Consider the following 262,068-nt stretch of genomic DNA (forward strand, 5'->3'; position numbering starts at 1 on the left):
TCTTCCCGGACCAAGGCTTAAACCCATGTCCTATTCATTGGCAGGCGGATTCTTAACCACTGCGCCACCAGGTAAGTCCCGCCATTAATTTTCTTCATGATAAAAAGTGTATAACATATTGTTAAAAAGGTGATAAAATTGTTCATACAATATACCAATTATATAGAAAAGAGAAGTATAGAAAATAGACTATGAAGAAAGATATCAGAAAATTAATTGTTTTAATTTCACATGTTGTATTTTTCAGTATTTTCCCAATTTTCTTTAGTGAGCTATTCATTATAGAGTATAACTATCATAAAAGAGAAAAACCAAACTGAAAAAGCTTAGTATTACTGAAACCAAATGAACCCGAGGCCCTGTCATGTTCTGACCATCTTGTCTAAGACTGAAACACCAGTGCAGTAGCTTGGCCCGGGCTCCTCATTCCAGTCCTCTTGTACCCTGGCTGTCTGCTCCAGCTGAGTATCTAGCTCCACCAAGGTCTGCAACTGCGTCTGTTCCCATCTCTATGCTGATCCAGCAGCCATATCTGCTTCTTCCTTGAAATCTTTTGGTCTAACCAATCTCACAGACGAACCAGAGTATTAACTTTTCTTTTTCTTTTTTTTTTTTTTGCAGTACGCGGGCCTCTCACTGTTGTGGCCTCTCCGTTGCGGAGCACAGGCTCCGGACGCGCAGGCTCAGAAGCCATGACTCACTGGCCCAGCCGCTCTGCGGCATGTGGGATCTTCCCGGACCGGGGCATGAACCCGTGTCCCCTGCATCGGCAGGCAGACTCTCAACCACTGCACCACCAGGGAAGCCCCAGAGTATTAACTCTTAATTGTGGAAAAGTATGTAATATGGTTAAAAAAAATGTAACTGTAGAAATTTGTCTACTAAATAATTAGCTTTGGTTTAAGGAATAAACGGCCAGTCAGCAATGCCTAGCTAGGAACCAACCCTCATTTGAGTTATTTAGTACAGGGCCGCTCAAGCCACAGTCCACAGACTGCGACCAGTTGGCAATGGCAAAAACCTTGGCCCTTCACCACAGTTTGACACACTAACTAGAATATTTCACCTCACCCATCTTACCCTAAGTAAACCAAATTATAGAACATCAAAGAAAAAAATGTTGGGAATTCCCTAGATGTCCAGTAGTTAGGACTCCTGCATTCTCACTGCCTGCTGAGGGCCCGGGTTCGATCTCTTGTTGGGGAACTAAGATCCCACAAGCAGCGGGTGCAGCCAAAAAAAAAAAAAAGAAAAATAGAAAAAAAATGTTTACAGTACTTTCTACATTTGTCTGACTTCGGGGATACTGGTCTTAACACTAAAATGTTAACTAAGCAGTTTATTTTTGTACTTCTCTTTAAGATCACAACCTCATAATTAATAGTTTTATGAACTGACCCATTGGATTTACTGATTTCCACACGTGCTCTTGGACCTAGGCCATCCCACGTCTGCTGGCATCTGCTCCAGCCTTCTCCAAGGCCTTCACGCTCACCCTTCTCCCCTGGCTCCTCAACCTGTAAACATCCTGAAGTTATTCTCATATATTCTCATATATATTTCCCCAAGTTCTATCACCTGTCCCTTCCTCTCCACCCCTTCATTGTCCTAGTTTATGGCCACCACCTTGACTCTAGTGTGGGCTCTCTACTGACCTCCTTGCCACCCAACAGTTGGCAGAATGATCTTCCTGAAACACCATCTGACCAGGTTGCTCCTCTAATTAAAGCTACTGGACAACCCTCCATCACCTACAGGGTGTCAAAGCTCCTTAACAGGACAACCAAGTTCTTCCGTGACCCAACCCCTCCTATCTTCCTGACACCACAGCCCACATCGCACCCATTCAACTATCCCCACACTTTGCCTCTTAAAGTCCAATAGTATCGAACATGGTACCATTAACTCAAGCTCTCCTTTTTGCTCTCTTGTATCTGGAATAACTTCTTTCTGCCTGGCTAACTTATTTATCCTCACCCTTCCAGACTCAGGATATCTTCCTTTTTTGTTTTTGTTTTTGTTTTGGCGGCATTGGGTCCTTGTCGCTGCGCGTGGGCTTTCTCTGGCTGTGGCGAGCGGGGGCTACTCATTGCAGTGCACGGGCTACACATGGCAGTGGCTTCTCTTGCTGTGGAGCACGGGCTCCAGGCGCACGGGCTTCAGTAGTTGTGGAATGCAGGCTCAGTAGCTGTGGCTCACAGGCTCTAGAATGCAAGCTCAGTAGCTCTGGCGCACGGGCTTTGTTGCTCTAAGGCATGTGGGATCTTCCCAGACCAGGGATCAAACCCATGTCCTCTGCATTGGCAGGCAGATTCTTAGCCACTACGCCACCAGGGAAGTCCAGGATATCTTCCTTTAGGAAGCTCTTCCTGACCATATCACCTCAGTGCCCATCAATATTTTGCTGAGGTAGGTGTCCCTCCTCTGTGCTCCCAATATGCCCTGTAAATAACAATATCAGAGAACTTACCATTTTGCACTGACATTATGTTTTCATGTTTGTCATTCAATCCTCAAGTGCAGGAACCTGTACCTAGTACAAAGTGAGTGCTCAAATGTTTGTTGTTATAAAGTCTAGATTCCAGGTGGAACCAAATTAGACCAAAGTCTCAAATTCAAACTTTAGGCCTTGGTTTTTAAAAAACATGAACTGGAACTTATAGTACTCATATTGTTACTTCGCTTTTATAAAGTTTTCTGAGGACTAATGGTGTGAAATGGGGAAAATGACCTTACCTTATTTTAATGATCAAAAATAAAATCCCAAATTGGAGGTAAACAATATACTTGGATAGAAGCTTTTATCATCTATCCCTGACAGGACCCTGACAGACCAAAAAACAAAAGGCCTAGAGGACTGATGACTGTCCTTTTACTACTTATTGCTGATAATTTTATACTGAGATATAAGGTAGCAGGTCTGTAACATTTAACTGACTCTGCTTTCTCATAAACTGACTCGATTTTGTCATGCTTGTGTAACTTATCACCCACTAGACCTAATGCCATGTGTTTTGGAACCTTTGATTTCCTGGTCACACACTTTATTCACTTTAAGGAGCTCTGTACCTTGTTGAGAGAGTATCACGATCCCTAGTTCCCCTTTTCCTTCAGAGAGTAACTCACTGTTCAGGATACAGCTTCTCCTTCAGGTCAGCTCCAGATTCACGGTTTCCACACACCAGTTAATTTTATATAGACACTATCAAGAATCACCTTAGCTCTTCCTTTGTGATAACTGGTCTTGAAAAAAATAGCCTTCCCAAGAGATATGGGAACATATGTATATGTATAACTGATTCAGTTTGTTGTAAAGGAAAAACTAACACACTATTGTAAAACAATTATACTCCAATAAAGATGTTAAAAAAAAAAAAAAAAAAGCCTTCCCTTTCCCGTGAGTAGCTCTTGAAAGTGTCCAATTCTTTGTAGAAATAGCATTTCACACCATGGCAAACTGTTTTAGAAACAAGACATACCAATACACCTAAGTCTTTATTTATTTGGCTCTAGGAAGAATTTGCATGAAAATGAGCCTATATGGCAAGTACAGAATGTACTGTAACAGCACCAGAGAGGTACATCCTCTCTGCTCTACAGAGCCTCAATGTTTAACACATACATGTGACGTTAGTAATAAAACCAGATAGTCCAGGAAGAAAGGAGCCCTTTAGGAAAAACTCAGTTTAGAGTGACTTTTCAAATTGACCATTCCTCTTCATATACTTAAATTCAAATAACAGATACATTCACAGGCCCAAATATTGGCATAGAATAAAATCATGTTCATTTATTTTTCTGCATCTTAGAATTTTAGAAAGCATAAAATTAAATACGTTGAATGTAATAAATTTATCCATACAAGTGCAAGTCTCCAGCTATAATGCATTTTATGGCAGATTTATCATTTAAAAAATGTACCAGTAAATCAAAAAAGAGGGCGTATGTCCATTTAACTTTTATTGAAGTGTATGTAGGAGGTCTTCAGAAATCAAATATGAGCATGAAGATATGGCCAAACATAAAATCTATCAAATTCAGTGAAAAGTTGCTGACTTTAAATAGTAGTTGTAAGAATGACCAATATATATTCTTTGTTAACAACCCTTCACTCTACAGTAAAAAAAAAAAAAAAAAAAAAAAATTCAGTAAACATTCTTTCCTAAGGTAGTTTCCCTTATATAATCAGTGATTTATCCATTTCTTTGTATACACAAATTTGTTGAACATACCAATCAGTGGTTCTCACAATTGAAAAATAAAAGCACAAAAAAGTTTACACTCTTGTACAGGTAAATAAAAGATCACCTTGAATTAAACTGGATCTCCTTAAGGGTGTAGTATAGTTTCAGTTTCATTACCTATTACATAATTAGTTTCTTACATACAAATATTGACATATTTGGCTTGTGCTTCAAAGCCTCTGCGCATCTATGAAGTCCATATCAATGCAGCTCACAATTTGAAGTCACTGGGGAGTTCTTTACTGCTGCTGGGTTTGACCTGATCATGCATTAGAGTCTCCTCAGCACCCGCTGTGGCACTGCACATCTCCGAGGCATCATCGGCGTCAGGGTCCAAGTCTTCAGGACAGGGAAGTTTCAGCAGCTCTTCTCGGAGCTGAGCAGTGTGACGCTACGCAGGGGAAAATGAGTGATGTTAGAACTGTAAACCCTGGGATACTAGCACAACATCATTGGAGGGAACAACTGAGTTCAAAACAAAACCCAAAGCATTAGGTCTACAAATATTTATTAAGACCTTCCTTAAGCTAGCTGCTCTAACAGGCAGTGAACAAAGTTGGCACAAATCTCTAACCTCAAAGTAACTGATGCTGCTGAGTCCTGAGTACTGAGTAGCACACTCATAGACCCTACCAATGCCCCAACGTCTGTAACAAAAACAGCATTACTAATGACTTAGAGGTCACCAGTCATTTGCTATATATAGTTTTGAATTAAAGAGAATAACATCTTGACTTGTAATACATGCTGCCTCTAACTAAAATTTTTGAGAGACAGTCCATAAATTAAAATAAAACCACTGCTATTTTAGTGAATAAAAACTAGGCCCTATGTAAAACGTTTGAAATGTTTCATACTCATTGCCTCAAGTAATGCTTGGCTTACACCTTATAAATAATTTAATCATAAGAATTTTTAAAAATGTAAGCAAATGAAAAAAAAGATCTAGAGAGAGAACATAACTTTGTATTACTCCATACTGCCATTTAGGGAAGGATATAGAGATGTTAACAGAGAGTGGTTGGTTGTTTACAAACATTAAGTTTTAGTTTATAAATTTCTAGTGGGAGAGAAATGACCTCAAATCTCATACCAAGGGCTTTGAAAATCAGTTGTGTCAATAGCTGACTTTGAAAATTAACCAACATTTATGGAACAAGGCACTGTGCTCAACAGTAACAATGTAAAAGCAATGTGTAAAATAAGGAGGACACAGCTGGATAAAAAGAGCTGACTGTACTAGGCCATTTTATCTAAGGGACTTGAGCATCTGTGGATTTTGGTATTTGCAGGGGATCCTGGAACCAATCCCCTGTGGATGTGGAGGACCAACTATATGATTTCTGATTTTACAGAGCCTAAACTTTGGTTGTTAGAAGTAGAAGACATATAAGCAAGATAAGACAACTACACACTTGCAGCCATTTTTAAGGTTTCAAAGTATATTTACATACTGGCAACTCGAAATTTTTCTAGCCCCAATTTTCCTTCCACCACGGACAACACTAACTAGGGAAGAAGAAAAAAAAAAAAGGGCAATTATGAAGGCCCAGTTGAGGTGGGAATACTATGCCTTTATTGTGAAATTAAACTGAACAGCTGCATATTTTTCTCAAGTAGCACTCAGCAGCAAAAGTATCCCTGAGATGATATAAATTTGGACTGATTCAGGATAGAGATTTCCAAATCAGGGTGTTACAGAAACAACAAAGAATAAGAATTTGAGATAAAAACAAGACACTGACTGAAATAACAAAGCAAAAGAAGCTGGACTTTAGCCACTGAGGTTTTGTGTAAGGGAAAGATATATCTAAACACACACTTGGGGAGGATCAATCTGGTTATGCACCACATTAAGAACTGGAAGGGGGAGAACAAGAGGCGAGGAAGACTGATTGAGCTATGGGAACTGAGGAGAATAATGGGGAGGAGAATCCCCGTATGAAGGCAGCACTGATAGGACCTAGCACTGACCAGGCAGGTATACTAGATGAAGCGGGAGTTAAATAAAATGTGAAGATTTTAAGACAGAGAAAAGTTGTTTAAAATTAAGAAAATACAGAAAGTTATAAAATTTGATTGAAGGAAAGATAAGTTCTCCTTTTAAGATCTTCAATGAAGAGTGACGACAGGGCATCCAAGTAAAAATGCCAGTAATATGACTTTGAGAAAGCTAAGAGCAGACAACAGTTTGCAAAGTCACTTTTAAAGAGAAAATGGACAATGTCAGGGGTATAGATACAATGATAGAGAAAGAGAATAAAATAGTCCTAAGGGGGGCTTCCCTGGTGGCGCAGTGGTTGAGAATCCGCCTGCTAAAGCAAGGGACACGGGTTCGTGCCCCGGTCCGGGAAGATCCCACATGTCGCGGAGCGGCTGGGCCCATGGGCCATGGCCGCTGAGCCTGCGCATCCGGAGCCTGTGCTCCGTGACAGGAGAGGCCACAGCAGTGAGAGGCCCACGTACCACAAAAAAAAAAAAAAAAAAAAAAAAAAAATAGTCCTAAGGGCCAAATAGTAAGGCTTCAGGTACACAATCATTCAGGAGAAGGGGAAAGAAAAAACAAGCTGAAAGAATTAAGAGTGTGAGAAGAGGAGCCAAGATAGCCCACAGATTAAAAGTACAGAGAAAAAAGAACATTAGACCAGTGTTAGGACTGTTTTTATTAAGTAGGCAACAGTGTTACAAGAGATTATAGTGAAATCATCTAATTTAAAAGTCAAGGCAAGTTCCCATGAAGTGAAATTTAAGCTGAAAACTGAATGGAAGTGAGCCAATAGAGCAGGCAAAAGTAAGCATCTGTAAAGGCCTGGAGGGGAGAGAGGTGTGTAGAGAGCAGAGCCAGGGTCACTGGCTTTGAGAACTGGATAGTGGGTAACTTTTGTAGAATGGAAATTCAACTGCAAAATGTTGATTGGTGAGAGGGTTATTTAAAAATGGAGGCAAAAGTGTTAACAGCTCAAGTTTTTGTAGTAAAAGGAGAGAAACATTTTTATAATAACAGGGGCAAAATAAAACTAGCTTAAGGGGATGCAAATGTTAAGGAGAAAAAAATTTTCTTTTTAAAGGTTTTTATAATGGAAAATCTCAAACATATAAAGAAGTAAGCAGAATATAAAATAAACTCCCATGAATCTATCACCGAGCTTCAACATTTATCAACTCAGAGCTAGTCTTCTTTCATCTATATCCCCACCACTTTTCTCATTTTATTCTGAAGCAAACCCCAGATATTGTATGGTTTTACATTCATAAATATTTCTGTATGTAACCTGAAAAATAGGGACATTAAAAAATTCACCAATAAAAAAACCTAATAAATCCTTATCATTATCATCTAATCATTTTAAATGAAGATACTTTTAAATATAGAAGGAAAGGAGCCGGTAGAGATGACCATAATCAGTGGAGGATAAAAGGAACAGAGGTGAGTAAAGACATATCTCCCAAGGCAGGGAAAAAAGGGTGGCCTTTGAAGGTATGATTCCCACATAAAAAAAAAAAAAAAAATCTCCCAAACCATCATGTACTACATTTCCATTCTGTGAATGCCCAAGTTGAAAACAACAGCTCACCTCCCCCAAAACAGGATTGTATCACAGATGCTTCCACACCAATCAGCTGTTGGAGGCTCTGCAGCTACCATCTCCCTCATTACTCCAAGTAATAAAATTCTGGAAGGTAAGAGGCTCAAGGAAAAGCTAATGCAAACTGTCACAGAGCACGTTTTGCTGCCATCATTGTCAAACAACTCTATGAAACTCTGTTGGCTCAGTCCTTATACTCATTTTTAATTTTAGGAACTGTCACTTCATTGTCAAAAGGAATGTATCTTTTCTATAGACTCTTGGGTAACCTCTGAACTTAATAAATAAATTTAATGTTTCTTTCTAGTGGTCATCACGGTTCTGTCAGTGAACATACAACTCTTCTTTGAAAGCCACCAACAAGGCTCCGGTTAGGGAGGGTTACTCACCTTGAGAGCCGCTGCATGGTGAGACATGGTCCTGCCTACCCGCTTATCACTGCTGTGCTGCTGGATGTCTGCAATCCACTCCTCACACTGGGCCATGATCTCAGCTCTTTTCAAGTAAAAATGTTTATGTATAACCTTAAGAATAAACCAAGCAAGAGAACAAAATGTGATCGGGTCAGAATTTAAAAGACGAAGTATGTGGCATTACAAAAACATGAAATTTAAAAGACATGGCATTTTTTTCCTCTCCACAAAACTCAATGTGGTGAACACTCTACATTATTAACAGGGAAGAATCAGGATTATGACATCAGATAACTTGTGTTGAAATACCCAGTTCTATAAGCAGAAAATAATGCCCAATCCCACTCAGACATTTCAGTAGTGAATCCTATCCAGAGAACATAAGACATCTATAAATCAGTAGAGTCAGAAGGCAAATGTAAATAAATGAATAACCAGGAGAAAAAGTACTGACAACAGAAAAACTGTCAACTTCTATCTTTCAAAGTGAACTCAAAGAATATTTATATGAGTAAAGAGATTCTCAATCACAGGCATTAGCAAAGAAATCAGAACATAGCCCAAAATAGGCAATATTATTACTCTCTTAATTTTGTCTTCTATTTAACTTATGAAAAAGATTTTATTTTATGACGTTTAACTCCTTGTGATAAATGTGCTTTACATTTCAGATTTTTAAAATTCTTTCTTTGAAAAACTGAGTAAAATTTCTGTGTATGTAGTAAAAGTCTATTTTTGACAAATTTAAGCTAGAAAATAGATCATTTCGAATTATTATTCTGTACTCTGGGTGAGCTACTTACTACATTGCCCAATGAGCTTGTCTCCTCTAAAGAAAAGGCAATAATACCTACAAGGGAAAAATCATTAGGAAAAACTGGGAATGGACGTAAAACAACAATAAGTTATTGAGTTTGATGCATATACAGGGATACAAAAATGAGTACGAAACCACCTGACACGAAGAGCCATGATAACCACAGAATAAGATGCGAGATGAGCACACAAGAAAAAGATATGTTTTGAAAAATACAAAACAACAACAATAAAAAACAAAAACAAATCCCATGAAATTAAAAAAGTAGCAGGCCACAACTGACTGGGAAAATAAGAAAAGCATTCATGGACAAGGGGTACCCCTTTAATGTGAGCTAGGTTCTAAAAGATGAGAAATAATTATTGTTTCAATTTATACTTATTTCCTTTTTGTAAAAGTCATGTCCCCACTCTGAGTCCCCTGTGTTAGCAGTTTATTCTTCCAGAAAACAAAACAAAACTTTAATCATGAACCAACAAATTACACTGACTGTGTATACTTACAAATTTCTTTCAGTACATTTAAAAACTGACGTTTAACATATATAGAAAAGTGCCCAAATCATGTGTATAACTGAATGCATTTTCCCATAGTGAACACAAGAAAACAACCTCTACTTAGATAAGAAACAGAACATTACCAAGCACGCCGGAAGACCCCCTTGTGCTACTTCTTACCATTAACCCTCATCCAAAAGTATACACTATAATAACTTCTTTAAGTATGAGTTTAACTCAGTTTTAAACTTTTTATAAATAAATCATATAGAAAGTACTCTTGTGCCTGGCTTCTTATGATCTTTATTGTGTTTACGATATTTGTCCATCTTAATGTGTGAAGGAGTTCACTCATTTACACTGCTGTAATTCCACTTTATGAAAATTCCATAATTTCTCCATTTATTCTGCTGATCAGACTGTTTCCAATTTTTGGCAATGTTATGAACATTCTCTATACCCAATACGTACACAACCGCTATTGAGCATATACTAAGGAATGGAATTGCTAGTCATAAAGCATATATTAAGCTTATTACCTGAAAGTACTGATATGTTAGAAAGTATTGATATATCAGAGCTCCAGTTGTTCCACAACCTAACATTTGGTATGAAAAGCCTTTGAACTCCTAGAGATGCTGAAGGATAGGTAGACAGGAGCCAGATAATGTAGAGTTTTGAAGGCTACGGTAAGGACTCTGGGTTTTCATCTTCATTTAATGGAAAGTCAATGGAGTGAGATGATCTGATTATGCGTGGAGAACCACTGTAGAAGGACAAAGTGGAAGCAGCGAAATCAGAAAACTACTTCAACAATTCAAGCAATAGGTAATGGTAGCTTGATTTTTTGCTTGGTTTTTAAAACATATTTATTCGTTTGGTTGCGCCAGGTCTTTTTTTTTTAAATTAATTAATTTATTTATTTATTTTTGGCTGTGTTGGGTCTTCATTGCTGCATGCAGGCTTTCTCTAGTTGTGGGGAGCAGGGGCTACTCTTTGTTGCAGTGCACGGGCTTCTCATTGTGGTTGCTTCTTTCTTTTTTTTTTTTTTTTTTTTTTTTTTTTTGCGGTATGTGGGCCTCTCACTGTTGTGGCCTCTCCCGTTACGGAGCACAGCCTCCGGACGCGCAGGCTCAGCGACCATGGCTCACGCGGCCCAGCCACTCCACAGCATGTGGGATCTTCCTGGACTGGGGCACGAATGCATGTCCCCTGAATCAGCAGGCGGACTCTCAACCACTGTGCCACCAGGGAAGCCCTATGGTGGCTTCTCTTGTTGTGGAGCATGGGCTCTAGATGTGTGGGCTTCAGTAGTCGTGGCATGCGGGCTCAGTAGTCATGGCTCGTGGGCTCTAGAGTGCAGGCTCAGTAGTTGTGGTGCAGGGGCTTAGTTGCTCCATGGTATGTGGGATCTTCCTGGACCAGGGATTGAACCCGTGCCCCCTGAGTTGGCAGGCAGATTCTTAACCCATGTGCCACCAGGGAAGTCCCTGTGCCGGGTCTTAGTTGTGGCAGGCGGGTTCCTTAGTTGTGGCATGCATGTGGGATCTAGTTCTGTGACCAGGGATCAAACCTGGGCCACCCACATTGGCAGTGCAGAGTCTTAATCACTGTGCCACCAGGGAAGTCCCAGTAATGGGAGCTTGAAATAGGCTGGCCATGGCGAAGATTTAATTAATTAATTAATTAACTGAAGTATAGTTGATTTACAATGTTGTGTCCGTTTCTGAATACAGCAAAGTAATTCAGTTATACATATACATACATATTCTTTTCCATTATGATTTATTACAGAACATTGAATATAGTTCCCTGTACTATACGGTAGAACCTTGTTGTTTATCTACTTTATATACAGTAGTTTGTATTTGCCTTTTTTTTTTTTTTTTTTGTGGTACGCGGGCCTCTCAGTGTTGTGGACTCTCTCGTTGTGGAGCACAGGCTCTGGACGCACAGGCTCAGCGGCCTAGCTGCTCCGCAGCATGTGAGATCTTCCCAGACTGGGGCACGAACCCGAGTCCCCTGCATTGGCAGGAGGATTCTCAACCACTGCGCCACTAGGGAAGCCCAGTGGTTTGTATTTGCTAATTCCAAACTCCTACTTTATCCCTCCCCAACCCCTTTCCCCTTTGGTAATCATGCTTGTTTTCTGTGTCTGTGAGTCTGTTTCTGTTTTGTAAGTTCATTTTAGATGTAAGTTCAATTAGATTCCACATATAAGTGATATCACATGGTATTTGTCTTTCTCTGACTTACTTCACTTAGTATGATAATCTCTAGGTCCATCCTTGTTGCTGCAAATGGAATTATATCTTTTTTTTATGGATGAGTAGTATTCCATTGTATATATACCACACCTTTATCCATTCATCTATCAATGGACATTTAGGTTGCTTCCATGTCTTGGCTATTGTAAATAGTGTGGCTGTGAACACTGGGGTGCATGTATCTTTCCTTTTTAAAAAAAATTAATTTATTTATTTTTGGCTGCATTGGGTCTTCGTTGCTGTGCGCAGGGCTTTCTCTAGTTGTGGAGAGCGGGCGCTACTCTTCGTTGCGGTGCACGGGCTTCTCACTGCGGTGGCTTTTCTTGTTGCGGAGCATGGGCTCTAGGCTTGCAGGCTCTAGAGCGCAGGCTCAGTAGTTGTGGCGCATGGGCTTAGTTGCTCCATGGCATGTGGGAACTTCCCGGACCAGGGCTTGAACCCGTGTCCCCTGCATTGGCAGGCAGATTCTTAACCACTGTACCACCAGGGAAGCCCTGCATGTATCTTTTGAATTAAGAGTCTTCTCTGGATATATGCCCAGGAGTGGGATTCCTGGATCATATGGCAACTCTATTTTTAGTTTTTTAAGGAACCTCCACACTGTTTTCCATAGTGGGTGCATGAATTTACATTCCTACCAACAGTGTAGGAGGGTTCCCTTTTCTCCACATGCTCTCCAGCATTTGTTATTTGTAGATTTTTCAAAAATTTATTTTATTTATTTATTTTTGGCTATGTTGGGTCTTTGCTGCTACGCACAGGCTTTCTCTAGTCGCGGCAAGCGCGGGCTACTCTTCTTTGAGGTGCGTGGACTTCTCACTGCACTGGCTGCTCTCATTGTGGAGCACAGGTTCTAGGCGCGCAGGCTTCAGTAGTTGTGGCTCACGGGCTCTAGAGCACAGGCTCAGTAGTTGTAGCACACGAGCATAGTTGCTCCGTGGCATGTGGGATCTTCCCAGAACAGGGATCGAACCCGTGTCCCATGCATTGGCAGGCGGATTCTCAACCACTGCACTACCGGGGAAGCCCTGTAGATTTTTTGATGATGGCCACTCTGACCAGTGTGAGGTGGTACCTCACTGTAGTTTTTTTTTTTTTTTTTAATTTATTTATTTATTTATTTATTTTTGGCTGCATTGGGTCTTCACTGCTATGTGCGGGCTTTCTCTAGTTTTGGCGAGCAGGGGCTACTCTTCGTTGTGGTGCACAGGCTTCTCATTGCAGTGGCTTCTCTTGTGGTAGAGCACAGGCTCTATGCGCGTGGTCTTCAGTAGTGGTGGCACGTGGGCTCAGTAGTTGCGGCACACGGACTCTAGAGCGCAGGCTTGGTAGTTGTGGTCCAGAGGCTTAACTGCTCCGCGGCATGTGGGATCTTCCGGGACCAGGGCTTGAACCGGTGTCCCCTGCACTGGCAGGCGGATTCTTAACCACTGCTCCACCAAGGAAGCCCCCCTCTCACTGTAGTTGTGATTTGCAATTCTCTAATAATTAGCAATGCTAAGCATCTTTTCATATGCTTATTGGCCATCTCTATGTCTTCTTTGGAGAAATGTCTCTTTAGGTCTTTTGTCCATTTTTTGGACTGGGTTGTTCTTTCGTTATTCAGCTGTATGAGCTGTTTGTATATTTTGGAAATTAAGCCCTTGTTGGTCACAGCGAAAATATATTTTATCATCAAATTTTGATTATGCTTTGAATGGTGGAGCGAAAGTTGTCAACAGATTGAATGTGGTATGTGAGTAAAAGAAGGAAGTTGCTTTGCCTCCGGCTGCGCGAGGAGAGGGGTTTAAGCGCGCCGCTTAAAGGAGCTCCAGAAACGGGTGCGGAGCTGCCGAAGAGACAAGAGACTTTTTCTTGCCTCCCCGCTTCCTGGGGCGCGAGGAAAGGGGATTAAGGGCACCGCATAAAGGAGCTCCAGAAACGGGCGCGAGCTGCGGCTGTCGGCACGGACAACAGAGACAGGTGTGGGACGCTACGGTTGCTACTGCCGCCACCAAGAGGCCTGCGTGGGAGCACAGGTCACTCTCCACACGGCCCCTTCCGGGAGCCTGTGCAGCCCGCCACCGCCAGGGTCCCGGAATCCAGGGGCTGCTTCCCCGGGAGAACGTGCGGCGCGCCTCGGGCCAGTGCAGCATCACGCAGGCCTCTGCCGCCGCAGGCTCGCCTCGCATCCGTGCCCGCCCCCCCGCGCCTGAGTGAGCCAGAGCCCCTGAATCAGCTGCTCCTTTAACCCTGCCCTGGTCTGATGCCCTCGGACGACCTACGCGCAGAGGTGGGGCCAAGTCCAAAGCTGAACCCCAGGAGCTGTGCGAACAAAGAGAGGGGGAGGTCTCTCCCAGAAGCCTCAGAAGCGGCGGGTTAAAGATCCACAGTCAACTTGAAGTGCCCTGCAACTGTGGAAAACCTGAATAGACAGCGAAATATCCCAAGTTGAGGAGGTGGACTTTGGGAGCAAGATATACTATTATTTTCCCCTTTTTTCTTTTTGTGAGTGTGTATGTGAGTGCTGCTGTGTGAGATTTTGTCTGTATAGCTTTATTTTCACCATTTGTCCTAGGGTTAGACGGACCCGTTTTTTTTTTGTTTTGTTTTTCCTTTAATAGAAATTTTTCTTCTTAATAATTATTTTTTTATTTTAATAACTGTATTTTACCCTACTTTGTCTTCTCCCCTTTCTTTCTTCCCTCCTTTCTTTCCTATTTCCCTCCCTCCTTCCTTCCTCCCTTCCTTCCTTTATTCCCTCCTTCCTTCCTCCCTTCCTTTCTTCCTCCCTCCTTCCTTTCTTTATTCCCTCCTTCCTTCCTCCCTTCCTTTCTTCCTCCCTCCCTTCCTTTCTTCCTTCCTTCCTTTCTTGCCTTTCTATTTTTTTCTCCCTTTTATTTTGAGCCATGTGGATTAAAGGCTCTTGGCACTCCAGCCAGGTGTCAAGGCTGTGTCTCTGAGGTGGGAGAACCAACCTCAGGACACTGGTCCACAAGAGACCTCTCAGCTCCACGTAATATCAAACGGCGAAAATCTCCCAGAGATCTCCATCTCAACACCAAGACCCAGCTTCACTCAACGACCAGCAACGAACAGTGCTGGACACCCTATACCAACAAAGAGCAAGACAGGTCTACAGCCCCATCCATTAGCAGAGAGGCTGCCTAAAATCATAATAAGGCTACCAACATCCCCATACACACCACCAGACGTGGACCTGCCCACCAGAAAGACAAGATCCAGCCTCATCCACCAGAACAGAGGCACTAGTCCCCCCAACCAGGAAACCTGCTCAACCCACTGAACCAACCTCAGCCACTGGGGACAGCCACCAAAAACAGATAGAACTACGAGCCTGCAGCCTGAAAAAAGGAGACCCCAAACACAGTAAGACAAGCAAAATGAGAAGACAGAAAAACACACAGCAGATGAAGGAGCAAGATAAAAACACACCAGACCTAACAAATGAAGAGGTAATAGCCAGTCTACCTGAAAGAGAATTCAGAATAATGATAGTAAAGATGATTCAAAATCTTGGAAATAGAATAGACAAATTTCAAGAAACAGTTAACAAGGACCTAGAAGAAATAAAGAGGAAGCAAGTAACGATGAGCAACACAATAAATGAAATGAAAAATACTCTAGATGGGATCAATAGTAGAATAACTGAGGCAGAAGGACGGATAAGTGACCTGGAAGATAAAATAGTGGAAATAACTACTGCAGAGCAGAAGAAAGAAAAAAGAATGAAAAGAACTGAGGACAGTCTCAGAGATCTCTGGGACAACATTAAACGTACCAACATTCGAATCATAGGGGTCCCAGAAGAAGAAGAGAAAACGAAAGGGATTGAGAAAATATTTGAAGAGATTATAGTTGAAAACTTCCCTAATATAGGAAAGGAAATAGTCAATCAAGTCCAGGAAGCACAGAGAGTCCCATACAGGATAAACCCAAGGATAAACACGCCGAGACACATAATAATCAAACTGTCAAAAATTAAATACAAAGAAAACATATTAAAAGCAGCAAGGGAAAAACAACAAATAACACACAAGGGAATCCCCATAAGGCTAACATCTGATCTTTCAGCAGAAACTCTACAAGCCAGAAGGGAGTGGCAGGACATATTTAAAGTGATGAAGGAAAAAAAACCTACAACCAAGATTACTCTACCCAGCAAGGATCTCATTCAGATTTGATGGAGAAATTAAAACCTTTACAGACAAGCAAAAGCTGAGAGAGTTCAGCACCACCAAACCAGCTTTACAACAAATGCTAAAGGAACTTCTCTAAGCAAGAAAACATAAGAGAGGGAAAAGACCTACAAGAACAACCTGAAACAATTAAGTAAATGGTAATAGGAACACACATATCAATAATTACCTTAAATGTAAATGGATTAAATGCTCCCACCAAAAGACACAGACTGGCTGAATGGATACAAAAACAGGACCCATATATATGCTGTCTACAAGAGACCCACTTCAGACCTAGGGACACTTACAGGCTGTAAGTGAGGGGATGGAAAAAGATATTCCATGCAAATGGAAATCAGAAGAAAGCTGGAGTAGCAATTCTCATATCAGACAAAATAGACTTTAAAACAAAAACTATTACAAGAGACAAAGAAGGACACTACATAATGATCAAGGGATCGATCCATGAAGAAGATATAACAATTGTAAATATTTATGCACCCAACATAGGAGCACCTCAATACATAAGGCAAATATTAACAGCCATAAAAGGGGAAATCGACAGTAACACAATCATAGTAGGGGACTTTAACACCCCACTGTCACCAATGGACAGATCATCCAAAATGAAAATAAATAAGGAAACACAAGCTTTAAATGATACATTATACAAGATGGATTTACTTGATATTTATAGGACATTCCATCCAAAAACAACAGAATACACATTTTTCTCAAGTGCCCATGGAACATTCTCCAGGATAGATCATATCTTGGGTCACAAATCTAGCCTTGGCAAATTTAAGAAAACTGAAATCATATCAAGTATCTTTTCTGACCACAACGCTATGAGAATAGATATCAATTACAGGAAAAGATCTGTAAAAAATACAAACACATGGAGGCTAAACAATACACTACTTAATAACGAAGTGATTACTGAAGAAATCAAAGAGGAAATCAAAAAGTACTTAGAAACAAATGACAATGGAGACACGACGACCCAAAACCTATGGGATACAGCAAAAGCAGTTCTAAGAGGGAAGTTTATAGCAATACAATCATACCTTAAGAAACAGGAAGCATCTCGAATAAACAACCTAACTTTGCACCTAAAGCAATTAGAGAAGGAAGAACAAAAAAACCCCAAATTTAGCAGAAGGAAAGAAATCATAAAGATCAGATCAGAAATAAATGAAAAAGAAATGAAGGAAACAATAGCAAAGATCAATAAAAGTAAAAGCTGGTTCTTTGAGAAGATAAATAAAATTGATAAACCATTAGCCAGACTCATCAAGAAAAAAAGGGAGAAGACTCAAATCAATAGAATTAGAATGAAAAAGGAGAGGCAACAAAGGACACTGTAGAAATACAAAAGATCATGAGAGATTACTACAAGCAACTCTACGCCAATAAAATGGACAACCTGGAAGAAATGGACAAATTCTTAGAAATGCACAACCTGCCAAGACTGAACCAGGAAGAAATAGAAAATATGAACAGACCAATCACAAGCACTGAAATTGAAACTGTGATTCAAAATCTTCCAACAAACAAAAGCCCAGGACCAGATGGCTTCACAGGTGAATTCTATCAAACATTTAGAGAAGAGCTAACACCTATCCTTCTCAAACTCTTCCAAAAGATAGCAGAGGGAGGAACACTCCCAAACTCATTCTATGAGGCCACCATCACCCTGATACCAAAACCAGACAAAGACGTCACAAAGAAAGAAAACTACAGGCCAATATCACGGATGAATATAGATGCAAAAATCCTCAACAAAATACTAGCAAACAGAATCCAACAACACATTAAAAGGATCATACACCATGATCAAGTGGGGTTGATTCCAGGAATGCAAGGATTCTTCAATATACGCAAATCAATCAACGTGATACACCATATCAACAAACTGAAGGAGAAAAACCATAGGATCATCTCAATAGATGGAGAAAAAGCTTTTGACAAAATTCAACACCCATTTATGATAAAAACCCTGCAGAAAGTAGGCATAGAGGGAACCTTCCTCAACATAATAAAGGCCATATATGACAAACCCACAGCCAGCATTGTTCTCAATGGTGAAAAACTGAAACCATTTCCACTAAGATCAGGAACAAGACAAGGTTGCCCACTCTCACCACTCTTATTCAACCTAGTTTTGGAAGTTCTAGCCACAGCAATCACAGAAAATAAAGAAATAAAAGGAATCCAAATAGGAAAAGAAGAAGTAAAGCTGTCACTGTTTGCAGATGACATGATACTATACATAGAGAATACTAAGGATGCTACCAGAAAACTACTAGAACTAATCAATGAATTTGGTAAAGTAGCAGGGTACAAAATTAATGCACAGAAATCTCTGGCATTCTTATACACTAATGATGAAAAATCTGAGAGGGAAATTAAGAAAACACTCCCATTTATCATCGCAACAAAAAGAATAAAATATCTAGGAATAAACCTACCTAAGGAGACAAAAGACTTGTATGCAGAAAACTATAAGACATGGATGAAAGAAATTAAAGATGATACAAATAGGTGGAGAAATATACCATGTTCTTGGATTGGAAGAATCAACATTGTGAAAATGACTCTATTACCCAAAGCAATCTACAGATTCAATGCAATCCCTATCAAATTACCACTGGCATTTTTTACAGAACTAGAACAAAGAATTTCACAATTTGTATGGAAACACAAAAGACCCCGAATAGCCAAAGCAATCTTGAGAACAAAAAATGGAGCTGGAGGAATCAGGCTCCCTGACTTCAGACTATACTACAAGGCCACAGTAATCAAGACAGTATGGTACTGGCACAAAAACAGAAATATAGATCAATGGAACAGGATAGAAAGCCCAGAGATAAACCCACACACATGGTCACCTTATCTTTGATAAAGGAGGGAAGGAAACACAGTGGAGAAAAGACAGCCTCTTCAATAAGTGGTGCTGGGAAAACTGGACAGCTACCTGTAGAAGTATGAAATTAGAACACTCCCTAACACCATACACAAAAATAAACTCAAAATGGGTTAAAGACCTAAATGTAAGGTCAGACACTATCACACTCTTAGAGGAAAACATAGGCAGAACACTCTACGACATAAATCACAGCAAGATCCTTTTTGACCCATCTCCTAGAGAAATGGAAATAAAAACAAAAATAAACAAATGGGATCTAATGAAACTTAAAAGCTTTTGCACAGCAAAGGATACCATAAACAAGACCAAAAGACAACCCTCAGAATGGGAGAAAATATTTGCAAATGAAGCATCTGACAAAGGATTAATATCCAAAATTTATAAGCAACTCATGCAGCTCAATAACAAAAAAACAAACAACCCAATCCAAAAATGGGCAGAAGAACTAAACAGACATTTCTCCAAAGAAGATATACAGATTGCCAACAAACACATGAAAGAATGCTCAACATCATTAATCATTAGAGAAATGCAAATCAAAACTACAATGAGATATCATCTCACACCGGTCAGATTGGTCATCATCAAAAACTCTAGAAACAATAAATGCTGGAGAGGGTGTGGAGAAAAGGGAACACTCTTGCACTGCTGGTGGGAATGTAAACTGATACAGCCACTATGGAGAACAGTATGGAGGTTCCTTAAAAAACTACAAATACAACTACCATATGACCCAGCAATCCCACTACTGGGCATATACCCTGACAAAACCATAATTCAAAAAGTCATGTACCAAAATGTTTATTGCAGCTCTATTTACAATAGCCAGGACATGGAAGCAACCTAAGTGTCCATCGACAGATGAATGGATAAAGAAGATGTGGCACATATATACAATGGAATATTACTCAGCCATAAAAAGAAATGAAACTGAGTTATTTGTAATGAAGTGGATAGACCTGGAGTCTGTCATACAGAGTGAAGTAAGTCAGAAGGAGAAAAACAAATACCGTATGCTAACACATATATATGGAAACTAAAAAAAAAAAAAAAAAAATGTCATGAAGAGATTAGTGGTAGGACGGGAATAAAGACACAGACCTACTAGAGAATGGACTTGAGGATATGGGAAGGGGGAAGGGTAAGCTGTGACGATGTGAGAGAGTGGCAGGGACATATACACACTACCAAATGTAAATTAGATAGCTAGTGGGAAGCTGCCGCATAGCACAGGGAGATCACCTCTGTGCTTTGTGACCACCTAGAGGGGTGGGATAGGGAGGGTGAGAGGGAGGGTGACGCAAGAGGGAAGAGATATGGGAACATATGTATATGTATAACTGATTCACTTTGTTGTAAAGGAAAAACTAACACACTATTGTAAAACAGTTATACTCAAATAAAAATGTTTAAAAAAAAAGAATGAAGTCCCACGTGGTTAGGGTTTTGGGTTTAGACCATGGTGCTTTTACTGAGAGAAGAAAGGAAGGAAGAATCAAGAGTGCAGTTTTGCAGTGTTAAGTTTGAGGCGGTTTTTATACATTCTAGTAGACTTGTCACGTAGTTTACATATCTGGATACATTATTTCAGTCTTAAGGGCACTAAGAAATTAATTTATGATACAAATAGGAGGAGTATAAGTTTATCAAGGGCAGGAACTGACTTTCATTTTTCCTTGAGTTCAGAGTACCTTAGTGCAGTGCCTAGTAACAGCTGATATTCCACACGGGTGCCAAACGAATTACTTAATGTACGTAACCCAAACTTGAAAAGGAACAGAAAATTATGCTTAAGAGTACAAAAAAATGCATGTTTGTATTTCCTGTAATATTAGGAAATTACCCACAGCCTTGAATACAAGCCTTTGCAAAAGTAAAATACCCAACTATGTCATTCAAAGTGCAAATTCATTTAGTAATAACAAAAGGAAGAAACGTTTTTACATTCCTTCAGAGTATATTCATCGATACTACTTAATGAGGAGAGTTTCGCGTATGATGCTACATAGAGTTCACACATAATATTTGCTTAACTGTATTAAAGATCAATTTTCTATCAGGTAAATATGCCAATTCTTCCTCTAAAGTGTTGTGTTTCTAGCACAACCTAAGAAACTGATGATCAAGGGAAACAATTTAGGAAAGAAAAATGTTTCATGACAGAGTTAAAGGAAGATGTGATGAAGTAATCTTATGTGACAAGTGAAAAATAAAATCATATTTTAGGCAGACTAAGGAGAGATAACTAAGTACAGGAAAAGAGCCACACTTCAGGATGTGGTAAAATGAAAGCACGTTGACAGTATCAAGACTGCTTTAAGAAACTAAGTTCAACTTTTCCTAAAGAAAAGAAAATGTCTTTTTCTTCAATTTCACACACAGATATTAGTATAAGGGCAAAGTTTCTATTTGCAAGACAATCAGAAAGTATCTTAATCTCTAATAAAAAGAATATTTTTATGAAGAATATTTTAGTAACATATTCTAGCATATACTAACATAATAACTAGCACAGTATGCTAGTAGAACGGTAGCCATGAAAAATAAAGAATTAATAAAACTGTCCAAAAATATAGTCAGATGCCTTTTAGGAAGTAAATGGTTTAAAAAATTCATCTGTACTATATTATTACTGATTTTTCATAACTAAAAACAAGAGTAAACTTTAGTATACCACAGATATAAAGGGAAGTATAATACCTAAACTATATTCTATTATGTCTTTAATAAAGTATTTCATTAATTTTATTAAACATACCTCTTTAAAACATGGTGAAGGGTTTCTGATTTGTTCTAGCATTGCCCACTTAACTGTTGCTTGTCGAATGTTTCCATCATATTCTCGAGAACTCTGTGTGCCACTGGGAGTGCCTCTAGACCGTTCATATCCTGGTTCATTAAAATAAGGCTCAGCTACTAATATAAGGGACTGAACAGACACCAACACCTGAGGACCAAAGAAATAAAGAATAGTTATGATAGGACATTTTTACTACCAGTAAACTAATACCTTGCTTTATCAACTAGGAGTGCCTTTAATATGTGCTTCCACATAATTTTATCACCATAAAATTGATGTCAATAATTGACACTGAAATACTTATTAGAGCAAAATTAAAATAGGTACAGTAGAATCTTATATAATATATATATATGTGTTTTATATTCTTGAATCCTCGAAAAAGAAAAATAGGTATGCAGATCCTATTTCCTGAAACTACTAAAAAAAACACTTGCTTATAAACATCCCATACCAATTTAGACATCATTTTGCTCGAACTGTCCTTACTCTTAAAGGGCATAAAGCTAACAATACTCACTTGTAAGGAAAACTACACATGACACAGTCTTTACTTTCATTCCAAGGAAAATTTACTTTCATGGTATCACAAAAATATTACCAGAAGCTTTCAATGGCAAGATGACACGGCTCTAAGACCACCTCTGACGCCCTACATACATACCAGAAGGTTTGTTTCTCTAGATATAACCAATATTGAGAGTTCACTCTTAGTTAATATAGTACTGCTTGCTAATATACTTATATAACTGGCTAATATGACATCTTTGGAGGCAGGAAAATATTAGCTATCATCTGCTCACTTCATAAATGAAAAACAATTAGCAGCAGTTGTGTTTTCATTAGGAAAGATGATTAAACAACATCAAGGATATGCACCTTAGAAGTCAAGGGATATATTTTCTTAAAAAATTTAAAAAATGGAAAACTTGAACCTGAAATATATGACCTATGAATACACAAAGTTAAATATGACCTGAAGAAATAACCATGTTACTGAGGCCAAGGTCAACTACAGAAAAAAACATTAACCTGTATAATTCTGAGGCAAAGATCTCATAAATTTTAAACATACTGAAACTAAATATATCACTAAATGAAAGTGATTTCCCTTGGCTATATGCTTTCCTCCAATTCAAATCTGACACTTCTGAAATAATCTTCCAGGGCATATTTATTAGTTTCTTTCCTTTTCCCTTTTAAATAATCTTCCTCTATATGAGTAGGGTATATTCCCATTATCTACAAAGGCAGAGAAAGAAATTTTGTAACATAGGATTCAGTTACTTACTTAACCTCAACTCCTTTGAGACAAAATATAGTTTTATAAATCTCAAGCAGCTGGAGATTTAATTTACAAACTACTTCAGATTCATAACACATCTGGTTTTTAAAAAGAGCTAAACTATATACAGGAAATGAAAAATAGATGCTTTGTTTATAGAACAAAGAAAACTACATTTGAGAAATAAATTCGAGTTTAATATTGTTTGCTAAAAAAATTGAACTATAACATCTGCATTTGATAACAAATAAATTAGCAGAGATCGATATTTCTTGGAATTAAATTCAAAGAATAATTTATAACACGTGCTCTTTTCTCACCGGGTGACATTATTATTTACTTTTTATGGGCATCTTCTATTTACTTTTTAAACAATTACCTTTTAGGAAATATATAAATGCCACTTTATTTTTCTTTGGTGAACTCAGCTATTTAGGAGTCAAAATATTCATTTTATGGAATTTCTGGAGCCTTGAATTATCTGACCTACTTACTCATTTTATTTCACATCACACTTTATTGTGGCCCATAAAACACTCCCATGAAAAACCAGTAAGTAAATCCTTGGGAAGAGAATTTCTTTTTTAAAAGGATTTGATTTTCAATATTCTAAATTAATAGGATTTATCTAACTCTAAGAAACACTATATTTTGAAGTCAGAGAGACCAAGGTAGGCAGAATAACTTTATCCCCTCAGAATCTATTTTTTGGTCTTCTGTAAATAGAAATAATACCTACTTACATTCTAGGATGACTGTGAGAATTAAATAAGGGGTTGAGGGGTATAAACAGTAGGGTTCATATGTGTAATTAATACACAATAGCTATTCTTTCGTGGAGTGAAAATGACAGCATACATCCAGAACATAGCAAAATGCAAAACAAAATCACTTGTACTCTAAAAACAATATATTTTAACTTATGTAATAGGGATATGCAAAAAAACAGTCAGCATGAGTTCCATTTTGATCAACAAAACTTAATTAAAAGAGCTCCCTGGATCAAACCAAAAAACAAACAAACCAAAAAAACCCAATATTCATCATAGCCACATCTGGCTAAAGTGTTTTCCTAGAATGAGTTGAAAATGAGTTGGTAATTAACAGAAAAATATCTATTATGTACCATAATATACTATATATATAAGTTATACTTAGTAATAAACAGAATATATTTTCATTCCATAGTGTAAGTTCACCGATTCTTAGTCAGTTCTTTGACATTTTCATAAAGTCAAGAGTCAAAAAAGCTTTTATTCATAGGCTGAATTTACAGTCCCTCTCCTCTTTAGCTTTATGTTAGCATCCACAAAACGGCAAGTTGTTCTCATTATAATTTATTCAGAGGCTGACTAAATCAAGAACAATATAACAGCTTCCTTTCACTGTCTGTGTCAAACAAAAATTTTAAGCCTACCAGGCCATAAGCAGTCAGCAATCTTGCCTCCTATGAATGCCTTTATTTTCAATTTATAACTTATCAGAAGATTTAATTCTTTGACCTGGTCTGGTATATGTTAAAAATTTTTATTATAGATATTTCAAACACAGGAAAGTACAGAATATACAATCCAAAATATTAATTTGCAATAAGAAACTATGTTATACAAACTAATAACTTGTTTAGGGTAATGGAAAGAAACAGTCTTAGTTAAAAATGCTTTTAGCCTTTCAAAACAGTAAGTATCCTCCTCTATGGAAAATTATGCTGCTATTGAGTAGAACTATAAGCAGTGGCTGATTTCCAGAACTTTCCATTTTAAGAAAAATGATAGTATTTATATATTATTATATTATAAATATATTTATAAATGGCCGATTATATGACATTAAATATGTTTAACTCCTCTTGCATATGACATCTTTATTAACATCCAACTGGAACAAACTATTCATAAGGCATTAATATGTATTTTAGGTAGATTATAGTAACATTAAAAACCAGCCACATATGGGAATTCCCTGGTGGCAGAGTGATTAAGAATCCGTCTGCCAATGCAGGGGACACGGGTGAGCACCCTGGTCCAGGAAGTTCCCACATGCCGCGGAGCAACTAAGCCCGTGCACCACAACTACTGAGCCTGCACTCTAGAGCTCACGAGCCACAACTACTGAGCCTGTGTGCCACGACTACTGAAGCCCGCGTGCCTAGAGCCTGTGTTCCGCAACAAGAGAAGCCACCGCAGTGAGAAGCCTGTGCACCGCAACGAAGAGTACCTCCCGCTCGCCACAACTAGTGAAAGCCCGTGCGCAGCAAAAAAGATCCCACGCAGCCGAGAATAAATAAATTTTAAAAGTAAAGAAATTAAGTAATTTTTCCTAAGGCTCTGTAGTCTGCCTCTGAAGAAAGAATCTAACAGACAGCAAAGGGCAATGTGTTCCTGCCTAGATGCATTTGTTACTAGTATGATGTTTATAAAGCAGTGTAACACACACAAAAATACAGGCCAATATTTCTTAGAAATATGGATACCAAAACCCTTAAGAAAAATACTAGCAAACTGGGACTTCCCTGGCGGTCCAGTGGTTAGGACTCGGCACTTTCACTGCCTGGGCCAGGGTTCAATCCCTGGTTGGGGAACTAAGATCCTGAAAGCTGCTCAGCATGGTATATATATATATATATATATATATATATATATATATATATATATATACACACACACACACACACACACACACACACACACACGCACACACACAAGCAAACAATCCAGTTACATACAAAAAGAATTATACACCATGACCAACTGAGCTTTATCCCAGGAAAGCAAAGTTGGTTTATATCAAAAAATTAATACATCATATTAATAGAATAAAAAATAAGAATAATACAATCATTTCAACAGATGCAGAAAAAGCATTTGACAAAATCCAACATCTGTTCATGTTGAAAATACTCAAGAAACTAGTAGAGGGGAATGTCCTCAACATGATGAAGGGAATTTATGAAAAATCCACAGCTATTATCACACTCAATGGGGAAAGACTGAAAGTTTCCCCCTAAGATCTGGAGAAAACAAGGCGGTGATTCACTCTTGCCACAGAAAAGATATAGCCTCTCTTGTTCTTGCTCAAGTCAATTTTGTCACAGATTTGGAAATCTATATTCAGTAAATGATCTAAAATGTAGAGAAAGTCATATAATAATGGTATTATTTGTAAAACTAAAATAATAAAAGTAAAATATTTAGTCAACAGTGGTGAAATAGTTCAATTATACTATATGAACTCAAAAGATTATTACATAGCATTTGCAAATTATAAAACTGTAAACTGGGAAGATGGATATGCTCTAATGTTAGGTGAACAAAGCAATATACAAATAATTATCTACTATGTTAATTATGACTATGTAAACTATGTATATGAAAAAAAACCCTCAAGGGAAAATACAGAAAAGATCATACTTATGTGTAGTAAGTTTTCAAAGTTGTAAAATTTAAACACTTCAGAATAAGTTTCTTTATTTCACAGGATTTTTGGTATATATTAGACATACAGATAATATAAAAGTTAAAAGCAAATCCAATTTTAAACTAAAAAACGTTGAAAACTGTAAATTTATTTTTAAAACTACATAAATCCAACAAACATTTCAAAAATTGATTCAACTTCGCAGTAAGTCTAATTTACTTCATGAAAAACCAGATATCTCTGAGTTTCCTTTCAGAGTAAAACTCATCATAAAAATAGTTTCTGTTGGGCTTCCCTGGTGGCGCAGTGGTTGAGAGTCCGCCTGCCGATGCAGGGGACACGGGTTCGTGCCCTGGTCTGGGAAGATCCCACATGCCGCGGAGCGGCTGGGCCCGTGAGCCATGGCCGCTGAGCCTGCGCATCCGGAGCCTGTGCTCCACAAAGGGAGAGGCCACAAAAGTGAGAGGCCAGCATACCGCAAAAAAAAAAAAAAAGTTTCTGTTGACAAGAGTAACGTACATGTAGAAAAATATTTTAAGGTTTTTGAACTAGAATTGACAATCATTTCTAGTTTTTTTAATTGAAGTATAGTTGATTTACAATGTTGTGTTAGTTTCTGGTGTACAGCAAAGTAAATACATATATTCTTTTCATACTCTTTTCCATTATAGGTTATTTCAAGATATTGAATATAGATCCCTGTGCTATACAGTAGGACCTTCTTGTTTATTTTATATATAGTAGCCTATAGCTGCTAATCCCAAACTCCTAATTTATCCCTCCCGCTACATAATCATTTCTGAAATGAAGAAGTATTATAGTTACTTGGAGGAACATTCTAGTAACTTCCTTAGTTACTCTGCATGAATCATATAACCTCTGTTTTTCTTGAGTCTCCATATTAGCACAAAGGAAAAACTTATATTACAGTACTATTTAATTCATGGGGCTGCTTCAAGGTCTTTTCAGAGAACCTAAAAAAGTCACATCCTAAAGAACGATTTTTCATATCTCTTTTACCTCATTCAAATGTAGGAAAAGAATCCTTTCAAGGTAGGTCAACTTTAACAGGCTTACCTGGGGATAATTTATGGTGGTCTTTCTTAAACACTAAACTGCAAATGTGAGTTTAAAGTATTATGCAGGAACAGTGATTTATTTCTGTTTCCCCAATGATCAAGCAACAAAGTTAATTCCTATTATTAATATGTCTGTCTCTTTGCTGGAATTCTGAACTATTAAGATAAAGCATCAGCAAAAAAAATTTGATGGGATACTATATGACATTTTATTTTATGTACTCAAATAGCTTGTGAAAATTAACTTAAAAAATTCAAGACTATGAAACATGTGTGTTAAGTGCTCTGCAAAATAAGAATGGCAAATCTCAAGCTTTATGAATTCCAGGACAGTACTTCTAAACCTCAGATGAGAACCATTATTTTTTTTATTTTTAAATTTATTTATTTATTTTATTTTTGGCTGTGTTGGGTCTTCATTGTTGCATGCGGGCTTTCTCTAGTTGCAGCAAGCGGGGGCTATTCTTCATTGCGGTGGGAGGGCTTCTGATTGTGATGGCTTCTCTTGTTGCAGAGCATGGGCTCTAGGAGCGCGCGCTCAGCAGTTGTGGCCCACAGGCTCTAGAGCACAGGCTCAGTAGTTGTGGCGTACAGGCTTAGTTGCTCCACAGCACGTGGGATTTTCCTGGACCAGGGGTCGAACCCGTGTCATCTGCACTGGCAGGTGGATTCTTAACCACTGTGCCACCAGGGAAGCACCGAGTCCCATTATTAACTAGATTACAGAAGAACCATATCATGTGTGGAGAGATATGTAACACTAGTAGTTATTAAATTCTATTCACCTGAGTTTGAGCCTTATAGTGACTGGGAGATGGAAGAGGCTAATCTGTCTGGCCTGATCTTGTTGCACCAGAGTGTACTTTAAGGCAAGTTAGGGATTTTTTAAAAGGGAATTTTGACAAAATGAAAATTCTAATGTCCTAACTTAAGATTCTAAACTCAAAATGAGCTATAACTCCAGTGTACTAACTGCTCACCTATAAGCTATTTAATATGTACTTCCTATCAATCTAGCTTTTTATTTTTTATGGTTTACTATGTTTATTCTTGGTCGCTAAAAAAAATTTTCTTAAACCAAGATGGTTCCTTATTTTCTAAGTGAAACTGTAAGAGAAATTTGTTTACTTGCAAAAAGCTTGAGGTCTGAGGATTCCACTTCTCTTCTGGTCTTCCATGCCATGTATTTAAGATGCTTAAACAAACCTGAGGAAGAAGGGGGAAAAGTATAAACAGAATTGAAAGGAGTGCTTTTTAAAAGTAACCTGCCAGAACTAGAAATAAAATTGAAATGTTATTATGTCAAAGTATCTCAGTTTTATGTCCCCCCAGAAAACCCTAAGGGTTGGTCTGTTAAAACAAATTGGTATCTTCAAATGTGATCCAAATCTGTGCGGCATTACAATTTCTTCATAATGAAAAATGAGTTAGCAGCTATTACACATTAATATAGTTAACATATTTTTTAATGAAAAATAACTATTTTCCAAACAACAACAAAAATTTTTGGTGAGGAAAAGTGGTATTGTTTTACATGTAAGAAAATCTTTCAAAATTCCGTAAATTTTGAAAATGGGTTATAGCTTAATAGAAGAGATCTTGATTTCATACCTGCCTCTACATTCAATATGTTGTTATATATTGCTTTGGTTGAAATGTATGAATAAAATCTGGCCTCACGCAAACATGAAGTGGGAAAGGGGAGGACCCTGCAGATTCCCTGAAGGGTCTTGAGGATCCCGAGAGTTCCTCGGAACAAATTTGAAGACACATTAGTTATTTGTTCACTCAAAGAGCAAGAATGAACTCAAAGCATCTGCCAAACACAGGTCAACAGTCACTCTGGGAAAAAGAGAACCAGGGACATGTTATCTGTACTTGTAAACTAATAATTTCATGTAATGGGCAACAGATTTGGAAAATAAGTGGTCCTTAAAAAAGCAGAGAAGTCCATCTCCTTGCTATTCTTTTAATGCTCTATGAAAACAATAATGCAAAATACATCAATTTGTTTAGTAAATAAATTCATTAATAATTTTAAAAGACTTGTATCTGAACAGTTTTGTGAATTATCGTTTGAAGCACTATCAGACATACCATCCCACCTGGTTTTTAGAGCATCCCTGTGACTACCAATGGCAGGGATCTCCTCCCTAACTACAGATCTAGATCCCAAGGTTAAATGTTAGTCCCAATGTATAACAGAACAGACTATACAATTCAGGGTACTGGAATCTCAAACCCTAAACCTCTTCCTTATACCAGTAAGTCTTCAGGAAGTAATTTCTAGTTTTTAAAAAATTTATTTATTTATTTATTTTTGGCTGCATTGGGTCTTCGTTGTTGCACGTGGGCTTTCTCTAGTTGTGGCGAGTGGGGGAGGGGCTACTCTTTGTTGTGCACAGGCTTCTTACTGAGGTGGCTTCTCTTGTTGCAGAGCACGGACTCCAGGTGCATGGGTTTCAGCAGTTGTGGCATGTGGGCTCAGTAGTTGTGGCTTGTGGGATCTAGAGCGCAGGCTCAGTAGTTGTGGTGCACAGGCTTAGTTGTTCCGCGGCATGTGGGATCTTTCCAGACCAGGGCTTGAACCCAGGTCCACTGAACTGGCAGGAGGATTCTTAACCACTGTGCCACCAGGGAAGTCCAAGGAAGTAATTTCTTAAATAATTCTTAACATCTACACTTAAACTCTATTCAAGTTCCAGACTCTCTCTTGAATAAAGTCAACATTGCTACTTTGTCTACTTTGCTCAGTTATAAAAGACCAGTTCTTTGATTTCCCTAACAAAGTAAGGTTTGTTTTTTTTTAATTACTTAATTTATTTTTGGCCACACTGAGTATTTGCTGCTGCACGTGGGCTTTCTCTAGTTGCGGCAAGCGGGGGCCACTCTTTGTTGTGGTGCGCGGGCTTCTCATTGCGGTGCCCTCTCTTGTTGCGGAGCACGGGCTCTAGGCGTGCAGGCTTCAGTAGTTGTGGCGCACAGGCTTAGTTGCTGTGTGGCATGTGGGATCTTCCCAGACCAGGGATTGAACCTCTGTCCCCTGCACTGGCGGGCAGATTCTTATCCACTGCGCCAACAGGGAAGCCCCAAAGTAAGGTTTACCTCTGGTTAAGTATCCTACAATAAACCCAGAAAATGAATTCCAATTTTGTGATTTGAGCTTATGGTGAAGACAAAATGATAACTTGTAAGCACAGATCAGAGGCAGGCTGCACCTTTTAAAAATAGGAAGACGGGGCTTCCCTGGTGGCGCAGTGGTTGAGAATCTGCCTGCCAATGCAGGGGACACAGGTTCAAGCCCTGGTCTGGGAGGATCCCACATGCCGCAGAGCAGCTAGGCCCGTGAGCCACAACTACTGAGCCTGCACGTCTGGATCTTGTGCTCCGCAACAAGAGAGGCCATGACAGTGAGAGGCCCACACACAGCGATGAAGAGTGGCCCCCGCTTGCCGCAACTAGAGAAAGCCCTTGCACGAAAACGAAGACCCAACACAGCCAAAAATAAATTAATTAATTAATTAAAAAATAAAATAAAAAATAAAAATAGGAAGACAAAACCAAGGGGAAACTTGGGCCATCTTTAATAAACTAGTCAACTTCAAGCGTCTATTATTCTCACATCATCAAAGTGTCTGCTTATGAAATCGAGAAATTTCTTCCGACCTTCTAGTAATTTTTAAACATTGAATACTCTCAGCATGGAATTTACTATTGAAATTTCATCAAACTGTCCAAAATTACTTTGAAAGGTGATGATTTTTCTTTTAAATCTAATTTTTAAAGGTTTATTACCATATGAAATGATTTTTATTATACCTCTTCATCAACTTTTTTGTGGAGACAGGAACGCATCTTCCTACTTACAAGAAAATATAAAACATTTTAACACAAATTAAACTTTAAAAATAATTTCACAATGGTACCTATCATACAAAACACGGATAGTATCTTCAGGCACTTGTGAAAAGATAACTGGAATTGAAGATACAGAAAGTAAAGAAAGGTGAATGGCAAAGACAGGCACCTGGCTCTTATCTTCTGAGTGGAGATAGCTCTCAATTGGCCAAGGAATGTGTTGAATAAGTTAGTCCCTCACAATAACCCCTTAAGACTATAAGTGCTTTGTAATACTGTTGTGTTTCTGCCATTTTTGGTTCCTTCTCTCTCATTCCTCAGGCTAATCTTTGCATACAGGGAAAAGAAACACAAAGAAACTCGTGTACTTTTGAAAAGAAGATAACTAAAACAAAATTTCTGTTCAAATTACAAAGAACCTTTGGGTTACAATACTTTGGCATTAGAAACAAAAGACTGCAATTACATTACCTTGCCATCATTATAAAGGTTTGGATTGAATCGCACACTATGACCACCAGTCGTCTCTAGATTCACAAGAGGAGGTGAACTGGGATAATCTTGAGGAAAATAGACATCAAACTCAAAGCAGCCATTTGCATAAGGAGTGTCTGCTGGACCAGTTATCAGAACCTAGTATGCGCATACAAACACAAAAGCCTATGTTACTATTCCTAAATGCTCCTATTTAGAAAAACAATTCAACATGAAATAAGAACAAACTTCTTACATCCTATATACATGTCTACCAAAATGTGTTAAAAATGGAGTTAAAAGTTAAAAACATACACAGGACTAGGAAACGGTTTTAAATTACAATTAAAGTGATTTGGTTTTGGTGAAAATGGGCTTTTAAAAGAGAGATGCCCATTGGCAGCAGGAAAGCTTACCTTAACAGCAAATACCTTTTAAAATATTAAGTTACTTTTTTTCTAAGAGCTTTCCTTCATGATCTCTACATTACTGTCAACAATTTGAGATTCTAGGTATATTCATTATCATATCTCAAAGGTATGAGAGTAACTTTCTGCTTCAAATCTTCAAGTTAATGTTTTAATAGCTTACTTTAAAAAAAAATAAATTAACATTTAAAAAATAAATTTATTTATTTTATTTATTTATTTATTTTTGGCTGCACTGGGTCTTCATTGCTGCGCACGGACGTTCTCCAGTTGAGGCGAGCAGGGGCTACTCTTCATTGCGGTGGCTTCTCTTGATGCAGAGCATGGGCTCTAGGCACGTGGGCTTTAGTAGTTGTGGCACATAGGCCCAGTAGTTGGGCTCGCAGGCTCTAGAGCATAGGCCCAGTAGTTGTGGAGCACAGGCTTATCTGCTCCACGGCATGTGGGATCTTCCCGGACCAGAGCTCGAACCTGTGTCCCCTGCATTGGCAGGTAGATTCTCAGCCACTGCGCCACCAAGGAAATCCAAGAAATAGCTTACTTTTAAATATTTTCTTCTGGGATAATGAGACAAGTAGATAACAGGAATAAATGTTTTCATGTAACAACTTATGATAAAAGGGTTCTGAGAGAACAGTAGGTGTGATGTTTCCCTTAGGGTTACTGGTAGTCCAAAAAATAGCAGAGAACCCAACAGTGAGTGTCAGAATTATTTAATGAATTATGTTTGAGTCAATCAACAGATATTTAGTGTACAAGACATGAGCAGCAAAGCCTCGGGTCCTGAACAGCTGCGCGTGGAGGCAAGTGGTACTAGAGTCCCATTCTGTGACAACTCTGATTTACATTTTGGGGCTGCAACTTGGGATCCTTTATGTGAGGTACAGCCTAATGCTTAACAGTCACAAGTTTGAACCTGTGTGGTCCATTTAGCAATAAAATACTTCCCTAGGCAATCATACAATAATCAGCTCTACTGTTTGTAACAAGGAAAAGTGTGGTCAATAGGCAAGGTCTATGAGATTTCTACTGAAAAATTATCCAAAAGAGCAAAACAAAAAAGCAAACAAGCAAAAAACCTTATTCAAATCAAAGGGTCAATAGTTTTAGCTGTGTATCTAAGTAAGACACAATATTTAATCCATGAACTAAAGTAAGTAAAGAAATGTTCCTCCCACCCCAGGTATCAAATTTTTAAAAATTACTAGCTGCAGCGTCTCTTGGAATTTAAGGCCAGATCACCACAGTGTTAAAACATAAAGCTGCTGGCTTTATTTATTATTGTACTACCATTACTTAAATCATATGAGTCTGTAAATACATAAATTTCCTAGAAAAGAAAAAAAGAGAAAATATTTTGAAGACTGATAGTATAAAACATGAAAGAAGTATTCTGGATTACAAGGAAGAAGTCCTGTAACTTTTTTTCAACTGACCAGCATTAAATCCTTTGATAGTACGTTCTAAAACTATGACAGATTGCACACAGCCTTTGTTCAGGGAAGGTATCTTGGTATTTTCTTCTAAATCTTTATGTTGAATAGTACTCTCATCCACATACTCTGAACTAACATTAGAAGAGGACTCCCTTCACTGATGTCCAAAATGGTCAACAGAATTTTTATTAAATTTATTTAAATTCATGTGACTTCTAGTACTTTATACGATATTTGATTAACTGGATTAGCCAGGGAAATAGGAAAAAAAGTTGTTTTTTCTACCTTCATGATGTCAAGCCGCTCCTCATCACAGCGCACAAAAACACTAGAGGACGATGAAAGAGGCAGTGAGGTTGACAGTGTCACAGCTTCCTGTGCAAGGCGGCGGGCTCTGGCAGCACTGTTAGCATCGTTTGCATTTTTCACCTGAGACATGTAGTGGTAGTTTACTTTAAAACCCAATTTCCCATCTTCATCTTCAGAAACCATCTCAAACGTATCTAAAAGAAAAGAAAAAAAAAAAACACTGAAAAAAAAAAAAAAGAACCAGAATGGAGGATAGCTGTCATAATAACAAAAAATTACAAACAAACAAATCACTAACTCTTCTTCCCCCCCAAAATGGAGAGGACAGCAATGCGGAAGAAAAGCAAACTATAAATGTTTATGTAATACCTACATATGTGTGTTAACGCTGCTAGAGCAATGGAATGTGTCATGGAAGCAAAAGAAGAAATCAATTTTAATTTACAATTTGGACATGCAGGCAGATTATATAATATCAAGCACTTAAATCACAATGCAAAGTAGTAAATAATTTATTCTTAAAATGAATGGTTTATAATGTTTTTTGCCAAAATAATTCAGAACATGAAATGCCAAAAAGTATTTCATTATATTTCATTTTTAAAAAGAGAATAAGTCTTTATATATTTGCACTGATTTGGAATCAGAAAACAGAAACGACAGGCTGAAGTTTATTTCTGTATTACTTTTGAAATTTAAGTTAATAGGATAAAAGAGGATTATTAGGGAAATCTTCGAAGTACTTTGACAGAATATAAGTAATGGGTTAATTCTTAACCGTTTATTCAGGCAGATTTGGAAGGACTTAAAGTTATGCTTTACTTATAAGCTATATGTCCATACAAAATAGAAAGAAAAAAGTGGATTTGAACTATATCTCTAATTCAGATTAACCCCACCCCACCAACGGATGAAAACAAAGATATTTAAATATCTTACAAAACTAAATTAAAGCCACCTACTGATACAAGGGCAAATACAAAGAAACAATGGTAACTTTTGATCTTGTGTTCATATAATTCTAAATATACACAAACACATTAAAACTACATTATAATTATCATTAATGCAGTAAATTTTACCAAGAACTTACTAAGTGCAAGGTCCTAGGCTAGGCTCTTTGGGTTAAATAATAAACAGGAAAATATATCTGCCTTCAAGAAGTTTATAATCTAGAAAAAAGGGGAAGACCTATAAACGGTGTCATGGGTCTGTGCACTACAAATACACTATGTCTCAGCAAGACTACTGAGTAGTTTCTATCAGGAAACTTGTAAACCAGAGTTATTTCATCTGCTCAACTCTGCTGCCTTTCACATAATACAAGGATAAATTTCCTTTGAGTTTTATAAACAGCAATCCACCAGATACAAACATGAGCCTATCCCCATGCCTGGAGGAAATTTTTATATCATGTATCTATAAGAAAACAGGGTCTTCTAATACCAAAATTTTATTAAAATATACAATTGAAGATAATGGCTAGTTGCTAAAAACCTACATACTGTTTGACTCAGCAATTCCTCTTCTATTAATTTGTCCTAAGGAAATAATCTTGGATGTGTACAAATATTTACATGCAATAATGCCCACTGAGATGTTGCAGACGTTACTAAAAAACTGGAAACAACCTAAAGGTCTAGTTATTGGTTAAACAAATGACAGTACTTTATATGAGAATATTAGGCAGTCAAGGACTTCCCTGGTGGTGCAGTGGTTAAAAATCCACCTGCCAACGCAGGGGACACGGGTTCAATACCTGGTCTGGGAAGATCCCACATGCCGAGGGGCAACTAAGCCCGTGCACCACAACTACTGAGCCCACATTCTAGCCCCTGTTCACCACAACTAGAGATAGCCCGCACGGAGCAACAAAGACCCAGCGCAGCCAAAAATATTTTTTTTAAATATATAAAGTACTTTAAAAAAATAATTAGGCTTATAAAAAATATTAGGCAGTCAATAAATATCAAGCTGTACAAGAATCGTGATATGAGAAAATATTTATACAAAGTTAGAACACACAGTTTACTAAAAAACAACACAACAGAAAACCCATTATTTTTTCTAAATTATTCTAAAAGTCAATGGATAGCAAAGCTCAATTACATTTAAAGTCACATCCAATTGGTAGAGTTTATGATTTTATGTGGTATGAGAGAAGCCTCCTGGCTGACTTACATTAATCAAAGGCTCTGACCTATGACTCTGACAGTTATGACATAAATATACATTTTTTTTGGACTCCTATTTTGGTGTTCTTTTTAATAAAGTCAATGTCCTTTAGGCTGGTTCTCAAGAATGAAAAAGAGGGACATACAATAATAGTTAATAATGGTCCTCAAAATTTGGAATTCTAGTGTTTATTCATAAACCAGCACCTTATGAAGGGTGCTGATATTATCTTTTCATCAGTCCTTACTTGTCAAGAGTTTTGGAATGGGAAAGGCTACATTTTCCAAAGGTATATCCCTTAGAATTCTAAAATGGTAAGAGTAACAGACTTGGTTCAAAGTCCCAGGTCTTGGCTTCCTTCAGGCAAGGATATACAGACATGGAGAAATAAAGAAAGAAAACCATTTTCTGCCTGTTTGTTAGACATTTGGCTTTGCTTTTTTCCTGGTTTCTACTGAATCATGATTTCCAAACGTAACTATAAACAAAGGTATAAATTCAGAGATAGAAAGATGATAAAAATTTTTGCATGTGTGTATATATAAACATACATATACACATACATAGAGTATATGAATAATTCATGGTAAAAGCAAGTTTGAAATGCTTTAATTTTACTAGAATACATTTCAATAGCACCATTAAAAAATGTAAAATGAGAGCTGAAGAAATAAAAAGTACAATTTCAACTTACCAAACTGTAATTTCTTCATGACAGCCACATATTTTTCTTCAAGTGATTTCAATACTGATAAAGGTTTGGGTTTCATAGCCACCTTCTTTGAATATTCACCTAGTTTTTTTTCTGTTATTTAATATTTCAAGATAAATAACATAAGTATACATTTTCAAAGAGTAAAACAAAAAAACTATTAACTTCTAGAGTTCAGATTTAGAATTCCAAAAAATTACCAAACTTTGTAATTATTTTCCTATTGTACCATTTAAAATTAAAAGATTTCTTTCTATTTCATAAAAATAACGAATAGGGCTAAAAGTCTTATCAACTTTAAAGCTAAAATTCTTAAAATGCTAATTAGATTTCATCCATTCAGGCAAAAACAGCAGAAATGAAGCAACAGATGATGAAGAATCATTTATTTCTTCCATTGCTAATACGTGAAAATGCCAATTTTAACTGAATTCTTACACACTATTAATGTACTGTTTTCTATCTAATACAATTGCATTTTTCAATTTCATAACTTACAGTGGGTAGAAAAGAGAAATTTATAATGCATGCTGTCAGCCTACTAACAGTCTTAGAAATCATACACAGTAGAGATAAATATTTTAAAATTAGAGACTATACATAATTAGCTTGAAAACCTGACACAGAGCAGAATCTTTAAGTAAATAACTTGCTGGAAAACCATTAACATAGAGGGAAGAGAAGGCGGTTTTCAGTAGGTAAATGAAACATCTTTGTATCAAAAGAAAAGGAGCATAAAGAGAATAGTGCTGTACCTTGATTTGCTTGCCGCAAACTGGTAGTGGCTGCATAAACAATCTCAGCAGTCCTCTGAATGTCTGGCACCAAAAGAGTAAGTCCTTCTGGCTCTTGATCAGATGCATCTGGTTTTACTCCTGTTTTAACATTTTCCCTTTTAGATCTGAAAAGGTTTTTTTAATATGGAAAGAAATGCAAGGAAAATTAAGATTTTTAGTTTTGAAAAATAAATACTTCCATAAATCAGTAACAGTGGTTAAAATCAACATGATAGTCTGCATTTCATTTGACATACACATGATATATACCAGGAGTAGTTTAAATTAGATTCATTTTGAAGCCATAGGATAATGCCTAGCATAATAACCAAAGTTTCGGGTAGGTTGTCTCTTCATATACAAAAACAGACAAGTGTTAAACACTGTAGAAATGTCATACTGTAAAAAGACCCCAATACCTGGTATGTCCTTTGATCCACACCTTTAAAAACATACTTACAGTAATTATGTATCTAGAAGTAGAGAAATCACTTCTATATCTAAAAGTAAAAGATCCTCTGCCTTCTAAGACCTGGGAATCAAAGATCCATAGGTGGATTTTCAGTTTAATACTATTTGTATTTCACTTAGAGTATATTAATTTCCAAGGGGGGGGAAAAGGAAAAATTCCAGAATAAAGTGCAGGTTCACTACTAGGTAACTTAATATAATGTGCTTCTATACACTGAATCTTTATTTAAACACTAAGTTTTAGGGTATAATCATTTTAAAGATATTCTTCTGTATTCCCTATTCAGGGTCTAATATAGACTCAAATTAAATTTTCTAGGTGAATGCAGTAGCAAGGTTCACTAAAAACAGCAACTAAATATCAATTTCCTTTTTTCTATTTCAACTCTCAGCATGTTTTATTCAGATCATCATTAAACTACTGCTTAGATATTAAAAATCTACATCTTTGTTAATTCATTAAATAGATAATTTAAAACAAACTGAAATCACATATAAATAAAAGTGTTTAAAATGTTTATGCGAAGGTATGATCTAAACTACGCATCCTTCATTTTTCTAGTTTGTACAGCTACTAACAAAAGGACATGGCTATCATATTAAAACAACATTTCACCAAGTGGGCATGGAGCCTTAGAGAACTATAAAGAGACTAACAGAAGATAGAAGAGTCCTTAACAACATAATATCATGCAATCTATGTCCAAATAAACTGTTCTTTATCGCAAAGACAAAAATCTGCTCAGAAGCAATTCAGTGCTTAACTTTAGGTAGATAATAAGAGGTAAATTAAGAAGAGCCACTCAGATGGATAACAAGGGTAAACGGATTTAGTGTTATGCGTGAGTCTTGAATTGGCTCCCGCACTGTGTTAAAATCTAGCAGCCACAGATATTTTTATACCACCTCATACACCACCTCACCTGGCAAGAGGAGTTAACTTAAGAACCATAATGTGTCACTGGGTTACTGCTTTTTCTCCTACCCTCTCTTATCTTCCCTGATGTATATGTAGGAGTCACAGAGAACACACGGCCAACTCTCATTTGCTACTAAGGAACCACCTGGTAGATGTTATGCTGTGCATCGTATCAGTCATCAACCTCTGTGTGTGAACATGTACACGAACATATATGTTTGCATATGTAAGTAAGGAGAATATAGTGAATGAATGTTTTAAGACTGAAAGAGACATTTTACTGCTAGAATCAAATAACATACTGCATCTTTTACAGCTATGAAGTTAAGTTGAGACTAGAGTTTAATAGTGAGTCTGACAATTTTTTAAATAAAGATATGATTCTGGTAGACAAGCTCAAACAGGTTCTCAAATTCTGCATTTTCCAATGGCTGTTCACAAACTTTGTGAAACACTGAGAGTCAAGAAAAAACACTTAAGTTGATTGACAGTACCCCCTCTGAATTTATAAAGACTCTCTCTCTCCCCAATTGTAAATGATTCTCTTCCTGGGGCTTAAAAAAATTCTTAATTAGAAGGGCCACTGAACAATAGGAAAACAACAGTAAGTAGTTTGAGAAAACAGAAGAGTTATGGTTACAACCATGATAAAATAAAGATGGTTTCCTAAATCTATCATTAGTCAGTTGATCCATTATATTCTCAATAAAGATGTCACTTAAAGAAACATATCTTGCCAAGCAGAGAAGGAAGATTACAGGAGTGAAGCTCATTTTCCCGGAATTAGGATATTTTCTCCTTGAAGAAACAAGAACCTCTGGCATGGAGAGTAAACTGCCTCGTGCAATTTAGAGCAAGTTACCCTCAGAAAACTACTGATTCTAAATTTCAAGCCCTATTCATGAATACCAATTTCCTAACTCCAGTTTTTAAAAGATGATTAGTAGGAGAAATCTCTATTATTAAAATATTGCAAATAGTTAGGATAAAAATTTTTGTTATTTTTACCACAAAGTTTTAGAAATGTTTAAGAATAGTGCAAAAAAATCAGAAAATTTAAAAACAGCATTTTTTACACCAAATGCGTATAAGAAATAATCATATACATCTTGAAGATAATGGCTGAATCATAAAGCAGACATAATTAGACCTTGACAGCAGGTTCTAACGAGGATTTTTTATGTGGATAGTCTTTTTGAAAAAACATACAGCAGAAAAAGGAATAATCTTCAAAAGGTAAAAGTACTTCAAATATATGGAGAACACACACTACCTGCCTAATGATGACTACAACTAGTCATTGTCTGACATTCAACTCCAGACAGCAGTCTCTTCTCTATAAAAGCTGCAGGTTACTGTCAACCCATATGTAGGCCCAGCTCATGAAAAAAGGCCATACCTTAGCTCACATCCTGAAGTCTGTGTGAAAAGCTATTTGAGTTCAAGGCACCTAGCTGGAAGTAGGTCTTTGAGACTGACAATGGATCCAACATGGTAAAAGCAATCAGCGACGGCCGCTACCATGGTATCCGCTGCTTTGTGCATACGTTGAATCTGGTTGTGATCACTGCCCTGAAGAAATACGAGGAATCAACTGAAGTTTCTACTATTGCACAGAATTATCTGCAAACATTTTCCACTATGCTGTGAATTCCAACTACACAGCTAATAAATTAAGCAAATTTTGGCTCTGTGACATATAATCTAAACTAGGATGTGAGCAGAATGGGCAAATCTTTCTTGTGAAAAACAAAAAGAAAAAAGAAACCCATTAACTCAACATTCAGTTATATTGAACTGCTTCTTCTAATTCTACCACCCACATTAAGCTGGATATTTGTATGACTACAAGATATCAGAATTATGTTCTCTTATAATCTATAAACTAAAAACAGCTTAATACAACTATTGTCTTGGTCGGACATTAGGAAAGGCCACTTCAATCCCCTGCACTCCCAATTCGAAAGTCAAAACTATCAAACTGTTGAAATAAACATTTCAAAAGCAGAGCCACATTGAAGAAGTAATCAGGACACCATGTGCTGAAATGTCCAGATTCAGAAGTATTAAGAATTAGAGTCTTAGAGGAAGATTCTAAAACTACAAGAGAATGAAACTTCTATATTTACCTATAAAACAATGCACCATATCATACTCCACAGTTCTAAAGCTCTTTGCCAGGAATTATAGTTAAAAAAAAAATTTAAAGTAAAAGTAAGCAGAAAGATTTTTTAAAATATTACTGTGGAGAATTATTTGCTTCTAATGTCTATAGAAAACATGAAAATAATTTTTGAAATGCACCACTAAATGGGATAAGGCCTTTGTAAGATGAACATTTGCCGTGTTTATTTTAAAGCTTAGTTTTAAACTCTAGATTCCCTTTTGTTTTCACTTAAATTCTTTCCAAATGGAAGTACTGGTTTTAGTTTTCAATATGATGTAAATGAAAGTAGAAAATAAAATCTTCTTTGTCTTAAATGAAGCATAAATGAGCAATAGGAGAGAAGGGAATATTCAAAACAGAGGTATGAGAAGCCTTTGAAAATAAAACCTTGATTTTTAGATTAGATAAAAATATAATAGTTTTCCAGTCAGATTAAACATCACAGGACAAATACGGTACTGTGTGCTGCTGTGGAATGGAGTTGCCACAAGTAATATGCTTCACCAGGGGACAATCCGACTGAGGCTAAGAAGAGATATTAAAATAAATGTTGGCACTGCTGTCTCCACCACCAAGTAAAAAAGGTTGACGAACCACTGAACTTGTTCAAGGTCATCACAAAAAGAAACTTAAAAAAAAAAAAAAAAAAAAATATATATATATATATATATATATATATATATATATGTTGCAACAAGTGCTTCTTGTCTACGAAATCAGGCCTTTTTCACTTTGTAGGTTTGAGAGACAGAGGAAAAAGAAAAGATAGGAAATGTTTTTCCAATGAAAACAAATGTAGGAGGACTGGAACTGAAATTCTTTCTCAACTGAAGCCCTAAAGGAACTAACTTAAAGGAGTTAAAACAAGAGAGTTTGATAGAAAATATGCCATTTAAGAAGTAAATCAACTAATCTTATTGCTTAGTTGGATAAAAAGGAATTGGGTATTTCTACAAGATAATTCAGTTATTTTAAAAACTGATGAACTTTGCACTGGAAGACACTTTGGGATAGCTAAGGGAAAGGGCAATCAAGGATGCTTACTTTAATAATGCTATTAAAGAGAAGTTCAATGTTGAGAACACCTTACACTCAACAGAGTCATTTGTGTCACGTCCTTATTAGCAATTAAGATTGATTGGTGGCAAGTGCCTTTTTCAAATTTTTGGTGAAGCTATCAAATACTAAATATACAAAATATGATTATTTGTCTACTGGAGTCAAGATCAAGGACAAACTATTTGCCTTTGCTCCAACTCCAAGGAGGCTACGAAGTGCCACACTTACTCAAAAGTGAAACCAAACTACTATGGCTGTACTTTGACTTCATTTTGAGATAACACAGGTTGAAATGGCCAGGAGAAGAAGAATTTCACCAAGAATGGTACTTAAAATCTGAAGGGCTCACATTTTCACACTGTGATTATTTTGTGGGCAACAAAACGAATTTTCACACTAGATAATTATATTTCAAGTGGAAACAATACATATATAAAGGTTTAAAGTATTACGTTACCAATGACACAAATCACTTTATTAATGGAGGTGACAGAGTTGCTTTCAAGTTCTTTCTTTTTTAAGAATCTAAAATAAAATGCTGATCAACAACTGGTCATAAATAGGCAAGAGTTGTTTTTGCTATTTGTTATTTAAATATCGAGTTTTGCTAATAAACTCTTTCATTTCTTCTTGACAAGGGAGTTAAAGATATTACAAATACAGGACATACTAAGATAGTAACAAAATTCAGGAGATGGAAAACAATAGGGTGTTTGGGGGGGTGGGAAGAGGCTTCTCCAGCAACATAGAGAAAATAATTGTATCTCCAACACACCACCCTAGTCTATGCAAGTAGATACCAAATCAGCTTGAAAAGACAGTAAAGGAAAAATACATACAATCAATAACTACGAAATTTTCAGAGGAAATGTTTTTATTAATTCTTTTGAGCAAAAAAAAAAATCAAATGGGTAAAGCTGACTTAATCTTCATTTAAGTGATAATTACATGAAGTTGCTACCAGCTCATGTTCTACAGACCATAAAACACAGTTTACCTTACTTAGTGTACCTTAGTGATCTAGTAATTATTACCTAGGCACAACTCAAATGGCTATGCATATCTAATGAAATATGCTGCCTTTTAACATCTTATCATAGTGTTAACAAAAATTCTTCAGGGGAATGAAAAAAGATAAGCGAAAGAAAAATCAGAAAAATTCTGTAGAATCTGCATTCTTATATATACTTCTTTAATTATCAAAAGCAAAATTTTCAATTAAAAAATTTTACTTCATTGTCAACATTAAAATTTTTTTTAATGTATCCTAAATTTCCAAAGCCAAATCAGAAATAAGTTCACACTTCAATTTCCAATTATTCACTGATGCATAAATCCAATTGTTCTTTGGAAGTTAAGTTCAATTTAGTAAATAAATATACTTGATTGGGACATTAGGAAATTTGAGGTCTTATCATAGCTCTCTGCCACTAAGCATCAGAGACCTTGGAACAAATCACAGTATTTATGGTCTTGTTTTCCTATCTGAACTCTTAAGAGCAGCCCTTATAGTTCTAAAAAACTGTAGATATTATGGGACAGGTTACTTATCATGACATGCCCAGAAAGATTTACAAACTAAATCTTACTTAGCAAGAGACTTCAAATTCAGCAATTAAGATTGTTTGAGATTTTGTCAGAAGTAAGACAGTGGAAACCATCTTGAAACATAAAGCTCATCTAATGCAATCTGACAAGGAATAAATAATCATTTTATATGTTATGCTACTGAAGTAGAAGTATTAAGTCAATTTATAATTTTAATGAGTTTATGTTTGTTACTCACTTAAATAATAGAATAAGCTGTACTTTGGTACTTGATCTAAGTGTTTTTCAGGAATCAGCTAAAGCGGAAGTCTAGTCATTACACAAGCATGACAATTTAGTGATCAATGAACAATTTTGGTAAAAGGTAGCAATGGGGTATAACAATAGAAGTATCTGGACTACAGGTCAATCAACTTGTCTTTTTTTTTTTTTTTAATTATTTATTTGGCTGTGCTGGGTCTTAGTTGCAGCATGAGGGATCTTTGTTGCGGCATGCAGGATCTTTAGTAGCTGCATGTGTGATTTAGCTCCCTGTCCAGGGATTGAGCCCAGGCTCCCGGCCTTGGGAGCATGGAGTCCTACCCACTGGACCACCAGGGAAGTCCCTCTTTCTTCATAAATGTTGTTTTTGATAATGAACACTACAGGCATCAGGAAAGTGGGGAGCGAAATCCCAGATTTATTACCTATTAGTAAGTTTTTAAATGTTAAACTCTAAGTAATAGTTTCACTCTTTGTTGAACAAGAATATTTTCTTGTCTACCACACAGAGCAGAAAAAACTAGTAATACACATCTAAGAACTTCTGAAACTCTATATCCTACACAAAAGTTAGGTTATAATATTATTCCTTGTATTCTTTACACAGCTATATGCTACTATATATTTATTATAACTTTAACACAATTTAAAGCAGTTTGGCTTATTCTTCAGAAACAAGAAGGGAAATCAATAAAAACATAGAGGCTGGAACATAAATATTATACTAATCAAAATTATTTCAAAATGACAGAACAAAAGGAATTCAGGAAATACTTTTGTCTTTTATCTGCCTAAGTCATGACAATTAGGAAAATTCATTTTTACCAGATTTTGATCTCTCATAACTGGCATAAAATTAAGTGGCAGTGAGCTTGGACTTATGTGCAGTAAACATCTAATCACAGGCTGTCTTTGGCATGTGTCTAACAAACACTGCTTACACCTTTATACATCCTTTACCTCCTACTTTTGTATCATGCTGTCATTCTCACATGCGCTCCCCCTCGCCCCCCGCCCCAGGCCACTCTTTTGGCCCCTAGGGAACTATTTCTTCCATTGCTTGTAGATATAAAAATTAAAAGTATTAAACACAAAAATCATCCAATTATAAAACTAAAGAAAAAAACAGAAATTAAGGCTTTTTGGATAAAATAAAAGAAAAACTGGTTTTTTTCTGCATTAGGCAAGAAAGAGGAGTGTCAATATTGCTATATTGAGGGCACCTGAAAAATGGAACATTTATGGTAATAAAGTTTTCAAAAACTATGCAAGGGAGTGAATTCTACTTATCCTTTATAGACAAATGTTAAACTTTTTGTTCTTCGTGTCTATTACAGCAATAGACAGGCAAAAGAATTTTACTGTTTTGGAAGTCCTTTGATCTTTTTATTGCAGTGATTATTAAGGTGGCTTCTGAATAATTTCTCTGAAATAAAGTAAATAAGCTACTTAATATTAATGAGGCATACGAAGTTAAATAGAACCAATATTTAAATCAACCATTTCCTATTTTTGTTCAAATTATTATAAAAAATTTCAACTGAACAAGAAAAAAGTACAAAATTTCCATATGATAGCATCATGAAATGTTCCAATTTTGTTTAAATTTTAAGTGACAGATGATGTTAGAAAATGGCCTAAGTATAGGTACATTCAAGGTATGTTTTCAAAATGGTATAAAACCAGTGTACGAAACATGTTATTATATACTTAGAAAAAAATTAATTTCTGAAAAAGTCCTCATAATTAATTATCTAAATGTCTGTTTGAGACAAAAGTTGGAAAGTGCTGAACGTAAAAATTCTATTTTTTTTTTTTTTTTTTTTTTGTGGAACGCGGGCCTCTCACTATTGTGGCCTCTCCCGTTGCGGAGCACAGGCTCCGGACGCACAGGCTCAGTGGCCATGGCTCATGGGCTCATGTGGGATCCTCCCGGACCGGGGCATGAACCCGAGTCACCTGCATCGGCAGGCGGACTCTGAACCACTGCGCCACCAGGGAAGCCCTAAAAATTCTCTATTTTGAAGCAATACACTTTTGCCTAGTCTTCAGTTAGGAATGTTATCCTTGATTTATCTTAATATAAATGTTTACTAATAATCAGCCAACAGCAATATTAATCAGTTTATTTATGTTAACCATTAGATTCAAATTAACTCTAAGCAGTTATTGCAAATTGTGAATCTTGAGAGGACTTATTAGGAGAGGTGGTAGACAGTAAAATATAGAATCATGAGAAAAAGAATATTAAAGTATCATCATCTATAGGAAGTTCTTAATGCAATTTGTACAGTAAATATTTAACAACTTTTTAAAGACAGACTAAATCACAATAACTCACTCCTAGGTGCCACCTTGCCATGTCAACAGGTTAATCTTGCCAGGAAAGATGAACATAATAAATTAGAAGTATATACATTTATTCCTTGAATAGTGCTCTGGTTTACACTAATACCAACCCCATCAGAATACTGTAATTATCTGTCACCAAACTAATCCTCATCCATAGGAGAGTGAGGATGAGAATCAAAATACCACTCTAAATTGTAGCCACATTAAAACAAAAGCAAGGCTAGTTTGGCTTCTGCTAACTTTCGTTTCTCCCAATTAAGCACAGATAAAAGGGGGAAGGAGAGTAAGACAGTCAATGGACATACATCATCCCATTTCTTCTCCTTTTTAATTTTGTTAGTTTATATTTGCAAAATGCCATTACTTTTAGAGGACTTGAAGATGTATCCTACTAATAAACTTTCTCAAAGCGTGAGAAAACATTAAGTGATAATTAGACATGGTATTAGTTAACTGAATCGAAGAGTGAGAAAACTAGTCTCTTTCCAAAGAAAAGAAAGGTCTCAGTAAGCCTTTGGGTAATTTCTTAGCATTGTTACATCTTCCTTCTTAAAACACAAAACGGGTCTGGAGTCAGACACTAACATTTTTTTTTTTTTTTTTAGATTTATTTATTTATTTTATTTATTTTTTGGTTGCATCAGGTCTCAATTGCAGCACATGAGATGTTTGTTGAGGCACACAGGATCTTTCATGGCGGCACTTGGGTTCTTCGCTGTGGTGCATGGGCTTCTCTCTAGTTGTGGCGTGTGGGTTTTCTCTTCTCTAGGTGTGGCGCACAGGCTCCAGGACGCATGGGCTCTGTAGTTGTGGCGCATGGGTTCCAGAGTGTTTGGGCTCCGTAGTTTGCAGCACGTGGGCTCTCTAGTTGAGGTGCATGAGCTCAGTAGTTGTGGCACACAGGCCCAGTTGCCCTGCAGCATGTGGGATGTTAGTTCTCTGACCAGGGATCAAACCCGCGTCCCCTGCCTTGTAAGGTGGATTCTTTTTTTTTTTTTTTTTTGCGGTACGCGGGCCTCTCACTGTTGTGGCCTCTCCCGTTGTGAAGCACAGCCTCCGGACGCGCAGGCTCAGCGGTCACGGCTCACGGGCCTAGCCGCTCCGCAGCAAGTGGGATCTTCCCGGACCGGGCACGAACCCGTGTCCCCTGCATCAGCAGGCGGACTCTCAACCACTGCACTACCAGGGAAGCCCGTAAGGTGGATTCTTTACCACTGGATCACCAGGGAAGTCCCAGACACTAATTTTTAAAGTTTAGTTTATTCACTTTTAGACTTATCTTCTATTTATGGCAAATGATACTGGTCCTTCTGATATGTTAGTAATGTGAAGTTTCCTCTTTAAATAAAATGTTTGGTTAAAAAAAAACTGATCTAAAGAAAGATTCTAGCAAAAGCATGGGTGGTATAAGGTTTGAAAGTTCCTCCTCATAAATGTTGAGGCTCTTCACTCTGACAAAGAATTTCTACCAAGAAAAATTTCCTTCAGTTTTCAACCATGAAAATGGTTTGGTTTATTTTGATCCGATTAATAAAAATCCCATTAATACATGATACTCTTTTAAGATGAATTCTAAAATAATATAGACAAAAGGCTCCAGAAAAATTAAATCTAAAGCCTACTTACTGTCATATAAGTTTTCCACATATACAACTTTAGCTGGATGACAGCTTTAAGGAAACAGAAAAACTGTATGAACATGAACGTAGTCTCACCCTGTCATTCCTGAACCTTAATATAAAAGATTTTAGATTTTCTGCTAATGATTCTGAGCCTCTGTCAAGCCAACAGATGATTGTTTTCTGTCTTCAGTAAAATAACCTAGTAGGATTAGTACTGGAGAACTTCTGCGTAGGATTATAGACTTCAGATTCTGGTATGTTAACAAAGGAAACCATGCTCCGAAAACCATTTATTCAATAGCACTTACACTTTATTGAAGGAGATCCCCGGGGATAAATCTGCAGTCACTGATACTAACACATAGGCAGAATAATGTAGTTAATAAGTAATTTAAAGCCTGAGTTATATTATTTCTTTTTAAAAGTCAAACACCTGAAACATAGACAGGATTTCTACCTAGGGACTAACTTTCTTTTAAGTCCATAATTTTAGAGCAAGAATGCTAATAGACTCAAATTCTCAGTCCCCAGAATGGCAGGATGGGAGAGGACACAAACAGCTCAACTGTCAAGACAGAAAGGATGAAATCTCTTCCATGGCAATTTAGTCTTGTTCTAACTCCCACCCTAACCATTCAGCTATACTGCAAGACAATCTTTTTTATAACGCAGATCTGATTAGATCTCTGCTGAAATCCCTTCAATGGCTCATCACATTTAAGAGTAGGTAACTATGAAGTTCTTCAAGCCCCTGCTGTCCTCTCTAGCCTCATTTCCCACCCCTATCTCCCACCCGAAGGACACCCAGGCACACCAAACTTCTTTATTCTCTACATTTCCCTGAATACATGATGCTTTCTTTCACTCCTAACATTCTTCACACAGCCTGGTATACCAGGCCCCTGCTCCTCTTTATTTAGCCAATTCTTATGTATTCTTTGGGCTTCCAAAATCTGGGTTGATCCTCCAGTAATGTTTTAAACTTCCAATATGCCATGTACTGTGTTATTAAACCTGCCTAGTTATTGTTTCCCCCATTATCTGTCAGTCCCTTAGAAAAAGACCTAATTTTCTTGTTATGCTCTCATGAACATTCAATAAACAGCTGTTAAATGAATAAATCAGTAATGCTCTTGTGACCAGGCCAGATCTCACCTATCTGAATATAAGCGCAAGTTTCTAAAACACAAATTAGATAAAAGCAAAGTAAATCATCTGCCTTTTCAGCTTCTTAATGATATTTTCCTATTTCCTCTTATAGAAGGTTTCAGGCTTGGAGGGGAGAGTCAGCTAACCTATATAATCTCTATCATTCTTTGAGAGATCAAAATTAGTTGGGTTTAATTAAGCATTGTCCTCAAGATAGGATACTCTTAATTAGTTTATTCCAACCAGTAAAAGTAAACTTCCTCTTTAGATTTGGGCAAAACGTTTTAATTTCTTTCATCCCCAAAAGACAAAACCGGAAGTATAACATATACAGAAGAAATACTATCAATGTAAATCATTATATGTAACCACAATTATCATCCAGAGACCTGCAAATTACATAGAGAATTTATCTTTTTTTCTTTATCTAAGATGACCAAATTGTGCTATGTTAAATTTTCATTTGGAGGGAAAAAACTGCATGCCTTTCATGTATGCTTTTAGAAAGAAAGAAAAAAAAAAGAGTAACAAATGAGAAATAACGAGAAGAAAACAAGGCAATACAATAATATACATAAACATAATTAGTAAACTAGTACTTGCTTTCTTGCGTTTAAAAAAAAGGAAAAACCTATACTAAATAGATGTACTCTATCTACCCTTACCTTTTTTTTCCCCTGAGCCCCCAGGTGCAGATCTGGCCAGGACTTCCCAGGGAATCACCCACAGGCAACACATCCCCCCCACCCGCCTTATTTCTTACTGAGAGAAGAGACAAAAATAATGCAAAAATGTTCTGAGCTGGGGTACACCTACACATTATTTTTAAAGTCATAACCCCAAACTCTGATGAAGCACTAAAACACATCTTAAAAGTGATATGTAAACAGAACGTAATTTGCCTTGACCATCGTCTTCTCAGAGTATCCTGGGTTTTGTTTTTGTTTTTATATACAGTGGGGATCAGGTAGGCAGGTAGAGGGGAGGGGGGAGGGAGAAGCTTTGCATCTTGAAACAGTGTTAAAAATAAATTTAGACCAACTTCTGTGGGTATAAACCTTATAGGAAATTGGACTATACTGTTCTCTTTATTAGAGTTCTATTCTGATGAAAATATGAAAAGAAATACATTTAAGTTTTGACAGACTGGAAAAGAGTAGATTTTCCCCTCTTTCTGTGAAGTGGAAAGTGAATTCTCAAGGTGCCAAACCTTGATAGGAAAGTAGGGACGTTATAACATGTACGTCTTTGCTGGCTTCTTTTTGTAACAGAGGCTGTATTCTACACATATATAAAAAAATAACAGATATCATGAGGAATCTTGACGAAGAGGCACATTCAAACCCTAATACAAAACTCTAGTGTTTCTTTATCAGTAAAATAGCTTTAAAAAATAGTTAACTGCACAGGGTCACTGTAAAGATAAAATAAAAAATGAGATGATCTCTGTGAACAGTCATTATAATCTTTATGTGCATTTTTTTTCAATTTTTAAAAAATTAACTAATTTATTTATTTTTGGCTGCTCTGGGTCTTCGTTGCTGCGCGCGGGCTTTCTCTAGTTATGGTGAGCGGGGGCTACTCTTCGTTGCAGTGTGCGGGCTTCTCATTGTGGTGGCTTCTCTTGTTGCGGAGCACAGGCTCTAGGTGTGTGGGCTTCAGCAGTTGTGGCTCACGGGCTCTAGAGCGCAGGCTAAGTAGTTGTGGCGCACAGGCTTAGCTGCTTCGCAGCATGTGGGATCTTCCCGGACCAGGGCACGAACCTGTGTCCCCTGCATTAGCAGGTGGACTCTCAACCACTACGCCACCAGGGAAGCCCCCTACATGCATGTTTTGCTGGTACAGAATTTAAAAGTTTGAAGTGTCATTTTTTTCTTGGTGAAAGATTTTAAAGAATATTTTTTTTCCAGGTAATCAAGTAGAAAAATAAAGAGCTCCTGTTAACTGAAACTCAGTTATCCTCTATCTGCAATTAAATTTTTGTAGTGAATCATTAATACATTTCATGCAGAAGTTTAATTTTTAAGAAATTATACTGCATGTTATGTGAACAGGATATACATTAAGAAAAGCAGCAAAAAAGGCACTCTGGGTGTACAAATTCCATTCACTTAGCTCAGTTAGAAAATCAGACCTTTAGTCTGATAATACCACACTATTTTTGTATAATTATGTTAGCTGCCTAGGTTACCAGTTAGAAAGATTTTTGCCATAATGAAGGATGGGACCAAAGATAATATTATTTTCTTCTCTACAACATAAAAAAGTCTCACACTATCAAAGAAAATATACCTTTACATTTTCCCTCCCTGGTAAAAGAGTATGAACCTACAGCTTTTTATATCGCTACCAACTGGCTCTTCTTTAATCTCTTCTCTAATTCATGATTCTTACTGCCTGGCAGTGAGCCACTAGTTTTTAAAGTGAAAATGACAGTACAATAAAGCTAAAAGAGTCAGAATAATCTGAGAAGTTGATTTCTTCTGAAAAATGAAAGCTGACAAAAACTATTCCTCCAATGACCAATTCTTTGCCATCATTTGATGTATACTGAGTTTCTCAAATTTTAGGCTACTAAAAAAATAAGTGAGAACAGGTAGGACAAATATATTGCAAAGATGGTAAAGAAGATTAATTGATTCAAAAGACGACTAACAAAGAAATAAGCTTCCTCTAGCCTAATTGTGAATGTTTATGCAAACATCAGAATTTATGCCATCTTAAGTAAAACTGACAACCATTAAACAGATTCTGCTAAGAGAATGAAAAAGGTTACCAGGAAAAGGTTTTTTAAAAAGTTTTTGATAAGAGGACTCATCATCTGATTTCTAGCAAGGTATAAACTTAACCAAAGATTCATTTAAAAATTCAATTTTCCACGAAGATAAAATACTAACTTTACTATAACTTCAACAAATAAATACCGAATCCTCTACCTTCTAAAAAACATTATAGCATGAATTATAACATATGTATCAAAAATGAAACTAGTAGTTCATAAAGCCAACAGTTCTAATTCTATGAATCTACTCTGCAGAGATTTCTGCAAGTCCCAAAAGATGTATGTCAGAGGTTATTAAAAATTAGAAATAACCCAAATGTCCACTAATAGATGGTTAAGTAAAATACAGCATCTATATACAATGCATAATCAGAAATATTAAGAACAGCATCAGCAATATGTATTTACTGAGAGTGAAGGTGTCTTTCACCTCAATATTGAGTAAAACTAGCATCTATCTGTATAATAGGTACAATGTGACAGCATTTAAGAAAAACTCTATGTATAGCTATAAGATCGCATAGGGCGATGTCTGATGAGCCACTGTTAATGAACGTTTCTGAGTGCAGGATTTGGTGGATACTTTTTCTTTGTAGTTTTATTGACTGCTTGTGCATATGTGTGTTTAATTAGCATATATCATTTTTAAAATACCAACAAAGCTATTTTAAAAAAGATTGTAAAAGCCAAGGTCAAAAGAAATGAACAAAGTATAGTACCTTAAACGGTTGGTGTAGGTGTCAACACAGGTCTTCATTTTGGCTAATAATGTACCAACAGAAGTTTGACACTCTGACTGTTCTTCTTCCTCTTCACCATTCTCTGCAGAAAGAGGCAACAACAGGGGCACCATGCACGTACAAGAAGCAATGGCCCGGAGTAATTCTAGCAGAGCTCGATAGAGTGGCACATGTCTTGCCATGTCAAGAACTGTAAGAAGAGGGGGAAAGCATAAAATGAGCACATGTGCAATATAAAAGTAAGTCCACTGCAATGTAGCTTCTACTTGGATCTTAAGATTAATTGCTTGGTTGGTAAGTGGACTAAAGCAGATGTTCATGAAGCACCAATGTGCAAAGTATTAAGAGGCACTTTTAGGTAACAAAAAAAAATGAAAATGGCACAGAGCTGGGGAGACAGAAAGAAATGTAATTAAGTAATTATTTAGTTATATCACACATAAACATGATTAAATAGTCCAGATAACACATTATGGCAGCAAATACATTTACTTATTTACGTTTTAAAAATATTTATTTATTTATCATTTATTTTTGGCTGCATTGGGTCTTTGTGGCTGCATGCGGCTTTCTCTAGTTGCGGCGAGCGGGGGCTACTCTTCGTTGCGGTGCGCGGGCTTCTCATTGTGGTGGCTTCTCTTGTTGCGGAGCACAGGCTCTAGGTGCGTGGGCTTCAGCAGTTGTGGCTCACGGGCTCTAGAGCACAGGCTAAGTAGTTGTGGCGCACGGGCTTAGCTGACCCGCCGCATGTGGGATCTTCCCGGACCAGGACTCGAACCCGTGTGTCCTGCATTTGGTAGGTGGATTCTTAACCACTGCGCCACCAAGGAAGCCCAATGCATTTATTAATATAACGTGGAAATAATATATTTTTTAAAAAATTGAAAGGAAGCCACTGTATCTTAGGTAAAATAGAATGATACGACCAGCTTATCAAAAGTATAATTCAACAAATCAACTTGTTAGGAAAGAAAAAAAGTTGAAAATGCCAGCTTTTAGTTATTAGCTATAAATCAAATGAATTCTTTTCTTAAAACTACATGCATCTAACAGTGGATTCCATACTCTAAGAACATGTATTGCTTCTATAGCTTTTATAAGTTGTTTTGTTAGGTTTTGTGGCTTTCTCCCAAGTGTAATTTACTTTTGTGAATCATGTGAGATAAGGACCTAACAACTTTTTTTCCGATACCAGTTACTGAATAAAGTTATTCCATAAATGTTTATTATTTATTATGTTAGTTATTCCCAATTATTTACTGAAAACCCACAGGTGGACAGGCTGGGAATACAGCAGTGAAGAAGACAACCAAAAATTCTTGCCTTCAGGTAGCTTACCCTGAAGGTAGAGAACAAATGAGTAAAAATTTTTTCAGACACTACTAAGTACCCTGAACACTAAACAGAAGATTGAAATGGGAGAATTGGGGAGTACCCGCCGGAGGAAGAAACTGTCTCACTGCCCACAGAGCTATACTGGGATTGGAGTATGGGGGTGGGTGTTGAGGTATCACCTAGGAATTCTGGACTTTGTTTGGCAAGTGATTTAAAGGGATAAAGGCCTTAATAAAATTAGTTCTGATAACGTAAAGACAAAGAGTGAGCCTGTTCAGAGTTATGGATGAGTAGGCCCTTGTTTCACACCTTCCAATAATGATATAGAGGACAGGGGTAAAGAAGTATGACTGCCCATTCTTTCCTCGCTTATTTGAAATTTTACTCTCCATCTTTATCATATATAAAATTTGTATACATACTTGGTTATGTTTAAAGCTTCTTTTCCAACTTATTATCTAATGTTACTACTTTTATACTATAACATAGTACACTATAGTTTCAGGAAATCCAGGTTAAAATCCAAAGTTACTAATCAATAGGCATAAAACACAACATTAATATTTGTGAGGATATGGAAAAGATAGAATTACATAAAGAGGTGGACATGCAAAATGATAACCAATTTGGCTTTTTTTTTTTTTTTTTGCAGTACGCGGGCCTCTCACTGTTGTGGCCTCTCCCGTCGCGGAGCAAAGGCTCCGGACGCACAGGCTCAGCGGCCATGGCTCACGGGCCCAGCCGCTCCGCGACATGCGGGATCTTCCCAGACCGGGGCACGAACCCGCGTCCCCTGCATTGGCAGGAGGACTCTCAACCACTGCACCACCAGGGAAGCCCAATTTGGCATTATTTTACATGCCCATATTCTACGACTTAGCAATATCACTTCTTACTATAAACCTATAAACAAGGATGATCAATATAATACTGTTTTTAATACTGAGAGTTGGAAGCACCAACGGGCAATGAAAGGATAAATATACAATAGCATGTCCAAATTATTCTGTTCTATGTAGCATTTAAAAAGAATAACAGTAGATCTATCTCCTATATCTATATTTGAGTGAACGTGAAGATGACATTTATGGAAACACAGACTCAAATATGTTTTTCATGGCTGAGCAACCATGTAGGAATACTCGAGAAAAAAATGAATTTCTAAATATTAATTTTATACACATAAGTAACATCTCAAACCAATTACTCTGACAAATAGTAAAACATTCTTGATAAGGTTATAGTCTCTTTTGACCATTTCTCTCCTTCTCCACATGTATCACTTTGGAATATATACTTCTAATCTTCTTTCTATATAATGACAGTTCTGTACATGTATTATTCTTTGGAGAAAGCATTGTGTGTATGAGAAACTAAGGTTTAGTAAGTTGCAAGAGCAGCTAAATAGGAGGCAGCAAGACCAACATTGACACCTAGGTATATCTAACCCTAGAGCTTCATTATACCATGATGCTTCCGGAGTTGTCCAATATGGTAGCTACTGGTCACATATGACTATTTAAATTTAATTAAAATGTAAAAAAATTAAAAGTTCTGTTCATTTGTACTAGCCACATTGCAAGTGATCAATAGCTGCACAAGTCCATACTGGACAGCAGAGACATAGGACATTTCCATCATAGCAAAAAGTCTCTTGTATAGTGTCATCATCAAGAGCTAAATTCCTTATATTCTGTTTATACCACAAACCACAAGAACTATGAAGGTATGGGCTCTATCCAAAGAGATGGGTCTTTTTCTAGGGGTTATAGGTGTCACAGAGCCACCACAACTATGCTTAAAGGAAACAATCTCTAGACTATATGCAAAATAGCATGAATATGTTGTCTCAGGTTTATTTCAAAACGAGGGATACATAGATGTACTGGACATACTTGCACAGATATAGAATACTGAGAATAGTAACCATAAACTAGTAATGGTAGTTTCATGTAGAAAAGGACTAGGCTTTGGTGGGACAATGTTAGGGTAAATTACTTTTCATTATATACCTTTTTGAACTGTTTTGCAATGGTTTACCAGAGTATATGGCATGCAGTAAATATTTTATTGACAATATAGTTTAGTAATTACTAGATCACAGTAACTTGATAACACATAGATGATTTAAAGAACTTAAGATACAAGCACATGCACAAAGGGAATTAAGCTATGATCTTTTTTTAAAATAAATGTATTTTAGTTATTTTATTTTGGGCTGCGTTGGGCCTTCGTTGCTGCGCGCAGGCTTTCTCTAGTTGCAGCGAGCGGGGGCCACTCTTCTTTGTGGTGTGCGGGACTCGTACTGCGGTGGCTTCTCTTGCTGTGGAGCACGGGCTCTAGGCCCGCCAGCTTAAGTAGCTGTGGCTCGTGGGCTCTAGAGCGCAGGCTCAGTAGTTGTGGCGCACGGGTTCAGTTGCTCTGCGGCATGTGGGATATTCCCAGACCAGGGCTTGAACCCGTGTCCCCTGCATTGGCAGGCAGATTCTTAACCACAGCCCCACCAGGGAAGCCCTAAGCTATGATCTTATCCCAGTTAGAAAAAGCAACAAACAATATTAATTAATCCTAAAAATTAATCTGACCTCTATAAAAAAGAAAAATACTTAGTATTTTGATAGTGTGCTCATTAAGAGGCAGAAGATTATTTCCCAATGTTATTAAATAATATATAGTTATAATCCTTTCCTCAGAATTTGCTGTTGCTCCTTACATTCTTTTGAATGGAGTTCTATGAATGTAATTTATGCTCCATATTACAATATTACCTCCAAATAATCCACACTTCACTGTTCTGCAACATTCTATTGCCAGAAAAATAAAGCCAACTATAAGAAAGCATGGTTTTTTATAATATAGTAAATAACATATATTCTTACATTAGAAAAGCAGTAATATAAATTACCTGCTAAATCACATCATGTTAAGTAATTCTAAACATTAAAGTGACAGAGGGTTATTATGTATACACTAAAACTGTATTAGGGGTTTAATAACAAACACTTTGCCGGGATAACAATCAATGCGATTGAAATTGAGGCAATATTGTGTTCTTATTATAAGACAATAACCTTGGAGAATTAAATCTAAAATGTTCTGAGATATAAATGAACTATCTGATCCAAAGAATATAAGAAATAATTTGACATAGGAAAGAACTTGCATGAAGAACCTGCTCAAGACTACATAATCAGTGAAGTGGAGCGAGCAGGATGCACACACAGGTCATCCAGTTCTGAAGTCCAGACACTTAACTACTAAAATATAACGGCACTCAATAGTCACAATTTCAGAAAAAAACACTAACATGATTTACCAACAGAGAGGGAAAGTAAGTGTTTTAGGCATGGGAAAAAATTTAATATGGCCTGAAATTCCTCCTAACAGGTTCCTTAAAGCACACTAAAAAGTGCTAGTTGCCTTGAAGCTTTAATCTATATAATTCATAATCTTAAAATAAATATTTTCAACATACCTTACAACATAGTCTCAAATTTAGCTTTCTACTACAATATTCAAATGGTAAAATTAAAAATTTACCTCTTAATATAATTTAATTCTCTAGAATCTTTAAGTGGCACTTGTTATTAAAAAAAAAATCAAAACTCTAAGTGATCCAAGCAAAATCACAAAATCATTTCCAGATGAATTATTTATAACTTTCAAAATCAATTTATTGAGGCATAACTTAACAATCAATAAAATGCACTGACTTTAAGTACATATTCAGTGATATCTGACAGAATACACTCCTGTGTAATTACTGCCAAAAATGAAGATACAGAATATTTTTATTATCCCAAACACCTCTTATGCCCCTTTGTAGTTAGTTAATCATCCTCCTCTGTCCAGCTTCAGGCAACCACTCCTATGCTGTCACGGTAGAAAGCAGATAAGCAACAGAGAAAACCAACAATGCCAAATCAGATCTTTTTTTTTTCTTTTTAAACATTAAAAAAAAAAAAAAAACCACTTACTTATTGACTGATTGATTGATTGCCATACAGTGCGAATTGTGGGATTTTAGTTTCCTGACCAGGGACTGAACCCAAGCTCTCGGCAGTTAAAGCTCAGAGTCCTAACCACTGAACCGCCAGGGAATTCCCCCAAATTGGTTCTTTAAAAATAAATAGCAGGGCTTCCCTGGTGGCGCAGTGGTTGGGAGTCCGCCTGCCGATGCGGGGGGTGCGGGTTCGTGCCCCGGTCCGGGAGGATCCCACGTGCCGCGGCGCGGCTGGGCCCGTGAGCCGTGGCCGCTGGGCCTGCGCGTCCGGAGCCTGTGCTCCGCAACGGGAGAGGCCACAGTAGTGAGAGGCCCGCATACCACACACACACACACACAAAAGCAAATCTCAATAGCCCCCTGTCAGTTAAAAAAAATTGAATTCTTACTTAAAATCCTTTTTATTAAAAAGCTCCATATGGCTTCACAGGTAAATTTTATCAAACACTTAAAAAACACATTGCTCCATGACCAGGGATTGACAACCCCCTCAATCCCCACCCCCGGCTGTGAAAGCGCCTAGTCCTAACTACTGGACCGCCAGGTAATTCCCTAAAAAACACATACTGTTAATTGTATGTGATCTACTTCAGAAAACAGAGGAAGTGGTAGCAACTCATTTTATGAGGACAAAATTACCCAGATACCAAAATGAGACAAAGACATTACCATTAAAAAAAAAAAGAAAGAAAAAAAAGAAACTACAGATAAGTATCCCTCATGAACACAGAAACAAAAAAGTATAATAAATCACAACCAAGTGGCTTTTATTCCAGGAATGCAAAGTTGACTTTACATTTGAAAAATCAATGTAATTCACCAAATTAACAGACAAAATAAGAAAAACCATATGATCATCTTACCAGATCTAAACAAAGCATTTAACGAAATTCAAAAGTCATTGACCGGGGCTTCCCTGGTGGCGCAGTGGTTGAGAATCCGCCTGCCGATGCAGGGGACACGGGTTCGTGCCCTGGTCCGGGAAGATCCCACATGCCGCGGAGCAACTAAGCCCGTGAGCCATGGCCGCTGGGCCTGCGCGTCCGGAGCCTGTGCTCCGCAACGGGAGAGGCCACAGCAGTGAGAGGCCCGCATACCGCAAAAAAAAAAAAAAAAAAAAAAAAAAAAAAGTCATTGACCGATAAAACTCTAACCAAACCAGAAATAGAAGAAAAACTGCCTCAAGCTGATAAAGGGAATCTAAAAAAACCCCTACATCAACCACCATATTTAATGGTGAAAAGACTGAACACCTTTACCCCAAACTGACAACTTCTGCAAGATCTAGACAAGTACAATAAGAAAAAAAAAAAAAAAAGTTTTGAAGAAACAAACAAAACTCATATAAATTGGAAAGAAGAAATAAAATTGTCTTTAATGTTCATGGCATGATTATCTCTCTATACAGAAATCCTAAGGAATGTAGCTCAACTACTGAGTTTCACAAGGTAGTAGGATATCAGGTGAATAAATAAAAATCAACTGTATTCTTATAAGCTAGTAAGAAGAAAATAAAATTTTAAAAAACAGTATAATTTACAATAGCATAAAAAATGAAATTGGGATAAATTTGACAATTTCAAAAGTATAAAAACACTGCTGAGGCTCATTAAAGGAAATTTAAACAACTAGATATACAATGCTCATAGAAGACCCAATATTAATAAGTTAATTCTCTCCAAATTCATGTACAGATTGAATGCAATTCCAATCAAATTTCCAATGGGCTTTTAGTTGGGGAGTAGAAACTGACAAGATGACTCATATATATGGAAATGCAATGGACCTAGAGAGTCAAAATAATTACAGCTGAATTTTATTTGCCATAAGATTACAAATTCTGCAATTAATGCATCTCAAGAGTTAAGTAAACTTTATAAGTATTAACTGGTCAAATGCTTGATTTTTTTGAAACTATCTAGTAGGACAAAGGAACAAGGAACAAACAAATTTACAATGACACTTTGACTAATAAAATCTCTGAGAGTAGAAATCCTCTAGGTAAAAACAAAACAAAAATACCTCGCAAATCATGCAAAGCCTAGTTGTTTAGCTGAATACCTATGACTGACAAAAATACTTCCATGTAGAATTTCTATACATTCTAGCCCACGTAAAAGTTACAAGGGTTTGGGTATATATAATCGCTGATGTCCCAACACCAGCCTTTCACTCTTCTCTCCATTTCTGGTAGAAATAGCTAATCTGTGTAAGTTCCAAATATTTTCATACTCTCATCTTCTATTACCAATCTGTTCATACTTCTAGCTATACATGCTAGATATAATGTTACTGATTACTATTTCTGGATGGTGGTCCATGAGGTAATTTGACATTTATTTTTACTTTCTCCTTTGTGCTTTTAGGCATTGCTTAATACTTATGGCCTGCATAAAACAATGTCTTAAATTTGCTTTAAAATAACCTATTATGTGTATATATGTATGTGTTTGGAAAAAAATGGGTTAGTGAGCATGTAAATGAAAAGCATGACCATATGTTTATCTGATGAAGCTGGTGACGGAACTCAAAGGGGTTCATTATGCTACATTCACTAGTTTTATATATTTTGAACTTTTACATAATAAAAAATGGTATTAAATTGTCATGGTCATTAAAGACAAAGTTGGAGGAATGTTACAAATTGAAGAAGGTGGAAAAGGTTACTAAATGATCCTAGATTAAATTCTGGACAAAAAGCAGTTTTTTTCTTTGCTATAGAGGACATAATTGGGACAACAGATGAAATATGAATGGTATCTGTGGGTTGGATGATTAGATAGGTGTATTCTATCAATGCTTTTTTTCTGATTTTGGTAACTGTAATGTGGTTATGTAGTAGACTGCCTTTGTGTTTTAGGAAATAAACAGTGAAATACTTAGGGGTAATAGAGCTATCATATCTGCAACATATGTCTCACAATTGGTGCAGAAAAAATAATGTGTGTAGGTATAAAATTTATATATGCTTACATGTATAGACAGACAAACAAAGGAAGGAAGTTGGTATCAAACTCCTAGAAAGGCATGGGGTGCGGGGGGGACTTCCCTGTTAAGACTCTGTGCTCCCGATGCAAGGAGCCCGGGTTCGATCCCTGGTTAGGGAACTAGATCCCGCATGCATGTTGCAACAAAGAGCCCTCATGCTGCAATTAAAGATCCCGCATGCCAAAATGAAGACCCCTGTGCCACAACTAAGACCTGGTACAGCCAAAATAAATAAATTATATATATATTATACTATATATAATTATATATATATATATATATATATATATATATATATATATATATATATATATAGTGTGTGTGTGTGTGTGTGTGTGTGGACTCTCAACCACTGCACCACCAGGGAAGCCCTACTTGTTTTTTATATATATATATATATATACACATACACACAGGATCTCTATTAAAAAATATAAGAAATTAGTACTATTGATTATCTCTAGGGAGTTAAATTGGTCAGCTAGAGGACAGGTGCAGGAAGACAACTATTTATTAGATACCATCTTAAAGCTTTTGAATTTTAAAACAAGTGAAGAATATAATATTTGGATAAAGAAAAATGTGTAATTTAATATTTAATAAAGCTGATTAATGTTACAAGTAAAAGGCACATGATATAGTACCTTTAGGTATGTGTTGAATTTTTACTTTCAAGGAATTAATGGATGCAAAATATCCCACTATAAGGATATAGAACAATTAATGAGAGGTTAAAAATTTTACTAGGCTTTTGAAACCTAATTTTTTTTTCTCACCAGCATGACAGCATGAAGAGTTCAGTGAACGTGCTCCGCCAAGAAACAGATACAAATTAAAAAAAAAAACATCACCACTCAAGGCCCTAGAAATAGTCCAAAGAGCACACAACAAACTGAGAAAACATTCATTTAAGAAAATCTACTAAAACTCAGTAAGAAAAACAAGAACCTAAAGTATTTGAACCAAGATCCTACTCTCTTCCTGCTCTCAGCTCAGCAACAAAAAGGAAATTCACTACAGACTGGTAGAACCTGAGCTCCCTGTTCGCCTGGCTTGAGTTGGAAGATTACCTCCCCAGGAGGGGAAGATCTCAGCATTTCTCATCCTACCACCAGCTACTTGCTGCTGTGGCTAAGTTTCAGATAAGCAGAGCTAAGAGGCAGATGCTTCCTTTTGCCCAGACCTCACTTATGAGACAGGGGATCTGAATAGATAATTCTCCAAAAAAGATACACAAATGACCAGCAAACACATCATCACTAGTGATCAGGGAAATGCAAATCAAAACCACAATGAGATACCTACCATCTCACATGTACTAAGATGTCTGTAATTTTAAAGTCAAGGAATAACTTATTACCATGTGAACCAGCACTTCCACTCTTAGGTATACACCACCCAAAGGAATTGAAAGGAGGAATGAAAACATATTTGTACACTCATGTTCACTGTTATGCACAATAGGCACAAGGTATAAACAACTCAAATGTCTATCAAATGATGAATAAGCAAAATGCAGTAGATATCCATACAGTGAAATATTATCCAGTCATAAAAAGGAAATCAAGTACTGATACATGAAACATCAGTGGACGCTGACAACACTGTACTGAGATTAAAAATTTAAACAAAAAACTATATATTACATGATCTGATTTATATGAAATGTTCGCAGTGGGCAACTCTCTATACATAGAGAGACAGTAGATTAGTGTTTGCTTAAGGCTGGAGGGGTGGTAAGGAGAAAGAGGGATGATAGCTAAGGTGTATATGGTGGTTTTTTTTTTTTAATTAATTAATTTAATTTATTTATTTTGGCTGTGCCGGGTCTTCGTTACTGTGCACGGGCTTTCTCTAGTTGTGGTGAGCAGGGGCTACTCTTCTTTGAGGTGTGCAGGCTTCTCACTGCAGTGGCTTCTCTTGTTGTGGAGCACGGGCTCTAGTCGCATGGGCTTCAGTAGTTGTGGTGCACGGGCTTAGTTGCTCCGCGGCACATGGGATCTTCCCAGACCAGGGCTCGAACCCACGTTCCCTGCATTAGCAGTAACCACTGTGCCACCAGGGAGGCCCTGGTTTCATTTCGTTTCTTTTCTTCTTTTCTTTTTTTTTCTTTTCTTTCCTTTCTTCCTCCCTCCCTCCCTCTCTTCCTTCCTCTCTCTATCTCTCTTTATGGCTGCATTGGGTCTTCGCTGCTGTGCACGGGCTTTCTCTAGTTACGGTGAGTGGGGGCTACTCTTCATTGCAATGTGTGGGCTTCTTACTGTGGTGGTTTCTCTTGTTGCAGAGCACGGGCTCTAGGTGCGCGGGCTTCAGTAGTTGTGGCACACAGGCTCAGTAGTTGAGGCTCGTGGGCCCTAGAGCACAGGCTCAGTAGTTGTGGCGCACGGGCTTAGCTGCTCCCCGGCATGTGGGATCTTCCTGGACCAGGGCTCAAAGCCATGTCCCCTGCATTAACCAGTGTGCCATCAGGGAAGGCACCTCTGGTTTCTTTTTAAATTGACAAAAATGTTCTAAATTTGACTGTGGTAACAGTTGCACATAACTGTGAACATGCCAAAAATCACTGAATGTGCCCTTTAAGTGGACAAATTGTATGGTAAGTGAATTATCTTTCAATAAAGCTGTTATTACTTTTTTAAAAGTACTTATTCACATACCATTTGCTCCTTTTTCTTCTGGGATGTTTATTTTCTTCAACTGCTTAATAATATTACTTTGTATATGAGACAAAGACCACAATAAGCTTTCCAAACATTTCCCCCTAATATGATGCTTTGATTTTCAAATATATGCAAACATAGATGTAAATGCATACTCATATAGCCTCTTCCAACTTGGGACCAGCAAAAGAATGAAGTCTTGGAAAAACTTTCTGTCTTTCACTCAAGTTTTGAATGGCTTCCATTTCTCTATTTAAGTACTTGAAACATTAGAATTTCTATTACTATAAATGTAGCCAGTTATCCAAAGATTTCCATTTGTACTGCTTTATAAATTTATTTAACAAAGTATTGCACACAGTGTTTTATTTTTCCTAATTCCCTTCCATGTGGCATACAATGAAAAAAAGAACAGAGTACAAAAATCATCCCAATAAAAGCCCTAGCAAATTATTTTGTGGATATTGACCAAATGATTCTAAAATTTATATGGAAAGGCAGAATACCCAGAAGAGCCAACACAATAATGACGAAGAACAAAGTCAGAGGACTGATATGTCCAGACTTCAAAGCTTACTATAAAGCTACAATAATCAAGATAATGTAGCACTGGCGAAAGAACAAATAGATTAGTGGAACAAAAACAGTAACAATAATCTGTACATGAAGGTTTATAGCAGCTTTATTCATAACTGCCCAAAACTGGAAGCAATCAAGATGTTCTTCAAAAGGTGACTGGATAAACTGTTGTATATCCATACAGTGGAATATTATTCTTCAATAAAAGGAAATGAGCTACCAAACCAAGAAAAGACACAGAGGAAACTTAAATGTATATTGCTTAGTAAAAGAAGCCAATCTGAAAAGGTTATACACTGTTATGATTCCAACTATATGACATTCTGGAAAGGGAAAAACTATGGAGCCAGGAAAAATAACAGTGGTCACCAGAGGTTTCACTGTGGGGAGAGAGAGTGTGGGATGAATAGAGCACAGGAATTTCTCGGGGCAGTGAGACTGTTCTGTACAATACTGTAATGGTGAAATGCACACCAGGCATTTGTCAAAACCCAAAGAATGGGATAACACAAAGAGTGAACCCTAATGTAAATTACTGACTTTAGTTAAAAATAGTATGTCATGGGCTTCCCTGGTGGCGCAGTGGTTGAGAGTCCGCCTGCCGATGCAGGGGACGCGGGTTCGTGCCCTGGTCCCAGAAGATCCCACATGCCGCGGAGCGGCTGGGCCCGTGAGCCATGGCCGCTGAGCCTGCACGTCTGGAGCCTGTGCTCCGCAGCGGGAGAGTCCACAACAGTGAGAGGCCCGCGTACCGCAAAAAAAAAAAAAAAAAAAAAAAAAAAAAAAGTTATGTCACTATTTGTTTATCAATTGTACCATGTACCACACTAATACAAGATGTAATAGGACACTATGAGTGGAAGGGGGTGGTAATATGTACTATCTGCTCAATTTTCTGTAAACCCAAAACTGCTTTTAAACTAGTAGTCTATTGATTAATTTTTTAAAATATTAGTCTATTAATTAAAAAAATTAACTACCTAAAATTATAGTGCTTTACATAAAATTACATAAGAATACAGGTAATCCAAGACAGGTTGATTTTTTAAAAGCAATTAAATGGTTATGAAGTTATCAAGAACAAAAAGAAAAACCACAAAATGAGACGCTACCTCTCCTTATACAAATAAAGCCGAGGATAGCTTACCATGCTGATACTCAATACTGAAGAGAGGGGGAAAAGAATCTGACAAACACAAAGCGTTGATAATTTTTAAAACACTTTAAAATCTGGAAATAAATGGCGTAGAGAAAATAAGACAGCTCTTCTAAAATAAATGAAACATGATACTTCTTTTTATGCTATTGTTGTTTATCTTATCCAATTAAGTTAGCGGTGAGAGGATGCCAACTGGGAATCTTAAATTATGGAAAGAGAAGATACTCTCTTCATATCAAGGAGGGATGCAAGCAAAAGCTGTGGAGGCAAGGTAATAGGCAGTGGACAATGAGACTGAAAATAGTAAAAACAGGGCAAGACAAAATTATGGGTCTGATTTACAAAGAACTTTAAATAAATTTCAGTACTATGTCATTTCTTATGATACATATTTTAAACTTAAAACGAAATTTTTGTGTATTTGCATTTTTCTTGACAACAGTCAGTTACATAAACAAGTGTGCTCATTTTAATGTCAAATTCCACCCGGATATTAATGCATCCGGCAATCTATGCTTATGCCAGGAAACTGATTATTCATATCTGATTTTACATTACTCGTGTTTTTCTTTTAAAGACTTACATCTGAATATCCCTGGAGAAGGGAATCTGGAAAACTAAGGGAGAGCTAATTTTTGCTCTCTTTTTTAAGATATGCACTTTTAAACTAACGTGTATGGGTGGTCAGTGAACAAAAGGAGTCAGTAAATGTAACAAACTCTTAATGAAATACCAACGAGTACAAAACACAAGTGTTTCAATCCTGAATTCCTTAATCCTATGTTTGGCCATGCAGAGATTCATCAGAAAACCCTAGGTGTTTCTTCACACAGCACACTTCATCATTAATACAGGATTAAATGTGACCAGCCTGACAGAGAAGAGCAGGGGCATAACACTGTTATGCAACTCCATGTCTGCAAGGGTGGCTTGCAGCAACTTCTTCACTCAGCAAGTGCCAAGTGCATGTTCAATGTTACTGCTTACCACCAACCAAGTAAAGACACTAGCCTTCAGATCCTCAGATGAACCTGTTTGCTGAATTATGCAATGCTTGAAAAATACCTTGGAAGTATCATCATCAACTACAGATACAGGTGTGTGACACTACTATATAATTATTTCAGTAAGAGAAATTTTCTAAGTTGAAAGTAGTTACTAGTACTAGGTAAAAGAATAAAATTCTCATCTTCTGTATTTGAAACATTTCAATGGGGAAAACGATATTCAAGTGGCTGAAAAGAAACAGAATAGTTTAAAGGTTGATAAGAAATTTATAAGAAATAATCAAAAAGATTAGTCATTTTTTCCATGGAACACATGATCCAGCATGTATAAAAGCTAAAAATAATTCTAAGAAAAAAAATGTAAAACATTTACTGCTTGGCTTACTACTGGCAGAAGCTCATCAATTCTTATCAAACAGTTACAGTGAAATTTACCACAGATTACTAACGGAAAAGACCCACCCCTTCTGGAGAAGTGAAAACATTTGCCATGTTCAATAAAGAAGTTTGTCCAGGTTTTTTGTTCACTTCTTCTTCTCTGAGTGTAAACAGAAGTTCTCCACAAAGAGAAAAGGTCCATTCATCACTATTGTGGACTAAAGCAGGATAACTGGGAATACTCTATTCCTGATGCAATGTAGGGTAAGGAACACTTCTCTTTTAATTATTTTAAAACTTGGACATTTATAGAAAATATTTTATAATAACTATAAATGGAGTATAAGCTTTAAAAATTGTGAATCACTATTTTGTACACCTTTAATTTATATAATATAATACATCAACTACACTTCAAAAAAATAAACTCAGACATTTAGTAACTTCATTATTTTAGGCTAAAATATGTGGTGATTATACATATTAGGTATAAACTGTAATTCACATTAAATACATCAGCTTAGTTAAATATACATAAAAGACTTAAAAATGTATTTATAGCTACTAAATATACACCCAGAATATATAAATGGCAGAATCTGTGTGCCTTTTCATTATATTTTCTATTATTCTATCCAACTGTTAAAATAATAGATTATTTGAAGTTCTACTAAAATGCCTCTATTTTCTATCATGTTCTACCACCTTCAACAGAGTAAAACAGAACTGCAGGCTGAAAAATTATGCAACAAAAGCAAGTACAATAAATTTATTTCCTATTTCTCTGTATAGTTCAAAGATACCTTTCCTAACGATTTGTTTCACAGTCAACTTTCTTCTTCTCTAGACCAAGAGACTTTTTTGGAAAATGGTACTCCTGTCATCCCTACAACAGAAGATGTAAAGAAGCAAGAGAGAAAGAAGAAAATGAAGAATCTGTCTTGACCATGTTAGGCATTACTGGGATAGTACTTAACCTCTTGGCAGTGGTTGTGTATATCTATATCACCAGCTGATAGTCTCTTTCATGGGGTTGCATTCAGGACAAAAACCAGCTCTAACAAAAATGATTTCTAAGAACAACCTTTAAAAGAATATTTCCAGAAGATTTTGACAAACATTCCAGGGCCAGTGCCTGGCTCTAAGGGCAGTAACCAGGGTAAGTGCCTTACTCTAGGCACTGCAGTCAATATACGGATAATAAAGATTTATTTCTGTATGCCAGAAAACACACAAGATGCAGTAACACAAATAAGACACAAAGGCAACAATGCATGCAATAGATTTTTTTTCTAAAAGTACATATTGAATATATATCATTTTCATTCCACTTGCTTTTAAATTTATGTTTACTTTAAGCCTCTAATAATCTACCTAATATAGGAAAGGAAAATTTTTTCAGCACGGGAAAGAAAACTAACAAAATCTACAGAAAAATAAAGTTTTATTCAGTATCAATAAATGCTGAATATTCTCAAAAGCATTGTCTTCCTTTGGATTTATACTTAATATCGCAAAAGAAATGCATGCTTTATAATAATTTTTTGGTAGTTAAGCATTTGTAACTATAAGATTGCATAGAAAATTAATACTACATAGAAAAAGCATCTTGTTTTTTTTCTGATGTTCTTCAGCATGTGTTGACTTTATTTCTCTGATCAATTTCAGTAATAAAAAACGAGAGGCCCACCTAAAGTATAAAAACCTCAACTCAATCTAATAAAGTAATACTTGTTTATGGAATGTTCATTTGAGTGGACTCAAAAACTAACGTGAAGGGCTTCCCTGGTGGCACAGTGGTTAAGAATCCGCCTGCCAATGCAGGGGACATGGGTTCGAGCCCTGGTCCGGGAAGATCCCACATGCCACGGAGCAACTAAGCCCGTGAGCCACAACTACTGAGCCTGTGCTCTAGAGCCCTCACACCACAGCTACTGAAGCCCACACACCTAGAGCACGTGCTCTGCAACAAGAGAAGCCACTGCAACAAGGAGCCCACACGCCACATGTAAGAGTAGCCCCGGCTCACCGCAACTAGAGAGAAAGCCTGCACACAGCAACGAAGACCCAATGCAGCTAAAAATAAATAAATAAAAAATTTTAAAAAAACTAATATGAAAATTTAAAAATAAATTGCTCAAATATTTATTTTCAATTAAAGAATTTATTCATCCTACTTTGCCTAACTTGAAATATAAAGTTATCCTACATTTCACAGAAATACCACATGGAAATGAAGCAATCAGAGATCCTTAAATTCTTTCTCTGTAAATTAAAAATCCTTTCAAGTAGGGCTTCCCTGGTGGCGCAGTGGTTGAGAATCCGCCTGCCGATGCAGAGACACGGTTTGTGCCCTGGTCCAGGAGGATCCCACATGCCGCGGAGCAACTGAGCCCGTGAGCCATGGCCGCTGGGCCTGTGCGTCCGGAGCCTGTGCTCCGCAACGGGAGAGGCCACAACAGTGAGAGGCCCGCATACCGAAAAAAAAAAAAAAAAAAAAAAAAAAAATCCTTTCAAGTAACTGAACACTAAAATTTAATCCATAACTATATGCAACCAATATCCCTACAAGTAGCATGGCTAGTGTGCATATCTTAAAAGATAATCATGTAACAAATATATTCTGACTGGTAAACTACCTTATTCAAAAGATAGCTCCATTTTTCAAAGTACCAATCCAATAATTTGACTTTTATACTTATAATCCTTCCTAACGCTAAACTATTTTCTTCCCTAGCAGATCAACAGTTGTAGAAATTATACTTGAACAACATACAGTTTTTTTTAAAAGGCTGAAAAAACACTCGGTACAGTAAAGTAAGAGAGAATTTTTTCATGTAGGATCTTAAATTCTCACTAAAATGTAACTCAACGAATAAACCAAAAACTCTTCCTTGATACTATACATTTAAAAACAAAACATGGCTCTGCAATAAAGATCTTTGCAAATGAGATTATTGAAAGGATATCTTAAGTGAGCATATATCATCAAGAATATTTGTACATTAATAAAATGTTAGTTGGAAGTTGTTTTACTGCAGAGCCATGAATTTAATATGTAATCAGTAATAACTCTATCACATACAAGTGCTGTAAGGAAAACATCAATGAGTTTTACACAAATACTTTGATAAAAATAACTTCTGTATGTAAGGATTCATACACAATATTTCATTTCCTTTTCAATTTTTCCATTGTTTAATTTCTTGAATTTATACTTTTCAATCAAGCCTTAGCCAACAAATTGTTTTGGGGATTCATGTCAACCCTAGAATATGTTAAACTTTGGCTGAAGTTGGCAGTTAAGCCAGCCACTAGGGTAAAATAATCAAATAAACGGAAACCCTATCACGAGGTCAAAGATTTCTGGCAGAATATCAAAGTATGAATGTTTTTTACACAAGTCAAGGCCAACTTGCTCTACTCAGCAAGAAGGATATTCTACTGGGGGCGTCACACACACACACACACACACACACACACACACACACACACACACACAATCTTTTACAGTTTCTCATGTAAGCCTAATTCAATGATTGTTTTAGCCAATTCCCTTTTTATGCTTTTAAAAAGTATTCTACTGGGAATTCCCTGCCAGTCCAGTGGTTAGGGCTTGGCGCTTTCACTGCCATGGCGCAGGTTCAATCCCTGGTCAGGGAACTAAGATCCCATAAGCCACACTGCACAGCCACACACAAAAAAAGTATTCCACTAATTTATCATATAAGCATCTAGTAAGTGTAATATTTAACTATGTAATGGCAATATAACTGGCATAAATAAATTTGGAAACAAATATAACTCTTAATAGGCTTACAATTTAATTAATGGAAAATTATATATATATATGGCACAAGTCAAGTTGTTTATAGAAGAAATGAAGAGTTATAGTTCATTTGGCAGGTTGGTTAGGTGGAATTTTATTAAGGTGTGTACTATATAAACAGACTACAATGTGAGAAGTGAAAATATAAACAATAGATACACTGGCAACTAACAGGAAGAGAAGGACCACTCTACTTAGGGTAAACAAGGAAGGTATCTTTAAAAGGTTCCAGATATTTTACCCTTACAAATCTATATAAATCAAATCAAATGGAAACCAGATAAATTTTAATTTAAGCAACCTCTCTCTTCCTTATAAAATTTATGCAATATAATCATTTAAGAGACAGAGTAATGTATTCCATACCAAAGATATTTCAAAATAGAATACCTTTGACAAGCAGGAAAATTCTAGATAAAAGAAACTAATATTTGTTGATGAGCACTTACGTGTGCCAGATACTCTGAATGGCCACTAACATGCTCAAAATTTTTAGTAATAACTTTTGGATTTAAAGAATGTGGTCATATTTAAGACATTTGCCATAACAACAAAATTAACTTTATTCTCTCATAAAATTAAACTTAAATACTGAATTTTTGAGGAATATAACCTAAGATATATTCCAAAGATGTATTGGATTTTAACCCAAAATCCATTTTCCTGAGGAAAATCAGGTGGTATAAGAAAGCTTGCGATAATGGCTTTTGTCCCATTATAGCTAGTTACAGAACTACCATACCAATATTATGAAAATGAGGAAATTTTAATATTAGTATATACTATCACTTAGCTAAGACAACCAAGCCAAATTAGTAGATACTTTATAATGTGTCCCCCCCCCAAAATTTTGTGCTGTTCTCCTTTCTTCCTTCCTCTAACATATCACATTTATTCATTTCTCTTTTCCATAGTGAAAAAATCCATTTATATCTTTTTTAAAATTTGAAAATATGTGAGTTTAGTAATGGCCACATCACAGCTAAACAGTAAAACGTGGGCGACTGAATAAATTTCTCTGGATTTCATTTGCTCTTTCCTAATCTGACACTATGAAACATGCACTAAAAAGGTAGAGATTTTGTAACACTTCCAGCATGCTCTACTATATTAATGGTAAGTAATTTAATGTGCTCAGCAGTGCTGTTTTCTGAAGACAGGAACATGTCATCTTCTAAAACGGGAATGAGAATGATAAGGGTGAGGGACTCTAAAGTAACATTTTACCTGTTAATTCTCATATTCATACACTTTTACAAAGTATTTCTAGCAATGAAATGAGATCTCCATCTAGTGGCCAGAGGTGTAACTGAAGGCTTACTCAATAGCATGTATGTAACTGACAGCAGCAGCCTGAGGAAAAATGATCCTCGTTCACAACGCAGCTTTGAAAATAACATGGCTTTGATAAATGGAGCTCAGAATGTTGGGAGAGAGAAATTAAAATGAACATGTCCTTCGTATGAAGATTTTCCTATCTACCTAAGAAATCTCATGAAAATAACTACTTTCTTTAAAGATTTTTAATCATTCCTTTTTAAAATGATACTGGAGATAAAAATAGCCTAATACAAACATATAAATCACTTATTTGTTTCAGTTACCTACCTTGAAGCTGCGACTTCAAATTCACTGTTTTATACACAGAGTTACCTTAATGAGCATTGTTTGCCTCAAGTCTCACTCATTCACTACTTGTGCTGTGTGCACCCTGTTTCTATGGGAAAAAAAAGGCTCCTAAAAAGCAATTAAGTGGTCAAAGCAACACCTCCCTCAAAGGCTAGGAGGGAACATAAAGTGCTATCTCTTGACGAGAAAATTAAACTCTTAGATCATTTAAAAAGTGGCATGTCACCTGCCAAAGTGGACTGGTAAGGTTGATAAGAATAAACTGAACATTATAAAAATAAAACGGAAAAAAGTCAAAATTTGTGGAAGTGTTAGTGCTGCCCTTACAATGGCAAAAATGGTCTCTCTGGTTCATGATAAAGTGCCTGCAAAGACGGAGAAAGCATCAAGTTTGTGACTAGAGGACATGTCACAGAAGCATATCCCCGTTGAAGGCAAAACAATGTGTTTTTGCACTTGGCCTCTAGGAGCACTACTGTGAGGGGGTTGAGGAGAGGAAGTTCAAGGCTAGTAAAGGATGGTTGGCTAGCTACATAAAGTGCTACAGTCTTAAGAACTTAAAGATCACAGGAGAATCGGCATTCCCAGAAAAGCTCAAGAAACTCACAGAAGAGAAAGGCTATCTTCTAGAGAAAGTCTTCAACTGTGATGAAACAGGCTTGTTTGGGAATAAGATGTCCAATCATAACTACATCCATAACAGTACCAAGCAGGCCCCAGGGGCTCTAGGCCTGGAAAGATAGCTTTACTGGTGCTGCGTGGCAACACAGCAGGTCACATGATCAAGCTAGGCCTCATCTATGAAGCAAACAATCCCCAGGCCCTTATAAACAAAAAATGCCTGCCCGTGTGTTGGCAATGCAACAAGAAGGCTTGAGTGACAGCCATCTTGTTGAGATGGTTTCACCAGTGCTTCATTCCTGAAGTGAAGAAATACCTCAAAGAGAAGGGGCTGCCAATAAGGTCCTCCTCACAGTGCTCCCAGCCATCCCCAATGTCTCTGCTTTGCCAATGAGAACATGGAAGTGATGTTCCTGACTCTTAACACTACCTCACTACCACAGCCACTTGATCAATGGATCATATCAAGTGCATTACTGAGGTGACTTACACTCACCTCAACTTCGGGAGGATCCCTGCTGCCCTTGATACTAACCTTGACTGCAGCATCATGGATTTATGGAAGAGCTTCACAACTGTAGATGAAACTGTCCTTATTGCAGAGGCTGCAGATGCCCTAAAGCCCAAGACAGTCAATGCATGTTGGAAGCCATTATGGAGTGGGGTAGTCAGTGATTACCCATTATTGATGCAGAAGTCAGGAATATCTTGAATGTTGCAAGTGAAGTTGCTGGAGAAGACTTCACTGACATGATTTGAGGACAACAAGGAACACATAGAAGAACATAGAGATACCTTTCCCAACAAGAAACTCAAAGATCTACTGAAATCCTTGACAGATGATGATGATGATGATGATGATGCAGAAGATCTAGACGAGGCAGGGCTATCAATCTAGACACTCGAAAAATTTGCAGCAGTTTTTCAAAAGGTAGAATTGTTAAAGGATATGATCCTGAGTACATCCTCCAATGGAATGAAGCCTCCGTGTCACCCGAGGGATAACAACATAAGTATAACCACTGCAAGATTTGTTTGATGATGCAAAGAAAAGAAGAAACAGCTTACAACAATGTTTCTAACTAAAGCACCTCCAATTGTGAAGACTTCATCTTCAATACTTCAAGACCCTCAGCTCTCAACCTCCACACATCAAGACATCATTATTGGACCTCCTTCAAAGTATCAACATCGGCAGTTAGAAGCTGGTTCTTCTAACACAGATGTCCTGTCAGCAGGTTCAAGTTAGCCTGATGTCTCACTGCTTACCTACATGCTACACATCTGTAGCCTCACCACAGGCATCAGACAGCAATCATCATCATCATCACATGACGGTTAACAAAAGAGAAAGAACGAGGGTTTCGGTGAGTGTTAACAGAGTGTGTGTAAGAAAAAGAATAAATTTATATTTTCTCTATTTATAACTATATTTTCTATATGTACTTATATTTTAAACATTCTGTGTATTTCTCTTTCATTAAATGAAAGCAGTCTGTACGTGCTGAAAGGAAGAAAACATTATGTTGTTGCTGGTGTGTACTATGTAGTTAAGTCTATGATGAGTGTCTCTGTACTGAACCTGTAGACTTTTTTGTCATTATTCCTTAACAATACAGCATAATAACTATTTATGTAACATTTACATTGTGTTAGGAATTATAAGTAATCTAGAGTTGATTTAGAGCATATGGGAGGATATGCAGAGCTTATATGCAAACACTATGCCATTTGATGTAAGTGACTTGAGCTCCTGTGGATTTTGGTTTTGGTGGAGGGTCCTGGAACCAATCTCCCAAGGGCTAACTATATTTTACTATAGCTCTCAAAAGAGCTTATTACATTAGGCTTGTGTTTCTGCATATCACCTGCTAGCAACGTAAGCAAAACATCTCTTGAATATAACATCTCACACTAAATTATTAGCACTGCTCTCACACTTAAAAAACAACTTGCTGGATATGCTATAAAATAGTCTGTATTCTGTAAAAATGTCAATATCATGAAAGACAAAGAAAAGCTGGGAACTTTTCTGGATTAAAGGAGAACAAAGATATGACAATTACATGAAGTAATAGATTCTGTATTGGATGCTCTGCCTTATCCCAACCCCCCAAATGGCCAAAAATAATATTCTACAGACCAATGACAAAATTAGAAAATGGACTTAAGACTAATTTTATAAAATAAGAATTTTACTAAGTTCCAAGAAGACTGACTAGATAATTTGTTCAGATTTTAAAATGTCACTTTAAAAATTAGCATTTTAACCAAAATTGATAATTTATATAAATAGCATATTTACTAATATATTAAGTTACATTTTCTTGAAATACATCTATAACTCATATTTAGAATATTCTAAATGGGCATACTTAAATAATATACCTTGTTCCTTAAAAACTATGGATTAAATATATCCCAAGTTCTAAAAAATTTTCTCTGATAAATGAAAACATCATTTAAGAGGTGTTCTGCCAATTATCTGACCTACTTATCTTTACTAAGTTAATTCTTTTATATTAATTTACCTTAACTTAAAATTTTATTTCAAAATAATTTTTGTAACCACATTCAAATATAAATCCATCAATTAAAATTATACCACTGGACAGAGTATCAGACTCAAGCATATAAATCTCAACCTTGGGCAAAGAAATTTCTTTACACTGGGAAAATAATCACAAAGGAAAGGCAAACATTAAATTTCTAAAATAGTTCCAAGATAGACTACCTTAAGTCTCTGCAATTCCATACATTTACCAGAATCAAGGCTTATTTATTAAAATACACACTTAACAGAAAGTGCACCTACTTGAATAGACTATTTTAAACACTAAAAGTAAGTAATACCAGATTTCTTTTTTGATTCTGAACCATAAAGATAAAAGCTCAGTGTTACACAAGGACTGAATTTCAGAACAAGAAAAATTAAAAATTTCTGAGAGGTCATATAGTTTGAAAGTAAAAGGATTAATAATATTTTAACAACGTGGAAGGAAGTAAAGAGAAACCTTATCTTACTCTGTTCAATTTTTTCCAAACGATTTAATACTAAATTGTGGGACTGATCTGAAATACTTAAGTGTTTCCAGCTCCAAATATTTTACTTAATCAAAAAATATATTGTGCATTTGACGTCTATTTTTTCAAAAAGACAAATCTGATGGATCAAACAGGTCAATCTAAAAAAAAAAAATCAATTATATAACAGCTCAATATTTTTATGAAAAAGTTTGAGGTTGGCTGGGAAATGGTGTGTTTCGAAGCACAATAATCTTTTGAAGGTGGAGAATATGGGCAGTAATCCCTTTTCAAATACAAGTACATTTTCCATCCATCTAATTGCATTTGAACTGCTACCACAAATCAAAATAGACTACTTCAAGATTCATTTCCATTGCTTTCCGTACTTATTCTTCCTTAATAATCTAATGAAATGTGTGTTTATTTTCTTGAGTAAGAATTATGAATAAAAGCAGAGATAAGAAGCAGAGCAAATATTTTAAATTTTAAAATGAATAAAAAAAATTAAAGGTCCTGGCTAAAAGGAGGAGATGTTAACTGTTTTTCTTGGCAATACCTGTATGTCACTGAGTGTCTAAATAAAACATAAACTTTCTATTCTTATTTAGGAAAAGAATACATTTCTTGGAAGACAATTCCACAACCAAGGAAATAATAAACTAGTTTCAATCAATAATCAATTGTATATTGGCAAAGTAAGTAACTATGGTACTTTTATTACTGAATTTGTAAAAACGAATACTCATTGTCAAGTATCTATGGACTTGAATAATCCATCTATCTGCCTTTCTTCAATTAAGTACTGTCTGAAATTCTAATGTTTGAGAAGAACATTAAAAACACATAGAAATTCAATTAATCATATTCAGATCGGAATATTGTCATGAAACTGCTAGGCTTTGCCCTATCATTTTCAGTTACAGGTTATTAAAAGAAAAAAATGTACTTTCACAGTTGAAAGCAAAGGGATAATGAAAACTTTTATTCTATGTTATAGATGACTACATAGTAACAAATTAGGGGCCCCCCAAAACAACTAAATGTTTCTCAAATAATTTTAAGAAATAAATCCATCAAACTCACACCTATATATATTAGGGAAGAATAATTTCAAATATTCCAATTGAACCTTATTATTTAAACTGATAATGATAAAATAAGTAAACAAAAGTAATCATCCACTAAGATATTTCAAAGGACTAGTTACAGTGTGATTTACCTGAGTCATTTCGTAGATAAGATGACATGGCTGGGATGAGGCAGGACTGACTGAGAAGCTCTAGAAGAACAGACGGAAGGGCATTACTGTTCTGTCCTCTACTCTCGTGAGATGACTGAGCTTCTCCATTTACAGCACCACTTGCAGGATTTATATAACTTGCAAGAACCTAAAAATAAAAATTGTTGGATTTAAATTGCATTCTAGCTTTGTAGTTTTTTTTTTTTTGGTGGTACGCGGGCCTCTCACTGCTGTGGCCTCTCCCTTTGCGGAGGACAGGCTCCGGACGCGCAGGCTCAGCGGCCACGGCTCACGGCCCCGCCGCTCAACGGCACGTGGGATCCTCCCGGACCGGGGCACGAACCCGTGTCCCCTGCATCCGCAGGCGGATTCTCAACCACTGCGCCACCAGGGAAGCCCCTAGCTTTGTAGTTTAAAAGCCCATACTTTATGTTAGTCAATCTGAATACCAAAAGAATATATTTTGAACTCAATCAATGCCTCATACTACATGTTTTAAAAATAATGTTTTTTCTTTAGATTTTCAAAAGAGGGTATGCTTTGCATGATGATGTAGTGTATGACCAGACATACAGAAGCAATCCACCTAAGAACATGAACTTAAAAACTTAGTAGCAACTCTGAGATGATTTATTTCATTGAATAGATTCAGTTTATAGTTTGAGGGTGATGGAATCTTAGAATTTTATACAAGAATAAGCTTATCATCTTAGAACTGCAAAAATTATGTTCAAAGACTTCACCAATGCTCTAAAAAAAAAATGGACAACTAATTTTAGTCAATTAGTTGATGCAGGAACAAAAGCTAATCTTTAAGAACGTACTCTTCTCATTTCTGTGGTACTGAAGACTTTATAGTTCACCCTGCCCAGTTCTAGAAAACTTATAAAACAATGTGAGAAACAAAGATATAAAAAATAATTTTTTTAAAGAGTCCAGATATAGCACTTTACATGAGAAGTCGAAGTTGACCAGAAGAAAGACATGGCACATTCCAGTTATTTGATAATTTCATCTTTGTCACTTTCCTCCCAGTGAAGAAGCTAACTAAGAGGGAAGAATTTAGAGTTACAAGTAGGGAAGAGAAATCTTTGTCCAGTATCTTAAATGTACTGAGAGCAAGGAGTACAATGGGCTGTATAAAAGTACCTTAGGATGAGATGGATAGTCAACAATAGTTAAAAATCAATACAACAAAAAAAAATTTAACTATTATCACTGACAATATCAACTTTGCAAATATACCTGCAGGAGACAGGTAACATGTTCCTCTTCCAGCCTCTGTTTAGTTAAGGCTTGTTCCACATCCCATCCAGAAGCTGTAGAGCCTGTTCCAAAGCCAGTCCCTTTGGCCCAATAGAGCTGCTGTTCTTCTGTTGATGTAGGGTTGTGAGAGCTCGATACTTGTGGCTTATAACAAAAAATAAAAATGTATCACTAGTTGGTTTCATTTATCGTCAAAAATTTATCAGTAGAAATTTAAATAGTTTAGCTGATATGGAAAACAGGTTAGCACTCCTTAAAAAATTAGACAAAGAAAGACAATGTGACCCAGCAATTCCACTCCTAGGTATACACCCAAAGACATAAAAACTGATACACAAACAAATACGTTACTCTTATGTTCATAGCAAGACCATTCACAATAGCCAAAGGGTCATCTCAAAAGCCCACCAATGGCTGAATGGATAAACAAACTGTGGTTTATACATATAATGGAGTATTATTCAGCCATAAGGAATAACGAAGTACTGATACATGTTAACTGGATGAAACTCAAAAACATTATGCTAAGTCAAAGAAGACAGACACAAAGGTAACATATTGTATGATTCCATTTATATGAAATATCCAGAGTAGGTAAATAAACAGAGACAGAATGCAAAGTATAGCTGTCAAGGGTTAGGGGAAGGGAAAAACGGGGAACAAATGCTTATATTTAAGAATAGATAAATGGGGACTTCCCTGGTAGTGCAGTGGTTAAGAATCCACCTGCCAATGCAGGGGACATGGGTTCGAGCCCTGGTCCAGGAAGATCCCACATGCCGTGGAGCAACTAAGCCCGTGCACCACAACTACTGAAGGCCACGTGCCTAGAGCCCATGCTCCACAACAAGAGAAGCTGCCGCAATGAGAAGGCCATGCACCAAAGGGAAGAGTAGCTCCTGCTCACCTCAACTAAAGAGAGCCAACATGCAGCGACGAAGACCCAACGCAGCCAAAAACAGATATAAATAAAATGACACCTTCTTTAAAAAAAACAAAAAAACAAAAAGAAAACAACTGAACCTACCTCTGTTTGATTGAGGCTAGAGTTTGGAACTCGTGGGGCATGGTGGCTCAGAGCAGAGAGACAGACAAGTATGAGGTGTAGCGCTCCAATTTCCAATGCCATCCTCCGCAGAAGCACACCATCGTCAGTCGTCAAAGGTGTAGTGCTAAACAAGCTACGAAGGACATGGAAAGGAAGGGTTGGGAGCACATTGGCTGATGGAGATTGCAGGATATGACCTAGATTAAAATGAGAAGAGAACTCAAAATTAAAAATATTTAAAAACACTATAAGGAACGACACACAAGCTCACAAATTTATAATGGCAATGTAATATAAAATTATATCATTATACTTATTAGAAAACAACCACAAAATAATACCAGAAATACTGATATCTTAATCTCTAATAATAGTGTCTAGAAAAGCTCAGTAAGAAGACATCATATACATAAACTTCAAAAGAAAGTTGAAATATACTCATATGATATTAGTTACAGACTGTCAAAATTATTATAATCTAGAATTTAAGCAAAAAACTAACAACTAAAAAAGAAGCATTAAAAGTTTCGTACAAGAGTATGAAAGTAACTGCTTGCCTTGGAAGTAGTTTCAACCATGAATGCAAGAGTGAAACAATTTTGTTTTGTTTGCAATAAAGTTTTCTACTATGTTCTAGCTAGAGAGGAGCGTTAAATGTAAAAAAACAAACCAAACATCCACTCCTACGTGAATGGGAGATGAGACAACTACTGTAAAAAGGTATGTCAGAATTATGCTTTTTAATAAACATTCATTGTATGTTCACTAGAAATAGTTTGAAATGACCTAAAGACAATTCTTTTTCCTTTTCAGTTTAGTGTTACACCTACTATCTCCTAATAGAGTCCTAAAATACTGTGGTTCTTATCCCTCTAGGTACTCAAAAAATCAGATGAAGCAATTAGAAATTCCCGATCTACTAAAATAAGTATATACAATTTATATATGAAACCAAACAAGCAGGACTTATTTAGTATATAGACACTGTAATTTAATAACAATTATTACAAAAACATTTAAAATTGTGTCAACATTTTTGAAGAATTCCATCAATATGAAAATACAGAAGAAAAAGTACATACAATGAATATTCAATAGCTTCAGAGTTATAGGATTCACGAATAAATTCATATAATCTTATTGGATTATATATACTTTGTTGTACAGGGTTTAAAAGTGTATACTTTCTAAATGGCATGTGAAAGATATCACCTCTAATCAAAACCACGAGTTTAGAGTAAGATAAAAAACACTAATTATCAGATGTAATGGTCATTGAAGAATTAGAGGTAAACCAAACGAAAATGTACTTGCTAGGCTACCCTATGATTTTTCTTTGTTTCCTTCTATTAACACAACTGCCAGCCCAATGGAAATAATCACCATAGCTTTCTATTATTATTCTCTATTATTATTATATTATGAAATAGATTATCATATAGTATATTGTTATAATATTTTCTTCATTCTGTTCTCTTCAATCTAAATATTGCTACCAGAGTCACTGAAGAATTCTTTAAAAAGATTCTCATCACATCACTACTTCACTTAACATACTTTAATAAATCTTAATTACTATTCAGAATAAAATCTGAAGTTCTTAAGAAGACTTTCCATCATGTTATCATTAACAACTTTTTAAGTGAGTTCTCAGTCCTGCTTTATGCAAATTTCATCAGCCAACTTATCCCCTCTCATATAATATGAGCATATAAACTGCTCAAATCATTCCTTCTTTCTGAAATAACCATTCTCAACCTACATTGACAATTTCCTTCAAGGCCCCACTAAAAACTACAATGCTGTTTTATCCACATTGCTGAGTAGTAAGGAAATAATCTTATACTTGTAAGCCTCCATAATACTGTACTTCTCTCAAGGCTTTTATAACTTGTTAAGTCTATATGTGTATATACATTCCTCATTGCTATTACTAGAACACATGAGCTACTTGATGGCCGGATCTAAATACCTGCTTCATCTTTAAATGCCTCCAACGATGCCCAGTAGTTTTGTAAGCACTCAATATATAACTTTTGAATGAACAAAAGAAGTGAAAATGAAGCTTCTTTAGGATTTATTATATCTATTATTGGAACTAAGTTGCCAATAAGAAATTATCTAGTAGCTAAACTATGAAATAAATAAATGATGAATAACAGGCAATGATCTGAGTAATTTTACACAACCTACCTACATTAAATTTCATTAACAACACTAAACACTTACTTCCTTCTCCATCATCTGTCACTCCCAAAACCAAGCGAAGAAGGCACTGGGCATGTTTTCTTTCTTTTAGTAGCACTTCAGCATAGCCCGGAAGACGAAGAAATAATCCAAAAGCAGCCAAAGAATGGGCAGGTATGGGAGACATGGTCTGTACTGCTGACTTGATAGGTGGAGGTTCAGCAGCAATGGTTTCTGGTGCTTCATAAACTAATTCCCCTGATTGTTCAATAGTCACCCATTCAAACTGATCACTATCCTTTGGTTTCTCCTGAGTGGTAGATGTTACAACTGGAGCACTCACCTAAAGAAAAAACAATTTTGTTTGGCTATTTGTATGTTTCAACATCAGATTCAAATTAAAGACTTGAATTCAAATGATCTCCTTAAAATATAAGAATATAAAAATCAATAAAGGATGTATAACTGATCACGCTGGTGTATACCTGAAACTAACATTGTTAATCAACTATACTCCAATATAAAATAAAAAATTTTTTTAAAATCAGTAAAAGGACATGTTTTTTAAAATGAGTTACATGATACCACGAGTATGGTGGTGTCTGCCAAGTATCTCTACTCTAAAAATTACTGTTTTCTCCTTTGTAATTAGTTAAGTATCTGTAGACAGGTTCTTTGAGACTATATAAATATCTTGTTTCGCACTAAACTTTGATCATTAGAGTTAGCATTTTTATGCTTGCGTGAAATAATAATTATTACAGTGGTTGCCAAATGGTGATTTTCTAATTCTACCATTCCTGCTACATTAGTTGGCACTGAACTGTACACAAAAACATTTCCTTCTTCTCCATCTATTTATTCATTCACTTATTAATTTATATCTGTATGGATTCTAATTTTACTCTGTAAGTTATAATCTGTTACTATCATTTTATTTGATGCCCAAGGAGAATCAGATTTGGTCAGTGGAACCCCCTTAAAGCAGGCTTCTGTATCTAGGCTCACCTTGTACATTCTCTGCCCCAATCCTAGAATTTTTCCAAGGGGCACTGATTTTAGTGGAAACGGTATTATAAAAAGAAGATATGGTATATAGGTATGTACACACTGCTGGGGGTAGTCTGATTCCATGCCCTATAAGCAAACAAATCTAGGAAAAAATATATAGAAACATGTATATCTGTGACTACATATATAGACAAAATTTCTAGCCTGTACTCTTCCATATGCCATGGTCATGAAAAACAAAGGTAACAGAATTGTTACAGATTAAAGGAGACTAAAGAGACAACTGAATGCAATATATGATCCTGAACTGAATCTCTGACCATTACCTCCCTCAAATCATGCAAAAGAAATTGAATTTTTTTCCTTTTGTCCTTGAGAACATTAGCGGGACAACTGGCAAAATGTGAATAAGATCTGTTCACTGACTTATTTTACTGTTAACCACAGGTAACATTTTCTTATTTCTTGCATGTCTGGTAATTTTTCTATTATACACTGTACATTGTTGATGAGATGTTATAGTAATTCTTAGTTCTATAATCACACTCTGCAATGTGATCAGTTTTATTTTAGGAAATAGTTAAATTACTGATAGGTCACCTTGAGGCCTTCTGTAAATTTATTGGGAGAGTCTATTTTGGTTTTGCTCTTATTTCTCAAGTGAATCCCTGATTACCAGGATGCCATCTATACTCTTAATGTGTGACTCATTTGCAATTCCAATAGAAAAGCCAAGATTTTTACCTCTAACTTGGAAGGAACAGAACTGCAAATTGTCTCCTCCATGCTGCATAGACTCTGAAATCTCTGGACAGCTCTTTCACCCTTCTAGTTTTCCCTCAAGAATCCTATGTATCCATAATTCAGGAGCCAGCTATGGTGGTGTAGAAATTCATGTACAAAATTCCTGGAGCTTCCCCATCTGTGGCTCCCTCCTTTCTGAATTCCTCCCCTTTTAATTTCCAGCCAGGATGGAAGAACCAAACTCCTCTGTAGCTTTTGCATGAGTTCTACCATTCTACCCCACAGAGACTGAGGCGTATTCTCAGGAGAAGTCACGTAGACACTAATCTCACCCAATGTGGTTTCATTCTTTTTGTGTTTAAATCCTCTTCAATATGTGCCTACTTTTAGTCACTCTCCAGGGCCTTTAAACAATTTTTTTAATAGTTTGTCCAGAGTTTACATATACAGGAGAGTTAATCCTATACCTGTCATTCTGTTTTACCAATTAACCTTTTATGGAAAGAGTAGTAATGGTTGAGGGAAATGTACAAAATTTTATTCACTGGGTATAAAATTCTAGGATGGCAGATTTTTTTTCTTTTTACATGTCAAAGATGTAATTCCCTGGCTCCCAAGGTTTCTGATGAAAGGTTAGCTGTCAGTGTTATTGTTACTGTTTTGAAAAGAAATGAGTTGACTGCTTTTTTGGCTGGTTTTAAGCTCTTCTCTTGTTTTTGTTTTAAGCAGTTTATCATAATGTTTTTAGACATGAATATCCTGCTTGGGGTTTACAGAGCTTCTTAAATTTTGGATTGAGGTTTTACATCAGTTCTGGAAATTTTCTTCCTTTCTGTACTGTTTCTGTCCCTGTTTCAATCCACTCTTTTTCTGCAACCATAAATTCACGTCAGAATTTTTCACTTCTAGCTACATGTCCATATAGCTCTTATGTTCTTTTCATTCCTTATACATTCTATGCTTCAGTTTGGATGATTTCTTTTGACGCATCTTTTCTATCACTAATTTTGTAATCTTTAGTGTTTAATCTGTAGAAAAATCCATCTAACAGTTTTCTTAATATGAAGTATTAGAAATTCCCAACCCATTCTATAAGACGGTATTACCCTGATACCAAAACGAGACAAAAACATCCTAAGGAAGTACAGACCAAAATCTGTATTCATTTCCTATATGGTATGCTGTAACACATCACCACGAACTTACTTAAAACAACACAAATTTATTATACTAAAGATCTAGAGGTCAGAAATCCAAAAAGAGTCTTATGGAGCTAGAATCAAAGCTTTTGATCCTAAATATCAAGTGTTTCTTCTGGAGACTCTCAGGGAGTGTGGGTTCCTTGTGTTTTCCAGCTTCTAGAGGCTATTCACATTCCTTGGCTTTTGGCTGCCTCATTTGAACCTCTGCTTCCAAGGTCACATCTCCTCCTTTGACTTTGCTACCATTGTCACACAACTTTCTCTATTCTTGGCTTCTGTTTAGATGGCTGAGGGGATCCATGAATAATATGACTGATCTCTTCAAATAGCACTCTGTGTGACTGAATGGACTAGCATCTTGATTTTTCTGAGGCACCAGCAAAGGTTGAACAGCCACATCCTTGGCTTTTTCTCCAGAGCATGCTTTTCTGACAGCAAATCTCTAATTTTAGCATCTTTTGCAATCTGGATAGACTGAGAATTTCTCAAATTGTCAAGTGATGGTTGCTTGTTGCTCAACAGTTCTTTCCTCTCACATTTTACTACTAGCACCAAGAAGAAAACAGGTAACTTCACACTCGGATTGGAAATTCAGCTAAATATCCAAGTTCATCACTTACAAGTACTGCCTTCTACATTCAGCACATAAATATGCTAGGATTTCTACCAATAAAAGACAGGGATACCCTTCCCTCCAGTTTCCAATAACATGTTCCTCATTTCTTTCCAAGCTGCACCATTAGTACTTTTAACATCCATATTTCTACCAACAGTCTGCTTAAGCCAATTTAGGTATCCTCTATGATACACAGGTTCTCTCTACTGTGATCCTCACTTTCATCTGGGCCCTCACTGGCAAAGGCTTTCCATCCATAGTTCCACTAGTCATCTGTTCAAGGCAATCGAGACCTCTTTTTATCATGCTCCTCAAAATTCTTCCACACTCTGACAACTACCCAATTCTAAAGTCACTTCCACTCTTTTAGGTATTTATTACAGCAGCAACCAATTTCCACTCAGTATAATAAAGCATACTGAAAACTGAATTAGGGAAGTCATTTTCATTGAACAATAATCTTGAGAATGTTGAAGTTTTTTTTCATTTCAAACTTTTGGCTGTATCATTACATTTTCTAGGAAGAAATAAAATTTTACTCATATTTTTCTGTGACAGTCATATCATGGTTATATTATCTTAAAAATATCATAAGCTCTTTGAATAGCAGGTTAAGTAATAACCATTTACTGAATAGGTATATTATTGTGGATTGAACTGTATCCTCCCAAAGATATGCTCAAGTCTTAACCCCCAATATCTGTGAATGTGACCTTATTTGGAAATAGGGTCTTTGCAGATGTAATCAATTAAGAGATGAGGTCATTATGGCTTAGGGTGGACCCTAACTCCAATGACGGTGTTGTTAGAAGGAGAGGGAGATATAGAGACACACAGATACACAAAAGGAAGATGGCCATGTGAAAAGGCAGGCAGAAACTGGAGTGATACAGCTATAGACCAATGAATGCCATTAACTGCCAACAATATCCAGAAGCTAAGAAGAGGCAAGGAAGGATAATCCCCTAGAGCCTGGCTCTGGTGATACCTTGATTTCAGACTTACAGCCTCCTGAGCTGTAAGAAAATTAAATTTCTGCTGTTTTAAGCCACCCAGTTTGTGGTACTTTGTCACAGCAGCCCTAGGAAACTAATGCAGGCATACACACACACACACACACACACACACACACTCACACACGTAGATAAAATTAGAGAGAATAATTCCCCTACCTCAATCAACAGAAATAAAGAGCTTGGTATTTACAACTCTCCATGCATCACACTCCCAATAGAACATTGAAAGTACACACCTCAGTGACAGTAACATTAATGAACAGGGGAAGAAGTTAAATTAATGTCTTAAAAACTACTTAAATGGAAATGGCACTTAAAAAGGAATAAAAGTCAAGCCAAAAGACATAGTGTGTATTTGGGTAGAAGTATACACTACTATTTCACTCTCCCATTTCCAGTAATATCCGTAATTAGTATCACCCCTTAAGAAGCACAGAAACAAAAATGCTACAGTGTGATGACCATGAAATGAAAGTAAATGCTACAGTGTGATGCCCCTGGCAAATCTGCTTGGTCTTCAACACTTCTTTACCAAATTAATTCTTACAAAGCTCCATATAGGCTGAGCTTTGAAAGGTTTATACGCCACTCAAAGACTTTAAGGGAAAGGGTACTTCCAAATGTTAAGTTAAACACAAACCAGAAAACAGAAGGTCTTTCCCATGGAATGATATAATTAAATAGGAATCTTATCTTACCTGTTGAATTACTTCTGGATATAGCATGGGTAGTCTTTCTGCAATAAGAGCCAGTCCACCCATTCCTGCAAAAACTTGTAATGGTGACTGAATGGGACAGGTTTCAAGTAAAGATTCATCCAGGATCCCATCCATACATTCATCACTTGGAGTGAGAGTCTCATCATCGGGACAACTACCAAGTAAATCTCCATGATCTAGAAGAATAATTACAAATAACAGCTAAGAGAGGATCTATTTTTATAATACTTTTTCACTTACAAAGCAAATATTGTTGTCATCTCTCTACTCAACAAAAGAGCATAATTATCTTAAGTTATTCAGATATCGCTATTTTAGGCTTGATGCCACAAACATGTTTAAATAACTTCTGATGTTGCTCCCTACAGTCTTACTACTTGAAGTATATGGTCCATGGACTAGTAAGCATCAATATCAGCCTGAGAGCTTTTGAAATGTAGACCCTCAGGTCCCATCCTAGACTGTGTAGGAATCTGCATTTTTATAATGTTCTAGGTGATTTACAAGCATACTGAAGTTTGAGAAGTATTATCCTTTAGGGCAAATAAATAAAACATCAGAGACTCCAGAAAATATTAATGTATGTGCATGTTATGCTCTAAAGTATCCAATTAGGAAAAACTGAATAATGACAAAGACTTTTCTTACTGAAAACTGAAAATTATACCATATCGGTTAACTTCGAATCACTCACAGAGGAAAACCAAAAGTTTATGTTCACACATAACTAGACCCTACTAACATTAAAACAGACAAATGATCCTGCTAAAAAATTGGGCAAAGAAAATGTACTAAAATTTATTAAAGAGTACAAAAGGCTAATAATTGAATCTTTTATCATGAGAAAGATTGACAATAAATGACACCACATCCACACTATGAAAATCATTGCTTAAATACCATTTATAGTAGTGAAAAATCGGAAACAATGATTCCTTCAACAGTTGTGAAACAGATAAATTGTTATATCCATATTAAAAATAGGCAATAAAATGCACATTTATAAATATTTAATTGAATTATAAAAATAAAAAGGTAAGAAAATATATGATCCCACTTTTGTTTAAGGTAAAAATGTTTATGAGCATAAAATATCACTCAATATAAATTATCAGTGTATTGGAAATTCTAAATTGGGGTTCTCACTTTGATTATAAAATTATGAAGAATTCACATGTCTCGTGCAGAAATAATATTTTTAAAACTTAGGGAATTCCTTAGTGGTCCCGGGGTTAGGACTCCAAGCTTTCACTGCTGAGGACCTGGGTTCAATCCCTGGTTGGGGAACTAAGATCCCGCAAGCCACACAGCTTGCCAAAGGAAAAAAAAAAAATTAAAGCAGAAATTAAAGCATATGGGCCCATAAAAATAAGTGATGCTACACAAGGAATTAATATTAATTTCCAATGGAAATAATGGCAATTTTCTATATTTATAAATAACTCAGTCATAAAGAAAGAAAAGTATCTCAAGTTGATGTAACAAAAATGTACATTAAGTCATCAGTTAGAGAAATCCCTGCCTGCTCAGATTACAGACTGCAATTTTAAAGAAATATCATACACATACCTTTTTCAGGGTGCAGTCTTTTAAAAGAATCTGTTTTTGACAGACTAGGGTCTGTGATAACTCTAGAACCCAATTTAACTGTCAGATCTATTGAACGGTAACCTTGAGGAAGTTTTCTGTCATATAGCAGAGTTAAAAGTTGGGCAAGCGTCATTTCAGCTGGCAATGGCTGGCCTAAAAATGACATAACTAAGTTAAACCTGGAATCCAAGAGAGAGACATTTACTTGATTCAATTTACTCAATTACTTAATGCTTTGACTAAGTTAAATTACAGGTAAGAGTTTGATTCTGACACCAATTTCAGAGCAATTTAAAAACTGGGGCTTCCCTGGTGGCACAGTAGCTGAGAATCCGCCTGCCGATGCAGGGGACACAGGTTCGTGGCCCGGTCCGGGAAGATCCCACATGCCGCGGAGCGGCTGGGCCCGTGAGCCATGGCCGCTGAGCCTGCGCGTCCGGAGCCTGTGCTCCACTACCGGAGAGGCCACAACAGTGAGAGGCCCACGTACCACACACACACAAAAATAATAAAAATAAAAATAAAAACTGCCCACAGAAAGTTTACAAAACTCAAATCTAGTTCTGACATATGTGAACAAAAATATCTATACAAAGTGTTAATCAGTTGCTAACCAAATCCCACCAAGATCTTCTGAGCCATGGTGAACAGAAAAAAAAGAAAAATTCCCATAAATCTGGGATTGGCAAATCTTTTCCATAAAAGGCCAGATAAAAAAGATTTTAAGCTGTGGAAGCCATATGGTCTCTGCTGCAACCTACTAACTCTACTGTAGCATGAAAACAGCTATGGACAATACATAAATGAATGGGCACAGCTGTATTCCTATAAAAATGTTTTTACAAAAAGAAGCATCCAGTCCACCTGCAATAGTTTACTGACCTCTGTTTTAAATCAACAGTGTAAAGCTAAGAAGTAAAATCCAGTCAAAATTAGTTGGCAATTTGATTATAATGATACAGCACAAAAATGGAGATAAAATGGTTATCACCTTGACCAACAGAAAGTATACTGGTCAAAGAATAAGTTTAGGTAGAGAGGAAGGTTAACTGTCAGGGCTACATCTAAGAATTCCACAGCTAGAACTAACTCTTTAAAATTAGCCTCACACTGCATCCTACGTAACTTGTTATGCACACGCAAAAACATTAATTTTACTGATCATTTTATGGCACATTCATAACAAAATTCAGGAAGCGAGTAAAGTGTAAAAATGCAACATTATAGTGTTAAAAAGGGTACGAAATAGGTTACTCCCTTTTTGTTCTCTCTTCTTTTGGAGGGAACTATATGGACAAAGTCTCACTAAATTATTTATCTCATCAATTAGCACCTGATTGATTACACATCTGATTTGTACACTTGTAAGATTACTAAAATTTCTTATATGTTTTATCACTGTGAACACTACCAGCTAAGAGTTTGTGGAACAGGTGAAACACAGGGACAGTAATTATTTTGTTGGCAGCCTCTGCTCCTGAGGAAGCACTTCCTGTTTTATCGGGCATTGTCCTCCCTCTCCTGGATGGTGGGCGAGGTGGTGTAGATGACACAGCACGTTTAGATTGGGATTTCAGCCCTAAAAGAAAAAAAATCACCAAGATTTTATACAGCCAACACACTCATGAAGTAAAAGTGTATTTCTACAATATATTATTAAAGCACCACATTCCTAATGCCAAAAGATAGAAATAGTTCTTCTCATTAAATATCTACTCTCTTGATTCTACCTGTCATTTATTATACTCCATGAATAACTGGCTGCACGTGTAACTATTTTCCAAGAAAGTATAAATTAACTCCTATACTCTCTGAGATACATATAGATGAACATCCATTTACTAGAATGTAATTTTGTGCAAATACGTACAGAAAATCTTGTGTTCTTAATTTTTCTCTGAGAGAGGATGGATTAAACCAATACATAGGTCTGCTATTTGAGGAGTAAGGTAATCTAGGCTGAGCTTTCTCTTCTGAACTAAGAATTTTGTTAAGGAAAATATCCTCCAAAATTATCACTTATCATGGCCATTTTTTCTTCTTCCTGCATCTAACAGCAAAAACTCATTTTTCAACCAATTTTCTTTTGATGATTTTTATTTTCTTATTTTATGTAATGAGCACAATATCTTAAGTAAAACTAGTGAATACTTTTTCATTTTTTTTTTTTTAAAGGAGGTTATTACAGGGACTTCCCTGGTGGTCCAGTGGTTGAGAATCTTCTTTCCAATGCAGGGGATGCAGGTTCAATCCCTGGTGAGGGAAGTAAGATCTCACATGCCACGGGGCAACTAAGCCCACGTGCCACAACTAGAGAGAAGCCCGTACACCGCAACTACGACCCGATGCAGCAATCAATCAATCAATCAATCAATAGGTTACAGAAAAATTCCTTAACACTTAGTGAACTTTTAAGAATATAATTCCCAGTACACTGTCAAGCTGAAACAAAATATCTATTTACACATGCTGAGTATCTGATTAAAATATACGAAGCTCAAAATAAGTTTAATAATTCCAGTGCCAAAAAGTAATGGATTTCTGGTGCAATAATTGTATATTTAATATTAAGACATCATTACGCCAGCTTTTTGCATTAAAACTTTTTATTACATGAAGTTCCTGTAAATATAAATTGTTACATTTTACAGAAACCCAAGCAAAATCAAGATTAAAAAAAAAAAAAAAGCAAGCAAGCATACCTGAAGCAACAACAACACTGTAATTGTCCTGAAATCCATTTTCTGCCTTAACTTTTTCCTTCTCTTCATGGTTTTTCTTTTCTTTGTCATCTTTTTGTTCATTAATTAGTTTAGCAGTGATACTTGGTGTATCTGTAAGAAATTTTTATGTAAAATACATTGCTTTTCAAAATTGTTAAGAAGGGAAGCAATAAATATCTTGGGGACGTTTACACAAGATTATATTATCACTAATACAAAGGCAATGTAAACGGTCCGGAAGGAATGTTGTTAAGGAAAATTTGACATTCAATTCTCGTTGATTTTATCAATGAAAGGGACTCATCACTCTCCTTAGGCCAGGATACTTAAATTCCAATCTCTAGAGAATATTATGTATTATAATAGTACTAGTCTAGAGGCAGTTTTGAAAACCATTATCAAGAGCATTTGCTTTACTGTAGGCATAGTTCAATCTGTTTGCCATGTAACATCGATTTCAGTCCTCAAAACATGCAAACCAAGGAAGAATATTATTTTCAAAATAGGGAAACAGCTAATATTAGCAAGGTTACTCATACAACCTGTAAAGGGCAATATGGAATTCAATCTCAGGACTCCTCCTAACGCATTACATTAGACTTCTATTTTTTCTACAAATGGGAGTATAAAGGAACAAATTTAAGTAACAGAGGTTTCTGGTTTTGGTGTTTTTATTTGGTTAGGAATCTTAGATAAAGTGATATATTTTACAAGTACTTTAAGAATGAATACTAAAGACTTTCATAGATAGTTATTACTCTGAAATCATATTTTCTTTTGTGCTTTTGAATATGGCATGCTATTATAAATCATGAAATAAATGATGACCATACAGTGATCTTATTTAACCATTAAGAAGCTCAAAAAGCTGGATGAACTGTTCTGATATTAAGAATGTTTTTCACTAAGTGGATATGACTGATACAGGCTCTTTTTACTTTTCTAACTTAACACAATTATGATCTAGTGCTTTATTATAATGTTAAGGTGAAATGATCAAGTGATAAAACAGCACCTTTTGTATTGTTTCCTATTTTGTAGCTTTCATTGAATATCTGAAAATATCCCTGTGATCTCAATTTCTAGAACCTCTTCCAAACTACAGATTGCCTTTAGACCATTTCTGTATTTGTGAAATTTTTTTAAAAAAATTAAACACTGTTAATACAGCAGCTCCCCCTTATCCATGGTTTCATTTTCTGTGGTTTCAGTTACTTGCGGTCTGAGGATATTAAATGAAAAATTCCAGAAATAAATAACTCATAGGTTTGAAATTGCTTGCTGTTCTGACTATAATGACTAAATCTCACTGGCTCCATCCCACTTGGAATTCCCAACCATGTCACTGTCCGCTCTGACACTCAGTCACGGATGTCAGTTGTCATGGCTGGATAACCCAGGATCACCCAGAGCAGATGATCCCTCTTCTGTTCCTCCTTTGGATGTATTGTTAGAAGGTCAAAAGTAACCTGAGCCTATGTTCCCAATGCCTATGTCATTCACCTCACTTCACCTCATCACATAGGCATTTAATCATCTCTCATCATCACAAGAAGGTGGGTGAGACAGTACAGTAAGATTATTTTCAAAGAGAGAGACCACATTCACCTACCTTTTGTTACAATATATTAGGTAATTGTTCTATTTTATTATTAGTTATTCTTGTTGATCTCTTACTGTGGGCACAGTAAGAGATTAACATATGTATCATATTTATCATAGATATGTATGGATGAGAGAAAACATAGTATATACAAGGTTCGCTACTGTCTGTGGTTTCAAGCATCAGCTGGGGGTCTTGGAATGTATCCCCTGCAGATAAAGGGGGATTACTGTAATAAATACATAATGCAACAATACATTTTACTTTCTCAGAAAAACAAGCAAGTAACCCCAAATGGCAAAAAGAGTTACACAAGTCAGAGGGAAATATTTAAGTAATAAAAAATTCACACAATCATAGTTCATTAGGTGATAAGAATTTATATTCTTTATTTTTATATTACTTTGTTATCTAAGACTTCTAACTAAATAAAAATAACAAGAATATATATAGTGTTATCTCAATAAATGCCATTCAAACACTAAAAGGTATCACTGAGAAAGATTTTGCTCAATTTACTGCTTAAAACTGTTCTGGTTTGGATTTCCACCTGTGGCCAAAATGAAATAACAAAGACCAGATTACTGTCCTGACTGTAATAACTAAAAATTAGGAAAGTATATGAAATAAAGTTTTCAGATACTGGGCATCAGGAAGGCAGGACAGTGATTCCTGGGTGAGTGGAAACAAATGAAGTAAGCACTAGGATTGCACCAGCTTATTTCCTGCAATTGCCCAGACCACAGCTCAGCACAACCCAGGCATCACTCAAGGTGAGGATACAGAGATGGGAGTCCAGGAAGACAAAGGCAGGTTTGGCTGCAATTCACAGGGCACAGTGCCAACGAGGAGAGATCTGCACAGAGACCGAGCCCCAGTGATCTATAGAGGGTCTCCTCTAATATGTAATGCATACTGACAAGCATTACATACAAGGAAACCACCTAAAGGGCAAGGAAAATACTTTTAAAAAGTAGCAAGGAGGGACTCCCCTGGTGGTCCAGTGGTAAAGAATTCACCTTGCGGGCTTCCCTGGTGGCTCAGTGTGGTTAAGAATCCACCTGCCAATGCGGGAGACGCGGGTTCGAGCCCTGGTCTGGGAGGATCCCACATGCCACGGAGCAACTGAGCCCATGCACCACAATAGCTGAGGCTGCGCTCTGGAGCCACAACTACTGAAGCCCTCGCATGTGGAGACCGTGCTCCGCAACGGGAGAAGCCACCGCAATGAGAGGCCCGCGCGCTGCAACGAGGAGTGGCCCCCGCTTACTGCAACTAGAGAAAGCCCGTGTGCAGTAGCGAATACCCAATGCAGCCAAAAATAAATAAATAAATTAAAAAGAAAAATAATCCACCTTGCAATGCAGGGAACACCGGTTCGATCCCTGGTCGGAGAACTAAGATCCCACATGCCGTGGGGCAACTAAGCCCGTGTGCCACAACTACTGAGCTCGCACGCCACAGAGTCCACACGTCTAGAGCCCACAAACAACTAGAGAGAAAACCCGCACAGCACAACTAGAGAGAAGCTCGCACACCACAACAAAGAGCCCGTGTGCCGCAAAGAAAGATCCTGCATACTGCAACTAAGACCCAACACAGCCAAAAAAATTAAAAATAAATAAATAAAATAAATGAATATATATATTTTTTAAAGTAGCAAGGGGATGAATCCCAGGTTCTAAAATGAGGGCTGGAATACTTAGTATTCCCAATGCCTAGTGAATTTCTAACAGAGTTCTGAGAAGAGTATAACCTCAGCAGTGGGGCCAAATTAACCCCAGACCTCTGTTTTCAAATGCGGTACCGTGCTTCTATTCCAATACAGTACCTCCTTAAAAGTAAGTCCATTAAAATTAAAACACTAGTTCCTTAGTCTCACCAGACACATTCTATATGCTTAAAAGCTACTGCACTAGATAATATAGGGTTATAAAATATTTCCATCATCACAGTAGGTTCTGCTCTAAATTAACAGCTGCTCTGGTCCCACCTAACAAAGCTTAAAAGTGGGTCCTAAAAGTAATGTTCTGTTTTTAAGTAATGTAACTACATCTCAGAAAGAAATAAAAAATATTTATTAGAATACAAAAATGTCCACCGCCCAGAAAAGTAAAAATCACATTGTGTGGCATCCAGCGAAATTTTCTAGGCAAATTAAAAAAGCAGTAACACACAATCCACAATGGAAAAAAAAAATCAACATAAACCGATCAATATATTCAAGACACTAGGGACTTCCCTGGCAGTCCAGTGGTTAAGGCTCCGCGCTTCCACTCCTCAGGGCGCGCGTTCAAACCCTGGTCGGGGAACTAAGATCCCACGTGCCGAGCGGTGCGGCCAAAACAAACAAACAAAAAACAAAAAATCAAGGCACTAGAAGAAAGTTTGTACACTTTAAATAAAGAGAAGGACATATATAAAAAAGAACCAGACATAACTTCTAGCAGATTAGACACTGAAGTCTATTTGAAGATAGAGCAATATAAATTATCAAAAATTTTAAATACGGGGGAAAATGGGGAGAAAAAGGAACAGAGCTTCAGTGAGCTGTGAAACAAGTTCAAGAGGCCTAATAAATGTGTAATTGGAATCACCAAAAGAGGAGAGTGACAGGGAGACAGAATATATTTGAGAAACTAATAGCAAAAAAATTTCCAAATTTGATGAAATTTATACACCCACACAGATTCAAGTCCAAAAACTCAAATCATAAGAAACATGAAGAAAACTACAAGATATATTATTTGATGATAATAATAATCAAATTACTTAAAAACAATAATTAGAATTGGAAAAAATAGACACATAACCTTTATTATTTGAAAGCAGTATAGTCGAAAGCTATAGGCAGTGGGTAAAAGTATGGCTTAAATAATTTTGGATTACTTGTTTTCATACATGTTAACAAAATACATATGCACATGTTAATATATCCTAAGATATGGCTAAATATCACAAATGCACCTTAAACTACCAAAGCATTGCTAAACAAAGGTTAAACTCAGCACTGAGAAGTTTCTGATATTTGCTCAGGATAACTTTGTTGGACTTTTTACTAGGATGTATTATTCTTCCACAGCAATAAGTTTTATTTGTTAATTTTTAATTTTTAGGTAATAAAGGGAGCTATTTTGTTAAATACCCTAAATGACAGACCATGACATTTTAGAAAATAGTATTCATTTAAATATAAATAAAAATGTTAAATTTCCAATTATTTTGTACTATGTCTATACTTTTCCATTATCAAGTTAAATGTATGAAATCTCAAAAATTGAATTTTAGTACTCTTCCCCACTTCCTTCCTTCAATTAATTAATTTTAAATTTTTTCTTCATCATGTAGAAGGCACAATTTCAGAAAATTGAAGTTTAGAAAAAAGTTTGTAAAGTCAAATTTTCACAAAAGTTTAGCTGTAACAGGTAAGGTGGACATTTTCAAATAAGAAAAAAATGTTACACATTCATAATATATTCTAACATTTTACTGTGTAACATGTAAAAATGTAGGAAAGTATTATAATTTTATACACACATTTCTGTTAGATGCAGTGTCTAAAACTGGTAAAGAATCTTTTCCACATTATTTTCTCAAAGTGATCATATCTGTTCACGTGGTTTAACTTACCATCTACGTACGTATGTATGGTAACAACTCCCAAATCTCTTTAACTCAGTCTTTTATTCTAAGTTTAGATTTATATTTCCAACTAACAAATAGCGCCAGTTTTTCTTCTGGATACTCCTAACTTCTTTCAGTTATCAGTGTTGCTTAAAGACTTAGGTACCCCCTCTAATGTATACAGATAGAAACACACTGACTTATATTTAAATTAAAATGCAAACATTTAAAATTTTCAGTTTATTTTTTCTTCTGACAACATACAAAAGATCATAAATACTTTGAGAGGCAGAACAGAATATATGTCCTGCTCACTTTTACATCCCTAGAAGAAATTACTGTTTATACATAGCAGATGCTCAATGAATTCATCACTGATTAGTATTTCTGACAGGCAATAAACCCAAACTAACCACAGTCAATTTGTATTCTACCTCAAAAAAATGCTTTTACTTTAATAACTTATATCCTGTTTAAAGGCATCATCGGAGAGCTCTTGAAAAACCTAGGGGAAACGTTCTCTCTGCTTTCTTCACTGTTATAAACAATAAGGTCACCAGTTGCTTCTACCTACTGACCACTCATTTCTCCCCTAGATTTAGTAAATGTTTATTACTTAGAATTCTGTCATGCAACTTAATATACTGTGATTCATCTATTATAAAACAGCCCGATGGTTTATCCTGAGAAAATGCCATCAATGGCTTCCCACAGCGTGTCTACATTTCCAACTGCCCATTCTGTCATTACTACACATAACACACATCACAGCAAAAGAATTACAGGCACTGTAATGTATTGTACATTTTCTCCACTGTATCATGCTTCTAAATGTGAAGCTACCTTGACCTTTTCTAGTCATTACATGGTTGGTGAGTGAGTGAATGCAATAAAGTTATAAAAATAATAAAATTCCTATATACATCTAATATAAAGTTAAAGAAAGACAAATATTTAAATGTGACTTGCCTGACACTCTGTCAAGAACTTCCGATAATGTTGTTGAGACTGGCAAATGAAGTGTACGGAACTTGTGGCCTGCTCCATACATTGGATGCTGGATGACATGGCTAGTAGCATTAATTCTACCTTTGTACAGCTGGAAATAAATTTAAAAGAAATCAAGAAGGGTTTTTTGAAATGTATATAATTATATAACAATTTCAGAAGCATAAAAAAACAAACAATTCAGTAATGCGTACAAAAATGTAAAGAGTTTATTTTATATATTTCTTCAAATGTGGCATGTCTGCTATGCGATTTGTTTTAGCATTAGCACTGTTGTACCTAATAATCTGTCAATCCCCCCCCGCAAATCAAATTATACTAATCATGGCAAGTTACAACTAGGTTATTCTGGACAGAGAGGGTTAGCTGAGATTTTTAAGTCCTATCCTTAAGTATAAAGGTTGTGCTAATTTCACTTTGCTAGCACAACCTCTAATTTCTAATTTCATTTCGTTTCATTAGAAATTAGAACAGAGATAACTGAAAGCTCTGACATGAAAACATAAAATATTTTTACACACAGCTCATCATAAAGATTTAATTTAATTGTTAAATACTCACTGGGCAGGGAGACTGAAGAAACATTGTCACTTTCTCATCCTCTAACATCAGTTGCAAAAATAATCTACGTACAAACCCTGAAATGTTCCCTGATGTTGGAAGGTTCCCTCGTTGAGGAGATGTCTGAAATAGTTCACAGAGAACCTGGCAAAGTGAAAGATTTAAAAAGTTAAATGAGGTATTTACTTGCAGCTTTATATTTTAAAGAACAAAGAGGAAATTTAAAATATGGATTAATAAGTGTATTTGAATTCATCAAATCAGCAATTAAAGAATACACGGAAGTAGACAAAAAGTTAAAAGTGAAATACAAATTTCTGTGGATGAGAGAAGTTACTACTACAGGTTTTTCACATAATAAATACCCAGCAAAACCAACTTAATTTTAACTTCAGTCAATATCAATGTGGTTACAATACAATAAAAATTTTGAAAAAATATATTAAAAATATAAAACAAAGCCTTAACAAGAAGCTAAGAGATGATTATTAGGCCAGAAGACAATGGAATACAAAGTTTCATACTACCCACAGGCACAAACCAAATTGTCAAATGTCCATATTCAAGGACTTGGTTAAAATTGGTAATTTAAGCATTTCTTTCAAATTAGACACATTAAGTAGACAGTTTCCCAATAATTAATTACTTTAGGCAACAAAGTATCTTCCTCTTCTTAAAGTTAAATCATTCAGTATTTTTCAAGAATTATGATAGCTCATCCTTCTAGATTCTAAAATTATGATAGCTCATCCTTCATTAATAGTTTAACCTGAATAAGCAGTATCAAATAAGGTGGTAAAAAAAGAAGCTGGTTCCTATTTATTGGTGTCTACCATGTCTCAGACAGGCTCTATGCTAGATACTTCATATACATTATCATATTTAATCCTTTCAAAAAAAACCTTTTGAGAGGCAGGTATTACTATCTCCATTTTATAGTTTAAACAACTTGCTGAAGATCACAACAGATAGAAAGCAGCAGAAACTGGCAAAAAGCAACTAGAATTATGTCATTAAAGCTGGATAACTCCAGCTTTCAAGATTTTTGGCCCTGTGGACTTAATACAATAAAATCATCTTTCACACCTTTAATGTGATTTGTCAGTAGTCTCCTATCTGAAACTTATTCTAATGTCTGCTTCATTAGAAGCAAATCAACAGCTGTAACAATCCGGTTACTATAAAATGCAATGCCTCAATGCTGATGAGGCACTTGACGGCCACCTTCAAGTGGTCAATCCTGTTCCAATAGCTGAAGCGTTGTGGTTGTTGTTTTTAAAATATTTTTATTTATGTATTTATTTGGCTGTGCCAGGTCTTAGTTGCAGCATGCGAACTCTTAGTTGCAGCATGTGGGATCTAGTTCCCTGACCAGGGATCGAACACAGGCCCCCTGCATTGCGAGCGTGGAGTCTTGGCCACTGGACCACCAGGGAAGTCCCTGAAGCGTTGTTCTTTTGATTAGGGGCGGTTTTTTAAAATGAGGAATGTATGATCTTTAGCTAGAATCTCCATGAATTTGCCCATCATTCATCAGAAAGAATAACTGATTTATGTAACAGTTGAGGAGAGGAGGGAGGAGATATCAGTACTTAATTTTAATTATGGTTTAAATTCAAATCCTTAAATGCACCCAACCCCAAACTTCACCATCACCTGGCCTTAATACATGACCCTTTCTGAACTAATTTCAAGAGTGCCATGTGACAGCACATTAAAATAATAAGACACTGGAACATAAGCCAGCTTTTCTACTCTTACCTGGGCCATCAGCTTTTGATTATTAGGGTGACATGAAATGCACTGCAGAAAGAATGCAACAGTTGCATTCTCAATTGCTGTCCTCTGTTGAGTAGTCAATCCTGTTGTAGCAGCTGAAGAAAGAGAAGCTGATCTTGCACTGGTCTGTTGTGCACCTAAATTATGTCCTCCAGAAGTGGACCCAGAGTGACACAATAAAAACAGAAGTGCTGTCCATAGTGGATTAACTTCAGACCCGCCAAGCCAGTCTTTCATAATATGGCTATTGCCAACTTCTGTCAAAAACCTAAGAATAGGAGCAACCAGGTCTGCTGTGATAGGCATCTTATTACATTGTTGTGGAACGTGATGCCGCCTGAGTTTGTCCTGGGAAATATCTATTGATTGAGCAATGCTTTCAGAATAAGAAATGTGGCTAAAACAGAAACTAGCCAGACTCCTCACAAGAAGAGAAGGCAAACCTGAGTCCAGTAATTGTTTGATAGCTTCTGGAGATTGAGAAGAGGAAGCAAGGGTTGCCAAATGTGATTCAGTTAGTGCAAGAGGTGCTTGTGCGTTTTTAGAGTCATCTGTTAAAGATGAACTAAGATCTTGCTTTTTGCTATCATCTGTCATGGACAGTCCATGGTGACACTGCATTGGAGGAGGGGTAATTCCCATCCAGCCCATAAGCAAAGAAAAATAACTTGGGTGTATGTGACACATCGAGCAAAGTAGACTGTCAACAGCTTTCTTCAAAACCATATTGCAGGAAAGAGACATGGACCAATTAAAAAGTAACCTAGGGAATAAAAGATACCATGTTAACAATATATACATATATTTAGAAAAACCTCTTTGTCAATTATTTCTACTAGAAATCACTTTCATGAAAATTATATAGTTTGACATTCAATATAATGACACTGTAATGTTTCAGGAAGACTAATTGTGATAAACATCATTAAGTACTTCAGTAGATTGGAAGTTAGATTAGATTTGTAAAATGAGTACAGAAAACCAAGAGATCTATATCAAAATGATTCTACCATTCTCTGTGTGACCTCAAAAAAATGACATAAATAATAAAAAAATTATACGTAAGAAATGTCTAGACTGAATTCGACATTATTAATGGCTTTAATTCATATCTGCAAAATGAAAACTGTTAGCGAGTTTCACTAACAAGTCATGGATTATGCCAACTGATAGGACCAAATATGAAAATGACAAACTGGAGGACAAAAAGCCAACCTTTTATGAGTCATGGAACTCTTCAGAAATAAATATTATATTTTGCTATAGACTTAGCAGTTATTAGGCAGTCAGCTCAACAAAGCCTTAACTGAGTATGGTGAAGAAATGTGGGTTAAGTGGAAACTACTTGTCAAAAGGACAATCATAACAGCCATCTAGAAAGAAGTAAAAACAACCAATTGTAAAAATTGTCTAAAGTAGTCTCTCAAAATTTCTAGCTACACTTTCCCTCCAAAGTTGCATATTAAAGATAAAAGAATCTGGCAGGTAAATTTGCAGATGAGAATAAACATTATGACCTGCAGGAGAGTATATTAAATATTCCAATTTTAGGTGGGAAAAGCAGCAATGACACTAATGTAGCTTCTTAAAACTTGAAGATAAATTAATTAAATTTGTGTAGCATCTCATTTCGAAATTATACTGATTATACTTAACTAGTACTTTTTGAAGTATTATTTTTATATAAATAAAAATGTAAAATGCTGTTTCATCAAGTAAAAATTTAAAGTGATCTAGTACTGGGGGAAAAGAGAATTTCACAAATCATACTTACTCAAAGAGCTCTCGGTCTAGCAGTGCTGGTAAATCATACTCTACCAGCAGCTCATAACTGTGCCACAGAATTGCTGCTACACAGTGCAAGTGAGACGGAGACGGCATCAAAAGACCATACTCTATTGTTGAAGAGTTAGGACACATGTAGCTCATCCTGCCACTTCTTTTCATAGCAGCCACTCTTGCAGAATCAGTGACCCATTTTAACAAGGCCTGGATTCTTAAAAGAAGAAAATGAATTCAAATAACCAATTATACTCCAGCTGACATTTAATACAGATAAATACCACCACTGCATGTAAGCAATGTATTTATCAGAATAATGTACTGATTTTTCTCAATAGTTTTAATGTATCAGTAAAATAGGAGGGAAAAGGAATTATATAATCAATAAGGTCATAGTAACTCTAATTTTCCAAAAACGCTACCAATCTTAAGCAATGAAAATGTTTGAGATAACTCAAGTCTAATTCAGCAAATAAACATTGATTCTTACCTCATTTATGACAGAATATATAAATATCTAGAATTAAAGGATACACAGCTTAAAAAAACTCACTCTCTCCTCTAAATTTTCACTCACCTTGTAACAAATCCACATACCACAGAGCAGTGATCTGGGGCCAGTTCTTCACTGTGCAGAATTTCATGCAATACAGCATGAAATGTTTCACGACTCTGGCCCCCAAGCATTAAATACTAGTAGCAGCCACCCACCCTCTTTCACTCTGACAACAGAATAGCCCCAACATATGTTCTTTTTCAAGTGCCACTCTACACTCAATCCCCTAGAGCTGGAGACCACAAAATGAAAGCAAAAGGCTTTTTTAAAGCAGTAATGCTTTGGAGTTTGTATTTTTGGGGGGTGGGAGGTGAGATTTATTATCAAGTTCTTAAAACACTGTATTTATCTTTGTTTTTGTTTACCTTTAAATGTCTCGTTTAGAGCACAAGATTCTCTGCTTCAGGGTAAAAGAAATGGGAATTGGAACATATATAATACTACATAATCCCTCTCTCTACCATTAAGGACTGAAGGGTAAGATGCTTTAAATTTCATATGGCAGGACATGAGGACAAGTCATAGAAAAAGAAGGGAGATGAGGCAATTACAGAAGAGTAACATTGTCTAGAAAAACAGCAGCCAACAATCTTGTCACTAATGTTAGTTCTGAAACATTTACATTTGCATTTATGCTAAGAAAATAATTTTAAGTGCAATTTTCTTATGATAAAAAAAATTTAAAAATAATCACAAGAGATTTAAAGAAACTTATTCTAGAAAATATTTAGCACATATTTTAATGTATTTTTAAATCCTATTAACCATTATGATTTGCCATAAATTCATACTTACTTTGTCAAAAATACTCCAGTATATTTTAAAATATAATACAGGTATCACATAGTTTATATAAAGCAAAAAGTTTAATGGAAAGGAAGTCAGCCTATTTAATATTTTAAAGTTACCCTGCTGAAACTAATTATACTTTGTTAAATATATCTTTTAAATATTTTTAATCCAGAGAACATGAAAGCAATGAGCCTAAACTAAATGAAAGCTATTACATTACCAGAGATTAAGTAACAATTTTTCCAAGATGCTTTCACTGTCTGGCACTCTAATTCATACCCTTAAGTCTGACCTACATAAATCTTCCCTTATGAGTGACACTGCTCTGTCTTCCCAATCCTGAGGGCACAAGCTGGACTCAATAAACTTTACCTCTCCAGTATTAGCACAATACCAAGCATATAGCAACTACTCGGTAAATAGCTATAAAATGAGTAAGCACCCACAAAAAATAATCTGTTAATAATTTATGAAGTAAGACATTTAATAACATACCAAATGATTTCACTTTAAATACAAACTAATAACAATATTAAAGAATATTAATTGGATATAAAATATGCAATATACTTCAAAGGATATTAACTCAGGAAACAATCTCTAGCATGAAGATAATTTATATTATTTATAGAATCACACACTCTATAAATACGTTCTCCAGATACAGATGATATACATAAAACCAGAGAATGCCAAAGTATCATTCAAAAATTTATCAACAAAAACATGTTTCAAAATTACTTGGAGTGCCTATCAATTTGGATGTAAAAGACATCAAGGAAGATCTACACTAATAAAACTCATCTAAAATTACCTATACCGAAAGATCACTAAACATTTAGGTAAAACATTCAGATATTATTTACTTGGTATGACAGTGTTTCACTTTGTGGTAGGAAGCAGGAGAAAGAGGGTAAGGAGTATATGAAAAGTTGTCCGTGAATAATATAATCAATAGTAATAAGTAATCAATAAAAACAAACATTATTACTATTAACAAAATAGTCCAAGTACCTAATATGGACACAATATTCCTATATTTCTATATGTTTAGTAATACCTAAGCTTAACTTTTATGAAAAGATCTAAAAAGAAAGCATTCCAGGACTTGCCTGGTGGTGCACTAGTTAAGAATCCACCTGCCAATGCAGGGCACACGGGTTCGAGCCCTAGTCTGGGAAGATCCCACATGCTGCAGAGCAGCTAAGCCCATGCATGACAACTACTCAGTAGTTACTGAGCCCGCGTGCCACAACTACTGAAGCCCGTGCTCTACAACGAGAAGCCACCACAATGAGAAGCCCGCGCACCACAATGAAGAGCAGCCCCTACTCACTGCAACTAGAGAAAGCCCACGAGAAGCAACAAAGACCCAATGCAGCCAAAAATAAACTAATTAATATAAAAAAAAGAAAAAGAAAGCATTCCAAGTAACATTCACTACATGTGATTGTGTATATGTGTGTCCTCATATGAAAACTGAGATCACCACATACCTACCTGTCTTTTGTTCCAGGATCCTGAGTTGTTCCAAGCTGGTAAAGAATATCTATCGTAGAGTCAGAAGAGAGTCCATTCAGTCTTCCAAAAAGTAAAGGGCTATTCAAATCTTGCAACAAAGAATCAAAAGGAAAAATTTGTTAAATAAGCAAATGGGATGAGAAGATTTGCTCAATTTAATCTTAAATTATTCATTAAAAATAACTTCTGTAAATTTCAACAAAAACAAAACTCAAAAAATAATGAAGCCATAATGGAAGTTAATTTCAGAAACAGAATTAATCACAAATATCACATAGTTCAGCTGTCATTATTTTGCAGATATGTAAAAATTAAAATATCAAAGTTGTCACCTGTAGGATCACTGCCTGATGCTGCACAATTTCTCAGAAGAATGTCTATAAGCTTCAGGCCAATTCTAGTGGACTGCAGTCCTATCTTTACAAGCACAACCTCAATGTTGGGTGAATGCATTCCACAGTATGGAGACATCAATAAGGCAGCACAAGTCTGTAGCAGATTAGCAGTAGGTGCAGCTGCACTTGCCATCATTCCTTCCAGATCACTTATGTGAGTAAGGCAATGATGTAATAACCGTAACCATCCAATACTGAAACACACAACACAAAATGGCCTATATGGGTAAATTTAAGTAGCTTAAATTACTTCAGGGGTAAAACAAAACTTCTCAAAGATCAGCATGTTGTGGATGGACCAAAAGATTGTCATACTGAGTAAAGTAAGTCAGACACAGAAAGACAAATATACAATATCACTTATATGTGGAATCTAAAAAAAAGGGGTACAAATGAACTTATTCACAAGACAGAAGTAGAGTCATGGATGTAGTAAACTTATGGTTACCATGGGGTAAGCGGGGGGAGGGATAAATTGGGAGATTGGGATTGACATATATACACTACTATATATAAAAAAGATAACTAATAAGAACCTGCTGTATAGCAAGGGAACTCTGCTCAATACTCTGTAATGACCTACATGGGAAAAGAATCTAAATAAAAAACAAGGAGAGGATATATATTTTTAAAAAAATTCCTTGTGACTTATAAAGCAGAAAAAAAAGAAAGAAAAAATGAAAAGATCAGCATGTTGTATTTCATAAGTAGCACCAATCTACGTTAAAAAAGAATACTTTTAGAATACTGTAACATCAATAAAGAATTAAACACACAGTTTCCCCTATAACATAACAAAAATACTTAAGTGCTAGTAGCATTTAGGACTTATGAACTTCCTTTTTATTTAATTAGTCAGGAAATGTTTCTGTATATACATATATTTATATGCATAAATATAAACTGCAAAGGATCACAGAATTGCAAAACTGTAAAGTCTTGGCAGCTCAAGAATAAAAAAGAAATCCTAAATTTTTTTGTCATGTAAAACTTACATTAAGACAATCTATAAAATTTTCAACCATCAAACGTTACCAGAAGAATGTAAATTAAAGGATATATTCAGGTCCTTTGTTTGGTCAGTTTGTATGGTTCAAATCTAACCCTCTGCAGACTGGCAACTTAGGAATTACCGTATAGGGCTAGGTGCCTATCTATATGATCAATTTGTATGCTTCAGATGTATTCTTGGGGATAGGCATTGGAAATGCTTACATAAGACTACAATCCAAAGAACTGGAACCCACGCCCACATATACCACATTGTGGATCATCCCAAGGATTAAACACACATAAATCTCAATTTTAACCAGCCTCAGGGTTTTGCTTCTATAGAATTCTTCTTTATTACACTTAATAAAATTATGATATTATTTAGATACCTATGGAACAAAGAATTTCCTAAACTCTTAAGAAAAAAAAAAAACCCACAGTATAAACAATTTCATGAAAAGCACAGAAAGATTTTTCTTAAGAATGAGAAACCGCATACCTTGTTTTGGATACCTGATCTTCAGATGGAAGAAAAGGATTATTAACTGTTGCTGAAGAAGTTGTACCAAAAGCAGTGAGGCCCAGTAATTTAATTTGTGAAAGGCCTAATGTGCTGGCATCTCGTGGACGATGAAGTCTAAGGCAGACAGCAGAAGCTACTTCAGCTTTTACAAGCTGAATTTTTATGTAGGTGAGACCACTTGTGACAACAGGAGTGGATAATGGTAGCATATTTACCCCATCTGCACTTACTTCAACAGACACTGAGGATGGGCAGGCTACAGGAAGAGAAAATTGAACAATTACTAAAGGAAAAGTAAACTAGAGTTCATATTTTAGTGGCAATCCCAGTAAAACAGCAGCTTTCAGTTATATTCATTATGAACTCATAAAAAGAAAATGTATACACCAAGTCATACTTTGTCACTGACTTTCACTGTAATTGATTTTACAGCTATTATATGAAATTCACTGTATAATAAAAATTATGTTTAAAAAGTTCTAACATTAACCTAAAAAAGAGTAACTGAAGATATGCAATCCACATGTACTTAATTCGCTCCAAGGAAACAAAAATAGGCAATTATTTACTCTATTATTTCTACTTTACTCAGAATTATCACCAACAATATGGTGATTAATATGCTATGGTTTACTGTTGTAAATAATTTGGGAAGAATGTAACTTAAAAATTACTTTTTCACAAACTCATTATTTCACTACTACCATATTGCTATGATTTTAAACACAGTTGAGTTTAGAAATTGCTTTTGCCTCTAAACTGTTTTTGCCTTTCAAAATTTAAACAAACATCCAGAATACTTAAAAATAAAACCAAAAAATAAAAAAATTTAAAAAATTAAAAAAAAATAAAAAATAAAAAAAATAAAACCATTTCCTGCTAAAATTTAAGGAGGCCCAATGAAGCAATAACTGGCAGTGTTACGGGAAAATTTCCTTCTCACAAACATGGAAGCCCATATAATAAATTTATCTATCAACTAAAACAACCTTTGAACTTTGACTTTAATTTCAACTGTAAAACTAGGAAGTAACTTTTATTATATGCCAATTACACCCCTGGTTTGCAATGAGAACTAGACAAGTCACATCAATTTTTAAATTTAATCTTCTTTTGAGATAAGTATTATCCACATTATTTAATCTCTTTGAATCTGTCAATACAAACTGACAAAGAGATTAAATAATCCAAACCCCCAAATGAACAAAGGGCACTTTTTATATTCAAGCCCATGTTTGATTCTAAAGGCTATGTTATTTCCACTGGAACACACTATATCTTCAGTTTCTGCTCCAATCCAAAACCAAAATTATTAAGCACACTTACATTGGAAAACACCTAACCTACTGATTTTTCATAATATACAGAGTTCTCCATTGTAACATCCTTCCTTTCCCAATTCCTATGTGCAAATTCTAGCTACACTCCAAAGCCACCATTCACACAAACCACTTTCTCCTTCTGAATAAAAGGAGCTTCCTCCTCATCTTAGATTATCCCCTAAGTCTTACACTGACTTATATTTTGCCATGTAATATAGTTATTTTTGACCTGCTAAAACACTGTGCATTAGTCTATTTTTCTTATGCCATTTTATTCATATCTATTTTTATCTAACGTGTGGATTCCACAACTGTATTAGAGTATAATAATCTAATCTTGCAAATAAGTGGAAAAATTGATTCTTCCAAATATGCCAGGGGTCTACAGAATTCCCTATAGTTCTTCATTAAATTACTGAGTGACATATGATAGCAATGAGAATCAATGAAGATAAATGATTGTGACAACTTCAACAATTCTGTACAAATTATTATATTTATATTGAAAGAATTTGGGGACCATCATAAATGTAAAATAGTACTTCATATTCCTTCATGAATAATTGAAGGAGTTCCTGCTCCTTTTAATGTACAACTTGTTTTCTAAAAATTCTTTTCAATTATTTAACGTTGCAAAGTTACAACAAAATGTATTCAATGAAAATGCATCAAATGAATGATAGTCAAAATATTAAAAATCTAAAGATCATAAATATTCAAAATATCACACTCAAAGTATTATGATAAAAAATTCTTTGCAGATGTAATTACCTTACAATGGGAAGGGGAATCTATGCTAATTTCATATTACAGAGATAGGACTGAGGACCAGCCTAGAAAAACGAAGACTGCTGTCTACAGCTATATTACCTCATTTTATCTTAATGCTATATAGATAGCTTCATAAATTTGAGGGAAGAGGAAAGGCAAAATAATATATAACTAGAATATATTTGTTTAAATTTCATCACACACTCTACTTGTTTCAGGGGAATAACCATGTCAATTCATTTGATGGGAAATGATTTGGTGGTAGTGTTAAATATTATATTAAAACTGTTCAAAATTAAGCGATCTGGAAATTGTATCTAAGTTAATCAGTTTGCTAAGTATTTTTTTTCATTTTTTAAATGCTTCTAAATTATAATTTATTTTCATGATGGATCTTTACAAAAAACATTACTCACTTGCAAGGGATGCAAGGTGAGGTTGGATATGTATCTCTTTAAGCAGCACTGCTGCAGGAAGGTGAATGGTAAGGTCGCACCAAGCCTCCTCTGGCAGAAAGATGTAGGACCAAGCAGCAGAGCGAGCTCTTCTATGGGGTGGCGTGGCCTGCAAAAGCACCTCAGCTGGTTGGGCAGTAGGACTGCTAGATGTGATTGTACCTACAGAAGTATTTTAAATAAAATAAAAACTTGCAAAAGAAACCCCATAAGGCATCAAGAACTATTCAAACCATAATAATTACACTAGAAAAATTAGCTAAAAACATGAACACTTAATACTATGAATGTACTTAATACATTTAGCATAATTTGTTACAGTATTCACAAAACCTCAGGACATCCAGTCAACTAGCAAGGTGACAAATTCACTGTTAACTGCTGCCTAATTTCTATGTACTAACGTGTCAAATGAAAACTAAACTAGCAACAACAAATTTAGCACAGTAATTCTCAAATGATTTAAGTAAAAAACAATGTCCAATACAGGCTTCAACTTGAAAATAATCACCTTTATTCTAAATTATCAATATTCATGAGTTAGAAATATTAAAAGAAAAAAATAGAAAGAAACTATGTAGAATGGAAACAAAGAATAACTATACAAATCTGGAACTTCTTATTAAAAAAAGTACCACTCAAAATAAGAAGGAACAAGTTCTTTAAAACTAACATTTACAATGAAAACTGACATAAGAATCTACTATTTAGTTTCATAAATTGTGTTCTATTTAAACTCAGAAATAAAAACAAATTTTACTACTAAAGAACAATTAAAAACTTCCTTCTAATCAGTAGAATGTTTGGAAAGCTACTACCTTTAAAATCAATGGCTTGTAATTGAAATGGTGATACTGTAACACAATCAACTTACTTTGACAACTATTTTTGCTTCATACCAGCCAATTAACTACTACTTAAATTTATACCCATAAGATGAAATAACTTTTCTTACCCAGGGGTGCAAAGTTATGGATCCCTTCTGCATTGTCAGGCTCAGAAGCTAGTATTCGTGTTTTCAAAGTGCTGTCAACAGCTTTATTTGGACCAGAGTCAAGAAATTTCATAATAGTTGATACCATACTTCTTGCAGTGTTTACAATAGCCCTTGTACTAGTAACCATATTGTTGCAAATGAGCTGAACACCACCTAAATTTAAAGAGAATACTAAATGAAAATTATCTTAACATAGATGATTTGACATTGAGTCAACTTTCACAGACTACAAAAATAAGAACATAATTTACTATCGAATGATTACACTTAAATGACAGTTTTGTAACTTTGTCTTACCCATATCATGGAATGCTTTCAAGGCATCACTAGTATCCAGTACTCTCAAAATGAACCACAATAATGGTTCAGATAACTGGCAAGTAGCGAGAGAGCCCTAAAAAAAAAATACATGTATACTGTGATTTTTAAAAGGTGATTATTAATTTCCTGTGAATTAGGACAACTAAATTTCTTATTGAATGTAATATTCTTTTACAGTTAATTATTATAAAATGGCAACCTTAACCTAAATCACTAAATACAAAATGTCTGCCAAAATATTTACGAAAACTTAACCTAAATCAAAAAGGAAGTGAACAGTCTCCTCTCTGAACTCAGCATTTTTTGCATCTGTGTTTACCTACTATTATCATTTTCTACCTTAAATTAATGTGCATCGATTTTGTTTTCGAGTAGACAGTACTTTCATTTAAAAATGTATCCTTCTCAAATATCTTTGTATCTTCCAATGGGGAAATATATATACACATGCAATGTATATTTATGAAAATGATAATTATACACTGACATATAGAAGATTCCTTAAGAAATTGTTTTAAAATCTGCTTTTGAAAAAAATGTTAAATGGACTAGAAATTAAAATAATCACACTGGCTCCTAAAATCTCATTTTTTAAAAAGGAAATTTAAAAAGTAGTAACATTCTAACCTATTTCTCTTTTAAAATTACCCTAACCCCTTTTAACTGAAAGGAAACTAAATATGTAACTTAAGCTTGAAAAAAAATACTCATATTAAAATTTCATATGTAACATCTATGAAGAACATGCTGGTTTTCAACTATGCTATGGTTAGGGAAAAGGAAAAAACTACTTCTTAAGACAATGGAAAGAAAATCTAAAATTTAAAAATATGTTAATCTTTTTATTCTTACATCACTGTAGTCATCTTTGACAGTTTCAAGGAAACTTTCCTCTCCAACTTCTACTAGTAATCTATAGTTCTCATCTGCTGACTCCATTCATTTTCCAACATATAACCAGAATACTCTGTCTCTGTCTTACAAATAATTCTCTGCTCCCATTGCTAGTAGCTACTTAAATTACTGCAATTGTTGCTAGATTGAACTTACCTGTCTGCCCATATATCCACAGGCCATGTAGGTTAAAATTGGCTGCAGCATCATGTGAACTGTAGAAGCTTTTTTACTAAGTGTTGTCAGTATGGTAAATAATCCATCCCCAACTGATATGGCATCTAACCCACCATGAAAGTTTTCATGTTTGGTGAGATGTAATCCACTTGCCCCTAGTTTAAATAAAAAGATGACATATTTTTAAAAAGCATATCCTTAAAAACCATAATAATTAAAATAGAGAGTCTTAAAAGCCATTTTCCTCCCAAACCACTGAAGGATGGGTACATAAAAGCTGTGTGTGTATACATATACACAAATCTAGAAATTAAAATATCTATCATAACATTCAGTAGAGGATGTTTTTTGGTATCTTTTATAGGAGATACCTCTACTGTTGGTAACAATAAAGTTGCTCTATTACATGACTGAGGAACATCATTATACATACCAAAAAGAAAAGGAGAGAAAAATAAGTGATACTATTATGTAACTAAACTTCAAAACTTTTAATCAAAAAGATATGGTTGTTTCCCTTACATGAAAAAAGAAATACTAATAAGCAAAAATATATCAGGAATGGATTTTGTCACAATTTACAGAAGTTTAATTAGTTAAAAAATTAACATAGTATATTAGCTTTCAAATAGGTAGAAAAGCAATGCAACAATATATAAATTTTACATTGATATATGTGTCATAGAAACTGTTAAACTTACACAAAATTTTATACTTCACTTTTTAAAAAACTGTGAATAAATCTTACTCATTCCCTAATACGAAATTTGATGTGAAATTCTTAATCTTTAAAATGTTAGCGATACATGACTATAAATTATGGTACCTAACTTACAAGACTGATTTTTTTTTCTTCATTCACTACAAGTTATTTTGTTAGTATTTTCCAATTTTTAAAAAATTCACACTTAAAAATTTTCAACTGATTGAAGCCACTCTATAAAAGTTTTCACTAATAAAAATCAGTCATGCTAAGAAGTTTACAAAGAGGTAAAAAGTAAATGCATTATAAAGTAAAAAGAAAATGAATTCATACATTACTAAAGGAAAGAGATATAGTACTAGAAACAAGTATAAGATTAATATTCTTAATATTAATACGTACCAATTATCATCGCCATGGCACTGCTATTACACAGGCCCAGAGCCGACAAAATCTGGCTCATTATCTGTTGGTTGGCTAACACTAAGTCAGCGACATATGCAGGTGATCCTTGAATACTACTACTGCTTCCATTACCATCTTTGCCTCCTGAAACTTTTTCTTCATCTGAAACACTGTCTGTCGTATTGGTGGTCACAGACACTCTTGCACTGTATTCCCTATTGCCCGAAAGAGGCAGCTGTACTAAAATGTTAACCAGTTTTAACAAATCAAACATGAGTTGATCTCTTGTCATTTCACCACAAACTGCTTTTGCATCACCTGGACGAATGAGGTTCGCAAAGAGTCCCCCAAAGCATGCTCGAGCACCCACTGAGCTATCTGATCCACTTCGAGACATTACTTTGTCTGAACAAGTGATATAGTGGTGCACTAAAAAAGTGACAGACTCTATCACAGCAGAAATAGTACTAACTGAAACGACTTCAAAATTCTGCTCCAAAGTGAATTCTAAGAGCTTTACTTGGGCATCAAGAGGTCCTTGGCCTGTCTGGAAGGCACCCCTGCAGAAAAAGAGAGAGGATTAAAAATTAATCCATTTTAAATTGTTTTGAAAGAAGTAACCACCAGAATACAAGAATGCTAAACAATAATTAAACAATAATTAAACTCCTGGTATTCACTATTTCATTTTGTAGCAAAGAGTTTCAATCTCTTCCTGAGTCCTTCTTGTTCTTGCCTCCATTTTATCATACAAAATAAAAAATGAATTCCCTTCCAAATAGAAAACTGAAAGACAAGTAAATCAAAGAGATGATTTTGAAGCTACAGACTAAAATAATTATATATATCACAAGGCACTCCTCGTAATGAATGAGCTCTGGTTTGTTACAACCTCAAATGTTGTTAGTTTAAACATTTCTTACTTATTTTGATTTTCAAAAATTAAGATTCAATCCAGTAATTCTTATGCAACAAAATTGAATGCTCTCAAGTTCTACTCATGCCTAAGAAATAGAAAGCTGGAAAGATCATTGGCCCCAACTTAATAATAAAAAAAGCCAAATTAACTCTAAAGTCGTAATTTTTCTTGAACCCATCAGAGAGCTAAGGTCAAGAGTACCAAAAAGCCTGAAATCCATGAAAAGACAGGCACCTCCTCCAACAAGACAGAATATGAGCATTGGCTTTCCTGTAGCAGAATCTGGGAAGTCAAGATGCTGGCAATATACATATGGATAAGAAGAATTCAGCTAAAATATTTAACAAGTTGTTAAACCCCAGGTATGTAAGGGTGGTAACACTGAACCCTTGGAGTTCATACCCATTCACAGGCACCCTCCCTCACCATCCCCCACACATATCTTACCCTGTGCATCTATTCCATCTGGCTGTTCCTGAGCTATATTTTATAATAAACTGGTAAAATAAGTAAAGTGTTTTTCCTGAGTTCTGTGAATCCTTCTAGCAAATTACTGAACCTGAGGGGGGGATTGTGAGAACCCCTGAATTTGTAGTCAAATGATACAAAAATGTGGGTAACCTGGGAACTCTGGACTTGTAAGTGCCCTCTGAAGTAAGGGCAGGCTTGTGGGACTGAGCAGTTAAAACTATAAATCTGAGGCTAACTTTGGATAGTGGAAGAATAGAACTGAATTGTAGGACACAGGTTGATGTCAGATAATCAGGGAAATGGTGTTTAAAAAGACACCATGTAGTTGGTGCTAGTGAAAAAAACCCTCAAATACCAACAGCTGCTTCCTACCCCTGGAGAGAAGGAAATGCTCTCCTCAGAAACGGCCAACGATACAAGCCAGAGTTTGGCAGACAAAAAGAAGGAAAAATTTATTGAGAAAGCTCCTTCCCCTGAGGTTCAGTCACAGAGGGCCTGCCAAAGACTGAGGTTGGACACAATATCGGAAAATACCTGCCATCACTAGGAGTCTAGTGAACATTAAGAAACAAGCAAAAGCAGCTGACTGCTAGAGATGGAGCCATGGAGAGAGAGTCCCTCTGTGGTACAAATGTATAAGGAACAAAAGAAGCTTAGGATGGAACAATAAAACTGGAAACAACCCCCTTTATCCTGACTCACATCGAAACAGAAGCTAACTAGATCATTTTGAAGTTGACAAAACACAAAAGGTAACCATAGCAACAACAAAACAAAAGCCAGGTCAAATCCTGAAAAGAGTGATTCAAATCCTCACACTAATCACCCAGTAGAAGAGGCTTGTCCATTTCCAGGCATAAATACTATTTACTTCAGTGTCTAAAAGATATGTGATTATCCAAAGCAAAAATTGTAGGGATGTATCATGTTTACAGCATATGTAAAAGTAAACATATTATACCTACATCACAAAAGATGAGAGAAAGAAACTGTAAATTTACTGCTGTAAAGTTCTTATATGTGAGCTAAGGTATAGTAATATATGAAAGCAGAATGTTATGAAATAAAGATGTATATTATAAAAGTAGGGAAAACACTATAATCAAAATTTCTTTGTTATAAATAATACTAGAAAAAAATGAAATCATTAAAAATTACTTAATCCAGAAGTCGGCAAGAAAATAATTTTTAAGTGAATAGATTAAATAAACAAAACTGGCAAAGTGATAAATTTTAGTCCACTAAATCAATAACTACATTAAATGTAAAGTGGTCTAACAGATCAATTAAGAGACACATATTGTCAAACACTTACACAAGAAAAACTGAAAGAAGGAAATAATAACTATTAGAGCAAAATTTAATGAAATTGGAAATGAAAAATAAAGAATATCAACAAAGCTTTAAGTTGGTTCTTTGAAAATATCAAGAATATTATAAACCTCTAGCAAGAATGACCAAGATAAATAAAGATTAAAATTACCAATATCAGAAATGATAGAATGAATCAAACTACATACTATAAACATTAAAAGCATAATTTAAAAAATTACAAATAATGAATTCAACACAGATGAAATGAACAAATTCCTTCAAGACACAAACTGCCAAAGTTCACTCAAGAAGAAAGAAAACCTGAATAATCTTTTACCTATAAATAGAAACTTTTTTCTAATAATACAAAGAAAACGCCAGACCCTGGTTGCCTTAATGGCAATTACTATCAAATATTTAAATAAGTAATAATCCAATTTACACAACCTCTTCCAGAAAACAGAAAAGGAAACACTCATTTTAGGAGTCCAGGATTATCCTGACATAAAAACCAAAGGCATTATTTTTTAAAATGCAAATATCTCTCATAAGCATAGATTTTAAAATCTTCGACAAAGCATTAACTACTTAAACAAGCAAGATATAAAAAGGATAATACATCATGACCGAGTAAGTATATATCCTGGGAATGCATACTGATCAACACTTAAAAAAAAAAAAATCAATGTAATTTATCATACCTACAGATTTTAGAAGAAACAATATATGATCATTTCAGTAGGTGCAGAAAAAGCAAAAAGACATACATATTATTCACTAACCACATGACTGTACAAAGAAAAATCCCCAATATATATATAACTCTACATATAATTATATTTTTGTCTATGTCTATATGTATAACTATATCTGTATCTATAAATATACCTACAACTCCTCCCAAATTGATCTACAGATTGATGCTTATTCAGTCACAATCGAGCAGAAGTGTTTTTTTGGTTTGATTTGTTTTTGGTTTTGTGGGGGTGGTGGGGGATCAATAAGCTGGTCCTAAAACTTACATGGAAAAGCAAAGAAAGCAGAATAGCCAAAACAACTCTAAAATAACAAGAACAAAGATGGAAAATCCACACTATCAGACCTCAAGAAATAATATAAAAATACCAAACCAGTGTGGTATCAGAAAAGAATAGACAAAAACATCAACTCTATCGAGTCCAGAAATAGAGCAAAACAAATATAGTCTATTGATTTTTGGAAAAGGCAGAAAGAGAATTCAATTTAAAAAGGATGTGTTTTTCAACAAATGGTATAGTAACAATTTGACATCATCCACAGGCAAAAAAAAAAAAAAGAAAAAAAGAAAAAAAAGAACTTAGACCCAAATGCAAAATTTAACTCAATATAACCTACGTGTAAAACCTAAAACAATAAAATTTCTAAAAGAAAGAATAGAGGATCATCTCTATGACCGTGAGTTAAGCAAGGATACTGTTATGAAACAAAAATAATAATAAATAAAAGAAAAAGCTGACAAAACTTCATCAAAATTAAAAGCTGCTTTTTCAAAGATATTGTTAAGAAAATGAAAATATAATCCACAGACCAAGAGAATATACCTGCAAAACACTTATGTGATAAAAATGAGTGCCCTCTTCATATGAAGTCTGGGTACTTCTTTTCAGCCTATATTATTAATTGAACTAAAAAGCTGCAGGCTAATTTATATGGATACCAGACACTTTCTTAAAAACATACAAAGAAAGGGCTTCCCTGGTGGCGCAGTGGTTGAGAGTCCGCCTGCCGATGCAGGGGACGCGGGTTCGTGCCCTGGTCCGGGAAGATCCCACATGCCACTGAGCGGCTAGGCCTGTGAGCCATGGCCACTGAGCCTGCGCGTCCGGAGCCTGTGCTCCGCAACGGGAGAAGCCACAACAGTGAGAGGACTGCATACCGCAAAACAAACAAACAAAAAAACAAAACATACAAAGAAAACAAAAGCTAAGAATATATTTGGGTCAATGTTATGGATCCAATTAAAGAAATTGTGCTAGAAAATATATGAGGTGTGTACAGGGTGGAAGGGTGTGGAAGAGTAGCTGGAAAAAAATTCTAATTAGTTTTTGAGGCACGTAAACCTATATATACCTTTACTTATTAAAAAAAAAGATATAAAATAGATTTTTTTTTAAAAGACAGCATGTTATAAGCTAAAACAAGATTGATATTTCTGTAGGAAATGTTAGAGTAAATGCATTGAATTTTCATATGAAACTTTTTACTGCTAGATCCTACATAGATAGAACTATACTAAAGTCTACATCTAACGAGTGTACTTAGAGGTCTCACATACAGTTTAAAAAAATCCTAGTTAAAAGAAAAATGAACTCCATGATAACAGGTTTTTGCTTCTTAGATGGTTTTATTTATATCACACAAAAACCTCAAGTTCATGTTTTCCAAATACACCGATGCATAACAGCATGTTTTTGGTTTTGTGAATCTACTCCTTGCCACACCTGTACTACACTGTGTATACGCTACAAAAAAGGTGAACTACAACCACATTAGTGTTTTAAAATAGTTATAAAGGAGGAAGAAAACAAATGGGGATAGTACTATAAAATTTTCTGCAGCTATGAAAACATATCGCCATATAAATTTTTTGCATTAATTTTTATATTAGGTTTCAGGCATTTTGCTACTGATCTATGAAAATAACTATTATTATAAATAAATTATTAATTTTATGGTAACTATTATAAATCATACCTTTTTCTGATTTCTAATATTTTCGAACTAATTTTTAAAGAGTGATATAATCTACAAGTGATTTTAATCACTTTCTAACATACATTAATTTTTTAAAAATTCCCTGGCACTTCCACAATGAAATTAAATAAAGATAGCAAACAGCACCTTTAATTTCTTCCTGATATCAATGGGAATTTTTAAAATAATCAAACATACTAGAGTTTGCTTTGTTCATAATGTTGTTTATTGTAACTTTAAGATGATACTGCTTATATTTCATTAAAAGTTTTATCAGAAAGTAATGTTGGATTTTATGAAATGTCTTAAACGATGACAAAAATGATTCATTAATATGATATATGATATCAAAGCATTCATGCATTTTAAGCATCAACCCATCATGGTCACAGTTTATTCTTTTTAACCTATTGCCTGACTTTGGTAATCAATTTATTTAGGATTTCTGTATGAGATTAGTATTTAATTTTCTTTTTTAAGATATCTTTTTTGGGTTTTATCAAATATAGGTTTCAAATAAAATTACTGGTAGCTTTAATTCTCTACCTGTATTCTAGAATAATTTAAACAGCTTCAAGTAAATTTCACCTGGAAGGTTTATAATTCCTAATCTATGAACCCGTTATTCCTTTCACAATAGAAGGAGTTCAGGATCTGGGAGAGCCATAATGAAAAGAAGTGAACACAACTGGGAAACATACCAATAAACCTTTCCCTCTTAATTCCTAATATTGTCCTGCTTATCTGTTCCCAGATAAACTCCCAACAAATGCTAAGGGAAAATTAATTTGGAGGATTACCTATTGCTTCTATATCAGGAATATATGTAACACCTTGAAATTTACCTTTCTGTTGAAAGTATATGAATTAGCTTGAGCAAAAATTCACTGAATATCTGAGGACATGTTGAAGAAAGATGCACTTGTAATCGGGTAAGAAATTCTTGCATAGCTTGCGTAGCTGTTGGACCAACCTGAAGAGAAATGAAATTCTGTTGACAACTGCTTACTGATCCCATCTACAGAATTATTCATTTAAAAAGTATCATCTGTATGTCTTCTTTGGAGAAATGTCTACTTAGGTCTTCCGCCCATTTTTGGATTGGGTTGTCTGTTTTTGTGATATTGAGCTGCATGAGCTGCTTGTATATTTTGGAGATTAATCCTTTGTCAACCTAAATGTCCACCAACAGATGAATGGATAAAGAAGATGTGGCACATATATACAATGGAATATTACTCAGCCATAAAAAGGAACAAAACTGAGTTATTTGTAGTGAGGTGGATGGACCTAGAATCTGTCATACAGAGTGAAGTAAGTTAGAAAGAGAAAAACAAATACTGTATGTTAACGCACATATAAGGAATTTTTAAAAGTTGTTCTGATGAACCTAGTGGCAGGGCAGGAATAAAGACGCAGACGTAGAGGAAGAGTTGAGGGCACGGCAGGGGAAGGGAAAGCTGGGATGAAGTGAGAGAGTAGCACTGACATATATACACTACCAAACGTAAAAAGGATGGCTAGTGGGAAGCGGCTGCATAGCACAAGGAGATCAACTCAATGCTTTGTGGTGACCTAGAGGGATGGGATAGGGAGGGAGGATAGGCTCAAGAGGGAGGGGATATGGGGATATATGTATATATATAGCTGATTCACTTTGTTGTATAGCAGAAACTAACACAACATTGTATAAAGATATGAAAAAAAAATTCTCTTTCCCTGCAAAAAAAAAAAAAAAAAAAAAAATCATCAAACGTTAAGTCAAGAGCCATACAGGTGAAACTTTTCATTTGAAGAACAAAAATATTAACAGTGATAGAAGGAAACCAATTAAGCTTTTAGGTCTTGATATAACTTATTTTAAATTGAAAATTATAGATAGATTCTATTGTCAATATTTTTTTTCATTATGGTTTAGAATAACTTGTTACTTTTATGTAATTCAATACAGAGAAAGACTCACCTGAATTACATAAGAATATCTTTATAATGCTTTCAAAACACAAAGAACTTATGTACTGATTTTCACAATCTTAATTATCCCATTTCAAAACAAAAGAACTCAGACTCAGACGGGTTAAGTGATCCACAAAAGGTCATGCTTCTAATGACTATCAGAGCAAATACTAAAGTGAATTGGGGAAAAAACCCTACAAAAAACCCCTTAAAGCTAAAAATGAACCTGTATCAATTAGTAAAAAAATGCTTTCCCAAACTTCTATCTCTTCAATGAAAAAAAAATGATAGTGAGAACCACACCAAGTATCCTGAAAGTATGTTTTGGAATGTTATGATCATAAAACCCTAGAGGAGTTTGGGAAAAACAAAGTACAACGTAATTCTCCATACCATTTTAAAGTTAACAATTTCTAACACTGAGTATAAAAATCATAACATTCATAACCAAACTACAAAACCAAAATATCCGAGGAAAGCCTGACCTTCAGTAACTTTTACTTTGCCTTTAAAAAAAAAAAAAAAGGAGAGGAAAAAACACTACTTTATACAGGGGCATATTCCCTGACACCTAGGCTCTACCACTAACTAGTTGTATAATTGTGGGTAATGCAGATAATGCATGTTTACTCATATGTAAAATAAAGAAGCTGGAATCAGTGATTTCAGGAATCTTCACATTCCAAATTCATGCAATCTTTATGTGTAATAATCACTTGATAACATGCCTCTGCCCCCATCAAAACTCTGGCCCAATCTAATTACAAGTAGTTTGTTCCTTCTCATTTTTTTCCTTGTCTGGTTTATTTTATGATGATCTACAAAATTCAAGTCTATTCAGTATGAGAGTACTGACTAAATGTATCCAACAGAACTTAAGCTCCAAGAAAGGCAGAGACTCGGACAGGGTAACTACTTAAATCCCTAGCACTGAGAACAGCACCTAGACCTAGCACATAGATAAGCACATAGCTAAGAAATAAAAGATGATAACCTTGCAAGATAATCTTGAATAACGTTCATTGGAAAGATGCTATGAACACTAAATATATTTTATGTTAAAAGAAATATAGGGGGCTTCTCTGGTGGCGCAGTGGTTGAGAATCTGCCTGCTGATGCAGGGGACACGGGTTCGAGCCCTGGTCTGGGAGGATCCCACATGCCGCGGAGCAACTAGGCCCGTGAGCCACAACTGCTGAGCCTGCGCATCTGGAGCCTGTGCTCCGCAACGGGAGAGGCCGCGATAGTGAGAGGCCCGCGCACAGCGATTATAAGTGGCCCCACTTGCCACAACTAGAGAAAGCTCTCGCACAGAAACGAATACCCAACACAGCCAAAAATAAAATAAATAAAATTTAAAAATATATATATATAATGAAGGAAAGACTTTTTAAAGCAGTACAATACAACAAAAGCTAAACTGATATAAAAGATATCTGTGGTTAGACTAAAAATGTTTATAAGCTCTGATATATCTTTTTTTTCTGAATTAACAAAAGCAATATTTTTTTTCATTTCAGTTTTGAGATATAATTGACATACAGGACTGCATAAGTTTAAAGTGTACAGCATAATGATTTGACTTAATATATCATGAAACAATTACCACAGTAAGTTTAGAGAACATCCATCATCTCATACAGATACAAAATAAAAGAAAAAAAAATTTTGTTTATGATGAGAAGTCTCAAAATTTACTCTCTCAACAACTTTCATATATAACATACAAAAGTGTTAATTATATTTATCATATTGTACATTACACCCCTAGTACTTACTTGTCTTATAACTGGAAGTTTCTGCCTTCTGGCTACCTTCATCCAATTCCCCCAACCCCTGACTCTGGTAATCATGAATCTGATCTCTCTTTCTATGAGTTTGTTTGTTTTTGAAGTAAAATTCACCTACAACGCTATGTTAGTTCCTGGTGTACAACACAGTGATTTGATATTTCGATACCTTTCAAAATGCTCACCACACTAAGACTAGTTACCATCTGTCATCATAAAGATCGCGTTATTATGGACTATATGCCTCACACAGTACATTTTATACTGGTGATTCATTTATTTTGTACCTGGAAATGTGTACCTCTCAATTTCCCTCACCCTCCTTCCCCCACCCCCATTCTGGCAACCAACTGTTTGTTCCCTGTATCTAGGACTCAATTTCAGTTTTGTTATGTTTCTTCATTTGCTTTGTTTTCTAGATTCCACATATAAGAGAATTCATATGGCATCTGTCTTTCTCTGTTTTATTTCACGTATCATTAATACCATTTAGGTCCATTGATGTCATCTTTTTGTTTTTTTGTTAAATAAAATACTTAATAGTATAAAAGAATTAAGTTAGGTGACCTGTCAATCTTGATAATAGAGGTCATTTAATATAACACATTATTTTTTAAAATTTTTAAATTCCCCAATTTTTTAAATGCTTCCCTAACATTAAGGTAAATATTTGTTTAGAATGTTTCTCAAATTATATAAAATTGGGCTTCCCTGGTGGTGCAGTGGTTGAGAATCTGCCTGCCAATGCAGTGGATACGGGTTCGAGCCCTGGTCTGGGAAGATCCCACATGCCGCGGAGCAACTGGGCCCGTGAGCCACAACTACTGAGCCTGCGCTCCGCAACAAGAGAAGCCGTGACAGTGAGAGAGGCCTGCGCACTGCGATGAAGGGTGGCCCCCGCTCGCCACAACTAGAGAAAGCCCTCACACAGAAACGAAGACCCAACACAGCCCAAAATAATTAAATAAATAAATTTATTTTTAAAAAAAATTATATAAAATTAACACCAAAAATATATCTCTACATAAAAATCCAGTAAAATTCCAAGAGAAAATTTACTACCTGCTATAATTCAGTTTCAGCATAGCTATTATTATATGTAATTCAAAACATTTTATTACATTGATACATAAAAGGCCATCATTTAATGCTTAGCAATGAAAATTTTATGTATTTAGGTGCACTTAAAATTTCCTTTACAAATAAGTTTACTGTATAATCTGGGCCTATCACTGGTTTTCATAAGTCACATTACCTGTGGACTGTGTTGATTTGTTCCATGTGGACTGGTGCCAGAAAGAAATTTCACTAAAACATGAATCAGGTTTGGATCTGAAACCAGCAGATGGGCAGTGCTCTCCTGCGTTCCAATGGCAGTACTGGAACCAGCTATAAAACATTGAAAAAAAAGTCCTCAACAAAAAGACCCCAAAACAATGGAAATGCAGTATTTAAAACATCTTTTAGTTTCAAAGAAAACTCACATTTTCCTGGGAGTTACTAAAAGGATCTGAATCTCTACTGTACTGACTGAGCCTCATTCTCTATTTTCATCTGCCATACATCTCCTGCCTCTCTACTAATTTGGCTGTGAAAAATACCTAGTTTAATGTGCATCTTATTCAGTATACAGTCAAGTGGAAAAGAAATAACTAAATGCTTACTGTCCTTTTGGTGAGCCTATTCTTAGTAATTATTTCCGCCTTCCAGAAATAAACATCTATTTTTCAAGTAAATTTTAACACAGCCTTCGAAGACAAACTGAAGCAAAACCTATTCATTTTTGCATGTCAGCTACATAAAGGTTGTATATACTGTTAACTGATACACAGACAATGCATAAGTTTTCTGAAGGAATAAAGTATCCTTGAGTCAAATCTATCTTCAGTATCACATAGGGATGTTTTCAACCTTATATTTGGAAAGTATTATATTCCAAATGAAAAAATGAAGTAGCATTTTGATTCTCAGCAATGATTTTAATTAATACCTTTATCAATGTGATGCTGCTTTCTAGTCAATGAAATTAAGCCCAAAGAGAATGGGGATGAAATCCACCCACCTGCTGTCATAGCCTACAGATGGAATGAAGATTTCAATTCACAAGGCTACTCCTTGCTCTCTAATATGAACTTTGATACCTACTTCCCAACAACCTCAAGAATGTCAGATAAAATTTAGACCTAAATGTAAAAAGTAAAACCAGTAAGCATTACAGAAGATAATGTATGAGAGTATCTTTGTGACATTGAGATACAGAAAGCACTAAAAGTTCCTTTCTTAAAGGGTTCAGAAATTAATTTTACTATCTTAAATGGGAAATAAAGGAGTGGGGTGAAGAAAGTAGGAAACTAATAGGACTTCAGCATCTGAGAAGAAGCTATTAGGTTCAGTGAATATAGGTTTTAGATGTGAAAAGCATAAACCGAGGAACCTAGTCATATATGTTCATGAATATTATAATGAATAAATCATTTTAAACTGCTAAGTTACTTTAAAAAGAATAAATAACCAACACAAGACATAGACTAACATTAAATACTTGACTTTATACTCTAAAAGTAATCAATTTTTAAAAATTAGTAAAAGTTTTTAGAAGGTCAAAATATAATTTGATCTTGTAACTGCAGATAGAGTATATAATCAAAGTAAAGAAGCACAAAGGGCAAGATACATTAAGAACAACAACAAAAAGAACAAATTCAGAAGAGACATATTCAAATAAAGAATTTAATCATTTGCACAACTATATCACTTCTTGAAAAAATCTTTTCTAAGAATCTGATAGCAAGAATAATAAAGTATATGTCAGAGATTTAAAGGAATAAATATCTGGACTTACGATTAAGCTGCATGTTTGTCATGAGTGTTAGACTATGAAGCACAAGGCACCATGTCCGGAGCAAAGTATTGGGATACCATGCTAACACTGTGAGAAAGCTAGTTATTGATGCTACATGGAAAAGAGAAAGGGGAAATTTTAACTCAGTAAAAGCAAATGTTTACTAAGAATTAAAACAAAAAGAATAAATTTTAATACATGACATTATTTTTTTAATCAATTTACTATCTCGTGTCCTCAAAACATATAAATAAGAGTTCCCCATTAAACATAACTAAAGCATTAGAGAGTCAATAACATTTTATGTCTAAGGTGAAGGCTCATCCCATGACAAATAAAATAACATGTCATCACTATACATTTGTTGTCCTTTCCAAACTACAGGCATTTCTACTGTAACACAATTTGTGTTTTACTAAAAATCCTCACATTCTGCAAAATCAAAAATTGAAAATAATAGGGCATATTGGAAAGACAGGGATGGGGCTGACCATTCAAAACCAATGTAACTTCACAAAAAAAGCACAAACTAAAACAATAACTAAGTCACCTGCAAGGCCTAAATAAGAAGCACATGTGGCAGGTGGAGAAGCAAAAAAAGTTATTAAAAATAAACAAACATAATACAGTGCCCAGTTTTTGCCCTTAAAACACTGTGTATAATGGCTGATTCCAGATCTCAGGCAGGAAATATAGTTTGGAACACCTATGATATTAAAATCTAACAAAGATATAGTTGTGTATTTCACAAAAAACAAAACCAAAAGAATCTAATGAAGCATCATCTTACTGACCACAAACAGCATAATTTCAGCATCAATAAACATAATCATTGTAACAGAAATGTAAGAAATATTTTAAAATCATGAACTTATACAGATATTTACTAAGGAAACTAAGTGGTCATGATTATAGACTACTTGTGAACCAATTAATTTTTAAATTTAATTTTAAAATACAGAAAATTTCCAGCATTTTTCCTGGCTCTATATAAAAACTATACCTCCAAAGGGTGACATGATAGCACATGAAAGGAAGTTTCTCTTTATGGAAGTATTTCAGTTAATAAATTAAAAAGGAGTAACAAAATTAGACTATCTTCATTTCAAAACTTCCTGTGAATTGCTAATAATTCTAGGCATTAATCATTAGTGTCTATTAACAACCTAAAAAAAGACAACCTATGAAACTGCCTTAAAAAAAACCTCAAATCAGATTAAGCTCCATGTCTAATTACTAATTTATAGAAAGTAGAGAGGACATAGAGATACAATCACTAAAAATCGGGACCTAGGGAAATCTTGAAAGACAAACAACAAACAACCAAACTTTGCAAGGGGATTTTTTAAAAAAGACAGATTAGAGGAATTAAGAAACATAATTAATTAAAATGTGTAGACTCTATGGAATCTATTTCAAATATACAAAAAAATTCTGTAATAGTTTAGACAATTGGAAATTTGAATACTGACAAAACACCTGATGATAGTAAGAAATAATTACTTTTTTTACCCTTCTATTCACTCTTGTTTATGCTTAATGTTTCTCACAATAAAAAAGTTTTAAAAAGTGATGGGAGCAAAATTTATAATAATAATCATTAATACAGTGAAACAGAAGGAAACCTAATAATTAAAGTAGGGCTGGCTCTTGCTGAGAGAATGCAGATGTTAAGTAGGACCATAAGCCAATGTGGCTGTCACTAAGGCTGACAGACAGGCCATGTGAAGGCCATGCATGATGCACATCTCTAGAGAGAAAGCATCAGGAATAAATGATTTTTACTGTTTTTTAAATAGATTCCTATAGCCCGAGCTGAAAGCTAGTTCTATTCCTGTTGAAGAATATTATTCAAGTCCCACTATTCCCACATTCCTGCATTTGCCAAGAAAAAAAATGAAAGAACACAATTTCTACAAAAAAATTGATATCTTTCTCCAATTTACCAATTCCCCTAGAGGTACTGTATTTCACATTTTAAAAAAAGACCAGTTGCAAAAGAACAGCCTATGAACAAGACAATACTTTAAGGAACTACAATGTAAAGATTAACAGACCACTGTTGATTTTATGTCTGTGTTATACACAGACATAATACAGACCAGAGAATAACAGCTTTCTGTTCTCTTTCCTGCAAATTATTAAGTCAGTATTTTAAATATCTTTTTTCACTAAAACATTACAACCCTAATGACAAAGATTAGGTGTTAACCTAATCAATACCTTTTTAGATTGTTTATGCTATGTTAATAATTTTCCTTCTAATAAATCTTACCTTGATTTAATGAAATGACAGGTATTCGATTAGCATTATATAAAAAAATGTCTGCTCCATTTTCTTTGTTTCCAGACGAACTAGAATTCAGACTCAATGTGAGCCACAACTGGAGAAGTGATTCCAACTGAAAAAGAATGTAAATTGACAGAAAAAAAAGTACCTATTATGAAATACCATTTAAGCAAAAATCTCAGGTATGAATCCTTATGATTATGAGTAAATAATCTTTCTATTAAATACTTCTTCTGGGGACTTCCCTGGTGGTCCAGTGGTGAAGAATCCACCTTACAATGCAGGGGACGCGTGTTCGATCCCTGGTCACAGAACTAAGATCCCACATGCCATGGGGCAACTAAGCCCACGTGCCACAACTACTGAGCTTGCGTGCCTCAACTAGAGAGCCTGCATGCTGCAAACTACAGAGCCCACATGTTCTGGAACCCGCTTGCCACAACTACAGAGCTCATGCACCCTGGAGCCTGCGTGCCACAAGTAGAGAGAGAAAACCCATACGCCACAACTAGAGAGAAGCCCGTGCGCTGCAAATGAAGAGCCCGCACGCCACAACGAAAGACCCTGCATGCCTCAACTAAGATCCCGCGTGCCACAACTAAGACCCAACACAGCCAAAAATGTATTAAATAAATAAATAATTAAATAAATAAATAAAATGTTAAAAAAATACTTCTTCTGGTTACTTCAATTCAGTTCACAAGCAAACACATCTCAAAATTCTAGATCAAATGAAATTTAACTGAATTAAAATTTATAATTTACCTAATATAAATGTTTTACTAAATTAAAAGACATAATTCAAGTCTTTAAATACAGGTGTGTCCATAATATGTAGTTGGAACAAAAGCAGTAAAGCTTAAAATCATAAAAGTTATAAATAACCTATCACTGAGGCGCTGGGGTAATCAAAGTATCTCCAACATTTTTTCATCTGAGTATGACAAAGAAATCATCCCTGTCTGGTTGAGACTGATCTGCCCATTTATTTTCATCTTTTCTAGGCTGGCAATAATGTCTACAAATACACCATTTCTCCTCAAGTCATACCTGAACGTGATGGACTTGAAGCATGGAAAAAAGTTTGTTGAAACAAACATTTAACATTGGGACAGATGATAACTGTATAATGAGCTGGCTGGATTGGTTCGCTGCTTGTAAACCCCCTAGAAGCGAATCATCTGTTCCAGTGGGAGACTGTGATACTGAAAATTAAACACAGTTATGATTTTATACACAAAGTATCAGAAGAAATGTTAACTAGCTATTAATATGTACAAGTGAAGGTATGTATTTTTTAAATTAAAATTGCATTCTTTAAAATGGTTCAGCATTATATTATTTGAAAACCTGTTTTTACAACATTACTTGAAAGTTCAAAAGATAATGACCACAATGAGAAGCTCCCAAATTCACAGGACTTGTCCACCAAGGAAGAAGAACCTTACTCTCTAGAAATTTTTATTTTCAATTTTTTCCTAATTAGTAAGAGGGAGGAGAAAAGGGAAAGAAAAAGGAACACTGCCTATTTCTTGAGAAGGTAGTTTTAGAATAACCTAGACTCTAATCCATTGATTCTCAACCTTGATAGCACATTAAAATTCCCTGGGAAGTGTTCAAAAATTCTGATACCAGGATACACACAACAAACTGAGTATATATTCATGGGGAGCAGAGAAATAAAGGGATGTTAAGAGAGTTTTTCATATATTTAGAAAGTTTTATATTAAAAGGAGAACACAGTTCTGCACAGGAAAATAATCAAAAGATAGAATATATCGAGAAGCAGAACACTAGATGAATCTTCTCTTTTTCTCCTTTTTTCTATACTTCCAAAGGCAAGAAATATAGAATGCAAACCAAAAGAATTCAATTTAACATAGGAAGATCTAAAAATCCAAATTTCTCTATTGAAATGGGTTGTGAACTTTACTTCACAGGAGAAGGACATGATGTGCTTCCTAGGTTCTAACTAGTATCTCTACACCTTTACTCACCACCATTACCCACCATGTTTTTATTTTTCTTGGCCTAAGAAAAATAAAAATACCACCATCGCCTCAGCACAGCTCCTATCTTAAGATAGACAGGCTGCTATCTAACTATACTCACCTGACAGAAGGGGATCTACCTAAGCCTAGAACAACATCAACAGTCAGCAAAACATGTCCTAACGGCCAAATCTGACAGGCCACCAGATTCTGTAACACGGTTTCTTTAATAGCCGTGCCTATTCATTTAGGTATATATTGTCTACAGCTGCTTTCCTGCTACAAAGTCAGAGTAGAGCTGCAACGCACCCTGTACAGCCCCAGAAAGCCTAAAATATTTACTATCCAGTCATTTATTATAAAAAGTTTTTCTTCTTTTGCTGTAGATAATTAGGTAGTAAATCCTCTCAATTCTGTAGTTCAACCAGGCCCATCTGGCTGTCTTCATTATCTAAGTCTTCCATCTTGGTCTTCAAGGAAGATAAAGATGTTACTATTAAGAAACCCACTTTGGGCTTCCCTGGTGGCGCAGTGGTTGAGAGTCTGCCTGCCGATGTAGGAGACACGGGTTCGTGCCCCGGTCCGGGAAGATCCCACATGCCGCGGAGCGTCTGGGCCCGTGAGCCATGGCCGCTGAGCCTGCGTGTCCGGAGCCTGTGCTCCGCAACGGGAGAGGCCACAACAGTGAGAGGCCCGCATACCACAAAAAAAAAAAAAAAAAAAAAAAAAAAAAAACCACTTTATCATAAATTTGGATATAATGCAACAAACTCCCAGGCAGCTAGCTATGCAGGCTCCCCCAGGAATTTCATTAACCACACACCACCACAATAACAAAAACATGGCTCAGGTTTTTGGACTGAACTTATAAACACTACATGGAGGTATTTTATTCCCCCTCTGTTCTCCTGATTCATTAATCCTTTATCTTATTTCTCAACTTCCTACTAACTTAGCAAGGGAGAATTTAAAAATCCATCCTTACTGAGTGCACCTGAAAATAATCAGATGAACTGTTCACAGTAATACTCTAAGAATGGTAACTTTTACTCACAGGTAGGAGATGTATTTGTTAATGCCTGTAAAATAGAATCTGCTTCTAGGGTTGACATCATTTTCAACATAAGTTCTGCTTGTTGTTCAAGTCCAACTTCTAGGCGAGCATCTAGGGCTACAGAAAGCAATTAAAAGAAAAAACAAAACCTATTTGATAATTATTATTCACGTCCTACTTCCTACAATAAAATGTTGACATCTGAACCCAAAACAGGGTGAGGAGTGTATCTTCACGTCAGAACAACCTGGCATGGGGTATCAGAGTTACAGCAGGTAACAACATCTGTGCAAAGGAGGCTAGAGATGGGAGGGTAGATATATAAAAAGAGGTAGATCAAGTAAGTGAAGTAATGATAGATAATGGAAGCAGATAAATTAAGAATAATGAGAATCAGGTACCTCACTATCAGAGAAAAGAGAAATATGGAAAAGGAAAAAACTAATATGAAGCTTATGGAGGAGATTACTATTAGATTAACTGATATATCAGTGTGGACGCATGGCATTCTAGACGGACAGACAGACAGACAAATATAGAAATAAATATAAACACAAATGTGTGTACACACTCCCTAGATTTTTCCATCAAGAGAAAGTGTGGAACAGCCAAAAATTAACAGCAAGTATATCTAGTACTCAAATCTTGAATTCTTAATCACATATCTCCACTAAAAGGTTTTGAAATACCATTTTCGTCCATGAAGTGGCTAATTCCCAGTCTGGGGAAGGGAAAGTAAATGATGAGCCTGGGGCATTTTGTTATGCCAGAAAACAGGGAAGTGTTCAAAGAAAGATGAAGACATTTCAAAAAGACAGAGACCAGATTAAAGGAGATACCATGGGTCAAATCTGGGACATTTCGAACATCAAAACAAATGACAACACTGCAAATGTACTTAATGCCACAGAACTGTACACTTAAAAATGGCTAAAATGGAAAATTTTATGATCTCTTGAATTTACCTCAATAAAAACAAAACAATAATGATAACAAATTATAACCCACTGAATAAAATAGAAAACCACTGGTCTATTCAAACCGAAGTGAATAAACTAATAACTTTTTTAAAAAAGAACAGATTCCAAGTATTATTCTGCCACTCCAACCCATCAAAATTTTTTACAAAAGGGAAAAGAATAACTTTTCACTGGAAAATACTGGTAGACATCTCCTTTATCAAGTAATTAAACTTAAAACCACCAGCAGTGGTCCAAATTAAAATCATGAGCCACCTAATACGATGCAGTAAGAAAAACTGAGCGGTACACTCTCTTGATATTTCTGCCGAAAAAAACACATGACCACAATCTAATTGTGAGGAAACAGCATACAAACCCAAATTGAGGGACGTTCTACTGAACTGGCCTATCAACATCAAAAGCACCAAGGTCATGAAAGTTACCTCTGACAAAGTGTGGCAGACTGAATAAGACTGAAGAGATATGATAATTACGGTTGATGCTTGAACAACACAGTTTGAGCCACATGAGTCCACTTATACATGTATTTTTTTCAATAAATATGTACTGCACCATCCATAGCTGGCTGAATGCATGGATGCAAAACCTTGGAGACAGAGGGCCAACTGTAAAGTTATACACAGACTTTCAACTGTGTGGGAGTGGGCCTCCCACACCCACCTTATTCAAGGGTCAACTGTAAATGCAACGCACAATTTTGTACTGGATCATTTTGCATAAAGGGCATTATTTAAACACAACTGCTGAAAGCTGAATGGGGTCTTAAAGTTACTAATGTTAATTTCCTGATTTTGATGGATTGTGCTTCCTGATGTGTTTATGTAGAAGAAATGTTCTGCTTTGTAAAACAAACAAAATAAAACAAAAAAACATCAGATTACCAACTTACTCCCAAATGGGTTAGGATGACAAATGTTCTCTGTATTACACTTGCAACTTTTCAGTAAATGTATGACTGTTTCAAAATTTAAGATTTTATGTTTAAAAAAGTTATATACTCTATGTGACTAGAAGAGTACAAAAATAATACTCAATGTGATTTCATTCTGTTTACAAATATAAATTTATTATTAACAATAAAAATAAAAGGAAGCACAATTAATTAAAACCACCAGCAAACCCACTCAACTCACAAATATATTTTGCAAAGTGTTATTCTGAGAAACAAAAAATGGACCATAAACAGAAGCTCTTCTAAACTGACTGACACACAGCTCTGAGTGACAGTCACTCTCACGGCACCCCTGCAATAACAAACCCTCTTAGCAAACACTCAGGATCAAATTCTCAGGAGACAAAGAATACGTAAATTGAGGACTTCTTTTAAGAATAGCTTATGCCTTAAAATATGAACACACACTTACCCTGAGACACTGAAACACTAACTGTCTGTGATCCATTCTTCTCTGTATTTGCTGGTGGCTTTGCTACAGGAATTCCAAGACCTCCTATGTATGGGTTGTAATTGTAGGTGCCATAATCAGCACCCCAATAGTCATACCATGTACTGCTTATTGGCTTAAAAGAATAGGAAAAAACTGTGGTTTATTTTTGCCTCTTCACGAAGAGTGACATATTATTTACATTACCTAAAGTCAAACAGGGCTACAAAATAAACATTCTCCTTACCCTTTAAATTTCTAAAACATAATCTTAACGATTAAAGGAATGGTTCATAATATTCTCTCCATTTTATCCCAAAATCTAAAAAGACCTTATTTGTTAGACTCTGAGAGGTAATTAGCATCTTTAATAAAACCTCTTACACAAAAAATGAACCAAAATAAAGTATTAGGGAGGTATCTCCTTTAGAAAAAGTAGCAGCTAACAAAGAAGTAGATTCTGCAATGAACTCAACTTGGATAAGCTTAAATGCTGCTTGAAATGTCCATAGTCCATAACCATACCTCCCATGCTTATTAGTGGTTCTTATTATCATATAAGATAATGTTAGTGGCTATATTAATAAAATGATGTAAGTTCTCCATATACTATTCCACTAGTTCTATAAAAAATCTACTATAGTACCTAGAGGAATTTAATTTTGAGTAAGCTAAATAATGGGTTACATTAGGTGTATACTTTCCTCTTTTAAGTAATTAATAAACCAGAAGTATAAGATGAAAGGTTTTAATTGCAAAGAATACTCTACTATATCGTACCTTAAAAACTTTGGCTGCAAGAGGATCCTTTTCCAAATCAATATCTAAAGGATCAATGTCAACTTCCATTAGATCCTGAAGTAGCTCAAGATCAATTTCTTTATCTTTTTCCAAAGAGGAAAGAGGAGGTGCACCTTCAAATAATTGAAAGTGATTTTTTTTGGCGGAGTATGTAACATAAAATTTAACCAATATATTGCTTTTAATTACAGAAAAAGTTAATTTACTTATACATAATATATATGTTTCTACTGATACAAAAATCTCTAAATTTTTATACCTGACAATTAAGCGTAAGTATGCAAATATATCACCCTATAACACACAATCAAAAACACCAGTGCAATAATATGTTATTTCCTAGGGGAAAAGACCGTATGATTAATCCTCGTTGAATCAAGTTACATAAACTTTGTTGTTAAAAATAATCACTAACCATTTCTAGAATGAACAGTGTTATTCATTTTATTGCCTCCAATATGTAATTCATTATATTACATCCAGTAGTTAAGGAAATAATACCAGGTATTAAAGTGAAAAGCAAAGATTTCAGTTTTAAGACTGCTATTCACCTTATTTTTCTATCATGAATTGGAAATGATTTTGCTCTCAGATGACTCCAAATTTTTAACTAGGCTTTTATGCCTTACAACTCTTATCTTCTTCCCTTCCCACCCTCTATTATTCAACATATGTTTATAGAATACCAAGAAAATACTAGCCTGTATTAGGGTCTGAGTATATAAAGATTAATAAAACAAATGTCCACCCTCCAACAAATTAACAGAGGTTCAGACGTGAGGGTACACTACAGAAATTAAACCAACATGATAGGTGCTATCAAAGACAATCTAGAATGTAGGCAGCGCTGTAGGCAGCACCGACAGCAGTCTCCAGCATTGCTGCTGGTAATGGAAAAGCTTCTTGGAGGAGGGCATGCTTTATGGGAATCTTAGATAAGAAGTTCATCATGCAAACGAGAGAAGAAAGTCTACTCCAGATAAAGGGACTATCAGACAGAAAGGATAAAATCATAAGAGAATCTAAGATTAAGGAATGAAACAGATGAAATGACCACAGCATTGCAAAACAGTCTTCAAAAGTAGGGAGTACACCACAAAGGACTGTACATGCTAAGATACACATTATAGTTTTTGAAAAGGCAGAAAACAGACAAAGAAAAAAGAAAAAGAGAACAAGAGCCTTGCTATCTTTACCACTTTGTATCTTTAACTGTTTTCTAAGTTGTAATTCTTTCAACATAGCCAAATAAGACCATATCAAGATAACACAGACCCTGTGAAAGGATACCATTTTATTTTAATATGCATTCAGAGAATCAAAGCAAAACATACTTATCAGGAAAATAACTGATATGGTTACTAAGGCCAAAGACCTAATATAAAACTTAATTTTATACTTCATTAATATTCTTAATTTTGAAACATGTTTCATTTTTTAAAAAAAGAGCTACGGATATTTTAAGTAAAAAATTTAAAGAATGTACCTGTTATATCATGTGTCAAAGGTTCATCTATAGTTTCCAGCAACTGAGCTGAAGACTGCTGCAGGGAGTCATCAGAGTCACCAGCTGTTGCACCTACATCATCACTCACTGTTCCTTCCTCCATGGCTTCTGCAGCTACTGGAGCCAGCAATTCCCCTGTAGGTAACAAGAGCATCCTAACTGCTTTAGTAATTAGTAAACAGACATCCAAAACATAGTTTTTCGTCCAGTATTGAGACTAGCATGTGTACTCTACCAACCACAAAAGATTCTGAGGCAAATGAGTCCACACCTACTCAAGAAAATGCTAGGGCTCACTGCATTACCTTCAAATGCTAACTAATAGCAAACACAAAATGTGCAATATGAACAAGGAGTTATTATAATCACTTTACACACATTAACTCACTTATTCATCAAAATAACTTCATAAGAAACATACTTTTATTAGCCTTATTGTACAGATGAAAAAACTGAGAAGCAGGGAGTACCTTCCTCAAGTGCACATAAAGAATTAGGAAGCAGCTCACTGCTGGTTATTAATAAAGAAGCTGACTAGCTCCAATATCCCTGTACTCTGTAACCTAACTCCTCCATAAAAACTTGCATTTATCACCAAGTGTCAACATAATTAAACTCAAAAGTAATTCTAAATGGTTGCTACTGCTATAACATGAAAGAGACACTTTATACTTTTGAGGAGCTCACAGATGCCTTTAAAGATTAGTCAAGCAGCGACAAGTTAATTTTGACATACCTTATTAAAAATAAATCCTAACAAACCTGCTAAAATATCCTGTAGCATACAAGTTAAGGAATATTGAGCCCAAGCACCACCCCAAGATATATCTCCTCTATTGAAGTCAGTTCCAACCAAAAGTAATAGAAGTCTTTCCAGTTGGGGTTCATTCACAATCTCACAGAGATGTATAGTTGGCCTCGTGGCATTCGCAATGCGTGCAAGAACCTGTAATACATTTTAAAAAATCATACACTTAAATAGCAATTAAATATGTTTTCTCCAAAAATAAAGCGTTGAAGTAACTGCTTTCAATGAGATATGCTTTTGATGTCAAAATAATTATCTGACGTAAATGCAAAAGAAATGTAATTTCATGGATCAAATATTAAAATCCAGGTAAAAACCTGAGTTGAATAGTTGAAAATAATTTCTATAAGCAATGAATATGCTACAGGAAAGCTTTCAGGGCATGAATACACCCTTCTTCCTTGCTATAATCTGACACTCGTTTGTAGATTTCCTATCCTAATAAATAGACAAAAGGTAGGCTGTAGATAGACATACCCACATTACTTACATTTCAAATCTACATTAATCTAGTTTTAACTAGATTAAAAATATACATTAGGTCTCCTAAGAAATAAGTGCGAAAATATTTTTAAAATCTTTCAAGGCACATTAAAAAAAAACTAAACTGCATAAAAGGAAAACCAGTGAAAGCACTTTTATTTCTCTTAAAAATCAATTAAAAACTGCATTTTTTCTTATTTTTTTTTCTTACTAAGTCTGTAATTATAAATTATGCCTATTCGTTTACTTACCTTACAAACAAATAATAAGAGATCTGCATGGCATGTAAAATCCATGGAGAGGAGAAAAAGGACAAGTTTCTGGACTACTGAAATACAACGTTCATGGGCCAGGGTAAATGGAAGTGGTTCTATCTCTGGGCTTTCCTTTGTTGTTGTAACTTCTGTGTCTAAATTAGAACGAGACCACTCTGCTGTCCGACGTAATCGAATTAAATCCTTAAAGTGCTGTATACAGAAATTTACAATATTTAAACCACTGTTTATTGAATGAAAATTCTTTGAATGAAAATTCTTTCAGTACAACTTTGTGAAATGAAAATATTCACTCAGAAAACTTACAACTTCTAAAGAACAAAATGTTTAGGCAAACCATAAGCTTCAAAAAGTAAGATTATTAAAAACTATACTGACCAATATACCTCCTATCCTATTTTAAAGTAAGGTATCAGATACATAACAGAATTTCAGAAAGGTGAAATTCTATAGAAAGGCTACATCAGGTCAAGTCTAACATCTTAAATAAATATTGCCAAAACATCCTAAATATAATCATAAAAACTGAATGGTAAAGAAACCTATATATACTAAGTACAGAGTATTAATTCATTTCAAACTCTGATGAAGTAACTGTAATTTCATATTTACAGAAACACAATATGTAAACTTGGTTGCTACATATGTTATCCCCCAAATTTTAAAAAAATATCATTTTTAAAAAAAATTTTATTTATAAATCATTGAACTTAATTTTCACTTAGAAAGGACACATTAGGAAAACCATGTATTTCCTGAGTCCTTTTATCTTCAATTTTCTGGAACACAATCCACTTTAAAGGAAATACACTAGAAAAATACCTTAAGCCCACATTAGTCATATATTTACTTGAGTTAAAAGCTACTTTTCCCAAAAAAGGTACATGGAATAGATTTTTGTTGATAAGCAGAATAACATAAAGTTTCCCGATCATTACTAAAAATACTTAACTATTCAAATAACTTAAAATATTAAAAGGGAGGGTGACTTTTCTAAGATAATTACATTAAAAAGTAAAGATCATACCTTTGAGGTGGCCTGCTTTAATTTTGCTTGCTCTACCAGAAGTTTATATGATGATCCTTTGTTGCTTTGTATTTTTTCTTTTTCCATCTGTTCCACCAAAGCCTTCTGTTTTGCTTTTAGTAAGTTAAGTTGCTTTAAAAAAAAAAAAGTTAATCTTATAGTTAACAGTGTTAAAAACAACAAAGTAAATTATTATACTCCTCAGAATCCATACATCAAACGAATGGAATAAGTAATTCTCTGAAAAATCTAGTTTAAACTATGTTGCTGATTTTTTTAAAATCACTTCCAAATTCCAAATAAAAGATCTCTCTGTGTTGTAATTAAGAAGTAAACAATTTCTTACCCATGGGAGAAGGGAAATAACTGGAATACTTTTTTATGTAAGCCACTAATGAGATTGACTGATGGAGTATTTTTTAAACAGAGGAAAAGAATTATTTTTAAATACATGGGGAAAATATGTTTATTGTACAATATTTTTAGCTTGGCTTTTATGGGAATCTCCTTCAAAAGAAGAACATTTTCTGGTATGTCTATGTTTTTTATTAATTAAAAAGTTTATTGCAGTAACTAACTGTAAATTCACATGCAGTTGTAAAAAAATAATGCAGAGATCTCTTGTACACTTTACCCAATTTGTTGGCTCAGGTATCCACCACTACAGTTAATTCTATACACCATCACCATCACAAGGTTTCCTCATGTTGTCCTTTTATGCTGCCCACCCTCCTCCCTCCTATCCTATCTGCCCCATCCCTACCCCTGGCAACCACTAGTAGGTTGAAATGAACAAACAGACCAACAAGGAGAAAAAAATTTCTGCCTAGAAAGACCTTGAAAATCTGCTGAATGACAAAACCACTTTGCCACATATCCATTATGCAGAACACTACTCTAAACAGAAAGTCACCAGAACATGATAGCCATAATTATAAATGCACAATTTAGTTAAGAACTTAATCTACCTTTTCAAGGAATATTTCCTAAATATCTACTGTTGCTACATATTTTTGTTATCAGCAAGAAAAAGAGCTAACATTATATTATAAAGAAATATCCATTTGGCTGTTATCTCCATATATGAAGAAAAATGTATCATAAATTAAAACCAGCATGCACATGTATTAAATAATCAATACATGGTATGTGAATGTGAGAACAAATCAGTATTTCCAGAAAATTGTTCCAAAAGTTCTACAATTAACATATACAACAACTGCAATCAAGAAAAAATATAATCTTTATTTTGAAACAACCATAATCTTAATCAATAATTTATATTGCTATACAAAGATATTTTTTCCCTATCTGAGAATAAGTTGGCAACCTGATGACCAATCACCCCTGAATACTTTAATGTATTTCCTAGAAACAAGACCCTTCTCCTACAAACCATAATACAACCACTAAAATCAAAGAAGTAACATCCATGCACTACTAACAACTAACTATTCCTCAGACCCCACTTTTAAGTTTTCCTAACTGTCCCAAAAATGTCCTTTATAAAGCATAAAATAGTAAAATACTACTAAGAAAAATCCACTGGATCATTCTCTAGGTTTGTTTTCCATCTTCATATCCTAAAGTAAATACAGCAAATATAATCATTTAGTGCTTGATAAATTTTAGCTGAATTTGAAATTTTAGCTGATTATTAGTACCACCTAAAATTAGTTAGGAGTCTCAAATGGAAAAAGGAGTTGAGGGAAAAGCTTCACATCATTTTTCTTGCAAAAGGCCAATAGTTGCTCATAGTTGAAAAACTCAGTAGTAAAACTAAATAATTTATTTCTGAGTTCACGTTTTTTACAAAGCCCAAAAGCTTTCACAAACTTTCAGATCTTAAAGGCTTTCTTATAAAATCTCATTTCATCTTAAATCAATTATACAAATATTTTTAGATGACACACTAGGCTCTATACCAGGTATCAAAGATATAGTATATATTCCTGTATATACTGTAAGACAAAGAGGAAGACACGTTTTAAAATATAACTAAAATAAAGAACTGGCTCATAAGAATCTGACATCAGCTATAAACTCAGGTTAATAAAATAAAAGAATCCCAACAAAAAAGTATGATAAATATAATGAAAGGAAAAATATAGGGTACATGGGGAACATATTTTATGGGATAATAACTGAGAAACCAGGGAAAACGTCTTTGAGGAAGTGAATGTGAACTAACGTCTGAAAAATAAGTTAGATTATCCAAGCAAAACAGCAAATTCAGTAGTTGGTGGGAAGGAGGGAAGGGATGGGGGATAAGCACATACTAAAATCCTGGATGAAAAAACTGGTGTAGGTGGTCCAAGAACCCACATTCAATACGGCTAGACCAAAATTCAAACCTGAAAGTTAGATGGGCAGATGATAGATATACTAAAGCTATGTTAAGGAGTTTGACTGTCATCAAAAGTTCAACTAGAAACCACTAATAATTCAGAGAAGGAGTGATATGATTAGGTTTGTATCTAAAAGAACTCTGTAGGGGCAGCATGAAAAATGGATTAGATTGAGAAAGAACAAAGGCAGATAGGCCTTCCGACTAGGCAAATGACAGCTGCACTTAGAATGGTAGTAATACACATGTGAAGAGGTAGACAGTTTTTTTGTTTTTTGATGTGTACCATTTTTAAAGTCTATTGAATTTGTTACAATATTGCTTCTGTTTTTTTCTGTTTTGGTTTTTTGGCCGTGAGGCACGTGGTATCTTAGCTCCCAGGGATTAAATCCACAACCCCTGTAATGGAAGGTGAAGTCTTAACCACTGGACCGCCAGGGAAGTCCCTACAGTTTAAAGGACATTACCAAAAATCTGTAAACTACATATTGTTGCCATCTTACAAATAAGGAAACTCAGACTCAAAAGTGTCAAATAATTTCCCTAAATTAACTAGTTCATTAAATATCATACCTAACGTCTGATGGCAAGTCTATTTCATGCAATGTCTCAAACATTAAAACAAACCAACCAAACAAATAAACAAAATACTGAAAATTACCTGTTTATGATGAACTAGCTGCTTTCTTATTTTTCTGGAATATAATCTATCAAGGCTACTGCTGCCTTTGGAAGACCTATTTATGTTCTGGGTGTGCAGATTATTATTAATAAAACTCCACTGGTTACCTACAGGGCAAGGAAAAGTTGTATTAATAATTCTGTTAAATGTGATTTTAAAGTAGTTTCACACCCAGAAAACAAAATTATAAATGTGTCAATAACGACAAAACAATTTTTTTAAAAATTAAGGAAACCATCGTAAAGAAATTGCTAAGAACATCTGACCTTAGAAAAGTTAACCTAGATCCTAAATGACTTTAAGACCACAGTTCTCTCTGCCTCCAATCCTTTCATTAACAGCCAACTTTCTCCACAACTGTTTAAAATTGATCTCTGTACAACACAACTTTGATGTCGCTCAACTGTAACAACAAAATGTTCACTATTGCCTATTTTGAACTCATATGCTTTTTGTGCAGGAACCCAAAAAAGGGATACTCAATAATCTGATTCAATGACTGCAAAAATAAAGTTGGATAGTTCAAAAATCATGCTGTGTAGCTCTACTTATTCTCATTTTGGAATGTGTCCAGATTATTCCTTGTCACTCTGCTCAGTTCAGGCTTAATCCCACACTCTAACCATCCTCAATGATTTTTTCATGTCTGCTTAACCTAATGACATCTTTTTCTGTTCTCTATTATCCTTTTGTCAAGTCAATTCAAATTCTTCAAGCCCTAAAAAAATGTCTTCTACTAATGTATTTCCATAATACATGAATACTGTAAATAAAAACTAAGTCCTCCCATACCATCTGTTACATTCCAACTTTACAGGTAGTTGTATTTAATTGTGTCTTAATTCTACATCCTATAACTGAAACATATAGCAGTTGTTAAAAAAATTCCCTGTACATGACAAGAATTCCCCACCTTATTCTCAAACATAATGTGTACCATAAACAACTGATTTATTGGGCTGGCCAAAAAGTTCATTCAGGTTTTTCTGTAACATCTTATACCTATAAAACATCTCAAGTGATCTTTTTTAAATATTATAATCCTAATAATGTATAAAATTCTAAGTTTTATGGCACTTACTATCTGTATTTACATATTAGATGTAGCTACTTCATAAAGTCTTGTTAACTTGGAAGAGGAGAAGAAAACAATTTGTCTTGCACTTTGTCTTTCATTTAAAAAATTATCTATGCTTTAAGCTTATGGAGAAAGATTACAACTCGCAAAAATCTGAGAATTTCTATATCTAAGCATAAAAGTCATTTGTAGTTAATTAGTAGAAACATTTTACAATAGTAAATGGAATGACATACTAAACTAAATACAATAACTCTTCACAAATTTCCTTTTTATAAACTTCACCTATATGTATGTTATTCCTGGCAAAGTTAATTAATACTTTACATAAATTACATACAGCTGGAATCTCCAGCCCAATGCCAGTTCTGGAAAAACTGGGTAGTCACTCAAAATCCCCACCAACAGATTATTATAAACTTTTGATACCTGTCATAAACCTCTCCCTGTCTTTACCATTCAAAGGTTTCTTTGCAGCTGCTGCTTCGTCTTCTACAGTTGCCACATAATCCAGCAACCTGGACACCAGCATAACAACCCAACTGATCATGGGAATATCTAGTACTCCTGTACAGAAATGTGAGGAGAAAAAATAATCAGGTGACTCTAAGAATCCTAATGAAGTCTGATAAAATAATTATAAAATTAAGACATTTTATAAATCCAAAACACACCATATAATTATGAACACTGATATTTATAGTAAGCCTCAAAACTGAAACCTATGGCCAAAAATGAAGTAACACATCAAATCAAATGGAAGACTTGACAAATGCTTCTTAGTACAAAAATAGATTCATAAGTGTAGCTTGAATCTAACAGGTAATAACTTATAAACTAGAAAACAAGGTATGAGAAGCTATTCGTAGACTTACAGGTGACTGAAATTTAAAAAGTCTCTCGAGTTATAATTCATACAGTTTTAAACTATGCTCTAAAGTTTTTATTCCAATAACAATTTTCTTGCTCAAATGAAGCTCATTATCCATGATCAGAACAGCAATGCTGCCTTAAAGCTTAAACACAAGAGTTTGATTTTAACTATGATAGTATAAAAACAACATACGCACAATAATTCCCAAGTTCAAACTTCACATAAAGAAAAGGTAACATATATTTAAAAAGCAGTAACCATATGGCAGTCAATCACACAAAGGCTGGTCATTCTAAAAAGTCTACATCATAAAAATATTAAAGTGTGCAGCAAAATGAATAGTAAAATAAATATTTCAGACTAGTCATTTTATAAAAGCAGTATTTAGAGGAATCCTAGGTTTTTACTAAAGATCACTAATTTAAATAATACCTTCTGTCCTCCTATGCATGGGTAACTGTGGCTGAAGAGGTGACAGTAAATTATCCAACAGATTAAGTAAGCTTTCTAATACTCCACTATTACTAAGTGATCTCTGACCAATGCAGGAAAGTAACATGAAGACCCTAAAAAAAAAAAAAAAGATACAAATAAAATAACCAATATGAATCAATTTAAGTGTTCATCTTAAAAATAATTCACTTTGTAATCTAAGAGAGTAATGATAGAATATTTGGTTATTAGTAAGATTTATATCTGGAAGTATAATGTTAAAATTAGCTCTTTTTCAGCTACTGCTTATATTTTCTAATTTTATCTACAAGAAATGAAGTAGAGAGAACTGTATCACAGACTCAAAAATATACATTTGACACATAAAGTAATATGATCTGACAGGAAATATTTGTAAACACAGATCTATAAACTCCACAGATTCAGTTAGGAAACTAAAGAATATAATCCAGTTACATCATGTAGAATCTTCTTCAATATGCCCTTCACTGGGCATTCCTCAAACTGTGAAAAGACATGCTTCATTTCATTTCTCCACACTCATATCCACATACCCAAGATTTCCAAATCTGAACACTGCAGGAAGCATAAATCACTAATAACAAATTACTCCAATATTTTCTGACCTACCTATCCTGTGGAAAGATGAGAAGCTGCTCTGAATTGTACAGTTCCTGAAGAACATTAGAAAGAAACTGTCCCCACCATCTTTCACCACCACAGAGTTGAACCAGTAGAAGACCAGTATGTAACCGTATCTTTGGGGTTCCACTGATGCACAGGTGTTTAAAAAGCTCTTCACAGGCCTGGGCATGGAATGTACTCTGCAAAACTGCAGGAACAGAGTGTCCTATTACAAGAGAGAAAACAGTAAAATTTCCTATTTAAGAGTATGCTGTAGTATCAAAATAAGCATCCCTAGATAGGCTTTCTTCTTTACCAGCAAATTTTTGGTCTATTTGTTTTCCTATTCATTTATTTACTCCTTATATGTAGAATTTTAACTATCAAATACTTAGAGAAAAGAAGAATTAGCAATTATATCAATTATATTTCTTTTTGTGGAGTTGGGTGTATCAGATGGCTGTGTGTGTGTGTGCGCACACATTACATCATATATAATGATCAAAAATAGCTCCTGGTGGGCTTCCCTGGTGGCGCAGTGGTTGAGAGTTCACCTGCCGATGCAGGGGACATGGGTTCGTGCCCTGGTCCGGGAAGATCCCACATGCTGCAGAGTGGCTAGGCCCGTGAGCCATGGCTGCTGAGTCTGTGAGTCTGGAGCCTGTGCTCCGCAACGGGAGAGGCCACAACAGTGAGAGGCCCGTGTACCACACACACACAAAAAAAGCTCCTGGTTAGAAAATGACAGTTCTGTATTAGATTAGCAATTTATTAAGTTTTCACTGTTGTGTTTTCAAACATTATTTATTATCTTGCTAGTAACACAATGATGTGACATATCAATAGCAGAAACTCAAGAAAAAAATAATCAAAAATCTATTTAAGAGATAGCTTCATCCACCAGAGGGCAGACAGCAGAAGCAAGAAGAACTACAATCCTGTAGCCTGTGGAACAAAAACCACATTCATAGAAACAGAGACAAGATGAAAAGGCAGAGGGCTTAGACCCAGATGAAGGAGCAAGATAAAACCCCAGAAAAACAACTAAATGAAAATAGGCAACCTTCCAGAAAAAGAATTCAGAATAATGATAGTGAAGATGATCCAGGACCTCGGAAAAAGAATGGAGGCAAAGATCAAGAAGATGCAAATGTTTAACAAAGACCTAGAAGAATTAAAGAACAAACAAATAGAGGTGAACAATACAATAAGTGAAATGAAAACTACACTAGAAGGAAACAACAGCAGAATAACTGAGGCAGAAGAACAGATAAGTGACTTGGAAAACAGAATGGTGGAATTCACTGCTGCGGAACAGAATAAAGAAAAAAGAATGAAAAGAAATGAAGACAGCCAAAGAGACCTCTGGGACAACATTAAACATAACAACATTCACATTACAGGGGTCCCAGAAGGAGAAGAGAGGGAGAAAGGACCGGAGAAAATATTTGAAGAGATTATAGTTGAAAACTTCCCTAACATGGGAAAGGAAATAGCCACCCAAGTCCAGGAAGCGTAACGAGTGCCATACAGGATAAACCCAAGGAGAAACACGCCAAGACACACAGTAATCAAATTGGCAAAAATTAAAGACAAAGAAAAATTATTAAAAGCAGCAAGGGAAAAACGACAACACACAAGGGAACTCCCATAAGGTTAACAGCTGATTTCTCAGCAGAAAATCTACAAGCCAGAAGGGAGGGGCATGATATACTTGAAGTGATGAAAGGGAAGAAATTACAACCAAGATTACTCTACCCAGCAAGGATCTCATTCAGATTCGATAGAGAAATCAAAAGCTTTACGGACAAGCAAAAGCTAAGAGAATTCAGCACCATCAGACCAGCTCTGCAACAAATACTAAAGGAACTTCTCTATGTGGGAAATACAAGAGAAGAAAAGGACCTACAAAAAAAAAAAAAACCCAAAACAATTAAGAAAATGGTCACAGGAACATACATATCGATAATTACCTTAAACGTGAATGGATTAAATGCTCCAACCAAAAGACATAGGCTTGCTCAATGGATACAAAAACAAGACCCATATATATGCTGTCTATGAGAGACCCACTTCAGACCTACGGACACATTCAGACTGAAAGTGAGGGGATGGAAAAAGATATTCCATGCAAATGGAAATCAAAAGAAAGCTGCAGTAGCAATACTCATTATCAGATAAAATAGACTTTAAAATAAAGAATGTTACAAGAGAAAAGGAAGGACACTACATAATGATCAAGGGATCAATCCAAGAAGAAGATATAACAATTATAAATATATATGCACCCAACATAGGAGCACCTCAATACATAAGGCAACTGCTAACAGCTATAAAAGAGGAAATTGGGCTTCCCTTGTGGCGCAGTGGTTGAGAGTCCATCTGCTGATGCAGGGGACATGGGTTCGTGCCCCGGTCCGGGAAGATCCCCCATGCCGCAGAGCAGCTAGGCCCGTGAGCCATGGCCGCAGAGCCTGCGTGTCCAGAGCCGGTGCTCCACAACGGGAGAGGCCACAACAATGAGAGGCCAAAAAAAAAAAAAAAAAAACACAAAGGAGAAGTTACAATAGACACTGCAGAAGTACAAAGCTCCTAAGAGACTACTACAAGCAACTCTATGCCAATAAAATGGACAACCTGGAAGAAACGGACAAATTCTTAGAAAGGTATAACCTTCCAAGACTGAACCAGGAAGAAATAGAAAATATGAAGAAACCAATCACAAGTAATGAAATTGAAATTGTGATTAAACATCTTCCAACAAACAAAAGTCCAGGACCAGATGGCTTCACAGGTGAATTCTATCAAACATTTAGAGAAGGGCTAACACCCATCCTTCTCAAGCTCTTCCACAAATTGCAGAGGCCACCATCATCCTGATACCAAAACCAGACAAAGATACTACAAAAAAAAGAGAAAATTACAGACCAATATCACTGATGAATATAGATGAAAAACTCCTCAGCAAAATACTAGCAACAGAATCAAAACAACGCATTAAAAGGATCATACACCATGATCAAGTGGGTTTTAACCCAGGGATGCAAGGATTCTCCAATATACACAAATCAGTTAATGGGATACACCATATTAACAAACTGAAGAATAAAAACCATAGGATCATCTGAATAGATGCAGAAAAACCTGATAAAATTCAACACCCATATATAACAAAAACTCTCCAGAAAGTGGGCATAGAGGGAACCTACCTCAACATAATAAAGGCCATATATGACAAACCCACAGCAAACATCATTCTCAATGGTGAAAAACTGAAAGCATTTCCTCTAAGATCAGGAAGAAGACAAGGATGTCCACTCTCACCACTATTATTCAACATAGTTTTGGAAGTCCAAGCCATGGCAATCAGAGAAGAAAAAGAAATAAAAGGAATACAAATTGGAAAAGAAGAAGTTAAACTGTCACTGTTTGTAGATGACATGATACTATACATAGAGAATCCTAAAGATGCCACCAGAAAACTACTAGGGCTACTCAATGAATTTGGTAAAGTTGCAGGATACAAAATTAATGCACAGAAATCTCTTGCATTCCTATACACTAATGATGAAACATCTGGAAGAGAAATTAAGGAAACACTCCCATTTACCAATAAAACCAAAAGAATAAAATACCTAGGAATAAACCTACTTAAGGAGACAAAAGACCTGTATGCAGTAAACTATAAGACACTGATTAAAGAAATTCAAGATGATACCAACAGAGAGATACACCATGTTCTTGGATTGGAAGAATCAATATTGTGAAAATGACTATACTACCCAAAGCAATCTACAGATTCAATGCAATCCCTATCAAATTACCAATGGCATTTTTTATGGAACCAGAACAAAAAATCTTAAAATTTGTAGGGAGACACAAAAGACCCCGAATAGCCAAAGCAGCCTTGAGGGAAAAAACCGGAGCTGTACGAATCAGACTCCCTGACTTCAGACTATATTATCAAGCTACAGTAATCAAGACAATATAGTACTCGCACAAAAACAAAAACATAGATCAATGGAACAAGATAGAAAGCCCAGAGGTAAACCCATGCACCTATGGTCAACTAATCTATGACAAAGGAGGCAAGGATATACAATGAGAAAATACAGTCTCTTCAATAAGTGGTGCCGGGAAAACTGGACAGCTACATGTAAAAGAATGAAATTAGAACACTCCCTAACACCATACACAAAAATAAACTCAAAATGGATTAGAGACCTAAATTGTAAGACTGGACACTATGAAACTCTTAGAGGAAAACAGGAAGAACACTCTTTGACATAAATTACAGCAAGATCTTTTTTGCTCCACCTCCTAGAGTAATGGAAATAAAAACAAAAATAAACAAATGGGGGCTTCCCTGGTGGCGTAGTGGTTGAGAGTCCCCTTGCCGATGCAGGGGACAGGTTTGAGCTCTGCTCCGGGAAGATCCCACATGCCGCGGAGCAGCTGGGCCCATGAGCCGTGGCCACTGAGCCTGTGCGTCCGGAGCCTGTGCTCCGCAACGGGAGAGGCCACAGCAGTGAGAGGCCCGTGTACCACAGAAAAAATAAATAAATAAATAAATAAATAAAAATAAACAAATGGGACCTAATGAAACTTAAAAGTTTTTGCACAGCAATGGAAACCATAAACAAGATGAAAAGACAACCCTCAGAATGGGAGAAAATATTTGCAAACAAATCAACAGACAAAGGATTAATCTCCAAAATATATAAATAGCTCATGCAGCTCAATATTAAAAAAACAACCCAATCCAAAAATGGGCAGAAGACCTAAATAGACATTTCTCCAAAGAAGACATACAGATGGCCAAGAAGCACATGAAGAGCTGCTCAACATCACTAATTATTAGATAAATGCAAATCAAAACTACAATGAGGTATCACCTCACACCAGTTAGAATGGGCATCATCAGAAAATCTACAAACAACAAATGTTGGAGAGGGTGTGGAGAAAAGGGAACCCTCTTGCACTGTTGGTGGGAATGTAAATTGATACAGCAACTATGGAGAACAGTATGGAGATTCCTTAAAAAACTAATAATAGAATTACCATATGATCCAGCAATCCCACTACTGGGCATATACCCAGAGAAAACCATAATTCAAAAAGACACATGCACCCCAATGTTCACTGCAGCACTATTTACAATAGCCAGGTCATGGAAGCAACCTAAATGCCAATCGACAGACGAATGGATAAAGAAGATGTGGTACGTATATACAATGGAATATTCCTCAGCTATAAAAAGGAACGAAATTGGGTCATTGGTAGAGACATGGATGGATGCAGAGACTATCATAGTGAAGTCAGAAAAAGAAAAACAAATATTGTATATTAACGCATATATGTGGAACCTAGAAAAATTGTACAGATGAACCGGTTTTCAGGTGAGAAACAGAGACACAGATGTAGAGAACAAACGTATGGACACCAAGGGGGGAAAGCGGCGGAGGGTTTGGGGGGGTGGGATGAATTGGGAGATTGGGATTGACACGTATACACTGATGTGTATAAAATGGATGACTAATAAGAACCTGCTGTATAAAAAAATAAAGTAAAATTCAAAAAATTTTTAAAAAATGTATTTAAGAAAAACAAAAATAAGGGGAAAAAATGAATTAACCTAAAAACACATTACATAAATACATCAGAAAGGATACCAAAATAAACAGAACCCAGGAAATATTAATACAACAAAACATGCCACAAAATCACATCAAATATATTTCCAGCCATTTTAAGTACTTAAGTCAAATACAAACCATTGGAAGAGTGAAGAAGGCTGAGCAAAGTGTCCAATAAATATCTGATGATAGTACGTAACTGCTCTGTGGAAGACGTCTGAATTAAATCTTTTGGGTCTGACGTTTCATTCAACATCTTCCTACTTGCTCCAAGAGCTACTCTGAGCCTCTGCACTGCATTATGAGCCAAATTTAGTTGAAGCTGTAGCTGAATACAGTCCTGATAGGCAGAAAAGACTCTGCTGTCCTCCTCGACGGCCTTGTCTGGCTTTCGCAAAAAGTACTGTGCATTGTTAGCACTGTTGAGAGGAGGAAGATCAATACTTTGCAAAAGAGTTTCTAGTCGATGACAAGCCAAGTTATATCTGTAAGTAAAACATAAACAAAAAAAATAATTGCTGCAATGTTCTCTTTGACATACATGTACGAATACACACTAAAATTAAATCTCTAAAACAAGTTGACAAACAACCATTAAAAAGAATTAATCAACTGGTCAATTAATCAATTGGTAAGTACTAAAAAAAACAGAACCAATTATTTAATCACAATATATTAATGCATTAAACAGTATTATAATATGCTAATGTCCTACCACCTTTTGCTTTTTTCTATACACTTATGAAAAGTCATTTCTTGACAAGTATGTGGGAGACATTATAGAAAATACAGGGCTTCAATAAGACTAAAATATATTGCAATTTTCTACTAACCTGCACTGTATATCCTCCTGTAGAGCAACCATCATTGTTAAATGCTGGTCAATTTCTGGTTGGTTTGCAGATTCTCCCTCTCCCCTCAGAGGATCATGCATTAATTTCAGTTCACTCTCCCAAGGCAAGATATAGGTATGACCATAGTAAAATCCTAATGGGATTTTAGCTCTGGCATTTGTACTTCCATAACGTCCAATGACAGTGATCTGAAATGAAAACTTATAAATATACATAACCACCCATCTACCACAATAAAAATCTGAGTCATGTATTTTAAAAGATAATTATATTATAAATTATAAAAAGATACTTTGTTTTTAATTGAGGTATAGTTGAATTACAATGTTGTGTTAATTTCTGCTGTACAGCAAAGTGATTCAGTTATACATAATTTTTCCATTATGGTTTACCACAGGATATTGAATATGGTTCCCTGTGCTATAAGGATACTTTTAAATTATATGTCTGAATTTTTTCATAACTTATCAGAAACATGGAAAGCATATCAACTCATTTTCTTGAAGTTCTTTACCTTCATGAATCTACACACTGGAGGTGGTATCAAATCATGAAGAATTAGTGAATGGGTGCTTATATCTGTTGCCACTACCAATCGCCTCCCATCAACCTCTTCTCCTAATGTCCAAATGTCAATTGACAAGGAGGCCAAGTCTCCACAAGTGGGAATCAATACATCTGTCAACAGTATTGGTCTACCAAAATCCAAGGTCACAAATCTCCTTGCTCCTATGAGAGACAAAGAGCAACAGCTGACACAAAATACCATGTATCCATTAACCAAAAGACACACTCTGAAACAATCTGGAACATTCATCTTAAAATATGAAATCAACTTACTAAACCACAAACAAGTAAGAAGAAATGTTAATAATTCTCATTCAAAAACTGTCTAAAACCTCAATTTATATTAGTTTGAACCCCAAGATTTAAGTAAAAAATATACAAGAATAAGTTTGTTACTATGAAGGCAATCAACTGTACATATAAGCTTATTTTAAAACTTTAGAGCAAAAATAGGTAAATCAGCAAAAATATAGATTAATTCAATGAAGTACCTATTGGTTCTTCTTTCAGTCATTTGGTCTTTTTTTCTTTTACTTTTACAACTAAATGTATTTCTTGCTGATACCAAATTTTATTATTTGATTTTTATTTTCTTAAGCCTTATTTAACATCTTTTGGAGTTGCATCTTACATTGGGGTTAAGATGTAAAGGATAAGCGTAAGGCTGAAATCACATGTAGTCATTACTACCACACTAAAAAATCTCTGAAGAAGGTCCTCCAATGGAGACAGTTAAAACTTCTCTCAAACAATGCTTCCCTCCCATACTGACACATCACTGTCTCTTCAGCTCAGTACCAAATGAAGTAGAAGGCTTACTCTTTTGTGTGTGTGTGTGTGTGTGTGTGTGTGTGTGTGTGTGTGTGTGTGTGGTATGCGGGCCTCTCACTGTTCTGGCCTCTCCCGTTGTGGAGCACAGGCTCCAGAAGAGCAGGCTCAGCGGCCATGGCTCACGAGCCCAGACGCTCGGCGGCATGTGGGATCTTCCCGGACCGGGGCACAAACCCGTGTCCCCTGCATTGGCAGGCAGACTCTCAACCAATGTGCCATCAGGGAAGCCCGAAGGCTTACTCTTAAGGGCCACACTAAAAAGACAGTATGTCTTTTATGTGTAAGCTCATATATTAACAAAAGAATGATCTGAGAGAAACAGAGGAGCAGATTTGCATCTCTCAACTCACATTTCAGGAATAAGCTCAATTAGTGAAACAGCAGGCATTAATAAAATCCTACTTATTTTTCTTCTTTATTGTGTTAGGGGCAGATAGTAACCTTACCAGTTACATTTTACAGTGAAGGAACCCAACTAAATTTAACTTGTAGGACTAGTGCCAACTCCATAGAGCCATTTTTAGGAAAACAAGTCAGTTACCAGTATTTTCCTAAACAGAGACTACTGAACAAAAAACATAATTCTCCCCTTTAGGGGGCTTATGTGCCACAGTCAAGTCTACAGACAGAAAACCAAATCATAGTGTAAACAACTGCTCACATTTCATAAAGACTGGACAACAATGAATTTCACTCTATATGCCATGAACACTAATTATTGTTACCAATGAATGATTAGTTGGGCAGAAAACAGCATGTAACACTTTATTATTTTACAACTCTCTCTTCCAAAGAGGAAACAACCCACTGCAATAAAGCAAATATGGTTCAACTCTTCATATGATGAAAATTGATACAGTATGCACTATATTCATGTTAATTCCTCTTATAAAACACACCTAAGGACTTTGTTAAATTCTGCTGCTGCTCAAGCCCAGAAATAACATTTAGTAGGATAATAAGGCAAATATTGCCTACAGTATATTAGTAAACATGCTCTAATTAAAAGCACCTATCCTGATCATAGGTCTCTAAGCATATAAGCATGGTACAGCCTAAGTAAAATTTAAACTATCCAGAGACCATGAAATGTTAGTAATCCTACTTAGTTATTTTAATTAGCAGTAATTCTGTCAGCTATTCTCAAAAAATGGTTCCAACATTAGAATGCTAGTCTTAATGAATACTTCTTTAAGCATAATTTTTAGGGTAATGGTAACTGAGCAGCTACAATAAAGACAGATATTTATGTCAACCATGGTTCAACAGATGAGATTCTTTTTTTTAAATTAATTAACTTATTTTTGACTGCATTAGGTCTTCATTGCTGCGTGTGGGCTTTTCTCTAGCTGCGGTGAGTGGGGGCTACTCTTTGTTGCAGTGCGCGGGCTTCTCATTGCAGTGGCTTCTCTTGTTGCAGAGCACGGGCTCTAGGCGCGCGGGCTTCAGCAGTTGTGGCTCGCGGGCTCTAGAGCGCAGGCTCAGTAGTTGTGGTGCACGGGCTTAGCTTCTGCACGGCATGTGGGATCTTCCCAGACCAGGGCTTGAACCTGTGTCTCCTGCATTGGCAGGCGGATTGATTCTCAACCACTGCACCAGCAAGGAAGCCCCAGGTGAGATTCTTATAGAGATGAAATCCACTGTTTGGATAGAATTAATGAAACCACTCAGCAGCACTCTTCCATTCAACTTGGTAAGCACACAGCTTGAGCCTTATGTAATGCTTATTCTTGGTAAAAAGCACTTTCCCAAGAGCAGATGTGATTTATTTGTACAGTAAAATCAAACTACAAAATATTAAGTCTTCAAAGGGCCAGCAGACAAGGCAAAAAACATATTTTAAGAAAATCAAAGATTACCTGAATGCATTCGTTCTATAATAATGGACTGGTGAGGTGGAGGCTGAAGAAAATGTGAAGCATGAGAAATTGCAAGGGCTAGACCAGAGCCAAGTGGATTCTAGAAAAGAAAAAAGTATAACTCTATATTGATATCACTCTTGCTCTATAAAAACTAATAAACATAATATAAAGTTAACAAGTCCTATTTCCTTATGTATATTCTGTAACATTAAATAATCTAACTTGATACAGCAAGTTAACATAATAAAACTTTGCTTTCTAAAGTTGGCATACACATTAAAATATTTTTAAATGTCTACGAGAACGCCTGTTTAAAATATAGTAATTTACCATTCTGGACTTGTTGGAATTTTTGTTATGTGCAGCAAGATTGACTGTTGGGGGATCAATAACTGAGCCTGGGAAAAGCTGTGCAAGTTCGGCATTAATCACAACGGAAACTGCTTCATTGGGTGGGGTGAGTGGTGGAGTCATAAAAAGTGGTGTTGTTTTTGGAGTGGGTGGAATAACATCAGATGGATGAATGAAGAATCCAGGGGCTGCCACTGGGTTGGAAGGCACAGAGTTGTGAACAGGACCTACTGCTGATGCTGCGGATGCTGCTGCAGCTGCTGCAGCTGTTGTCTGATGTAACTTGGCTTCCAGCTTTGCTTTCTGTAAAAGAAGTAAAAGCAACAAATATAGACTAATCCTGCCTACCTAAATTGTGGGGAATACTACGTGGGTATATATTGTGAAAATAAACATGATTAACTGGATCCTAGTTCAATAAAAATGAAATTAAGTAAAATATGGACTCAACATGAATGGAGTACTTCTATACTATATATATATATGTGTGTGTGTGTGTGTATGTATGAGTGTGTGTATAAGACACACACGCTCACACACACTCACACACATACACACACACACTTCCTTAAATATTTGATATAAACTTTCCTATTTGGGAAATCGGAATTTCTCAAAGCAAAGGCAGAAAGGAACCAGAACAATTAAATGTAAATAAAGAAACAAAGTTCTCCTCAAAACAAAATATTAACAGGAAATGGATTCTCATGTTGCCTAACCTGATACAATTTGTCACCTGGAATTGTATGAAGTTTTCAAAATGTCTGCTATTATTACTAAATTTTAATTCACATTAATTTAATTGGTCTTTAAAATGTTGTTTTAGGTTTTTCAATCCATTAAAATAGTAACTTTTAACTCTTATGTTTGACCAAGAGTGTTTATAAACAGACTAAAGAATGGAACTTACTTAAAGATTGCAAAGAAAATATCAATTATATTCCCCCAGATATGTATCAAAGAAAATGCATTTATATAAGTTTTAAAAATTTAAGTATATCACAAAGATGTTACCTCAATTTTTGTAGAAAATGATTAGCTCAGATTGGTCAACCTAATTTCCTTTACAAAAATAATGGTCATTTTTACAGTATTTTTTCAGCTTTTGAAGTTTAGAGACAGCATGAACAAAGAGCCAAATAGTCTCCAACCTGTTGCTGAAGCTTCAAAAGCTGCTGCTGTTTCTCTTGCAGCACCTGTAGCTGTTGCTCGGCTGAAGCCATTGCATGAGAGAGAGACTGCAAAGCTACCTGGGCTGCTGAACTCAGGGCTGTCGAAGCTTCCCCAACTGTCCCAGATGATAGTCCACCTACTGCAGGAGTAACCCCGAAGGAACTCACTGGCATAAGACAAGGGGGGAAAAAAAACAGAATGAAGGAAAGGTTCACAGAGAAACATATACAAAGTATATACTACTCTCACACTAAAACTACAATTAATTTTCCTTTAAAAAATAAGACTCTGTAGAGGAAATCTTAATGGTAAAAGTGTATCGATAATAATACTATTCAAGTATAAGAGATCCAGGAATGACTTTTGATCAAAGAAAAATTAGTATGCTTTTGAGTTTAAAAATATTATCAGCATGGAAGAAATTTCATTTAATATGGCTAAACTCTTACACAATCTGAGCATAAGAAATACGCTGAGTTTCCTTTACTAAGTTTCTTACAGCAACACCACCTTCTTCTCCCTCCCCTAAACAGCTGAAACAACTTTCAATTATAAGAACATCATTTAACAAGACTAACGACACCTGACACCTATTTCCTCATTTAAAGCATAGCGTGGAAAGAGAATCTTGCCCACAAAGAATATGCAAAGCAATGTTTCCTACCATATGCTCCTCAGAACACTAAGAAGAAGAGAGCATTTCAGATGCACAGTCAAATAAGTCTGGCACATACTGCTTACCCATGAATATTACCATCATTACAGGTCTATGAAATCGCATGAAGTTAAAATTTTTTTACTCCCCTTTTCAATGTTATTCAAATATACAGTATAAAAGAACTTTTTTCCCATTATATATTTACCAGTATCTGTGTAAAACATTTTGGAAAAAGCTGAAATAAAAACTTAATTTCATAAACTCACATGATTAATCTTCAACAAAGGAGGCAAGAACATACAATGGAGAAAAGACAGTCTCTTCAGCAAGTGGTGCTGGGAAAGCTGGACAGCCCCATGTAAATCAGTGAAGTTAGAACACACCCTCACACCATACACAAAAATAAACTCAAAATGGCTGAAAGACTTAAATATAAGACATGACACCATAAAACTCCCAGAAGAGATCACAGGCAAAATATTCTCTGACATAAATCATACCAATGTCTCCCAAGGCAATAGAAATAAAAGCAAAAATAAACAAATGGGACCTAATCAAACTTACAGGCTTTTGCACAGCAAAGGAAACCATAAAAAAAACAAAAAGACAACCTATAAGAAAATATTTGCAAATGATGTGATAAACAAGGGCTTAATTTCTAAAATATACAAACAGCTCATACAATTCAATAACAAAAAAACAAACAACCCAATCAAAAAAATGGGCAGAGGACCTAAATAGACATTTCTCCAAAGAAGACATACAGATGGCCAATAGGCACAAGAAAAGATTTTCAACATCACTAATAATTAGAAAAATGCAAAACAAAACTACAATGAGGTACCACCTCACACTGGTCAGAATGGTCATCATTAAAAAGTCTACAAGTAACAAATGTTGGAGAGGGTGTGGAGAAAAGGGAACCAACCCTCCTACTCCTACACTGTTGGTGGGAATGTAAATTGGTGCAGCCACTATGGAAAATAGTATGTGGGTTCCTTAAAAAACTAAAAATAGAATTGCCACATGCGTCGGCAATCCCTCTCCTGGACATACACCCAGAGAAAACTCTAATTTGAAAAGATACGTGCACCCCAATGTTCATGGCTGTGCTACTTACAATAGCCAAGACATGGAAGCAACCTAAATGTCCATCAACAGATGAATGGATAAAGAAGATGTGGTACATATATACAATGGAATACTACTTATCCATGAAAAAGAATGAAATAACACCATATGCAGCAAGATGGATGGACCTGGAGATTATTATACTAAGTGAAGTAAGAGAAAGACTTACTTATATTAAGGAAAGATAACTGCTACAATAATAACAAATGTTTAGTATGTATTACCTACTACCTTACACTGTTTTAATTAATTACTGCATTCAAGAAATGAACCCTGAAGGGCAGGTACTATGATTCTGGTCTTTAGTTGATTAAGTAAAGAACGGCTCAGAGAAGTTACCCTGTACAGCTACCTAATGGTAGAACTAGGGTTAGAACCAAGGGCTGTGTGAAATCAAACCTAACATGAGGCATAGTGCTAAGCATGGCACTTAAATCAACTCATTTAATCTTTGCAATGGCACATGAGTAGGTAATATGTTACCCCATTTTACAGATAATGTATCTAAAATTGAGGGAAGTATATGGCACAAACAACATTTTAAATCAACTGTATTCCAATAAAAATAAAATGAAATTGAGGGAAGTAATTTGCTCATAAATACCTGAAAAGGGGAGAAAAAAGGTAATCTGACAGCCTATCTTAACATCTAACAATGACTATATTTTTTTTTTTTTTTTTTTTTTGAGGTATGCGGGCCTCTCACTGTTGTGGCCTCTCCCGTTGCGGAGCACAGGCTCCGGACGCACAGGCTCAGCGGCCATAGCGCACGGGCTTAGTTGCTCCGCGGCATGTGGGATCTTCCCGGACCAGGGCACGAACCTGTGTCTCCTGCATCGGCAGGCGGATTCTCAACCACTGCGCCACCAGGGAAGCCCTAACAATGACTATATTATGCCAGAATTCAAATAAACTATTTTTTAAAACTAAGCTATAATCACAAGACTGAAATAACAACAAAACTGTGCATAGCCTCTTAAAATTAAAAATTTCCTCAACTTAAAAAAAAAAAAACATGATCATTACAGTGTAGCCATCATACACCTCATTTAACTTGCACAAATTCAACTATATAAGCTTGGTCAAAGAAAGAGCAATCATAACTCGTATAAGTTGTGTGCTGCAAAATGAAATCCATTTGCTCCATCAAGTGTTCCACCAAAGCAACAGCAGTTCATTCCAACTCTAGAGGAAAAATTATTAGACTTACTAAGGCATTTATGTTATACCTGTACTTTGGGGTAATTTAAGTGATTTTTCAATATTAACCATGTGTATTTTAGCCCTTTACTGATTTTAAAAATCTAATGCCCAAATAATATTTAAAGGAAAATGAGCTATGTCACAAGAAACACATAAGAGACATAAACTACCCAAGAAAAATAAGTCATCCTGCTACTACAAAACTAATTTTTAAATCTTTTGCACAGTCTGAGTTTTCAATATCATTTCGTTTTTATACTAAGAGCCTCTAAAAGTAGATATAAAAAAAAAGAGGTGAGAACAAGACAAAGATGACTACTATCACCATTTCTATTCAGTATAAATGCAGGAAGTCCTAGGAAGCATGATAGAGCAAGAAAAAGAAATAAAAAATATAACAACTAGAAAAACAACAAAGCAAAAATCTCTTTATTAACAGATGATGTAATTGTGTATATTTTAAATCCCTAAGAATGTACAATCTACAAGAATTAATAAGTTAATATAGCAGTGTCACCAGGTATGAGATTAATATACACAGATCAATTATATGTCTATAGACCAGCAAGAAAAACCTGGAAATAAAATTAAGAAAAATAGCACTTATAATAGCATAAAAAATCAAATAGCTAGGTACAAATCTAAAAAGGATGTGCAAAACTTCTAGTGCACCAAGAACTATAAGACATCACCAAGATAAATGGAATACCTAATTTAGCATAAATATATACTAAAGAATATTACTATGTTAATGGACTGAAAGTCTTAATGTTACAATGTCAATCCTCCCAAACTGACTTATATTCAAACCCCATATTAAAATACAATAAGTTTTTTGAGTATAAATTATCAATCCAATTCTAAAATTTAAATGGAATTACTGAGATCTAATGTACAGCACATTGATTACAAATCATAATACTGCATTATATACTTCAAAGTTACAAAGAGAGTAAATCTTAAATGTTCTCACCACAAAAAAGAAATAGTAATTCTGTGACACGATGAAGGTATTAGCTAATGCTATGGAGGTAATCATTTTACAATACATAAATTTTTCAAAACAACACACTGTACACCTTAAACTTGCTCACTGTTATATGTCATTTATATTTCAATAAAGCTGGAAAAAATGGAAATACAAAAGACCCAGAATCTTTATGAAAGAGCATCTTAAAGAAAAAGAATGTTGGTGGATTACACTCCTAGGTATACACTCAAGAGAACTGAAAACATATATCACAATGAACACCTAACACAATAATGTTCACAGCAGTATTTTTCTTAATAGCCAAAAAGAAGAAACAACCCAAATGTCCATTAACTGCTGAGTAGATAAACGAAATGTGGTATATCCAAAAATATTTTTAAGTGGTAAATGTAAAATGGAATATTATTCAGCTACATAAATGATGTACTTAGCCATGCTAAATGGACAAACCTTGACAATATTAAACCAAGTGAAAGAACCCAGACAAAAAGGTCATATACTATATGATTCCACATTTATGTGAAATGTCCAGGGTAGGCAAATCCATAGAGACTCAAAACAGATTAGTGATTGCTAGAAGATGGGGGAGAGGGGAATTGGGAGTGACTGTTAGTGGCTACAGGGTTTCTTTCTGGAGTGATTAAAACACTCTGGAATTTGTGGTAATGACTGCACAACACTATGAAAACTTCATATATAACTTTTCTAAATCTACCAAAAAAGAAAAAAAGTTGGTAGATTTGTACTAGCAGATTTTAAGACTTAACATAAAGTTACAGTAATTAAGACAATGAGGTATTGGCATAAGGCTAGATAAACTGACCAAAGGAACAGAAATGACCCACACAGATAGCAAACACATAATTCTGAAGAGAGGTGACACTGCAGTAGTGAAGGAAAGATAGCTTTTCCCCCACAAATGATTACACATCAAAAGAGAGGAACAGTAAACTAAGATGAATTAGAAGAAAATACCCATAGTAAAAGAAGAGATTTAAAAGTTGAAATTATGTCAGTTATAGTGATGAAGTGTAACATACATGAAATTGGAGATGCAAAAAGAGAGAAGATATAAAACAGGGCAGAGGGCATCCCTGGTGGCTCAGTGGTTGAGAGTCTGCCTGCCGATGCAGGGGATATGGGTTCGTGCCCTGGTCCGGGAGGATCCCGCATGCCGTGGAGCGGCTGGGCCCGTGAGCCATGGCCACTGAGCCTGCACGTCTGGAGCCTGTGCTCTGCAACGGGAGAGGCCACGGCAGTGAGAGGCCCGCGTACCACAAAAAAAAAAAAAAAAAAAAAAAACAGGGCAGAAGCAGTGTTTCAACAGTTAATGGCTGAGATCTTTCTAAAGCTGATGGAAGATATGAAGTAAGCATTCCAGAAGCCCTGTGCATCCCAACCAGGATAAATACAACTGAAACCACATGTAGGAAATCATAGAAAAATGCTGAAAACAGAGAGAAAGGGGATGAAGGGGAGAAATAAAGGGGGGGCGGGAGGGAGAGAGTATGAATCTCGAAAACACCTTGAAAACTGACAATGACATTAAAAAAGGAATAATAAGACTGACAAGTGATGTCTAACAAAAACAGTGTAAAGTAAAATGAAAGATTACCTTTCAATAACTAGAAGAAATAATAGCTGGCTTACAATTCTATAACATGTGAAATACTCTTCAAGAATGAAGATGGGGGCTTCCCTGGTGGCACAGTAGTTAAGAATCCACCTGCTAATGCAGGGGACACGGGTTCAAGCCCTGGTCCAGAAAGATCCCACATGCTGCAGAGCAACTAAGCCCAGGCACCACAACTACTGAGCCTGCACTCTAGAGCCCACGAGCCACAACTACTGAGCCCACGTGCCACAACTACTGAAGCCCACGTGCCTAGAGCCCATGCTCCGCAATAAGTCACCGCAACAAGAAGCCAAGGCAATAAGAAGCCCACACACCACAACAAAGAGTAGCCCCCGCTCGCTGCAACCAGAGAAGGCCCGCACAGCAATGAAGACCCAACACAGCCAAAAATAAAATAAATAAATTTATTTTTTTAAAAAAGAATGAAGATGACATATCTTGATCCAAACAAGCCAAATGTAGAAAGTTATTATTATGATATTCAGAAAAATTTAATTAAGTATTGAAAATTAGATGATACTATGACATTGATTATGCTAATTTATTAGATTATGATAAAGTGCATCATAATAAACCATAGTTAATTTAGATAATTACAATAAAAATAGAATCAGTTATTAAAGAGGACATCCGCATTGTTTAAGATACTATGTATAGATAATGACTGTGGTTTATCTAATTTTTCAAAAAATATTTGAAAATTTCCCATAAAAAACTAAGTTAATTCACCATCAGTAGACAAGAACAATAAAAGTCATCTTACAGAGTTTTCAGACATAAAGAAAAATCAAACCACAGAAAAGCTCAAAAGCAAAGAAAGAAATAGAGAAATGAAAATGGAATTATGAAATAAATCCAAATGAATACTGAATATAAAAACTATAATAATAACCATGGAATTAAAATACATATAAAATTAAGGTATAAAGCCACATTGCCATATAAATTAGAAAGATGATAAATAATGTTCAATATATTTGCACTGTATGGTAAAAAAAAAAAAAAAGCAACCGGATTTCTGGATGTCAAGGATATGTGTATATTATGCTCTCTGGGATAATTACTAAAAATATTATAATAAAAAGTAGAAAAATAGCTCAATAAAAATACAATCACCAATAAAATGGAAACAAAGGAGAAAAAGAAACATCTAATAGGCAAGATGAGAAATCTAATAGAATATATGAAAAACATGGTAGATTTGAATCCAAATATATTACTAAGTACATTAAATGTAAATAAACTAAATACTCCAATTGAAAGAAAGGGGGGAAAAAAGCAACTACATTCTGCTTATAAAAGACATGATTAAAATAAAAGGAGACACTGAAAAGTTGAAAGTAAAAAGAAGGAAAAATATATACCATACACACAGTAACCAAAAGAAAGCTGATAACTGGTAGAGAAATATCAAACAAAGTAATTTTAGGAAAATCAATCTGAGAGAGAGAGAGAGGGAGCGAGAGAGAGAGAGAGAGAGAGAGAGAGAGAGAGAGAGAGAGAGAGAGAGAGAGAGAGAGAGAGAGAGAGACAATACCTAATGATAAAAGATTCAATTCACAAGAAAGATACAACCATTCTAAATTTATATGGTAGCTTCAAAATGTATAAAATAAAAACAGTTGAAACTAAAATAGACAAATCCACAGGTATAATGAAAGAATTTAACATGCTGATCTTATTAACTAAAAACAAAAACAAACAAAATAAAATAATCAAAGACAGAGAATTTGAAGACCACAATTAGCAAACTGTATATCCAAGTGGATATACAGAGCACACTTCACCAAGTGCAGAGTAAACATTATTGTCAAGCATTATTGCTGATCCTCTGCAATTCCCAATAAATTTTGCAGACTGACAATCAAAGTATTTCTTTTGACCCCACAGCATTTTAAATAAAAATGAGTAATAAGATGATAACTAGAAAATCTTAATATACTTGTAAATTAAGGAGTGCATTTCTTTAACATTACTTACTAAAGTTGAATATATGAAAACCCTATAAAGCAGCAAATCAACTTCTACATTCATACCTAAGAGAATAGTGTACCCACTAGTACTAATAGCACTACAATATAACAACCTAAATGTCACTCAACAGTACACAAATCAATAGTGGGTACATAAATTTTGTTTTATTCAGGGAGTAGAATCTTAAACAGCAATGAAAATGAACCAACTATCTATATATGCAATGATATAGGTGAATTTAACAACCATAACATGGAACAGAAGGCTGAGCAACAAATACATAAATGCAATTCTGTACTATAAAGACCCTACTCAATCAGTGTTTAGGAACACGTAGCTAAGAGGTTATACAAAGAAACAAATAAAAACCAAGAAATGATTACTCTAAAAGTTAGGACAATGTTTACCTTTTGGAGAGAGGGAAAAATAAATGGAAAGGGGGCATGAAGAAATCTTTTTTTAGAATACTGGAAATGTTATTTCTTGACTTGGTGGTCACATGGGCAGTTTGTGTTGTGATAAATTGCTTCCCTATACAATTGTTTTCTGCACCTTTCTGTATGCGCATTATATTTCACAATTAACATGTTTCAAAAGAAAAGGAGATAGGAAGCTGAGAGACTACAGTCATCTTCTAGAACCTTATGACCACTAGTCAGGACTTTGCCCTAACATTTAATAAGCACCCCTCTGCTGGTGGTGGTTTCAATCTGGGTGGAATACAGAGGTGAATGCTTATAAAAGCATAGACTACCTTTGGAAAGACAAGAAACTGGTCCTACTGTATGTTTTACAGGAGTAGAAATGGGTAGGAATGTGAGGGAATACTTTTCTTTTTCAAACCAGATCTTTTATGTTTTAAATTTTATAACTTCTGAAAGTATTACTTATTCAAACACATTAATTTTCTTAAAATAAAAAATTAATTTCATGACAGTTCCAAAAAAAAAGTCTGATTTAGAACCAAAGAGTTTTCTGGAAGTTTAATTTCTTGTTATCGCATGTTTCCATACCACTGTAAATATATGTTTCTACAACATGACTGCAATAGTCCAAGAAAACAAACACAAATGAATTTTGACCCTTCTGGCATCTCCATATGAAAGAAATATAAAGTTTTATTTTTAAATTATAACTCTCAGCTACATAAGCCATGAATTTCACTTAGTGGTTACTTCTACAATTGGAAGATATAAGATGATTCTGAATAAAAAGGCAGTCAAAGGACTGTTAAGTTCCCTTTAAAACACTCTGCCATTCTGGACCCAAGTGCAAGATTAAATATTTCATGACTTCTCAAGCAAACTATTTTTACTTTCTGTTAAACAGTTGAAGAAACAAAAAGACACCTACTTACAAAAAACCATCAACAGCAGAATTCATTCAAGACAATATTCAACAACACTTCTGGGACTGTAATATAAATGTAAAACCAGATACCAATATTTTTAATTATAAAAACTTCAATTATTTGTGCCCAGATAGAACTAACTGTAAATAAACACTGATCCTACAATGTGAAGAAAAAACACAGAAAGTAAGATATACAAAATAAACACAAGTTCTCACTGATTATTCATTTAAAACATCAACACCATATATTCAACACACACAAATACTGGTTCATATATACAAAGTTGTTTTAAACTAGCTGAAAAAACAGTATTCCCTCTTCACTCATCTCAACATTCTCAAAGACATTACCAAATATACCTTTAACTTTAAATGCAAGAAATTACATCATGATGCCAAATTGGCCATCAAGACTGATTGCTGAAGGTGGGTAATGAAAATATAGTCTATTGTACTCGTCCCTCTACTTTTGTTATGTTTGATATTTTCCAAATTAAAATGTTTCTAAAAACGCACATACATAAAACAAAAAGACTTAACATAGGGTTCTAGAGAGTAGGAAAAAACCCATGAATAGACTTAGAAAAGAATATGAAACCACTTATGATTTTTCCCCAAAATGTGCCTCCTACCAATAAGTTTCTACTAAACATGACAGCAAAGGAACTTACATATACTATAAACTGATATGTAAATATTGATATATCACTTTATTACAACATAAAATATGTAATAAAAGAATGTAGATAATAAGAGAAGGTATATACCAGTAAACGTACTTGCATCATCCCTTTCTATTCTGGTTCCATCACTAGTTGACACACAAGTAAAGTGCAGAGGCTCAACTTCTAGAAGTCCAGTGAGAGATGTGAAACTACCTTCAGCAGCTGTGCAACTACTGACCTTTCCATTTCCTAATACAAAAAAGAGACAAGTTTTATAAAACTTGAATTAATCTTAAAAAGGCAATAGTCACATTGAGAATTATAGCTACTACTTCCATTTTAATTAGAAAGATGTATAAATGCATAAACACAGGGTTTACACAGGGCTTCAACAATGGACATGGTATTAAGAAAACTCACAGATACTCGTCTCCTTGCTACAAAAGCAGAGTTGCAGAGAAGCAACTTAGTGGCCATTCACATTAACAAGAAACTGTAACAAGTGATTTAGATCTTAAATGAGGAATAGAAGACAAAAGAAAAACAATAAATAAATAAATAAAATAGATTTTAAATGAGGGGAAAAAACAACCAGCTACTTAGATTAGCTATTACTCAATCTGTTTAAGTATGCAAAATATCAGAATAAATTCTATGCCAATGGTACAAATGATACTTATTAAAAACTAAAGAAATATTCTAAAATATTAGCAAGGTTTATCTATAAAGTTTATATTTTGAATATAATATCAATATTCTAGAATGAGATATGCTACCTTATATTCATAAAAAGTTTAATATAGCACATGCAATAGTAAGAAAGAAAAGTCAAATGGTCACAACTACGCGAATTATAAAACCACAGTAAGAAGACTGGACAGAAGAACACAAAAGAATTAAGAGTGGTGTATATCATACGAGGGGAGGAAGAGGGAAGGGTTATTTTTAGTACTTTTCAAATGTTCTAATCAGAGCACTACTTTTAAACAGAATTCTTTAACAGACAAAGTAAAACAGAAAGAGAAGATGGAAAGTATGGAGAGAAATAAAAAATGTCATCAAACATCTGAAGGAATAAATTAAACACAAGACTAAACTGTCAAAACCTTGTTCTCCAACGTTCCACTGGCACCCAGCATAAGACCTGACACGTGTGTTAAAAAAATATTTATTGAGCACTTTTTCAATAGAAGACATGGGAGACACAAGAATAAAAGGACAGGCCCCAGTTGTCACAAAACACATATTCTGTTCAAGGCTACCAGGTATTAAACAAATAATTATAAAACTGAACCTAAAAAAAAGTGCTATGCTTTACTGAAGAGAAGTTGAAAGGCTAAATAAGTCAAGGGGAAATCAGTCTATGCCAGGGGTAATAAAATACTTCCATGATGAGGTGATGAGATAGATGGGAAGAATAAAAGATTTTTATGTATTTATTCCACTGGGACGGGAATCCAGGCAGAAGAAATGACATGAGTGAAATCCCTTCAGTAGGAAGGAACATGACACATTAGAGAAACTGAAAGAAAAATGTGCCTATAGGAACATTTCTCAACCCTAAAACCCCTCTACACATCTTTAAAATAATTAAAAGAACTTGAAAATTGAGTTTTCATTTATGTTGGCTCTGTGTGTGTGTGTGTGTCTATATAGAAATATTTATCAAGGTAGAAATTTTAAGATGAGAATATTTTAAACATTAATTCATATAATAGTAATAAACTCATTAGGTATAAAAATAAATAGCATATTTTGGTGAAAAATGACTGTTATGACCAAGAAAACAAGGAATAATGGTCGTGCCAAGAAGGGCCGCAGCCACATGCAGCCTATTCGCTGCACCAACTGTGCCCAACACGTGCCCAAGGATAAGGCCATTAAGAAGCTCATCATTTGGAACATCGTAGAGGCCGCAGCCGTCTGGGACATTTCCAAAAAGAGTGTTTTCGACGCCTATGTGCTTCCCAAGCTGTATGTGGAACTGCATTACTGCGTGAGTTGTGCCATTCACAGCAAGGCAGTCAGGAATTGTTCTCGGGAAGCCGGGAAGGACCGAACACCTCTGCCCGGATTTAGACCTGCTGGTGCTGCCCCACGACCTCCACCAAAGCCCATGTAAGAAACTAAGTCCTTAAAGACTAAAGAAATACTGTCCCCTGGAAAGACAATAAAATGGAAATTATACTTTTAAAAAAATAAATAACTTAATGAGAAGAGTGGTGATGTTTTATATCTTGCAAATCTCTTTAAAATCTGGCTTAGTACTCGTGGGTTCAAAATTTAATTAAATTAACAATTTTTACTGTTTCATCCAAGGTATTTCTAAGTGAAACTGCCATACTTTTTACTCTAAGTGCATGGGGAAGAACATCATGCTTTTGCACAATCAGTACGAATGTCAATGCAATGACAAAAGGCAAGTAACATTGTTTTAGCATGAAAACATTTAACCCGCGGACTCCCTGAAAGGATCTCAGGAACCCTAAGGGGGACCTATGGACCTCATTTTGAGAATCACTGAGCCGCAGAAAGAAAACTGACAGGGCAGATCACATAAGATGTTCTATGCTATATTAGAGACTCTGGACTGCACAATTCTGGAAAGACATGAAAAGTATTTAGAAGAGAGACAGAATGATCAGATCAGGTTTGCATTCAAAAAATGATTGCACTGGGCTTCCCTGGTGGCGCAGTGGTTGAGAGTCCGTCTGCCGATGCAGGGGACACGGGTTCGTGCCCCAGTCCGGGAAGATCCCACATGCTGCGGAGCGGCTGGGCCCGTGAGCCATGGCCACTGAGCCTGCGCATCCGCAACCGGAGAGCCCACAACAGTGAGAGGCCCGTGTACCACAAAAAAAAAAAAAAAAAAATTTCATTCATTGCATTGTGGAGAATGTACAGAAGTGAGCCAAGAACAGATGCAGAATGACCAGATAGAAAGCTATTACTGTAGCCCAGGTTCAAAACGACTGTGGCTTAGACCGTAATCTTGTGATCATAGGAAGTAAGAGAATGGGAAAATTTGAAATATATGTTGGTGGAAAAATAGAATCTGATGACAGCCTCATTGTGGAGGATGAGAAAGAGTGGATAACATTCAGATTTGTTTTGTGCCATGGATGCCATTAACTGAAAAAAGGAATGCTGGATGGTGAGAAATAAAATGAAGAGTCATTCATATAGAGACGTATATCACGACTTCTAAGTCCCTTCTTCTGGGACTATAATACTCTATAAGAGTATGGCTGCTCTTGCTTATTTAACCCCCAGGCTTGGCCTGAGCTTTATGGTCCTCTCCTTACATTCTCTCTATAAGGAATTTCATTCTATCCTACGGAGTTCAGAAGGTATCCACCGGTCTAGTTCTAACCCCTCCTCTGAGTTCTCCTCATAATTTGACAAGTCACTTAGACAGAGACACACTGGCAATAAGGTAGTCAGGAGCCTAAGTCATCAAACAGAGGAGATAACACCAATATCTAAGGCAGAATAAGTCATTAAAAAGCAAGTAACAGACCAGAAGTATAGTATGACCTCTTTCATTAAAAATGCTCATAAACACATGTAGCAAATAAGTCTAAATAGCTAAGCATCCTGTTAAATGGTAATCTAAAAGGATGAAGAGGTTAGAGTTGAGACATTTTATATTTTATTTATATATTTGATTTTTCTCTTTTGCGTTTTTCACAACTCATAATTTACAAACCTGAGACTAACTCCCAAAATTTACTTATAATTAATGTGGTAATTATCATAATATGTTTACAAATAAATTTTTTAACATTTTGGTTTACTAGCAACACTTGCAGTAAGTTCGGTAAGATGGAAGAAAACAAAAAGTAAAGTGATCATGGCTCAGACAAAACTAGAAAAACACCAAATTCTAGCACCTGAAAAGATTATACAAATAGTGTTATACATTTAATCCTAAAAACATATTCTTTAGAAATGCATACAAGAATACATGTAACATGGTGTACCAAGTTCACCTCAGGAGAGTGTGATAGAAGATGCAGAAAATTATTTTTTCTTTCTGCATCTTTGCTTATTAAAATAAGTATAAATTAATTTTATTTTCATATTTTGTAATATGAAATAACATGTTCTTTGAGTTTATGAACAACAAAGGCACACCACATAAAACTGAAAGGACTACAACAAATAACCAAATTTTAATCTCTAATTAGCATTAAAGTCATACTGACATGCAATGAAACACACACACACACACACACAAAAAAAAAACCAAATTTGCAAGCCTTTCAAAAATAACTTCAAATATTTTTTGAGGCAGGAGTTAAGAAACAAAGGCAAATAGTTTAATGACTCACAGATACTAAAGTTAAGCTCTAAAAACTTTTAGTTCTCAAAGATAGAATGTAGTAACTACAATCTATTAAAAAAATCAACAGTAACTTAAACCCAAGATAAAAAATTCAGAAATTCCTTTAATAAAAGACTTTACTACCTGAAAGGACATCTGATAAATCAATTTCATCTGACTGGACACCGATGCTGCTGTTGTATACATTTTTACAAGAAGAGCCACTCATCTCCAAATCAAAGAGGACTGGATCGAATGGTGAACTATATAATCCATATCTGAAAAATAAAATAATGTCCTAACAATTTTCCTGTCAGCCATCTAATTAACAAATTATCTATTTACTTAGTTTTCAAAGCAGTTTTTACACAGGGCAGGAGGAGACACTATTAACTCCTTAAATTCACTGAATCTCAACTGTGTTCCCTGCAAACCTATACTCCAAAAGATACAGTCCAGAGACTCAATAAATGTGATTTCAATTAAGCTGATAACTAATGAACCAAGACAACCTTAATCTGCGGTCTGAATCAAGAAAGAGCTATCAAGCACCCCTCCCTTGCCTCAATCATTACACTGACTCAGCAGAAGGTACAAAGGCTTTGAGTAACATGTCATTGAAATCAAGATTTCTAATCTATAAAGATTACAAAAATGCTTGCTTTAAATAAAATACTTCAAATAATGAAGATTAGGCAAGAACTCAAATCTAACCTTTAGCTATTTCTTATTTCATTATGTTTAAGTTTTAGAAAATCAAACAGCAGATAAAGAATACTAATTAAGGGCAATAAGTGATTTACATAATTTTGCTTACAAAGTTCTAACAACAAAGAAACAAATTACCTTAAGTGCTTCTACCATTAGCAAGATACACCACTTTTAAGTATTTTAATATAATTAGCCCTCTGAATAACCATCTCCAGGACTTCCAAAGTTGTTAAAGGGAATTATTTTCAGAGAAAATAAAGGGAAGAAAAACTTTTAAGCAAATACATATAATAACAGTTATGTGCAAAGGTGGTACCATATACAGAAAGGCCCCTGATTAGTCATTTCATAGAGTAAAATACCTTGTCTGAAGCAAAGCCTCCATTGGTGTTAGCCTGTCCTGTAACTGTCTGGACACCGTAGTAAGCAGAGATGCACACGAGGTACTGCACCCAGCCAAATCTTCATCTTTAACATAATTCAGTAAGACAAAATACCAGTAGACAGAACCTGAAAATAACAACAAATCAGTTGTTTAAATCACTGTTTATTTTCCTCATTTTTCTCTAACAAAGAGAACTTCAGATTTCATATTTATCAGTATGTCCCCTTTTCCTAGAAGGATTTTCCGGAAATAAAATCTGTAAGGGCAAATTACAAAGAAGGACTAACTCCTTGGAGGTCTCTAAGAGGACACTGACAAAGAACTGCAATCATATTTTTTGAGAAGTGTATAGGATCAACCTAGTCATTTAGGTTTTCAGTAACGTGAGATGACTCTGAGGGACATTTTATAATAGCTAGAAAAGTGGAGATGTCAGGTCCTTCAAGCCATCTTTCCTAAAATAATATTTCTCTGTACTAAAAATTTTAAAACCAATTGATGGCAGTGAGCTACAAATAATATACTTTAGCAAGTGAATGAAGTATAGTTATTCCATACTGCCAGTTAGATACAGACCAAAGGTGATATTAAAAGGTGACCATGATGATGTATTTTAAGACTCTAACTTGAGATATCTAACTAAATATACCCCATAATTTAAGCACCCTACCTCTAACACTATCCTCAAGAAACTGTTTTAAACACCAGAGACTATTAAAGTGAGCAACCAAGTCCAAAACATTCTACTCTATATAACAAACAGTTCATAGTTTTAGTCAATATATGTTCAAGGTGAATATAAACAGACTCTTTGTCTAAATTAAGGTATTGGTATAATAACCATTTATCAACTAACTTTGAGCTAGCTTTTTTTCTGGTATACCACCAAGATCAAATCCTTGTGGAATATGTTTATCTCATTGAGATAACTTGTTGAATGGTTATTTATAAAATAAAAGACTGTGAGAAATGCCTACAAAAAACTAACACTAGGTAAAGGACAAATCAGTAGCCCTTCATAGTAAATTCCTACCTGATAACTACATTCATTCTTGAATGGCATTTCCACAGTCTTTAGGTGCTGTAAAAAAAAAAAACAACCCACTGGCTCCTTTTAGGGAATCAGAGTTTGCCACAGACCCTACCATTCTCACACAATAGGTGTATGAACCATTCTTCTTATTTAGGTCATCTCTCTGGCACTTACTGACATTTTAGTTTGTGAACAACCAAGCAACTCAATTATTTTAATGAAGTACAGAAAATGTATGAATTGAGATGACCTGGTTATTTACTTAAATCTCCCATTAACGTTTCTTTTTTAAATTTACTTATTTTATTTTATTTTTGGCTGTGTTGGGTCTTTGTTGCTGTGCGCGGGCTTTCTCTAGTCGCAGTGAGCGGGGGCTGCTCTTCGTTGTGGTGCACAGGCCCCTCACTGCAGTGGCCTCTCCTGCTGCGGAGCACAGGCTCCAGGGGCACGGGCTTCAGCCGTTGTGGCTTGTGGGCTCAGCAGTTGTGGCTCACAGGCTCCAGAGCACAGGCTCAGTAGTTTTGGCACACGGGCTCAGTTGTTCCGCGGCATGTGGGATCCTCCTGGACCAGGGCTGGAACCTGTGTCCCCCGTACTGGCAGGTGGACTCCCAACCACTGTGCCACCAGGGAAGCCCAAATCTCCCATTAACTTTTTCCTAAAAATATTATCGAACAGAGAGTATCTGCCTACCCAATCACAATTTAAAACCCCTTAAAAAACAGATAAGCTACAGAAAAAAAGAAAACTAATTGAGAAAAGAAAAAAGTTACTACACAACCCCAAGCATACTGTGAGATATTTCCTAAGGCTACAGCTATTTGCGATTGAACTAATTTCACATACCACCAGTTGCTGCTGCAGGTAAGAACGACATATTATCGAGTAAGGCCTTCAACAGAACAGATCCAAATCCTGGTTGACATGGGTCACATTTGCCATTACTGAAAAACATTAAAAAAAAAAAATTTAAATACATTACTCAAGGTCTAAATCCAACTCTAAACATGGTGTAGTACTTTTAAAATCTTTAAAATGTGTTCATACAAATTGAAAGAAAATCTGCCTTAAAGCCCTATAGACATTCAGAAAGATAGTAGGGATTGATTAAACTAAGGGTCTTTGTAACTGTTTTCTTACACATTAAACCACTTTTTTTTTTTTAACCAAAAAGGTCTAACAAGCAGGTATAGTCAATATAGACTATTAGCTTTTAAACACTTCCTAGATAGTTTCAGGGTATAGAGAAAATGATCTGCATAACACTACAAATAAGTCTGTTAAAATTATTATATAACTGGGAACAAGGCCTCAGGTGAACAATCCAAAGACAATCAAGGACAGTAGGAGTGAAAGTGGGGGAAGGGATCCCCTTACCAAACTCCCCAGAGTCTTCCTAATAGGCAGAGAAGTCTAGTAGAATTCTTTTATTACTAGATTTATTTAACATGACATTTTGCCCAAAAAACCCCCAATTTTTTCTTAGCATCTCAATAAGCCTCATCAACTTCTGAAAATCCTCTTAAGTTACACATATATTCAACAGGAACCAAATAACACTATAGACAAGGTATCACCTGCCAAACTGCAGGTGCACCTACAAAGTATATTTTCAACTTAAAAAAAAAACCAACCTGATACACAAGGCTAGAAATCGTGCACACTTATGGGCTATGCTGCGTCCTGCCTCAAAGAAGCAAACATGTACAATGTCTAAAAGACATTTTCGTGTTTTTGAAAGCAGGCTCTCATTTCCTTCCTTTGAGCTGCAAAACAATAGCAGATGTTTAGGCTCATCTTGAACTTCCAATCATAACATCCAAAGGACAATCCGTGGTAAATAAAATCTTATTAACCTTCCAGGTCCATTTGAATGTACTCCAGCTAACCAACAAAGAATATCTAACACAAGGCTCTGGGCATGTTCTGTGATTTGGCCATCATCTGCTTTTCTACACAAAGTGTTAAGAAGTTTCTCATGAAATTCTGAAAACTGTAACATGGCACATCGTTGCACTCTACAAAAAAGAAAATATAAACACATTAACAACCAAAATAGAAAAGTTAAAACTAAAGCTATTTCAACCTGGTTGGACATATTTCATTTGAAATCATTACTATCACAATTTAAAAACAGAACTTTTGAAAATTCCCAAGCACTATAAAGACACCAGGGATGAACCAATGAAGTGGAAAGACAGTATATACCATCACTGAGATAAGTTCTTAAGAGAAGTGAAAAGCAAATAAAAATTCTCAAGTAAAAGTTAGCATTTAAAAATTTTGTGTATTTTGGTAAATTTATTGGACTTCTTCCTTTGTACTCCTATTACTTTAAGAATAGTAGAAGAAAATGAGGTTACCTTTCCTTAGAAACTGATGTTTTCTTAAATCTTCGGATGGTGACTGAGACTTCTTGAAGTAAGTCACAGCCCCGGAGGTTTTCGGATTTACGGGTGCCACTTGCATTTTCATTCTTAACATTAGAGGATTTTTCCTAAACATACAAAAATAAATAACTGAATGAACAAACAAATGAAACAAAAAAATTATTTACTATTAAAGGCTATAAATAAAAGAATATAACTGAATTATGGCTATCAAAACATAAATCTCAAATTAAAATGACAGCTTTCACCCTCATAGTCAGTAAATGACTAATTTAGCCCAGAATTGTAACAGGGAAAGAAAGACATAGTCACTGTTTAAAGGTAATAACCCAATGAATTAAGATTATAAAGCCAAAGGCTTGAGTCTAAGTCCCAGCTACAGCTCTACAAGATATGCCAGCTCCCCAATCTCTAAGTTTCACTCACTTGCAACATGAAAAAATGGAGGTAATAACACCTGCTCTGCCTACCTCAGTTATTTTGAGGATTAAATCAGATAAAGTACACAGAAGTCCTTGAAAAATTGGAAGACCTATACAAATATAAGATGATTGGTGTTACTGATACTGCTATTGTTGCTTATGAATAATGATGATAGAGAAACAAAATCTCCAGAGTTCAGGAAAGTCCAAGATCAAACAAGTATGAAGAAACTGCATGATATATAGCTAGTTGTAGAAAATGAACCATGCAAATTAAGATACATCTCTAAAATCACTTCTCAACTTCTGTTCCTGCAGTCTCCCAAATGTTTACAAAAAAAAAAAAGTGGTGCATTATCAGTAGAGGGCAGAGAAACAAACTCTCACACCCAAGGAACTGAGAATAATTATAAAGGGAAGTACCTGCTAACAATTATTCCCTACTGAATGTACTTTATATAAGCTAGGTAGTCGGCTTAAAGTTAATTCAAATATTTTCTCCTTGATTCTGTTTTTTTAACTTGCTGCAGAGAAAAAATACAAACAAAGTGTCTACTGATAAATCAATTATGGGCCATACTACTGCTAACAGTGTGTCAAATCTCAACCACCATGTTTAAAACAGCATGTTACAGTTCAAAATGATACTGTTTCATACCTTGCCTGCTGCAACTTTTGCCAAGAGTGAAGCAAGTGAATAGCCCTTGTTACTCTGGTGTTTTAGGGATGGAAGTCTTACTACAGGACGTATACCACCATTACAGATCTCATCTGTTCCTCTTTCATTCACTGCCTTGACATGGATTAAAAATGAACGATATTTTCCTCCTGCCATACCTAGAGGAGTAGTACAGAAGGGGATAAATTATTCAATCACCAAAAAATCAAACTTTTTTGTCTTCCCAGAGCAAGTTAAATTAACTCCACAAAAAGAAAAATACACTTAGCCAGAATTTTCGAATTATACTATTTGCATACAATATGGCTAAATAACCTTTGGTAGCAAAAGAACAAAAAGCACAGGAGTTATATGAACAGCATAAGATAGAAAGTTTTCACACCTGGCATGTTTTACCCCAAAGAAGTTATTCATTTTAATAACAGAAATTTTGTGAACTACAGAAAAACACAAAGAAAAAACTGTCATTAAAGCACCGCCCAAAGATAATGATAATGATGGATATGTGTATCCATCCAGTCCTTTAATGCACGCATGCACACATACACATATGTGAATGCATACATACACATAAGCATTATAGTATTACAGTTGAAAAAGCACAGGCTTTGGAGCCACTACCTGGCTTTGATAATGGTTCTGCCATTTTATTAGGCATGTGACAAATTAACCTCTCCATGGTTCAGTTTCTTCAAAAGTAAATGAGAATAATAATAGTACCTACCTCAAAAATAACAAAAACACTTATAACTGCATGGCACAAAGGAAGCACTTGATAAATATTGGTTGTTGTTATCACTAGCTTCAATTTTATATGGTTTTAACTAAGTTGAGATCATACTATACAATCTATATGTAAAATTTATTGCAAAAATACCCTCAAACTAATATACTCATGAGCAAACCATAAGCTGATTGTTGCCTAAGCAGGTATGAAATCTTTCTGTAATTACAAAAGCTACTTTTGTTGTTTTCCACTGATCTGTCTGCCTACTGTGCTAGCGCCACACTGTTACATTCTTCTTACTGCTGCATTAGTCTAGGTTCTAGAATCTAATAAGACCCTCCTTCTCAATCTTCTTTTTCTAAATGTCTCTGGCCAATATCATCCTTTCATTCATCCACAAAAATTTCCCAATCATTTTCTCCAGTTCAAAGTTTTAGGAATTTGATGGGAAGAATAGTCATTTCTACTAAATTCTGGGAAGATTAACACTTTTACTTTATTGAGTCTTTTGAAATACATGTTATATAATTTTATCCCCAATTTTGTCAAAGCCGACATTTTAATTTTCATATAAAATTTTCAGTTTCACACTCTCATTCAACAAAATTAACTTATCCGCTCAGCAATATGAGAGAAGAGATGTTATTAGTTTTGCTCACCACTGTAACCCAGTATGTGGCCTAACACATCATAGGGTCTCATAAAGTTAATGAATGAATGAATAAGATGTAGTCAAGGGAGTATTCAAACTTGTGTATATACTATGTCTGCAACTAAAGGTAAGTGTGTGAATGGGGACAAACATTATGAAGGGAATGTACACAAATTAAAATAGGTGTTACTTAGGTGGTCAGATATTTTCTTGGTTTAGGGAAGGATCGCCACACCTTACCCACCTCCAATTTTACTTTAACAATCAAGGTAAGTGTCTCATTTGTTGGCTTTTTTTATTCACCCCTGAGATACAAAGGTGAAATAAATGTCCTACTACTGCAATATCTAATATCTTACAGATATAAGATATAAAATATACATTGATTATAACTTGTGCTTAAGACACTCAGATCATTATATCTGATACTTTCAAAACTCCTCTATAAAAATCCCATAAGAGAAGATATTATAACAATATACAACACTCTGAAGACACAGGATTTTAAATTGATGGAAAAGGCCAACATGCCAGAACATGATGTCTGGTTATTTGAAGAATTCTGTATGTCATGCTAAGTCATCCTACAGTCATCTTCTTTATGCTTTTTTAAAAAGCACTGAGACCATCAAGACACAGAAAGTAGGATCCAAAGTTTCACATAACAATAATCACTTATGAGAGGAAATTACCTCAGCTACCAAGAAACTGATAGAATCACTAATGAAAAGTCCCCCCAAAAACAATACCTTACTTTTCTGAAATCAGTTTTTTCTAATCTATTTTTACAATTGTGGGATTATTTATTCTGCTTTTGTAAAATATGTTACTTCACCTTTAACAAGTTTGGGGCTTGTTAACGTCAACATCCCAGCATGCCCTGATAGATCAAGGCCACTAGCAAGCCATACTGGCCCACACAGAATGTCTTCTTTATGATCTTCTAAAAATGGACATAATCTAAGACCTAAAAAGAAAAACACACATTTTTCTTTTAAATTAGCTTATAATTTAAAATGTGATATTTAATAAGCAAATATCCATCCCATTTACATGTAACAGCACCACACAAAATTCCATATTTGAATGTGTTCAAATAAGAATTCACTATCATGCTAAAGAACTATAATCAATTATCTGATATATTATGTTGCTTTTCCACTCCCATATTATTTACATTCACCTTGATTAAAAAAAAATTATAGAACCATGACATGATTTCAAATCTCAAGATATTAAAAAACAAGAATGCAAGTATTAGTGCAGCTGTGTTCACAAAGATGAGCTGAAAGTTAAAGCATACTGCCAAAGCAGAATTATAGGTTATTTTTAACTGTGTTCTTAAAACCATGTTTTTGCAAGCCATAAGGAAATCTTTGCCCAACATGATGCATTTGGATCACTACTCCTTTTACTGTCATGGACAACAGCTCTATAATTTAACTCACACTGTGATTCCTCTACATCCATGTGCTGCATTTCTTCATTCAAATCAACCAGGGACGGTTTCCCATTTTGTTCCACTTCAATGTTAAGAGCTGGAGACAAAGGAAAGGTGATCTGCCTATCTACTGCTGTTTCTAGAGGATAAAAATATTAGTAAACTTAATTTTGCTTAATATCAATGATTTATGTGCCTAAAATTCTAAAATTCTCTGTTAAACTGGGAACTGCAGTGATTTTTATCACAGATGCTAAAATGGTTGTTAGGAGAAGAAGAAAATTAGATTCAATTGTTTCATACACTCTTCTCTCTTTTAATGGCGGATATTCACCTGAAGAAATAATCTGCTGGAAACTAAACTAAGAAGTCTTACCCTAGGCTACACAGTACCACATCTGCAGACTTTTGAAAATACCAACACCTAAGTCCTATTCCAATTACATCAGAGTCTGTCATGATTCAAAATAATACACACACACACACACACACACACAAATACACACATATATATACAAACACACATATATACACAAACACATACATACATATTTGTGAAATAGGAAATTTTTCAGGTTTCAATGTTTTTACCCCTGATGTGAGGAAGCCATTTTACTCTTAAATTATCCCCAGTTTTTAAAATTATCCTATTAAGAAGAAAACATTGAGAAATAACATCTAGTTTCCAATATGCCAAGTATGTACAATCTATTTTAATAACTCAATACATCAAATTCGGAACTTGTAAGAAAGATAAATAAAGATGAATATATTTCTGGCATTACCTTCTGGGTTTCACTAATAACCTTAAAAGAATATGTGACTCCATAACAAAGCTCTTTTCCCAATCAAGTCTCCTCTTAGGAAGAGAAATGCGTAAGTCTAGTAATGCTAAAAGTGAAACTAACTCACAAAGGAACTAACTGCATTTCCCAAGAACCATAATTAAATTACTCAAGTTTATGCAAGTCTGAACAACGAGTTATTGAAAAGCTCTTAAATGTTCTCTGGATTAACTTTTCTAAACAGAACCACAAAAAGTAAAGAAGGAAAACAGCACAGGGGTGGGGGTGGCAAGGAGGGACGTCAAACCTAGACAGCCAAGTTGAAAATTCGTATTTTAAAGAAACCAACTACAAGATAAAATCTTCAAAGGTACAATTTGATCCATCCTTACCATTGACTTTCCCTAAGCCTGGAGCTTTATTTTTCAGCAGTGTCACTTGTATCTGTGGAATATTGGTGATGTTTGAGTTCAAAACAAACTTGAAGTCCACATGTCCAACCATACAAGCTTTAGGTAGAACCAATTCAAAAACGTGTTCATCCCAGCTGTTGCTGTCAAGTAAGGGAGAAAATAATAAATAATGCGAAAATCTTTCTTCAGCCGTAACCATCTTACCACTAATATCACCTTTCGTACTCTGATTTGCAGCCTCCAACAAAACTTAGTGTTTCTCAATCGGATCAGGAGAGAAGATAAACAGTTCTATTGAGAAAGATTAAACGTAGGGCAGTGAATAATCTTACCTCAGGAATCTCTACCTGCCTTCGGAACTGTACATTCCAAAAAGCCCTTGTTCCTCTAAGTGCAAGCTACTGTGCATGAGAATTATGTGCAGATTCATGGGCCCCACCCTGAATCTAAGAGTGGGGTCACAGGAATTTGTATTTTAAAATAAGAACTTTTTGTATTTCTTATACATGTCCATTCTCTGATTTTAAATTCTACATGTATGCTGAAAAATAAAACTCCACTAAATTCCAGATTCATATCCAAATGCCTACCAGGTATCTCAAACTTATCATAAATAAACCCAAATTACTTGATTAGCTCAATCCAATTAGCTCAATCCAAAACATTAGAGTCATCCTTAACTATTCTCACTCACACCAGATGCTCAGTACATTAGCATACACTATTCCTTCTACCTCCAAACTATATGTGACCACTCTTCTCATTTCCTCCATCAACTATCATCATGGTCCAAGTTACCATCAACACCACCATAATTACCTGAATTACCACAATAGCAATCAAGTTAGAATCCTTGCTTCTATCACTTCCCCCCAATACACACACCACAACCACTCATAATGTACTACCAACACAGTAGTCTTAATGTATCCTTCTAATATATAAATTATATCGCATAAAAAAAAAAAATTATATCGCATCACTCCTATATTCAAAACCACCTAACATCTTCCCATCCCACTCAACATAAAAGTCTCACTATGGCCTATAAAGATGGTCATGATCTGGCTACCAACTATTTCCTTTGATCTCACCTCCTACCACTCCTCCATGTTCACTGCAGTCCAATAGTAGCGTCCTTGCTCTTCCTAAAATTCATAAAACATAATTCTCAGGGTCTCTGTACTTGCTATTGTCTCCAAATTAATGTCTTCATGGAGGCCTTTCTGAGGGCCCTTATATAAAAAATATTACACATATTTTCTCTCCTCTCACTCTCACACACATGTACACACCCAACAACTATTCTATCACCATACTGTTTTAACATGTTTCAGAGCTTTTATGACTATATGACATAGTAGATATCTGCTACTGTCTATCCCCACCAGAATGTAAATTCCACGAAAGCCATATTATTAGTGCCTTCAAAAGTACCTGCACAATTGGGAGATTGGGATTGACAAATATACACTACTATATATAAAATAGATAAGTAATAAGAACCTACTGCATAGCACAGGGAACTCTACTCAGTACTCTGTAATGGTCTATATGGGAAAAGAATCTAAAAAAAGAGTGGATATATGTGTATGTATAACTGATTTACTTTGCTGTATAACTGAAACTAACACAACATTGTAAATCAACCATACGCCAATAAAAATTTTAAAAAAACAGAAAAAAGGAAAACTCATATTAAAAAAAAAAGTACCTACACAAAACAAACATTTAAATATTTAGTCACACAATCCACAAATTTATTTAACAAACTAACTGCAATGATGGATTACTCCTAGTGTTTTATCCTACAACTAAGAATATAGGAATTTCTAAAATTAAGGTGACAAATGAAAGGAACAAAGAAGAGAAAGAGTAACATATATAATAATTCTATGTTGTCTCTAACAAATATATAAGATGAACTTGGAAGAATGTTTTACCTGTCAGTCTGTAGTTTCCAAGTTCTAGTATGCTGAGCAGCATCTCCATGATGTTGCTGATGCAAATGCTGAGGATGCCTCCTTTGCTGCTGTTCTTGTTGAACTTCTACCCAGCATGGAGGAACAGTAGCTGAAAACCGTGGAGTCAAAGTCTCAAAGCGGGTTAGCTCCACTAGAGACGTCAAGATGTCAAGGGTAAATGGCTGGTCCACCAATAAATCAACTCCTTAACAATAGTAAATGCAGAATTTGAAATCGATTTTAAAAAAAGAAGTTTTAATCCATGTTTTTTGTCTAGTCAATTACAACATGCACCAAATAGCCTCAAAGTTAATAATGTAGGCTCAGATACCTATATACAACTAAAGTAACTAGCACTGACTACATAACTAGCATTAAGAAAAATCCATCTTGAATATTTTAAGTTATAGAAAGGGTACTTATTGGAGAAACCTAAACTCAACCTGTTAGAAGAGCCCTGACTGAGCTTTAACGAGCGCCAGGTTAACAAGGGCAACAGAAGTAGTGGTGCTGAAATGCAAGCCTGACTTACATCAGATCAATAATTAACTTTTACACTTTGTTATTTACAAAACAAAATGCTAAACATCTGCAAGCACATAATATCTGCCTTTTTACTCTATTAAAAAGTAATTTTTAAGAAGTCAAAGCTATACTGACGGCAAACAAATACTTATAAACCAAAAGCTTAAACAGAATTTTTTCCACTTCTGGGGTAGTTAAGAATACCTTGTATACATACCAGTATTATAAGAGTAACAACCTGCTTCAGAGAGATTAATTTGCTTTTACAAATATATGTATTCACATCTGTGAAATGCCTAACATAGGACAAAGCTGAAAAACTGTTGCTCTTATTCCAATTAACAAAAATAACTTTAAAAAATAAGACTAAAATATGAAATCTGATAAGTTTAGAATAGTTTCACAAAGAAAGTTTACACTGCATTCTATAAAATTATTACAAGTGTACTTCAAATTACATTTTTCCTCAAAGCTTAGAGCTTTTAAAAATCTGACTGAAACTGTATTAAATGTTGTTTTTAAACATTAACAGCATATCAATGCTCCTTCTTTATTTCTTTATAATCTAATTCATCTTTACTGAATAGTATTTTTATGGAATTTATATGAAAACTCTTATTACACCAATACCTATAAAATATGAAAACATTCAATATGTTAGCTTTTTAAACCAACTTGTGTAGTTAATCAAGACAATCAAGTCTAATTATACATAGCAAGAGACATGAGTCACTTTATCTCAACCAGAGGATAATCTTGCCTCCCCAGGGCCATTTGGATGAGGATAATTGTGTGTGCTACAGGAATCAAGTAGGTAGAAGCCAGAGATACTGCTAATACAGCACAGGATGATCCTCCCACAACAAAGAATTACCTAGTCCGAAACATCAATAGTTCTGAGAATGAGAAACCCTGCCTTACGGTAGTAAAGACTGCTATATATCATACAAGTAATCACTAAAATTAAGATATATTACACTAGTAATCACTAAAAGTTTCCCTTTGGTGCAAAGAAGAATGATCAAATGCACAAATATAAGTATTGATGAAGAACAAATAGCAACTTCATGTATTATTTGTTTGGAATACATTTGAGCTTAAACACATTTTTTCTTTAAAGATTCATTAAATTTCTTTTAAATGCTAAGTTTGGGGAATAAAATGTGGTAAGTGCTAAGAATAAAACATAACAGCACAATGGAAGTACAAAAGGACTGTGGTACTGGGAAAGGATAAGGAAAGAGAGCTTAGTGTAACGTATGAAGAGCATGAAACTGAATACACTTAAGAAATCATGCAAAGTTTCCTATAACTGGAGGTTGAGAAAAAGACTAGAGTTATTAGCCCACAGAGCAAGTAAAGATTTTTAAGCAGGAGTAACAATGCTAACATTACTTCTTTTGAAAAACAAGTTTTGGAGGGCAGTAGAGAAGATGGGTAGGAGAAAAGGCAAAAACAACAAACAAAACCAAACCTATCTAAAGGTTCACAATGAGGCAATAAGTGTCTGAATATATCACCCCTGGGAAAGAATATTTTTTCAGCATTTTTATTCCAGTAGTAATATTAGCCATTCCACTCACTTTACACTTACTTAATGAACTCTTCTCTTTTTCATATGCTTTGTTGCTCCCTAACTAGACCGAAAGCTCCTTAATGACCAAAATAATGTTTTTACCTCTTAGGTGACTTCACCAAAACTGGTCAACCTACCGCAGGTTGAGAACCATTTCTTATTTTAATGTTTACAACATTTTCCAACTACTGAAAAAATAGTGATAAACAATAGACAAAAACAAGCCTGGCAAGAGAATGTCAACAAAGAAATGAACTCTCTCAAAATAACCAAGAATTGACCATAAAAAATGAAATAGGGGCTTCCCTGGTGGCGCAGTGGTTAAGAATCCGCCTGCCAATGCAGGGGACACGGGTTCGAGCCCTGGTCCGGGAAGATCCCCATGCCGCGGAGCAGCTAAGCCCGTGCGCCACGACTACTGAGCCTGAGCTCTAGAGCCCGTGAGCCACAACTACTGAGCCCACGTGTCACAACTATTGAAGCCCGCGTGCCTAGAGCCCGTGCTCCACAACGAGAAGCCACCGCAACGAGAAGCCCGCGCACCTCAACGAAGAGTAGCCCCTGCTCGCCGCCCCTAGAGAAAGCCCGCGCGCGGCAACGAGGACCCAACACAGCCAAAAATAAACAAAAAATAAATAAATTTATTTAAAAAAAAAAAAAAAAAAAAAAAGAAATAATGTTTAAGATTATATAAGAAAGATCCAGAAAACTTTGAACATCACAAGAATTTGCATTTTTAAGAATCATTTAAAAAAGTTAATACCATACCTGAAATGCCAGGACTTGAAGGATTTGATAAAGGTTTGGAACCTTCTGAAGACGGTTCTATTCCTTTAGAAAGAGATCCATCCACTAGTATGTCAGCTTCATCAATATCATCACAGGTTCCTCCAATTTGGAGAAAATGAAGCTCACCACCTACAGTGTAGTAAAATTCCATCAACATAGGTACATGAAAAATAGGTAAACAGACAAGTGCCTACTATTTAGTTAAGAAACTTAATTTATTTTATATCACTCAAAAGACAAAAAAAGAGGGCTACCAAAGTGACATATCTCTAAGAATTCAGAAATCAAACTGTCAAGGAAAATTAAATTTAATGATGAAAATGGCAAATACATAAACATATGTAAAAAATAGTTATTTATCTAGTACTTACATGTGTAAGACACTATTTTAAATGCTTAATTCATTTAGTCTTCACAAATAACATTAAAGTAGGGAGTATAATTGTAGCCACTTTACAGATGAGGAAACTGATACACTAGCTATATTGGAATCCACAGCCCAATCTCTTAATCACAGCAGTAACAGAACTGGACAAAGATTCTTAATTTTTTGAAGCATTCACAATAAAATGAAATCAAATCAAATTTCTATTTTTCATATTTCTATCACAGAAAAGAAAATGGAAAACGAGCTTAGCAAATATTTAAGACCAAAAAAAAAAAAAAAAAGAATATTTGGAGATTCGCTTCCAGCATGACAGAATAATAAGGAAGACAAAAATCTTATTCCTGAAAAGCATCTATAAAGTTGGACAAAACTGTAACTTAAACAGAGTGGGTCAAACGGTGAAAACCAGCAGATATGCTACTACTGCCACAGGGGACTCTGATTTGGAAAGCTTGTCTGCTTAAAGTGGCTCAGTGGCGAAAAGAAGGCCCATCTACTCTACTATCTAAAGTCAGAATCCTGGGCAAGCAAAACACTAGAAATAACGAGAGATTAACAAAGAATTACAAGAAGTGAGAAACACAGGGGGCTTGGTAAACATTCCACATATCCCACATTGGTCAGAGGTTGCAAATATGTGCAGCAAAGACCAGATGGGGTCCAAGTCATCAACACATTCTCAGTCAACCAAGTCTCCATGCCTATGCAGAAAAGACCTGAAAGGGCACAAGAGAAAATAAAAATAAAGAAAATAACAGCCAGGGCACACCTGAACACAACCTTACCAGTAAAGGTGTTTCGTCACAACCAATTATCAAAATCATTGGCTGAATACTAAACTATGTGGACAGAGAGGCAACAAATAAGATACAAGTCTTAAAAATAAAAACCAGAGGGTTTCCCTGGTAGCGCAGTGGTTAAGAATCCGCCTGCCAATGCAGGGGACACAGATTCGAGCCCTGGTGCTGGAAGATCCCACATGCCACGGAGCAACTAAGCCCATGCGCCACAACTAAGCCTGTGCTCTAGAGCCCGTGATCCACAAGTACTGAAGCCTGTGCACCTAGAGCCCATGCTCTGCAACAAGAGAAGCCACTGCAACGAGAAGTCCATGCACCACAACAAAGAGTAGTCCCCGTTCGCCGCAACTAGAGAAAGCCCGCGCGCAGCAACAAAGACTCAATGACTTAGGCCAGGTGGGTTACCAAATAACCAATGCAACAACCACCTCCAAACGGAGGTAAATCATAGTCCAGAGTTTCTACAATATTATTTTAAATGTCTAGTATTAAATTAAAAATTATAAAACATGTGAAGAGTGACACATGCTCAAGAAAAACAAAGTCAATGAGAAATATCTCTGAGCGCCCATATATAGATTTAGCAGACAAATACTTCAAAGAAGCTATTGTAAATATTTTATAGAATAAAAGGAACCCAGGTATAGAAAATTAGAAGAACGAACAGTGAAAATGACTCAACAAATAATCTCAACAAAAAAACAGAAATTATTTTAAAAGAACAAAAGGGAAATCCTAGAGCTTTTTCATTTTTCTAAAATGAAAAAGTTCACTAGAGACTAGATGCAGATTTGAGATGACAGTAGAAGGAATCAGTGAAATAAAAACAGATCAATAGTTGTATGTTATATATGAAAGTTGTTAAGAGTAAATCCTAAGAGTTCTCATCAAAAAATGATAATAGGGAATTCCCTTGTGGTCCAGTGGTTAGGGCTCCGTGCTTCCACTGCATGGGGCACAGGTTCGATCCCTGGTTGGGGAAGTAAGATCCCACATGCCATGTGGTGTGGCAAAAAAAAAAAATTTAACTTATAACATTAATTGTAGATTTTTATCAAAAGACTCAATGTTTCTCCATGAGAAAGAGTCTTATGCTATTTGAATATACTCATAAGACAGAGTCAAATCCATTTGATTTACAGTCTACAGTGCTTTTCAAAAATCTACTTTATGGACTGTCATACATACATTTTAAAACATCAACTTTTCTGTCCTCTTTAATCTCATCTTTTCAAATACATCTTGATCAGTCAACCCTTAAAGAACTCGGGGATAATTTTTAAAGTGGTTAACTTCTCAGGCTTTCTCCTGTCCTTCAATTCATCTAAATAAATTCCATCACATCAGATCACTTCCTAGAAATTTTCATGGTCCAAACTCCAAGAAAACATGAATCTATTTCATAGCTTAAATACTATTTCTCCTCTGAGTCACCAAAAGCTATCTCATCAAATAAATCAAATCATTAAACTCTGATTGCGTTTGTGGAAACTACTAGTATCTTATGAATATGTGCCCTGGCACCAGGTAACTCAGGTTCTAAACCCAGCTCCACTTCTGGATGGCCTACAGCAAATTATATTGTTTTCATTTTTTAAATCTTTCAGATTAAAATATTCCAAAAAATTCAATGTATGGGAGTTCTGCTTTTATACATTCTGGCAGTTTAATGTAGTTTTAGCACTCTGATGACAGACTGCCCAGGTCTGAACGCTGACTCTGTCATTTATTAGCTCTGTGACTTAGGCAAGTTACTTAACCTCTTTCCCTCGGCTTCCTTATCTGTAAAATGGAGACAATAACAGTACATAACTCATAAAGTTGGTGTGATGACTAAACAAATTAACAGAGGTAAAACTCTCACAAAAATGAACTGGCATATACATGATTAATAAGCTCAAATTATCCTTGACACCACATAGTATTTTAATGGTTTTTCTGAAAGTTCTATTATTCTAAAGTTATTCTACACTGCTCATTTCTTAAAATAATTTAGTTGGATTTTGACGTTATTTGAAGATTTTTTCCCCCCTTGTTATTTCGATTAGATGTGTTTCACAGAAGGCAATCCACACCACTACATCCACCATTATCCTTCTTAGCCAAACTCTTAAAATCTTTTTAAAGAGAGGAAAAATTCAGGTTAATTCCTACCAGAACCACAAATGAGATGCATAACTCTTCCCAAATCCAATTCCTCTGCCAAGCATTGGTTATAGTTACTTAGGCTTCAAATATTTCCTGGCCCTAAATTCCTACTAAACAATCAATAGGACTATTCATTTTGCCTGATATTGTCAGTAATTCCTTAGTAACACTATCTATTACTCTGTATGGAGCCTCAAATGTTGCAAAACTGATTCACTATCAGCAAAAGGTTAGGAGTAAATAAGACAAGAAAAATTTATTTGGCAAAACTAATAATTATTTACCAAATACTTTTATTTCAGAAGGAAATGAGGACATGTATTTGTGCCAGAAACTTTACATACATTATTTCATTTAATTCTATCAAGCCTGGAAATAGGCTACCTTGTCCTAGTTTATACATAAAGAAACAAAGGTTTACTGAGTTTAAAGTAACTTGTCCAAAGCACAAATTTGAGCAGATGCAGAGTCAGGACTCACAGAAACAACAGCAGGTTATTTTCTTGAGGTTAAAGCAGAGAAGATACTTTCTGAGAGACTTATTAACTTATTTAAATTAGAATCTTTACCTAGGGCAGTAGAAAAAAGTTTTAAAAACAGTTAAAACAGTAGAAAGATTTACCACTTCATTATAAAAAAAAATAAATTTCTCTCCATCTATATGGATCTAAAATTCATGCTAAGAATACACATAAATGAATGCCATATACATTGATTTTATAAGATTTGTAGAAGAACCAAACCAATCAATAGCTTACCTTTGGTACATGCACACAGCCTGTCTGTGCCCGAGCAGTAAATGACAGAAACAAATGTATCTTGTTCCTCAGTGCCCTCCTTTTTAGGAGGTTCCACTTTGGCCAAAATTTCAAAGTTTGAAAGATCTAATATTTTTACATATCCTCCCTGAGTGGTTATTACCAGGTGTCCAAGAGTAGGAATATCAGACTTTTTCCCTCTCTCAATGCCATTCTTTGAGGTTAACTGCATTTCCTCAGCAGGTTCCTCATAGTCATCCTCTCGATTATCCAGTATATCTGGTGGAAGCAAAATGAGCGAGGTAATTGTGTCCTGGGGATCTTTGATATGTTGGATTTTTATTGGCTCCTCTTCTAAAGTCACTATCCGAGTGGCATAATTCATTTTATAAAGTATTAAATATCCACCGCTAACATTCCTCTGCTCAGGTTGAATTATTAAAGGAGTCTGTACATCTGCTGGTGATTCGTGTTGGATTATACTAATATTTGCACCATTCACTACAGCAATATTTGATTCCAGCTCACCTTTCCGTCTATTACATAGTGCAGAGTTTAACTTATTTAAATTATTCAAGGCCTCTACTTGATTTATTGCACTCAAGGATTCAACAGGGCATGTCCGCAGTCCTACTAATAAATGAATTCCATCAGCACAAGGAGTTATTGAGTCTATACAAAGATTCTCCTCCTCCGCAAACTTTGGCAGCCTCAAACACTGAACCAAAGTCCCAGGCTTGGGAAACACAGAGTTCCACTTCTCAGAATCTGGAGAGGTAAGGTTGGCTGCTGCATCTGCAAATTGCTGAATGTATGTCACAGGAGGATCCTGCAACAATAACTGCTCCTGACTATCCAGCTCCATTTCAATAATCTGTGGAACTGTAAAACCATCATCATGCAAACTTTTACTCATTATATTGTTCATCTGTGAAAAGATTTTTCCGGCTTTCTCATCAGATTCCTTGATGCTATAAAGAAGCAAAATGGGTAAAGTCCTTCTTACCAAAGGAAAATTTAACTCTGAATTAGTGCAGGATTCATTGTCAGTTGACCCTTGTTCTGATATACTTTCACCCTGAGTTCTGCTTAAACCATCCAGTGACCTGTGAGAATTACTACTAATGGGTGAGGTAGCAGGAGATTTATATGTTAATAAACCTCCAGCTAATAAACATGGAAAGGGAATGTTGTGTTGTTCCTGGTGCTTTTCCTTTGTCTTTTCACTCTTAGAGTTGGTTAAGCAAGGATTTGCTCCAAGTTCTTCAAGATCCTTAACAGTATCTTCAAGCACATTTGCAACAATCTCCCACTGAAGTTTTTCTGGCTGCTGGAGGATGCTGAGTGCTGTTATATCAAGGCTCACGTCCATGGCTTCCTTTTGTGATGCATGCCCTTTGAAAGGAACAATATTCATTACAAATGGCCTTGTGAATATAAATTGAAATCTGTAGTATAACATTTTCATTAATTTTCTTTTTTTTTTACTCATCCAGTTGGTGCATTTTAACTACACTAGTGGAAGAATTTAAGACCTTTTAAAGGAAATTTAATCAAACCTGAGATGAATCTACTCAGAAAAACCATAGAGGTATTAAAGAGCTTCAAAAATCATTTTAAATTCAGAATACATTCTCCTGGCAATCTGTGAGCAAAATCCTTTTTTTTTTTTAATGAGAAAAAAAGGGTTAAAGAATGAAGACATTATTAGCATCAAAATAAAAGATTTCTGTCCTTCAACTCTAAACCAAAAATACACTCAATACTATGCATATGTCATTTATGCACTTTGAAGAATATCCATGAAACATTACTGTAATCTCAGTTCATCACCTCTCTCCCACCCCACCATGCTAATTATCAGTTGACTGTCATGTATGCGATTTAATTCTAATCTCAGCTCAGAAAAAAATAACTAGAAAAAAAAGTTCCCAAAATTTGTCATTTTAAGTGAAATATAAATGTCTTCTGTATTATCCTCTCATTTTTAGTTCATTTCAAGTCAACTACATTACATTATCCTTACTGACCTTTTGTCTACCGTGTGATCTTCAAGCTGTCCCCTTACAAATAGTATAAAGGTCATTCTTCAGTCTCAATGCTCCAAAAATACCATCTCTCTCAACACAAAACCCTGAAGTAGATGTCAGTCAACCTCTAAACCAGGTATAATCTCTTGATACTGAATGCAAAGTTTCAACCAATCTGTTTTTTTCCTCAATAGCACAAACTATCAGGCAACAACATTATTAGCAATAATAATGTAAAGGTCACTCTATGTAACTTGTGGAAATATCAAAAAAACTGGAATTGGTTTTACAATTTTAGATTAAGAAGAACATAGAAGAGTAAGGAAATAAGTATAAAATAACTCAAGGTGATAGCATGGAAGTTTGAAAGTTACCCAAGTACAGGAATGAGCAACAGAGATTCATGGAACATCCAACACTTGAGATACACTGAAAGCTCTGTTTACACCATTTTTGTTAACAATTTCATAAGCAATATCTTCAAAATGCTCACAGACAGCTTTATCTAGACTTGCCCATTTTCTGAGCATAAACTTCTCATTTCACACAGTGTCACTATTATCATCTAAAACTAAATCCATTTCTAGCAAAGCAGAAAAAACTTTAGTTATAAACCTAACAATTTAATTGTACTAATGAAGCTGTTTTTTACCACTCATTTGACTATATTCACGTGCAGCCTTTATATTGCCATGCAATATTTATATATATTTACTTTACAAATTTACTCATTTAGATATGAGGCTGAAAGTTGAAACATTATTTTGAGTGAGATTTTTATAAAATGCAATACACTGTAATAAAGCTTGAGGATGCTAACTATCTACTGGACTAAACTGAAACTTAACTGATTTTTTTTTTCAGTTATGGTAGGAAATTGCCAAGAAAAAGCTATTATGTACATATTAAAACAAAGTAAATTACACATAAGTTACATATATTAACACACATTTAAGACAGTATTCAAAAGACATGTGAGATGAGATTATCCATTAAAAAAGAAAATATAGCAAGTGGCATTACTACTGTTTCTTCCCAAATATTTAATCGATGTCTAGGAAACAGCATATGCAGTACATTCTCTTCAGAAGATTGACAAAGCACGACCACTGTCAAATACTGCAGTAAGGAAAACTGTTATCTTTACTTGTCTCAGAATTTCTCAAACCTGTTGGACCACAAAATAAATTTTTACAGAACATAGCTACAAATATCCTGCAGTATAATATTCTTCAGGTAATCATATTGGGAAACCCTTCTCTATTCTGCTTACTTAGGTAGTGTCAACCCACAGTTCTGCCAGCCAAACTTCCAGAGGTTTACATTAGGCATTTTCCTAAAACCATCAAATTTCAATTTGAACTGTTCTTCAATCTCTTGCCAAACATTCTTCTCCTTCTACACAAGAAGGTATGTACCCTTAATTCTGATATATGAACCAAAGAGCAAACTTTTCTCTCTGACATCATCTACTTACAAAAGTCATAACCTTCAACTAAAGAACAGATAAATCTTAGTCTCCAGTCACATTTTTGAAATTAAGAAATATATTCTACATTTTTTCAGACCATATCATTCAATTTGATGGGAAGAACTTGGAGTTAGTAAATTTAAGTTTTGAAATAGCATCTATGACTTATTTTAGATACTTCAGGAAGAAAATACATCTCCCATTAATATCACAAGCCTCCAAAATTCACCAACAGTCTCTCAATATAAAAGAATTAGCTTAGAAGATACATATTTTACTATAAATGAATGAATTACTTACAAATCCTCAAATGAGGCAATTAAAAATTCTTAACTGGAAGGATTTTTTTCTCTTACCATGGTTACCTTTTAATACTATATAAGGACACCACTCCCAACCCTGAATGAGGTATCATAAAAAAAAGTCAACAAAAATATATGGTAAATGGGAAGTGAAGTAAACAGGACTACAGAATCTAAAGAAAGTGTGAAAGATCAAACAGGCATAGATGAAAAAGATAAAGGTAGAAAAGGGATAAGGAAATAGATCAATATATAAGTACTATAATTACAAAAATACCTACTGAGATCCTTAGACCCAGAGGAAAGAGCGAGGCCACAGCATACAAAGGAAAGGATAATAGCTAGAATCAAAAAATTTAAGAGCAGAAAAAGGAACACTTAGTTCAAATACTTCACTTGACAAAGGAAAAATTGAAGCCCAGAGAGTTTAAGTGACTTGACAAGACCAAAGACTTATTTTGCAAAAGAGTTCAGGCTCTAACCAGATCTCCAGATAACCAGTGACCAATGTATTATTCTTCATCAGATTTTTCAAACTGCAATAGTAGCCCTTTCTTTTGCAAAGGGGTAACAAAGTGGAAAAAGAGCACTCTTCATCAGACTTATTTTTTTAATGTAATCAATTATTTTTCCTAGAGCTAATTACACATTTGTGTATTATTCAGGGCAGTTTCCTACATTTTTCTTGATTTTTTTCATTGCTAAGAACTACCTTAAAAGACAAATGAGGGTTAACTCAAAAATCAGTGCAGTATTGTTTGGTGGCTTTAAAAAGATTTTACAACAAATTAGAATTGAGAGCACCTACTACTCTATACTAAGTTTAGACACATAACTTTCAACAACTGAACTATACAAAACCAAGTCTCCCCTAAAGAGATTTAATAAGTCATATATGTCCTTATTTCATGACATCTGACATCAGAAAATAGCCAGAATTTAATAATGGTCACTTCTTTAAAATAGTGGCTACTTCCCAGGCAATCTGTTTACGTATTTTATCTTAATCAATTCCCAAAATTTTAAATAACAGATGTTAATATCACTATTTTATATATTAGGAAGTGCAATCAGACTATAATAAGTGACAGGGTTGGGCTTCCCTGGTGGCGCAGTGGTTAAGAATTCGTCTGCCGAGGCAGGGGGCACGAGTTCATGCCCTGGTCCAGGAAGATCCCACATGCCGCGGAGCAACTAAGCCTATGAGCCACAACTACTGAGCCTGCGCTCTAGAGACCACAAGGCACAACTACTGAAGCCCGCGCGTCTAGAGCCCGTGCTCTGCAACAAGAGAAGCCACTTCGATGAGAAGCCCACGCACCGCAACTAGAGAAAGCCCATGCACAGCAACGAAGACCCAACACAGCCCCAAAAAAAGTGACAGGGTTAGGATTCGAATTCTGAGATGCCTTGCCTATAATATAACTACATTAAAATATGAAGAATACTCTTTTGCCTTAATATTTCATAAGTTAATGAACAAGGCAGCATTTACTTGATGCCTTAATGTCTATGATTTTATACCTTAAAATTTATTCTCTATTCACCTGTGGTTTTGGGAGAATAAGAAATCATTAATTAATAATTATTAATTTAAATGTTATTTTTATTTAACAATACAATACACTATACAAATAAGCTGAACGCATTTGGAAGAGTTTAATGTCCCTGAAATATGTAACAAATATTTAATAAGATTCATTTTAATTCCTTTGGCTCAAATAGGTACTATTTAAATTTTAAGTATGAAACTCTATGAACACACTACTAATTCAAGATCTCTGATACATAATATTTGAGATTTCTTTGTGTATTAATGAAAATTTAGAGTTTGTGCTAAGAAATACAGAATTAAGTGGTATTTAGCTTTACCTAAAAACTATATAAATGCAAGGATATAAAAAATAGATTATCTAATATTTTTTACATACCTGTCACAGAATCTGATCTGGAGTGCTCTTCACTGTCTGAATCCTCCAGTAAATCATCACTTAAGAGATAAATTAAAAATTAATTTCCATTTCAAAAAAAGTATACATAACATGAGACAGCAAAGAAAAAAGGACAATGTTACAACTATTGTTTTGCATCTCAAACAAGCATCACAAAACTAGCTTAAATGATATATAAGTAGTTTGAGACCCTAACTGATTAACAATGCTAATAATGAATCATCTTAAATCATTAAATAAATGTCTGCCTGAAATAGAGTGTGGTAATCTCTAAAAATTTACAATAGAATCTATGGGAATTCGACAAATGAATAGGTACAACTAGGGATAGTCTGGGTAAATAAACTGAAAAAAGAGAAAAACAGCTAATAAAATCAAGCACAAGCTTCCACTAGTAAAATTTTAGTAACTATTCTATTACTGAATTCAGAAAAGTTACTCTATAACCAAATAGAATAGCTGTATAAATATGTGCGTATGTAAGTGTTTTCACACAGATACGCATGTCATTTGTGTTTTGCTTTTGGTTTTTTTTTTGCTTGTTTGGGAGGGGCTGTTAAGACTGCCTTGATACGCAGGAAAACTACTGAAACTCATAACTTAGGAGTCAAGACAACAAGACTCCTTTTCCTCTTCACTCAGGTGACCAAGAAATTGCCAGCCTCTCTCTTTGCATCTAACGTTATCCTCAGTCTCCATTGTTAGCAAACAGGAAAAAAGATATAATTACAGACCACTCTAGTACATCAGGCAGTGTATGAACTAACAATCAGCACGTTTACAGCAGTTCTAAAATTTTGATAACCTAAACTACAAAAATTAAAAGATGCATTTCACAAGAAGGAAAAGTAATTCTCCCTTTTTGAAACAGTATATTGCACTTCCATCTGAACCTAGGCATTTATAATGTTATTTTATTATGAAATGTAACCTGGTAATGTCCCTTAGAAATGCTTAAAGTAATGTCTGAAATTGGGGTGGGAAGATACTTGCTTAGATATTTTTGACATAATTTCTGTGTTTCAGTTTTTTCAACTGGTAATAATTAACCATAAACAAATTTTGTGCTATAATTTTAAAATAACAAAAAGAATGTGAAAAAGATGAGCTGCTAATTAACCTCAAGCTATTCAAATACTAACTGGCTAGTTTCAGAAAAATAATAAAGATATTTGGAAAAATAAATCCTAAGAGGAAAAATTAATGATTGGGAATTATCCAGGATGAAGAAGTCCAAACCAGGAAGAAACAATAGGTTTTGAGGGCTTTTGCATTAAGAAAAATACCCAAATATTACCCAGTTACACTGAGATAAAAGATAAAATCTAGTAGTAGTATATTTTAAAGAAGGAATTCAGCTGTCTTGAAGTTACAGAGAATGTTACAAAGGGTTGCCAGATAATTGCCTTAATTAGCCCACAAAAAAAAAAAGCTTTATTGTGAAATTCTTCAAAATAAAGTAATATTTTAAAAAACATTATTTCTTGACAGAAAACTGCTCATACTACTAAGTGATAAAACCATATGAGTAAAACCACTAAACTGTACACTTAAAGGGTGAATCTTCTGATGGGTAATTATGCATCAATAAATTTTTTTAAAATCACACGGGTTTAAAAAAAACTATACACACCTAAACGTTAACATGACTATATGGTATGATAATGGGGACTCTACTTTTCTTCAGCTTACTTCCATATATTTTCTAATATTTCTACAATAAACATGCATTACAGTTGACCACTGAACAACACAGAGGTTAGGTGCACCAACCCTCCATTAAGTGGAAAATCTGTGTATAACTTATACTAATTGCCCTTCTGTATCCGTGTTTCTCCATCTGCAGATTCAACCAACCACAGATCGGGCAGTATTCGCTATTAAAAAAAATACACACATAATTGGATTCACACAGTTAACCCATGTTGTTCAAGGGTCAAATGTACTTATATAATAGATACTAGATTTACTAAAGTCTTTTACATGACATAAAACCTTTTCCAAAGTAATAACCATGCAAAAAAATATATATGCTAAGTTTAAAATGCTTAGTTAAGATTATATATGCTAATACTACCGGTGTACCTTAGTTTTGATATATAACTAAGATATACAATACTATAAACAATTTCAAAGTTAAATTCAGGAAATTTTTGCAAATTTGAAAGACATAACATACAAATGAGGCATCCAGACAAAAATGTTAATTCATTAAAATTAAATGTGTCCCAAATATTCTTCCTATTCAGAACAAAGACAAATGTTGCCTTCTAAGTAGAAATAGACAAAAAACAATTGCCAAGCAAGCTATACTGCTAATTACTTTAAACTTCTTGGTTAAGCTTTAGTTTCTTCAATTAATGTATTATTCTTCAAGCTAATGAAGCACAGCATATTTTAAAACAAAATATACTACATATACTATATCTCGTGCCACAGAGGCAGAGGTAGTCTGGCTCATTACATCCACTACCAATTCAACAGGAATCCTGCTACCTCTGGAGGAAAGGAAGGGGAGAGAAAGGGCTTGAAGCTCCACCTCTTCAGCTTCCTCCTACCACCCCGACACAGAGTAACCTTTGTATATGACTCATTTCACACTATCTTGAGAGAAAAGGGTCATTCTACCCTAGAAAGATTTAAAGTCTCTTAAAAAAGCAGGCAGAGAGATTTATATCTCAACCCTAGCACACGAGCTCAGATAATACCTGTCCGCAAGAAATACTGGACAAGTGTTTACCTAAAATGTACATTTTACCAAGGTGTGTATATGTGTGCGATCTTAAAACTATATCTTGATTCAATTTTTAATCCTCAAATTACAAAACTGAGTCAAAAGTTCTAGTTAAAGTCAGTGTTCAGGACATACCAGTTTCATTATCTTCTATGAATAATTTTCCACTAATTTCGAAGAAAATCAAAGAGGTCACGCATGCTTACTTTTCAGTCTTACTGGCAAATATGGTCAAACTCAAGACAACAGTGGGCCACCTGCTTTCCCATCAAGCTCTCACAGGGACTTAAAATAACTGAGAACACCATGAAGCTTTAATTCAGTCTGTTCCAGAACTCAGGCCACATTCATTTACCTACTAATAATTTCCACATACTATTAGCAAGAGGGACTAGACAGAGGTAAACTTCCCATTTTATATGTTGTGAATTCTCCATTAATTTAAATAATGAAATCATTTCTATTAGTAAAGTTCTATATTACTTCTCAATGAAAGTGCATGCCACCAAATAAACAGACTGTGAAATAAAATGATAAATCACTGTGGTGTAACACCAATCACACATCAGTAACACAAGAAGCCCTGCAAGTGAAATGATAGATCTCAGTATACCAGGACACCTGATCAGTTACACAGGCTCCATTTCACATGGCTACCGTCAGAATCTTAAAAAGTGGTAGCTGCTATTGCTTAACACAAGCTGAGTGGCTTATGGACCCCTTCATTCTGCCTACATTGGGAGTATCACAAATGTTGCTCTATAATCCTACCCAGTTCAGAGTTAAAACTGCAAAGCTTCTTTGGAGATAAGTAGGTAGGATGGGATTTTAATTTGACTATCTTTCCCCCACATAGGTCAAATACAGCCACAGAAATCATGAATCTCTGGAAAAGCTGAATAGAATAGAATCCAGCACAACAATTCTACCAGAATCTTTCCTTAGCATTAATTATTGTACCTCAACTCACTGCTGACTACTGATACTTTATTGTTTTAAATAATTAGATCACCTTGCCTAGCCATGGGTTATTTCACTATTCATTACCACTTCTATATTTTAGCTGCTAATGAAAAAAGGGGAAAGGAACCAAATGATTCAACTGCTCTTTGAAAAGATTTAGGAGAAGGCAAAATTACAAATCTAATCCAAGGATTTCATTTCATTATTTAGACTTTACTTTTCAATGGTGTGATTATTCCCAATTGGCATAGACTGAGATAGAAAATAAAGTATATTTTATAGACTATGTTGTTTGTGAATGACAATTTCTTTCAAGAATCAATTCTTTCAGATTTCTAACCAAACAATGAGTCTCTAATCTCTTGAGACTAACAATGTTTTCTGCCTCTTTAATTAGCATTAAGAGAATATACAATTCAGGAAAAGAAAACACTTAACTTCTATAAATATTATCAAAATAAATTTACATACCTATCTCCTTCCAATTTTGGTATATCTGAGCAACTAGAGGAGTCTTCTAGCCATGCCAAAGTTGGTCTCCTAGATTCAACTGCTGAGCTTGGTTCTCCCGAGAGAATAAGCTGTTGTACAATTGCTGGATCATATGCATTAATTTCAAACTTTAAGTGCACCTAAACAAATAAATGAAAAGCCTAAATTTACAACGGATTTTTTCTCAATTACTAATATGTTTCTTCAAAATTAAAACATACCTTCATAAGTTTGGAAACATCCCATATACAGATCTTTCCTCGTTTCGTTGCAGCAGCTAAAAAGTGAGGGCAGCTCCCGGACCCAAAGCAAGATATTCTGTCAGTTCCATCCGTGCAGGGGAACTGCGCGGGACTTGTTGCAAGAGTGACTGACAATGGCACATTCTGTGTGTGCTCACCTTTCACAAACGGGCAGTTTGGGGAATGTCTCTCGTGTTCAGACCTTTACACAAATTAAGGAAGGGAAAGTTTACTGAACTAAGCTGTTAAGTCTGTACACTAAAAGAGAACTCCACAATACTTTTTCTAAAAAAAACAATTAATTGAACTTAAAGTATTCTTTAATTAAAGACTTAAATAGAAAATTGTTTCATTTTACTGAGATCACTCTAACATGTTAACTACTCACTTTAACAGCAACTGTTCACTTTAACTGATTACAAATAAAGCCAGTCTCAGATGAAACACAGATAAATGATACAGTAAAATTTATATCATATTAATATACTGATAAAACTGTTTAACCTCCTTGTATTTATTCACACTGGTTTCCCACAGCTTTAAATAAATAACTACTTTGTTTCAGTTTAAAATTTTCTATGTATTCTATCTACAGCATGGTGACAAAAGATAACATTACCATATTGTATATTTGAAATTTGTGAAGAGGATGTATCTTGAATTAAATATTCTTAAACAAACAAACACACACAAACTGGTAAGTATTAGAGGTGATGGATATGATAATTAACTTGATTATGGTGATCTTTTCACAATGTGTATATATACTAAAACACCAGATTGTACACCTTAAATGTTTGTAATTTTATTTTTCTTTTTTGCGGTACACGGGCCTCTCACTGTTGTGGCCTCTCCCGTTGCGGAGCACAGGCTCCGGACCTGCAGGCTCAGCGGCCATGGCTCACGGGCCCAGCCGCTCCGCGGCATGTGGCATCTTCCCGGACCAGGGCACAAACCCATGTCCCCTGCATTGGCAGGCGGACTCTCAACCACTGCACCACCAGGGAAGCCCCAAAAAGAGGCTTTTTTAAAAACCCATTTTTTATACTTGTAAAATATTCCATGGGGTATACATATTTCTTTTTACACTATACCTACAACTTACCTACAACCATATATAAATCCTGGACAATTTACAATACACAAGGTGTCTTATGTTAATGCTTTAACATGGCATCTGCAGGCAAATGATATCTGACCTGGACTCCCTCACAGCCAAACCTTAGGGTATTTTTCCTCTTTCCATCTTTCTCTCTTAACCTGAGTTTTAACTTTTTAATTAAAATTTTATTTACGTGACATATGACTATCTGAAATACAGCAAAAGGCCCACTTCGGTTATAATATCCAACCCCGGTAATCACCTATCCCACCTCCATGTAACCACTATTACGAATTTAATATACTTCTAAAATACTTTTATAAATTTATACACATACATGTACATTCAGAAAATATGGGTTTTTTCATTTTAAATAAACAATATTATTATATGAATCATTCTACAACATATTTTGTTGTTGTTGTTCTTTTTATAAATTTATTTATTTATTTTTTGGCTGCATTGGGCTTTTGCTTCTGTGCACAGGCTTTCTCCAGTTGTGGCAAGCGGGGGCTGCTCTTTGTTAAGGTGCACAGCTTCTCACTGCGGTGGCTTCTCTTGTTGCAGAGCATGGGCTCCAGGTGCACGGGCTTCAGTAGTTGTGGCACGTGGACTCAGTAGTTGTGGCGCCTGGGCTTAACTGCTCCGCGGCATGTGGGATCTTCCCGGACCAGGGCTCGAACCCGTGCCCCTGAATTGGCAGGTGGATTCTTAACCACTTCGCCACCAGGGAAGTCCCTACAACGACTTTCTTGATACAATAACATATCTAAAAGGTATTGGTGATTAATAGAGAGCTAACTGTTCACTCCTTTAACTGTTGGATCATAGTCAATTACAAGAATATATTTTATTTAGCTAGTCCCCTCCTGAGAGGCATGTAAGATTTTCCAGATTTTCACTACCATGACCATTTTGTGCCTCCTTGCATACAAGAGCAATTCTCTAGTGTAAATCAGAAGTGGAACTGCTAGATAATAAGGGGCCCATTTTATTTTATTTTTTTAAAGTTCAATCTCCCTCCAAAGAGGCTCTATCAACTCCCCCCATCAAAATATGAGTCCCATCTTCCCCTAAAAATGAAAAATCTTCATTCTTTTCCTCCTTTCAGATTCAGAAGGTACACAGGCTCAGTTCCCCAGCCCCCATCAATCCCATTCCCTCTATCCATTTGGAGCACTGGCCCTAGGCCCTACTACCAACTGCTTAAGAGTTTGAGGAATCCTGAATCCTGGGGCAAAGAAAAGGTAGAACCCTTGATTTCCTGACTGTATCAAGAAAAGACGGGTTTTTAACAGCCCAAGTTGGAAATCTAAATCAACTTTCCCACAGAAAAATATTTATGAATAAAGATACATTCTATAATGTCATGGTATAATTTTTCAGGTGTGGGTTAAATAACTTTTTGAGGATCAGCCTAAGAAACTACAATATACATGTTAAAATGGTTGCTATACATATAAAGATGGTTTCTAGGGGAAAAGATTAAATTCTAAACAGAACCTTAACCTAAACTGGAAATTGCTCATACTAAACTCAAAGTCAGCAGATGCAATTTCAATTTTTCATATTTTCAGTACTTCCCACTGCAACCTGGAATCTGCATGCACACTCTAATAGGCTTTAGCAAGTTCACATCAGCTGATTAACATTCAGAGATCTCGAACTAATTATAGTACAAAATAAGTGGTATATCTTAAAACCAAATCCTGGCTCCATGACTTACTAGCCCAATGCTCTTCACCAAATTTTATTTTTTTAATTTTAAAATGGTATAATAATTCTTATCTCATAGAGTGACTATAAGGATTAAATTGGAGAATATTCTCAATTCCCTCCTATAAAATGGAGATGATAATACCTACCTCATAAAGCTAATGTGAGAATTAAATGAGTTAAAAATATATAAAATGCGTAGGATGGTACCTGGTAAACCATATTATACAAATATTTGCTGTTATTACTATTTTATTTATTATTTATTTATTTATTTTTGGCTGCGTTGGGTCTTCGTTGCTGCGCGCAGGCTTTCTCTAGTTGTGGCGAGCGGGGGCTACTCTTCACTGCAGTGCGCAGGCTTCTCATTGTGGTGGCTTCTCTTGTTGCAGAGCATGGGCTCTAGGCGCGCAGGCTTCAGTAGTTGTGGCATGTGGGCTCAGTAGTTGTGGCTCACGGGCTCTAGAGCACAGGCTCAGTAGTTGTGGAGCATGGGCTTCGTTGCTCCACAGCATGTGGGATCTTCCTGGACCAGGGCTTGAACCCAAGTCCCCTGCATTGGCAGGCAGATTCTTAACCACTGCGCCACCAGGGAAGTCCCACTATTTCTATCAATAGGGCCTCAGAGTAGTTTTTTCTAAAAATGAGGTTCCAATACATGATCTCTATTGTTTAACCAAGTTCTAAACTTTCACACACTAGAATTCAAAACCACCACAGACTCCCTAGAATTACTTCAAAATTAGAAATGTAAATCATAAAGGCCCTCCTCCATGGATTCCCTATTGATGACCTGCCCTCAAAAGAACAAAGCTAAACTGCTAAATTTAATCATGCTTTTTAAATTTATTTTATCATAGCCTTCTAGTTTTCAGTCAGAGTCTAGTTCCATTCTTTGGCACTTCTCCCATGTACACATCTTGGAAAGTCACACATTAGAGATCTTGTATGCCAAGTGATGTGACAGAGCATAGACAGCATTACCTCATTCTCTTAGAACAGAGGCAAAAATACAGATGACAAAAGGCAAGAATATTAATATACAGATATCAGAAAAATAAAATTTAGAAGCACATTTATAGAACTTAGCCTATTACATTCAGAAATATCAAGACTCACCAAGGTTCATCAGTAGGTTCCCAACAGACGAGACATACACTACAAGTAAAACACATAGCTCTATCATCTCCAGATGAGGCAGGCTGCAAATTTATAAAGAAGACAGAAAAGGTTTATCAATATTAAAATTGCTTCATAAAAACTCTTCTAAATAAGTTCATAATTTTAGGTAAAATTCCATATTGAGGAAAAGAAAATTAGCCTATACTATTAGGCCTCAACAATATACTTTTAATCCCCAAATGTTTATAAATTTGCTGCCTTATTTGAAAAATTATGTTTCATCAGCAAATGACCACTAAATCAAATATGGAGACACACACATCCTCAATCTCTGATCTAGCATCTTCTAATTGTATTACTAAAGTATTTTAAATATAGTTAAGTATATGAAAGGAAATAATCTAACAGGTTTATTATTAAAAACTGAATTCTATACTACTACATAAGAAAGGGCAAGTAAAAAGAAAAAGCAAACTAGTGAACGTAATTAAGGCAACATTCTTTAAGTAAGACACATATGACAAAATGACATTTATATATATATATATAAAATCTAAATCTGAACTGAAATATACCTCTAAAAACTAATATTAATATTTTTGAATACTTACTCTACTTAGCACTTACTATGTCTACAGGTATAAATATATTATATTTTATAGAAGACAGAGTAATCAGCACCTAATACAGGTAGAAGATTCTAGAAAACCTATGATTTGATCTTTGCAAAAATGGAATACAGGGACTTCCCTGGCGGTCCAGTGGTTAAGACTCCGTGCTTCCAATGCAGAGGGCATGGGTTCAATCCCTGGTCAGGGAACTAAGATCCCACAAGCCGCATGGCGCGGCCAAAAGGAAAAAAAATAAAATGGAATACAATGAACAAGAGCTCAACAGAAAAAATATCAAGGTATCACCTAACAGACTGTTTTAGGTAATGACACCAAATAAGAAGGAAGAAGATAAATTATTGGGAAAAATAGTCCTTATTCAATCATTAACTTAGGAAAGCATATTCAGTGATTTTAGTATTAGCCAAATAAATCTATCTTTAACTGGAAATTTGACAAACTCTGAATAAAATCTTCAAAAATATAAGGTTTTCTGATTTAATCTTAGTTTAAGATACTTCAAGAACACTTCAGGATAACAAAGGAATAATCATTCTTAAGATTCTTTATGACAGTAACTTCAACGTATTCAAAGTTTAATTTAGTTCTAAAATTAAATATGCATGCTTTATGTAAACTGACATGTAATTATTAGATTTCTCAGCTTCTTTAGCAATGGCAAAACAGTGGTAAGCCAGTCTGCATTATTCAGCTGAAGTTTCCTTTAACTGGTTTATTATGCCTATTTAAACTAATTTTTCTTAAGTTTCTCTACTTTAGCTCCACGAAGCTTTCTATAATGTCCCATTCTCATGTCTTTTTGTCACTCATCCTTACCTGTACACCCTCTTCTTTTCCTACATAAAACCATGACTATTTTCCCTGATTCTTTCTCTTTCTACATAATTTCTTAATCAATTCTTCAACATATGTATTCAAGTCACACTGTACTACCCACAATGCTGCTTCCATAGTTATCTAATATATGGGTAATTTTTAATCTCAATAAAATTAAAATTTCAAGAGTAATTGCAATGTATTGCTTTTATTGCATTACCCTAACATATACTACTCTGTTATGAATGCATAAGTCAAAACTGAAAATAAACACACCCAGAGAGAACACTTCTCAAGACACAAATCTGGAGAAAACTGCCTGTTTGTTAACTGTATACATAAACATATTATATATATCATATTTATCATATATATAATCTGAAAGAAAATAGTTATAAAGCATTAACTCAGTTATTGGTTACTTTTTTTTTTTTAATGTTTTCCCCTTTCATACACAGTATGTGACATAGGAAACAGCCAGTCAGTATTAAGATCAAAGGTATAAGAACAAAACTCACATTACATACATACATACACACAAGCACAGAGCCTGGGTGCATAAAATAGTATAATGACTGAAAAAGTATTAAAATGTTGACAATTTTACTAAAGGCTACAAAGTCATATTGAAAAGAAATTTTTGACAGCCTTATTTACCTGATGATAAAATCCAGCTTGAGCCATGGGATCTGGCTGTGCCCATCTATAGCCTACATGAGGCCATGAGGTAAATGTCTCCCGTCTGTTAGCTTCACTATACATCAATGATCTAAAAGTAAACAAACTTTATGTAACCGAAGTTAGGCATAAAATTACAGTGACACTACTATCTACCACTGAAGAAAAAAGTTTACTGGATTATCAACACAAACTGGGAATGTCTAATTACCAATTCAAATTTGTATTTTAAATTAAAAATGATCAGTTTTAGGAACTTCCCTTGAACAGAGTAGGGAAAAAAGAAATGTGATAAGATAGCTACAACTGATAAACAATTCCCGGGGAGATTAAATTAACCAATGTTGCATAATTAGCAATCAGAGAGCAGAAAATCTGAAAATATAGAGGCAGAGAACCCTACACTTTCATCATGTGACAAGTTTTGCAAAAATGGATAAAACAACAACCAAAGGAATGGTAGTTTTATCTCAACCATATTGAGAAAGTATATTCTAGTTTAATTTTTTTTTTTTTTTTTTTTTGAGTAGAAAGCAATTTGTATGTTCTTTCTCCAGAGAAATCCTTTTCTAGGAAACTTGTACTCTCCAGGGAATTATCAAAAAAAAGAAATCGTCACATATGTTTTCTTTAAAATACATTAACTCACTAACAGTGAACCTGTAACAATACTAGAGTATCTTTTTAAAGGAGACTACCAAAATTAGAAAAAGTCCAAACAGCTTCAAATAAGAAGGACTGATAAGCAGAACTTCCTCTTCCTAACACAGAAGGGCAACTGATTTTTAAAAAGAGAAAGTGGTAAAGGTCATCACAAAGAGACCAGAAAAATACTTTTCTTTAAATTCTTCCCTTAAATTAGTACATGGCTTCCTATAATATTGCTAGAGAGCTTTAGGTTTAACTCATAGTTGTGTTCTGATTTGAAAAAAAAGAAAATCAGGCACGTCGCTGGTGGTGCAGTGGTTAAAAATCTACCTGCCAATGCAGGGGACACAGGTTCAATCCCTGGTCCGGGAAGATCCCACATGTCGTGTAGAAACTAAGCCCGTGAGCCACAACTATTGAGCCTGCACTCTAGAGCCCGCGAGCCACAACTACTGAGCCTGTGCACCCCAACTACTGAAGCCCATGCACCCTAGAGCCCGTGCACAGCAACTACTGAGCCCATGCACCGCAACTACTGAAGCCCGCGCACTCTAGGGCCTGCGTGCCACAACTAATGAGCCCGTGTGCTACAACTACTGAAGCCCACGCACCTAGAGCCTGTGCACTGCAAAATGAGAAGCCACCACAATGAGAAGCCCATGCAACGAAGAGTAGTCCCCGCTCACTGCAACTAGAGAAAGCCCTCACGCAGCAACAGATCCAACACAGCCAAATATAAATAAAATTTTTAAAAAGTAAAAAAAAAATTGTTGAGTTAGAAAAGTTTTATCATCTACAGGCTATAGACGTCTTCAAAGATCTGTGTCAGTCTCAAAACAGAAAACCTGTCCATTTAGTTATATTACCAAACAAAACAGCAATAGCATCCAGTAGACCCTTACTCAAACCTCCAACAGAGTTCATCAAGGTTTTCATAAGGTTCCTAGATTCATATTTAATGAAATAAACACCACAACCTATATCAAAATTAATACTTTGAGACATATTAACACCTCCAGAAACACTGAAAAACCCATATAATGAATGCATTTTCTAAAATAAACCATTTAGGACAGCTTGCACTGAGTTCTTCAGATACTCTCCTACTGATTGCAAAGAAAATAGCTCTGAAATTATAATCTCAAGATAGGCATGGCTCTCAGATAAGAAACATTTATTCTAAATAATACTTTTCCTTTTTCTCCCCCTCTCCGGACATATTCCAAAGAACATTTTAATGATAGCCACAGCACATTATCATCTGACAGTTATTAAAAATGAAAGTCTCCACATTTTGCCCAAAAGTTAGAGATAGCAATATTACTAAGGAATACAAAAATTCTTCCCAAATGTAAACAACCAAGAGAAGTTATTTACATAATAATAAAATCACTTAACAAAAAAAGGGCAATTGATTAAGCAGTTTCAGTTTACAAAAGGATAAACTAATAAATATCGCAAACTAATATAAGAGCTATACGGAAATTCCCTGGCTGCCCAGTGGTTGAGACCCCGTGCTTTTGCTGCCGGGGGGCCCAGATTCAATCCCTAGTCAGAGAACTGGGATCCCACAAGCCGCACAGTGCAGCTGGTGGGTGGGGTGGGGGTGGGGGGGAGCAATACTTAAGATAACAGAAATTAAAGGTTAACTCATTCAGTAATATTTTTGCTACATCAGCATGTACTCTTTATAAATGTACTTCAAAAAACAGCATAGGCAGTTACAATTCACATTAAATGAAAAAGTGAAAATGTAAAATGCTACAGGAAAGGGAAATGTGAACTTATCAAAACTGCTAAATTTAGTATTTCAGTAAAGCACTTCTAAACTTCAGTATTGATAAATTTTATTTCAAATAACAAATCATTTAAGTTTTTCAATGAATGCATTACTGACTTTTTAGTTAGTTTTATACAAAGCAGAACGCCAATAAATCTCTAGTGAAGAAAATAATGATTGAGGTATGTTTTTTTATAATACTCTGTTTAAATCCAGAGCAGGCAGCATAAAAATCTTAATTCAAAATTGTCCTAGAAAAACAAAAACAAAAAAAACACAAAATTGCCCTAACTGCTTTTTTAACTCTGTTCATTTTTTTAAGTAGGAAATAATATATGGCTCTTATATTCAGATTCTGGCAGTCTTTTAATTTACCAAAATTTATGCCAAAGGTCACAAAATTTCATCAAGGCAAAATAAGTCATATATATTTAATAATTATAATATTTTTAAGTTGACTCAAATATTCACTAAGCAAGTACAAAGATGGAATTTTAAAAATATAGTTTCATAATCCCTTTAAATACTTTCCAGGCACCAAAAGAAATTGTTTAACAAGTCAAGTAGTAGTTTACTTCACTTCAGTATTTTTTTTTTTTTTTTTTTTTTTTTTTTGCGGTATGCGGGCCTCTCACTGTTGTGGCCTCTCCCGTTGCGGAGCACAGGCTCCGGACGCACAGGCTCAGCGGCCATGGCTCACGGGCTTAGCCGCTCCGCGGCATGCGGGATCTTCCCGGACCAGGGCACGAACCCGTGTCTCCTGCATCGGCAGGCGGATTCTCAACCACTGCGCCACCAGGGAAGCCCCACTTCAGTATTTTATGAGAAATAAAAATCTGAGTGGTTTTCAAAAATATTTTGAAATTTTTAAAATCATAATCAAATTTTACAGTTATTCTTTGTTAATCAAAAAAACTTATCAATGCAATCTCACTGTCACATCTTTTTATAAGCAAGGTCATACCTGTCCACAGAACGACCTGGCCCCACCCCAAGTTCTGGACGTGCACTAGGTAAGAGGTAAGACAATCTGTCCATCACTGAGGACGCCACAGGTAAGGCAGCAATATTTTGATTTATTTTCTTAAGTTCATTCACAATGGCACTGGCAATGGACTTCAACACATGATGAGGAAGATGAAATGTAACTGTGGCCCACTGAAAGAAAACAGGAGTGTAAGCAAAGGAAAACATACTCAATAGTTTTCACCAAAACCATGACTTATACATTATAAGATAAAGAACTATTTATAGTCTCAAGTGAGTTTACTTCATTAATTTATCATTTAAAGTAACAACTTGCAATTACATAAAAAATGAAACTAATCATCCTGAAAAAGAAAGTTTAGAACCAAATGGTAGCACATCTTCTTACACATCTCATCCACAGTTAAGGATAACTAAAATCATCTGTAGTAAGAAGCTGCTGCATAGCACAAGGAGATCAGCTCAATGTTTTCTGACGACCTAGAGGGGTGGGATAGGGAGGGTGGGAGGGAAGCTCAAGAGGGAGGGGATATGGGGACATGTGTATACATACAGCTGATTCATACACGTTGTACAGCAGAAACTAACACAACATTGTAAAGCAATTATACTACAATAAAGATGTAAAAATAAATAAATAAAAATTAAAATTTAAAATAAATAAATAAAATCATCTGTCATTTTTCACATTCCTCCAGCACATACACAATGTTAAGCATAAACTAGGCACTTAAATATCTCCACTTATAAATATATAGCTGTACAATTCATCGCTACTGGGTTATACGAAGATTTACTTCAGATGTTGTATTTTTTGTTGTCACCATAATCCAGCAAAGTATCTAAAGCATAGACTTTACTGTCACACAGACTTGGATTCTCAGCCCAGCTTCTCCAACAACCATGAGACCCTAGTCAAATTAACTTCAATTTCCTGCTTCTGTGAAATGGGAAAAAACAAATACCTATTCACATAATGTTTTTACAAGAATTCAAGTAAGGATTGGTACAGTGTCTAACAGAGTAAGCCTTCAATAAATGTTAACTACAATTATTTAATATTAAAATAATTACTTAAGAAGTTAGACTGCAAAAAACGCCAAGTATTAATCTCCAAGAGAAATAAGTCTATAAAGTAATTTCATCTTTATATCCTGTTCCTGCTTGCCTATGAATGGTTTCCATTCTGTCTAATGCACTCTAGGCAGCCTACTAAATTACTACTTATCTATATTACTGGAAAAACTTATGGCCAGAAACATGACTTCAATTACCTAAGAGACAGAGAGAGAGAAGCTCTTACTTTGTTTCTAGACCTAATCTGCTCATAGACCCAGAGTCTCTTGGTTGAAAGGGAGGCCAAATCCCCTTGAGAAAGGATCCTACAACAATGCCCCAACTCTACACTGTAAATCATACTCCAAGCCTTCCCCAAAGGCACCTGTGGACATTCACTGTAGTCACTGTGCACTAGGGAATATAGAATATTGTGATCTTTCAGGCATCACAAGATAGTAACACTGAACTGACATCACTGGGGTCCACTAGTGAAAGTGGGGACATGATGGTGAAGTGATTGATGGAATTTTGGCCCAAAGCTGTCTCAATGAGCTCTGTGGATCCCCAGACCTGTCTTGTAGCTATTTCTCTACTTCCCAAATGTACAACTGGAAGAGAAATAGAATAGGCAACTAGAAAAATTCCTACACTGTTTCTCTGATCCTCTTGGAGGACTACTAAAGTAAGAAAGGCCAAGTGGAAGCCCCTAGAACTTTCATTTTTTCTACAAAGCTACTAAACAAAAGCAATGCCACATCCTGAGGAAATTTCTGAGATTAATGTCACTATACTAGACCTGAAAGATACAGGGGTAATCAAATTATCTCATCTCCATTTAACTGACCTATTTGGCCCATGCAAATGTAAATGGATCTTGAAGAATGACTGTGGACTATAAAATCAGGTGATGACTTCAACTGTAGCTGCTGTTCCAGGTGAGATATTTTTACTGAAGCAAATCAACAAATCCCTTGATATTTTGTAGGCAGCTACAATTCTGTCAAATACTTTTTGGTCTATACTAATTTTTAGGGCCATCCAAAAGTAGACTGCTTCTATCTGGCAGAAACAATAAATCTGCACAGTCTTACCCTAGGACTCATGCTCTTTACCATAATCTAGTCTGTAGAGATCCTGATCAGCCTAACATCCGGCAGATCACCACCTTGGTCTACACTACATTAGTAACATCATACTAACTGGTCCAGATGAGGGGGAGGTAGCAAGGAACTTAAATGCCTTAGTAAGACACATGCAAGCCAGAGAGAATCAATAATCCCCAGAAAAACTCAGGGTCCTACAATCTCTTTGAAGTTTCTAAAGGTCCAGTAGTCTGGGCATGTCAGGATATTTCCTCCAAGGTGAAAGATAAGTTACTATAACTTGTAAAGGCAAACAATGAAAGGAGGCACAATGCTCAGTGGGCCTAAGTGGATTTTGGACCCCAGTGTTCAGCATATTTGAGTATGCTGCTCTAACTCAATTATCAAATAATACATACAGCACAAGAAGCTCTGTAGCATGTCCAGGCTGAATTGCAAGATGCTCTACCACCTGTACCTTGTGAGCATATTCAATGACACTGGAAGTGTCTGCCGCAAGTGAAGATCCTATCAGGAGTCTCTGGGACAATCACATAGCAGAATGCTAGGGCAAAGCCATGCCCACTCCTGTAAATAACTCTTCTCCTCTTTTTTTTTTTTTTTTTTTTTTGTGGTACGCGGGCCTCTCACTGTTGTGGCCCCTCCCGTTGCGGAGCACAGGCTCCGGACGCGCAGGCTCAGCAGCCATGGCGCACAGGACCAGCTGCTCCACGGCATGTGGGATCTTCCCGGACCGGGGCACGAACCCGTGTCCCCTGCATCAGCAGGCGGACTCTCAACCACTGCGCCACCAGGGAAGCCCACTCTTCTCCTTTTGAGAAACAGCTCCTGGCTTCTTAGTAGTCCCTGATAGAAATACCTACCCCTGAGACAAATGTCTATGCAATCAGAGTTGTTCACCACAAACTAGGTGTTATCTGACACACCAAACCATAATACTGGGTATGAGAGCTAGCCTTCATTAAGTGGTTTATAAGAAATCAGTCTTGAGAAATCCAAAAGGCAATTCAATTTTGAACCAGTTGAATAATCGAGTAGCTCAGATTTCCACAATACCTACTCTTTATGACTCCTTTCTCATTCCACATTGATGGCTTCAGAGGGAACTCCTTATGATGAGACAATTGAAGAAGAAAACCTTTAGCTGTGACATACAGATGGTTCTACACATTATGTTGGTACCATCCCAAAGTGGATGGCTGCAGCATCACAGTCCCAGTCAGGACAGTGGTGAAGGAGAAATCTTCTCAGTGGTCAGAACTTCAACCAGTTCATTTGGCTGTTCTCTTTGTGTGGACTGAGAGTTGGCCAGAAGTAAAGGTCCTCAATGATTAATGGACAGTAGCTAATGTTTTGGCTAGATGTTCAGGAATTTGGAAGGATCGGGATTGGAAGATTGTTAACAAAGAAGTCGACTGTTAAGTTCTTTGGACAGACCTCTCAAAATAAACACAGTGTGAAAATATTTGTGAAATACGTGAATGCTCATCAAAAGGCATCCACTCTAGAGGAAATGGGCAAATTATACACACTATACGAATGTCACTCACCCTCTGGCCATAGCCACTCCAGTGCTTGCTCAATGGACTGGTATGCAAAATGCCATGGCAACAGAGACAGAGGGTATGTACAGGCCCAACATTAACTTCCTCTCACCAGGACTGAGCAGGCTAATGGCAGGTTAACCTGCCAATGGCAAATACCAAAGCTGAGGCACCAATATGACACCATTTTCCAGGAGAAACAGCCAACTATCTGATTGCGGGTTGATTATATTGGATTCCTTCAGTCACAGACTGGGTAGCAATCTGTCTTCACTGTAATAGACATGTATGCTGGATGTGCACTTATATGTTTTGCCCACAATGCTCTGCCATAATATTAAACCACTACTGTGGACTAATAGAATGGCTTATGTACCAACAAAGTATTCCATACAACTTTGCTTTTTGCTTCTGACCAAGAAAGCACTTCAAATGAAAAAAAAAAAAAAAAGGCAGCAATGGGCTCTTGCCCATGAAATTGACTGGTCTTACCAGGGTATCATACAGAAGGAGCTGACCTGACAAAAAGGCATGATGCCTTACCAAAGACTCATCTTCAGTACTAATTGAGAGAGACATCTGAAAGTCTGGAGTTCTACCTTACACGATTATGTACATGCTTTCAATCAGCAAAAAACACATGACACAGTTTCTCCTAGCAGGGTTGCTATTATACGTAATAATCCATTCACAGACTTTTTTTTTTAAGCTTTAGGCTCTAGAGGTCTTGTGTCAAGGAAGGAATGTTCCACCAAGGGTACAATGGTTCCATTGAATTAGGTGTTGATACTGCTACCCAGCAATTTTGGGTTCCTCTTGTCAATGAATCATCAGGCAAAGAAGGTGGTTATTCTACTGGTTGGTATGATGAAAACTGACAAACAAAGGGAAATTGGATTGACGCTAAATAGCAGGAGCAAGGAGAACTTAATTACAATCCAGTAGATTCTCTAGGGTGCCCCTAAGCTCTTCCACATCTAATAGTAACAGTGAAAGGACAATTACAACTTAACACAGTACCACAGAAGATTTGGATCCTGCAAGAGTGAAGCCTTGAGTCACCTGACCATGTAAAGACACCTGACCAGTTGAGGTGCTGGCTGAGGACAAAGGGAATACGGAATAGGTAGGAGAAGAAAGAGGCTGTAAATATCAAATATATCCTCTTGATATTACAGACCACTATAGAACTGAGGCATACAGCAACTACATATATTTTCTTCCCTTATTACATAAATGATAGATGGATATATATATTTAGATAGATACAGACACAGAGAGATACATTATTTTATGGAAGAATTTTTGGTTGTTCTTTAGGTAGCACGGTCCTGTTACCTAAACGCTTGAAACTATAAATTTTAGGAGGAGTTAATATCACCTAGGGATGGATAAAATATCTGTTGGAACTTTGTGTCTGTTCTGGGGACGGGGAGAGAATATCTTCATTTGTAAAAAGGAACAGTACGTCTTGTTAAGTAAAAACATAATATAGATGGTATGTATGGAGATGCTGAGTAGCCAAAGGAGTGGCATGTGCCAGTTATTAAACTACTGTTTCTCGGGTCCAAACCTACCCTTTTCTTTCTTCTCCATCATGTCTGGGCTGGGATTATGTAAACTATTATTTCTCCTTTGCCAACCAGTTTCCTGGCCGTTAAGTTCTGACGAAAGGAACACAGGATGGAGATTGGAAAGCATGATGAGGGGAGAAAGACTTGCTCCTTGCTATTACTTGTCATTACTATCAATACTGTTTTAACAAAGGACCTGATGGCAGCAGTTGATTCTTCTGGTCTTTAGAGGTTTTTTGTTTTGTTTTCTTAGCATTCCCAGGACCAGTTTCACAGAGCTCCCTCAGAGACACTAACATTAGCCTAGTAGCATCTCTCTTTAGAAATCTGAGGCTCAGTTCATCAAGTTCCAATCTCCAAGCTCCTGACGTACCTACTGGATAACAGCTCCTCCTCAGAAGTCTGAGTCCCAGACCCATGGGGCCTATTCTCTAAGTATTCTCTAAGTTTTTAAGTATCTAGGTTCTAAAAATCCTAACCTCTTGTTCCTTCAGACTGAGGTGAGTGCTGATTCCCATAGTTACCATCTGTGTATTACCTCAGTGTTTCCTTTTCACTTTCTCAGTTCTCATACACATATTACATCAATTCCTTACAATAAATTCTCTCTGTTGAAATACACAGTATGATTTCTGTTTTACTAAATAAAAATGTCCATCAATGGAATAAGGGTTCATAAAATCATGGTAAATCTATAAAAATAAACTTCAATGTAAATAATAGGAAGAATACAGATGATCTATGAGGACTGATATGAAAAGATAGTCAAGATACATCCTTCAATGAAAAAAAGCATGGTATATGCTATAATTTGAATGTTTGTGTCCCCAAAATTCATCAGTTGAAATTCTAACCCCCAAAGGGGAGGGTTATTAGTAAGCAGGGCCTTTGGGAGGTACTTAAGTCATGAGGGTGGAGTCCTCTTTATAAAAGAGGTTCCAGAGAGATCCCTTGCCTTTTTCACCATGTAAGGACACAGTGAGAAGGTACCAGCTATGATCCAGGAAGAAGGACTTCACCAGAAGAAATATCACTCAGTCGGTGGTATTCCGTTATAGCAGCCCAAACAGACTAAGACAGTACATCACAATATTTTAGTATAATTTCAACTGTACTCGAGAAAAAAAAGATATTTATAGATGTAAAAGTTATTTTTAGGAAAATAGCTTTTACCTTCTACCTTTTATACCTTCAATATAAAAATTGTATATGTACTACATTTACAACTTAGAAAAGAGGTTAAAAGAAAAACACAGAAAAATTAATGAAATATATCCAAGGATTTAATTCAAAGCACCATCTCTCACAGACATCCTTAGTCATCAGTGTGGGGAGGACAGAGAAAGGCAAAAGTATAGAGGTGTTCTTTCTATTATAACCCCAAACAAGGTAATTTTTTTAAATTTCTTACCTTAGCAACTTTGTGGTTTGCTGCAGTCTCATGAGATGTATTTTTCAAACCATCTTTGAGCTGTGTGATGAACAAATCATAACCCTCCGTACTAGAAACATCTACCTTTTCTAAACATGCAGATAGGAGCTGTTGTGCCTAAATAAAAAAGATGATCACAAAAAATTAACCACAACCAAAAATGTTAAATTCAGATTCTTATACAAATATTTTAATTCTGATAGGTACTATACTAAAGCTTCCTACTTTTACATTTTTTAAACAAACTTAGTTAAATCAAATAATGACTTGAAGGGCTGTTACAAAATTAAATGAGATAAAGCAACATATTCAGTGTAGTACCACATAGTAAAGTTTTAGAAGCTTTTATAAGCCAAAGCAAGATAGAAGAAACTGGCTAAGCTGAAACCATGAACAAAAGTAAAAGAGATATAAATGTAAAGTCCTCCAATGAGCTTTAAATACTCAAACTATGCAAAACCATAAGAGGGGTCACTCACTAAGTCAGCAGGTAATTTTTAAAAAGCCCTTTGCATTGTTACCCACATATTCAATATGAACTACGTTAACAGAAATATTCGGGCAATATATGGAAAAGAACACATCCACACTAATCCAACCAAATCCAGGACCCCATTCTTTAGGCAAGACAGTAACAAACTAGTGTGATGCAGGAAAGGATGCCTGGGATGGTAGAAGGACTACAAACAATATTACGTGAACAAGAGAGCTGTAATTATTTATGTAGAAAGAAAGAAAACCAGCAACAGATATTATGAGCTGGCAAGGTGGAGGAGGTGCCTGAAGCTGGCTAAATATCTAGCATTTAGGTCAGAGTAGTAGGAAAAATATTGACTTGACGGTCCATTTCATGTAAATGTTCAACTATTTACTGCAATTCTGTAGTTCCTTTTAAAACCCAACAGTTTGATACCATCTTTCATTGTAGGCTACGATGTATATCCTTTATTAAGATCTCACCTGGTCTAAGTTCCTTAAAGTAGGAGAGGAAAAAATGTTCAGTACAAGTAGAACTAACTAATTCTCTGTCCAAAGATTTTAGACATGTCCCAAGATCCAGATATTCTGATGACAAAAAGATGGCTACTCTGTTTTCATAACTCAAACCTTTAGCAACATGCTTTCATATACTAGATGACTGTGATATGACACTACATATGAAATCTAAGTAGATATACGTTGGTACTTTTTTTTTTTTTTTACAAAAATCCTTCCAAAGAGGGAATAAAACATTTAAACTGCACTTAAAATTCACACATTAACACTTTTCATGTCCTAAAAATGGGAAATATGCTATACTGATTTTTATCAATTAATCATATCACTCTGCCAAATGCAAAACAATTAATAATCAACAACTTGGGATGAAGACAGAAATAATATCTCACTTTATTAGCGTGTACAGCACTATAATCTTTTATATTCTGAGATGATTTAAAATCTGATAAATCTGAAAAATGTACTTTCAAATTACATGATATGAACATCAACTCACACAAAAGGATTTAAGTTAGGATAGACTTACAAATTAAGTAATGAATATGTAACACAGAAAGATACATATAGCTGAAATTTTAAACTGGAATTGTTAAGAAACATGATGCATAGCAAAGATTACTGGTTGTCCATTACTATTTATTCCTTCTTTTTTAATATTAAAGAAAAAAGAACCACCTCAGCTTAATGTGGCCATGTGACTAAATTCTGGCCAATGGAGTAAGTATGAAAAGGGCAAATGTGAAAGAGTTTGTAAAAGAGAACAAGAAAAATGAAGGAGGGGAAGAGAGGCAAGGAGAGGATGAGGGAGATAGGTGAAAGGAAAAGGAGAGAAAGAGGGTGGGTAATACCAGTGTGCTCCCCTGGCCTTTTGCCCACCTTTTCCTTAAGACTGGGAAGTAATGAGACTTGAAGCAGCTGTCTTGGACTCAGGAAATGGAAGCTAAGTGTTGAGGTAAACAAAGCTGTCCCTATAACCCAGCCCAGTACTGCTACTGGAAAGAAACTGTCTTGTTTAAGCCATTGTATTCTGGGGTCTCTGTTACCGTGGTATAACCTGTACAGTTCATACTTCTTTGTTTTTAAAAGGATACATATATAATATCCTCAAAGGACAACCTAATTTCATTTAACAGCTAGTAAGTCTGAAACTACATTAAGTAGAAAAGCATATTGATACTTATTTCAACTTACCTCTGTGACAGGTAATTCAAGCTGAACCACATCATCCTGCTTTGAAACTGGAGTTTGCAGAGCAGTGTCTAACAATAAGATTCCATTAAGGTCCTTTCTACACCCTACTGCATAATCATCCACAAAAATAACTTTATCCACAGCAGAAATATACTGACATTTCACCTGTCCACCTGGTTTAGCTGTTAAAAGAACAAAAATTCAACACTTAAGATTTTAAGACCAATAGTTCATTTAAAATAAATGTTTACATGGCAACTAAATATAATAATCTTTGACTAAAAAATATGCTCTAAAGGACATTAGAACTGATAAACTGGAATATGTACTGTAGCTTAAAGTAACAATATGAAATTATCAGAACTTGAAAACTATATTGCTGTTACAAGAGAATATCTTTATTCTTAGGAATACATATGGAAATAGTAAAGGGTAAAGGAACATGATATACGCAACCTATTCACAAGAGAGCAAAGTAATATGTATGTATGTGTGAGGGAATGATAAGTAAACGTGGTAAAATATTTAAAATTAAAATTAGTGGAACTGTGGGGTTTCCCTGGTGTCACAGTGGTTAAGAATCCATCTGCCACTGCAGAGGACACGGGTTCGAGCCCTGGTCAGGGAAGATCCCACATGCTGCGGAGCAACTAAGCCCATGCACAGAGCCTGCACTCTAGAGCCTGCGAGCCACAAATACTGAAGCCCACGTGCCTATAGCCTGTTCTCGGCAACAAGAGAAGCCACCGCAATGAGAAACCCGTGCACCTCAATGAAGAGTAGCCCCCACTCGCCACAGCTAGAGAAAGCCGGCACGCAGCAACAAAGACCAAACGTGGCCAAAAATAAGTTTTAAAAAATAAAATATATAAATTTTAAAAAAATTAGTGGAACTGGGTAAAGGTTGTAGAGAAGTTCTTTGTACTACACTACTTCAAAATAAAGTGTTTGCAAAAAATTTTTAAATATTCAATACTGTACAACATTGTAAATCAACTATACTTCAATTAAAATAAATAAATACTCAATATTTTCTTTACATCTTTTTTCCAAAAGTAATTAAGCATAAAGTCAATGTGGACAGTTTCTAGGTAACTACCTCAAAAGTTCTTTAGGGCTTTTATATCTGAGATAAAATTATGGAAAATCATTATAACCTAAGCTAAGAGAACTAGTAAAGTCTCTGGTTCAACTACCAATGAAAAAACAGTCAACTATCACTGACGATCAATGTCCCCTGAAGTTTCTGCTAAATCAATATCAGAAGAGTATTTTAACAGAAATAAAATTTCTCAGAATAAATTAGAGTAGGATTTCAAGAAGTATTACAAAAGACAGTAAAACATAGAAGGTTTAAATACCCAAAAATATTGGAAAATATAACATCAATTTCTACATTTTAATTTATAAGAGATTTACAAGGAGACTAATGTTAAGTATTCTGCCATGAATACAGAGTCTCTGTAAAAAAGACTTGAAAGAATGATCAACAGTGAAATTTTATTGCACTAATGAAGAAACTTCTCTGGGAGCAAGCAATCCTGCCGCCAGTATACCTTATTCTAAACCCCCACTACGACGCTACAGAACATTCCTGATAGTAGTACGATTATTGCCTAGTGATACAAAAGCGGAAAAGAAGAGATAAATCAGGGTCCTACTCATCAATCTATAGGACAACTATAAAACATGTTATAATCAATGAAAATTAGGGTTGGGTTTCTTAATCCAAGATTATTACAGCTCTCTCAAGCTCCTGGAGACACTACATAACTGATTAGGAACTAATTCATTATCTACATAAAACCAAGAAAAATTCATGGAATTTCTATAGTTCATTCCCAGATCTTTTTGTTTGAAATATATGTTAGCATATAGGAAAATAATCTCTGTACTACAATAAAACAGGAATATTTACCTAGCACTTCTGATCTCTAGGTAAAATCACAAGAAATCATACACATTATAGGAACTGAGAGTAAAATTATGTAAGAACTTGTAAAGATAGTTTCAAAACTCATTAACTATAATTTTTAAAAATAGACTATTCTTTTTACAGCAGTTTTAGGTTCACAGCAAAATTGAGCAGAAGGCAGAGATTTCCCATATGTGCCCTGCCCCCCACACATAACTATAAAATTTTTAAAAACAAAACTACAAATTCTGTTTTATTGTTTTAGGGATAGGTAATTAGGTAAGGAACTGTAAAAACCATTATTTTGTGAAAACTTTCCCAGAGAGGTATAAAATGTGAGAATCTACACAAAGGTTTTCAACTGGGTTTCCATGCAACCCTAGAATTCCATATGTCACTAGAAATTCCTCAATAGATCATGACAAAAAAAGTCAACATTTTTTTGGAACTTCTTATACTATACAATATTAGCACAGTGACCAAGCAGCCTTATTGGCAATTTCTTCAGAGGTCTTCCAGGCCCACAGAGCAGCATGTAATAGGACCGTTTTATTCAGATGAGTCCATTCCCAATTTTTTGACCTAAGTTACAGAAGGCCATTTGTAAGTGGTGACTTGCTGTACTACGCACCGGAAAGACAGTAAACTTATTATCAGCCATACTACCCCAAAGTTCGTGAGTTCGTGTGACCTCATCTTAACTAATTACATTAGCAAAGACCCTGTTTCTAAATAAGGTCACAATCTGAGGTCCCATGCGCACATGAATTATACAACCCACCACAAACTCTTTCTCTGAATCTTTTACTCAGCCTTCGAACTTTATTTCGACAAAAAGAGCTTTGCTAGTGTAGTCTGATAGTATGCTCAAGATTTGATTTACATCTGCCCCTAAACAAGCTCTAGATTTCTGTGAAGAAAAAATATCCTGCAGTGAACAAAGAATATTTTATGGAACTTTTCACCTTCTAACACGTTTGGGCATGTCTTTCCTTACTTAACAAGAAAAAAGACCAAAGACACAAATTCTCTAACTTGGGATAAAAATGAAATCCATGTGTGCTTAAGTCTGACCCAGAACTGCGTATCTGTACAGCAAAAAAAACAAGTATAGGTTTTACAATGAGAGGTAACAATCGACATTTATTTTTAGTTATAAGAATAACAATTTTAAGTACTTTTAACAATTTTAATGCTGCAAATAACATTAACAAAAAACTTACAGGGCTTCCCTGGTGGTGCAGTGGTTAAGAATCCACCTGCCAATGCAGGGAACATGGGTTCGAGCCCTGGTCCGGGAAGATCCCACATGCCGTGGAGGAACTAAGCCCGTGCGCCACAACTATTGAGCCCATGTGCCACAACTACTGAAGCCCACACGCCTAGAGCCTGTGCTCCGCAACAAGAGAAGCCACCACAATGAGAAGCCCGCGCACCGAAACGGAGTAGCCCCTACTCGCCCCAACTAGAGAAAGCCTGCACGCAGCAACAAAGACCCAATGCAGCCAAAAATAAATAAATAAATTTATAAAAAATAAAAAACTTATAACCTGTACTTAAATTAAACCTCCCAAGTTTACCTTCTTTTTTTTTTTTTTCCCGCAGTACGCGGGCCTCTCACTGTTGTGGCTTCTCCCATTGCAGAGTACAGGCTCCAGACGAACAGGCTCAGCAGCCATGGCTCACGGGCCAGGCCGCTCCGCGGCATGTGGGATCTTCCCAGACCGGGGCACGAACCCGTGTCCCCTGCATCGGCAGGCAGACTCTCAACCACTGTGCCACCAGGGAAGCCCTCAAGTTTACCTTTAAAAAATGTAAGTCCCATTTTGGCATAAGTCAGTTATTTAACAGAAATTTATTTTGTTTGACTTATGAGTTTAAAATGTCTGAAAATAAATTTCTCAAAGAAAGATAAGTCATGCTTAACTAATGCTTAAATTTTCAAGAAAAGTCAGCTAAAAAGTCATCTTTGGTTTTTACGTACAAGGGAAAAACTCTTATACCTACCCTTTACCACATGTTACACTTTGTTAGAATTTTCTATAGAAGATACTTGTAAAATGACTTTGAACCCTACATGGATAAAGTTTAAAAAGAAATTCAAGCAGAAAATTTTAATAGAAGAAACACTCAAATTTCCTCCAACTATACCAGAGATCAGCAAGCTTCTTATAAAAAGGTCAGATAGTAACTATTTAAGGCCTCACAAGACATATGGTCTTTCTCACAATTACTCAACTCTGCCACTGTAGTGCAAAAGCAACATGTAAATAAACGGGTATGTATGTGTTCCAGTAGCATTTTATTTGCAAAATCAGGAAACTGGCTGAGAGCTACCGAGGTGGCAGGACATAGTTTGCAGACTCCTGGCTGACACTAATGACTTGCATTACTACAGATTTTCTTTTTGGGCAGGGGAAATTTCACAAAAATAGGTTAAAACTTCACAGCCAGAAACAATAAGCTGCTGAAAACTAACATAGAAAAATCTTGAAAGCAACCAGAGGATATGTTATGGACAAGCAAGGAATAGTAACAATAAAAGCACATTTATCATTAAAAACCATGGGGTTCATTAGGAATTGAACTATTTTTAAAATACTGAAAAAAGAAATTCTATATTCAACAAAAATGTCCATGAGGAATGAAGGTGAAATAAAGACATGCTCAGATGAGGGAACACTAAAGAGAAATTTTGCCAGCAAACCTGCTCAAAAAGAATCACAAAAGGAAGTTCATCAAAGAGACGGGAAATTATTCAGAAATAAACTTAGGGTCTCAAGAATGAGGGAAGAGCAACAGAAATGGTAAATATCTGGGTAGATATAAGTGATGATTCTTCACCTCAGTTCTTTAAAATATATTTGACAACTGAAAGCAAAAATTACTACAATGTCTGGTGGTCTTCAATGTCACATATATGTAATAAATAAGTCAGCCATAACTTAAAAGAGAGAAGGGTACAATAGGGCGGTATGGTTTCTATATTCCACTTAAAGTGGTAAAATAGGGCTTCCTTGGTGGCGCAGTGGTTAAGAATCTGCCTGCCAATGCAGGAGACACAGGTTCGAGCCTTGGTCCGGGAAGATCCCACATGTCGCGGAGCAACTAAACCTGTGCACCACAATTACTGAGCCTGTGCTCTAGAGCTGAGAGCCACAACTACTGAGCACTCGTGCCACAACTACTGAAGCCCATGTGCCTACTGCCCATGCTCCAAAACAAGGCAATCCACCACAATGAGAAACCCACGCACTGCAATGAAGAATAGCCCCTGCTCGCTGCAACTAAAGAAAGCCCGTGCAACAATGAAGACCCAATGCAGCCATAAATAAATAAATAAATAAATAAATAAATAAATAAAGTTCCCTAAATAAATAAATAAATAAGGTAAAATACTGACTCTAAATAGACTGAGAAAAGTATGTATATTGCAATCCTTCAAGTAACTACAAAAGCACATACAAATAATTAGGCAAAAGCAATAAATAAGTTTTAAAAAATCAAGCCAGAAAACGCAGAAAGAGAAAAAATAGAGGAAACAAATAATCAACTGGAGTATATAAATCAAAATATCAACAATTACATTAAACAAAAATGGCCTAAGTATGCCAATGAAAAGATAAACTGAATTTAAACACACACACACACACACACACACACACACACACACACAAACACACACAAAAACCAATTCTATGATGTCTACAAGAAACTTTTACCAATGGAAAAAAGATATATCATGCAAATGTTAATCAAAGAAAGATGGAATAGTTATATTATATCAGCCAATGATCGTAACAAAGAAAATCACCAGGAATAAATGAGGACATTACATGATAAAAGGGTCAGTTCATGAAGAACAAAAAGCAATCCTAAATATATACACATGTAGGAGAACTTCAAAATACATTCAGCAAAAATTAACAGAACTGAAGGGAGAAATAGGCATCCATAAGTATAGTTGAAGACTTCAACTTTCAGTAGCTGACAGAACTAGTATAGAAAACAATAACATCAAAAAGAAAAGAAAACAGTACCATCAACCCATGACATTTTTAAAATATTCCACCTATCAACAGTAGAATGCACACTCATTTCAGGTGCACACTGAACATTAGTCAAGACATATCACATCCTGGATCATAAAACAAACCTTAATATACAAGAAGTGAAGTTAAAAGTATGTTCTCTGAGAGCCCAGAAATAAACCCATACACCTCCAGGTCAATTAATCTTCAACAAAGGATGTAAGAATATACAATGGGAAAAAGACAGTCTCTTCAGCAAGTGGTATTGGGAAAGTTGGATGGCCACATGTAAATCAATGAAGTTACAACACACCCTCACACCATACACAAAAATAAACTCAACATGACTTAAAGACTTAAATATAAGACATGACACCATAAAAATCCTAGAAGAGATCATAGGGAAAACATTCTCTGAAATAAATTATACCAATGTTTTCTTAGGTCAGTCTCCCAAGGCCACAGAAATAAAAGTGAAAATAAACCAACGGGACCTAATCAAACTTATAGGCTTTTGCACAGCAAAGGAAACCATAAACAAAACAAAAAGACAACCTATGAACTAGGAGAAAATATCAGCAAATGATGTGACAGACAAGGGCTTAATCTCCAAAATATACAAGTAGCTCATACAACCCAATCGAAAAATGGGCAGAAGACCTTAATAGACATTTCTCCAAAGAAGAAATACAGATGGCCAATAAGCACATAAAAAGATATTCAACATCACTAATTATTAGAGAAACGAAAATCAAAACTACAATGAGGTACCACCTCACACTGGTCATAATGGCCATCACTAAAAAGTCTACAAATAACAAATGCTGGAGAGAGTGTGGAGAAAAGGGAACCCTCCTACACTGTTGGTGGGAATGTAAGTTGGTGCAGCCACTAGGGAAAACAGTATGGAGGTTCCTCAAAAGACTAAAAACAGAATTACGATATGATTCAGCAATCCCGCTCCTGGACATATATCCAGACAAAAATTATTCAAAAAGATACATGTACCCGTATGTTCACAACAGCACTATTCACAATAGCCAAAACATGGAAACAACCTAAATGTCCAGCAAAAGATGAATAGATAAAGAAGATGTGGTACATATATACAATCAAATACTACTCAGCAATTAAAAAGAACAAAATAATGTCATTTGCAGCAACAGGGATGCTACTAGAGATTATCATACTAAGTGAAGTAAGTCAGAAAGAGAAAGACAAAATACCATATGATATCACTTATAAGGGAAATCTAAAATACGACACAAATGAACCTATGTACAAAACAGAAACAGACTCATGGACACAGAAACCAGACTTGTGGTTGCCAAGGGGGAGGGGATTGGGGGAGGGATGGGGTTAGGAGATGTTAGCTATTGTATACAGAAAGGATAAATAACAAGGTCCTACTGTACAGCACAGGAAACTATATTCAATATCCTATGATAAACCATAATGGAAAATAATATTTTTTAAAAAAATAATGTATATATGTAAAACTGAATCACTTCAGTGTACAGCAGAAATTAACACAATGTTGTAAAACAACTATACTTCAATAAAACAAATAAACAAACAAAAAGTATGTTCTTGGGACTTCCCTGGTGGCACAGTGGTTAAGAATCCGCCTGCCAATGCAGGGGACACGAGTTCGAGCCCTGGTCCGGGAAGTTCCCACATGCTGCAGAGCAACTAAGCTCATGTGCCACAACTACTGAGCCTGCGTTCTAGAGCCCGCGAGCCACAACTACTGAGCCCACATGCCACAACTACTAAAGCTCACATGCCTAGAGCCCGTGCCCCACAACGAGAAGCCACCACAATGAGAAGCCCGCACACTGTAACGAAGAGTAGCCCCCATTCACCGCAACTACAGAAAGCCCACGCGCAGCAACGAAGACCCAACGTAGCCATAAATAAATGAATAAATAAATAAATTTTTTTTAAAGTATATTCTCTGACCATAATGGATTTAAGTATAAATCAATAACAGAAACATCATGGGAAACCTCTAAATACTTGTAAATTAAACAACATACTTCTAAATAATCTTTAGGTCAATGAAGAAGTCTAAACATTTTTAAAAGAATGAAAATGAGGGAGTTCCCCATGGTCTAGTGGTTGGGATTCGGCGCTTTCACTGCCGTGGCCTGGGTTCAATCCCTGTTGGGGAACTGATATCCTATAAGCTGCAGCACAGCCAAAAAAAAAAAAAAAAACCAAGAATGAAAGTGAAAATATAATATCAAAACATGTCATATGAAGCTGAAACAGGGACTTCCCCGGTGGTCTAGTGGTTAAGAATCCGTCTTCCAATGCAGGGGACGTGGGTTCAATCCCTGGTCGGGGAACTAAGATCCCACATACCACAGGGCAACTGAGCCCTCATGTCACAACTACTGAAGCACGTGGGCCACAACTAGAGAGCCTGCATGCCACAACTAGAGAGAAGCCCATGCACCACAACGAGGAGCCCACATGCCGCAACTGAGACCCAATACAGCCAAAAATTAAATAAATAATTTTTAAAACCAAAAAGAAGCTAAAACAGTGATTAGAGTAAAATTTACAGGAATTGAATACTTATACTAGGGTGGGGAAGAAGGCCTTAAATCAATAACCTAAGCTTCCTACTTAAGAAAACCAGAAAAAGAGCAAAACAAGCAAAAGAAAAGAAACAATAAAGATAATAGCAGAAATCAGTGGAAGTGAAAATAGAAAAACAACACAGAAAATCAATATAAGCAAAAATGAGTTCTTTGAAAAGATCAATGAAATTTATAATGCTGTAGCAAGACTGGCAAAGAAAAAAAAAAGAAGACATAAATTACCAATAATATCAGGAATGAAAGAGGAGCTAGACGACAGATCCTGCAGACATCAAAAGATAAATAATACTATGAACATCTCTATGCACATAAACTTGACAACTTAGGTCATCAAAATAAATAAATTTGACACTACAAATGTTAAGAAAATAACTGAGGAATAATACGGGTAGATATACACACATAAATTTTGAAACAGAAGTGAGATTCCTTAAAAACCACATACTATCAAATTATCCAAAATGAAACAGATAATCTAAATTAAGGAAAGTGAATTCACAGTTTAAAACTTTTCAAAGAAATCTCCAGGCTTACCTGATTTCTCTGGAGAACTTAAAAAGTAACACCAATCCTACACAATCTCTTTCAGGAAACAGAAGAGGGAACACTTCCAAACTCATTTTATGAGGCCAGATTTAACCTGATATCAAAACTAGAAAAAGACAGTACAAAAAGAGAAACTCATACCATTATTCCTCACACAGACTGATGCAAAAATCCTCAACAAAATAAAAGCAAATGGAGTTTAGCAATATATAAAAATAACAATACACCAGGACCAAGTAGGGTTATCCCAGGGATGCAAAACTCGTTCAATATTCAAAAATCAATCAATGTAAGCTACCATGATAATTGCTTAAAGAAGAAAAACCACATAATCAACTCAGCAGATGCATCTGGCAAAATATATCTTTTCATGATTAAAAAAAAAAAAAGTCCTCAGCAAATTAAAAGGTAATTTCCCCAATCTGATGAAGGACGGCTACAGGAAGTCTACCACTACCAAACACTTAATGGTAAAAGACTGAACACTTTCCCCCTAAGATCACGAACAGGACAAGGATATTACACTCTCACCACTCCTATCCAATATCATAATGGAAGATCTAGCCACTGCAACAAGAAATGGGGAACCAGACAGATTAGAAAGGAAGAAATCAAACTGTCCCTATTCACAGATACAGATTACCTATGTAGAAAATCCCAAAGAATCTAAAAAACAAACAAAAACTCCTAGAGCTAACGAGTTGAGCAAGGTTTCACTGAACAAAGTCAATACACAAAAATCAAACAACTGTATTTCTATATACTAGCAATGATCAATGTGAAACCAAAATTTACCCCCAAAATTAACAGTCTACAAGAGATCTAAAAACATAAAATAAGGTTTCCCTGATGGCACAGTGGTTGAGAGTCCGCCTGCCGATGCAGGGGATACGGGTTCGTGCCCCGGTCCAGGAAGATCCCACATGCCGCAGAGCGGCTGGGCCTGTGAGCCATGGCTGCTGAGCCTGCGCGTCCGGAGCCTGTGCTCTGCAACGGGAGAGGCCACAACAGTGAGAGGCCCGCGCACCGCAAAAAAAAATAAAAATAAAAATAAAATAAAATAAAATACTTAGATATATATCTAACAAAAGGTATACAGAATATGTATGCTGAAAAGTACAAATGACCAGTGAAAGAAATCAAAGAAGAGCTAAATAAAACCATGGTCATGGAATGGAAGAATCAACATAGCAAAGATGTCCTCTATAAATTTAATGCAATTTCAATCAAAATCCCAGCAGGAGTTTTGAGATATAGATAAACTGAGTCCAAAATAATTTGAAAAGGCAAAGGAACTTGAATAGCCAAAACAATTTTGATAAAGAATAAAGCTGGACAAATCACATTATATGACTTTAAGACCTGCTATAAAACTTATATTACCACAAGAATGTGTGCTACTGGAAAATGGATAGACACATTAGATCTATGAAACTGAACAGAATCCAGAGACAGAACTGCATAAACATGACCATCTGATTTTTTTTAATTGTGGTAAATTATACATTACATAAATCTTACCATTTTAACCATTTCTAAGTGTACAGTTCAGTGGCATTAAGTACATTCATGTTTTGCAACCATCACCAACCACCCATCCACAGAACTCTTTCCATCTTGCAATACTGAAACTCTATAACCATTGACACTAACTCCCCACCTCCATCCCTATAGAACCTGGCAACCACTATTCTACTTTCTTGTCTCTATGAAATTGACTAAGTACCTCATGTAAGTGGCATCATACAGTATTTGTTCTTTTGTGACTGGCGTATTTCACTGAGCATAACGTCTTCAAGGTTCATCCATGATGTAGCATGTCTCAGAATTTCCTCCCTTTTTAAGGCTAATATTTCATTGTATACATACACCATATTTTGTTTATCCATTCATCCACTGATAGACACTTGGATGGCATCTACCTCTTGTCTAGCTGGGAATAATGTCACTGTGAACATGGCATACAAGTGTTTCTTCAAGATCCTGCTTTCAATTCTTTATATCCAATACTCAAACGCAGAATTTCAAGTTCATACAGTAATTTTTAATTATTTGAGGAACTGTATTACTCAAATGTGGAATTGCAGGTTCATATGGTAATTTTTAATTATTTGAGAAACCACATACTGTTATCCACAATGGCTGCACCATTTTATATTCCCACCAGTATGGCAAAAAGGTTCCAATCTCTATATATCCTTGCCAACACTTACTCTTCTTTTTTCTTTTTTGATAATAGCCATCCTAATGGGTGTGAAGTGATACCTCATTGTGGGTTTGATTTGCATTTCCCTAATGATTAACGATGCTGAGCATCCTTTCATGTGCTTGTTGGTCATTTGTTTATCTTCTTTGGAGAAATGCCTATTTAAGTCCTTTGCTCATTCTTTAACCAGGCTATTTGTTTTTTGCTGTTGTTGAGTTGCTTCTCCGTAATTGTCTAAATATATCTGGCTGTATCTCTGGATATCTGATTGGCAAATATTTTCTCCCCTTCTGTGTTTTGCCTTTTTACTCTTGATAGTGTCCTTCAATGCACAAAAGTTTTTCATTTTGATGAAGTCCAATTTGTCTATTTATTTTCTAGGTGTCTGTGCCTTTGGTATCATATCCAAGAAATCACTGTCATATCCAACATTTTGAAGCTTTTCTGCTTTGTTTTCTTCTAAGAGCTTAAGAGTTATAGCTCTTACATTTAAGTCTTTGATCCATTTTGAGTTAATTTTTGTATATGGTGTTTTGTATATGGTTGACTATAGTGTATATGATTGTATAATGGTCGAACTTCACTCTTTTGCATGTGGATATCCAGTTTTCTCAGCACTATTTCTTAAAGAGATCGTCCTTTCCCCCTTTGGATGGTCTTGGCCTCCTTGTCAAAAATCATTTGATCACATATGTAAGGGGTTACTTCTGTGCTCATTAGTCCATCAGTCTTTATGTCTGTCTATACCAGAACCACATTGTTTTGATTACTGTAGCACTGTAGTAATAAATTTTGAAATCAGCAAGTGTGAGTCCTCCAACATTTTCTTTTTTTTTTCAAGAATGCGTTGACTATTTGGGGTCCCTTGAGATTCCATACAAATTTTAGGATGGATTTTTCTATTTCTACAAAAAAAAGTCATTGGGATTTTGATAAGGATTGCAATCTGTAAACAGCTTTGGGTAGTATGATTTCTTAACAATATAGAGACAATACCAAATGCTGGCAAGGATGCAGAGCAAGTGGAACTCATAAATTTCTAATGGAAATACATAATGGTACAGCCACACTAGTTTGACAGCTTCTTATAAAGTTAAACATACACTTACGAAATGGCCTTGCAATCCCACTTCTATGTATTTACCCTAGAGACATAAAACCTTTATTCGCACAAAAACTTGTACTCAGGTGTTTATAACAGGTCTATTCATAATTATCAAAAGCATATCCTCCCAAGAGTGACTGACTAAATAAATGGTGATACATTCATATGATGGAATATTATTTAGCAATAAAAAGGAATGAACTATGGATACATGCAACAACTTGATGATTCTCACAGGCATTATGCTATGTGCAACAAGTCAGTATCAAAAAGTTACATACTGGGTTTCCCTGGTGGTGCACTGGTTAAGAATCCGCCTGACAATGCAGGGGTCACAGGTTCGAGCCCTGGTGCAGGAAGATCCCACATGCCGTGGAGCAACTAAGCCCGTGCACCACAACTACTGAGCCTGTGCTCTAGAGCCCACGAGCCACAACTACTGAAGACCGTGCTCCACAAGAGAAGCCACCGCAGTGAGAAGCCCGCACACCACAACAAAGAGCAGCCCCCGCTCACTGCAACTAGAGAAAGCCCACACGCAGCAACAAAGACCTAACGCAGCCATAAATAAATAAATAAATAAATAAAGTTGCATACTGTAGGGTTCCATTTCCATGACATTCTAGAAAAGACAAAACTAACAGTACAGAGAACAGATCAGTGATTACCAAAGGTTGGGGTTGAGGGGAGAGGCTAACTACAAACGGACACCAAAGTGGATACCACAGGGAACTTTTCAGGTGTTGAAACTGCCCTGTATCCTGATTGTGGTGATGGTTACATGAATCTATGCATGTATTACTAGTATACACACATAAAAAGCCATTTACTATAATCATTAATCAAAATTTATTTTTAAATTATATAAAAGAATAAACACATAGGAAAATATTTACAACACAGTTTTAACAAAGTAAAGGGGGGAAATAGTTCATAACATATCTTACCATCCAAATTCTATAAAAATATATTAAATAATAGAAAAAGGCAAAAATAACCCATTACACACCAAAATGCTAAGACTGGCCATCTCTAGGTAATGAAACCATAAGTAACTGTACTTTCCCTTAGTCTATCTGATGTCTTATAATAAGGTAAATCACTTTTAAAGTGGAAATTTTCAAAGGAAGAAAATTGCAGGGTTTTTTAAATTAGTTATCAATTTTAATACCCACATTGAGAAATAGTCAAATCTTTAAAAATACACCATCCATGTGCATCCCTATAAAACTTCGAAAAATACTATCAGAAATACATTATCTTTGCAAACTGACACAACACACTGTAAAAGTCCATGTCCACTAAGATATCATCAAACTTCAATGCTTAAAATAGTCTACCATAACAAACATACAAATGTCATTCAAAATCAATAAAGAGGGTGCAAAATTAATGTTAGGTTCTTATAAAGCCCTTAAAATTTAATTAAAGTTACCAAAATAAAATCATTTAACAAAAGTTGTTAGTATACAGTATTATTCAAAGCCAAAATGAGTATTCCTATAAAAGAGAACTTAGTGCAAAGCAAAGGAAGTTTGGGAAAGTTCAGTGGCTAGGCCATGAAGAAAAAGTAACAAATGGATAAATACAAAGCAGGGATAGTATTATTCCAGGCAGGAAAACCAACATCTACCTAAACATGGAAGAGGTTCTCCGAAATATACAGAATTATTAGAATTAAGAGTTCCAAGTTCCAATTCTCTTTATTCACTTTATCCAAAACTACCACCAGACCACTTTTTTTTACAATAATCTTAAGTATCTGACATCAACTGAGAAAGTTTTGAGAACATAATCACCACTGAAAATTTCCATGGATGGGACTCAATCTTTAAGGACCTACTCCCTGTAAGAAATCGTGGGGCCCTTTTCATATACATTACTCAATTTGTCACAGTTAAATCTCTTAACCAGTCTGGGATATAGAGGTTACATTCTTCCTTTAGGATTTTGACCTGGCTATAATTAAGTAAAATTTGGGGACTAACTTCCCTATCTGATATTGCACAGGAGAAACCCTAACCATCTGTAAATAAATTCCTGTTGCTACACAGAAAGTTGCCCATGTGAGAACAACTCAGCTGCAAATCAATTTAATTCTACAATTTGGAACATGTGACCTTGTGAATTTCTATTTGGAGCTCATATCTGAAACTACTATTTTCTGTTTAACATAGATGGCACGTGTCATCATTCCTCACATAGCCTACATTTTAAGTCAGTTCAAGTCAAATTCCATCCAAATATGATGAAAATACATCCAGCTGTTTTTGCATACTATAGTAACAGGCCAACAAAAACTTCCCCTGGATATCTGCCTTGCCGCTCTCTCACATCACTGGGATCTTTGCTCAAGTGCCATCACAGAGACCCGCCTCCCCTGCCAGACCACCACACAGCACAAATTTATCCACCATCATCTCATATCAGTTTTGATATGGCATTTATCACCACCTGATATAGTGTGTGTGTGTGTGTGTGTGTGTGTGTGTGTAGTGTGTAATACACCTCTTTCCACTAAACCATGAGCTCTAGGAAAGCAAGGACTTTGTTAACTGCTATATCACCAGTGCTTGACACACAGTAAATGTTTTTGAATAAATGAATCATTTTCTATAGTTTTGAAGAACTTTTTAATGGATTAAAACTAAGCTATACTGGGACTTCCCTGGTGGTTCAGTGGGTAAGACTCTGCACTCCCAATACACGGGGCCCAGGTTCGATCCCTGGTGGGAGAACTAGATCCTGCATATATGCCGCACCTAAGAGTTCACATGCCGCAACCAAGAGCCCACATGCCACAACAAAGATCCCATGTGCTACAACTAACAACCGGCACAGCCTAAATAAATAAATCATTAATTAATTAAAATATTTTTTAAAAACTAAGCTATAATGTGATAAAATGAAACATTCTAACAGTTAGCTTTTTTCTTAATACAACATGAAACAAAGACATTTGAGGCCTGGAACAGTTGATCTGGTAGATAGTCCAAGCCATTTCTGCCCTCTGTAGCCACTTTTTCCCCTGCCCTCCTTCTGCCCTCAGTATGAGGTCACTGTCCTTGCTATAGCAGCATTTTGGTGAAAAAGAATCAGAGCACTTAATTGGTTCCAAAAAATCAAACAAAACTGAATTACATGAGAAAAGGGCAAAATAGAAAGCAACAGGAATTTGGCCCTTGGTCTATTCCTGCTGCGTACAAGCATATTTCATTATATATACACTAAATACAATTTAAGATACAGTGGGGTAGGTTTTATTAGCAGACTAACTTGAGAGGTTTTCTTACCAAAAAAACAAAAAATTATGGCTAAATACAATACTATTCAATTCAAATAAAATTTGTCTCTCATTCATCCCAGGGATATGAAATAAACTTGATCATTTAAGATTCTAGGTGGGGCTTCCCTGGTGGCGCAGTGGTTGAGAGTCCTCCTGCCGATGCAGGGGACACGGGTTCGTGCCCCGGTCCGGGAAGATCCCACATCCCGCGGAGCGGCTGGGCCCATGCGCCATGGCCGCTGAGCCTGCACGTCCGGAGCCTGTGCTCCGCAACGGGAGAGACCACAATAGCGAGAGGCCCGCGTACGGCAAAAAATAAAAATAAAAAATAAAATAAATAAAAAGTAAGAATATTTATTTCCTCTAAAATACATCCTTGATTTAACATACTCAAGTAGAGCACAATTCTTTTTAGGAGCACTGCCCTTGTCACAAACTGTTTTGTTTTGTTTTTTTTTAATTTTATTTATTTATTTATTTATTTTTTTGGTTTTTGTGCTACGCGGGCCTCTCACTGTTGTGGCCTCTCCCGTTGCGGAGCACAGGCTCCGGACGCACAGGCTCAGCGGCCATGGCTCACGGGCCCAGCCGCTCCGCGACATGTGGGATCTTCCCGGACCGGGGCACGAACCCGTGTCCCCTGCATCGGCAGGCGGATTCTCAACCACTGCGCCACCAGGGAAGCCCACACAAACTGTTTTTATATAGCAAATAACTTATTCTTTTTGCCATTTGTACCTCCATTTTCTCCTCTCTATACCAAAGGAGTTTGGCTTAACTTTTTTGTATCCCTCACATGTGAAGTGCAATTTACAAAGAATTTCTACATTCATTATCATATCACATAATGAAGTCGTCTGGGCAAGAATTACTAGCCCATTTTAGAGATGGTAACCCAGAGAAGTGTCTTGCCAAATGCACCTTTGCATGAGGCTATGATCAGTACAATGCACATATCAGAGAGGTACCTCCCACAACCTCCCCACTATTTTTACATACTCCATTACAGAAATCTATTATTGTTTATATGCTATCTATAGTTATAGAGAACATTCCTAAGGATAGATTTCCAAACGTTCAACAACTTAAGTACAGTTACAACTACAGATTTCCAGTTAAACAAGGATATAATGCACACACATTTACCTCCGCTCCCTCCCATGCTCCCTCCCATGCTCCCTCCCATGCTCCCACGGAAAGACAGGAAAGACATACTAAAGAGGGCATTAAACAAGCCCACAAAAGACCAAGTGAGAAGATGATAACAACAAAATTTTTGAAGTCGGAGGGCAGGTAGAAGAGTATTAACTGACTTGTTCCCCCCCATAAAAATTTCAAGGTTAAGCCAGCAAGGAGGAAAACTCAAATTATGCGTTGTAGTATTTTTCAAATTACACAGACAATAATAAGTCTAAAATAAAAATTACTAAAAAGTAGCAGCTTTTTGCAATATTTTCTCAATTAACTAATACTAAAAACGTACCTATCATAATAGGGCCCTACATTTTTTCACCTTAAATTGGCAGTTCTTCAACTGAAAAATATGGGAGCCATAGCCCAGGAGGGCCAAGCCCAAGCTCCTCAGGCTATCCCATCACTCCCTTCCTCATGCTTCGCACTCTAATACTAAACTGCTTATAACAAATATTACCTGCTTCCTGCCTCCGCTCTTGCTCATGCTGTTCCCTCTACCTGGCTAACTCCATTTCTTTCAAGTCTCAGCTGAGGTGTCACTTCTTTTGGAAAGCTTTCCAAATTTGGGAGGAGAGTGGACTTACAATTCATCTTATTATCCCCATGTGGCAGACAAACACTTGCTGAAATGAACTATATAATTTAAAACACCAATACAAAAAGTAACATTTACTGAGTGCTTATGGTGGGTCAAGCAATGTCTACATGCATTAGTTTACTTAATATCTTTCCAAAAACCAAATGAGTTAGGTACTAATTATTAAGTGCAGAGAGAGGTTAAGCATCTTGCCTAAGACACAGCTAGTCAGTGATGAATCATAGACTGGAACTCAGTCTGGCTCTGGAGCCAATATCCTTAACCACTAGACTAGGCTTTGTCTATAAATGCCAATGCCTTTCAAGTCTGTATTTCCAAATCTTCAAGCTTCAACCCTGAATTTCCAAATGTCTTCTGGACATCTCTACATGGATGTCCTTCAAGAACCTCAAAAGTAACACAACTGAAATCACTATGTCCCTCTTGCTCCTCAGCATTCGCCAATAAAAGCTACTCACCACACCTTCTTGTACTGCAATTCAGGTTAATTCATTCATCCAGTTACCCAAAGCAGAAAGCTAAGTATGAGTAATTTTTACCTTGTCAATCCCTCTCATCCCCACGTTCACCAAATTATGTTGTTCCTACCTCTCAAACTAACTTACATGCAGCTCTCATCACTTCTCACACCTGGGCATTAGCTTGGAATCTTTCTTTCTGAAAAACAAATACTGTACGCTAACACATATATATGGAATCTAAGAAAAAAAAAAAAAGTCATGAAGAACCTAGGGGCAAGACAGGAATAAAGACACAGACCTACTAGAGAATGAACTTGAGGATATGGGGAGGGGGAAGGGTAAGCTGGGACGAAGTGAGAGAGTGGCATGGACATATATACACTACCAAATGTAAAATAGATAGCTAGTGGGAAGCAGCCGCATAGCACAGGGAGATCAGCTCTGTGCTTTGTGACCACCTAAAGGGGTGGGATAGGGAGGGTGGAAGGGAGGAAGATGCAAGAGGGAAGAGATATGGAAACATATGTATATGTATAACTGATTCACTTTGTTGTAAAGCAGAAACTAACACCATTGTAAAGCAATTATACTCCAATAAAGATGTTAAAAATAAATAAATGAATGAATAAATAAATAACAAATGTGGTTCTGTCATAACCTACAATGGCTCCCTACCACTGATATCAAGTCCAAACTTCTTAGCAAAACATATTACAATCTTGTCTTTGCCAATTTCTCAGCTTTAACTCTAACCATCCAACCCCAACTCATCTTGCCCCAAAAACTTCCCTGAATTTACCATTTATTTATTTATTTATTTTCTTTGGCTGAGTTGGGACTTTGTTGTTGCGCGCGGGCTTTCTCTAGTTGCGGCGAGCGGGGCTACTCTTCATTGCAGTGCACGGGCTTCTCATCACGGTGGCTTCTCTTGTTCTGGAGCACGGACTCTAGGCGTGCAGGCTTCAGTAGTTGTGGCACGCAGGCTCAGTAGTTGTGGCTCGCAGCCTCTAGAGCGCAGGCTCAGTAGTTGTACCACATGAGCTGAGTTGCTCTGCGGCATGTGGGATCTTCCTGGACCAAGGCTCAAACCTGTGTCCCCTTCATTGGCAGGCGGATTCTTAACCACTGTGCCACCAGGCAAGTCCCTACCATGCTTTTAAAGACCAATATGTCTCTGCATAAGCAAGTACCTTGGCCTAAGATGATCATCCCTCCCACTATGTCATCTTCCCAACCCAATCATAAAGGCAACATCCTTTGAGAAGCCTTCTCTATTCTGCTCAGGTTGAAGAAACTCCCTCCTCTATGCATTCAAAGGTCAAAATGTTGCCTTAATTATTTTGTGCCCCCATGACTAGCACATGTTCAATAAATGTGTAAATGAATACCAATCAACCAGCTCTTCACATCACTGTGCTCTTTTAACAATTTCAAGTCCAAAATCAATTAACTTACATAATTTTTTTTACTCTCCTGTAATACAAAATTACTGCTCTTATGTCTATTAGATTTCAGTGGTCACATTTCCACATACGTGGAAAACTGCAAGAAAAAAAATACTGCAATTTCAAGAGTATCTATAGTAAAAACATCTACTACACTCAGCAAACTTTCAAATAGCCACTGCTACCACAAGAACAACTTACAGAGCACATACTATATACCAGGCACTATTCTATATGTTTAACGTATGTTGACTCATTTTAATTCTCACAACCACTTTATTATGCTCATCTTACTGATGAACTTCAAGATCAAATAGAACCAAAGCTAAAGCTCAAGCTATTTGGTTCCAGAGGCTGATCTCTTATACTGCCTCTCATTAATAAGTCTAACACTACTAAAACAAAGACTAGGATAAATTCTTTCCTAGAGCCAAGCCATCTTTGAGCATTGAATAGTTAGGAAAATGTGGGAGGTAAATGTAAAAATTGGGGTAGATACAGAGGATCTTGAAAACATAGCAAAATATTTTTTAAGAATATTAATTCACTCTAATTAATTAGAGAAAAATGTTTTGCTAATAAAACACCAAATCTTTGACATAAGATAGGTCATTCTGTAGCATTACTAAGTCATTCAACTGAAACAGAGCCAAAGTACGTAGTCATAGCCCACAAAGATCCTTGCCGAATTAAGTTTTTATAAGGAACTCAGATGCATCCAAAAGTCAACTATCTTGAAGGGCTACTGAAATCCCAACTCTATACCATGTTTATAACTGAGACTAGGAAGGCTTCATGCACCAAAATTAGTCAGGAAATAGCAAGTGATCTGTATCATTTACAATTTCCAAAACTGAGATCTACAGGAAGATGCTGCATTTTACCCAAATTGATGCATGCCCAATTCAGAAGTAGTAAGAAAAATATTTTCCACCTCTAAAGAGGTGATAAATATGAGTGTCATCCATAAAATTCATTTTGTGAGGACTATGCAAGCTACCTAATTAGTTTTCTATATTCCAAGACTTCTTGGAACAGGTATCTCTGAGTTCTAAGTCTGAACAAGAAGCCGTCATACCAGACAATCAATCAATCAATTAAAATTCACCCAATCTGAACTTCACGACAACTGGAGTAGAGTACAATGATCTTTTTTCTCATTTATGACCACTGTACAAACTTCTCAAGTCAAATCAAAGTCAGTGTCTTAGGGACTTCCCTGGTGGTCCAGCGGTAAAGATTCCGCCTTATAATGCAGGGGATGCAGGTTCAATCCCTAGTCAGGCAACTAAGATTCCACATGCTACGGGGCAACTAAGCCCACGCGCCACAACTACTGAGCTCACGCGCCTCAACTAGAGCCTGAGTGGCGCAAACTACAGAGCCCACACGCTCTGTACCCCATGCACCACAACTACAGAGCCCATGCACCCTGGAGCCTGTGCACTACAACAAGAGAAAACCCGCACGCCACAACTAGAGAGAAGCCTGCTCACCACATCGAAGGGCCCAAGCGCCGCCATGAAAGGTCCCGCATGCCACAACTAAGACCCAGCATAGCCAAAAACTAAATGTCTCAGAAAAGGAAAAGAGGAGATATATTCATTAAAAAATATATAAAACTAGAATGACTGTCTAAAAACACTGAGCAACTCTGGAGTTTCCTCTCCTTCACTATGACAGAGATCTGTAACCCACTTCAGAAACTGAAGAAACATGACTTACTCTTACACATATACTACAATAGTCATTGATTAATACCCACATATATCTTCATTTACTTATGTACACATATTGCATGAACAATCTATTGGGTTGGCCAAAAAGTTCATTTGGGTGGAAAAAACCCAAATGAACTTTTTGGCCAAATGTGTGTGTGTGTGTGTGTGTGCGTGTGCGCGCATGCACGCGCACACGCACACACACAGAACTAGTAATACAACAGTCTTGACTTCATTCTGATATTTAGCCACACCAACACAGAAAGATATTCATCCAAATATAGATAATATTTGTTACCAGCATTTTTATTTCCATCTACATTTTAATGATATCTATCCTCTGTAATATAAACACTAAGTCAGTGAACAATTTTTAAAGTAACAGTGAGGGGCACAGCAATACTAAGTACCCTGTGGCTTAAGAGAATTAGTATTCACTGTGTATCTACTTATACATATGCCTAGCAGTGTTAGGCACTTTAAAAATGTTTGCCTCTTAAATCTTCACAACCATCCTATTAAATATTAATCATAACTTACAAATGAGGAGGAAGCTGGAGTTCAGGAAGTTTAGGTAGTGAGCTAAAATTCAAAATTCAGGACTACCTAAAACATAAAGCCCATTCTCTCTCCACATGTTCTAAAAAAAGCTTGTTTAAAAATATGTATATATACACAAAAAGAAAAAGAAAAAATATATATGTATATATAAAAATTATATATATACTATATATATATATATATATATATAAAATGTACTACACATTTAGTGGGGAAGGGGCTCTATTTCAGGAAGCAAGAGAAAACACCACCACCAGTAATTAAATAAATAAGAAAACACTAAACAAATTAACAATACCTTACTCTTACACTCAAGCAAAAACTAGATGGATTCTACAAGATGGTGAAAAGTGGTAAATCACAACAAATTCCTAAGAAGGTGGTGTTTAGTTCAAAAAACTTAACAGAATATAAAAATGGTTTAAGTAAAAAAAAGAGATTTACAAATAAATAAAAAACATGTTTTGAACAGTAAACACTATTCTAAGCACTTTACGTGTATTAACACTTAATCCTCACAATTAATACAGTTATCACCCCCTTTTTGCAAATGGGGAAACTGGAAAAGAAATGCTAAGTAATTCAACGTTACACAGTACAGGGAGGGAAAAAAAACAAAACAGAAACTAGGATCTTAACTCAAAACTTTGCTCCTTCCTATTATGCTAAATGGCATTAACAAACAATAGTTAAAGAGAGGGACATATCTAGTAATATAAACAATATGGTCAAGTGATGTATGCAAAGCTATTTTGATTTTTAAAACCCAAAGTCCACAAATAAGCATATGAAAACATGTTCAACATGTTCAACATTCAACGTGTTCAACATCATATGTCATTAGGGAATTACAAATTAAAACAATGAGATACTACACTTGTATTAGAATGGCAACAATCCAAAACACTAACAACGTCAAATGCTGTTGAGGGATGTGAAGCAACAGGAACTCTCATTCATTGCTGCTGGGAATGCAAAATGGTACAGCTACTTTAGAAGACAATCTGGCAGTTTCTTACAAAACTAAACATATTCCTGGGACTTCCCTGTTGGTTCAGTGGTTATGACTCCACACTTCCAACACAGGGGGCACAGGTTCGATCCCCAGTCAGGAAACTAAGATCTCACATGCCACACGGTACAGCCAAAATATTTTTTTTAAAAAAGAAAGAAAACAGGGGCTTCCCTGGTGGCGCAGTGGTTGGGAGACCGCCTGCCGATGAAGGGGACATGGGTTCATGCCCCGGTCCGGGAAGATCCCACATGCTGTGGAGCGGCTGGGCCGCTGAGCCTGCGCGTCCGGAGCCTGTGCTCTGCAGCGGGAGAGGCCACGGCAGTGAGAGGCCCGCATAATGAAAAAAAAAGAAAGAAAGAAAACAAACTAAACATACTCCTGCCATAAGATCCAGCAATCATGCTCCTTGGTATTTACCCAAATGAACTGAAAACTTATGTCCACACAAAAACCTAGACACAGATATTTATAGCAGCTTTATTCATAACTGTTACAACCTGGAAGCAACCAAGATGTCCTTCAGTAGGTGAATGGATAAATAAACTGTGGTACATCCAGACAATGGAATATATTATTCCATGCTAAAAAGAAATAAGCTATCAAGCCACAGAAAGACATGAAAGAAACTTAAATGCATATTATTAAGAGAACGAAGCCATACTGAAAAGGTTACATACTGTATGCTCCCAACTATATGACATTCTAGAAAAGGTAAAACTATGGAGACAGTGAAATGATCAGTAGTTACCAGGGAGCAGAAGGGAGAGAGGGTGAACAGGCAGAGTAAGAGGATTTCAATGAAACTATATTCTACAATACGTCATATACAGTCAGAACCCATAGAATGTACAGTACCAAGGGTGAACCCTAACATAAACTGTGGACTTTGGGTGATAATGATGTGTTAATGCAGGTTCATTGATTGTAACAAACATACCAACGGTGTCAGATATTCATGGGGGGGTGGTAAATAGAGGAACTCTGCACTTTCTGCTCAATTTTACTGTGAACCTAAAACAGCTCTAAAAAAAAAATAGTCTATTTGAGAAAGAAAAAACAAAAATCACCAAAGCCAAAGAAAGTGTGTTTACTTAGCAGTTAATATGTAAAGAAGCAACCATTTAACATACTCATTAGTATACATATACCAAATCAAAAAATTTATTAATATATTGTACCAGGCATCCTGGGGAGGGGATATAAACAAGTAGACAAAGCTCCTTGTGACAAGGAGTTTGAAATATAGTTAAACAGACATCATATACTCACAAAAAAACTAAATAAAATGGAATTTAAATAGTTCAAGACAGAAAACATACCACAAAGAGTTAAGTTGCCAAATTACTAAAATAGGAATTAATAGAACAATATGTGCTTAGGGGTTCAGTGGATCACTTCAGGCCAAAAGAATCAAGAAGTCAAAGATATGCTCTAGGTCTCAAAAAATGGGTAAGATTTGTCTAATTTTCTGGAGGGAATTGGTGAATTCCAAGAAAGAGTAAAACTACTGGAGTTGGGAAAGAAAATTAAATGAACCAGTTTCACAAAACAAAATAGGGAGACAAGACTAGAAAGACTGCTAGAGGCCAGATCATGGAGCTCACTGAATTTCAGGCCAAAGAGTGAGCACAGAGACTCAGAAATCTTAACTCTAAAACACTAACAGGGGGCAAATACTTGCCTAACCTAAGTATATACTGATGACCCTTAATCTAAAGAAAATGCATTTATAAACATTTTTTGTGAGATACAGATAATTTAAACATATACAGTAGTCAACAACAGTGGTTTAAAATTCACCATCTTTGCCATCCAAGTGAATACATATACATACAAGTCCTGCTCCCATTTTTCGATTTCCAATCAACACCAACAGGCTACCCATAACCCATAAACTGAACCTATCCATAAGACTACTCTATCACCCAATAAAACTCTCTATCCCCTTAAACCACTTACATCACCACTCTTTATCCCCTTAAACAAAAATGTCATTCCTCTGGGGTAGAAAAGAAGGTGGCTCACTGCCCATGAACTGGAAAGAGGGGTCATGTTAGGGCCATCATCACTACTGGCACCTTCTGCCCATTCTATTTATAGGACTGTCACCCTCTATTCATCATTAAAACCAAACCTACTTAGTACCTACATATTCCAGGCAAAACATAAAATGCAGCATTCCTTCCCCAATCTGAAGAAATGACACACACAGGACCCTATACAACCTCTGGTAATTATTATTAATAAACTGCACTTCTCATATATGAAAACACTTCAGAATTTGTCCATTGTTGTTATTTTTAAACTTTTTTTTGTAATCCTTTTGTTTTATTTGCCATAAACTCTTCTACATAATTTTAATCACATACTACTCAATTCTCAATGCATGGACATCCACCATTGTATCCAATCTCATACTTTCTAATTAAATGTTCCAACATACCTCAACTAAGGTATCCCAAACCAGTGCTACAGTTTATATATCTACCTTTACACTTACATTATGTATCTAAAACCCTCCCCTTAAGTAATCTACCATTAGAGTGACTGTTTTCTTCCCTTTCATGAACAGCCAAATTCATATTTGTCTGATTTCCCCAATCATTTATAACTAATTCTGGCACATATAATCTTTGTGAAACATGGTCCAGATATAAAATCACCCTGTGAGAGTCCTCTTTCTACTGAAAACATTTTAAGACTTTTGTTAATATGGCTTTTTATAGAAATTTAAGTACATGTACTATGTTACCACTTATTCAAAGTCATGAAAGACAGTAATAGATACCGTTTAAAGATAAAGGTATATACCAAAAAACATAAAGACACGTATAAGAATGATATAACCAAATTAAGGATAATGCTCATGGGGGAGGGAGAGTTGAAGGAATGCAATCCAGGAGGGACACACAAGACTTCAACTCTATTTGTGATGTTTTATTTTTTTTAACCAAGTCGAGAATACATGGTTGTCTGTCACAATTGTTCTTTATACCTTTTCACATGTGAAATATATTTAAGTGACTTTAAGAGGAAAAAACCCAACTATTAATGAGAAGCACCCTCTCATACAGAGTGACAAGCTGTTATGTCCAAGTTTCAGTAAATGCTCATTGCTACATCTGGGACACCACTCCTGTGCTTTACCTAAGCCAAGAAAAGAAAAATTACAAAACTACAATACAAACTTTCCCCTAGACATATTTTAGGTGTGTTCCAGGTTTATTTTCTATAGCTATACACAACCCATTTCTTTCACAACGCTCACAAAAACAAAAATTAAATCACTTAACTTTGTATACCTAGATTCCCATTTACTCTTAAGTGCCTCAGACAGTAAATCAGAATAACGACCTTTCCTTATTTGTCTCTGTTAAAATACAAGTGAATGGGTAAGACCATGTAACTACTTCCACTTGTACACATTACATCTCTGTGCATAAGTCTAACTCACTTGTATACTAACTTTTCAACATCAATTTGAAACATCTAAATTAAGCCACTCATCATTCAACCGCAAATGAAATGTCGTCTCAGCCAAACGTAACCTAGCCAGGGCAATTCCAAAACACTCCACCCCAGCCCACCGAGCGTTCACCTCATGCATACTCAAAGTCCCATCCCTGGACCAGCGTTTACACCAGCCTGAACTGCTCTCCTCCAATGGTGCGCCTCACACGCGCCTCCATATCCCAACTTTCAGCTCGCAGTGGTAAGACCAGCAGAGAGGGCCGGAAGTTTCACCTAGTTCGGAACCCAAAGGAATCTATAACTCATACACCGCAGGTGCTGAGTTTCTCGTCCCTGGTGAGTAGAAGGTGGAAGCCCCGAGCTAGGGAACAAGGGCTAGTCTTCCATGGCGTCCTCCCGAGTCCTAAAGTTGTCGACGGAACAGTTCAGGCACCTGGACTGCCTACGTCCCTCCCCGCCCCCACTCCAGACCCACCCCACCCCCAACCCGGGCGCGAAGCCTGCTGTACATCCCAGCACCTGCGGGTCCCAGGAACAGACACGGATCCACTTCTCTCCACAAGAGGGTAGGGCTTGGATGTCGCCTCGGACGCTCGCCTCTGGCTACCGGCCTCTCACGTCGGGACCACCCTGCGACCCTGTCGCTTTCTGATCTAACAGAATGCAGTACCGACACCCTCTCCAGGACCCAGCAGGGGGCCTGGGCTTCTCCGTTGCTGAGCTCCGAGCCCTCCTCACCTCTCCCAGAGGACCAACCCACACCGGGAGCTCAAACCCGAAAGGCAACTCCCACCACTCCCCGCCTCGCCCGTCTTTTCTTCCCAGCTGCCGCCGCTGAAAAAGCCAAGTCCTAAGGTCCTCCTCAATCAGCTTCCGGGCCTCCCTTCACAGCCAGGCCTCAGCCCCCAGGCCTGCCCTCCGCCACCCGCTCCAGTCACGCCGCTTCCCTCCTCCGGAGGCCGAGACCCGGGGCTGGGCGGCTTCCTTCCCCGGCATCCCGGGGCCCGGCTCCTCCCGCGGCCGGCCCGGTCCCCGCCCGGCTTGCGGCACACTCACCGCTGAGCGCCGAGGCCTGCAGGGTGGCCCCCGAGGTGCCGTCGATGACTTTGATGGTCCCGCGACTGGTGACGGCCAGGATGGCGTTGAGCGCCGGGTGATAGGAGAGGCTGTGCAGCCCTTCGGCGTCGCAGCGCATGCAGCCGTCCCGCAGCACCAGCCACTCGGAGATCCCGGCCGCTCCCGCCCCCGCCGCCGAGGAGCAGCCCGGGCCCGAGGCCGCCGCAGCCGCCATCTTCCGGCCTGCGCTCAGCACAATCACACTGGAAGCGGCTCAGTGACAGTCCCGGGAGGTGCAGCACCACCGCCAGTCAGCATCCGGGGCCAGGGGGCAAGCCGAGCGCGTTAGCCGGAAGTGAGGTCAGGCGCCGGCACGCACGCGGGACGTCGGCCGCGCGACCGGAGGGGCCAAGCTCGGAGGGAGGCTGGGGAGGGAGGCTGGAGAAGGAGGAGGAGAGGGAGAGAGAGAGGCGGGATCCGGGCGGGCGGAGCATGCGCGGGAGGGCTAGCGCGTGCCACGCGCCTCTGGTCCGGCCAGCTACGCATCCGCAACGTCCCAGTTTTTTTTCGAGCCCAAGGAGTGGTCGCAACCTGCGCCCCGCCCAGCTCCCCTGTTCCGGGCCGCGTTGGGGTGGGTGGATGGAGAGTTGCGGGGGCTGAGAGTTGTATTTCCGCTAGGCGAGGACCCCGGCCGGTGCGAGCTGGCCGAGACGCCTTTAGGCCCGTTGCTGCGGCTCCAGCTGCGCCCGGACCGTTCCCAGCAGCGCGGTGCAGCGGTTTGGCTATGGCCCAAAGGAGACCTCAGGTCTGGGCCTCGGCTCAGCAGCCTGAAATACGTCTAGTTTGGATTTGGAGAAACCGAGCGACTTCCCCAAGCCCACGCGTATTACATCGCCCCCCGTCCCATCCCCAAATCTTTCTGTTGAACATAAGTTCCAGATACGAGGTGCTGGAAGCATATATTTAAGCTTAGTTTCTTTATCCACATTCCAAACACAAAACTTGTTAATCGGTGTGTATGGGTGTTGTGGGACTGCAGTTGAGTAAATTTACAAATCCCCCTCTGGAGCATAACAATGCTTTTTTTTAAACTTTTTATTTCAAAATAATTATTATTCACAGTTAGTTGCAAATATAATAACAGACTTCTGTGTTCTGTCACCCCAAAACCCGTAACCTCTATCTAACTGTGAGAAAAACATTGGACAAACCCATACTGAAGGTCATTCTATAAAATACCTGACCAATACTCCTCAAAGATAGAGAGGTCCTACTTACCCAGAGTCCCCTAACAGTTACATAATTGTAGTACAATATCACAAGCAGCGATTTGACATACGATGTGTGTATAATTCTATGTCATTTTACCACATGTAGATTCATGCAACACAATCAAGGACTATTCTGTGTATTTGGGGAACATTGTATTATCCCGGAAAGCCTAATTTCCTCTTCCTTAAAACCTAATCAAAGTGCTACTGGAAGGCTTAAGAATCATTTGTTAAAAGTATAGAATAGGATCTGACATACAGTAGGTGCTCAATAAAAGTTATGAATGTTAATTACCTTCCCACATTCCTGCAGACGTCCTTCAGGAAATCTTCATGAATTATCCCAACTACATCTTAAACCTGTTTATTCATATGCAAAGTTGTATTTATATAATCTATATATTCATTCCATTTTAGAATGGCAAATATGTCATTTTTATCCGATGTTGGGAGGTAACATATAATAAACTGGGAAAAATACCCAAGTATTAAAGTCTAAATAAATATCTGATATTGAGTCACTGTGGCTTCATTTATCTGTGAACTTGGGCAAGTCACTTATACATTCTGAAAATGTTCCATCAAGAGTCAAATGGAGATGATCAAATTATTTCCCCTACTTTGGCTTGTTACAAGTACTTGTAAACTGTAAAAATGGAAACACTAGGAGGTTAAGTGGCTTGTCCAAGGTCTCACAGCTTGTGAGGAGGAGTGTAATAGCATACTAGAGTTTGAACTCAGGCAGTTTGACTCCAAAACCCATACTCCAAACTTAAGCCTCCTGCTCAAAACTTCAGTGTCTTGAGGTAAATAAAGAAGTGCAAATGCAACAGATCAAATCTAAAGGTAACTGGAGGTATCCTTCCAAAACAGTTTTTTAAATCAGAGGACTCAAGCTGAAACTATAAAAACTGCCATTTCAAAGATTTTCTCTCTCAAGACCCATTTGGGCCAAACTTTTCCATTAATCTGAAAGGTTCCCCTGAATAGGCCTTTAATACAAATCAAGCCCCCCATCTGGTTGGTAGGGAAAACAAACTAGTAACCTGAACACTAAATTTAAACAGTGTACTTTAATGTGCTATACTGAAAAGAATAAAAGGCATAGTTTTTTTCTGTTAGACTGTGTTACATTTTTTCGTTGGAACAAAAAAATATATATAATTCTTTCTGTGAATTTAGATTTCTTTCACCTGTAAATTAGCTTTCTACAAAGCTCATTACCCAGAAGATGTCCTGAAATACAACACTTTCATAATTTTGAGAAAGAACTCCCTCTATTTCTCCTCTTGGGAGATTTATCATACATACTAGCATATCAATACTGTTTAACCTCCTTTTATCAACATTTCACAAACTCATATAACCATAGAACCCTGAAAAACCAGTGTTGCAAAGAGCAATCTTTAGTGTAACTTGCTGCTTGTTTTTTTGAGTATTTTTGTTTGGGCACTGGCTGAGACCTCCAGACTGTAGTGAAGTGTTTCAGGACCCAGGGTAAGATTCTTGGAACTGATCATGGAAATGAAATTAGGCAAGACTGGTTGAAGTTTAGCATCAGCTGTGTTAATGTCTTTCTGCTCGCGGAGTTGAGAGCAAATACTCCTGACATTGAAAATGTACTGATTTTCATGGCTATTCTATTTTGAAGCGGTGGCCTTTTGAGGGCCTTCAGCCCAACCATTTTGGGCATAGGTGGTGATCACCTAAAGGAAGTAGAAATTCTCACAGACAATCATTCTGGAAAGAGAAATTTGCTGGAATCAGACATGTGGACTCAAAAAACAGGACTTATTGATACAGAAAAAGCATTTTGATAAAAATCCAACATCCTATTTGTAGTGAGGTGGATGGACCTAGAGTCTGTCATACAGAGTGAAGTAAGTCAGAAAGAGAAAAACGAATACCGTATGCTAACACATATATAGGGAATCAAAAAAAAATGGTTCTGAAGAACCTAGGGGCAGGGCAGGAATAAAGATGCAGACATAGAGAATGGACTTGAAGACACGGGGAGGGGGAAGGGTAAGCTGGGACGAAGTGAGAGAGTGGCATGGACATATGTACACTACCAAATGTAAAATAGGTAGCTAGTGGGAAGCAGCCGCATAGCACAGGGAGATCAGCTCGGTGCTTTGTGACCACCTAGAGGGGTGGGATAGGGAGGCTGGGGGGGAGAAGGAAGAGGGAGGGGATATGGGGATATATGTATACGTATAGCTGATTCACTTTGTTATACAGCAGAAACTAACACCATTGTAAAGCAATTATACTCCAATAAATATGTTTAAAAATCCAGGGCTTCCCTGGTGGCGCAGTGGTTGAGAGTCCGCCTGCCGATGCAGGGGACACGGGTTCGTGCCACGGTCCGGGAAGATCCCACATGCCGCGGGGCGGCTGGGCCCGTGAGCCATGGCCACTGAGCCTGCGCGTCCGGAGCCTGTGCTCCGCAACGGAAGAGGCCACAACAGTGAGAGGCCCGCGTACGACAAAAAAAAAAAAAAAAAAATCCAACATCCATTACAAGGGGAAAAAAAGCCTTTCAGCAAACTAAAAAAGAGGGAAATTTCCCCAACTTGATAAAAAAAAAAGCATCCACAAAAAACCTACAGCTAACACCATATTTAACAGTAAATGACTGACTGCTTTCCCTCTAAAATCAGGAACAAGTCAAGAACATCCACTCTCGTCAGTCCTTTTTAACACAGTACTGGAAGTTAATGGAAGTCACTGCAACAAGGCAAAAAAAAAAAAAAAAGAAATAAAAGGCATAGAAAGAGAGAGAGAGCAGAGTTTCTCACCCGCTCCTGCCCCTCTCTTTCCCTTGTGCAGTCACTGGTGATGGGGAACCAGCCTGTAGTAGGAGGAATAGAGGCGAGGTCTAAAAGAGACAAGCTTCCCCAGAACTGCAAGATGATGATTGGCAGAGGAGTAAGCACGGGCTCTAGCTGAGTGGAGGCCTGTCTAGAGCCACATAGGAACAGAGAGAGAGGTAAAACTGATTCTGGAGCTTACAGAGCAAACACTATCCCTGAAGATTCCCTAGTAAGTACTAGGGGGAGTCTGAATGGATGCCTGAGGTCATGCCATAGGAGCTACAATTGGGGTACATTTATAACATACGCCAGTAAAACCCACAATACACACACACACACACACACACACAAGCTATATACAAAATTGCATAAAACAAATGCTTGATATAGTAAGGGAATCTAAATTTAGGGAAGAAAAAAAAACTTTGATGACAATAAAGAAATCTTTAAACTAAAAAAAGAAAAAGAAATTGGATATCAACAGCCTAATGCCCAATTAATTAACTTCTCTGCTGAAGTTTACAGGGAGATTTGCCTTGTCCCAAAGCAGAATACAATGAAGCTCTAACGATTTCTAACGGAAAGGCTGATCTCCTAGAAATTCTTTCTATCTGGCCTGATATTGACAGCCAGTATATGCATCACTAAAATTCACTCTAAGGACAAAAAGCACAATGAGATACCACTTCACATTCATTAGGATGGCTACTATAAAAAACAAAACAAACCAAAACAAAAGAGAACAAAAAACAAAAAAAACACAGAAAATAAGTGTTGGCAAGGATGTGTGGAAATTGAAACTCTTGTGCACTATTGGTGGGAATGTAAAATGGTACAGCTGCTGTGGAAAATAGTATGGCTGTTCATCCAAAAATTACAAATAGAATTACAATATGATTCAGCAATTCCACTTTTGGGTACATACTGAAAAGAACTGAGAGCAGGATCTCAAAGACATTTGTACATCCATGTTCATAGCAGTATTATACCCAATAGCTAAAGTGCAGTAGGAACCCAAAGTTTCCATCAATGACAGATGATTGATGACTGTATTAAAAAAAGTGAGATATCTATATCTAGAAAGCAATGAAATTCTGAGTCATATCACTACACAGATGAAACTTGAGGCCATGATGCTCAGTGAAATAAGGCAATCACATAAAGACAAATACTGTATGATTCCACTTACATGAGGTACTTAGAGTAGTTAAATTCTTAGAGACAGATAGTGGAATGGTGGTTGCAGAGGCTAAAGGCAGGAGGGAATGGGGAGCTGTTTAATGGGTACAGAGTTTTAGTCATGCTAGATGAAGAGCTCTGTGGATTAATGGTGGTGATGGTAGCACAATAATGTGAATGTACTTAATGCTGCTGAACTGTGAACTTAAAAATGATTAAGATGGTACCACTACACACCTATTAGAATGGCTAAAAAATTTTAAACTGACAATAACAAGTGCTGATAAGGATGTGGAGCAACAGGAACTCTCATTCATTGCTACTAAGAATACAAAATGGTAAAACCACTTTGAAAGACAGTTTGGTAGCTTTCCATAAAGCTAAACGTAGTTTAACCATATGAGCCAGCAATCACACTCCTAGGTATTTACCCAACTGAGTTGAAAACTTATGTCCACACAAAACCTGTGCACAAATATTTATAGTAGCTTTATTCATAATCACCAAAACTTGGAAGCAACTAAGATGCCCTTCAATAGATGCATATATAAGCAATCTGTGGTACATCTGTACAGTGGATTGTCTGTCATTCAGTGATAAAAAGGATATACGATCAAGTTATGAAAGACATGGAGGAACCTTAAGTGCATAAGGCTAAGTGAAAGAAGGCAAACTGAAAAGGCTACCTACTGTATGATTCCAACCATACAACATTATTAAAAAGGAAGAAGTGTGGAGACAGTAAAAAGATCAGTGGTTGTCAGTGGTTAATAGGAAGGGAGGAGCAATGAATAGGTGAAGGATGGGATTTTTAGGGCAGTGAAACAATTTTGTGTGATTCTATAATGACAGGTACCTGACATTATGCATTTGTCAAACCCCACAGAACTGTACAACACAAAGAGGGAACTTTAATGTAAACTATGGGCTTTGGTTAATAATTATGTAGCATATTTGTTTATTTACTATAACAAATATGCCATATTGATGCAAGATGTTAATAATAGGAGAACTCAGTACAGGGGAGCAGTTATATTGGGAATTCTCTGTACTGTCTGCTCAGTTTTTCTGTGAATCTAAAACTGTTCCAGAAAACTAAAGTTTATTAATTTTTTAAAAATGGTCAAAATGGTAAGTTTTATGTTATATGTATTGTATCACAATTTTTTAATAAAAAAATTTACTGTCAGGAGAAAACAGAAGCACAGTCCACATTTGTTTCTCATCACTGGGAAGGGATTAGAGTCTCCCAATTATTCCAGATTCAGTTTCATTTCACATCAGTGGTATCCTAGTGTCCTGGAAAGAGGCCAGAGCTAGGTTAGTTACAGGATGTGTATATTTGGGATGTGAATATCATGATTTCTAGGAGGGAAATCCAGTCACAGGGAACAATAGCACGCTAGTTCCAAAGACTGGGTTAGTGCCAAAGATCAGTCTTCATGAAGTTAATACATATCTAGAGGGTACTGTTTTTTTAAAAAATTACTCTCTGTAGTAATTTGCATAAGCGTACTAGATTGGTGTGAGGTTTTCCGTACTTCAAAAATTGGAGGTAATCATCTTTAAATGTGCCAGTGTTTCTTGCTTTCCTTCTTCTACATGTTTTTACTGTTTTTCTCACTTCTGCTATCTTCATAGTTTTCTTGCCCATCCTATGAAAAATGTGATACAGTGTAAAGATGAGAAATCAAACAAATTATCTCACATACATGATGCAGTGTTTGGGAGACGTACTGACATGTGCAATTTACTTTGAAATGCATTAAAAAAGATAGATTGGGGATGGATGAATAGAGGAATGGATTGAAGTGGATAGATATGGAATAAAGCAAGGATAGTAAAATATTAATGGTGGAATCTTTTTTACTATGTTTACTATGAAAATTCTATCAATTCTCCTGTATGTTTGAAACTTTTCACAATAAAATATTTTTTAAAATACTTACCAGAATGAAAAAATAAAATTAAACACTTGTAATCCCCCTCCAAAAGAATTCTTTTCCAGTGGAGCTTTGTCACTAGTGACTAAGAGCAAGTGCTAAAGCTTCCTAACTCAGTCACCTCCTGTGTGAAATTATAAAGCTGGACAAAATCAGCAGTTCCCAAAAGTCATTTTATGTGTTGGTGGCACCAGAGTCATTCTGGAGCCCCACCCTAAACCTATAAAATTAGACTCTCACGGAATCCATATTTTTTAGACAAGTGTCTCATGGGGTTTTAGTACCAACCAGGTTTAGAAACCTTTGGACTACAGAGTCTTTTCCCATTCTGAAGTGGGTACTTATTTATACTAAACCCTTTACTAGGAACACATGTTCTTAAATTTTTTAAGGCCCAGGGATCTTATTAAAATATAGATTCTGGGGGTAGGGAGCTTAGATTCTGCATTTAACAAGTTCCGGCTCTGAGGCCAATGCCGGTGATGCCTAGACCATGTTTTTAGAATCAAAGAGGGCTTCCCTGGTGGCGCAGTGGTTGAGAATCTGCCTGCTAATACAGGGGACGCGGGTTCGAGCCCTGGTCTGGGAGGATCCCACGTGCCGTGGAGCAACTGGGCCCGTGAGCCACAACTACTGAGCCTGCGCGTCTGGAGCCTGTACCCCGCAACAAGAGAGGCCGCGATGGTGAGAGGCCCGCGCACCGCGATGAAGAGTGGCCCCCGCTTGCCACAACTGGAGAAAGCCCTTGCACAGAAACGAAGACCCAACACAGCAAAAATAAATAAAAAGAGAAGAAGCCTCTAAAAAAAAAAAAAAAAAGAAGAGAATCAAAGAGCTAGAAGATCAGAAACAAGAGACAGGGGAACCCCCTATTTTTTCATAGGTTCAATTCTTCTTTTTGGCCAAACCACACTCACAAGAAGTGAAGCATGTTGAACACCTTACATTTTCTGAATTTGATATAGAATAATCATATGGAAAAGCCTAGTGCATTTTTGGTGTGCGCAGTCATTATTTCTGGAGAAAAGCTCAATGTGGTGGGCTTCCCTTGTGGCGCAGTGGTTGAGAGTCCACCTGGCGATGCAGGGGACACGGGTTCATGCCCCAGTCCGGGAAGATCCCACATGCCGCGGAGCGGCTGGGCCCGTGAGCCATGGCCGCTGAGCCTGCGCGTCCGGAGCCTGTGCTCCGCAACGGGAGGGGCCCCAGCAGTGAGAGACAAAAAGCTCAATGTGGCATTTAACTGAAAGCTTTGGATACCTGATCCACTTATCTTTGACACTTTCAGGCAACGATACAAAAGTTCACCAGGCTGTTCTGGATTAACGATAGACATCTTCAGGAGCCATAGATATAATAAGGGTAAGCATAGGAATGCAGCCTGAGATTAAAGGAAAAGTCATGGACTGAAAAAACAAACCAAAAAATAGTGGGAACTCACTGGAAGTTGACTAAAGTACCTGGAAAGTTCATTTGCTTTCCTCCTTGCTTTCATACACTACCTGACTTACCTTTCTAAAAATATTTTGTGAACAATTATTGAGAATTTATTATGGTCCAGTCACTGTGTTAGGTATTTATTAAGCAGTTACTACAACCTCGCCACTAGTGATAAAGCCGAAAGAAACAACAGAACAAAGAAACAGGTGTCTGAATTCCCTGGCTGTCCAGTGGTTAGGACTCGGCGCTTTCACTGCTGGGGCCCGGGTTCAGTCTCTGGTCAGGCAGCTAAGATCCTGCAAGCCACAGAGCATGGCCAAAAGAAAAACCAGATATCATTGCTGCTCCTTGGGGATTACAATTAAGTGAGCTAACAGACATTAATCAAATCATCATCAAAAAAATATGTGATTACAAATGTGAAAAGTGTATGAAGGAAAAACTTATAGTGCTATGAAAAAGTGACTAGAGCATGAAATCAGGCTTTTCAACAAACATGGAAGTAAAGCTGACATCTAAAACCTGAAGAGGAAATACCAGTTGAAAAGGAAAGTATTTAGGAGTATTTTGGAAAAGAGAATCTTCTGGGCTGTATGAAGGCCCTGGGGCATTTGGCTTTTTCCCACCAGTGTAGCTGGAGCTGAGTAGGCCATGGGAAGAATGGCACAGATGAAGTTCAAGAGGAAGGCAGGGGCCAGCTTATGTCAGAGCTGGTAGGTGTGGGCCCCAATAAGAATTTGGGGCTTTATATTAAGTGGAAAGGAAAGCCATTTAACAGTGGAGTGACAGGATCTGACTTACCTTTAAAGAGACCACTCTGACTGCTATATAAAGAGTAAATTTAAAGGTAACAAGCAGGGGGTATTCCCTGGTGGTCCAGTGGTTAGGACTCCACACTTGCACTTTCTCTGCCAAGGGCCTGGGGTTCAATCCCTGGTCCAGCAACTAAGATCCCACAAGTGAGGCTCAACCAGGAAGCGGCACTCACCTTGGGTAAGGCACAAGGGTAAAGCACTCACCTTGGATGCAAAATTTAAAGAGCTGCCAAAACACTCAGTGATCCAGATTAGTCATACTTTAAAAGCAATATTTTAAAAAATAAAATCTACCAACTATGGCCTACAGTCCAGCTCCCTGTTTTTGTAAATAAGTTTCTCTTGGAACCAGGGCTGAGATCAGCTTAAGAAAATACAACAGGATTGTGCAAGTGCAGAACCTGTCTTTACTAAACATTTTGATGCTTTTCCACCATTTTTTTGGCATTTATTTTGATTTTTAAAAATATTTCATTAAAATATGATTTATCACTGAGGTTTTTGGCACCCCCATAAGTTTTGCACCTCAGGCGAGTGCCTCACTTGCCTCACCCTACAAGAGTAGAAACAGGAAGACGAATGAGGAGATCATTCACCTATTCATTCAGATTTCACATAAAAAGTCCAAATTGATGGTTTTGCTTAAAAGATTCAGATCTATCTACCATGAACCTGCTCTCCCATATGGCAACAGTTCCAACTCAGTAGGTCTATTGTGGGACAAGGAAGTTCCCCTAGAGGCCTGAGGGCCTCCTGTGATTGAGAATTACTACTCAGAGGGACAGAGTGAGGGACAACTGGGAAAGCCAGAACTAGCGCAAGATCCTCTGACCCAATCTGTCCTCTCATTACACTGTTTCCTTTGAGCATTAATATAAAATTAATAAAATTGTACCTTTCAAGATAAACAACAAGGATTTACTGTATAGCACAAGGAATTACATTCAGTATTTTGTAGTAACCTACAATGGAAAAGAATTGGAAAAAGAACATATATATATATATATATCTCTGAACCCCATGATGTGACATGCTACTGGGAAGGACATCACTTTGAAGTTTCTTAGCATACCTTCAATCTAATCATGAGAAAAATATCAGGCAGATCCAAACTAAGGGACGTTCTACCAAAGAACTGTACTCTTCACAATTTTAGTACTCTCCAAAAGTTTCAAGGTCATGAGGACAAGGAAAGACTGAGGAACTGTCACAGGCTGGAGGAGATTTAAGGAGACACGATGACAAGATGCAATGTGGGATCCTGGATTGGGTCCTGGAACAGAAAATAGATACTGATGGAAAAGCTGATGAAACACAAATAAAGTCTGTCATTTAGTTAATAGGACTAATTTAGTTAACTGTACTGATGTTAATTTCCTGGTTTTGATAAATGCACTAGAGTTATGCAAAATGTTAACATTAGGGAAAACTGAGTGATAGGTACTCAGGAACTCTCTGTATTACTTTTGCAACTTTAGCGTGTCTAAATTACTTCAAAATTAAAAGTTCACACACACACACACACACACACACACACACACACACACACACACACCTTAAAGGCTGCTTTAGATTGATTGAGGCCCTCTGGAATGGACTGAGAGGCAAAGAGAGAGCCAAACTGCTTTGCTCAAGAAATTCACAGGACTTTGTGGAGTGACACTAGAGGAGAGGGGAGAATGTCAAAAAGGAGACAAGTCCCCAACTACAAGGCTCTTTGTGGAGAGGCAGTCATGAGGAGGGGGTGGCTGTGGGACTTTTAAGAACAGCATCCAAGCTGAGGCTTTTTGTTGGGCCATAATGGGCTACCACATACCCCTTGAGTAAAAGTGTGCTCCATGAAGGCTTGTGGTTGTACTTTGGGAACTGAATGAATCAGGAGGATGCACAGCCGTAACACAGGACAACAAAGGGACAACACTGTGTGGGAGGTAAAATGGCAGAGAAAAAAAAAAAGTCAGCAGAAGCAAGAACTCAGAGTCAAATAGGAAATATGTGGGTACCATAAGAATTTCTAGAGGTTTTGAAGGAATACTGGGTTTCCCAGGATATTTTGCTTCTGGACTATTTTACTTAAAGCTTATTTTATTTTCCACTTTGTCTTTAAAAATTCATTCCCTCTCCCTCTCCCTCTTCCTTACCCATCCCACCTTGCCCACCTCCTTCTGTCTTCTGTTTGCCTGGCTTTTCCTCCTCTTCCTCTAACAGTTAACCACCATTGTCAGTTTTGTAAGTATCATTCTAGACATTTTAAATATTTATTTATTATCGAATATGAGTATATGTTGTCCTTTTTACTGTTATACAATTAGAAGCATACTATACATAGTTATCTGCACCTTGCTTCTTTTGCTTCAGGATGTTTCTAGAAAATCTTTCCATATCAGTTCATAAACAGCTTCCTCATTCTTCTATACAACTAACAGTAAGTCATTGATTCTATGCATCATAATGTTTTTAACCAGACCCTCTTGCTAGATATTATGGTGATTCTAGTGAAATTGCTAGCTGAAATGTACATGTATTATTTATCTTGATAGATACTGCTAAACTGTCCCACAAAAGGGAATTTTACTTAACTAATTTTACTTAATTTTAAAGGACCAGTTGGTCATAGTAAATTGGAGTCTTAAGGGACAAACATGCAAGTAAAACCTGGTTTTCACAAGGTCCTAATGAAAGTCCTAGAGGATCTACCATAGGGTGACCCAAACCTAAACACATTAGGGCTACCTTCCTCTGCAGAACTGTCTCAGGGCTTCCGGGTCTTCCTCATTTCTAGTCCATGTTCTTCATTAAATAATGAAAATACCAGCAGTTCCACATCTAGGAATGTCTTATGGATATGCCTGCAGAATTGTGAAGTGGCATGTGTATAAGATTACTTCTCAAAGCATTATTTGTGATAGCAAAAGAAGCAAGCAATCAATGCATCCATCAGTAGGGGACTGGTTAAATAATGGTTAAAAATCATACAATGGAACACTAGGCATCTGTAAATAAGAATGGAGAAGCTCTGGGAAGTGAAAAAAATACAGTGCAGACCAAGGCATATAAAGGCCACCACTGTGGGAGGGACAAATATGATACACACATATGCTTGTATTTGCATTAAATATCTCTGGAAGCAAACATACGATTGTTTACTTCTAAGGAGAATAACTGAGTAGCTGAGGGACAGCCTTGTGAACCTTTCAAATGTTGAACCATATGGATGCAATACCTATTCACAAAATAAAATTAAATTGTCAAATAATCTTTTAAAATTTATTTTATTAAATAAATAAATATTAAATAAAATTTCATTTATTTATTTACTTTTGGCTGTGTTGGGTCTTTGTTGCTGTGCGCGGGCTTTCTCTAGTTGCAGCTAGTGGGGGCTACTCTTTGTTGCAGTGCGCAGGCTTCTCATTGCGGTGGCTTCTCTTGTTGCGGAGCATGGGCTCTAGGTGCACGGGCTTCAGGAGTTGTGGCATGTGGGATCAGTAGTTATGGCTCACAGGCTCTAGAGCGCAGGCTCAGTACTTGTGGCACATGGGCTTAGTTGCTCTGCTACATGTGGGATCTTCCTGGACCAGGGCTAGAACCTGTGTCCCCTGTATTGGCAGGCGGATTCTTAACCACTGTGCCACTAGGGAAGTCCCTCAAATAATTATTTTGAAAGAAGAAAAGATTGACCAATAAGGCCATAGTGATTGTAAACACCATAGAGAAATGTTTGATCTTGCATTCAGCACCCCTGCACAGCACCTGGCCTCTAGCTGACACCCTGAGCTGTCCTTCCTGTTTCTGCTCAGTGTACTTCCTTGCACCTTTAAGTTGATGTGTCATTTTAGTGGATAATGTGGATTGGTTCACTCAGCCTGCATTGTACCCTCCTCCAGGGTACCTCCCTGGACTGGAGAGGCTAGAATACTAAAATCTGCGGTCTGGCTCCTTTGCAGGTACAGCTCTGGATGTGAATTAGCTTCCACCAATTCAACACCTTCAAGTGAGATTTGGAAGGCAAAAGTGAGGTAGACGCTATTTTCCTGTTCCTCTTGCTTATTTTCTTGCTTCAGGTGAGGTCATGGGAAACTGGGGTTTTATTTTTTTACGGTAGTACCTTTGGTGTTCCTTCTACAGCTTCCTGGGGTTTAGGGTGCAGTTACTGTGGCAATAGGAGCCATGTTGGATTCCTGAACCCTGGAATGTATACGTGATGTTGGGGTCTTGTACTCAATCATTCAAAGTAGTGGCCTCAGAAGGCAGTTCTCTGGTGAGTCAGTTTGGTATTGTTCTAGGACTCATTACTGAAGTCCCAGCATAGAACCTGCTCCTTCAGACCTTTTAAAGATTTTCTAAGCACATAAATCTACATAATAATTCCCTTCATGCTTAAAATACTTCCAATGGTTTCTGTTTCCTGCACTGAACTCTAGCTGGTACAATCAATAAGATTTCAGAGAATAATAATATACTGAAATGTTCTGCTCAGACCTTCATGTTCCAATCCAGGTTGTCTAATTACCCCCACTCCAGGGTCCTTCACTGTGATTCCAACCTTGACCCCATGCTGATAAGATACGCAGAGCTCAAAATCAGTAGCCATCTGACTTTGCTACTTATCCTGATCCGACATTTGTTCCAAGTTTCTCATCGTTTGGCATAATCTCCCCTCTGGAGCTGAGTTTCTACACTTGTGACTCAGTTTCTGATTTTTGCCTAACACCCTGGAAGCTGAGTTCCTAAATAGATGGTTAGAACACTGCCTGGATCCCTGATTCCTGCAAGCACTTCAGGCTGGAGACCAACTCGAAGAGACAGGACTCACCAGCATGGCTGTACAGGTGGTTAAAATACTGAAACAGCCACTCTCCTGGATACCCCAGTGCTTCCTCAAACTTCCCCTCCCACCTGGGGGCCACATGGACCCTCCCTACAATGCATCCACTAAAGATCAATGCTCTATCCAGCAGAGTCCCCAAGGCATGGGTTCCAGAGCCATGGTCAGGCTCAATTCTGATTAGTCCTTGACTGTCCCCTATTGGTGGTCAAACACTTGAAGAGCATTTCCGTATGTAGGTTTGTAGTGTCTTTGCTGATTGGGTGACCTCTTTACCTCTATTATTTATTTGCAGCTAGGAAACTTGCCTCCTATTTATTCCATGAATCTTTACTGTTCCATCTCTTGGTTTTAGATTCTAGTTTCCACTGATGTCCAAGACTATTATATTATCCATTATATCTTCTGACAGATCTCTTAATTAGCTCATGTCTTACTGTAGAAAAGACTCCTGGGATCATGGATCCTTTTTAAAAGCCTCAATCTTTACCTGCCTTTAGTCCCAGCTTCCTGAATCAATCCTATTCTAAACTATATTTACAAGAAAAAATTAACATTGTAAGAAACAGTATTTTTAAAACACTTTAAACATTAAAATATGCTTAAATTCTTGAGGCTAAACAAAATTTTATCTCATGACCATTATTAGAAAATAAAATCGGGCTTCCATGGTGGCGCAGTGCTTGAGAGTCCACCTGCCATTGCAGGGGACGTGGGTTCGTGCCCCGGTCCGGGAGGATCCCACATGCAGCAGAGCGGCTGGGCCCGTGAGCCATGGCCGCTGAGCCTGCACGTCCGGAGCCTGTGCTCCCCAACGGGAGAGGTCACAACAATGAGAGGCCTGTGTACTGCAAAAAAATTTTTAAAATAAAAATAAAATAAAATCTGTGGTTATTATTTAGGTCTTCTCTTTATATAGTGACAATAATTGTGTCCACACACTTAAATTGAGTTAATCTATGTTATTGGAAAATACTGTTAAAATCAAGACAGTCTGACAAAATTAGTCAAACTCACACTCGATTTGGCAAATTTATGTTGCAAAATACATATTAGGTTTTTCCATATTATTTAGATTATTTCACCAAACAGGGAACCAATGATTGCACCAAGTTATAGAAGTCACAATACACCTACCTTTTAAAGAAGGATATTTGTGCTTCCCTTGTAAGGAATCTAAGAAAGAAGTTGGAAGGCAAGTTCAAAAGGAAGAACATTTAAAGTAGAAGAAATTCATATGGGTGCATATCACTTATATTTTTCAGAAAGGAGAACCAAGGAAATGTCCTAAATTAGAAAACAAGAAATCCTTGTGAAAATCTATTGACGTATGCCAGCAAAACAAGGGTAAAAATCAAGAACAATGAAGACATGGGATACAAGAAGACAGCAACCAACCAAAAGTCCAGTGAAGAACAATGCCAAGATGTGGCAGAGCTCAAACAACCTGTCTCCATAGGACGTAAGTCAGTGGGCCCCAAGGAGCATGTATTCAAGAATGAGAACAGAATGCCTTTCATGCTGTAGATGGATAAAGGAGGTACATAGTTCCTCTTTCAGTAGGGAAAAAGAAAGACAATTAGAATTTGTAGGAAAAACGGAAAAATTCAAAAGAAAGCCACAGTCCAGATATGAAGCAAACTAAAATGTGGCTTGATTTTGAACAGTTGATGGGATTTAAGGAAAGGGACATTCTCTTAGGTGGCAGAGGGGTCAAAAAGTGGACTCATGAAGGAGGAAATGTCCTGGCATAGCACCTGTCGCTGCACTGAGTAATATTTACATAGTGATAATAAAGCAAATGTTGCTTACAGCCCTTCAAATTTTAGAATCAGTTACAGACAAAACACTGCATATTTATTTATAGCTACAGAACAGTGTAGTTGTCATTAAACTTGATGTCATAAAATTAAAAGACAGAAAGCAAAAGTGAAGCTGACAGAGGTTGGGTGGAAGAACAGGAGGAGAAAAGGAAAGGAGGGTGTGATAATGGCTTCATCTTACAGGGGAGACAAAGCTATTATTTTAAAAAAGCTGATGAGGGACTTCCCTGGTGGTCCAGTGGCTAAGACTCCGTGCTCCCAATGCATGGGGCCCAGGTTCGATCCCTGGCCGGGGAACTAGTTCCCACATGCCGCAACTAAGAAGTTCGCATGCCACAACTAAAGATCCAGCGTGCCACAGCTAAGAGATCCTGCCTGCCGCAACTAAGACCTGACACAGCTAAATAAATAAATATATATATTTATATATAATATATTTATAATATATATGTATTTATTTATTTTATTTATTTAATTTAAATTTATTTATTTATTTATTTAAAGCTGATGGGGACTTCCCTGGTGGCGCTGTGGTTAAGAATCCACCTGCCAATGCAGGAGACACGGGTTCGAGCCCTGGTCTGTGAAGATCCCACATGCCACGGAGCATCTAAGCCCGTGTGCCACAACTACCAAGCCCGGGCTCTAGAGCCCATGAGCCACAACTACTGAGCCCACACGCTGCAATTACTGAAGCCTGCGCGCCTACAGCCTGTGCTCCACAGCAAGGGAAGCCACCGCGATGAGAAGCCCGTGCACCGCAACAAAGAGTAGCCCCCACTCACCAGAACCAGCGAAAGCCCGCGCAGCAACGAAGACCCTACGCAGACCAAAAAGAAAGAAAAAAAAAAAAAGTTAATGAACGGGAAATAAGAGTTTATCTTAAGTTATAAAGACTTCCAATAGAATAAAGTTATATTAAAGATAATATAACTACTAAAAATGGAGAGAAGGGACAGTAGCTTAAGTCCCTACCTTTCAAAGCTAGGAATAAATGTCTACAACTGATACATCGAGAAGTATTAACATAGGAATATTATTCAGAGTTATAAAGATGACCTCCTGGAAAACAAAACGAGTTGCCCCAGAGAAGCAGAACTGGGATGACTGGAGAAGAAACGGCAGGGGGGCTGTGGCATTTCATTTTAAGTCCCCTGGACTGGCTAATTTTTCTTTACTAAATAGCGTTAGAGATTTGCACAGCGTGTGAACCCTTGCAGGGCTGAATTCTTATCCATGTTTTTAATATCATTTGAACTTTTTTTTTGTTTTTAATGAGATTTCCTAATCAATATCTTCATTACATTTAAAATTCTTTCATAATACTAGAAGCTACACAAATTGGTTCTCTTTCAATCTCTAATGAATATTGGCTTTTCTACAATTTCCTATAACCTAGTTTATGTATAATCGTGTATAAAAATCTCTCCTTTGCTATTTTATGAGACAAGGGTGGGATATTTATGAAGCAGGTGTAATGAAGTTCTGATCTAGTTTTAGTGCCTACAAAAATGAAGGGAAAACCATAAAAATACTCATAGAATAGATTCAGTAAACAAATATATATCAAGTACATATTACCTACCAGGCACAAGGCTAGCTCATAATATCCTATATCAAGACAGGACTAGAAGCATTATGCCATCCCTAGTAGCACTTTATCTGAAATTTTAGAAAACATGTTCATTTAGTTCAGGATTTCTCAACCTTGGCATTGGACCACGTAATTCTTTGCTGTTGAAGTTCTCTCCTGTGCCTTATAGGATATTTAGCGGCATCCCTGGTTTCTACCACTAGATGCCAGTAATATGCCCTCCCCTCTCCCCAACTCCCAGCAGTGACAACCAAAACTGTCCTCAGACTTTGTACCTGGTTGAGAATCATTGGGTGTGATCATATTTTCAAAGATCTAAAATTTATTTAATTTTAGAAATACTATTACTGTGCCAACACTGCTTATTTCTTTTGTGATGAATTTGTCTTGCATACCGATGAACGTTCGATTTTAGAAATATAAGCCACAGTGGCCTCCGATTCTTAGATGAGATAAATGGAATCTTTTAGCACTGCAGTTGAGCGGCATTTTCAACTAACTTATGAATAGCAGAACAAATATGATTCGCTATTTTTAGCTTAGGGAGTCTATCTTAAACCATACATGGCTGGTAAAAATGTGAAATCTAAGCTTTCAGGATTTCTCTTGAGTTAACCAGATGGCATGCTTATGATCTGCCTACAAAATCTTTCCATTCTTTTCAAATAAAAAGCTATTTTTCACTTTCCACTTTAAGATCATATGCTTTTAGATTCTTTCCAAGTGAGAAAAAAAAAAGTCCAGGCTACATTAGACACTAAAGTAAACCATCACAAGTCCTGAGATTCCTGGGACTTCTAAATTTAAGGAAAATGTCACCTACCTTCATGTTCTTTACTGTCACCTTCCTATATCTTCATGTAACCTAAGCTTCTAATCTATCCTTACAGTAACAGCAAACACATGTACACTCCTTATTTGCCAGGCCTCATTCTAAGCTCCTTCAAATTTATTTAAATTAAATTGTTTTCCACTTTATTGAGGTATAACTGATATACAAAAACCTGCACATATTTATACAATTTGATAAGTTTGCACATATGCATACAACTGTGAAACCATCAGTGCAATCAAGGCAATAAACATATCTATCAAAATAAAATGTTTTCTTTTGACTTAGTTTCAGACAGAAAAATTACAAGAACAGTACAAAGAGCTCCTGAATATCTTTCACTCAGATTCACCAGTTGTTAGCACTTTACTACATTTGCTTCTCCCTTCCCCTCCTCTATGTGAGTGTGTGTCTATAGTATGTAATTTTTTTCTGAACCACTTAAGAATAGGTTACATTATGCCATTTTTACCTCTAAATACCTCGGTGTAGTGTTTTTCCTAAAATCAAAGAAATTGACATTATTATGATACTTTATCTAATCTACAGGCATTCAGATTTCACCATTTGTCCTAAAAATGTCCTTTAAATCAGAGGAAAATCCAAGATGAATTTGCACATTCAATTGTCATGGCTCTTTATCATCCTTTAGTCTGGCACAGTTTCTCAGTCTCTCTTTGCAGTAAATGACATTGACATTTTTGATGAGTACAGGCCGTTCATGTTGTAGACTTCCTCACTTTGGA

At 36.1% G+C, this 262,068-nt stretch overlaps 2 protein-coding genes and 1 long non-coding RNA gene across 13 annotated transcripts; 1 reads left to right on the forward strand and 2 right to left on the reverse strand.

Moving 5' to 3' along the window:
- Positions 1-3,476: 3,476 nt before the first annotated feature.
- BIRC6 (baculoviral IAP repeat containing 6) lies at positions 3,477-243,109 on the reverse strand. Of its 11 annotated transcripts, none has more exons than XM_067007848.1 (74): positions 242,785-243,093; positions 215,565-215,746; positions 213,354-213,491; positions 206,640-206,833; positions 203,227-203,338; positions 201,119-201,201; positions 197,161-197,383; positions 196,919-197,079; positions 192,730-192,788; positions 186,996-188,390; positions 182,881-183,030; positions 179,991-180,216; positions 178,027-178,187; positions 176,857-176,946; positions 176,244-176,375; positions 174,009-174,187; positions 172,902-173,035; positions 172,395-172,556; positions 172,173-172,304; positions 171,385-171,482; positions 169,483-169,630; positions 168,554-168,687; positions 164,197-164,331; positions 154,549-154,637; positions 153,278-153,601; positions 152,945-153,044; positions 150,202-150,416; positions 149,667-149,875; positions 148,972-149,318; positions 143,204-143,423; positions 142,553-142,686; positions 141,676-141,813; positions 140,148-140,275; positions 137,140-137,271; positions 136,089-136,304; positions 135,309-135,492; positions 134,526-134,681; positions 133,019-133,152; positions 132,221-132,374; positions 129,874-129,990; positions 127,879-128,033; positions 126,814-126,940; positions 124,539-124,649; positions 122,952-123,085; positions 118,796-118,923; positions 112,511-113,073; positions 111,385-111,560; positions 110,311-110,407; positions 109,972-110,166; positions 108,978-109,178; positions 106,445-106,724; positions 104,890-105,146; positions 104,537-104,645; positions 101,681-101,902; positions 99,889-100,669; positions 98,128-98,271; positions 97,528-97,657; positions 91,311-91,442; positions 90,020-90,187; positions 88,588-88,761; positions 86,998-87,194; positions 81,753-82,053; positions 79,503-79,720; positions 78,455-78,619; positions 77,189-77,357; positions 52,734-52,944; positions 37,664-37,809; positions 36,891-37,001; positions 33,998-34,215; positions 31,846-32,007; positions 28,645-28,722; positions 21,694-21,882; positions 8,221-8,355; positions 3,477-4,635 (listed from the first exon to the last, which is right to left on the reverse strand). In XM_067007848.1, the coding sequence occupies exons 1-74, from the start codon at positions 243,017-243,019 to the stop codon at positions 4,456-4,458; spliced, it is 14,424 nt and encodes a 4,807-aa protein (XP_066863949.1). In that variant the 5' UTR covers positions 243,020-243,093; the 3' UTR covers positions 3,477-4,455. The 11 variants fall into 11 exon arrangements, with proteins under 11 accessions (XP_066863949.1, XP_066863946.1, XP_066863944.1 ...); XM_067007845.1 differs by having other exon boundaries at positions 176,857-176,988; XM_067007843.1 differs by having other exon boundaries at positions 154,450-154,637; positions 176,857-176,988.
- Positions 165,848-166,228, forward strand: LOC131765274 (small ribosomal subunit protein eS26-like). Its single transcript, XM_059078759.2, has one exon. The coding sequence runs from the start codon at positions 165,848-165,850 to the stop codon at positions 166,202-166,204; it is 357 nt and encodes a 118-aa protein (XP_058934742.1). The 3' UTR covers positions 166,205-166,228.
- Positions 243,110-251,555: 8,446 nt separating the features above from the next.
- Positions 251,556-255,097, reverse strand: LOC131765278 (uncharacterized). The gene is made up of 4 exons (XR_010835587.1): positions 254,982-255,097; positions 254,065-254,168; positions 253,321-253,521; positions 251,556-251,729 (listed from the first exon to the last, which is right to left on the reverse strand). It is a non-coding gene; the product is annotated as an uncharacterized lncRNA (long non-coding RNA).
- Between the last annotated feature and the right edge of the window lie 6,971 nt (positions 255,098-262,068).

This window comes from Kogia breviceps, chromosome 11, assembly GCF_026419965.1.
Source record: "Kogia breviceps isolate mKogBre1 chromosome 11, mKogBre1 haplotype 1, whole genome shotgun sequence".
Taxonomy (NCBI): Eukaryota; Metazoa; Chordata; class Mammalia; order Artiodactyla; family Physeteridae; genus Kogia; species Kogia breviceps.

Excerpts from the sequence above, each read along its gene's own strand:
- BIRC6 (XM_059078730.2), bottom strand. The coding sequence starts at position 243,019 with ATGGCGGCTGCGGCGGCCTCGGGCCCGGGCTGCTCCTCGGCGGCGGGG. Across the intron at positions 172,305-172,394 it reads CATTCAAATGGACCTGGAAG|CTCAAAGGAAGGAAATGAGA; the intron begins GTTAATAAGATT and ends ATTGTTTTGCAG. Across the intron at positions 28,723-31,845 it reads ACCTTTATAATGATGGCAAG|GTTTGTTTAAGCATCTTAAA; the intron begins GTAATGTAATTG and ends CTTCTTCCTCAG.
- LOC131765274 (XM_059078759.2), top strand. The coding sequence starts at position 165,848 with ATGACTGTTATGACCAAGAAAACAAGGAATAATGGTCGTGCCAAGAAG.